Here is a 288,358-nt window from a genome sequence, read left to right on the forward strand (position 1 = left end):
CCAGGCACCGGACCTAGGATCGAGTACATCGGTACTCGATCCTAGCCTGTGACCTCATTGTTTCAGCCGCTCCGATTGGCTGAAACAATGAGAATGGCTGTGATTGGCTGTTCAGAATTGAACAGCCAATCACAGCGATCGAGAGGGCGGGTGGGCGGCGACAATGCCCTGGATGCCGAGGCCATCTCCCCCCAGGTGAGATGGCGTCGGAATTTTAATGCGATCACCGCGACTTAAGTCGCGGTATTGCATTAAAGGGCAGGACGTACTATCCCGTCAAGGGTCAGATAGGCCCAGGGCACCTCGACGGGATAGTACGTCCAAGGTCACAGAGGGGTTAAGGATGTCATGGTGGGATTTCCTATGCCTGCTGGTCTGAATGAGTCTATGTCTTTGGCCATTCAGATCGGTCGACTCTTGCGCGAGCGTAAATCTGTGCACCATTTGGCGGTATTACCTGAGCCTAAATCTGAGCCTATGCAGTGCGATAGGACTTGGACCAGAGTTGCACGGCAAGAACATAGACGTCTGAATGGGCTGTGTTTCTACTGTGGTGATTCCACTCATGCTATCTCTGATTGTCCTAAGCGCACTAAGCGATTCGCTAGGTCTGCCACCATTGGTATGGTACAGTCAAAATTTCTTCTGTCCGTTACCTTGATCTGCTCATTGTCATCGTATTCTGTCATGGCATTTGTGGACTCAGGCGCTGCTCTGAATTTGATGGACTTGGAGTATGCTAGGCGTTGTGGGTTTTTCTTGGAGCCCTTGCAGTGTCCTATTCCATTGAGAGGAATTGATGCTACGCCTTTGGCCAAGAATAAGCCTCAGTACTGGACCCAGTTGACCATGTGCATGGCTCCTGCACATCAGGAGGTTATTCGCTTTCTGGTGTTGCATAATCTGCATGATGTGGTCGTGTTGGGGTTGCCATGGCTACAAGTCCATAATCCAGTATTAGATTGGAAATCCATGTCTGTGTCCAGCTGGGGTTGTCAGGGGGTACATGGTGATGTCCCATTTCTGACTATTTCCTCGTCCACCCCTTCTGAGGTTCCTGAGTTCTTGTCTGATTACCGGGATGTATTTGATGAGCCCAAGTCCGATGCCCTACCTCCGCATAGGGATTGTGATTGTGCTATCGATTTGATTCCTGGTAGTAAATTCCCAAAAGGTCGACTGTTTAATTTATCGGTGCCTGAGCACACCGCTATGCGGAGTTATGTGAAGGAGTCCTTGGAGAAGGGGCATATTCGCCCGTCATCGTCGCCATTAGGAGCAGGGTTCTTTTTTGTAGCCAAGAAGGATGGTTCACTGAGACCTTGTATAGATTACCGCCTTCTAAATAAGATCACGGTTAAATTTCAGTACCCCTTGCCATTATTATCTGATTTGTTTGCTCGCATTAAGGGGGCTAGTTGGTTCACCAAGATAGATCTTCGTGGTGCGTATAATCTTGTGCATATAAAGCGAGGCGGTGAGTGGAAAACTGCATTTAATACGCCCGAGGGCCATTTTGAGTATCTTGTAATGCCATTCGGACTTGCCAATGCTCCATCAGTGTTTCAGTCCTTTATGCATGACATCTTCCGAGAGTACCTGGATAAATTCCTGATTGTGTACTTAGATGACATTTTGATCTTCTCGGATGATTGGGAGTCTCATGTGAAGCAGGTCAGAACGGTGTTTCAGGTTCTGCGTGCTAATTCTTTGTTTGTGAAGGGATCAAAGTGTCTCTTTGGTGTCCAGAAGGTTTCATTTTTGGGGTTCATCTTTTCCCCTTCTACTATCGAGATGGACCCTGTTAAGGTCCAAGCCATCCATAATTGGACTCAGCCGACATCTCTGAAAAGTCTGCAAAAGTTCCTGGGCTTTGCTAATTTTTATCGTCGCTTCATCTGCAATTTTTCTAGTATTGCTAAACCATTGACCGATTTGACCAAGAAAGGTGCTGATGTGGTCAATTGGTCTTCTGCTGCTGTGGAAGCTTTTCAAGAGTTGAGGCGTCGTTTTTCTTCTGCCCCTGTGTTGTGTCAACCAGATGTTTCGCTTCCGTTCCAGGTCGAGGTTGATGCTTCTGAGATTGGAGCAGGGGCCGTTTTGTCGCAGAGAAGTTCTGATTGCTCGGTGATGAAACCATGCGCCTTCTTTTCCAGGAAGTTTTCGCCTGCTGAGTGAAATTATGATGTGGGCAACCGAGAGTTGCTGGCCATGAAGTGGGCATTCGAGGAGTGGCGTCATTGGCTTGAAGGAGCTAAGCATCGCGTGGTGGTCTTGACTGATCATAAGAACTTGACTTATCTCGAATCCGCCAAGCGGTTGAATCCTAGACAAGCTCGTTGGTCGTTGTTTTTTGCCCGTTTTGACTTTGTGATTTCGTATCTTCCGGGCTCTAAAAATGTGAAGGCGGATGCCCTGTCTAGGAGTTTTGTGCCCGACTCTCCGGGTGTATCTGAGCCGGTGGGTATCCTCAAAGAGGGAGTTATTGTGTCTGCTATCTCCCCTGATTTGCGGCGGGTGCTGCAAAAATTTCAGGCTGATAAACCTGATCGTTGCCCAGCGGAGAAACTGTTTGTCCCTGATAGGTGGACGAATAAAGTTATCTCTGAGGTTCATTGTTCGGTGTTGGCTGGTCATCCTGGAATCTTTGGTACCAGAGAGTTAGTGGCTAGATCCTTTTGGTGGCCATCTCTGTCGCGGGATGTGCGTGCTTTTGTGCAGTCCTGTGGGATTTGTGCTCGGGCTAAGCCCTGCTGTTCTCGTGCCAGTGGGTTGCTTTTGCCCTTGCCGGTCCCGAAGAGACCTTGGACACATATCTCTATGGATTTTATTTCAGATCTTCCCGTCTCTCAAAGGATGTCAGTCATTTGGGTGGTCTGTGATCGCTTCTCTAAGATGGTCCATTTGGTACCCTTGTCTAAATTGCCTTCCTCCTCTGATTTGGTGCCATTGTTTTTCCAGCATGTGGTTCGTTTACATGGCATTCCAGAGAATATCGTTTCTGACAGAGGTTCCCAGTTTGTTTCGAGGTTTTGGCGATCCTTTTGTGGTAGGATGGGCATTGACTTGTCTTTTTCCTCGGCTTTCCATCCTCAGACTAATGGCCAGACCGAACGAACCAATCAGACCTTGGAAACATATCTGAGATGCTTTGTTTCTGCTGATCAGGATGACTGGGTGTCCTTTTTGCTTTTGACTGAGTTCGCCCTTAATAATCGGGCCAGCTCGGCTACCTTGGTTTCACCGTTTTTCTGCAACTCTGGGTTCCATCCTCGTTTCTCTTCAGGGCAGGTTGAGTCTTCGGACTGTCCTGGTGTGGATACTGTGGTGGACAGGTTGCAGCAGATTTGGACTCATGTAGTGGACAATTTGACCTTGTCCCAGGAGAAGGCTCAACGTTTCGCTAATCGCAGACGCTGTGTGGGTCCCCGACTTCGGGTTGGGGACTTGGTTTGGTTATCTTCTCGTCATATTCCTATGAAGGTTTCCTCTCCTAAGTTTAAACCTCGTTTTATTGGTCCGTATAGGATTTCTGAGGTTCTTAATCCTGTGTCTTTTCGTCTGACCCTTCCAGATTCTTTTTCCATACATAACGTATTCCATAGGTCATTGTTGCGGAGATACGTGGCACCCGTGGTTCCATTTGTTGATCCTCCTGCCCCGGTTTTGGTGGAGGGGGAGTTGGAGTATATTGTGGAGAAGATTTTGGATTCTCGTGTTTCTAGACGGAAACTCCAGTATCTGGTTAAGTGGAAGGGTTATGCTCAGGAAGATAATTCCTGGGTCTTTGCCTCTGATGTCCATGCTCCCGATCTTGTTCGTGCCTTTCATATGGCTCATCCTGGTCGTCTTGGGAGCTCTGGTGAGGGTTCGGTGACCCCTCCTCAAGGGGGGGTACTGTTGTGAATTCTGTGGCAGAGCTCCCTCTTGTGGTCACAAGTGGTACTTCGGCTGATTCTCTCTGTGAGCTTCCGTTTGTGGAGGAAAGTGGTATTGCGGCTTCTGAGTTTCCTTCCTCAGGTGATATGGGGAAGTCGTTAGGTGCTACCCTATTTAACTCCACCTAGTGGTTTGATCCTGGCTTCCAGTCAATGTTCTAATGTTGGACCTGTTTCCTCCTGGAGTGTTCCTGTGGCCTGCTGATCTGCATAGCTAAGTTCCTCTTTGCTATTTGTTTGCTGTTTTTTCTATTCCAGCTTGTCAATTTGTTTTTTCTGCTAGCTGGAAGCTCTGGGACGCAGAGGGTGTACCTCCGTGCCGTTAGTTCGGTACGGAGGGTCTTTTTACCCCCTTTGCGTGGATTTTGTAGGGTTTTGTGTTGACCGCAAAGTTGCCTTTTCTATCCTCGCTCTGTTCAGGAAGTTGGGCCTCACTTTGCTAAATCTATTTCATCTCTACGTTTGTCTTTTCATCTTTACTCACAGTCATTATATGTGGGGGCTGCCTTTTCCTTTGGGGTATTTCTCTGAGGCAAGGTAGGCTTATTTTCCATCTTCAGGCTAGCTAGTTTCTCAGGCCGTGCCGAGTTGCATAGGTAGCGTTAGGCGCAATCCACGGCTGCCTCTAGTTGTGTTGGAGAGGATTAGGGATTGCGGTCAACAGAGTTCCCACGTCTCAGAGCTCGTTCTTATTTTTTGGGTTATTGCCAGGTCACTGTATGTGCACTGACTCCTTTGTCCATTGCGGTACTGAATTACATTTCATAATACATGGGCTTCCTCTGGTGGTTGTGAGTGGAGCTGCGGCTTCTGAGTTTCCTTCCACAGGTGACAAGGTTAATTCGTTAGCTGGCTGCTCTATTTAACTCCACTTAGATCATTGCTCCATGCCACCTGTCAATGTTCCAGTATTGGTCTTGTTCTCGCCTGGATCGTTCTTGTGACCTGTCTTCCCAGCAGAAGCTAAGTTCCTGCTTGTTTTTCTCTGGTTTGCTATTTTTCTGTCCAGCTTGCTATTTTGATTTTTGTCTTGCTTGCTGGAAGCTCTGGGATGCAGAGGGAGCGCCTCCGCACCGTGAGTCGGTGCGGAGGGTCTTTTTGCGCCCTCTGCGTGGTCTTTTTGTAGTTTTTTGTGCTGACCGCAAAGTTACCTTTCCTATCCTCTGTCTGTTCAGTAAGTCGGGCCTCACTTTGCTTAATCTATTTCATCTCTGTGTTTGTAATTTTCATCTTTACTCACAGTCATTATATGTGGGGGGCTGCCTTTTCCTTTGGGGAATTTCTCTGAGGCAAGGTAGGCTTTATTTTTCTATCTCTAGGGCTAGCTAGTTTCTTAGGCTGTGTCGAGTTGCATAGGGAGCGTTAGGAGCAATCCACGGCTATTTCTAGTGTGTGTGATAGGATTAGGGATTGCGGTCAGCAGAGTTCCCACGTCTCAGAGCTCGTCCTATGTTATTAGTAACTATCAGGTCATTCCGTGTGCTCTTAACCACCAGGTCCATTATTGTCCTTACCACCAGGTCATAACACAACACCCCCTGCCACGGGATGTTGCCTGAATCCAACCCAGTCAGCTTCTGACTAACTTCCTCCCCAGCCCCTAGTTTTACCAGTGTGAGGAGTGGCCCAATAAATAAAGCCTTTTTCTCCCCCTAGTGGCCGGAGTGTGAAGTGTAATGTGTTCTAGTGATACCTGGTCAGGAGAACTCTTTAGTGCCATCAGACGTACCGCTGCTCCCCTTAGTGGCAGAGCGCTATACTGCAACGACCAGGTCTCTGGGGCGCTTGTTCTGAACTGGTGATTTAGAACCACAATGGACCTGGTGGTTAAGAGCACTGAAAATGACCTGATAGTTACTAATAACATAGGACGAGCTCTGAGACGTGGGATCTCTGCTGACCGCAATCTCTAATCCTATCACACCACACTAGAGGTAGCCGTGGAGCGCTCCTGACCAGACCTAGGCGCCTCGGGCACAGCCTGAGAAACTAGCTAGCCTGAAGATAAAAAAATAAGCCTACCTTGCCTCAGAGAAATTCCCCAAAGGAAAAGGCAGCCCCCCACATATAATGACTGTGAGTAAAGATGAAAATACAAACACAGAGATGAAATAGATTTTAGCAAAGTGAGGCCCGACTTACTGATTAGACCGAGGATAGGAAAGATAGCTTTGCGGTCAGCACAAAAACCTACAAACAACCACGCAGAGGGCGCAAAAAGACCCTCCGCACCGACTAACGGTACGGAGGTGCTCCCTCTGCGTCCCAGATCTTCCAGCAAGCAAAACAAACCAATATAGCAAGCTGGACAGAAAAAATAGCAAACAAAAGTAACACAAGCAGAACTTAGCTTATGCAGGGCAGACAGGCCACAAAAACGATCCAGGAGAGAGCAAGACCAATACTGGAACATTGACTGGAGGCCAGGAACAAAGAACTAGGTGGAGTTAAATAGAACAGCACCTAACGACTTAACCTCGTCACCTGAGGAAGGAAACTCAGAAGCCGCAGCCCCACTCACATCCACCAAAGGAAGCTCATGGACAGAACCAGCCGAAGTACCACTCATGACCACAGGAGGGAGCCTAACCACAGAATTCACAACAGGCGCTGCACTTGGAAGAGAGGAGGGATCCCTTTTGGCAGGTAATCACAAACATGCAACATGTTCTTACTCTAGGCAAGAAGGGGGAGCTCTGAACTCAGTTTCAGGGGAGCTTCCCTAGATATAGATGTATATTCTGGTCTGTAGGAGGAGTTAGTTAGTTGGTGCCAGACGGCAGTCTGGAGCAGCCTGTCAGAGGAACAGAGCAGGGAGAAAGAGAGGGGCCGTGCAGCCACATGAGGTGCTGAAGTTCCTGGAAAAAGAGTAAGGAAAGCAGAATAAGTTGTAGAGAGCATGAAGGAGGAGAAGAAGCACAGGAGAGTAAGTAGCTGGAGGAGAGCTGCGATTGGGCTCCCTCCACACTGAAGCACAGATACTGGTAGCCGGAAGACCAAAGTTGTGCAGAACTTTTTGTCTCACAGCAGAAATCGGCAGACAGCTGGATTTCAAGTCGCCTGTCCACCATAAAGACCCGAAGACACAGTAGCACAGAGAGCCCAGGTCGTGATAGAGATCCTGTAAAAAGGCTCGAGCTACCTGTCATGCAGGTTAGTGTCCTACCTAAAGGGGGACAAAAAAAAGGTGAGGATCTTGTGAGAGGCCTAAGGCTGCAAGGGACTACAACACAGCGCTAGAAGGAAGGCTTCCAACCCCACCTGGTTAGGGGGATTCACAACTCACTCCCAAGCCAGCTGGACCACACCAGCACCCTTGATCTGGTACCCTGTACTGTGGCTGCCTGAATTCTACAGTAAAAAGGTAAAGAGACTGCAACCCTGTGTCCTCCATTTCTTGCTACAACATCTACCACCTTTGTCTATACATCGGGAGCCCTGGGGACCCAGCTTCACCTGTGGGAAGCCATACCATCCCTGCTGCCAAAACATAACCCCAGAGGAGCCCTTTAAGCAGCATCTGTCATCCTTGACCGAATACCACAGGTGGCGTCACGAACCTCCCTGTCTTGCGATGGATACCACGACATATGATACTCGGCACATACCTAGTTTGCGTCACAGTATATCTGATTGCAGGTCACCTACGCTCTGGGCTACACTCTTTAGCTGCCTTTGGCTACTGTTTGTGTTCTACTCACACTAGCATCTAAAAATTAACCCTAGTACACTGATGAAGGTCTATCACGACCGAAACGTTTGTAACTAGTGTCTACTGTATGTATTAAATTTTGATTTTTGCACCAAAAATCCCTGAGTGTGCCCTGTATTTGATACATAGTCTGAAATTGTGTGATTATTCCCAGCCAGAACTATCAACCATGAGGAAACATGGAGCTACAGCCACAATAAGACAGAATTTATCTAAAATGTTCTGTGCTTGAAACACTTAAAGGGGTTGTCCAGTTAAAACAAGGTATTACCCATGCGCAGGAGCGGTGATAACAAGCTGATCAGTGTGGGGCTGACCGCTGTGACCTGCACTGATCGGCAAATTGAGGACTTTTTACCCGAGTTACAAAATGAAGTGGCAGGTTGGACGCCCTTCCCTACAGGGGTTCCAGAACAAGCTGAGAGCTGTGGTCAGCAACCCCACAGGGGATAAATGGAGTGGAGGTCGAGCATGTACACTGACGCGCCATTCTAATGGGGATACATGTAATCCAATCTGCTGATCGGTGCAGGTACCAGAGGTCGGACTCCAAGCATCCTGTGGATGGGTGATGAAGGAAAGTCCTAAACTTAATCAAGTAGGTAAAAGAGTATAAAACCAAAATACTAATGCTAGATATTAAAAAAGGAATGCTCTGCGGGTGCACCGGCAAAAGCCTAAAGGCCGACTCGATGTCCATTTTTGCCAACAATGCCCCAGGCCCGTACTTTCGCACCCACTGAACAGCCGCATCAAGCGATGTGTAAAAAACGGAGCACAACTCCTCCGCAATCCCATCATTAACTGAGGATCCTTTGGGATACGACAGGTGCTGAATTAACCGGAACTTGTTCGGCTCCTTCTTGGGCACCACCCCAAGCAGGGAAACAATTACGCCAGCCATGGGCAACGAACTAAACGGCCCCGCCATTCTTCCCAATTCAACCTCTTTTGCCAATTTAGCCGAAACAACCTCCGAATGCAAGCTAGCCGGTCTCAAATTTTTTGTAGAAAAAGGAACAACGTGCGTCGGGTGAGGGATCTTAAACCCTTCAAGAAAACCATCCCTAATAACCTCCGCCTTTTTAACATCCGGGTATCTACTTAGATAGGGGGCCATCTTTTGAAGCCTCACCGGAGTCACCCCCTTGACCGTCACCCACTGATGGCTTACCCCGTGATTTCTTGAAACATTTAGCGGCCCCGTGAGAGGCCCCGTTACAGTTTGAGCACACGTGTTTAAATTTACAGGTGGTGCCATACTTGCACTAGCCCTCGTTAAACTGCCAGCATGTCCCCGTTTTTTCCTTTGCACCCTGAGACCCGTGTCCTCCGCCTTGTCCTGACTGCTGACTGCTACCCCCCTCCCCCTTGAAAGGACTGCCCATATCGCACCGGAGCCATCACCTTCAACCACAATCCGATGTCTTTTTGATCCCACCTTATCTCAGGCCTCACCGCTTTTCGCTGCCTGAACTGTTCATCGTATCGCAGCCAGGCCTGGCCCCCGTAGGTACGATGTGCTTCTCCAATAGCATCCAAATAACAAAACAGGCCTGAGCAATTCTCGGTGAATTTCTCCCCTATAACACTCGCTAGAATGGCAAAGGCCTGCTGCCAGTTAACGAACGTCTGAGGAATAAGACGCCAACGCCTCTTTTCTTCCTCCTCCTTTTTGCTGTCATCTTTCTTTCCTTTATCCAAATAAAATTTTTCTAAAGGAAGGAGAGAGAAAATCTCTACGTATTCGTCTTTCCAAATCCTTTCCTTCACCTCCTTCTTCAAATGGGCCCCCAGCGGGCCCTCAAAACACACATAGACCTCGCCTTTTGCCCTATCGTCTAACTTAACGGTATCACCTTTTCCCATTTCCGTTTGGACCGACACCGACACCCCAGCCGCAGAAGCAGGCGGCCCGCTACCCGAGCTCGCAATCTCGCTCGAACCCCCTGCTACACCCCCAGCAACAGACACCCAGGCCCCAGCGGGCGACGATCCCACACTATCAGCAACCGAATTACCCCCGCCCCATCCAATCTACGCAAAATCTGCGACATACCCGCTAACAGCTCTCTAACACCCGGAACCTCACTACTGCCCCCACCCCGCTCAACTACACCCGAAACACCCGGCACTGGAAAAAGACTGGACATATACTCACGGGGCTGCGCAGGTGCTGTGTCCCCACCAGCCGTGCTTCCTGAATCCTGCCAGTCCCTTTCGTCGCGATGTTCGTTCCCGGAGTCGTCGCTGCCGTTCATCTGCCCCAGGCCCGCGCCCCTGGCCTCCGCATCACCAGGGGGGACCGAGACTGGCGAAGGCGACCGGTCCCTCGACCTCCTGCTGGATCTGGATCTATCCGGCTCCATGAGTCCTCTGTTTCCTGCAGCTGGACTGTCTCCTCTGGACGCCGCTCCTGCGACGCGACCGCGACCCACTCCCTGCCGTGATGCCGCCGCTGTCCTTCCCGATAACCTGCTCTGCCGTCCGGTCCCAGAGCCAGGTGCACCGGGGGGATGGGATCCAGGTGCACCTGCCGCAATCCTCGCCGGCTCCTGCCTCGTGGATGCTGCCGCCGCTGCTGGGCTCCTCCCCCGCCCCGTCGCTTGCGTTGCCGCCACCGCAGGAGATGCTCCCCGGCGGGTAAAGGCTGCAGTTCTCGGTGCTGCGGCGCCCCCGCGCCCTCTGCTAGGCCGCACCGGAAGTGCGGACCTGACATCCTGTGCAGCGCCGGCGTCCTGCCGCGTCTGCACCGCTCGCCCAGCACCGCGCCGCCTCGCGCCGGCAGGGCCGCCAGGTGGATTCCTGCCGGAGGGGGGGGGCGGGCAAGGTGGATCCGCCGCGTCCCCCAGCCCCCGCAGGGTCCCGGGAGGGGCTCCGCGGCCTGCGCCTGCCGCGCGGTGTAATGTCGGGGGACAGCCTCTCGGGCGGCCTCGTCCGCCTGGTTCTGCTGCCCCGGCTCCCGCTGTCCTGGCTCCCACCGTCGCCAAGCAGCCCAGTGAGCTGCTCCTCCAGCCATCCGGCCAGTGGCGTAGGAAGGGGGGTGCGGGGGGGGGGCGGTCCGCCCCGGGCGGCACAATGCGGGGGGCGGCCGGCGCTGCAGGAGAAAAAAAAAAAAAAAAAAGATGCCCCTTTAAATCTTCGGGCGGCGCCGTCCGCCGCCACGACCAGGCTCCCCCCGCCCCTGGGCCCCCGCCCCCCGCTCTAATACTCACCTCTCCTGGTTCCTGCGGCGCCGGCAGCTACAGCGTCCTCTGACTCTGCGACGTCTCAGAGCAGAGGGCGCGATGACGTCACTACTGTGCGCGCCGCTCAGCCTCTCTGTCCTGAGCGTCGCAGAGCCGGAGAGACGCTGACTGCACCGGACCTGCGCTAGGAACGGGAGAGGTGAGGATTTTACTTTTTTTTTTTTTTCTTTATGTCTGACTCTGGGGGCAATACTGAAGACCATGGGGCAGAATGCTGGACACAATGGGGCAATACTGGAGACCATGGGGCAGAATGCTGGACACACTGGGGCAATACAGGAGACCATGGGGCAGATTGCTGGACACACTGGGGCAATACAGGAGACCATGGGGCAGATTGCTGGACACACTGGGGCAATACTGGAGACCATGGGGCAGATTGCTGGACACACTGGGGCAATACTGGAGACCATGGGGCAGATTGCTGGACACACTGGGGCAATACTGGAGACCATGGGGCAGATTGCTGGACACAACGGGGCAATACTGGAGACCATGGGGCAGATTGCTGGACACACTGGGGCAATACTGGAGACCATGGGGCAGATTGCTGGACACACTGGGGCAATACTGGAGACCATGGGGCAGATTGCTGGACACACTGGGGCAATACTGGAGACCATGGGGCAGAATGCTGGACACACCGGGGCAATACTGGAGACCATGGGGCAGATTGCTGGACACACTGGGGCAATACTGGAGACCATGGGGCAGAATGCTGGACACACCGGGGCAATACTGGAGACCATGGGGCAGATTGCTGGACACACTGGGGCAATACAGGAGACCATGGGGCAGATTGCTGGACACACTGGGGCAATACTGGAGACCATGGGGCAGATTGCTGGACACACTGGGGCAATACTGGAGACCATGGGGCAGATTGCTGGACACACTGGGGCAATACTGGAGACCATGGGGCAGATTGCTGGACACAACGGGGCAATACTGGAGACCATGGGGCAGATTGCTGGACACACTGGGGCAATACTGGAGACCATGGGGCAGATTGCTGGACACACTGGGGCAATACTGGAGACCATGGGGCAGATTGCTGGACACACTGGGGCAATACTGGAGACCATGGGGCAGAATGCTGGACACACCGGGGCAATACTGGAGACCATGGGGCAAATTGCTGGACACACTGGGGCAATACTGAAGACCATGGGGCAGAATGCTGGACACAATGGGGCAATACTGGAGACCATGGGGCAGAATGCTGGACACACTGGGGCAATACAGGAGACCATGGGGCAGATTGCTGGACACACTGGGGCAATACAGGAGACCATGGGGCAGATTGCTGGACACACTGGGGCAGATTGCTGGACACACTTGGGGTAATATGCTGGACACACTGGGGGTAATATGCTGGACACACTGGGGGTAATATGCTGGACACACTGGGGGTAATATGCTGGACACACTGGGGGTAATATGCTGGACACACTGGGGCAGACTGCTGGACACACTGGGGCAATGCTGGACACTGGGGCAGATTGCTGGATACACTGGGGCAATGCTGGACACTGGGGCAGATTGCTGGACACACTGGGAGTAATATGCTGGACACACTGGGGCAGATTGCTGGACAACATGGGGGTAATATGCTGGACACACTGGGGCAGATTGCTGGACACACTGGGGGCAGGACTTGGGGCATGATTGGAGACATGGGGCAGGATTGGATCATGGGGCAGGACGGATACGATGGAGGCTGGTGGGGCAGGATGGGGAGATCATATGGGGTAGAATGGATAGTCATGAGTGCAGGATACGAGAACATATGGCTGGAGCCAGGAATGAGATAAACGGGGCCAGGGTGGGGAATAGTGTTACCATAGGGGCTAATTAAGGGATATTATTACTGCAGTGATGTATTTATTTTATTTTTTGAGTATACTGTTTTAAATGGGGGGGGCGGTACTGTTATTGTGCAGAGTGACACTATATCGCCTTTTTGTCTTCATGTGGTGTAATGTAGAAGTTGTGAAAAATTAAGTAATGTGTTCTGCAAGCGGAGCTCGAGATAATTGTGTTATTTCCTGCAGAGACGAGTCCTGGCTGGCAGGAATGATGGCGGTCTGTGCTGGATGAAAGATGAAGGACTTCACCTAGAGACGTCACTGGTGAGTCAGTGTTACCTATACACTGACACTATACACTGTATACTATATACAGCGGTCCTGTGTACAATGTCACCAGTGATCACTGTATTACCTATACATTATATACAGAGTTCCTGTGTATAATACCACCAGTGATCTCTGTATTACCTCTACACAGACACTGCATACTAAGTACAGATCTCCTGTGAATACTGGCACTTATGGTGATAGTATTGTGTTTTTTTTTTTATTACTGATCAGTATTGTAGTATTCAGTCACTATGTGGTGGTAATATGTGGTCTGGAAATGGTGTTGTGGTATTTGTCCCTTGTATGTAGTATTATTCGGTCACTATGTGGTCTGGTCATGGTGTGGTGGTATTAAGTCACAGGTTTGGCATGTGGGGGTGACACCATTAGGCCCAGTTTAAGTTCTACAAAACAGGAAAACCATTTTTGGTAACCTTTGTGTGTATTGAGCCGGGGGGGGGGGGGGGGGGCGCCAAACTCGGGAACAGCCCCGGGCGGCAAAAGCTCTAGCTACGCCTCTGCATCCGGCCCTCCTGGATCTAGCCTCCCGGCGAAGCTGAGCGACCAGGCTGTCCACGGTAGACATGGTAAGTAGCTGTGGCAGCAGGTCCACTCACTTCGCCCGTCTAAAGGTAACTGATCCCCCTTTCCCCGCATTTTCCCAAGCCCCCACCTCCCTTTTGCATAAATCTACGCCCCCAATCCTACTCTACCAATCCCGGGACCCCTTTCTCCTATTTCAAAAACCTACTGCACTGCTCCCTATGGCAACGCAGTCATGTGGGGGCTTCCTTTCAGCTGCGCCCCATACAGCCCCCCCTCTTTATCATTGTAAAGTTGTTCAGTGTGAAGGTACCTTAAGAGGACTTACCCGTTGACACATCAATTAGAGGATTCATTGGATGGTTAAGGTCGCCCCCAAGGATAATCGGCGAGGCGCCTGCAAATTTCTCCAGGAGCTTTTTGCATGAAAGACCGAATTTCTGCTGGTCCTGGTTAGGAAAATAAACATTTGCCAAGATTAGCTCACGGGATCTCCAAGCCAACTTCAAGAAAATAAACCTCCCCTCCGTGTCAATCATCGAGTCAAGAACCTCTGGAAGAATGGACTTATGGAAACCTATGGATACACCCTTGGACTTAGAGTGAGCTTTTGTACTATGATACCATTTCGGGTAGTAAAAAACGTACAGTCAGGGGTCACACCAGTCTTAAAGTGAGTTTCCTGAAGTAGCAGGATTGAGACACGTTGCTTATGGCCGGAGTACAAGATCTGTTTTCTTTTCTCTGGTATATTTAACCCTTTAACATTAAAAGAGCAAAATTTTACTTCAGCCATAGTCAAGGTGTTGTTTGAGGAAAAGGTTGTGTGAGAGCGGAATTCGGACCGCCTGGAAGTTCATGTGTGATTCCAGGGTAGGGAACAGGTTAGAGGGTTTAGGATGACACAACAGGGAGGGGAAAAGAAAAAAGAAAGTAAGCAGATTGAAAGAAAAAAATAATAAGAATTCAGTGTGTGGTGAGTGTACACCTAAAGGAAGAAGTTGCGATGTGGTGGTGTATCTAGGATCCACCAGGTACATCTACTTAAGTGAGGAAAAGCCAAGGGTGGGGTCCAACTTTCACCCGCCACCCCCATGACCAGGTAAAACAATAACAAGTAATAAGCAATATTTAAGTCTACAAAATTAATCAACCTCCAACCCCTCCCATATTAATTTTTAAACTCTGACTTCACATTACAAACTATTAGGAGGAAGATTAGACCTTCTAAACTTAACAAATAGTAGATTAAAGCATCTACTTAGTTGAGAACTAACCGCACTACCAAGCGCGGGCAAACCGGACACACACTAGATCAGTGGTTTAAACAACCCGTCGGCGCACATGTGTATCGTACAGCAACTCTGGAAACTGGAGGGAGAACAAGAGAGTCCCTTCAAGTTTGACTGGGGGCCGAACCATTCTTCCTGTGATGTTTGTTGAGGGGAGCTTTCAGCCATCTCGGTGGGATGTCAGGGAGCTGTGGGGATCTCGGCCAATCGGGGATTTCAGTCAGTGGTAGTTCGAAAGTTCCCAGAAAAGTGGCTAAGTCACCCAGGTTTCGGAAGATTGCTGATTTCCCGCCTTTGAACGCTATCAGCTGGAACGGAAAACCCCACTTATAAAGGATGTTTTTTTCCTTAAGGAGGGACAAGATTGGTCGCAGGGCTCTTCTTAGCTGTAAAGTCCGCCTGGACAAATCCGAGAGGATCAAGATCTGAGTTCCGTCAAAGGTGATGGAACCTTTCTGTCTGGCAGCTAGCATAATAGTTTCTTTGACTTTATAGTAATGTACTCTGCAAATAACGTCTCTAGGTCTTGAATCTGATTGCGGCTTAGGTCCAAGGGATCTGTGGATCCGGTCAAATTCTATGGAGCCCGCATCTTTGTCATTTAGGATCTCTAGGAATAGTTTTTGTACTGTAATATCCAGCTCGGACGGGCTTACGGACTCTGGGAGACCCCGTATTCTAATGTTGTTACGTCTGTTACGGTTCTCTAAGTCTTCTAACCCGGTTGCTATATCCTCCAGTCTCATATTGTGGTTTGTTATGACTTCTCTGTGGGTTTGTAATTCCTGCAGGATAAGTTCCTGAGATTTCTCAACATCTTCTACTCTGGAGGTAAACTCTGATTTCAGGACCTGCAGTTCTTTCTTATAAGAGTTTTCAATTCTGCAGGCGAATGATTCTAGATCATTTTTAGTGGGGAGGGATCTGATAAATTTACTAAGGTCTTGAATAGTCAGGTCATCCGGAAGTTCAGAACTATCATCCCCTTCAAATGTTGCTCTGTCAGGGGAGCCATGGGAAGCCAGAGAATCCTGTGAAGAGGAACATTCCCCCGGAATCTTGGAGGAAGACTGGGATCTGGTGTTTCTTTGCTGACTTTTTGTAGTTATAAAGCGATCCATTTTGTCGGGCTGGGTTTTTGGGTCTAGGAGCTGTCCAGTGCGCTTTTTGGGTTTGCCCATAAATGTAGGTGGTTTTTATTATGATATATATGGTCACGGGGGAGGGGAGACGGGGCACGCGGAGCAGGAACGGCTACATTATGCAGCGTAGACCCCCAACGGCAGACTCCTCTCCTCTAGTAAGGCTTCCTCCCCATGAGTGGAGATGGCCTTAGGTCTTTCAGGTGCCAAGCGGCTCCTGCGCTGCAATATTATTGTAGAAAATAGGTGAGGTTTCTGGTAAGATGGCGGCGTTTGGCACCAAAGGGGGGACCAGGGAGACGGAGGGTATCCTAGGGATCTCTAAAGTCCCGCGACGCCGGGCTCATCCACCCCACCTCAAGTTGGTAAGATGTCACAGGTGGCTGAGAGGTGAGGAGTCTCAGGAGGAGGGGAGCGGAGCAGCATTACAGGTGACCGGGGCCGTAAGTCGTCTACCTCACCACGCTCCTGGATCAAGATGGCCACCTCGTCTTCTTCATGCAGCTTCCCCCCGCTCCTCCGTCTCTCCCTCACTCACCGGGCCCTCCTCACGATGTACCGTAGCCTCCGGTGCTTCCTCCGGCGCCCTCTCCTGGGCCAGTAGTCCCGCCGTCACTCCGTCCTCTATATCCGGCTGATGATCCTCCTCCGGTCCCCGGCCAGTGAGCAGCAATGGCATCCTGCCACTGGAGCGTTTCTGCGTCAGCCGGCGCCGGGTCCCACAAGGTGAGAGACCCTCTCTGTGGGAGATGCTTAGCCCTGGGAATATCGGGGTCCACGGGGGTCTGTATGGCAGTTGATTGGGCTGAAATCCCGAAATGCCTGAGGAGCTCTCCGAACACACGACCGCTCAGCTCCGAGACCAGGCCACGCCCCCGAGCCTAACACTCCTTATTCAGTGAGCTCCGTGAAAACCCAGAGAAATATTTGGAGTACACGACGATGTCCCAAGGCAGCTTTCTGGAATTGCTGGACCCGGTACAAGGAGCCATCAGCAGGCAGGACACCCAGCTCCGTAGAGCAATTCCTGCTGAGGAACGTCTGCTGGTGACACTAAGGTATGTAATATTTAAACATTAATGGCTGTCATAATTATTATTGTTCTGCAATATACTTAATATTTTTCCCTTTTTTTGTTTTGCTAAATACTGTCCTAAAATATTATTGTTATAAAAGCCCTGTTCTTTCTCTTTTTTTTCTTTCTTTCTCTGTTTTGCAAAACCCCAAGTGAGAAAAATTATTGTTCTGATTTATATTTTTATTTCTCTTTTCAGCAGATCCCTGGCTATCGGAGAGAGCTCCATTTCCAGTTCCGGATAGGAATTTCCACACTCTTTGGGATTATCGCAGACCCTGCCAAGCTTTGTGGGATGTTCTCCGTGCAGATTTTATCCCCCTACCTAACACGGAAATCTGGCAGCAAACTGCAGACCAATTTTTTGAAGTTTATAATTTCCCCAACTGTTTGGGAGCAGTGGATGGAAAACATATCAGGATCACCAAACCGGCTGGAACTGGATCCAAGTACTTTAATTATAAAAAATATGCATTCTGAGTGCACTATGCTGACACCTGGGCAGTTGAGCATTGTTGACCCCTGACCTTTTTTTCTGAATTAATATATTTTTAGAGGATTTTCAGTCCTCTGTATTTTTGCCACCTCATAGCTCTGTTACGCACACAAGAAGCAAAGCTGCTGTGTAAAGCAAATAAAGAAGAGGGGCAATAGATTGTGTGTCCTGGAGCTATGAGGTGGCAAAAACACAGCGTGTGTACAATGTGATATGTGTGTTAACGGCACACGGTGGGTGTTACCGGCGACGAAAGAGATAAAGATCAAGCAGTGATTGGGGAAAAACAACACAAATTTACAAACAAAAAAATGTATTGAGAAAAAAAATTAACTTTTACGAACTGATGAGGGTGAAATGTTATGGACCTGGGGGGTGTGGAGCTGGGAGAATTGGCTACGGGTGGACGATGAAGGGGCTCCAGGGGAAGAGGTAACTAAACTTGTGGGGTCTGGGAGGTCAAGGATGGAAGTAGACACATTAGGAGTTGAAGCATGGGACAGGAGAGACATATTGGATGGGAGAGAAAAACTGGACAACACAGACACATTGGGAGGTGAGGGTGGAGGTAGTACAACACTTCTGCTGCCTTTAGTCCTTTTTGCTTTTTGTCCATTTTTTTGTGACATCCTCCTTTTTTTCTGTCTCCTTGGGAGGGGGGGAGTAGTGGGGTCAGCAGGGCGTGTATGAACTGGACCCGGCCTGGTGGTGGTGGTGGACAGCCATGCAGGTTCTTCTGGTGGCCTAGTGGTGGTGGTTGTGGACAACCGTGCAGGATCTTCTGGTGGCCTACTGATGGTGGCGGTGGGCAGCCATGCCGGAGCAGGACTCAGCATGGTGGTGGCGGTGAAGTGGATTGCAGCAGCACCCGGCATGGTGGTGGTGATGTAGTGGTATGCGGCAGGACTGGGCAATGTGGTGGCCGTACAGTGGTATGCCGCAGAACTCGGTATTGATGTTAAGTGTGTGATTGGTGGCACAGGTGGAAATACCACCTGTGCCTGGTGGAAGTACCGAGTCTGCTGCATATCCTGAACGTAAGCAGCATTGCAGGCCTGCATCATTTTGAGCTGGAGTTCAGGCATAAGGTGTTCCGACATGCCCTGCTCTATCTTGTTAAAAAGAATGGTGTAATGGTGTGTTAATATGGGTCAGACTACTTTCCAGTCTACCTCCCAGCGTCTTTAAGCCGTTCTGGAAACTTAAGTGAATAAACTCGGGCATGAGTGACCTGTCCGAGGCTTTCTGCCGCTGGTGGGAAGAGCCCCCCAAAAAAGAGGCAGAGGACTGGGACAGGGGAACACCTGAAGGACCAGCTGACTGTTCTTCAGACTGTGACGCAGGCCCAATTGCTGATTTGCTTGTGGATGGCTGGGACTGGTCCGTGGCTGTTCGATGAGGGACCGCTCCAGAGTACGATCCAGGTTCGATGGTGCTGCTACAGGTTCTGTGAAAAGAAAAGTAAAACATGACTACCAAAAAATATCAATTGTAAAAGTGTCAACTCCTGTGGAATAGAAAAATTCAGATTAGTGAACATAACACAATTGAATACAACACAAAAATACTTACCGTTCTCTGAGCAAGGACAGGCCTCAGGAAAGCCAGCAGCCGGTGGTACTTGTATTTCCCTATCTTTGCTGCAGCACCACTGCGAACTTGGATCTCCTCTCTCAGGTCCTTGTTGAAGCCATCCTTCATCGAAAGACAATAGGTTTTGACTTTGTTCACTGTGAATAGGAAAAAAAAATTGTTAATCAATGCACTTTAGGCCGGGATCACACAACCGTGTGTGATGCGAGAACCTTGCATCACACACGGTTGTGTGATAGCGGCCTTCAGGTTCACTGCCGCATCAGATCACATTGCAATACTTACGAAAAGCCTTTCTGACTCTTGACGTGGTATTGCCCCAGTCATCCATCAGCGCTTGGGCCACCTCATTCCACAGCTGCCGAGTTACCACAGCGTCGAGTGCTGCTCCTCCCGGGTGTTCCACAACGGAACTCGCTCCTGCACCAATGTGATGAGGATGTTGTTATCTACGAATTCCTCCCCCCGTTGAGGGACCTAGAAATGAAAAAAGACATTAATGTTGGAAAGACAAAACACTTAAAACGAAAACAGTAAAAAAAAAAAAGACCAAAAAAACAGTCAAGAATTAAAAAAAGTCAAGAATAAATAAAAACAGTCAAGAATACTTGCATGCCGTTTTGCCATCGAAACTTGGGCCTGAACCTGCTGCTCCTGTTCTTCTGCACTGGAATGGTTCTGTAAAAAGAAAAATAAATATTTTGCCACATGTATAAAATAGTGACAGTGAATACTTACCAATCAGGAGCAAAGGTTCTCACTTCAGTCTCCTGTCCACTGCGTGAGCTCTGATCTTCAGTAGAGGAAATGATGAGGAATGCTGCAAGAGAGACGGTAATGATTACAGACTGCAGGGAAAAAAAGAGACAGGCAGACATATAGCTTGTAGTCCATGAAGAGGTAGAAAAGAAGTGCACTTACCCCTATATAGTAGTCACAATATTTATTCGGACATATTACAAAGCGTGCAGGGAGGGATGTGAAAAAAAGCGGACAACGGCCGTTTCGTGCCTCAGCACTTCAACGGGTCCAAAACCAACAAGACATATAGCTTGTATACTTACATTTTGATAGTCTTCCAAACTTGATGCTGCAATGCCTGTATTGCTTCCAGAGTCTTGAGAGTAATGGAGTTTCATTGCCCACACCTTCTTTTAGAAGGTTTGTTTGGGGAGTGGCTTAAAGCAAGTTCCTAGACATGTTTAGTCATAACAACGCATGCGTACGTAAACGCAGTCGTACCCATGTCCTTGCGTACACATGCGTTCCCATAGACTGTAATGCGTTTATTTGACGCATTCCTTCCCAAGCATCTGCAAGCTTATGGTGTCGGAAATTTGCCGCCACAAAAACTCTAACATGGTGCGTCAGCCCGCCCCGCCGCACACCGCCAAAATATGCATGTGCAGCGCCCCAGAGTCCTGGTCGTTGCAGTAATGTCGCTCTGCCACTAAGGGGAGCGATGTTATGTCTGATTGCACTAAAGGAGTTCATCTGACCAGGTATCACAGTCACACACTACACTTCATACTCCGGCCACCAGGGGGAGCAAAAGGCACTATGTACTAGGCCACTCCTCACACTGGTAAAACTGGGGGTTGGATTGGAAGTTAGGGGACAACGCAGCCTGGGAGAGCTCCAGGGAGGACCTGTCAGAACTGGGAACCTGGCAGGCACCTAGCAGAAAGGACAGATTGTTACGGGACCGCGCCTGCACTACCTTGCGGCGGTATCTCAAGGAAGGACACGAAGAGAAGGATATTGTGGAGAAGTGAGAAGTGGGATCATAGTACGAAGGAGATAGAACCAGAAGGAGTCGTGCCCCGAGATTGGCAACATCCTTCTGAGGCGCGTAGCCGGTGGCCGGAGCACCGAGGAAGTAACAGACTCCACGCATTACTTCAAACAGCGGCAGGACAGTTGATTACAGGTTGGCTGTCTGACTTAAATCACCTAAATGGACATAGGAGGCAATCGTGGGAGAGGGGCGTCGCTAGGGTCCCAGAATAACTCCAGGCCAACCTGTCATAAAGGTGCGTCCTAGCCATATAATCTGGGGGACGGAGAGAGGAAAGGAACAGATATGACAGTTGTGAGGACTATCCCATGGTGCTCAGCAGGGAAGGACTACAACACACAGGCGCTAGAAGGTAGGCACTGATTCCCACCTGCAAAGGGAACTCTGTTATGAAAGGTAATTCAGTACCACAATGGACATAGAGGTCAGCGCACATACAGTGACCTGGTAATAACCCAAAAAACAAGAACGAGCTCTGAGACGTGGGAACTCTGTTGACCGCAATCCCTAATCCTCTCCAACCACACTAAAGGCAGCCGTGGATTGCGCCTAACGCTCCCTATGCAACTCGGCACGGCCTGAGAAACTAGCTAGCCTGAAGATAGAAAATAAGCCTACCTTGCCTCAGAGAAATACCCCAAAGGAAAAGGCAGCCCCCACATATAATGACTGTGAGTTAAGATGAAAAGACAAACGTAGAGATGAAATAGATTTAGCAAAGTGAGGCCCAACTTTCTGAACAGAGCGAGGATAGGAAAGGTAACTTTGCGGTCAACACAAAATCCTACAAAAACCACGCAAAGGGGGCAAAAAGACCCTCCGTACCGAACTAACGGCACGGAGGTACACCCTCTGCGTCCCAGAGCTTCCAGCAAGCAGAAAAAAACAAATTGACAAGCTGGACAGAAAAAAACAGCAAACAAATAGCAAAGAGGAACTTAGCTATGCAGAGCAGCAGGCCACAGGAACGATCCAGGAGGAAACAGGTCCAATACTAGAACATTGACTGGAGGCCAGGATCAAAGCACTAGGTGGAGTTAAATAGAGCAGCACCTAACGACTTCACCACATCACCTGAGGAAGGAAACTCAGAAGCCGCAGTACCACTTTCCTCCACCAACGGAAGCTCACAGAGAGAACCAGCCGAAGTACCACTTGTGACCACAGGAGGGAGCTCTGCCACAGAATTCACAACAGAACTCTGGATGTGCCTTCGGACCGGCCGGTCTCAGCCAGCCCCGTTGGCAGTGCTCTGGACTGCGGACCCCGAAGCCTTCAGTAAAGGTAAAGAGACTACAACCCTGCGTCCTCGTTATTCCTCGCACCTTGCACCACGCACCATCACCTTTCATTGGACGCCCCTTAGCAGGGTCACGGACCGGGTCTAGCCACCATGGCAACCCCGGATCGAGTACCCCGTGGCCCTGTGTCTGGGGGCGCTCCACATGCGTAAGCAAACGCGGGCTAACGCATGCAAACGCATGCCCCTGCGTCTACAATGTAAAAGATAGGAAATCAATATGCATGCGGATGTATGCATCCAAAACGCTGCGGGCACAACCGCAAATGTGAAACCAGCCTTATTCTGATATACACTGAACAGTACCACTCCTCCTGTCCTATATATTGGGTGTAATTCTCAGTACCTGTATTGTTCTCTACACAGTATATACACTGCACAGTACCACTAACCTTGTGAAGGCTTACAGAAAACATTTGACCTCTATCATTGCCAACAAATCTTTTTTTCTTCTTTATTTTTTTATATAGCTCTAAAATATTCAGCAGCACTTTACAATATATCTATATAAACCATATACCATGTATTATTAATTACACAACTGCAACTATATTCTAGCGATACCCCACATAGAAGCCCTAAATAGTGGCTAATTTAATCCCACAGGATGAACCGTATTTAGAGTCCAGATCCATCTGGACTCTATCCAGGCAAGGCGTTGAAAAATGTTCCCACCCCGAATCCCTACCTCTAGCATGTCTATACCCCTCACCCTCAGGAGGCTGGCATCACTACCATGAAACTTCTTAAAATGGCGGGGCAATGTTTTTAACAAGTATATGTCTTCCACGTCGGCAATATAGATATATTGTTAATAATGTTTTTATTCCAAACATAGTATCTTTATGTGTCGATGGAATTTGCCTTCTACAATCAGATATGGCAAGCTACGTATACATATATAGTTATAATCAGTGATATACTAAGATGGCGTTTTGTTTTTGTTTGTTTTGGTATTCTAACATATACAATATAGGTTTTTACTGTTTTCTTTAATAATACATCATGTCTGGTTCTGTGTGTGTTCTCCTTTCCCGCCGGCGCATGCGCGCTTTCCTGCCTAGGTTGGAGGCCCGTGGTCACGTAGGGCCCCCATGATCTCTGTCCTCCTGCCATCCGGCCAGGGATGCCCGCCGGCATCAGGGTGGTCATGACAACGTGCTACAGCTTCCGGTACAGGTATCAGACATACTTCCGGGGTCATGCCTTTTTAAACCCACTTGCGTCACTTTGCACAATGCCCCCTGACGAAGGTTGCTTTTCCGAAATGCGCGTTGGGGCGAGGGTGAGTCCCAGGTGATTTGGTCTGCTTGAAGGTGGGTAAGGCTACGTTCCTCTAATGTGCGTCGCCGCTGCGTCGCCGGCCCCTATGTTTAACACGGGGGACGCGTGCGTTTCTTTTGTTGCGTTTTCCGACACGTGCGTCGTTTCCGACGCTAGCGTCGGACGCAAGAAAATGCAACAAGTTACATTTTTCGTGCGTCCGATTTTCGTCAAAAAACGACGCACGCGTCGCAAAACGCAGCGTTTTGCATGCGTTTGCGCGGGTTTTTTTGTGCGTCGTGCGTTGCGTCGCCGACGCAGCGGCGCGCAACGCTAATGTGAACGTAGCCTAACATAGTGGTCTATATGACACTGCATATGGATCCAATCATGTGGTTATTGGCGCCATAATAGCGATGAATAGTTTCTGCTGGACATGAAAATCTTTTGGCAGTTTTAATAGTGTTTATGCCACCCACTGATTGCAGCAATTGCTATAGATACTATATATGTTATTACCCCCCGTTAAACAGTTGGAATATCTGAATAATTATTATTGGTGAATAACAGTTGATCCCTGGGTACAAAAACCACTGGTTGCTGTTTTGCCAATATCCTTGTATATACAATTTGGTATGGTCTTCTCCATTCACCGTTTGTCTATATGATTTTAAATAAGTAAAGTTGCAATTTTGATACTCAATTAGACCTAGTATCATCATTTTTTGTGGTAGTATTCTCTCCAATTTTTCAAATATGTCAGAGAGATACCGTATATTTCAAGTTTCTCTGGAACTTCATCTTTGCTGTGACACAAATAGACTACTGTATATCTTGAATAATCTTCGATAAATGTGATAAAATACAGTTGTGTGAAAAGCGTTTGCCCCCTGACTTCTTATTCTTTTGCATGTTTTGTCACACTTAAATGTTTCAGATTATCAAAGAAATTTAAATATTAAATAAAGGTTACACAACTAAACAAAAATGTAGTTTTTAAATGAAGGTCTTTATTATTAAGAAAAAAAGAAATCCAAACCTACAGTGCCCTGTGTAAAAAAGTGATTGCCCTCCAAACCTAATAACTCGTTGGGCCACCCTTAGCAGCAATAACTGCAATCAAGCGTTTGAGACCTGGCAATGAGTGTTTCACACAGATCGACTGTAAGACCATCAGCAAGTTGTTTTTGAACAGTCTAATTGCTTCTGGATCTCTATGTGCAAGATGCCTGTGCCATACATGGATGCAATTCTTGAGCTGTTCATGTTTAGCAGTGTACATACTTTCTTTCCATTTTAGCTGATACAACTCATCTTTGATTTTTCCATCTGCTAGTGTGTGACCTTCTTTTGACATGATATAGCTGTCAACTTTAAATGTAACGTCATTGTCTTGTCTTGTGCGTTTCTTCACAGATAGCACACTGCTTTCAAGACTAGGGACATAGCACACGTCCTTTACTCGGATCTTTCTGCTTTGAGACTTGACAATTAATGTAACCATCTCCTATTCTCTCTGAATTCATATACTAACCATTAGCCAAGATCACTTTCTCTGACTTACATTGGTCACGGTTAGAGGAGAAACTTCTGGCATTAGTCATATGACAAGTTGCCTTCTGAGTCTATACACGATGCATGCTTTGATGTACTTGCGTTAACAGTAAAATCAAGTTCAATAGTTTAAGTGTAATAGTCTTCAGTAATAGCACTTTTAACCCTTTGATGTTTATTTTGCTTTTTCAGCTGACTCATTCTAGTTTTCCAGACTCGGCAGTCAACGGCGCCCTGATTTCTTGCAGACAAAACACTCTTGTGTTTCCTGATTTCTTGCAGACAAAACACTCTTGTGTTTCCTTCAAATGACTAATTTTTGGGTAAATTTGCGTCTTTAAAGTGGATTCTGCTTTGGATACCATACTGATGCTTACACTTTCTGTCTTTCGCTTATACTCATCGAGAAGCTTTCCTCTGACATACTCCAATGTAAGCTCATAATCTACTACTGTTCCCTACTGTCCACATGTATTGTACAATAAATTTACACAGGATCTTATCACTGTAGACTCTTTACACTATATGGGGCAAATCACTATAAGTCTTGAACTATATTAATTTTAAGCAAGACACCCTACTACTGTGCTATGTGTCTGTAATTTCTTGCTGTTTTATATATTGGCACAACTATATTTACATCTTTTATATACCAGTGTTGGTATACGCTTATCCCTTCTGGGCACTCAGCAGTTTTATACCGTAGATGTCTTTTCTACATGATATTTTAAAGATGTTAAATAAAAATTGATTTTAGATCATACTTCCTAGATTTCTTCACGGCTATTGGTATGTAGCTTATATACTCAAGTATAAGCCAAGTTTTTCAGCACTTTTTTGTGCTTAAAACGGCCCCTCGGCTTATATTCGAGAGAGGGTCCGAACATGGAGGGGGAGCAGCAGCGGCTGAGCAGCAGGTCACAGGAGGCAGAAGCCAGCTGCTGCGGCTAAAACCTGTGCCCGCTGCTAAAGAGAAATAAATATTCACTGTGCTGGCAGTGAATATTAACTTCTCTGTAATAGAGAGCACAGTGTCAGCCACAGCCACTTGCTTTCAACAGCTGCCGGTCGATCACGTGTCCCCGCTACTTAAGAGAAATGAATATTCACCTCTCTCCAGTACCATGAGTGGTGAGAAGTGAATATTCATTTCTCTTAAGTTGTGGGCACACGTGATCACCCGGTGGTTGACACTGTTCACACTATTTAATAGCAATGAATATTCACTGCCCTCCATGCACATAGTTCAGGCGTGGGGCGCGGTGAGTATTCAGACAGCTGTGCTCTGTTTGGAAGAGTCCCTGCCATGTGCTGCTTACAAGCATTAAGCAGCTGCTGGCACCAGAACAAGATGCTGCGAGGGAGGGCAGGAAGGTAAGTATAATTTTTAAAAAAATGTTTTTTGATGGGGGCCATGCATATCAGGATTGGGATGGGAGCCAATCATACAAGGATAGGCATGAAGAGCCATGCAGACCAGGATGGGGATGATGACCAATCATACAAGGATAAGGATGAGGAGCCATGCAGACCAGGATGGGGATGGGGACCAATCATACAAGAATAAAGATGAAGAGTCATGCATACTAGGATAGGGATGAGGAGCCATGCATACCAGGATAGGGATGAGAAGTTCATGCATACTCTGGTCGGCTTATACTCGAGTATATATGCTAAGTCCAAACCCTTTGTTTGAGTATTTATTGTGGATATAAAAGTATACAGTATATCATACATTAACATTTTTTTTTAACTTGTTTTATTGAACTTTTAGATTTTTATCAACAAAAGAAGAACACCCTGGCTACCTAGGGTTGAAGTGTTCAGAGAGTTGCAGAAAACGTTTGCACATTAATTAGATGCACATAGACAATATAAAACTATTGGCGCATTAGGTAGGTTACATGGGTGGGTATCCAGAAGCTCCATTTCTAGCTATCATGTTGTATTGCAGAAATGTGTCTTGATTTTATTTGGGATTTTAGAGGGCAGAATAGCAATGAAAGTTTCCCATGTATTAAAAAATGTCATTCTAAGTTGTTTAAGGATAGATGCTTCCATCCAATCCATACGAAATTGGAAGGTTAATTTTTCTAGAAATAGTTTATGTGGTGCAGCCTGGGGGGAAATCCAAGTTTGGAGGATCGTTTTTTTGCAGCTGTTGATACTAAATATAGGACTTTTTTTTTAGAACCTTGGTTATATCTGTATATATTAGGATCTACCCAGCCAAACAAGCCTCAGAATATATATATCGAAGGGCAGAAAGGTAGTCAGATGTTTTAAGACAAAGTCTCTGATCCTCAGCCAGTACTGCCATATTTCCTTACATGACCACAAGCAGTGCGCAATATTTGTTTGGGGGCACATTTGAAGCATGTATCAGCTGGGAAGATACATGCCCCTGGATGGGGAAATATAGGATATGTGGAAAATCCTTAAGGTCATTTCCACATATCTGGCCAATGGAAGTGTTTTTACAGAATAGGTTAATAAGTCAGAGATTTCAATGTCAGGTATTGAGAGCTTTCAACAAAGACGGCCTGTCGTGGTTGAGTTGTAATCAAATGATATATAGGAAAATATCTGAGCAAAGCAGATATACAGCCTCTTGTGATACCTGAGGAGCTCATGGTCCTGTGGAATAACTGGTCCCATTCGGAAACTGAGGGGGTATGGAAGTATCTACCCACATAACTAAGCAAAAAATGGGATATGTATTTCTTGGTGTCTTTCAATGAGAGTCTGAACTGACTGTGACTACATCGCTCTTGAGGTTCGGTGGACAAAATTACCAATTGAGTGAAGGCCTTGTTTGTACCGACTGCCAAAGACGGTATGAGGAAGACTCCATTGAAAGTCAGTTTCCCACAAAGGTTTCCTATAAAGATAAAAGAAGGTCTAATTTTTTAAGTGCCCTAGTTTTGTTCGTGGCCCACCATTGTCTAAGCAGTAGGGGATTTTGACTCACTGATGATGAAAGGTCTCCATAAAGAGAGTGTAAAAGGTTGGGTAGGGATAGTCGGGGAAAGGACGTGTGGTCTAAGTGAGGATCAGTGTAGTATGAAGCATTGTGAATCCAGTCACTAGTTATTGGAAGCAAAGCGACTAAATTTAACGTGCGTATATTTGTAAAGTTTACGTCGCCTAAATTGATGTAGGATTTTGAAAGAGATTTTTAATTTTTTGTTGCCTCATAGAAAGGATTGGTAAAGAAAACTAATTCTTCGCTCATTTCTCAGGCGGAGATAGACCAGGAGCACCTGTATAATATAAAGTAGTCTGGGAATTTCTATTATTTTTTAAGAGATTTGCTTTACCTATAAAAGAGAAGGGAAGCTTCTGCCATGTTGACAGATTTTACTCCAGTTTTGTTATGTATGTTAGGATATTGAAAGAGTAAATACCTGCAGGCATCCTACTGATCTCCACATTCAGAGAAGCACAAAGAAGAACGTTTCCATTGAATTAGTACCTCACAGTTGTCTATGTTGAGCATGTAGCCAGATAAAGAGCCTATTTGTTTTAGAGTCTCTAGGATAGCAGGAGGTGTTTCTTTTCGGGGAGGAGACCATCAAGAGTATATTATGGGCGAAAGCCATTGCTTTAACCAACTGTTTACCTATTGTGACACCAGAGTGTAGAGAAAATGTTTTCAATGTTGTGAAGTAGAAGGTCTTTACCTCTTTATTCAAGTAAGTGTGAGACCATCTTCACGGCACGGGGGAAACAAAATGAAGGAGGTGAGCGGGGGAGAGGACAACAGCCGTTTCGCGCCTGCACCGGCGCTTCTACGGGTCCCGTGCCGTGAAGATGGTCTCACACTTACTTGAATAAAGAGGTAAAGCCCGCTTTACAGGATCGGTGAGTGTTGCCGCGTCTTTCTTCATTTTTTGATCTACATTCTTACTATATACACTAACTCAAGAGGTAAATATTTTTATACATGGAGTACACAGTGGATTTTATTACTATATATTGGAGGAATCAGTGGGCAATATTACTGTATGTGGGGATATCAGGGGCATTATCACTATATGTGGAGACTACGATATTACTTTTGGTGAGGCACTCGGTGAAGGAAAAGTTCAGGAGGATTTAATACTTTTTGTGGGGCACTGAAGAGGCATTATTACTCTTTAGAGGCATTATTATTTGCTAAGAGGACACTTGGGGGCATTATTACATTATAGAGGTACTTAGGGTATTACAACAATTGAAGAGGTACAAATGAGGCAATAGAACTTGCTAAGGGGCAAAAAGAGAGCCACCATTACTTTCTAGGGTGCCCTTGAAGAGCATTTATAATTTAGGGGGCAATTCTACCATCTAGAGGGCACATAGGGGGAACTAATGGCAGCCCTGTTCCTGTACCGCACAGCAGGAGCAGTAAAAAAAGCACAGATAGGGTTTTAACAGATTTTGAATTAGGGTGACAGTAGAATGAGGAGGTTGGGAATAGGTGGTGATTGTGGTGTAAATTTGAGAAGTATAGAATGTTTCTCGTTTTTTTCATCGTGTTATTGATGATAGCATGGTTTTTGTCTTTTCGGTTTGTTATGTTTTAGATAAAGCTGCTTTGTTTTTGATCCTTCCCGGTCTTTGCCATTGACAAAACTTTATTGATACAGGCATGTGCAAATTACATGCGTTATTTACGTGCGTTTTCCCACATCTAATGTGGAAATCCGCACATAAAACTCAAGAGAAATCGTCATGTCATGGATGAGATATCTATAAATCCCATCCACTGCTGGGACCGTGAGATGCTGTGGTTACACAAATATGCAATGTCAAAAAAATCACCTAAAACTCATTGTGGGAACTTAACCTTACACTATTCTGTCCGGCAAAAAAAACAGACCCTAGTATAAAGGTGGCCAAACGGAGTGCCAACCTGCATATTTCAAACTAACATGACCGTGAAACAATAATGCGCATGTCAATGGGCTTACTTTTTCTCAGATAGAAGAAGATGTAATCATATAATGCGCATGACTGTGGACTTAGCCTCCAAATTAAACAAAAAGTGCGTATATTGACATAGTGTTCATGTCGAGGGTCTCCAAATTCAGACGAACAAGGTGTATTAAACTATATAACCTTAGAAGAATTATATTTCAGTTGTGTTATTTATATATGGATTATACATTTAAATATATGTAAATACTTGTATGCCCCAAAATTAAAAAAAATATTCTAGGAGTGATACCTTTATTGGCTAACCGGAAAAGAAAAATATTTGCAGCTTTTAGAGCACAGAGGTGGCTCCTTCAGGCAGTTTTACAATGGCTCCTTATTAGTAAACCTGCCTGAAGACGGAACCTCGGTGCTCTGAATGCTGCAAACATAATTTTTTGGGTTAGCCAATAAAGATATCACTCCTAGGAAATTTTTTTGTTTACATTTTTGGGCATAAAAGTATTTACATTGATTTTTCTGGCTAACAAGGAACCAGAATGTCATTTTTTATTGTACATCATATTTAAATATAAAGATTTCATGTATTAACGATAATCATAATAATATAGCATAATATTTCTTTACAGTAAATACATAGAAAATTAGGTTAAATAGATTGGTTAGGTTAATAACATTGGTCCACATGATTATTATCGCTATTTAGTATTATTTCAATATATATAGTATGCAGGTATACAGTAAATTATCATGCCTCTGACAGTATTTTGTATCATCATTTTGTCCAAGTGAATGCATTGTATGTAAGGGTAGGTGTAAAAGAAGTGCCCCTTTTTTAAAGGGATATCTGACTGTTTTGTAGATGATAAGAAGATAAGTTAAAGATCTTAAGACTATGCTTAGTGCCTTCTCCTTGGTAGGTGTTAGGTTGGACATTTGTTCCCCAAGAACAAACTAACTAATGTTGTGCTGTACCATTTAGAAAAAGTGATGGAGTCATAGTGACTACAGGTAGTTGTTTAAAGAAGAGTGGTAAAAAGAGATGGATTTCGACCTCCCACTGTTAATGTTGTTGTAGCTTTGCCCAAAAGTGTTGGTATTGTTATATTTGTGGACCTTGTTTGCATCTCTTTTAAGAAAGGGGAGGATGCATATGAAGAGATGTCCTCCCACCTGCTGAGTCCCTCTTCTGTCTGCAAATTGTTTGTTTCTGTGACCATTCCTATGAAAGAAAAAGGAGTTTTCCTTTGTTTTAGCTTTCTTTTGGGTACACTTTTGCCTTTTGTACCTGTAAATTTTTGTTAACGAACCCTCTTACTCAGAGACATCTGTTTCTAAGATGTTAAATTTGGTGTAAATTCTGCACTCTTGTTCTCTGCTTGTGGACCTGCCTCATGACCGAAAATTCTTCAGATCCCTGATATATTGATGATGTTTACGCTCTTTAATTTACCTTTTAAACCTCTCGATATTTCTCTGTATCTTAGATTCCAATTTGCTAAATTCGGGCTGTGCTGCAAGTTGTTGGGATCTCACTGATCTCTTTTTCTAGTTGTTCGTTAATTTTATTGAGTTGTTGCTTTTTATGCTCTAAAAGAAAGATCAACACAACCGTAAAGGATGTTCTGCTAATAGCTGTTCCCAACCTTGTATGAAGTTTACATCTTCTCTATGAGCATTTGGGAACCACTCAATTCTCAGACCTCTGTATACTATTTTTTTATGAAGATGTTTCCAAACTATCTCCTACCAAGCCCTTGTTTGTCGTTTGAACGGTTTTAATAGACTATAGATGTCATCTTGCGCAAATGGAATACCAGTGGTCGAAAAAACCCTGTGCAGCTTCCAAATTTTGTTATTGTGATACAAATCCAAAAATACTCTAAAAACAAAAAATAAAGAGCGAATAAACTAACAAGCCTGTGTTACGCAATCTATGTATGGATGAATCACTTCACATGAACGTACTGCCCAAAAGGCAAAAAAAAAATCCTATCTAAAAAATTGGTAATAAAACTTAACTTTAATAAACTCTATCAATATTCAGAAGCTAATCATAACTATTAAAAGCACAGGTGCAGTTGCTGATCTTAGAATACACTGGTAATTTGGTGGAACCTTGATTTTCCACTGATAAACGTCCTATATTTGCCAGTGTAGGCATCTTAGGCCTCTTTCACACTTGCGTCGTCTGGCCTCCGTCACAATGCGTTGTTTTGGGAAAAAAACGCATCCTGCAAATGTGCCCACAGGATGCGTTTTTTTCCCCATAGACTTGTATTGCCAATGGATCGCGACGTATGGCCAACGTCGCATCTGTTGTGCACTGGATGCGTCGTGTTTTGGTGGACCGTCGTATCGAAAAAACGTTCAAGGGAACGTTTTTTCGTACGTTGGATCCTGCGTTTCCAACCGCGCATGCGCGGCCGGAACTCCGCCCCCTCCTCCTCGGGACTTTACAATGGGCAGCGGATGCGTTGAACAACTGCATCCGCACCCATGTTGCGACCCATTTTCACAACATCCGTCGCGCCGACGCATTGTGATGCCCCATACCATGTGAAAAGAAGCCTGACGGCCCTGTACCAACGGAAGTGTGAAAGAAGCCTTAATGGAAGCCTATGGGCGCAGGATCCGTCGCTGATTGTCAAAAGCAGGAATCGAGCGACTGTTTCCGTCTTTTAAAACTGAGCATGCATGGAAGAATTTCCAGTCAGGAAATTCTCTCTCGCTCTCTCTCTCTTTTTACTATTAATGCTGCTTATGCAGCATCAATAGTAACAAGATATAATGTTAAAAATAATAATAAAAAAAAAACCTTCTGGCGTCCCGCACAGCGTTACAGATGCTCGCGATGATCCCGGCAGCTGGCGTTCCCAGTAATGCATTGCGAAATGACCCGATGACGTCGCGGTCTCGCGAGACCGAGGTGCCGGGGTGCCGAATCAACCCCCCTGAGGGCTTTATCCCTCTTTTTGATAAAGCCTACACGAAACGCGCGTCAGGGTGATTGATTCGGCACCCCGGCACCTGACTCTATTCCCCATGGGTAAGATACTTTATTACTAGGTATACCGCTATTTTTCCTTTTCCCTATATGGATGATGGTCACTGTGACAGCCTTTGGGGTACGCGTAATATTACGGGCATCCAATTCTTTGACTTATATTGGTGCTATGTGATTACTATCTGGATTGGGTGCCATATATTCTATATTACTTATAGTGGACTATACTAGTACCATGGGTTTGGTCTATACAAATTTACTGGTTTTGCCGGGGATTTACTTGTTTCTAAACTAGGGCCTTTTCCTTTGTTCTACTTTTGTGTTATTTTGTGATTTATTGTGTTCAGTCTCTATAATAAATTTAATTTCCTTTGTGTATGGAACTCCATTTTTTCGGTGTTTATAGGTGCACACGTTGCGGATTTGCCTGCGGATCCGCAGCGGTTTGGCCACTGCGGTTTCGCAGTTTTCCATCAGGTTTACAGTATCATGTAAACCTATGGAAAACCAAATCCGCAGTGCCCATGGTACGGAAAATACCGTGCGGAAACGCTGCGTTGTATTTTCCACAGCATGTCATTTCTTTGTGCGGATTCCACAGCGGTTTACACCTGCTCCTCAATAGGAATCCGCAGGTGTAAAACCGCAGGTGAAATCTGCACAAAAAACGCACAAATTCCGCGGTAAATCCTGCGGATTTTTCAAAAACCGTGCAGAAAAATCCACACACGAATCCGCAACGTGGGCACATAGCCTAATAATGACACATAAAAAGTGACATGCGCTTTTTCTTCCATCAGACATTTTTCAAAACCTGAAGAGAAAAAAAATTGATCAAAAACCTCCTCACATGAATAGCATGACTAGACTATGTTCATGCTGAATTGAGGAGTTTTTTTTTTCCAGTGGATTTTTGCTTCTTCAAACTCTTTCCAAAAAACTATTTCAAAACTCTTGGAAAACTCCTCCAATTAATGGGAAATTCAGGTCATTGTTGAGGAGTTTTTGAAAAATGCTTGGAGGAAAACTGAAAGTGCCTATCACTTTTTTGAAGGGGATCTTGATGGAAACTTCTCTAAGACCGGGATAACACATGCGAGAAACACGTCCGTGTCTCACATGTGAAATCCAAGCTTTGGCGCCGGCACTGTGGAGCGGAGCGTGCAGCCGCATAGCAACACATGGAGCTGCACGCTCCGACCTGGAGTGCCGGCGCCACAGCTTGGATTTCACATGCGAGACACGGATGTGTTTCTCGCATGTGTGATCCCGGCCTTAGCTAGATACTGATCAATTAGAAGGCTGTAAAGAACACATCAAGAAAAAACTCTCCAAAAATCTTCAAAAAAAAAATTATTTAAATATATATACATATATACATATTTCAGAAAAGGAAAAACTCTTCTCAAAATAAAAAAGAAAACTCTGTGTGAATATTACTTCCATATATATGCACACAACATCCGCCTGGAACCTGCCTAAAAAAAAGTGTAACAAAATCCTACGCAAAAAATCAACCTAATGCACAGCGATTGTAAAAGTGACATGGCTGTGCATATGATCATTCTTTTGATACTACATTTATCCGATTCAATTTTTTGAAACCGTGAAGCAATTAAAAGAAGTAGAAAGTTCAATTTCTGGAGTGGCTTCTGCTTGGATTTTGCTACTGGAAAAATGACGGTAAAATCACTAGCGAAGCTTCAAGGTAAAGAATGTCGTCTTTTTCCAGACACGTCTTCACCTTGGAAAAACTCGACAGGTGCGACGGCATCTTAAACATGGTGCGTACACATACCCTCAGGCAGATCTCATAAATTTTGCCGACTGTATGAGAAACCAATTGACGGCTTTCTTCACATGCCATGAATTTTTATTCATTTTTTCATGATTTTAGCTTAAAGTCAACAGAAAAATATAGAACGCATAACAGTGATTCATTTTACTGACTACGGCCGAGGAAGAAATCGAACATGTGCAGGTCCCCATAGACAAACATTAGTGTGAGTGAGATCCGATGTACTTGCTGTTTTTTTTTTTTTTTGCAGCGTTTTTCAGGATTCCAAAGTTCGGCTTTTCTTCTACCTTGCAAGCGTAAACTAGCCAAGGCATTAGGCCACCTACACAAGACGTATGTGAATGAATGAAACATTTTTGCAATAAAGGGCAAATGATGAAATTATTTAGCGGAAATACAAAAAGATTGCTTCAAAAATGTTTTTTTTTTTTTTATTTCTGAAAAATTAGTGATGTATTCTGAGCAAAAAAAACCCTGCATTCATGTATGAAGAGCAGCAGTGAATATGAGAGCATTAAAAAATACACAATTGCAAAGGTACAAACAGCGGGGGGAGATGAATTGCTTGGGCAACACATAGCACTAATTTAATTTAATTATCAGTAATTTATTTAAAATGTACTTGGGGTACCGTCACACAGTGGCACTTTGATCGCTAGGACGGCACGATCCGTGACGTTCCAGCGATATCCTTACGATCTCGCTGTGTCTGACACGCTACTGCGATCAGGGACCCCGCTGAGAATCGTACGTCGTAGCAGATCGTTTGAAACTTTATTTCGTCGCTGGATCTCCCGCTGACATCGCTGAATTGGCGTGTGTGACGCTGATTCAGCGATGTCTTCACTGGTAACCAGGGTAAACATCGGGTTACTAAGCGCAGGGCCGCGCTTAGTAACCCGATATTTACCCTGGTTACCAGTGTAAATGTAAAAAAAAAAAACACTACATACTCACATTCCGATGTCTGGTCATGTCCCTCGCCTTCAGCTTCCCGCACTGACTGGTGAGCGCCGGCCGGCCGGCCGTAAAGTACAGCGGTGACGTCACCGCTGTGCTTTCCGGCTGTCCGGCGCTCACTGTCAGTGCAGAGAAGCACAGCGCCAAGGAACGCGACAGGAATGTAAGTATGTAGTGTTTTTTTTTTTACATTTACGCTGGTAACCAGGGTAAATATCGGGTTACTAAGCGCGGCCCTGCGCTTAGTAACCCGATGTTTACCCTGGTTACCAGGGGACTTCGGGATCGTTGGTCGCTGGAGAGCTGTCTGTGTGACAGCTCTCCAGCGACCAAACAGCGATGCTGCAGCGATCGACATCGTTGTCGTATCGCTGCAGCGTCATTTTAGTGTGACGGTACCCTTGGAGTCAGGAGATACAAAAGGATGACCCTCAGAGAATGGCCTCCTAAGTGCAGTAACCTAGTAGCTATCAGTAGAGATGAGCGGACCCCATGGAAGTTTGGGTTCTGGTACCTGACCAGAGCTTGAACCAGTGTTCGAACAAAGGAGAGCCGAACTTTGGGTCTGGGTATGGAAAAACTCCCTCTCTCTCCGTTAGGAACTCCGAACATTGGAACTTCAGGAAGACGTCCGTGTTCGGTGTTTTGCGCCAGACACTAACTGTCTGGTATGAACCCCGAACTCGCTCATCTCTTGTTATCAGGTCTTCTGCGGGAGACATCAGTCAAAATAGAAAAGCCAATATCAGGAATGAGGATTCAGGCAGGAAAAAAATAAAAAAGTAGGAACAGCGGACGACTTTCCATTGTGAATTTTTCTTAGGAAATCTTACAACAGGCGCAACAGTACACACTGGGCATTACCAAATGTCTACTTTCCAGACTGCCGTCTATGCACAGCGCTGGCAGAGTAAATTCTCAGCTAAAAATTTCTAAATTCCCTCATACTGTAAGATGTTTCTATGTCCGGATCTGTAATAACTAGCGATTAGGAGGCGTACAGACCGCCCCCTTGTGGAGGTAATGGTTACTAAGAGATGTTTGTTGAGAAGCGCACCCACTGAAATAAAAGTGGGCACTGCAGGAAGGGGCCATTATTCTGTGAGTCCTGTCAGTTCTAATTGTGTCATCGTGCTTTCTAACTAAGGTAGCTTGCACTCATTGTCCTAAAGTAGGTCCGAGGGGTACATTTATTGTGAATCCTCCTTATTGCAATTAAAAAGGTTTGCCCATGCTATAAAATTGGTGGCCTAAAACTGGCCATACCCATTGAATAGCAGTCGGGTGAATGATCAGCTCTGTCTCCTGATTTGGTCAGTATTTTATCTCAGTATTCGTAAGCCAAAATCAGGAGAGGAACAATCAGAGGAAAAGTATAATAGAAACACGTCACCACTTCTGTATTTATCACCCACTCCTTTGACCATGTGGCCATATAGGAATGCTCAGCTCTTTTGGGGGGAGAATTGAGAGGTCCCATACAGGTTTGTTGGTTGGATAACCCTCCAAAATTGAGGTGTTTGGGGAACGTTTATCTAATGTGTATGAGGTCTTTATGATTAAGTAGATAAGTGAGAATTCCACTTTTGGCCCCTCCACTGTATAAAAGGGCCATGGTGCCGGAGTGAGATTGTGGAGAACAGACCATCAATTTTCTAGATCTGGAAAATTCAGTAGGAGGGTTGGGTTACCTCCTGTTATATTGGTGTAAATGGATTCTGTTACTGGATTGTAGCTTTAGAACTCCCATTATTTAATATTATAGTGGTCTGGAAACCAGTGGGAACATTAGATCTATTGTAATGGAAACTAGTTTCTACATAAAGAACAAATTTACCATACAATCTTTTTCTCTCTTGTCCAAGAATGTATTGAAAGCCCTACAGTTGGGCAGCGCCCCATAAAATGGGACTAGGTGTCCTCTACACAATTCAAATGCAAATTACTATAATAAACAAAGCCTAAGGCTACGTTCTCACGATGGGTTTTTGGTCAGTTTTCGATGGGTTTTTGGTCAGTTTTCGATCTTGCTGATTTTCTTCTTCTATTAGGTCAATCAGTTTTTTTATTACATTTTTCTGAAACAGGCACCACAGGTCAGTTTATGCTGAGTGATAAGAAAGCACAGAGGGCAAGAGGTTTCTGTAAATCCCATCCACTTTGCTGAAAATGTAAGACGCTGCATTTTTGATGCAGATACGCAGCTTAAGACCCCCGTCACACGTCCTGATTTTACCAGTTGAAAAACCAGTACAGGTGTTATCAGGGTTGCATGTGTGTGTGAAATACTTGTGGTACACGTGCGTTATCTGTGTGGCATCTGTGTGATACGTACCAGAGTAGCATGTAGAATAGAGATTACAGATGTTTAGGTGTTAAGGAAAATGAAATGAAAGAAACTACGTGGGATGCCCCCCAGTTTTGGTAACCAGCAAAGGTAAAGCGGACAGCCATGAGCTGATATTTTTAGGCTGAAAAGGTCCGTTATTGGACCCCTTCACAGCCTAAAAAATACCTATCTTCAGGCACCCCAGAAATGGAGTATCATATGAGATGCGCCAATTCTGGCAATTCGCCTCGGTTCTTCCCGATTGCCCTGGTGCATTGGCAATTGGGATAATGGGGCTTGGGTTTGATGTCAGCTGTGAATTATCAAAAATCATAGCTGGCATCAAGCCCTGGTGTTAGCAATGGAGAGGTGTCTATCACACTCCCATTGCTAACCCAATAGCCAAAAATAAAAACAAAAAACACTAGCTCTGGCACTTTCCTTGTTTTACCAATTCATAAAACAAAACAATAGCCAATCTGACGTAGACCACAAATGGAAACCTAAAAAAAACGTAAAAAGAGAGAAATAAAAACAAGACACTGTCCCTCATTCACCAATTGATTCTAAAAAAAAAAAAAAGTTCCCACTCAGGTCCGACATTGTCCAGCACTTCCCACGACATTTCCTGCATCCAGCCTCGGAATAAAACTTAAAATAAATAAAATAAATATAATTGACATCGCCACATGGTAAAGTCTGAACTAAATAAATATTGTGTTGTTTGTCTCACGCTGAAAAATTCACTGTCACAACAAAATGCCAGAATTATTTTGGGATAACCTCCCCTATCCTCTCTTTTAAAAAAAATTAATGCAAAGCCATCAAAAAAGCCATATGTACCTCAAAATGATACCAATAAAAACGACAGCACATGCAGAAGAAAAGTGTCTTTCCATAATGGAAAAATGACAGAAACAAAGTTATGGATTTTGGAATATAGCAGCACAAAGCAAATGTTCATTTTATCTTTTTTTTTAATTAAAGGGATTTTCCAGGTTTGTCCTGAAAGTCTGCAGTTACTCTATGTGACTGCAGACTTTTGAATCCCCTCAGGGATCCTCTCAGAAAGTTGCTATGTTATGTTTTTTTACTGCACAGGCAATGCAATAAACAGGAAACCTGAGCAACTATGGCGGAACAGCGAGATGCCTGGTGAAGAAAAAGTGCATGTGATTTTGTTGCAGCGGATTTTGAAGGAAACCTCTCTAAACGAAGCACTGACCAATCAAAAGGCTGCAAAAAAAATTGCTTTAGGGAAAACTCTTCAACAACTATAAGGCCACGTGTACACGTCGACTATTTAATGAGTTTTTTTACCTCAGTATTTGTAAGTCAAAATCAGGAGTGCGAAAGAATAATAGAAACACGTCACCACTTCTGTATTTATCACCCACTCCTGGTTTTGGCTTACACATACTGAGGTAAAATGCTGACCAAATACTGAATATGTGAACATGGCTTTAGGGTACAGTCACATGACATTCCTTTCAGATGGTCAAAACCGTCTGTTTTACAAGCAAAAACCGCAGCTGGAATCACTCATTTTCTCTATTCTTTTATAAACCGGAACTGTCTCATTTTTTAGCGATTTTTTTTTAGTCTTTTCCTCGCCTCACCTTTTATAACGTATTTGATTACACAGGGTTTTTTTAATTGATTTTTCTGCGTATTTGGGGCATCAATTGGAGCTTACATTGTGTATGATACCTAGTGGGTCACCGACATAAATTGTAAAACCCCATAAAAACTATGAATTTGAAAAGATTTCCCACAAAATATCCCTCATAACCAAAACACAAGTCGCTGGTAGATAATATGGGGTAAAGCAGGATGATAGATCATCTGGAAATGCATCCTAAGTAGGGATGAGCGGACCTGTGGACGTTTGGGTTCAACTGAATTTTAGTCCAAAGTTCGGTTTGAGTACCAGACTGTACCCGAACTTGAACCTGCAGCTGAACCTCATAGAAATCAATGAGGACACGAATTTTGGAGTTGGAAAATCTCTCTCTCCTCCTCGTACTGTAAAATGGATTTCAAGGTAAAGTCCATGTTCGGAGTTCAGCGCCGGACACTAAGTGTCTGGTACAAACCCCGAACTTTACAGTTCTCGTACGGTCATCTCTTAGGCTGCCGTCACACTATCAGTATTTGGTCAGGATTTTACCTCAGTATTTGTAGCCAAAACCAGGAGTGGAACAATTAGAGGAAAAGTATAATAGGAACATATGCTCCACTTCTGTATTTATCACCCACTCCTGGTTTTGGCTTACAAATACTGAGGTAAAATACTGACCAAATACTGCTAGTGTGACGGCAGCCTTATCCCAAGGCCATGTTCACACATTCGGAATTTGGTCAGTTTTTTACCTCAGTATTTGTTGTCAAAACCAGGAGTGGGTGATAAATACAGAAGTGGAGCATATGTTTCTATTATACTTTTCCTCTGATTGTTCCTCTCCTGATTTTGGCTTACAAATACTGAGGTAAAATACTGACCGAATACTGAAGGTGTGAACGTGGCCTTATAATCGCTATAGGCGATGCTGCCTGGCCGCGAAGGTCGGCTCCTGTTACCTATAGAGAGTATTAGGATGCATTTCCAGTCGGTTTATCGTCCTCCTTTACCCCATATTACCTACCAGGGACTCGTATTTTTGTTATGAGGGATATTTCATGGCAAATTTAATGAAATTCATAGTTTTAAGGGGACTTTGCGTCTTTTAGTTGATTTCAACAATGACGCAGCCGTCAGTGGTTTCTGAGAACGCTGACAAAACTCTCACAGAGACTCCCAGCGTCTTTTGAGCTTTTTCACTGTAAAGTACGGAGCGTCTTCGGTGCGGAAAATGCCAGAAAAATGGAAATGTCGCCTCTTTTAATGAATCGTTTGGCGTCTTTAAGGGGTTAAAAGACCGAACAAAGAAAGACGACGTTTTTACATAGAGTTGGATATGTTTACTCGAATGAGAGATTTTTCAAGGGGATTTCGGAGCAAAATAACTTAGAGGTGTGAGCGTAACCCTAAAAAAAATCCTTCAGAAAAGTAAAATCTCCAAAAACTTCTTTATAAAGGAGAATTATTTTAGTTTCTGTTCAAATAGCTTTTGGATTTTGAAAAAATAAAAACATTGCTTAAAAAACTACATAGAAAAATATGAAGGCGCGAAAAAAAGTGAGTGCAGGGAATCAGACGATGGTTCTCACTAGGGACAGATTTGTATTATTTTGTAATTTATTTGATTGAATCAATAAAGCTGTAAAAACAAAAAAACTGGAAAAAAAAATTAAACGTCACCTCCGATATTATTCTATTGCTATTGGCTCTTTCTGTAGCTCCGCCCATGCAGCTGACCAATGAACTGCCGAGATGGTTTTAACAAAAGCCTGGCTTCTTCCTTGTTTCATTGGACGTTGCGCCCCGCCTTATGCGTTTTATGACCTATAGGAAGAAAGGAACGATGTGACGTCAGCAGGATGCGACCAATCACAACAAGTAGGAGGAGCTTTGCGCTGGCCTACTCTCTTCTGGGCTCGGCGGCGGGGTCAGGCTGTAGCACACGTGGAGGAGAAGCCGGAGAAGAGCAGAGGTGAGCGGGAACGGGCGTTATTGTGGTGCGGGGGTCGGACACAGGGGAGAGGGTGAGCTCTGGTCAGCGCCGGCCGCGCTCACAGGATGTTCGGGGGATATGGCGGGCAATGGCGGTAGGAGGGATAATCGATGAATGGGTCTGTGGGGACGTCTAGGCCCGGATGTTGTGTGTACGTGCGGCTCCAACCAACACCACCGGGATGGGGGAGGACGCGGCCCCCGCGCGTCCTTATAAATAAAGTTTATTGTAATGATCACACTTTCCCAGAACTTAAGAGATTTTTTTTCTTGTTCCTTTCAACAAACTTTATTTATAATTGTTAAACCAATAGCTACCCATAGTGTGTAGCTGTCAGCTATTTTCCCTGTTATCAGCCACTTCTGCCTGTGTGAGAGAAATATCCCTGGTGACTGTGAGTGAGCGTCACCCTGAGGGCAGTGACTTAGGAGCTGAGAGATCAGGTGATGTTTGACAACTGTAGGCACTTGGAACAAAATGGCCGACTTCTAAAAGTCTCTGGTAGGTGTGATAACAGCTGGGAAAGAAGGCGGCTTCCCTTGGGGTCGGTGCTGGCAGGTGGCGGTTGTACATGGCATGGCGGCTTCCCTTGGGGTCGGTGCTGGCAGGTGGCGGTCGTACATGGCATGGCGGCTTCACGTGGGGCTGGTGCTGGCAGGTGGCGGCTGTACATGGCATGGCGGCTTCACGTGGGGCCGGTGCTGGCAGGTGGCGGCTGTACATGGCATGGCAGCTTCACGTGGGGCCGGTGCTGGCAGGTGGCGGCTATACATGGCATGGCAGCTTCACGTGGGGCCGGTGCTGGCAGGTGGCATTTGTACTGCGCTCTGTCTGAGGAGGGAGACGTGCAGCCCCAGCCATTCTCTATGGGACTGTCGTCGGTCCGGTAGCGCTGGGCGTCACCATCTCCCACAGGCCCGTAGAGCATGAGTGGCGCTGCGGTGCTCGGTCACCCTCTATATGCAGATGCAGCCTGCGGTCACTTCTCCTCTCGCCAATTGATGTCTTACTGACTCGGTAAACACGGCGGCCGCCGCCATTGGGTCATGAGGTTATTACGGCAGCTACCTTTGACCTTTAGTGTTTTGGAAGCCTTGATTTCTCGTGCCGGTTTTGATGGGTTTTGCTCTACTTGGTCACATTGGGAAGGGGGACACTTATAACACACGCCTGCCCCCGAATCTGTTCTGCCGCTCCAGCAGTCTCCTGATCGGAAAAGGTGACATTCACCTGTCAGCTCGGGCTGTACGGTCCGGCGACTGCTGGTTTCGGTCATCATTTGTTCCAGTGCAGGGGGGACTGTTGGTGGATTCGGGGGGGAGAGTATGGCTTCTTTATTTTATAATCCTCCCTTTTTGCTGCTATAAATGAGCAAAATCCCCTTTTAGGGTATGTGCACGCATTCAGGGTTTTTTTTGCGTTTTTTGCTATAAGAACGCTATAAAAAACTAATTAAAAGCGCATACATTATGCATCCTATCACTTAGAATGCATTCTGCATGTTTTGTGCACATGACGCGTTTTATTCCGCGAATAAATAATTTTGCGGTAAAAAAGCAGCATGTTAATTAATTTTGCGGATTTTCTGCGTTTTTCCCGCTATTCTATGCATTTGGAAAAAACGCGTCAAAAACGCATGCGGATTTCTGGCTGAAATGTCCGGTTTTTGTCAGGAAAATTTTTGCAAGAAATCCTGACGTGTGCACATAGCCTTATTGCCCTCCTGTTATGCTGCTTTTTTTTATATCGATCTACTGTATATCTACGAAAAAGTAGACAATCCAGCTTCACAAACTTTTTTTTTTTTTTATAATATAGTATGTATTTTTGAATTCCAAATTCATATCATGGCTACAGGATCCATGAAGAAGGCACAGGAAAGATCTACGTGTTTAACACCCTTAGTCATGATCGTGACTATATACCTGGGACGTGTAGATCTGTATACTATGTCTTCTCCGTGGATCCTGTATCCATTCTATGAATTTGGAATTTTAACTAATTTTTTTGTCACTTCTTTTCTATTGTTCACTAATAAAAAAAAAAAAAAGTTTTACTCCTGGATTTTCTACTTTTTCCTGCTTCTAATTGTGTCCAGGCGCGGACACCTTCCGTGCTTCGCACTACATTTGGATCCTATGTTGGCGAGCTGGATCTTTTCTTGTTGTTTCTTTATTTTTCATGCTGATGACATTCTCCATTGGTGTTATATGCAATTCTCACCAAGGACTCGGTCATTTTTTTCTTTTTCTCTGTAATAACTGCTCATTATCATATCACTTGTCTTACAGACCGATAACACCATGACAGAACAAGATGTTGAAAACGAGCTCTTGGACTATGAAGAAGACGATGAGCCCCAGGCACAAACTGAGACCCCCGCACCAACCAGCAGGAAGGAGGTCAAAGGCTCCTATGTGTCCATCCACAGCTCCGGCTTCAGAGACTTCTTGCTAAAGCCAGAGCTGCTGCGAGCTATTGTGGACTGTGGCTTTGAGCACCCCTCTGAAGGTTAGTCGGTTCATTCCAAGGCTTTAGAGGAGTAAAATACCAAGAAAAGGATGATTTTTTTTTTTTACTAAGATTTGGGTCCATCTTATGGTCGGAATGTAGCTTGTGGGGGTTGAGTGGAGCAGGAGTGGAGAGATGCTGCAGGGGTTGGGAGCAGATGTGTCCTAAGGGTGCGAAGTAAGAGCCATTGGGGAATATGTTGGCGGTGCGAGACAGGAGTGGAGTCCCCGCTGTACATATTGATCTCCTGGCGGTGGGCTTTAGGAAAATGACGCCAAAAGCCGTACATGCATAGATTGAGATCTTGGCTTGTCTTTGAGCCGATATCTCAATGTGCGCATGCTGCAGCACGACGCCATCTTCTGTAGCCCACTACTACTTCTGCCTCATACTGTTGGGACATTCCCTTCTCTCAGCCCAGAGCCTGCAGCATTGCCCCGCTCCTGCCACCACCGGCTTCCTGCAGTGGCGATCCTGCCTCCTGTGATCCCCACTGCTACCGCCGTGCCCCCCCCATAGCGCTACAGTTGCCTTTCAAAATTGGGGGTGGGGGAGTGCATCATATAGTTAGAAAAATGTTATTTCTGTGCCATAGACTGTCCCCATAAGCTCCTCCTGTTGTGACGAGTGGGGTCCAATTTCAAACCTGACAATGAAGTACCGTTTTGGTACCGTGTCTCTTTTTCTTACTAAGCGGTGTATGGGACTCGCCTCAATTGCCAAACCTTGAGGCACAACGCGCATGTTTGATTGCATCTTCATTCATTCTCTGACTGCTTGGCTTTCTCTTCCATTCCCATTGAGAATGAATGGAGTGACAGTCCCGTATGCTCATTGCTGCTCAGTTCAGAAGGTGGACAGAAGCCCTCGTCTGCTGATTTGTTGGTACTTAATGGTGAAATGGAGGCAGCGCTGAACTACATCTTCTGAGGATTGTCGGGTATCCTAGAGGTCATGAATAGGGATGAGCGAATAGCTTCGGATAAGTCCTTATCCGAATAGCTATGGCACTTACCAAATAGCTGCATCGGCAACTCTGATACCTGGAGTGCTCCTGATAGTCAGCTGTTTGGTGCCGCGGCTGTGATAGCCTACTTATTGGGCCGCGACACATGCAGCTGAGGTGAACAGCTGATTATGGGGAGCGCTCCAGGTATCTGATGCAGCTATTTGGATAAGGACTTATCCAAAGCTATTCGTTCATCCCAGGTCATGAACCCATTGACTGTAAAGTAATTTAACCGGGGCGGCACGGTGGCTCAGTGGTTAGCACTGCAGCCTTGCAGCGCTGGAGTCCTGGGTTCGAATCCCACCAAGGACAACATCTGCAAAGAGTTTGTATGTTCTCTCCGTGTTTGCGTGGGTTTCCTCCGGGCACTCCGGTTTCCTCCCACATTCCAAAGACATACTGATAGGGAATTTAGATTGTGAGCCCCATCGGGGACAGCGATGATAATGTGTGAAAAAATGTAAAGCGCTGCGGAATATGTTAGCGCTATATAAAAATAAAGATTATTATTATTATAACCTAGTGAGAATAAAGCATCACAGATGAGTGACCCTTACTTTGTATTGACTTCCGTGTTTTCCTATTGCAGTACAACATGAATGTATTCCTCAGGCCATCCTTGGCATGGATATCTTGTGCCAAGCCAAATCTGGTATGGGCAAGACCGCAGTCTTCGTCTTGGCCACTCTTCAGCAGATCGAGGCGATTGAAGGACAAGTATCGGTTCTGGTGATGTGCCACATACGGGAGCTCGCCTTCCAGATCAGCAAGGAGTATGAGCGCTTCTCCAAGTACATGCCTTCAGTGAAGGTAAGAGAGGCATGACCTCCTCCTCTTTTGTGTGTGTGTTTTTGCACTCTTTCCTCTTCATTAGTATCATGTATTTAATTGCTGTTCTGGTTCTAGGTTGCAGTTTTCTTTGGCGGTCTTAACATCAAGAAAGATGAAGATACAATACGAAAAAATTGCCCTCACATAGTGGTTGGCACTCCGGGTCGTATCTTGGCCTTGGTTAGACAGAAGACCCTCAGTTTGAAGAACGTCAAGCACTTTGTTCTGGATGAATGTGACAAGATGCTGGAGCAGCTAGGTAAGTGGTGGTGGGCAAAGGGTCACTGAAAATCACATATTTTAGAGCTGACATTATATATAGATAGAGATAGATTTCAGAAAAACAGCAGCTGAGGGACAGGGGTTGTTTCAAGCACCACTCCAATGTTTTGCCTTTTTGTTGTTGTTCCCAACTCAATTGGGGGATCAGGTGTTTGGTTACATACTTACCGAACAGCGTCTTCGCCTGTTTTCGGCCCCGCTCAGGTCATTCCGACACCACGTAACTACTTTTGTAACCCGCCGGATCACACATTGTTCCGTGAGTCACTACTTTTTGTCAATACAAGCCTGTGGGACCCAAAATGAGACTTCAGAGCTCCTGTTTGAATTCCCATAGAGGTGCATTGAGAAGATTTTTAAAAAGTGATACACCAACCCATGAGTGATATAGCTGGTAACAACTGAAGTCATGTGCCGGAGCAGGGCTGAAAATGGGTGAAGATGGGTGGTTCAAAAACTGCCTGGGGAGTGAGGTTTTCTGCAAAACCCCATTATCTACTAGTTGAGTATTCCGAGTCAGAGGTGGGATCACTGGTGTCGGACCCCCAATAGCTGATGTCTCTCCATTTGTATCAACTGCCACGTCTGCATTATATTAGTGTCGCAAACTATGTATTGCTCCCTTTAGTGGTGTTGTAGGCAAGATGAACACTTGCTCTCTGTCCATTACAGATAATGGCTGGGGGTCTTGCACTCAGGACACATTACTCTCAGCCACACACGGCTTTACAAAGTGGCAGGACATGGACACAAAGTAGAAAAAATTTGCGCATAGTGTCACTTTGTGGCGTGCTGTAAATATCTTTGTATTTTGCGCTTTTATTAGATATGCGCGGGGACGTGCAGGAGATTTTCCGTCTCACCCCTCACGAGAAGCAGTGCATGATGTTCAGCGCCACACTCAGCAAGGAGATCCGTCCCGTCTGCAGGAAGTTCATGCAGGATGTAAGTATGCTGCTGCTATTGTCACTTTGTGGCCCATTTACTTTTCTTGTTTGGTAGGCCATATTTTGAGCTGGGAAATGTTTGATGTACAGGCAGAGGTTGTCTAGGACCTGACAAACATGGCTGCTGTCTGTATTGTCACAACTGTCCATGAGTTGTTTGGTATCACAGGTCAGCTGCACCGAGGTGCCATGTTTTTTGTGATGCAGTGTAAACCCTTTAACATGTACGCTGCATTACCTACGTCCTGAGTTATAGCCAAGAACTGCCCCAATGCCTTCCTGCTGTGTGATGCCATGTAGTGTTGGCATTTTCACCAGCCTCTGTCCTGTCTTCCAAACTGCGCGTGTCTCAAAGGTGGTGGGAGATGGAGACTGGGCAGTGTTGAGCGTGTTAGGACCCTGACTACTACCGATCTGCTACAGGGCCACACAGAGGTGTATGTCACACAGGTTTAGTTGCTCTTTCAATTTGGAAAACTGACATTTACCAAATGGTTTAGTTTCTTTTTGTTCTGTACATTACATTTTTCTTTTTCCTTCCTTACCTTCTTCCCCAGCCTATGGAGGTATTTGTTGATGATGAGACCAAACTGACGCTTCATGGCCTGCAACAATATTACGTCAAGTTGAAGGACAGCGAGAAGAACCGCAAGTTGTTCGACCTGTTGGATGTGTTGGAGTTTAATCAGGTTAGTATGAAAAATCTGCAGTCACATCTGTATTTGGGGGCTGTGCACCCTGCGGCAGAGCACTACGTTTCAGATCATACATTTAATATTTATGTAGAAGTCTTCATTGACTCAGCTAAAGCCAAATGTGTCCAGTACACAAAGCCACCTTCAGGATATGTGCACACAGTCTTTTTCAGGTGGATTCTGCCGGTAGAACCTCTTAAAACCCCACCAAAAAAAATAACATATTCACAGCAATGTCAGAACAACTTGCTGTACATATGTTCCATCTCATCACTTTTTTTTTTCAAATAATTTTTTACTTTAAAAGAAGTCGAGTGGCTAAGAGGGATTACCTGTCCATTCCTTCTGCTTTAAAACGATGGTGATACCCCAATGTCTAGAATGTCGTGTGCACCTATCCTTCTGAGTTGTTTCCAATACTGAATGGTGCGATCACCACTTGTGAGCCATTACCATGCTCGGAATAGTTGTCACTTCCCATCCCACATATCTCCAAATCAGTCCTTCGCTTCTGTTCAGACTGGTGACTGTAAGCACAATTGAAGGCGCCTCCTAAGGTATAGATGGGCCGAAAGCCGTGGCACATCCTATGGTGTGATGGGAGCAGTGACTGTACTGGTTTAATTTGTCTGTACATCTCTCCTGTAGGTGGTGATCTTTGTAAAGTCTGTACAGAGATGTGTAGCGCTGGCACAGCTCCTGATCGAACAGAACTTCCCAGCCATCGCAATTCACAGGGGAATGATGCAAGAAGAGAGGTGAGTATTCCTGTGTATAATATGTCTGCAAATTTATAGGCAGCATCCTTCTTAAATGGTGGAAACAGTCAGTAGAGCCTACGGTGCAGCTGAGATGCTACTTCAGGAACCCCTAACCTGAGTCACTGCAGCTGCTGTTGAAACTACACCTCCCTGTCATGCCATGCTGGGACTTGTAGTTCAACAACCGGAGTGCTGCTGGCTTATGCCTTTAGTGTAAGCGAATACTGCAAAAATGAAAATAATCCTGTATAGTGAAGACTAGAATGCCAATAAAATGCAGATTTCTGTTCTGAAGCTTGCACAATTGTGATCACAACTCTGGACTTTAAGGGGAACCTCTCAGGTTGAACCATGTCACTAACATTTTTGTCTCAAGTATTTTTCACAAAAATCATTTTTTTTAATATACTTTGATTGCCCCACAACATACCTTCTGTTTCAATCATGAATCTCCCAGCAGATCCTGTGCCCTGACGGTCAGCTGTCCGGGCCTGTGCCCTGACGGTCAGCTGTCCGGGCCTCAAATCCTATGTGCGCATGCTCTGGAGCCGCTGCGTCAGTAGCCACATGATAGTGTTTGAGGGCACACACTATGCCGTGTCACTGTATTCCCGCTCATCCCTCTGACTCAGTGGCTCCGGAGTATGTGCACGAAGGATTTGTTGCCAGCGTCATTGCGCAGGATCTGCTGGGAGATTGCAGTGATGTGAAGGAATGCTAATACGATGGGCGTGGAGAACTTAAAAACTTATTTGACTGACCGTGACTGAAGAGTTAGAGATCCCCACCCCTATGACTGAAACACAAGGTATGTGGGGCGATCCTCAAAGTATAATGTGATATTTGCGATAGATATGCATCACTAACAAGACATTGGGGGCAGGTTAATGGCAATAAAGGACGTGACCAGATCCCTTTTAATAATGTGCAGTGATAACAGTACACTTATACACTTATTGAAGGTCTTGGCTGTTGTGAAACTGCAATTCCCAACATTCCCTGACAGCCTGTGGATGTTGCGGAATGCTGTGACTTGTAGTCGCACAGCAGCTCAATCCCTGCTGTAGACGTTCCTTGTTTTGGTATAGATGGCTGACATAATATCTGTCCTGCAGGCTCTCCCGATACCAACAGTTTAAAGATTTCCAGAGAAGAATCTTGGTAGCTACTAATCTCTTCGGACGCGGTATGGACATCGAAAGGGTCAATATTGTGTTCAATTACGACATGCCGGAGGACTCTGACACCTACTTGCACAGGGTAAGCCCCCGGACTGTAACTTGTGTGAACCCGTACATCCTTATGTCTATTTTCATGTCTTATGGCCTAATCTCGTTCCTTTTCTCTTGTCCAGGTGGCTCGTGCGGGCCGATTTGGTACGAAGGGTCTGGCTGTTACTTTTGTGTCTGACGAACAAGATGCCAAAATTCTGAATGACGTTCAGGACAGATTTGAAGTCAATGTGGGCGAGTTGCCTGATGAGATAGACATATCTACTTACAGTGAGTATTAAGGATTTTGATAAAACGTTGTGACTGTGACACCCGTAGATTTTTCACAGTTCTTAAGCTAAGTTCACATTTGCGTTGTGCGGTGCTGCGTCGGCGACATAACACATGCACAACGCAGCGTTTTGTGACGCATGCGTTCATTTTAGCATGATTTTTGGTGCAGAAAAAACTGCATCATGTAGCGTCCTCTGTGCCCTGACAGTTGCGCCAAAATGACGCATGTGTCACAAAACGCAAGACAACGCATGTCCATGCGCCCCCAATGTTAAATATAGGGACGCATGCGTCGTTGCGGCTGCGCCCGACGCTGCACTGCACAACGCTAATGTGAACGTAGCCTTAGATGGAAGGGTCCCCAGCTCCAGGTTAGAGTGGCCCTTGTGACTTTTTTCCTATACATGTCCTGCTGCTGTCAGCTGTAGAAACCTTCCCTAATTGAGTGTTGGGGGAACAGTCCCTCATTTGTTCTACAATGGGGGATGTGGTGTATAGCCCATTAATGTCTTGGACAGTGCCTTTTAAAGGGACTTACAGCACAGAATGACTGTTCAAACAAAGCACAGGTGCTCGGTGCCTCATGGTGGGGCCAAAAGTATAAGTGCATCTTCCCACCTACTTGTATATATATATATATATATATATATATACACTATGGAGGGACAACAAGTCGATAGGAATGTGCACCAAAGTGTTGGTTGTGCCAAGGGTGCACCAAGCGTCTGTACTTGGGTTGATCAGTCATTCTGTGCTGACACCCCCTTTAAAGAGTTGTTTCCAGCATTTAGGTTATCACTGTTCTTTGGGTAGGTACCTAATGTTGGACATATCCATCTAATAGATGCTTTGCCTAAAGCCTGCATTTATATCTTCCTGTACATTAGAGGCTTGTAAATTCGCTGAGTAATTAAAGGGTATGTCCTTTGTGTCACGGCTGTTCTTGGGTGTAAGACACCTCAGCTCCCATCCCCTTCAATAGGAGCTGAGCCGCAGTACCTGAGAGTGACCACTGCACAGTGTATGGAGCTGTGCTGTTTTGGCTTTGTACAGCCACCTGTCATGGGGGGGTCGATCATCGGGCGCACTCTCATGGTCTTTTGCCACCTCTTGTTGGCACAGCCGTCACAAGGCAAATGTCTATAGAAGTAATACGCAATCCTGGGGCCGAGCAGAAGTTGTATCTGTTTATTAGCTTGGTATACAAAGTGCATGTCTATATAAATATGTACCACAGGCATTGGAAGCATGGGGGGTAGGATATGTACCCCCGATCTATGCGCCGCGCTCACATCTGCTTCTCTCCTCTCTCCACAGTTGAACAGTCGCGATAACCCGGCCTTCTCCGTTTCTTCAGTTTTTTCTTCTGGCTCCTCATTTGTTCTCTCGTCTGGCCGCACCGCCCGTGACAAAATTATTTTGATTTTACAACATTGTTGGTTTTTTATTCATGGCTTTTATGTAAAGAAGGGGGAAAAAAAATTAAAGGTTTTTTTATGGTTTGGATCTTATATTTGTGAATTGTGATCAGTGCGGCGATCTGTCGAGGTTTTCCATTATGGTGTTCTCTTGAATTAATATTCTGTATTGAAAGCAGCCAGGCGGTCGTCTTTTTGTTTGGCTAAGCCGAATGGTGGGGGAAATATCTTTAGGAAGACGCTTATGATAGGGCGTCCATTAGTAGCCGAGCACCAGTCATCATAAGCCAGACTCCTTGCCTGCTTTGGCCTGTAAGGAGACATAGAGCATTCAGTTAACAGTAAGGTGACCGTTCAAGGACGTGTCGGATTGATACAAAAAATGCCGTGAATTTCCTGCAGATCTCAACTTCTACATTTTCAAGGATGAAATCTGCAGAGACATTCCTAAATCGGTAGAAGTGCAAAGTGTCCGTGACCTTCGGTGGGTCTAATGGTCTCCACTTCCTTTTGACCATAGTGTATACTTATGAACCTGTCAGGAAATCTACACATTACACCAGCAGCAGCTTTTATGACCTCCTATTCTAAATCATTTGGCATTAACCCCTTCCCGACGTGCGCTGTACATAAACATATTCTCGAAACAGTGTATGTACGGCGCCGCGATCACACGGCCTCGCGCTGAGCAACATGGCGATCGGGTGCAAGTGTCAGCTCTATGTGAGAGCTGACAGTGCAGCAATGCCCACCATTCTGCCACTGTCACTAGTGACAAGGGGGGGGCTCCCTGTGTGCTCCCATCAGAACAATGCCGGGTCCTGCAGGGATGGTAGTGTGATGCACTACTATGTATAGTACAAGACTTTCGTTGCTTCGGGTCCCCTAAAGGGTCTAACAAGTACAGTAAATAGTGAGGAAAAAAATGTTTGAAAAAAAAAAATACAAAAGTTGAAATCGCACCCCTTTTTGCCCCCTTCGGGGTAAATAAACAAAAAAAAAAGAAATGGGAAAGTTCTGCCTGCTGGTAAAGTATTTGTGATCAGTCCATCTTTATTAGATTTAAAAAAAAAAAAAAAAAAAAAAAAACACATAAAAAATAAGGTGTAAAAAGACTGTCACCAAGTGATGCGTTTCGAACTCAATCCAGTGTTTTTCCAGAGTCTACATATCATTTTTTTTTTTTTTTTTATTTAACAAAACACATTCTGTGTTGACGTGCTAATCAAAGTCTGAGCTATCAAAATCTAAAATTAATCCGAAAATGCAATAAGAGGCGATCAATACGTGTCCCCAAAATGGTATCCATAAAAAAAAAAAATCCACACAGAGCACAAATAATTATAATTAAACCCTCATATAGCCCCATATCTCGAAAATTTATAAATATTACTGGTCTAGAAAAATGATGACAAAAGATTTTTTTTTTTTTTTTTGTTTTATACAAATTTTTTAATTTTATTTTCACCACTTAAAAAAAAAAAAAATAAACTTTGGCATCTGCGTACTCGTACTAACTGGAGAATCATATTACCAGGTCAGTTTTACCACATCGTGAACATGTTAAATAAAAAAAAAAAAGCAATTGTGGAAAAATATATATATATATATATATATATATATATATATATATATATATATATATATATATATATATATATATATATATATATATATATATATATATATATATATATATATATATTTATTATTAGAAACACTTGCAATTTGTTTCCTGCTTTCCAGTGCATCGTGTGCTAAAATGAATGATGACATTCAAAAGTACAACTCGTCTACCAAAAAAAAAAACCCTCATCCCGCTATGTGGATAGAAAAATAAAAAAATAAAAGTTATGGTTTTTGGGAAAAGGGGGAGGGAAAAAAACATGGAAACTAGCCTGGTTGTAAAGGGGTTAAACACCTCTAAAACAAGACTGGCAGGATGTTGGTGGCAGCCTCTTACCTTGCTGTGTGTCTGCGTATTGCTGGTGTTGCTGAATTCGGAGTAAACTGGAGCCTTGAAATGTGCGAGTGCGCATAGCCACATCTTATACTCTGCCCGGACCTGACGGATGAATGTAGCAGAGAACAAGTTGTGGGTCAATGAATAGGATTATGGTGAGAGCGCTGAACCCCCGAGTCCCCCTCTCCGTATTGTGCCCCCTTTCTTTCACCTTTTTGTGCATGAGGCAGTGCAGGCAGAAGATCTGTAATCCTTGCAGTGTATTGAGGATGGTGAAGGCGTATACGAAGAAGGGGGTAGCAGAGCTGAACATGAAGAAGCCGAACACCCAACAGCTTCCCAGGATACACAATTGGGCCAAAGATGTTACCGTCAGGGTCCTATAATATATAATAAACCCATAATAGTACAATCTAATATATAAAGCTGAATGTGTGTATGTCCGGGGTTGGCATCTGCACCGTTGCAGCTACAGCCACAAAATTTTGCACAGTCGCACGTCTGGACCCCGAGAGCGTCATAGGCTATGTTGTGAGGTGAAATTTTAACCCTGCACTTTCCAATTCACCAAACAATTTTGCCCCTATCTACATAATGGGGAAAAAGTGAAAGGAAAAGTGTTGGAGACGTCGCAGCTACAGCCACAAAATTTTGCACAGTCACACGTCTGGACCCCGAGAGCGTCATAGGCTATGTTGTGAGGTGATGACATACAGATATATACTATGTACAGAGGAGATGACACACAGGTACATACTATATACAGGAGGAGATGACATACAGGTATATACTATATACAAGAGGAGATGACACACAGGTATATACTATATACAGGAGCAGATGACCTACAGGTATATACTATATACAGGAGGAGATGACATACAGGTATAGGCTACATATAGGAGGAGATGACACACAGGTATATACTATATACAGGAGGAGATGACATTCAAGTATATACTGTATATAGGAGGAGATGACATATGGGTATATACTATATACAGGGGAGATGACACAGCAGGTATATACTATATACAGGGGAGATGACATACAGGTATATACTATATACAGGGGAGATGACATACAGGTATATACTATATACAGGAGATGACATACAGGTGTATACTATATATAAGGGAGATGACAAACATGTATATACTGAGGTGAAAATGAGAGGACTGAGGGAAAATAATGGAGTGATCGGAAAATGACAGATGTGAGGTCGAAATGACAAGTGTTAGGGGGAATGAGAGGAGTGAGGGAGAAAATGAGAGGTGTGATTGAGAAAATGAAAGATGTGATTGGGAAAATGAGAGGCGTGATGGGAAAATAAGAGAAGTGAGGTGCTATAACTAACCACAGATATTTACTATGCCCAGGCAACGCCGGGCTCTTCAGCTAGTATATAATAAACCCATAATAATACAATGAGCCATAACTTGGGGATGTACAACTGGAGAGTAGTGATGAGCAAGCATGCTGGGATTAGGTGTTATCTGCTTGGGTGGTAACCGAGTGACTTCAGCATGCTCGAATAATATGTTTGAGTCCCCCGCATCTGCGTGTCTCATGGCTGTTCGACAGGCACAACATATGCAGGGATTGCCTGTCTGTTAACCAATCCTTACATATGTTGCATCTGTCGAACAGCCGAGAGACATACAGACACGGGGACTCAAACATATTATTCGAGCATGCTGAAGTCACTCGGTCAGCACCCAAGCATTCTGAGAAAACCTTTTCCCTGCAGTTTCGCTCAACACTACTGGAGAGCCAAAGGTTGGAGACCACTGGTCAAGCCAAAATCATCATTGCCCTTACTGGATATATGTATGAAGGCATGACGTCTCCTGGGGTTAAATAAAGGATTGGACATGACTAATCTTTTAATCTCCCAAGACTTTTTTTTTTTTTTTTGTGTGTGTGTGTTATGTTATTCATTGAAATTTTTCAAAATGGCTCCCAATGGTTATGAATTTTGCACAAATACAAAACGCTCATTTATTTATTTTATTTTCGTGCAACTTTTTAGTGCATGTTCAGCTAAAAAATGAGACTTTTTATTTTAAGGTCATAATTGATGAATCACTTGAAAACATTGAGACCCGCCCACCAAACCATGGCCACAATAGTGAACGTAAAAACACAAATCCGGCAAACATATATAAAATACATCTTTAAAAAATTGCTCGCATTAAAAGGAAAATAAGCAGCAAATGAAAAACTGGGAAAAAAACACATTTCAATTTAGATTAAAAATGTCCTCACTTGGGAAAAAAAAAGGCTCCTACCTATAGGCTATGTGCACACGTTCCCGCTAAACACTAGCGTTTTTCAAGCGATCTGTAGCATCTCTTGGAAAACTGATTGACAGGTTGGTCACACTTCTCAAACATCGTGTGACCAACTTTTTTAGTATTGATCCTGCCTATGTAGCATCAATGGTAAAAAGATATAATGTTAAAAATAATAAAATTAAAAAATCGTGATATTCTCACCTTCCGACGGCCCCCGCAGCCTTCCCGCTCCTCGCGATGCTCCCGTTCCCAGTAATGCCTCGCGGCAATGACCCCAGATGACCGCTACGTCATCACAGGTCATTGTCGCAAAGCAATACTGGGAACGGGAGGAGCGGGAAGGCTGCGGGGGCCGTCGGAAGGTGAGAATATCACGATTTTTTTATTTTAATTATTTATTTTTTTACAGGTATATGGTTCCAAGGGCCTGGAGGAGAGTATCCCCTCCTCCACCCTGAGTACCATCTGCACATGTTCCACTTACTTTGCACATGATGGGCATAGCCCCATGGGGGAAGGAAGCGGATCAATGCATTCCTATGTGTGCGGAATCCCGAGATTCCGCACAAAGAATGAACATGCTGCGTTTTATTTTCCGGAATGCGATTCTGCCGCGGAAAAAAAAAAGCAGCAAGTGCACAAAAAAATGCAGAATGCATTAAAAATGATGGGATGCTTATGTAAGCTTTTTTTTTTTTTTATTGTTTTTTCGGTGGAAAACGGCCGAAAAAACGCTAAAAATCCTGAATGTGTGTCCATAGCCTTACAGCGTATATTTACGACTTAAATAATTTTGTAATAGATGTGACCATAGCAAATATGTTTTTTTTTTTTTTTTATATTTTTAATTTAGTTTTGAGGAAGAGGCATGATTCAAGCATTTCTGATTTTTTTATTTTGTTTTTTTTTCTGGTCCCCCCAGGGGGAACTTTGATTACCTGTACTACATACATGAATATTTACGGTAATTTCTGCTGTGTATAGTGACATTTATGATCCCCAGTGAAGCCCAGACACAGGTTGGCTTTAGTAGGCCCCTTGTTACCATGACAGGTCACTGGCACCCTATGATTCTACATGCCACCGGGATGGTGCCATGTTAGATTAGAGGCAGATGCTGGCTGTATAACACAGCTGGCCCCTATCATTTATGTAGCGCCATGCATTTTATGGCAGATGTCGGGATGGGATTGTGTCTGGCCCTCTACACAAGTGAATGGGTCTGGAAAGCCATACCACATAGCCTCGATTTTGAGAGTTGATGCAGCCTCAAGCTGCTTTGACGAGATGAAGGGCAAAATGGCCATCGCGTTGCTGAGGGGGCTGTGTCATAAAATGTGTTGAATGAAACCTTCCAATGGAGAAAAAAAGTGTTCTTGTGACAGTCATAGTAATGTGAGTATCACAGGTAAAATTCTGAGGGCTAAGAACATTAGTGACTTGCCACTTACCTGATTCTTTTTAGTTTTCCTTGCTCTGGGCTGAGGGAAGACATTTTATCTGCCAGTTTCCACACAGTGAGCACAAAAATCCCACAGTTCACCTGCATCAGAGAAGTATGTTAGTAGCCTCCCAAATTGTCATGACTGGACGACTGGGTCGGAGCATGTCCAGCGTGGCAGGTCCCAGTAGCAGTGGTTGGTAACAAGGATAGACAACCAGCATCATGGACATCTAAGACTCATCCATAGGGTGGAGCGCTAAGAGCCTATTTGGTGATATCCAACCGAAGATGGAGAAAAAAAAATGCTGAAAATGTTACAACTGGGCATCTCTGGGATTGTATAGTCACAGGCCGGTCAACGCCATATGAGCACCAGAACTAGGCCGTGGAGCAATATAAGAAGCAGCCTGGTCTGATGAATTTTCTTTTATATCATGTGTATACCCGGGTACATGTGCATCACTTTACAGGATGTATTCCACTCCCTGACAGAAGTTATGTTGCTTATCCATGCAAAAACTCTTACTGTTTCACTTATTCATTCTCGTCTGGACTATTGTAACTCTCTACTAATCGGCCTCCCTCTTGCAAAACTCTCCCCGCTCCAATCTGTCCTGAATGCTGCAGCCAGGATCATATTCCTCACCAACCGTTACACCGATGCCTCTACCCTGTGCCAGTCATTACACTGGCTACCCATCCACTCCAGAATCCAGTACAAAACTACTACCCTCATCCACAAAGCACTCCATGGCTCAGCACCACCCTACATCTCCTCCCTGGTATCAGTCTACCACCCTACCCGTGCCCTCCGCTCCGCTAATGACCTCAGGTTAGCATCCTCAATAATCAGAACCTCCCACTCCCGTCTCCAAGACTTTACACGTGCTGCGCCGATTCTTTGGAATGCACTACCTAGGTTAATACGATTAATCCCCAATCCCCACAGTTTTAAGCGTGCCCTAAAAACTCATTTGTTCAGACTGGCCTACCGCCTCAATGCATTAACCTAACGATCCCTGTGTGGCCTATTTATAATAATAAAAAAAAAAAAAGGTTCCTCGCATCATGTTCTCATACACTTTATGCAGTATTAGCCCTCTGTGTCTGTACTGTTACATACTTAGGCAGGTAACTGGTTCATGCAGCTTTACATGAACACCCGAGCCTTACACTATAGCTGGTCCGAATAACTAAAGCAATTGTTACCATCCACCTCTCGTGTCTCCCCTTTTCCCCATAGTTTGTAAGCTTGCGAGCAGGGCCCTCATTCCTCCTGGTATCTATTTTGAACTGTGATTTCTGTTATGCTGTAATGTCTATTGTCTGTACAAGTCCCCTCTATAATTTGTAAAGCACTGCGGAATATGTTGGCGCTATATAAATAAAAATTATTATTATTATTATTATGTACATAAAAGCTTATAATCTGAAGTTAAATTCATCCATTGGTTGTATAAATTATTCTTTTGAAAGCTGAAACCCTCCAAAATGTGGTTTAGGTTAAGAAAATAAATTGCCATCAATGCAGAAATATTCATCTGTTAATGGACACAGAATGGTCAGATTTTGGCAAAGACAAAAGTTTTTGTCGCCCACAGAAAGTAATGTGATATTCAAACAAATAACGTAAAATACAAATATATGTTGCATAACATTGGTGAATGAAGTTGTGGTGCTATTAGTCATATTTAATATTTTGTGTGACTTCTATGAGCTTTGAAGGACTGCATCCATGCGGTTCAACAATGATTCATACAATTTATTAATGAAGTCATCAGGAATAGCAAAGAATGCAGTCTTACATGCCTCCCAGAGTTCATCTAGATTCTTTGGTTTTGTCTTCCAAGCTTCCTCTTTCATCCTACCCCAAACCTGCTCAATGATGTTCATGTCTGGTGACTGGGCTGGCCAGTCCTTGTGCACCTTGATCTTTTTTGCCTGGAGGAACTTTGTTGTAGAGATGGATGTAGGAAATTGAGCACAATCCGCTGCAGAATTTGACCCCTTTTATGATTTGGGATATAAGAGGTAGCTAATACGTCTTGATATTTTAGGCTATTGATATTGCCTTCCTCCTTGCAAATGTTTCTCAGACCCCCATGCTGAATGTAACCCCAGACCATGATCTTTCCACCACCAAATGTAACTGTTTTCTGGGTGCATTTTGGATCCATACAGGCTCCAGTAGGTCTCCTGCAGTATTTGCGGCGGCTGTGGTGTAATTCTACTGAAGATTCATCAGAGAAATCCACTTCTGCCACTTTTCCAGCGTCCATCTGTTTAGCAGACTGTGGGACTTTGCAAATGCCACACAGTTTTGTATTTGCCTTTTGTTTAGTGCTGGCTTCTGGGCACTGATTCTACCATGGAGGCCATTTTGAGACAAAATCCGAGAAAATGTTCTAGTTCTAGTTGACACATATAAACTGTGCAGGAGGTGTGGGTTAAATCCGCGCTGCCTCCTGTTTAACCCACACCTCCTGCACAGTTTATATTGTCATACGGCCGTTGATCGGCTTGTGGATCTGCAGCAGCCAAAATCGCTACATGCTTTTCATTCAACAAAATCAGGTGAGCAATTCTAAGAAAGCTCTCTTGGTTATCTAGAGGATAAGACCCTATTTTGCGCTTTGTGTCTCCATTTTTTTTCCTAGTTGACACAGGGACTTGAGGTGATCAGGCCTGTTGGAGCTCTGCTGCAGTGGAAGAGGGGTTTGCTTTGGATTTTCTAACCAACAAACGTTCCTCCTGAGCAGTTGTCTTGCAGGGTCTGCCGGACCTGGGCTTGTCAAACACATCTCCAGTCTCTGCGAATTTTTTTTTTAATTCTTTGTACTTGACGCTGAGACACATTAAAGGTGCCAGCCACCTCTGCAGTGGATCTGGTCTTCAGCCTCTTGAGAATCCAGGCTTTGTTCGCAGGGTGGATTTTTGGCATGTTGTCAGAGCTCAAGTTGCAATTCAAGTGTCGGTCTGGGGTGCTGGGTTTCTTCTTTTTATACACACACACTAATTAACCGATCATTTACTGAGCACAGGTGAGGATGTAAACTAGGCCCCATCTCACTGCCTCTGTTGGCTCATCGTCTTCCCATACACTCCCTGACAGAAGTTATGTTGCTTATCCATGTTATGTAAATAAAAGCTTATAACCTGACGTTAAATTCATCCATTGGTTGTATAAATTATTCTTTTGAAAGCTGAAACTCTCTGAAATGTGGTTTAGGTTAAGAAAATTATTTGGTATCAATGCAGAAATATTGATCAGTTAATGGACACAGAATGGTCAGATTTTGGCAAGACAAAAGTTTTGTCGCCTGGTCATATAATGCACCCAATCCTGGTTTACATCCTCACCTTATTTCTTGACACTCTCCACAAGGAGAAACATTACCCTTTAGATCCCAGTCTTAAGCCTCTCACCTAGACAAATCAGATCTCATACTTTGCACTAATGAGAGGGCAACACCCCGAAGCACTGTCTGCAAATCGAGATTTTGATTTGGCTTTTATCGTAAGTCATATTGCAAGGCTCGTTAAAGAGTTGATATTGATTTTTAGGATCGATGGCACAAGAGATCCAGTCCTCTTCCTTTCTGAAGAGACAATTTGCATATACCTAAAGGTCTTTAAAACTCCTAGCGGCAATGCTGAATTTCAGGTGAATAGGAGATTAGGGGGAAGTCTGTGTTTAGACCACCACTCTTCAGGCATTATTCATGTATCCAATGGATAAGAGAAAAAAAAATTCAGCCTCATTTTGTGGAACTAAAACATTAAGGTCTTGATTTGTCAAGCGGTTTTTTTTCCAGTTCTCTGGCATAAAATTACTACATGAAATTTTGCACAACTTTGCCCAATGATTTGGCAATTTATGACATTTCTATTCTAGTCTGGACCTGCTCTGCCAATTTAGTGGATAGAGCTTGGGTGAGATGGGGCATTATCTGTGTTCCATAAATTCATCATAATTTACACAACAATAATTTCATAAATTACCGAATTGGCATATGGCAGCTGAAAGTGGCACTAATTTAATTAAGGGACAGATGGGCTCCTTCTTGTACTGTACACATGCGGGCTCTGCTTCTGTAAGCAGGCTCAATGGGATTCTTAGTGGGGAAACCGCTGTTAGATACTTCTGGCACAGCTTATCTCCCTTGAGAATAAAGAAGCGGGCATAATGGGTTCAGCAGGGATTGTCAACCTCTAGAAGAAGAAGTTTAGATGTGTGACTTGAAAATGTACTTACCAGGATAATCACACATACGGGTCCCATAAAAGCCCAGATAAAACCATTCTCAAGAGACAACCAGCAACTGTGAGACAAGATAGGGGAAAGAGTTTAGGAGATTGTTTTCATTTACATGCTCCAATTTTGTTTTGTTTTTTGTTTTTTTTTTTTACCAAAAACCAGAAAAGAAAATTTAATTAAAAGTGTTTGAAGAGTGACCATTAAAGGAAAAATCTAAAAATGTAACTTTCGGTTACAAGGAAGCCATTTGCCTCATTACTAAAGCTTTTCCCTGTATTTTAAATTGGGACTTCTTAGCTGCGGCTCCTCCATCATGGCTGCCATTTCAGAAAAGAGGAGGATCATTTTCAGTATAGATTCCCAGTAGCTTATGATAATTACAGCTTTGGACTTCAACAGACAACTGTGGAAAAGAAATTGTCTGTCTATAAAGACCTACATGAATCTGCAGAACGATGGGTGGGCGTCTTCATTCTGGGAATTCTTTTTTTCTAGAGGTCACTTTTGACGCTTCCGGATCCCCTACTGGTTTCTACTTTTTGCTGCATTGATGATGTCCTAACATGGACATATACGGTAGTTTTGAAAACTTTATGGATGACCCAATCACATTCCTATTACTTGATCCTGGTGGATCTTCCAACACAGTCTCTAGTGTCTTGTTACATGATGAAGGGGGCTAGTTGTTTGACTCAGTTCATTAGCGTTCACCTTTAGGGATGACAAAATTTGGAGTATAATTGGTCTGCACTCTTTATAAATGGAAACGGTGGTGCTGGTATAGTGGACACGAGTCCCAGATACTAGTAATATAAAATTATACCGCACTCACAAGTGGAATAACATGCAAAAAATTGAACAATTTATTGTGTACAACAATAACATAACATCACTATACGGAGTCCAACATCAAAAGCGTAAAAAATGACGTTTCGGACCCACCGGGTCCTTACTCATAAACCGCTGCGGAAAGAAAAAGAAAAACATGCCATATATACATAAGATAACATACATAACAAAAAATAAAATCCACATAACATATAAATAGTACACAATAGGTAGAGGAACCCCAAATTAATAACCCCGAAGTACAAAGAAATAACACCACTATCAAAACGTGTCTACCTCTGAGATCTAAAAGCACACATGTGAGGAGAGAGTACAATGAGATTTACCTTTGGTGGAGTGATGTGTAATATGTGAGTACACCCAAAAGGGTAAAGATCGTATGCTGTGGGAAATAACGTAAGGATTAGATAAGACTAGATCATAAGGATAAACCAAAAAGAAAGGAATAATGATATACCTAGCTGGATGGTAGAAGGCGTTAGTGTAGGGGATATGCCACATATGTCGCACCTAATGAATAAAGGATGCAGTGTGTGAAGGAACAATTGTCTAACACTGATAAAGAGCCCAAATATGTATGAAGTGCAGGGTATTTACCTTATGTGTCCGTCTGAAAAAGCTGCGCTCCCGCGCCCTGCTATGGCTGTGTGCACCGGTAGCAAAAAGTGGGCCCTTTATATCCCCCTCACTAGACGCTGTTGCCAGGGTAACCCCGCCCCCGGAAATGACATAGATGTTGATGAGTGCGCAAGCGTCCCTGTTGTTATGGACGCTATACCCGGAGCCGGCCGGCAAGTGGGGCGCGTGCGCAGTGAGCCCTGTGCGGAGATACTATGTCTTCGTCGGCAAATCGGGCGCATGCGCGGTAAGTTCCGGCATCGGACTCTAAGTGCTAAAGCCGCTATCTGTAACATACAGTTGGAGCTCGTGTGCGGGGGTATCCGGCGGTAACCCTAAACTGTACAGGTCATGATAAAAGAAGAAACCTCCCTATTACATATAACAAGGGCATAATAAAAAAATAATAATGAAATAAGCTGGTCCCCATGTAAGCGGAAAAAGTACTCACACCACTGGTCAAAACAACTAGGTCCTTTCTCCTGGACACAGGGCACTTTATACGGGTCATCAAGGATTTGGGAACTATACTCCCAGAAAGCTGGTTGGTTACGTTAGATGTTAGTAGCCTATACACTTCGATCTCACATGATAAGGGTATGGAAGCGACCAGATCCCTCTTATCTACATCAGACCTTTCGGATGGTTCCATCCAATTTTGTATGGACCTACTTCAGATTGTGCTACATGCTCCGGGTATAGCGTCCATAACAACAGGGACGCTTGCGCACTCATCAACATCTATGTCATTTCCGGGGGCGGGGTTACCCTGGCAACAGCGTCTAGTGAGGGGGATATAAAGGGCCCACTTTTTGCTACCGGTGCACACAGCCATAGCAGGGCGCGGGAGCGCAGCTTTTTCAGACGGACACATAAGGTAAATACCCTGCACTTCATACATATTTGGGCTCTTTATCAGTGTTAGACAATTGTTCCTTCACACACTGCATCCTTTATTCATTAGGTGCGACATATGTGGCATATCCCCTACACTAACGCCTTCTACCATCCAGCTAGGTATATCATTATTCCTTTCTTTTTGGTTTATCCTTATGATCTAGTCTTATCTAATCCTTACGTTATTTCCCACAGCATACGATCTTTACCCTTTTGGGTGTACTCACATATTACACATCACTCCACCAAAGGTAAATCTCATTGTACTCTCTCCTCACATGTGTGCTTTTAGATCTCAGAGGTAGACACGTTTTGATAGTGGTGTTATTTCTTTGTACTTCGGGGTTATTAATTTGGGGTTCCTCTACCTATTGTGTACTATTTATATGTTATGTGGATTTTATTTTTTGTTATGTATGTTATCTTATGTATATATGGCATGTTTTTCTTTTTCTTTCCGCAGCGGTTTATGAGTAAGGACCCGGTGGGTCCGAAACGTCATTTTTTACGCTTTTGATGTTGGACTCCGTATAGTGATGTTATGTTATTGTTGTACACAATAAATTGTTCAATTTTTTGCATGTTATTCCACTTGTGAGTGCGGTATAATTTTATATTACTACCACCTTTAGGGATGACGCAGAGATTTAGAAGTGAAAGGTTTGGACCGAGAAAATTGACAGGGAGTTCAATCAGAGCCTACTTTTAGTTTTCAGAAGGGGAAGTATATCATTTTGATAAACGGAAAATTCTCCAAAACAATTACAGATTACAAGTCCACAATAATACATATTTTAAAGCAAAATGTATTATTTATTAATTCTGAACTATTAATTATGAACAGGGCTGTCTGACCGTGGTCTGTATAGCTGCATCTGTGTGGCTCTTTAAGTATACAGCAGAAATATGCCAGAAATGTACCAGAAGTGACCAGAACATAAGAGTAACCACTGTTTATTAAATATACTCAGCTTTTTTCCCACACACTTACTCTTTCACTATTCTTACATATTACAGTTTTTGCTCCACTAATCCTCACTCTCCTTCGCTATCCCCACACCCCAGCACCCTCTAAACAAATAGTTATCTCTCCTTCCCTCTTACCCTCCCACCTGACCTATTCTGCCAACCTGCTCCTCAACCTCAGACCTATCCTACTGAAACATAAATAAGCCGGACACTCTCCTCCCACCTGCTCTCCCTCTCTCTGCTTCTCACTGCTGGCGACATACAGTGGGGCAAAAAAGTATTTAGTCAGTCAGCAATAGTGCAAGTTCCACCACTTAAAAAGATGAGAGGCGTCTGTAATTTACATCATAGGTAGACCTCAACTATGGGAGACAAACTGAGAAAAAAAAATCCAGAAAATCACATTGTCTGTTTTTTTAACATTTTATTTGCATATTATGGTGGAAAATAAGTATTTGGTCAGAAACAAAATTTCATCTCAATACTTTGTAATATATCCTTTGTTGGCAATGACAGAGGTCAAACGTTTTCTGTAAGTCTTCACAAGGTTGCCACACACTGTTGTTGGTATGTTGGCCCATTCCTCCATGCAGATCTCCTCTAGAGCAGTGATGTTTTTGGCTTTTCGCTTGGCAACTCGGACTTTCAACTCCCTCCAAAGGTTTTCTATAGGGTTGAGATCTGGAGACTGGTTAGGCCACTCCAAGACCTTGAAATGCTTCTTACGAAGCCACTCCTTCGTTGCCCTGGCGGTGTGCTTTGGATCATTGTCATGTTGAAAGACCCAGCCACGTTTCATCTTCAATGCCCTTGCTGATGGAAGGAGGTTTGCACTCAAAATCTCACGATACATGGCCCCATTCATTCTTTCATGTACCCGGATCAGTCGTCCTGGCCCCTTTGCAGAGAAACAGCCCCAAAGCATGATGTTTCCACCACCATGCTTTACAGTAGGTATGGTGTTTGATGGATGCAACTCAGTATTCTTTTTCCTCCAAACACGACAAGTTGTGTTTCTACCAAACAGTTCCAGTTTGGTTTCATCAGACCATAGGACATTCTCCCAAAACTCCTCTGGTTCATCCAAATGCTCTCTAGCAAACTTCAGACGGGCCCGGACATGTACTGGCTTAAGCAGTGGGACACGTCTGGCACTGCAGGATCTGAGTCCATGGTGGCGTAGTGTGTTACTTATGGTAGGCCTTGTTACATTGGTCCCAGCTCTCTGCAGTTCATTCACTAGGTCCCCCCGCGTGGTTCTGGGATTTTTGCTCACCGTTCTTGTGATCATTCTGACCCCACGGGGTGGGATTTTGCGTGGAGCCCCAGATCGAGGGAGATTATCAGTGGTCTTGTATGTCTTCCATTTTCTAATTATTGCTCCCACTGTTGATTTCTTCACTCCAAGCTGGTTGGCTATTGCAGATTCAGTCTTCCCAGCCTGGTGCAGGGCTACAATTTTGTTTCTGGTGTCCTTTGACAGCTCTTTGGTCTTCACCATAGTGGAGTTTGGAGTCAGACTGTTTGAGGGTGTGCACAGGTGTCTTTTTATACTGATAACAAGTTTAAACAGGTGCCATTACTACAGGTAATGAGTGGAGGAAAGAGGAGACTCTTAAAGAAGAAGTTACAGGTCTGTGAGAGCCAGAAATCTTGATTGTTTGTTTCTGACCAAATACTTATTTTCCACCATAATATGCAAAAAAAAAGATAAAAAAAACAGACAATGTGATTTTCTGGATTTTTTTTTCTCAGTTTGTCTCCCATAGTTGAGGTCTACCTATGATGTAAATTACAGACGCCTCTCATCTTTTTAAGTGGTGGAACTTGCACTATTGCTGACTGACTAAATACTTTTTTGCCCCACTGTATCTCCCAATCGTCGACCCCCACAGCTGATACTTCCCATTACTTCCCCCTCCTATCGCTCGTAACCGAATATGAACTACCACAATCTTTCCTATATAAAACCCATGCCATTGATTCTCATCTCCCTGCTCCCTCTCTCTCTGGAGCACTTTGGAACGTTTGCTCCATCTGCAATAACCTCCATGTGATTCATGACATCTTTACCTCCTGCAATCTTTCCTTTCTGGACCTCACAGAAACATGGCTAACACCCTCTAACATTGCCTCCCCTGCTTTGCTGTGTTACTGCGGCCTCAATTGCATCTACACTCCTAGCCTTGGCAACCAACATGGTGGAGAAGTGGGTCTTCTCCTTTCTATCAAATGCACCTTCAACCCAATCCACCCCTACACTCACTTATCTTTCCTTCTTTTGAAGTGAATTCTGTCCATATCTACTCTCCCTTCATCCTCCAAGTAGCCATCATATACCAACCTTCATGCCCGGCCACTGCCTTTATTGACCAATTCTCCACTTGGCTTTTTTACTTTCTCTCTGCTGACATTCCCACCATCATAATGGGTGACTTCAACATCCCCACTGACACCCGCCAGTCAGTAGCCTCCAAACTCCTGTTGTTTACTTCATCTTTTGGACTTACTCAGTGGTCCTCCTCAGCCACCCACACAGACGCAACAAACATTAGACCTGGTCTTCACTCGTCTCTGCTCCCTATCTAACCTCACAACCTCCCCTCTCCTGCTATCTTTTCTAATCCCTGTCCTCCTCACCTGTCACCCATATCCAGCACTAGCACACCCCCACAGAAACCTTGCACATCTAGACTCTTGCACACTCTGACTCTATTCTACCACTGACATCCATAACTTCATTACATGACACAGTCAGTGCCACTGCTTTCTACAATGCAACTCGCACATCAGCCATTGATGCGGTTGCCCCTCTGGTGCATGGCAGAGTGTGATGAATGAATACACCACCCTGGCACAATAACCTCACTAAAAAGCTTCGGCAAGTATCCAGGGTTGCGGAGCGGCTGGAAAGAACACATATTCGCAAGATGGCTTCACCGCATTCAAACAAGCAACTTTCATATTCAAGTCAGCCCTCACCTCTACTAAACAGGCCTTCTTACCAACCCATGTATCTTCCTTATCCTACAACCCCAAAGGGTACCGTCACACTGAAACGACGCTGCAGCGATGCGACAACGATGTCGATCGCTGCAGCGTAGTTGTGTGGTCGCTGGAGAGTTGTCACACAGACAGCTCTCCAGCGACCAACGATCCTGAAGTCCCCTGGTAACCAGGGTAAACATCGGGTTACTAAGCGCAGGGCCGCGCTTAGTAACCCGATGTTTACCCTGGTTACCAGCATAAACGTAAAAAAACAAACACTACATACTTACCTACCGCTGTCTGTCCCCAGCGCTCTGCTTCCTGCACTGGCTGTGAGCGCCGGTCAGCCGGAAAGCAAAGCGGTGACGTCACCGCTCTGCTTTCCTACTGGCCGCTCACAGTCAGTGCAGGAAGCAGAGCGCCGGAGGACAGACACCTGGAATATAAGTATGTAGTGTTTGTTTTTTTAAGTTTACGCTGGTAACCAGGGTAAACTTCGGGTTACTAAGCGCGGCCCTGCTCTTAGTAACCCGATGTTTACCCTGGTTACCAGTGAAGATATCGCTGAATCGGCGTCACACACGCCGATTCAGCGATGTCAGCGGGAGATCCAGCGACGAAAGAAAGTTTCAAACGATCTGCTACGACGTACGATTCTCAACGGGGTCCCTGATCGCAGTAGCGTGTCAGACACAGCGAGATCGTAACGATATCGCTGGAACGTCACAGATCGTGCCGTCCTAGCGATCAAAGTGCCACTGTGTGATGGTACCCAAACAGTTATTCAACACTTAACTCCCTCCACTGCCCCCTCCGACCTCTCTCATCTCTGCTGAGGACTTTGCCACGCACTTCAAAAATAAGATCGACCAAAACTAGGCAAGTCTTTATTTTTCAACCACCGCAACCCCTTAGTATAACAGACCAATGCCTCTCTCCCATAACCTCCCTTTCCAACATCACCGAAGGAGAGCTTACTCATCTCTCCAAATAACACCTCACCACTTGTGCACTTGACCCCATACCATCCCACCTCCACCCAACCTCACCACCACACTCTAACCATTCCCTTCAACCTATCACTAACTTCTGGTACCTTCCCTTCTGCTATCAAACATGCCACAATCACACCTCAAAAAGCCAACCCTAGACCCGACCTCTACGACCAGCTATCGCCCCATATCGTTGCTCCCATTCGCTTCCAAACTCCTTGAGCAGCACGTCCACGCTGAACTTTCCTCCCACTTCTCATCTAACTTGCATAAAACACATTTAGGGATTAGCAAGATAGGGAGAAGTGTAGGGCACTGCGTAATAAAGCAAATTACAAAAGTGGTTGGGGTGTAAAGATATATATATATATATATATATATATATATATATATATATATATATATATATATATATATAATACATTTTTGGTACCAGACCAGCCCTTTAAAGGGTTATTCTCTTTTTCATAGAAGGATAGTCAGATACTACTTGTAAAAACAAGCACTTTTGAAATGAACTGCTTATTGAAATTTGCAGGTTCTTGAGATAATAGCATTTTTCTTTTGTTTATAATTTGTTGCCTAGGAGACCGACCACAGCTGCTGTCTAGCTTGAAAGCACTGTGCTGACGCTAGGCATTATAAGGAGATAAAATTGTGCTCCAGTAATCCTGGTCACCTTAAAAACAGCTCAGAAGAAGAGTGATTGTAAGCACTGCACATGTTCTGCTGTTTAGCCGTGGTGGTCGGTATCCAAGGCAACCATCTGTAAACAAGAGAAAATTGTTACTGTTTCAGGAACAAGTGAAATTTTTAATAAGCGGTAAATTGCAAAACTACCTTTATTTCCAAGCATTTTCCGACAATACCCATTTATGAAGATGGGAATACCCTCACCCCCTTTAAATCTAATCTTCTCTATATCTTGATAGATTTACAGCACATCATTTCCACCATTCACCTTTACTCACTATTTTTTGGTGCCGTATCCTTGATGGTAAGTGGCTGCGCTGATTATGATGATCACGGCTGGCGTGCCGTACCCCACTGCCAGGAGGTATGTTTTCTTCAGGTGGGTGTTGAATACAGTTACTAACATGCGGTAAAGCTCCAAACCTTCCAGAGCCATCCAGCAGAAGGAGCAGAGGTATAAAGCATGAAGGAGTGCTGCAATTATCCTACAAAGCACCTATGAAGCAAAAACATGGGGTGTTACCAAGTATAAAAAGCCATGACATAAGCCATGACATAAGACAGGACAAGCCACAATTACCACCAGATCTCAATGGTTAGAGGAATATTCTTCATTACTTCAAGGAACAAAGGCGCAAGTAGAGTTAAAAGGTTGCATAGTTTGGCAGCTTTTCCTTTACAAACCGTAGTGTTTTGTACCAACAAACATTTGTATAAAATATATACACCCAACATGTCTCAAGATGAATGGAGTGAGATGACAAGTTTTGAAAAAAAAAACAACATGATTTTGTGATACTCTGTCAGGAGATGCTTATGCTATATATGTCTATATGTGGCCACCCAATGGTTGTAATGTGAGTTGCAGCCTGTTTAGAATTTTGCTTGCATTTTCTTGTAATATATGGAATTTATATCATGAAAAATTGGAGGTCTTAATTAAATTCATGGAAAATTATAGATGGACACGTCTGTATAACTATAGAAGTATTTTGTACATTACGACCCTGGAATCCTTTATGAAAGTTTTATACAGGAAAGAAATATATCTTGGTACCGTGTTAGCCAGTAGATAGAAAAATATTTAGAATTGAGAGTCCTCAGTGGTTGATACCTTTTAATGGCTAACTGAAAAGATGGACCTAATTATTTGTACTAAATGTCTAACTGGGGGTCTGTATGTGGGTGAGACAGGGCAGAAACTGAGAACTCTCATCGCCACACAATAAGAGAAAAAAGAATGGATCTACCTGTGGCAATACATTTCTGTCTCCCAAATCACAACATTATGGACATGAAATTACTTGTGCTAAAGGGGAACTTCAAATCCCAGAGAGACAGACGAGTCTGGGAATATAAACTGATGACGACCTTTGACACTCTAAATGCAGGAATGAATGTGTCACATGGATTTATGTCTTTTTACATCAACTAAGGAACTTGCCCCTCACACTATAAGGGGTCATCACAACAGAGACCCTAATCACAGGACAATAAAACAATCCTTATCTAAGAACTGGCCCAATATTTATGGACGTAACTGTTTATCACACATGGTAATTCTGCTTCATGTCACCTGTCTTATCCATGTTTGTTTGTTTTTTCTATACTATGTTGTGCATAAATATGTGATTCTTCAGAATTTGTTTTAGTCTTTGCCTGATGAAGAGACGTATGTAGTCTCGAAAGCTTGCAATTTGTTACCATCTTTTCAGTTAGCCATTAAAAGGTATCAACCACTGAGGACTCTCAATTCTAAATATTTTTTTATGAAAGTTTGTCATTCTCCATCCACCTAACATAACTGACAGCTCCTCAGTGTCCCTCCTCCCTGCTGTGATGTCACACTACTCAGTACAATCTGCAGCTGTCAGTCAGGCTTGGTGGGTGGGAGGAGACTGAATACACTTGGATTCCTAAGCTCTGACTCTTTGGGTTCACATAACTGTATTTTTCATCTTGGTGCTGTTCGTGAAAAGAAACATACATCAATCGGACCAATCTTATTCAATGGGGATGTTCAGATGCCATTTTTTTATATGGACTAAATGTCTGCATGAAAATAATAGCAGCATACATTATTCTCTTTCGCATTTAGGATGAGATTCACCCTTTCAAGGCCATGGGTGTGCTCAAAAAATTGGATCCTCTTCAAATTGACCGTATAGGATCCGATTTTTATGGATACTTTGCAATTCTTAACATACAAACCTGTACTTCATCTTGTAATTTTTATTATGTCAAAAACCGGATGAAAGTACAGATGGAAAAACAACCATTTTTTTCTGGATGAATACCAGATGATTTTTTTTATATGCTTGGGGGAACATAGTGGGATAAAATAAAGTTGTATGTTACTTGTTTGAAGTGTCTCCTGATAGAATCTGCTCCAACTTCGACAAAAATTGTTCAATGAAAAGGCTGCAGCTTTAACACTACAGGAGAAAAACTCTCCAACACTTTTTAAAAACTCTTCAAAACTGATTTAGGAAATGTAAAACTCCTGTAAAAACTACCCAGGGACCAAGAGTTCCCTGATGAGGTTTGCACTACAAAAGCAGGAGCTCAAAACAGTCTATGTGCAGATACCATAAAATTAACAAAAAATAAAATCAGACAGAGGCTGACTAACAGTATGACATTGTCTCTGTTTAATCTGGAACATAACGAAGGCACACTGCCGAAACGCGCGTAGGAGAATTGGTGGGGTAAGATATGTTTGGTACATTCATTACATCAATGTAGGATACTATGGTCTTCACATCTGTGCCCCAGCGTTCTAGCCAATGTGTATTGCAGGCACTTTAGCCGTAATTTTGAGGATTATGGGAATATAGTCAATACACTATATGATTATTTTTCTAGTCTCTGGATGCAAGTATTGTTTATGTTGGTACTTATTTGTGTATTTTCAATCTTTGACTACATTGTCTATTAGCATTATATCTTGCTCTTGCCTGCCATCTGGTGGTGCCACTTACTTTCTTTGGCTCTACATAGTGGATGCTTTCCTGAAACGGAAAGTACTTGCAAGCAGCATAATACAAAGAATAGCAGGTTTACCCAGAATCCTTTGCAGTAGGCGGAGCTATGCAAATCATCTCTTTCTTTGGCTCATCACTCTGCACTATATTGGCACTTTTTTTTAACATTGTTTGTCTTTTAAATTATTTCTAATAAAGTACTGTACTTTTATTGTTCATCTTTCGCCTCTCCTTATATGCTCTCTAAATCTGGAGCATGTGCAGTGAAGGAAGGTGTAGTGTTTTTGGATTCAGCTGAGCAATGTGGATGCACCGTTCAACAACTGAACTCACTAAGCAGCAAATCATTTTGCATTTATATAAAAAAAAAAGCAAAATGGCAGTAAAGTAAAATCCAGTAATACCTAATATTGTAAAACTGTAGGGCATATATATTCGACAAATGTCATAGAATTTTACCTGGTTCCAGACCGCTGTAATTCCAAAGAGAAATATGCAGTTGCCAAACAAGAGACTGATACACAGGTGCGTGTGAATGGTGTTACGTGTTCCCCGGATAGATCGACAAAAGCAAAAAGTGATGATGGCCAGCACAAGACATAGGATCGAGATGGAGAGCCCAATTTGTGTAATGAGAGTCAAAGCCCAGGTCTGGAATACAAAGTGTGAGGATTATTTTATGCAGAATTAGACTTGAAATAATGAAAGACTAAAATCAATTACAAAATAATTTTTCTCAATTTTTCCAACATTACCATAGAAAAAAATAGATTTTTGTGCCTATCCCGCACTTCTTCCTCTTGCAGATCCCCGGGCACTGTGCTTAGGGCACGTGCCTTCCCAAAGTGTGCACAGCCAATGGCTGGGAGACACTTATTTTTTAAGGCACCTCCGCCTGATGGGAAGTGCCTAAACAACGTTCTCACTCTGCCTTGTTGTATGCTCGCTAGTTTTCAAGTCCCCTGTTTCTGGTTGTACTTGTCAGCACCTGCCTGTTCCTACTCGTACCTGTCTTTTTGTATATCATCCTTACCTGCCTGCATCTGCCATAAGAGCCTGTATACCAGCCGCAACTGACTGCACCTGATGTGCTAGGCTGTATACCAGCTGTACTTGCCTGCACCTGCCGTGCCAGTCTATATGCCAGTCGTACCTGCCTGAACCTATAGTGCCTACAAATAAACACCGTGTGCACTGCTATATATGTGGTGCAGAGACTAGGTTCCCAAACCGTCAGCAATCAATATGAAAGTCTCGCACTCAACTTCAGTTTCTTGGATTAATGATTTTTATTGGTGCAAGGTAGCACTGGAAACGTTTCAGCTCACATGGAGCTTTCATCAGTCACGTGCTGAGCCATACACGTATACACGGACAAATCTTAAGTAGGTGTAGAGATGGTGCTTGATGCAGCCAAAAACCGTAGGAGAATGGGACAATTGTCCTGTGTTATAGAGTATAAGCTATAGAATATAGAATCTTGTATAAATAAATAAATAGTACTGGAGAGGGTGGGCCTGATGGCGACCAGCAAGAAAATAGGGGCTTATATTTGTAAAGTCTGCGGAGGGAGGTGGTAGCCTCCAATCTGACCATAGGCGGAACAGGGGCTTATACTTATAGTGTCCGCGGAGGGAGGAAGTGGCCTCCAATCTGGCATAAGCGGAACAGGGGCTGTAATGGCGAGCCGCCTGGAGCTAGGTCACCACCTCTGAGACGCGGAGTCCACCGCACAGAGCTTATACTCTATAACACAGGACAATTGTCCCATTCTCCTACGGTTTTTGGCTGCATCAAGCACCATCTCTACACCTACTTAAGATTTGTCCGTGTATACGTGTATGGCTCAGCACGTGACTGATGAAAGCTCCATGTGAGCTGAAACGTTTCCAGTGCTACCTTGCACCAATAAAAATCATTAATCCAAGAAACTGAAGTTGAGTGCGAGACTTTCATATTGATTGAACCTATAGTGCCAACCTGTATATCAGCTGCACCTGCCGTGCCAGCCTGTATACCAGCCACACTTGCTTATATACCAGCCATACCTGTCTTCACTTGACGTCTGCCTGTATTCCATCCTTACCTGCCAATACCTACTGTGCCTGTCTGTACCAGCCAAGTGTACCCATTCCTGGTCATTTCGACTATCTTCCCCTTTAAGGTTCTGCTGCTGTTTTAGATGCGGCTCTGGCTCCTCGGTCCACGGCACAGTGGTTCCACAACTTCCGTTACAACTTCCTTCCTGCTTTGGCTTATTGATAATTTGACATTTTGTAACTTTTACCAATTAAATTTACCTATAGATGTCCTCAGTGCACGCTGAACTAAAGGTGTAAAGGTGGAGAAGACGCTCAAACACCCTCTCTGAAAACACTTGATATATTACTTAAATGACCTCTTGTTTTTATGTGTTTTTATCCTCATACCTGCTGCAGTTTCCTGTGATTCAGGGGTGATATGGTTAACTGTAGGTACCAGGCAGTTGGGAAGAGTTACCAGTTAATTGGGTAAATCAGACCCTGTTTTAGGCAGTTTGGAGAGAAGCAAGTACACTCTCAGTCAGTTTAGCCATATCGGGGGTGTGCAGAAGAGCAAACCTGCAATAAGGTAGCAAGTCCAGATCACAAGAAACAGTGGCGTTAGTTCCTCACACAGGCAAGTTGAGGCATCTTAGAAACATTACAAAATGAAGAACAGAAAATGTTTTCTAGTTCCAGAGGACTTAGTGAAGAAATACAGGACCAACCAGGCTCGGTCATTTCCATTTAATAAGTCACAGTGCTGCATATTGACCTGGGTGACCTATAGTGTGTGGGAAGTCACAGCCGCATACATTGACTCGTGTGGCTCTAAGATGGAGGTCTTCAGTAAAGCTTGTTGTTCAACTGTAACATTTTCCACAAGAATTGTGCCTCCGCCAGTAGCCACCAAGTTCGTGTTTCTGTTATGTGTTACAGATGAAAAAATTAAGAAGTATCCTTGCTGCCAATTGTATATATGTTCAGAATTTGGATCAAGTAAACAACATTTTCTTTTCTTAGATATGTCTGTCTCTTTCATCGTGGAAACCAAGGGTCTCAACAAATAGAAACATGAGGCTGTATGTGGTCGGAGAGTGAAAGTACATCACATGTCGGAATGTGCACGCCTCCAAGAATTCCTGTATTAGATGATTTGGGACCACGAGGTATGCCTCGCCACTTTTGGTCCCTTACTCTGGTACACATGAGCTGGATGATATTTGTAGATGTGACATTGCCAGTCACGCTCAACTCCAGATGTGGAAGTGATTGGAGTTAGATTACTCCTTTAATTACTCCTTTATTCGCTCCTCACCCAATCGCCTCCAAGACTTCCTCTCGAACTCTGTGCCCCAGCCTGTCCGGTTATCCACCATATTTGGATCCTTCAGACGGAACCTGAAAACCCATCTCTTCAAAAAAGCTTATAGCCTGCAATGCCCGCGCGGCCAACTCAACATCATCAGAGCTACTGCAACCCCCGACCTACTGTCTCCTTCCCCACCATCCTGTAGAATGTAAGCCCGCAAGGGCAGGGTCCTCTCCCCTCTGTACCAGTCATTGTTAGTTTTGTTTACTGTAAGTGATATTTGTATTTTGATGTAACCCTGTCTCATCTACAGCACCATGGAATTAATGGTGTTATATAAATTAATAATAATAATAATAATAATAATAACAATAATTACATTTTATTATAGAATCATATACTGAAGCTGCTGGAGATCTTTTTTAAAAAAGTGAAATGTCAGTGGTTGGAAAAAAAAATCTGTTACAAACTGTGTAGTAGGGCCACTCAGCACTTGCCAATTCTAGCCAGAATGTCTTGGAGACTCCTGGTTGAAGGAGCGAGCTCCGAGACTTCTGGTAAAATAGGTAAATCTCTTGGGTGCCACTGAAACTTCACAAAAAGAAGGTTTCTTGTGCATGATGCTGGGATGATTGCACACCACAACGAGTAGTCTCCCAGAATCCCAACCATGAAAGTTGGCAATTAAAGGGGTTGTCCAATACTCAACCAACACCTTCTCAATCCCTATCTTTCCCCCAGTGAAATAATAACACTAATACCCACCCCTTTTGCCGGCGACATTCCAGCAGTGTTGGCATTTGCTCTCCCGGGATCGTGTGACGTTGCCATATGATCCCTTCAGCAAATCAATGGCCGCTTCACTTTCCCCGCCTTCGAATGAATCACATATATCTAGAGGAAGTGAGAGAGCCGCAGCTCTCAAGATATATGTGATTTGTTCGAAGGCAGGGAGAGTGAAGTGGCCAGTGATTGGCTGCAGGGATCACGTGACATAACAATGTCGCACGATACCGGGAGAGCAAATGCCAACACCAATGGAATGGCGCCGACACCGGAGCTGAGTAAAGTTGTTATTATTTTACAAGCAGGAAACAGATTGAGAAGAGGTTGTCAGAGTAGTGGACAATCCCATTACATCTCATTGGGAATTTACAACTGATGTTTTTTTTTTTACAATTATATGATCTACTAATACGTGCAATATTATAAAGAAGACTATATTACACCTTACATAATAAAAAGGGCCAACATATCATCAAAAGAATCTCACCTCATAGTCGTGCAAAAGCATCAAGACGGCAAAACTGGTCAAGTGTGTGCAGTTACACGTCACTCCACTATTATCCCTTTTCAGCATCACACATCCTCTGCTGCTCCAACTATTGTTTGATTCTGACCAGGACACACAAGTAAATTTTCTGGAATCCCCCTGCAAATTAAAAGATTCTTTAAGAGGAATGGTTATAGCATAGACCTTCTCTCCTAGTAATTATATTGCCAGCTTTCAAATATAGAGGTGTGTTGGAGCGGCTACAGTCATAGCAAACAGTATTACGATTGGTAGCTGTAAGCATGCCCCTGCACTTTGACAGGTGATTGTGCACAGATGCTGTCAATCAAAATGCCGGGGAGTGCAGGCTCACAATATGGACTAGTGTCGAAGTGTGCTCCATATTGTAGAGCTCAAAATCTAAGATGGCACCAGCCCCCATGCTGGCATTGATTTCCTCCTCTACTAAATACTGGCTGTGTTCTGGATTAGCAGAGGGGGCAAAGCAAGCACAGGTAGCTGATGTGCTATCTGGGAATCTGAGCAGATGCAGCCAGCTCTTAGCACAGATTGGGCGGCACCAGCACAAGGATTGGATGAAATCTTGATGAGTGAGTGAGTGAATGCAATCAGCCAGCATGAACATTAAATACAACCAGCCTGCATTAAAAGAGAATGCAGTGAGCCAGCTGAAAAAATGAACGCAATCAGCCAACACAACTAACACAGTGAGCACAGTCAGCCAGCACAAAAAGTGAACACTATAAATGCAGTCAGCCAACACAGTGAACAACATGAACCCAGTCAGCCAGCAAAAATAGCGAACACAGTCAGCCAGCACAAACAGTGAACACCATGAATGCAGTGAGCCAGCACAAAAAGTGAAAGCAGTCAGCCAGCACAAACAGTGAACACCATAAACGCAGTCAGCCAGCACAAACAGTGAACACCATAAACGCAGTCAGCCAGCACAAACAGTGAACATGAATGCAGTCAGCCAGCAAAAACAGTGAATGCAATCAGCCAGCAAAATCAGTGAACACAGCCACACAAAAAGTGAATGCAGTCAGCCACACAAACAGTGAACACCATGAACGCAGTCAGCCAGCAAAAACAGTGAATGCAGTCAGCCAACACAAACAGTGAACTCAGTCAGCCAGCACAAACAGTGAACACCATGAAAGCAGTCAGCCAGCACAAAAAGTGACTGCAGTCAGCCAGCACAAACAGTGAACACACCATAAACGCAGTCAGCCAGCACAAACAGTGAACACCATGAATGCAGTCAGCCAGCACAAACCATGAATGCAGTCAGCCAGCAAAAACAGTGAACGCAGTCAGCCAGCAAAAACAGTGAACGCAGTTAGCCACACAAAAAGTGAATGCAGTCAGCCAGCACAAACAGTGAACGCTGTCAGCCAGCACATTTGTATGGCTCCATCTTCGAATCAGAGGAGAAGCAGCCAGTACTTGGCATAGGAAGCAGTCCATCTTGGACTCTGAGGTCTAGCACACTTCTCTGAGTCATACTACCCAGGGACAGATCTCTTATAGTCCATGACCAGTCCATACATTGTAGTCTGTGCTTGTACCAGGTTACACGTACGTCTGTATGAGCCTTTACAATTACAATTGGCTTGGCACTTTGAAGGCAACTATAATGCTGATGTGGCCCTTGGTGAAAATGAGTATGACACCACTGCTGGAGCCGCTCTGTTCACGTGTCTATGACTGAAAGCTTTAATAAGACTGGACAGCATTGGGATGCTTATAACGTGTAGATTACCCACATATATGCAGGTTAATAGCATTTGGGGACATGACAGGCTCCTTTTTAAACCGTATTTTGAGTTGCATTTTTGACAATTGTTTTTTTAATATCTTTATTAGTGATGAGCGAGCGTGCTCTCCACTGCTCGATTCTTGATTGAGCATCGGAGTGCTTGGGCACGCTAGTTAATCGATCAAGTATCACGAGTCTCCACCGCACATGTTTAGTGCCTGTTAGACAACTAATAAACGTGCAAGGATTGCCTGACATACTGTACATGGTAATGCCCTTGTCCTATTAGCTACTGGCATTACTGCGATTGGCCAGCCATATAACGTCATGGGGTCTTATATAAGAGTCGATGACGTGATGCTCAGCACGCTGTCTTCAGGAAGCAATTCAGGGAGAGTTATAGGTGGGAGAGTGTATTTTATAGCAGGCGTATAGGCAGTGATTAATATTGCTATTGCAGTACTTGTATACTGCTGGTGCTCCATTAAAAGAAAAGTCTGTTTCAGGGCTGAATATTTTCAATGTTGCTATTGCAATATACTGTTGATGCGCCGTTAATAGAAGGGGGCCAAAATCTTTATAGGGTCATCATGCTACCTTCACTCTATAAAGATTTTGAGTGAGGGCTGCATGATGACCCTGTCAAAATTTAGAGTCCTCATGTGGCCCTCACTCAGAATCTTTATAGGGTCATCATGTGGCCCTCATTCCAAATATCATCAGGCGGCCCTCAGTCAAAATTTTTATAGGGTCTTCATGCGACTCTCATTTAAAATTTTTACAGGGTCTTCAGGTGGCCCTCCCTCAAAATCTCTAGTGTCATCGGGCGGCTATCACTTAAAATCTTTCTAGTGTCATCAAGTGTCCGTCACTCTAAATATTTACAGGGTCATCAGGCAGTCTTCATTCAAAATTTATAGAAGGTCATCAGGTGGTTTTCACTCAAAATTTTTATTGGGTCATTAGGTGGGCATCATTTAAAATTTATAGCATATCGTCAGACGGTCTTCACTCAAAATTTATAGAGTGTTGTCACGTGGACTTCTCTCAAAACTTATACAGGGTGATCAGGCAGTCTTCACTCAAAGTTTATAGAGGGTCATCAGATGGTTTTCTGTCTTCATTCATAATTTTTAGAGGGTCATCAGGTAGTCTTCACTCAAAATGTAAAGAAGTTCATCATGCAGCCCTCACTCAAAATATTTACAGGGTCGTCAGGCGGTCCTCTGTCAAAATTTATAGAGGGTCATCTGACGGTCTTCACTCCAAATTTTTATTGGATTATTAGATGGTTATCATTTAAAATGTATAGAGTATATTAGTCAAAATTTAAAGGGGATCATCAGGCGGCCTTCACTCATAATTTTTAGAGGGTCATCAGGCGGTCTTCACTCAAAGTTTATAGAGAGTCACCAGATGGTTTTCAGTATTCATTCACAATTTTTAGAGGGTCATCAAGTAGTCTTCACTCAAAATTTATAGAGGTTCATCATGCAGCCCTCACTCAAAATTTTTAGAGGTTCGTAAGGCAGCTCTCACTCAAAATTTATAGACGTGCAACAGGCGGTCTTGACTGAAAAATTTTTAGAGGGTCATTAGGTGGTTTTAACTCAAAATGTTTAGAGGGTCTTCATGTAACCCTTGCTCCTATTTTTTCCAGGGTGTGTATGACGTTCTCCTTCATAATTTTTACAGGATGTGTATGAGACCTACCTCTACAATTAAATAACATATATATTTGTATACCTCCTGGTGTAAATGTTTTTCATCCCTTGCACGTAGTGCATACAATTTAGCAGTCTAGGAGTGCCACTCTAAAAATGGTAAAAAAAATGTTTTCTGAGGCCCTCCTCTATGTGTTTTCCAGGGTGTACGGCCTTCACACTAAATTTTGACAGGGTCATCATGCAGCCCTCACTCAAAATCTTTATAGGGTCATCAGGCGGCCCTGATTTTAAATATTTACAGGGTCATCAGGCTGCTGTCAGTCAAAATCTTTATAGGGTCTTCATGCAGCCCTCATTTAAAATTTTTATAGGGTCATCATGCGCCTTTACTCAAAATCTTTATAGGGTCTGCAGGCGGCTCTCCCTTAAAATCTTTATAGGGTCATCATGTGGCCCTCAGTCAAAGTCTTTATAGTGTCATCAGGTGGCCTTCACTCAAAATCTTTCTAGTGTCATCAAAGTGGCCCTCACTCTAAATATTTACAGGGTCGTCAGGCGGTCCTCTGTCAAAATTTATAGAGGGTCATCTGACGGTCTTCACTCCAAATTTTTATTGGGGTATTAGATGGTCATCATTTAAAATGTATAGAGTATCTAACTCAAAATTTATAGGGGATCATCAGGCGGCCTTCACTCATAACTTTTAGAGGGTCATCAGGCGGTCTTAACTTAAAATTTATAGAAGTTCATCATGCAGCCCTCACTCAAAATTTTTAGAGGTTCGTCAGGCAGCCCCCACTCAAAATTTATAGAGGCGCAACAGGCGGTCTTGACTGAAAAATTTTTAGAGGGTCATTAGGTGGTTTTAACTCAAAATGTTTAGAGGGTCTTCATGTAACCCTTCCTCCTATTTTTTCCAGGGTGCATTCTCCTTCATAATTTTTACAGGATGTGTATGGGGCCTACCTCTACAATTAATTTGCACACATATATATATATATATATATATATATATATATATAGCCAATATAAAAGGAACAGCCAGACAGCACCACTGCCAGGAAGAACAAAGTGGGAACCGCTCACCTGTGTGAAGCCAGGAAATCTGATCTTGGGTGCGTAGCTCCGCTGGAGAAAAGTCCATATGAAATAGTGAATATATAAGAAAATAGAGCGCACTCGCCGATCATCCAGTGCAGGAATCTTTATTCAAACATCGTGCTGTACATCTTCACGACCCGGGGTGCTGTACAGAGAGTGCGGCAAAGCGGGACGGCGGCCGTTTCACGCCTGGCTGGCGCTTCAACGGGTCAGTGCTGACCCGTTGAAGCGCCAGCCAGGCGTGAAACGGCCGTCGTCCCGCTTTGCCGCACTCTCTGATCGGCGAGTGCGCTCTATTTTCTTATATATTCACTATTATATATATATATATATATATATATATCTAAATATATATATAACTTCCACGGGTAAATGTGTTTCGACCCTTGCACTTAGTGCATAGAATTTACCCGTCTAGGAGTTCCACACCATAAAAATGGGATAAAAAATTACTGAGGCCCTCCTCTACGTGTCTTCCAATGTTTATTGCAGTCCTTAATGTTTGGAAGCCCATTACACTTAGTTCATAGGCTTTATGAGTCTAGGAGTCCCACTTTCTAACAATTTTAACAGAATGTATATGAGGCCCTTCTTTATGTCTAAGGCCACGTTCACACATTCAGTATTTGGTGAGTATTTTTCATCGGTATTTTTAAGCAAAAACCAAGAGTGGGTGATAAATGCAGAAGTGGTGACATGTTTCTAATAAACTTTTCCATTGTTTGTTCCACTCTGGATTTTGGCTTACAAATACTAATGTAAAATACTGACCAAGTACTGAAGTACTAAACAGGACACATCGGAGTCCCTCTTCCTTCTAATTTATGGCAGTTCTTGCATTGTCTGCATAGGCTTTGTGAGTTTCAAAGTCCCTCCTTCATAAACTAAACATGATGTGTCTGACCATCTCACACACCACATACCTAGATAAAGTAGTAAAATGTTAAAATTACATTACATTGTCAGTAGTTTATATAATAAAAGATCAATTTACATTTTACTCAAAAATATCCCTATAAAGAGAAAAATCAGACAAACTGAACATTTTGCAGTGGACTCTTAATTTTTGCCAGAGCTGTATCTCTCTCTTTCTCTCTCTCTCTATCTCTCTCCCTCTCTATCTCATATATATATATATATATATATATATATATATATATATATATATATATATATATATATATATATATATATATACCGGTATATATATTGTGAGGTGCCAAGGGGAGAAGTACTAGAAAACAGATATGTTTCTCCCCGTTTCATTTCATATGTATCACGGTATTGATTGTGAAGCTGTTTATTTCTCTGTAATCCGGTCCTGGTTTCTTTAGTGATCAGCCTGAAAGCTCTGGTGCTTCCCTTCCACATATGATCCAGCTTTTGCTTCAGCTGATATAATCAAGGAACTGCTGGGATCTCAGTCTCTCGTCTGCTGGTCTGGGAGCTGACACATGACCGCATATGCCGAGTACGGTCTTTTCCTACGTATGTAACCTAACCACCAAGACTGCCCACCGACCAAACCTTTTCCTTAAATAAAAACATAACCAATTATTCTTTTGGATATTTTGGCCACAGCGGCCAACTTTTATTAACAAAATTAACATAAACATAAATACAACAGTATAAATTCGAGGGGAGGGTTCTTGGAGCTAAAAAGATCTGGCAAAAAACCCCACAAGAGAAGATCGACCACCATATTACCCTCAGCCGTGAAAACCAGCTCGAGGGCACCGTACATCCCGTTCCGGGAAGAGAAAAAACCACCGACAGCTCCCAGGGTAAAACCCCGTCTAGAGCCCATACCAAAATGCCAGATCCAACCCCACCACATTTTGAATTGCCTGCAATTATGCTCCAATTCCTTCCCCCAACCAATCAGCGTCAACTCCAAGAACCCCCGCCCCCCCACTGCCACTGTGACAATAAACGAATAAAATGCAAATAATGACCAAACACCCGCATACAAAGTGTAATCCCAAACCCCAAAATGCCTTCTTTTTTTTTTTTTTTTTATCTTTTAACAGATATATAACTTCCTTCGCCAAATCAATATATAAACTCTGCCCAACAATCCCCCCCCCCCTCATTAAAAAACCCCCAAGCACAAGCCAACAAGGGAGGGTGGGTGGGTCTTCCTTCCTCTGGATTAAGGTAGGGAATGGCGGTTTTCCCGCACTTTCCCTACTACCTCCCCCTTCTAAACCCCTCCCCCCCCTTTCCATTCTCCTATCCCCAGCCGTAGCATTATTTAAAAAGACCGCCCGGCTCAAAGCAGTCATGGGGGGCCTCCTCCCAGCTGCGCTTTGTTCCAGCCCCCATCTTGACCGCATATGCCGAGTACGGTCTTTTCCTACGTATGTAACCTAACCACCAAGACTGCCCACCGACCAAACCTTTTCCTTAAATAAAAACATAACCAATTATTCTTTTGGATATTTTGGCCACAGCGGCCAACTTTTATTAACAAAATTAACATAAACATAAATACAACAGTATAAATTCGAGGGGAGGGTTCTTGGAGCTAAAAAGATCTGGCAAAAAACCCCACAAGAGAAGATCGACCACCATATTACCCTCAGCCGTGAAAACCAGCTCGAGGGCACCGTACATCCCGTTCCGGGAAGAGAAAAAACCACCGACAGCTCCCAGGGTAAAACCCCGTCCAGAGCCCATACCAAAATGCCAGATCCAACCCCACCACATTTTGAATTGCCTGCAATTATGCTCCAATTCCTTCCCCCAACCAATCAACGTCAACTCCAAGAACCCCCGCCCCCCCACCACACACGAACAGCCCTGACCACCTCAGGCTCGTGAGTGCCCCAACGCCACCAACGCCCGTTCAACTCCCTCTTGCAATGCTAAAGTCCACAAATCAATCCCAATCGCATTTAAGTGGACTCCGTCCTCCAACCAATAGTTACCAAGCCCTGACTCCAATTCAAAATGTCTCACACTAATCCCCCCGTTCCTGGAAACAAAACCCGCTATTGCCCTATTCAGCTTGACCCTAGCCCTATTAATACCCTTCAAAGATCTAGCCCCCCTCCACCGTTGCCTAGGCACAATATCTGACCATACCATCAACACCCCAGGAAATGATACCTGCAACCTCAACAAATCGAACCGTATGTCCCTAATCAACTCCCTGACAGGCCGCACACCCAAGTCGTTCCCCCCCAAATGCACAATTAAAATGTCAGGTTGTCTATCTAAACGAACCGCCTTAGAAAATTCAGAAAGGGCCCTACTCCATACCATCCCCCTATATCCCAACCACCGAATGACAACTTGACGCCTACTAAACCCCAGTTGCCTACCGTCCGGCCTGACCTCGGCCCGCAGCGCCCCCCAATGAACGAACGAATGTCCGAAGATCCAGGCTAAGTAAGGGGACACACCTGCAACAAGATGCATGAAGAAAAAACACTTGGGTCAAATACAAAATCATAATTACCCACTAAATTAATGACGGACGTAACTTAAGTAACGATTGGAAGTCCACCTGCCAATTCTACAAATGTCTTCCGCGCCCAAACCCAAAATATCTGCTTCTGATGCCGCCCCGATACGAAATGAATGCGACCCAAACAAATCCGGAGAAAGGCCCAACTCCCGCAAGCCCCTTCTTAACACCGCAATGAACTGAAAGCGTGACAAAAAGGACCCATCTACGTGACACAACAAAGGGCCAGATCTGCCTGACCATAACTGCCAGTATGCTTCCAGACAACCTCTAGGGCACATCAGAGACCCGTTAACCCTCCCCAGCACCACACGTTTTCCTCTCCCCATTTGGTCAGTCTTTGAACGCCGAATCCAAAAAACGATACCCCCCGTCCAAACTTCCACATCCTCCGCCAACAAACCCCCTGCCCGAACTCTGGAACTCGACACCAGCTCCCCAACACGCAATGCCCCAAAAAATGCTAATGAAAAAGCGAGACGAAATAACGCCAACTCAAAACTCGAACCACAAATAATCTCCAAAACTCCTCCTAACCGTTCCAAAAGGCTAAACGAAATGGGGCGGCGACGGTCAATCGACTGATTGCCTCTCCTAAAACCCCTAAGTGCTTGTCTGACCAAAAAATGCTTAGTCGCGTCCACCAACCCCTGCAACTTAAAAGCAAAAGCCAATCCAGCAACAAATTTGTTTACCTTCGAAATCGACCAACCTTCCTCGGCCGCCTTCCCGATCAAGAATAACACCGCCAACATCCTATCTTCGTCAGACACCAACTGGCCCCACACCAACACCCAACTTTGCCATACCCTCCAAGAGGCTTCGTATGATGCCCAGGTTTGACTCGTCACAGACTCCCGAATCAACCGGCCCGCTCGTCCATAATCACGCTCCAAAGATGCGAAGGGCATTCCTCTCCCGAGATCTCCGCGTCCGGCGCCAATTCCCGAAAACGGTCCCACTGGAAACGAGACAATGCATCGGCTATTGAGTTCTGCACACCCGGCACATGCACAGCCGAAATACAAGCGTTCAGCTCCAAGCACCGGAAAACCAACTCCCTTACCAACTTAACCACCGGGGGGGATGAGGCCGATAAACTGTTCATCACCGACACGACGCTCATGTTGTCGCAATGAAAACAAATCCTCCTGTTAGCAAACATTTCACCCCAAATTGAAACCGCCACCATGATGAGAAACAATTCCAGCAAAACCAGATTTTTTGTAAGGCCCAACTCCCTCCACTGGCCCGGCCACCGTCCGGCACACCAACGACCACCGCAATAGGCCCCGTAACCAGCCGAACCGGCTGCATCCGTATAAATCTCGCAATCAAAGTTTGTTAAGACCTCCTGCTGAATCAACGACCGCCCGTTGTAATTGCACAAGAAACGTTGCCACACTAGCAAGTCGTCTTTGTGTTCCTTGCTCAGGCGAACAAAATGATGCGGCTCTTTCACACCTGCTGTTGCGACCGACAACCTGCGACAAAATATCCTGCCCAAGGGTATGATCCGACATGCAAAATTCAATCTACCCAAGAGAGACTGCAACTCTTTCAAAGTCAGCTTCCTCCTCCTTCTAGCTCTATCAACCTCCTGCTGCAGCATGGCCAACTTATCCTCCGGCAACCGACACTCCATTCTCTCGGAGTCAATTAAAATTCCCAAAAAACTCAACACTGTGGTGGGACCTTCCGTCTTATCCGCCGCTAATGGGACTCCAAAAAGTTCTGCTACCCAAAACATAGCCGTTAACGTATTACGACACACTGCGGAATCAGGCGGCCCAATAAACAAAAAATCATCCAAATAATGGATAACCGACTGAACTCCCGCCACGTCCCTAACCACCCACTCCAGAAAAGTACTAAATGTCTCAAACAATGAACAAGAAATGGCGCAACCCATTGGCAAACATCTGTCCAAATAGTAACCACCATTCCAAAAGCAACCTAACAACGGAACACTGTCCGGATGCACCGGAAGCAACCGGAAGGCCGATTCAATATCCGTCTTTGCCAACAGCGCCCCCGGGCCATGCCTTCTCACCCACTGTACCGCTGCATCGAATGATGTATACTCGACAGAGCACAGTTCCTGGGCGATGCCATCATTTACCGACCGACCCTTTGGATACGACAAATGTTGAATCAACCGAAATTTATTCGGCTCTTTCTTAGGCACCACCCCCAAAGGGGAAACCACCATACCCTCAGTCGGCGGGTTCAAAAACGGCCCAGACATCCTTCCCAACTCCACTTCTTTCTTGAGTTTAACATCAACCACTTCGGCATGCAACATTGCCGACCGCAAATTCTTAATCGAAAAAGGAACCTCGTGACTCGGAGGAGGAATCCTAAAACCATCCGCAAAACCATTAAAAATAATACCTGCCTTCACCTGATCAGGGTACCTATTTAGAAAGGGGGCCATCTCGTGAAGCCTCACCGGGCTCTCCCCCTTGACCGGCACCCACAACTGGCTTTCCTTTCCCCTTCCTGAAACACTTTGAAGCCCCGTGTGAACTTCCATTACAGTGGGAACACACGTGCTTAAATTTACAGGTGTTACCGTATTTACACTGCCCGTCATTAAACTGCCAGCAGGTTCCAGACTTCTCCTTTGCTCCCTGTGCACCCTGACTACTGCTTCCGTGTCCCGCCTGCTGGCTGCCACCACCCCCGGACCCATGAAAGGACTGCCCATGTCTAGCTGGGGCCATAACCTTCAGCCAAAGGCCTATATCCTTCTGGTCCCACCTAATTTCCGGCCTCACCGCCTTCCTCTGCCTAAACTGCTCATCATACCGCAGCCACGTCTGACCGCCGTATGTACGATGCGCCTCCCCAATCGAGTCCAGATAACAAAACAAACCCGAGCAATTCTCGGGCGCTTTCTCCCCCACTACGCTCGCCAATATTGCGAATGCCTGTAACCAATTCGCAAATGTCTGCGGAATTAACCGCCACCTCCGCTTTTCTTCCTCCTCCTTTTTGCTATCGTCTTTTTTCCCTTTATCCAAGTTAAACTTCTCCAACGGAAGCAGGGAAAAAATTTCCACATACTCGTCTCTCCAAATCTTCTCCTTCACCTCCTTTTTTAAATGCGCTCCCAACGACCCTTCAAAGCACACATAAACTTCCCCTTTCGCTCTGTCATCTAATTTAACCGTATCGCCTTTCTCCTTCTCTGTCTGAACCGAAACCGATACACCTGCCGATGCCACCTCCAATACCCGACTAGGGCTTACCAACCCACTTCCCGACGGGGGTACCACCCCTCGCCCGGCCAACCACGCCTCCACCGGCGATGCGGCAACCCCAGTTGCTGACCCCCCCTCCAATCTACGCAAAATTTGTGACATACCCTGCAATAAGTCCTGCATACCTGGCACCTCTGCCACAATCGGCCCACTCCTCTGCCGTTCCTCACACACCGCCACCCGACCTCCCCTAACTTCCTGCAACCCGGCCCCTGCGGGCGACAAACCAGACATAGACTCATACTCACAACGCTGCGCGGGTGCTGTGTCCCCGCCAGCCGGACCTCCGGATCCCTGTCGCTCCGACCTCCCTTGACGATCACCGCTGGACTCCGACACCTCCTCACTGCGTCGATGCCCTGGGCCCGCGCCCCTGGCCTCCTCGTCACCAGGGGGGACCCGAGCGTGCTGGAACTGCTGCGCCGCTAGCCCTCTCTGCCCCAGGCCCGCGCCCCTGGCCTCCTCGTCACCAGGGGGGACCCGAGCGTGCTGTAGTTGCTGTACCGATCCACTCCTCCGTCCGCCGTCAGTATCCCCCGCCACCCCACCGTCCGATGGGTAACGGGTAAACGCTGCTCTATGTTCCGGAGATCTCCTGGGCGACCGCGACCGATCCCCGCGTTCCAACCCGGGCGAGCCCGCCCGGTCGTGTAACATTCTTCGCTCCCGAGCAGGCAGCTCGACACTGCTGCCTGCATCTCTCCCTCCGCTGCGCCGTTCGGTACAAGCGGGACATATAAGATCCCCCGACCGCTGACCGTCCGCCGCCTGTGTACTCCTCGTGGTCATCCCAGCAGGCACCCTGGGAGGTGATGGGCTGTGGGTGCCTGCCGCCGGTAAAGGGTCCGGATTACTGGCTGCTGCTGCTGCTCTTCCTGGCCGTGCTGCTCTTCCTAGCCGCGCTGCTCCTCCTGGCTGTGCCACTCTGCCTGGCTGTGCTGTTCCTCCTGGCAGCTCTGCTCTTCCTCTTCCTGCCGCTGCGCGCCCCCTGGGCGCTGTGGATCTGCAGGGGGCAGGGGGAGTGGCGGCCGCTCTCCCTCTGGACACCGGCACAGCAGGAGAAGCCGGTGGAGCGGCGGCCGCGCGTCCCCTGGGAGCAGGAGACCTGACAGGAGCTGGGGAAGCTGCGGCTGCGCTCTGCCTGGATCGCGCAGGCCGCACTTCCGGTCCGGCGCTCCCGGCAGCAGCGGCGGTGTCCTGGGCCCGACTCCCGGCGCCTGCAGACCGGGCACTTGGATTCCTGCCGGCGCGGGAGCGAACGGAGGGGGCAGCGCCGCCGGACTCACCGCCCGCAGGGTCCCTGGAGGGGCTCCGGAGCCTGCGCCTGCCACGCGCCGGGACTTCGGGGGATAGTCTCTCTGGGGGCCTGGTCCTCCTGCCCCGTGAGCTCTGCCCGGATCCTCCTGCAGCACCGATGATGGAGGCCAGCTGGGCCTCAAGCCAGCCCCCTCTCCTGGACCTGGCCATCTCTCTCAGCTGGGACATCATTGAATCCGCCGACGCCATCCTGCACGTCTTCCTTCCTCTGGATTAAGGTAGGGAATGGCGGTTTTCCCGCACTTTCCCTACTACCTCCCCCTTCTAAACCCCTCCCCCCCCTTTCCATTCTCCTATCCCCAGCCGTAGCATTATTTAAAAAGACCGCCCGGCTCAAAGCAGTCATGGGGGGCCTCCTCCCAGCTGCGCTTTGTTCCAGCCCCCATCTGTAAGGTTGCACAAACTTCTTTCTGGTTGTATAGGTTTATTTTGCAGTTAGTATCTTGTTGTTAGTTAGTGGCCAGACGGCCTTAGACATTTTATTTCATGTTTGGCACGTGTAACATTGTACGGCAAATGTGTACAATAAATACACCTGACACATACCTGTGTGGAACTCGCTAGCCTGCTATTGTTCGTTGTGACTCCATAGCCACCTGCTTGGGCCAAAGCAGAGATCCCTGATGAGCTATATTCCCACAAATGGTTTTGAGAATGCGGGCATAGTGGCTGTTGGACTGTGACTGCAGATAAAGTGCTCTGTGTATGTCCTGGCTGAAAGCTCATGTGCTTTTGAAGAGCCAAGAGTCCAGTAATATGGAGGAACTAGTGAAACAGTTATTGCAGGCAAATGTGCAACAACAGCAGACCAATACTTACTTCCAGCAAGCCCTGAACCAGCAAAACCAGATTCAGCAAGAGCAGTTGAATGCAATAAAGCAGGCTTTGATTCGGCAGCCCCAAGATGAGAGGGATCATGCACAAAGTGTTGCTGGTGCACGGAAAGCCGTACAAAAAACCCTGCTTAAAATGACTGCTGACGATGATGTAGAAGCGTATCTCACCGTATTTGAACGTATTGCAGAACGTGAGCATTTACCGGTGGACACGTGGGCTGAAGTGGTTGCGCCATTTCTGAGTGGAGATCCACAAAAGGCCTATTACGATTTAAGTGGAGTGGATGCTATGGACTATACCAAATTAAAAAGCGAAATCCTGGCAAGGCTGGGAGTAAACACATATGTACGAGCACAGAGGGTACATTTATGGACTTTTGTGGAAGATCAGCCAGCCCGCTCACAAATGCATGATCTTATCCATCTAGTAAAAAAATGGCTGCAACCAGAGATTTTGACATCTGCAGAGATGGTGGAACGTGTTGTTCTAGACAAGTACCTGCGGTCCTTGCCCCCTAAGTTACAGAGGTGGGTTGGACAAGGTGACCCATATACAGCCGACCAGTTGGTGAATATGGTCGAACGCTACAATGCTTCCGAAAGCCTACTCCAAGGGACGTTATCACCTCGCTGGGCTCCCAAGAAATCGCCAGAAAATACTGCAAGACCTACTTCATCTTCAAAAGAAGAGAACGTTGCAATAAAGGGTAGCAGACCCACAAAGAACTATGGAGGCGGTACAGTCTCACAGCAATTCAGCAGACCCTATCAGGCGTCTCCGGCGAGGAAGCAAGGACCTATACAATGTTGGCGATGTCGCGGGCTTGGCCATGTAGCAGCTAACTGCCCAATGACTACAGAGCCAATGGACTGTAACGCTATGAGACGCCTTTCGTTATATGTACAGTCAGTCTGTGTTGCAGAGGTCCTCACAGGAAATGAACGACACGTGTGTTGCCTCGAGGTCGACGGCCATAGTGTGAATGCCGTCTTGGATTCCGGCAGTCAAGTAACTCTGGTACATGCCAGTTTGGTGGACCCTAGAGCCCTAACGAACTCAACCCTGGGCATTAGTTGCATCCATGGCGATATAAAAAACTACCCCACTGCCTTGGTCACCCTTGCCACGCCAGTAGGAACCAAAAGACATCAAGCGGCAGTCCTAAAGTCTATGGGACATGATGTAATATTGGGGAGAGACTTTCCCTTATTTTGGGACTTGTGGAACCTTAAAAATGGCATGAGCACTCTAGTTGAGGAGGGTGCCGTGGGGCTAACCCCTGAGCTATTGCAGCAAGAGGGGGGGGAGTCCATCTCAGAGGTAACTCCAGAATCTGTAGACTCACCTCTGGCTGTATATGCAGGCGACGCAAGTGAACTAGAGGAGGCTATAGAAATGCCAGGTCTTGAGGTGGCCCGTGGTAAGTTCGGGACCGCTCAACACCAGGACCCTACTCTGGCAAGGGCATGGGAAAATGTAAAGGTCTCTGAGGGAAGACCATTGTACCCATGGGCTCAAAATGAGTTCCCACACCTAGCTGTGCAACAGGGTATGCTGTATCATATAGCCAAAGTGCGGGGGGTGGCGGTAGAGCAACTAGTGGTGCCCAAGTCCTTTCGCCAGGTAGTTTTGGAACTGGCACATAGACATCCCTTGGGGGGACACCTGGCCGGAGAAAAAACAAAACACCGTATTCTGCAGCGTTTCTTTTGGCCGGGTCTAGGGGGGGACGTGACCCGGTATTGTCAGTCCTGTCCTACGTGTCAATTGACCACACCTATGTCACATTTTAGAAGCCCCCTTGTGCCCTTACCAATAATAGAGGTGCCCTTCGAGAGGATAGCAATGGATATAGTGGGTCCATTATTTAAATCTGCCAGGGGACATCAGTACATTTTGGTAGTACTAGATTATGCCACTCGTTACCCTGAAGCAGTGCCTCTGCGGAATGCCAATGCGAAAGCAATTTCAAAGGAGCTTGTTAATATGTTTTCTCGCACCGGCATTCCGAAAGAAATACTAACAGATCAGGGAACCCCCTTTATGTCTCGAATACTTAAGGACTTGTGTAAGCTACTAAAAATCTCCCACTTGCGTACTTCAATATATCACCCACAGACTGACGGGTTGGTGGAGCGATTTAATAAAACCCTGAAGGGAATGTTGAAAAGGGTGGTAGATAAGGACGGGAGGGATTGGGATGCTCTCCTACCATATCTCCTGTTCGCTATACGGGAAGTACCCCAATCCTCCACAGGCTTCTCGCCTTTTGAGTTAGTTTACGGGCGATGTCCTAGAGGCCTGTTAGATATTGCTAAAGAGACTTGGGAACAAGAGGTGACTCCTTATCGCAGTGTAATTGAACACGTAATGCTTATGCAAGATAGAATTGAGGCGGTCATGCCAATAGTTAAAGAATGTTTAGAACGTGCGCAACAGGCCCAAAGCACGGTATATAACCGAGCGGCTAAAACACGAGTCTTTCAACCCGGAGACAGGGTGTTAGTATTAGTACCCACTGTAGAAAATAAATTTCTTGCGAAGTGGCAGGGCCCATACGAGGTGTTGAAGAGAATAGGTGAAGTGAATTATAAGATATATCAACCAGACAAGAGGAAAACCGAACAAATCTACCACATAAACTTGCTTAAGGCCTGGCGGGATAGGGAGAGTTTAATGACAAAAGCCACCCTTAATGATGGACCTCGTAGGGCACCCCCATCTGTGGTAAATGACCCCCAGGTAGCATTGCCAGAGGTGGGTATTGCAGAGACACTATCCGAAAATCAGAAACGAGAGACTAAGGAATTTATACAGAAAAACGCAGAGGTTTTTTCAGAGCTTCCTGGTCGTACTCACTTAATTAAACACGACATTGTTACTGATCCACAGGTCCGTGTACGACTAAAACCATATCGAATTCCGGAGGCTCGGAGACAAACCATTGCCCAGGAAGTCGAGAAAATGTTAGAACTTGGAGTCATTGAAGAGTCCCGGAGTGATTGGGCTAGCCCAATCGTGCTAGTGCCCAAACCCGATGGGACTATTAGGTTTTGTAATGATTTTCGGAAATTAAATGAGGTATCAAAATTCGATGCCTACCCGATGCCGAGAGTTGATGAACTTATAGAGAGACTGGGTTCGGCCAGGTACATATCTACTATCGACTTAACAAAAGGTTATTGGCAGATTCCCCTCACGGATTCAGCCAAAGAGAAAACGGCCTTTGTAACGCCCCAGGGACTGTTCCAGTACCGTGATATGCCATTTGGGTTGCATGGTGCTGCAGCCACCTTCCAACGTCTAATAGATATTGTCCTTAAACCCCACGTCCGGTATGCGTCCGCATACTTGGACGATATCATTGTCTTTAGTGATGACTGGGACACACATTTGTCAAAAGTACAAGCCGTCTTAGACTCGATAAAAACTGCTGGGTTAACTGCCAATCCTAAGAAATGTACCTTGGGATTGGAAGAGGCTCGCTATCTGGGATATAGCATAGGGCGAGGAGTCGTAAAGCCACAGACCAATAAAGTGGACGCTATTCAGAATTGGCCACGACCGGTCAACAAAAAACAGGTCGGAGCCTTTTTAGGGATCGTTGGCTATTATAGGCGCTTCATTAAAAATTTTGCCACCATCGCGGCCCCTCTCACAGAGCTTACCAAGGGCTCAAAATCTATCACAATAAAGTGGAACGCAGAAGCAGAGAAGGCCTTTCAGTATTTGAAAACGGTCCTCTGTGACCAACCAGTGTTGGTTGCCCCTGACTTTAAACGGGAGTTTATTGTCCAAACGGACGCCTCTGGTGTCGGCCTCGGTGCAGTGTTGTCACAGGAAGTGAATGGCGAGGAACACCCAGTAAGCTATCTGAGTAGGAAGCTTACCAGGGCAGAAAAGAATTATAGCGTGGTTGAGCGCGAAGCCCTGGCTGTGAAATGGGCCCTATTCACCTTGCGCTATTATTTACTAGGTCGCCAATTTAGGCTAGTAACGGACCATTCACCCCTAACATGGATGTCCCGCGCAAAAGAGGGCAATGCGAGGGTGACACGCTGGTTCTTGGCATTACAACCTTTTAACTTTTCCGTTGAGCACAGGGCAGGCGCAGCGCACGGGAATGCAGGTGCGTTATCCAGAACACACTGCTTAGTGACTCATCGTGTCCGACCCTACAGGCTCGAACAAAGGAAGGGGGTATGTGAATGCCAAGGGGAGAAGTACTAGAAAACAGATATGTTTCTCCCCGTTTCATTTCATATGTATCACGGTATTGATTGTGAAGCTGTTTATTTCTCTGTAATCCGGTCCTGGTTTCTTTAGTGATCAGCCTGAAAGCTCTGGTGCTTCCCTTCCACACATACGATCCAGCTTTTGCTTCAGCTGATATAATCAAGGAACTGCTGGGATCTCAGTCTCTCATCTGCTGGTCTGGGAGCTGACACAGTAAGGTTGCACAAACTTCTTTCTTGTTTAGGTTTATTTTGCAGTTAGTATCTTGTTGTTAGTTAGTGGCCAGACGGCCTTAGACATTTTATTTCATGTTTGGCACGTGTAACATTGTACGGCAAATGTGTACAATAAATACACCTGACACATACCTGTGTGGAACTCGCTAGCCTGCTATTGTTCGTTGTGACTCCATAGCCACCTGCTTGGGCCAAAGCAGAGATCCCTGATGAGCTATATTCCCACAATATATATATATATATATATATATATATATACAGTGGGGCAAAAAAGTATTTAGTCAGTCAGCAATAGTGCAAGTTCCACCACTTAAAAAGATGAGAGGCGTCTGTAATTTACATCATAGGTAGACCTCAACTATGAGAGACAAACTGAGAAAAAAAAATCCAGAAAATCACATTGTCTGTTTTTTTAACATTTTATTTGCATATTATGGTGGAAAATAAGTATTTGGTCAGAAACAAAATTTCATCTCAATACTTTGTAATATATCCTTTGTTGGCAATGACAGAGGTCAAACGTTTTCTGTAAGTCTTCACAAGGTTGCCACACACTGTTGTTGGTATGTTGGCCCATTCCTCCATGCAGATCTCCTCTAGAGCAGTGATGTTTTTGGCTTTTCGCTTGGCAACACGGACTTTCAACTCCCTCCAAAGGTTTTCTATAGGGTTGAGATCTGGAGACTGGCTAGGCCACTCCAGGACCTTGAAATGCTTCTTACGAAGCCACTCCTTTGTTGCCCTGGCGGTGTGCTTTGGATCATTGTCATGTTGAAAGACCCAGCCACGTTTCATCTTCAATGCCCTTGCTGATGGAAGGAGGTTTGCACTCCATATCTCACGATACATGGCCCTATTCATTCTTTCATGTACCCGGATCAGTCGTCCTGGCCCCTTTGCAGAGAAACAGCCCCAAAGCATGATGTTTCCACCACCATGCTTTACAGTAGGTATGGTGTTTGATGGATGCAACTCAGTATTCTTTTTCCTCCAAACACGACAAGTTGTGTTTCCACCAAACAGTTCCAGTTTGGTTTCATCAGACCATAGGACATTCTCTCAAAACTCCTCTGGATCATCCAAATGCTCTCTAGCAAACTTCAGACGGGCCCGGACATGTACTGGCTTAAGCAGTGGGACACGTCTGGCACTGCAGGATCTGAGTCCATGGTGGCGAAGTGTGTTACTTATGGTAGGCCTTGTTACATTGGTCCCAGCTCTCTGCAGTTCATTCACTAGGTCCCCCCGCGTGGTTCTGGGATTTTTGCTCACCGTTCTTGTGATCATTCTGACCCCACGGGGTGGGATTTTGCGTGGAGCCCCAGATCGAGGGAGATTATCAGTGGTCTTGTATGTCTTCCATTTTCTAATTATTGCTCCCACTGTTGATTTCTTCACTCCAAGCTGGTTGGCTATTGCAGATTCAGTCTTCCCAGCCTGGTGCAGGGCTACAATTTTGTTTCTGGTGTCCTTTGACAGCTCTTTGGTCTTCACCATAGTGGAGTTTGGAGTCAGACTGTTTGAGGGTGTGCACAGGTGTCTTTTTATACTGATAACAAGTTTAAACAGGTGCCATTACTACAGGTAATGAGTGGAGGAAAGAGGAGACTCTTAAAGAAGAAGTTACAGGTCTGTGAGAGCCAAAAATCTAGGTTGTTTGTTTCTGACCAAATACTTATTTTCCACCATAATATGCAAATAAAATGTTAAAAAAACAGACAATGTGATTTTCTGGATTTTTTTTTCTCAGTTTGTCTCCCATAGTTGAGGTCTACCTATGATGTAAATTACAGACGCCTCTCATCTTTTTAAGTGGTGGAACTTGCACTATTGCTGACTGACTAAATACTTTTTTGCCCCACTGTATATGCATTTTCTTGGAAAACTAGGTGTAAATTACAAAATGAAATGCTCTATGTTAAAGCTCATGTTAAAATCGCATTGCAATCGGATCGCAATCACATGCAATTCGGATGTAAATCGGATGCTAGGTGTTAAAATTGGATTGTAATCGCATGAAAGTCGCATGACACTCGTCAGACTTTTTTTTTACCGAAGTCGGACCATTTTTTTTTTGAAGGTGATGGGTATGAGGCCTAACCTATAGAATCATGTTCACAGGTCATTTTTACAAACCAAACAATGAATACACTGTAAATAACCCCCCCTCCAAAAAAAAAACTGTGAAATCCCGTTTTTTCACAATTTCAACACACTTGAAATTTTTTTCACCATTTTGTTTTGTACAACAAACAGTAAAATTAATGGTGCCCTTCTAAACTACAACTCGTGTGGCAAAAAAAACAACCCCTCATATACAAAAACCTGATTTACACAATAGCTAATTTTCTGATGATGGCTTCCCTTTAAGTACATTATGCTACAATGATATGTTTTTGAAGCCAACATGGTGACCAGGTCTAATGAACCAATGCTTCGCACACACTTGCTGTTGTAGTGCTAGTATTCAGTACGTGTACGTACTCCTTACCTTTTCTGTAATATTCACTCTTAGTGACAATGGTTGTTGAAGACTGGAAGTGTTACCAATGCCAAGGAAGACGCTGACCACCGGAGAGACAAGTTTAAAGCTTTTATTTGTTGATTTTTCCTCCAGGAGATCGGCTTCTTCCAGAAGGTGAGTGATATTATTATACTCTATGCATCCTAATAATGCTAAACCTGTGGGAAGCAAATAGGAAAAAATACAATATATATAAATGCTACATTTACTGTAATAATAGAAAGATAACAAATACAAAAATGTACATGTTCCACTATGTATAAATCTTGGAAAAACTTTGCCAGACAGTGAAATACGTGATAAATGTTATTAAACATCGCTTATAGAGAGGGGAAATCATCTCATGCACTAAAGCAGGCGTAAGTCATGAGATGAAAAGTCTGAAAATAATCTACCGTATATACTTGAGTATAAGCCGACCCGAGTATAAGCCGACCCCCCCTACTTTTGCCACAAAAAACTGGAAAAACTTATTGACTCGAGTATAAGCCTGGGGTGGAAAATGCAGCAGCTACTGGTGAATTTCAAAAATAAAAATAGATGCTCCAACCATTCATTATTGCCCCATAAGATGCTCCATATAAAGCTGTGCCATATAGTGCTCTGCACCGTTCATTTGTGCCCCATAGATGCTCCTTATAAAGCTGTGCTACCGGTATATACAGTGGGGCAAAAAAGTATTTAGTCAGTCAGCAATAGTGCAAGTTCCACCACTTAAAAAGATGAGAGGCGTCTGTAATTAACATCATAGGTAGACCTCAACTATGGGAGACAAACTGAGAAAAAAAAATCCAGAAAATCACATTGTCTGTTTTTTTAACAATTTATTTGCATATTATGGTGGAAAATAAGTATTTGGTCAGAAACAAAATTTCATCTCAATACTTTGTAATATATCCTTTGTTGGCAATGACAGAGGTCAAACGTTTTCTGTAAGTCTTCATAAGGTTGCCACACACTGTTGTTGGTATGTTGGCCCATTCCTCCATGCAGATCTCCTCTAGTGCAGTGATGTTTTTGGCTTTTCGCTTGGCAACACGGACTTTCAACTCCCTCCAAAGGTTTTCTATAGGGTTGAGATCTGGAGACTGGCTAGGCCACTCCAGGACCTTGAAATGCTTCTTACGAAGTCACTCCTTCGTTGCCCTGGCGGTGTGCTTTGGATCATTGTCATGTTGAAAGACCCAGCCACGTTTCATCTTCAATGCCTTTGCTGATGGAAGGAGGTTTGCACTCAAAATCTCACGATACATGGCCCCATTCATTCTTTCATGTACCCGGATCAGTCGTCCTGGCCCCTTTGCAGAGAAACAGCCCCAAAGAATGATGTTTCCACCACCATGCTTTACAGTAGGTATGGTGTTTGATGGATGCAACTCAGTATTCTTTTTCCTCCAAACACGACAAGTTGTGTTTCTACCAAACAGTTCCAGTTTGGTTTCATCAGACCATAGGACATTCTCCCAAAACTCCTCTGGATCATCCAAATGCTCTCTAGCAAACTTCAGACGGGCCCGGACATGTACTGGCTTAAGCAGTGGGACACGGCTGGCACTGCAGGATCTGAGTCCATGGTGGCATAGTGTGTTACTTATGGTAGGCCTTGTTACATTGGTCCCAGCTCTCTGCAGTTCATTCACTAGGTCCCCCCGCGTGGTTCTGGGATTTTTGCTCACCGTTCTTGTGATCATTCTGACCCCACGGGGTGGGATTTTGCGTGGAGCCCCAGATCGAGGGAGATTATCAGTGGTCTTGTATATCTTCCATTTTCTAATTATTGCTCCCACTGTTGATTAATTCACTCCAAGCTGGTTGGCTATTGCAGATTCAGTCTTCCCAGCCTGGTGCAGGGCTACAATTTTGTTTCTGGTGTCCTTTGACAGCTCTTTGGTCTTCACCATAGTGGAGTTTGAAGTCAGACTGTTTGAGGGTGTGCACAGGTGTCTTTTTATACTGATAACAAGTTTAAACAGGTGCCATTACTACAGGTAATGAGTGGAGGAAAGAGGAGACTCTTAAAGAAGAAGTTACAGGTCTGTGAGAGCCAGAAATCTTGATTGTTTGTTTCTGACCAAATACTTATTTTCCACCATAATATGCAAATAAATTGTTAAAAAAACAGACAATGTGATTTTCTGGATTTTTTTTTCTCAGTTTGTCTTCCATAGTTGAGGTCTACCTATGATGTAAATTACAGACGCCTCTCATCTTTTTAAGTGGTGGAACTTGCACTATTGCTGACTGACTAAATACTTTTTTGCCCCACTGTATAATGCTGCAATAAAAAAAAGAAAGCCATACTCACCTTTCTTGCTTGCAGCTCCTCAGCGTCTCGTCCCGGCGTCTCTCCGCACTGACTGATCAGACAGAGGGCGGCGCGCACACTATATACGTCATCGCGCCCTCTGACCTGCACAGTCAGAGCAGAGAGACGCCGGGAAGATGGAGCGACGCCCGGAGTGTGGAACGGGGACAGGTGACTATGCGATACTTACCTGCTCCCGGCGTCCCGCTCCTTCTCCCGGACAGCTGGTCTCCGGGTGCCGCAGCCTCTTCCTCTATCAGCGGTCACCGTTACCGCTGATTAGAGAAATTAATATGCGGCTCCACCCCTATGGGAGTGGAGTCCATATTCATTTCTCTAATGAGCGGTCCCACGTGACCGCTGAACAGGGGAAGAACTGCAGCACCCGAAGACCGTGGGATGGCAGGGGGAGCGCCAGGATCGCCGGGACTAGGTGAGTATGCCTCAGCGCCCTCTCCCCCTCACCCGCTGACCCCACCGCTACCGTGACTCAAGTAATCCGAGAGGGGCACTTTCAGCCCAAAAATTTGGGCTGAAAATCTTGGCTTATACTCGAGTATATACGGTAATGAGTTTTCCCCAAAAAAGATTAAGTGATCCCCTATTAACAGGATTGAGGATATCTTGCTGATCGCTGGGGGTCCCTTTGATAGTTTTCAGATTGGGACTCAAGAACCTCAAAAACGGGTCGTTCTGAACGAAACAGAGGTGTATATACGCAAGTAAGGTCCATTTATTGTGTATGGGCCTGCTGAGCGCTGCACTTGGTTATTTCCATCAGTCCCAGACACAATGAATGTAGCTGAGACTTCCGTTCCATTTGGGACTGGGCAAGTTCTTGGGGTTCCAGAGCCCTGATCTCTGGTGGTCACAGCGGTGGTACCCCAAGCTATGGCTCAGCTACAGGATAGGGGTTACCCTGCTTTATTCTGAATAACCAAAGTAGGCACCCTACAGACTTATCAGTACTAAGCAATGATATAGATCGAAAAATAACTTTATTCTTAGGTTAGACGGGGGAGTCTGTCGGAGTAATGTGCACCAAACTTATTAATGGGTGTACTGTCTCCTAATGAATTTGGAGCATCTCTGGGCAGCCTGTAGGTCAATGTCAGGAAATGTACTCCAATCATGTACTGGATGAAATATCTGCAATAATTTATTTCACCCCTGTGGCATACATTATCGTAAATCTGTTGGGCTGCTCATGCCCCCTTCTGCCAGGCTCTGCCCCCCTTCAAAAACGGTGCAAAAATGGCAAGTCTCAAAATTTTGGCTTAGCTGTGTATTGCACCACATTTTGCGACCTTTTTAACACCCCCCAAAAAGTGGTGGAAAATGTTTTTTGACTTGACGCCTAAGACTTGACCATAGGAGAAAGAACATCTAGAAGAAATTGGCAGATGTAACGGGGTACTTTTTGATGCGGTTTAAACCACGTTAAAGTAGATGCTAGTAGCTAAACATCACATACAAGAAAACATACTGACCGAAACGCAAGGACCGTGCACCCTGAGGCTCGTTTCGTTGCACCTTTATCAAGGATACTGCTCCAATGACATATTATATTATGGATGTATTCTCCAGTAGAGGCATTCAGTATAGGACGGAATACAGTGCCTCATTGAGGCACCATGCAGAGGGACACTAGTTGCCTATGAATTTGTAATGCTTACCCCTACAGGCTCCACCTTACAGGTTGCATGCGTGAAGGCAGTTTTGCCATGTCTACGAGCCCTGAAAACTGCGCAGAAGAACAGCTGTTTACCTGTATTCCCGGCGGCTGTTCTAGAATCCAGTTGTACGTTGCTTTTCGTGGCTTGAAGTGAGAGTATGCCATTATCCGAAGTTCCAGTTGAAACTTGAATATCTAGTGGGATATGTATAGTAAAAGTTAGGTTTGTTGATGATTTTAACCATTAAATGACATGTAACAAAATAAGCTAGGATGAGAAAATTCCAAAATGTGTATCACTGGACCCTGTAAAACGACACCTTATAGGACTCAATGGTCTCAATTGACAGAAGCAGACGAGAAAAGGGTCGGGACGTGGTCAACTGTATGCAGATTGCATGTGTGGCGATTATGTGATAATCACAGGAAGTGTGGAAATGGCAGAATCCTAACACTGAGTACATTACACACTGTTAGGACTCAGCATATTAGAATCTTTGTGAAATTTTATCCATTTTCCTGACAACCTATAAAACACATACTGTAGTATCATCAGGAACACATAATTTTCCATATCATTATCAGGGGTCTATATGTGCTAGACAAAGAATATTGGAGCCCAGATAAAACTCCTGAAGATGTGCTCAACGTTAAGTCTACTTTTGTTGGATAAAATCTTTTCGATCTTGTACAACAAGGGGAGCCTAACGCATGATTATTATTTCATAGCCCGTTGATATGTGATTTGTATATCCTGTATGTATTTTATTTTGTATCAATCTTCTGATGACAACTTTAGATATGTTGTATTTTCTTATCTTTTCATACTTTATCTGTTTTTGCACATTTTGTCATATAAGTGAAGTTTTAATATTTCACTTTTGGGTGTGAACTTTTTTATTGTGACCACAGACTTCTGATTCTTCCAGAGTGTTGCGGGCTTGCTGTCAGGATTCTGTGGTATTGCCATGTGAATTGCATACTTGCAGTCACGTGCAGACTAGACGTGCTCATCATCTCTCAATAGAATTGTACTGAGAGAGGCCAAGCACATCTAGTTGGAATGTGGCAGGAAGTATGCAAATTGCATACTTGCAGTCACATGACTGCCGAGTACTCCTCTCAGTACTAGAGAATACTGACAGCAAACGCACCATACACTGTAAGATTCTGAATTCGCATGGATTGATGGAAGACTTTCATCCCAAGCCTGGATAAACCCTTTAATAACAGTCCATGACAATACTCACTGATCATTTTGTTTTGATCGATATGTGACATAGGCCGCTGTTCCAAAAGAGCCAAGTTCTGTATGGTTACTTCCACCCTATTCAACAAGTGTCCGACATTCTGTAATCTGTCTGTCTTACTGCCATAGCTGAATCCATTGATCAGATCATCCAAACCTTTCAAAAACTTCAAGAAGCACAGTGAGTAAATCATCACAGAAATCATTACTTCTCATGCTCGAAAAGATGTTACGTTGATTCAGTGTAAATTTTAGCTAAAACACAGATTACTTTTGGTGTTTAAAGAGGATGTGGCAAAATAAAATTTTTTTTTAAACTAAACACCTCCTCCATTTGCTGCAACTCCACTGACTCTGACTCTGGAACTGTTTTTCTTTTTATTCTGTGCCCCTCCGTTCTATAATTATGCCCCCTGGTAACAATTATGCCTATTTTCCCTTCATTCAGGTGGGCGTATACCACAAAACATCTCTGTGGGTGCGGCTGTGTTTTGATTGGCTAGCAGCGGAAGAGGAGATAAAGCAGCAGAGGAGATAAAGCAAACGCCCACAGAGAGGTTTTGCAGTATCCGCCTAATTGGTTAAAGGGAAAATTTGCATCATTATTATCAGGGGGCATAATTTGGGAATGGAGCGGTTGAGTAGAAAAAGAAAAACTTTTCCAGGATTAGTGGCGCAGCACCAATTGGAGGATAAATAAAAAAATAAAAACCATGTAAAAAATCAATTCAGTTAAAATGATCTGTTGATATTTCATTGACACTTATGAGAACATTGTATAAAATCTAAAAAGCGTCAGATAAAGGAAAAACATGAAAAGCACTATAAACAAGATTTTTTTTTCACACTTTTGATCCATTTTTTGTCCCTGATGTTTTGCCTGATGTCTTACCTCCTCCATTGACAGTCTTTGCTGACTAGGGACATCCTGACACAGTGGTGTAAAGTTATCAGTGAAATTCTTCAGTTTGCATTGGAACTGGACAGAGACATAGAGAAATTAATCCTAATTTTCATGATTCATTGCCAATTATTACACATTTTACACGAATTCTAGTATCTGCTCATACCCTCCTATTATTCTTTAGTGGACAAGCCATTAGACTGGATTTAGACACTTTTTATTGGATTTTTTTTTACAGCACTTCATCAAAGATTTTACTCCAGAACTCTGTAGCTTCGAAAAGTTGCAAAATTTGAGGCTGCGATCACATTTTGTGACTTTTATGTGGTCTCAGGTCATTTCTGATCAGCTCTGACAAATAGGGCAGAGCTCGGGTGGGGCGGAGACAGGCCAACTCCTACACGTCAATTTCATGACCAGCGGTGACGTTCCTTATGCTACAAATTTAACTCTAGTCCTCAACTGGACTCTGGTAAGGCGCACACATAGGCGCATACCGATTTACAGATATGCCACATTCATTTTGAGGTAAGCACCTCTTAGGCCGGTTTCACATTAGCGTTTTGAGGAGCTGCGGACGGCTGCGGACTTCCTCAGTGAAGCCCCGCCCTCGGCCGCACCTCCGCTGCTAGCTCCGCCTACTTCTACATGCGGTCTGCATGCGGCCTGTGTACCTATCTCTTACTTTAGGTACGCAGGTTGTGTGGCTGTATGCGGATGCTTCCTCATGCGTCATTTTGACGATGCGGCGACGCAGCTTGTAGCAATTTTTTTTTCTCCTCATCATCAAAACGATGCGTGCGGAAGCATCCGCTTACAGCGGCACGACCTGCGTACCTAATGTTAAAGATAGGTACGCAGGCCGTATGCAGAAGTAGGCGGAGCTAGCGGTGGAGGTGCGGCCGAGGGCGGGGCTTCACGGAGAAAGTCCGCAGCTCTCCGCAGCTCCTCAAAACGCTAGTGTGAAACTAGCCTTAATGAATCAAGAGTGTCTGACACTCCCCTCATTAAGACCAGCGTTAAAAACAACAATCTAGATCATTCGAGACAATAATGTTTTTTTTTCTTGAGCTCGGTGTGTGTTTTTCTTTTAAAATGCAACATGCCCTAGGTATCTTATATGGGGGTTTTCTCTAGAAATACTTCAATAGGTTTTCAAATAAACCTTAAAAATGCACATGTTAAAATACTGATAAATTTACTCCTTTCGCTGGAGCCAAATTTAGTGTAAAAGTGTTTTTAATTTTAGGTATTTGTTTTTAGTCCATATTTTTGAAAATGTAAAAACTTTTTTTTTTCAATAAATTAATTAGCGGAGTTAAACTGAGGGAGCTTTCTTTGCCACCCTATTGACTCATCCTTCAACGCAATAAGGTTCCAACAGGTTGTAAGTGGTATTCTTAGTCCTTACATTTATAACATTCTCAATAGATATGTTTAGTAGATGCAAATGTCACCAATGAGACCTTCATCTATCTTGAGAGTGGGGCCCCGTCTTGTGCTGTTGTCAGTGGTGAGGAGGTCGGAATTCCGATATGCAGGTGCTTCTCACAAAATTAGAATATCATCAAAATGGTAATTTATTTCAGTTCTTCAATACAAAAAGTGAAACTCATATGTTATATAGAGCCATTACAATCTGAGTGATCTATTCCAAGTGTTTATTTCTGTTAATGTTGATGATTATGGCTTACAGCCAATGAAAACCCAAAAGTCATTATCTCAGTAAAGTAGAATACTTTATAACACCAGCTTGAAAAATGATTTTAAAATCCGAAATGTTGGCCTCCTGAAATGTATGTTCAGTAAATGCCCTCAATACTTGGTCCTTTTGCATCAATTACTGCATCAATGCGGCGTGGCATGGAGGCGATCAGCCTGTGGCACTGCTGAGGGGTTATGGAAGCCCAGGTTGCTTTCATAGCAGCCTTCATCTCGTCTGCATTGTTGGATCTGGTGTCTCTCATCTTCCTCTTGACAATACCTCATAGATTTTCTATGGGGTTAAGGTCAGGCGAGTTTGCTGCCAATCAAGCACAGTGATACTGTTGTTTGGAAACCAGGTATTGGTACTTTTGGCAGTGAGGACAGGTGAGAAGTCCTGCTTGAAAGTGAAATTTCCATCTCTGAAAAGCTTGTCGGCAGAGGGAAGAATGAAGTGCTCTACAATTTCCTGGTAGACGGCTGCGCTGACTTTGGTCTTGATAAAACACAGTGGACCTACACCAGCAGATGACATGGCTCCCCAAACCATCACTGATTGTGGAAACTTCACACCAGACCTCCAGCAGTTTGGATTGTGGCCTCTCCACTCTTCCTCTAGACTCCGGGACCTTGATTTCTAAATGAAATGCAAAATTTACTTTCATCTGAAAACAACACCTTGGACCACTGACAACAGTCCAGTTCTTTTTCTCCTTGGCCCAGGTAAGATGCATCTAGTGTTGTCTATTGGCCATGAGTGGCCTGACACAAGGAATGTGGGAATGTGACACTTGTAATCCATGTCCTGGATACATCTGTGTGTCGTGGATCTTGAGGCAATGAATCCAGCAGCAGTCCACTCCTTGTGAATCTCCCCCAAATTTTTTAATGTCCTTTTCTTAACAATCTTTTCAAGGCTGCGGTTATCCCGGTTGCTTGTGCACCTTTTCCTACCTCACTTTTTCCTTCAGCTGAACTTTCCATTAATATGCTTGGATACAGCACTCTGTGTGGCTTACCCTCCTTGTGGAGTGTGTCAATGACTGCCTTCTGGACATCTGTCAGGTCAGAAGTCTTCCCCATGATTGTGAAGCCTACTGAAAGGGACCGTTTTAAATGCTTAGGAAGCCTTTACAGGTGTTTTTGTTAATTATTCTAACTTATTGAGATAATGACTTTTGGGTTTTCATTGTCTGTAAATGATGTTCATCAACATTAACAGAAATAAATACTTGAAATAGATCAGTCTATGGGTAATGACTCTATATAATATACGAGTTTCACTTTTTGTATTGAAGAACTGAAACAAATGAACTTTTTGATGCTATTCTAATTTTCTGAGAAGAACCTGTATGTATTATATGTATCATGACTCCTGATCTGTGGTATGTATGTATTATATTTATCCTGAGTTGTGCCATGGATATATACAGCTCTGGCAAAAATTAAGAGACCACCACATCAAAACCCTGTCATGGGCAGCCCAATCTCCAGACCTGAACCTACTGAAAACCTCTGGAATGTAATCAAGAGGATGATGGATAGTCACAAGCCATCAAACAAAGAAGAACTGCTTACATTTTGGGTCCGGGAGCTGTGTGAAAGACTGGTGGAAAACATGCCAAGACACATGAAAGCTGTGATTAAAAATCATGGTTATTCCACAAAATATTGATTTCTGAACTCTTCCTGAGTTAAAGCATTAGTATTGTTGTTTCTAAATAATTATGAACTTGTTTTCTTTGCATTATTTGAGGACTGAAAGCACTGGTTGTTTGTAATTTGACCATTTCTCCTTTTCAGAAAATGAATACAAAATTTATTGCTTGGAAATTCTGAGCCATGTTGTCAGAAGTTTATAGAATAAATGAATAAATTACTGTTCAAAAATATACCTATAAAGAGAAAAATCAGACAAAATGAAAATTTTGCAGTGGTCTCTTAATTTTTGCCAGAGCTGTATTTGTGTTATATTATCTGATTTCACCTTTATAGAATCCAGAAGAAATTGCATAAAAGTCCTTTAAGAAACGCTGGTTATAGGATCTGTATACTCTTTGCTATAAGCATGCCCTTAATTTTGTTCTTTAGGTGACACAGAAATATTTGATTCATGTACAATTATCTAGTTAATATATGGATGTTTCCTAGTCTGGTAAACTCTCACACATCTCTAGTACAGATATATAGATATGTCTTACCGATTCATCTACACAGTTCTCTTTGCTTGTATTGTATATGCACTTCACTGTGAAGAAAAGAATATGTCAAAGTAATGAATGGAAATATGGGAATATAATATATATGTAGAGACACAGACTCTGATTCCAGCAATGTGTCACTTACTGGGTTGCTATGAGAAGTTTTGATAAAAGCACTGTTTTATCAGCAGGAGATTATCACTAGAGGACTAATAAAGTGGTCTCCATATTCATGAGCTCTGTATAACGCCGCCTCCAACACTAATTGGCAGATTTCTGCCTATGCACAGTGTACACAAAAAGCAGCCAATCAGTGGTGTGGTCGGAGTTATACAGAGCTCAGAATTCAGAGAAGTAGTAGATCTTCAGCAGAGAAAACAGTGATTTTATAAAAACTGTAGCAAGTAGCCCAGTAAATGGCACAATACTGAACTCAAGGGCTTTGACCCCACATCATGCTGCTCTCAGATGAGGTAGTAAAATCCTGGTGACAGATTCCCTTTAACGATCACCCTTAAACCGCTGCAAGGGGCAATAATGGAAAAACAGTGGGGTTGTAACCATGGACAGCTATTAGAGCGCCAAGGAGCAGAATGAGCTATAAACCATATTGGAAAGTCCTACACTTCCCACTGGTGCACTGTCTGGTGGCAGCATTTACGTTAGACTAAAACTGGCTATGGGATGGATGATTAATGCTTGAACATGGAGACCTCCATTGATCACTGGTATGGAATTACAAGCTTTGGAGTATAAATGGAGTGCCAGTCAAGTAGGTACGCTGCTGTTTTATTCAAAGCCTAAAGGTACCGTTACACTTAACGATTTACCAACGATCACGACCAGCGATACGACCTGGCCGTGATCGTTGGTAAGTCGTTGTGTGGTCGCTGGGGAGCTGTTAGACAGCTCTCCAGCGACCAACGATGCCGAAGTCCCCAGGTAACCAGGGTAAACATCGGGTTACTAAGCGCAGGGCCGCGCTTAGTAACCCGATGTTTACCCTGGTTACCATTGTAAAAGTAAAAAAAAAAACACTACATACTTACATTCCTGTCGCGTCCCCGGCGTCAGCTTCCCTGCACTGTGTAAGCGCTGGCCGGAAAGCAGAGCGGTGATGTCACCGCTGTGCTCTGCTTTACGGCCGGCTGGCGCTGACACTGGGGGACGCAGGGAAGCTGACTCTGAAGGAGACGACAGGAATGTAAGTATGTAGTGTTTTTTTTTTTACTTTTACAATGGTAACCAGGGTAAACATCGGGTTACTAAGCGCGGCCCTGCGCTTAGTAACCCAATGTTTACCCTGGTTACCAGTGAAGATATCGCTGAATCGGCGTCACACACGCCGATCCAGCGATGACGGCGGGGTGATCAAGCGACGAAATAAAGTCCTGATCATTCCCCAGCGACCAACGATCTCCCAGCAGAGGCCTGATCATTGGTCGCTGTCACGCATAACGATTTCATTAACGATATCGTTGCTACGTCACAAAAAGCAACGATATCGTTATGTATGACGGTACCTTAAGAGAATGATGGAGACAACCAAGTAGAGTGTGCACACAATACAGAATATAGGTGGCAGAGAAGCTCCATCTGTCACTGACCACTGGGTTCTGATGGTTTCGTATGTTCTACATTCATCATCTGAGCACGGACTGTGATGTTTGGATCGGCCACAGCTCTCCTGACCCAAACTCAACAGTCTTATAGGCTGTGACTTACCCTCCTTGTGGAATGTGTCAATGACTGCCTTCTGGACATCTGTCAAGTCAGCAGTCTTCCCCATGATTGTGGAGCCTACTGAAACAGACTAAGAGGCCTTTGCAGGAAGACTTTGCAGATGTTTTTGGTTAATTATTCTGATTTACTGAGATAATGACTTTTGAGGCTGTTGAGTTATGGTCAGGAGAATCGCGACCGGCCCAGACATCCGCAGCTCTCATTTCTTCTTGATTACTGATACGTCTGAAGTCGAGGACAATGACGCCAGCACTGATTGGGCGCAGGGCTCCCGTGACATAACAACCTCACGTGAGCTCAGGAATGCGAGTGCCGATACCGCTGGAACGGCATAGGTGGTGAGTATAAGCTTTTTTATGTTAATGGGGCCAAACATGGGGAATGAGAAGAGGTTGTCCAAGTACTGGACAACCCCTTAAAGGTACTGATGTTCCATCAAGATAGATCTGTTAACTAAAAGCAATTAGGGCAGCACGGTGGCGCAGTGGATAGCACAGCAGCGCTGGAGTCCTGGGATCAAACCCCACCAAGGACAACATCTGCAAAGAGTTTGTATGTTATCTCCTTGTTTGCATGGGTTTCCTCCGGGTTCTCCGGTTTCCTCCCACATTCCAAAGACATACTGATTGGGAATTTAGATTGTGAGCCCCAATGGGGACGGCGATGATAATGTGTGCAACCTGTAAAGCGCTACGGAATATGTTAGCGCTATATAAAGATTATTTATTTATTATTAGTTGTAATACAAATGGCAGACAGAGAGAGAAGAAGACAAATAGGATGTGCTCACCTACACAAATGTTGGAAACATTTGTGAATCCATTATCACACGTACAGTTATATGAGCCGTGTGTGTTGTGGCAGATAAAGTTAGACCCACAGATTCCTGGGGAATTCCTGCATTCATTTATATCTGTGGATGATGATAACATACTCTTGGTAAAAAAGCAAAAAAAAACTTGTGGAACCAAACAAATGATGGTGGAAATAATGGATATGTTGCAGGCAGTATATGAGGAGAAAGCATGGCAAGGGCTTGTCTTCTTTTGTACACAATATATGAGAAATGGAAAGGGGTGCTGTAGACTGTAGACTGTAGATGGACTGTAGATGCAAACCAGGGATTGTAGTTATATGTGGCAGCTCCCAGCAGTAAGCTGGGAGCATTAGTACTCTCTTGTGCTGTTCAATTGGCCAAGGCTGAAGCTGGTACTCAAGCTGGACAACACATTCACCCATACTGTCAGACTGCAGAGTACCCGTCCACAGGTTCCAGCCTTGATCAGTCAAACTTTTTTTAGACATTTTTTTGGGAAAATACCAAAAATGCTTCTGTTTTATCATTAATTTATTTTTAAAGGGCAAATTTGTATTTATTTATTTTTTAATATATTTTTTGTTTTATTTTCCAATTTTTATCCTTTTTTTTTAATTCAGTGGTATCCATTTAATCCTTTTTAAATTTTTAATGCAGTGGTATTTATGGTGCTTTTTAAGTTTTGCTCTGTGGTCCAAATATTACTCATGCCACTATTTCATTCTTTGGTTGTTATGAGCCAGGATTAGGCCCAACACCATGAACACTATGGAAATGGTGGAAATGGCAACTTAGAAAGTTTTCAGGGCTATGTGAATGTTGATATCCTTTTACAGCCATTGACATAGGTCAAATGTAAGGAGCGTGGACTGGACTGTCGTGTTCCTATCCCTGTAGATTCCAGTCGCGTTTGTGTGAATAATGTCCTGCAACTTTGTATATATATTGTGTCATGTGAAGTATGTTGTAATGTGGTGTAATATGGCTATGCCTAGTGTTCAGTGTAGGATAAGACTTAGTTCAGAGCTTAGAACATAACATAGGTGCGATAAAATAGGTGACTATAGTTAGACAGCTACATTAGGTTACAGATAAATAATGTTCGGGACTAGCCCATAGTGGGAGGCGCTTAGTGTTAGGGCAAGTGATTGCTTTCTGTTAATAATTAGTTGGAGTTTAGAGTGTAAAGTGAGCAGTGCTGCCAAGAGGTGATCCATCGGAAGAGGAAACTGAGGTGTGGGATAGCAAGATCCTAAGTTATTGACAACACAGAGTGGCCTTTCGGAACAGGGTCCTTAATATGACAATGTGTTACTAGAAACCCTGAGCTTGCAAAACACCAAAGGTAATGGTACTAAGCAGGACTGAGTTTGTGTGGTTAGTGGGGGTCCTGAATGGTAGATTTAGGGCACCAGTAGTGGAATAAATAGGACACGGAGCCGCTGAGCAAGTGGAGACACTTGCTGATCAGGACTGTGGCAACAAGTTGGGCTGTGACGAAGTAATGTGCAACAGTGTGCATCACCGGCCCCGGAGTAGACTACAGAGGAAGTATACTGTGTGTATGAAAATGCTTCTTACTGTATAGGAAACGTCCGTAAGACTTGTACCTGCTATCCCTGGTACATAACCATTACCAAGTTACTGTTCAGTAAAGACTGTGTTTTAGAACGAGAGTCTCCTTTATTGAACTGTGATAGCAATGGTCCTGGCCAGCAAACACCACCGGCTACAGGTGGCCTGAACAGGGAGTAAGGCCCACCCAGCACCAACACACACCCAGCTAGGACCCTCTCTTTCATGGAGCGCGCCGGGGTGTAGAAGTAAAAGGCCAGTGCCTCGCACAAGGCTGCTGCCCCACACAACCACAAAAAAAAAATCTGTCATTGGGTTTACTTCAGTAGAGCCATTACATGTACAAATCACAAAGAGCTTGAAAATTTAGATGGGACAATCCCATGACCTGAGCTAAAAAAGGGGAGTGTCTTTACAAACCTCGCCCAAAAGTACATGGCCTGTGGCTGTTTATGGGGCCTAAATTTTGGACTGCAAAACCTTGGTAAGTATGGTGTCCGGTCACAAATGTGAGTGTAGTGATGGATACAACAAGTAGGCCATACTCACTGACATAGCTTTTCTTTTCTTTTACCTGTACACTTGTTGAGTTTTTTTTCTTCGGAAGGACAGAATTCGGTTACATTTTCTCGCTGAAAGCCTTTTTTACATTCACAGTAATAACCACTTTGGATGTTTTTACACTCAGCGTAGGCATCACACTGGTGTATGCCATCTCTGCACTCATTTACTTCTGTAATGCAAAAAAACCCCATAAAGTAATGAAGACAAACCAGTGTGAGGGTTATTAGCCGGACCCAGTATACAGTATACAGTGGGGCAAAAAAGTATTTAGTCAGTCAGCAATAGTGCAAGTTCCACCACTTAAAAAGATGAGAGGCGTCTGTAATTTACATCATAGGTAGACCTCAACTATGGGAGACAAGCTGAGAAAAAAAAATCCAGAAAATCACATTGTCTGTTTTTTAACATTTTATTTGCATATTATGGTGGAAAATAAGTATTTGGTCAGAAACAAACAATCAAGATTTCTGGCTCTCACAGACCTGTAACTTCTTCTTCAAGAGTCTCCTCTTTCCTCCACTCATTACCTGTAGTGATGGCACCTGTTTAAACTTGTTATCAGTATAAAAAGACACCTGTGCACACCCTCAAACAGTCTGACTCCAAACTCCACTATGGTGAAGACCAAAGAGCTGTCAAAGGACACCAGAAACAAAATTGTAGCCCTGCACCAGGCTGGGAAGACTGAATCTGCAATAGCCAACCAGCTTGGAGTGAAGAAATCAACAGTGGGAGCAATAATTAGAAAATAGAAGACATACAAGACCACTGATAATCTCCCTCGATCTGGGGCTCCACGCAAAATCCCACCCCGTGGGGTCAGAATGATCACAAGAACGGTGAGCAAAAATCCCAGAACCACGCGGGGGGACCTAGTGAATGAACTGCAGAGAGCTGGGACCAATGTAACAAGGCCTACCATAAGTAACACACTACGCCACAATGGACTCAGATCATGCAGTGCCAGACGTGTCCCACTGCTTTAGCCAGTACATGTCCGGGCCCGTCTGAAGTTTGCTAGAGAGCATTTGGATGATCCAGAGGAGTTTTGGGAGAATGTCCTATGGTCTGATGAAACCAAACTGGAACTGTTTGGTAGAAACACAACTTGTCGTGTTTGGAGGAAAAAGAATACTGAGTTGCATCCATCAAACACCATACCTACTGTAAAGCATGGTGGTGGAAACATCATGCTTTGGGGCTGTTTCTCTGCAAAGGGGCCAGGACGACTGATCAGGGTACATGAAAGAATGAATGGGGCCATGTATCGTGAGATTTTGAGTGCAAACCTCCTTCCATCAGCAAGGGCATTGAAGATGAAACGTGGCTGGGTCTTTCAACATGACAATGATCCAAAGCACACCGCCAGGGCAACGAAGGAGTGGCTTCGTAAGAAGCATTTCAAGGTCCTGGAGTGGCCTAGCCAGTCTCCAGATCTCAACCCTATAGAAAACCTTTGGAGGGAGTTGAAAGTCCGTGTTGCCAAGCGAAAAGCCAAAAACATCACTGCTCTAGAGGAGATCTGCATGGAGGAATGGGCCAACATACCAACAACAGTGTGTGGCAACCTTGTGAAGACTTACAGAAAACGTTTGACCTCTGTCATTGCCAACAAAGGATATATTACAAAGTATTGAGATGAAATTTTGTTTCTGACCAAATACTTATTTTCCACCATAATATGCAAATAAAATGTTAAAAAAACAGACAATGTGATTTTCTGGATTTTTTTTTCTCAGTTTGTCTCCCATAGTTGAGGTCTACCTATGATGTAAATTACAGACGCCTCTCATCTTTTTAAGTGGTGGAACTTGCACTATTGCTGACTGACTAAATACTTTTTTGCCCCACTGTATATAAAATATATACTGTATCCATTATATTAAAATATATATATTATCTGTACTATCACAAGACGTGAAGCAGAAGACTGTAAAGGTGAGTGCGCAATATTAGACTTAAGATCTACATGAAATCTGCCCTGGTTGTATATCAAGGTGTGGGTGGCATAGCAGGATAACCGGTAGCAGCAATAAGGGGTGGGAAATGGCCAACAGGAGTAGAAGTACAGGCTAATTGTGACACAGGGACATAGTATGGGATTCAGTCCATACATCACTCAATATGACGACTTTCCTTTTACTACTATGCAGTCAAAACACTGGCCATTATTAGGAATAGGGGAAAAAGCCCAACAGTAGGAATCCCCCATAATCAGAATATTCATTTCTCTTAAGTATCGGCACACATGACCGCCGGCCCCAGCAGGAAGCCGCTGGCTGACAGTGCGAGCTACTGAAGAGGAATGGATACTCACCGTTCTCTGCCATGAATGGTCCCGGTGAGTATTCTGGCAGTAGTGCTCTGCTTGCGAGCAGCACGTGATGTCCCTGCCGTGCACTGCTTACAAGCATTAAGCAGCTGCTGGCACCTGAGCAGGACGCTGCGACTGCGAGGGAGCGCCGTGTAGGTGAGTGTAATGTTTTTTTTTTAACCTTTCCTGATGGGGCCATGGATACCAGGAAAGGGATGGTGCCAATTATAAAAGAAAAAGCATGGGACCAATAATACCAGGAACAGAATGGGGCCATTTATACCAGGATGCCAGAAAAATGAATATGCGTTGCCCTGCAGTGCATATTCATTACTCTTTAGCAGCGGGCACAGGAGTTAGCCGGACTTGCTGGCTCCAGCCTCCTGTGACCCAATGCTCCGCTGAAACGGTGCCCCCACCTCCCCACCACAGCCAGACCCCATATATCCGGACTATAAGATGCACCTGCATTTTCCTCCACATTTTGGGAGGAAAAAAGTGCGTCTTATAATCCGAAAAATACGGTATGCCTGTATACTTATTTTTTGTGGTGGCCCACTGTATAGAAAAGAGAGCACACATCACTTACCTACACAGTCCCCATCATTTTCTTTCTTATACCCTGGTATACATGGAAATGACTTGTCATAGAGCTGGCCTTCTGGGCAGGTATGGTTATTACAGTTGGTTGTATCTAAACGATAATAAAAGACGTCAGTTCAGTTTTTATGGAAAATATCTGCATTTTAACTCTTTGTGGCTATGTTAAAGGGGATGTCCAGTCTTCTGATAAAACTTCTGAAGCCTTACAGTGTGCGGTGTGAGGATTCTTTGGAATTGCTGGAGAACGCGGGCAGCAGGAGCGTACATAGAAATCATGGTGCCCCATAGCAGAAGTTCTAATTGGCTACTCACCCCCCTCCCCCCCAAAAAAAAATATTCGGTGGTGTCACAGAAGAGCATATCTCACAATTTTGCAGCCTTTACAAAGTAATTTTCCTCCTACTGGAACCCTAGATTATCCTTTCATTGCACTCAGTATGAAAACAAAAGTGCCCCGCAAACACTGTAAAATACCCCCACAATGAATTCCTGCACAGTACCCTCCACATGCACAGTATGATGACCCTACTGCACCTCACTGCTCAACTCCCCCAGGACAGTATGGTGATCCCAACACATTAAAATCCCCAAACTGTGACTCACACACAGTTCCCCATGCAATAAAATGGGCTTACATAAAGTATGATGGCCCCACACCTCACCACACTGTATAATGGCCCCCACACAGCCCTCCACATAGTATAATGGACCCCTCACAAACCTTCTCACTGTATATTTGCACACAATATAAAGGCTCACACATAGCCTTCTAAATATTATAATAGCTCCCACATAGTCCTCCATATAGTATAATGCACCCCATAGTCCTTCATATAGTATAATGCACTCCCCATAGTCCATATAGTATACTGCACTCCCCATAGTCCTATATATAGTATACTGCACTCTTCAAAGTCCTTCATATAGTATACTGCACTTACCATAGTCCTCCATATACAGTATTATAATAGCTCCACCATAGTCCTCCATATGGTATAATGCACCCCATTGTCCTCCATATAGTATAATGCACTCCCCATAGTCCTTTATCTATATATATATAATTGTCTAAAGGGCACTTCCATCTGTTTGTCTGTCTGTCTGTCACGGAAGTCCCGCGTCGCTGATTCCCTTCCAGTCAGCGCTTACACAGGGTTAATGGCAGCATTAACGGATTGCGCTATGCCGCGGTGTAACGCACTCCGTTAACGCTGCTATTAACCCTGTGTGACCAACTTTTTACTATTGATGCTGCCTATGCAGCATCAATAGTGAAAAAAATCTAATGTTAAAAATAATAAAAAAACAAAAAACCTGCAATTCTCACCTTCCGTCGTCTACCGATGCATGCACGGCTGCCGCTAGCTTCGGTTCCCAGAAATGCATGAAATTACCCAGAAGACTTAGCGGTCTCGCGAGACGCCGGAGGGTGAGTATATGACTATTTATTATTTTAATTATTTTTTTTAACAGGGATATGGTGCCCACACTGTTATATACTACGTGGGCTGTGTTATATACTGCGTGGCTGCTATATACTATGTGGGCAGTGTTATATACTGCGTGGGCTGTGTTATACACTGTGTGGGCTGTGCTATATATTATGTGGGCTGTGTTATATACTGTGTAGCTGCTATATACTACGTGGGCAGTGTTATATACTATGTGGGCAGTGTTATATACTGTGTATGCTGTGTTATATACTACGTGGGCTGTGTTATATACTGCATGGGCTGTGTTATATACTGCGTGGCCTGTGTTATACTGCATGGCCTGTGTTATCTACTGCGTGGGCTGTGTTATATACTGCATGGCTGTGTTATATACTGAGTGGGCTGTGCTATATATTATGTGGGCTGTGTTATATACTGTGTGGCTGCTATATACTACATGGGCAGTGTTATATACTGCGTGGGCTGTGCTATATTTTACGTGGGCAGTGTTATATTCTACGTGGGCAGTGTTATATACTGCGATCGCTGTGTTATATATTGCATTGGCTGTGCTATATACTGCGTGGCCACTGTTACATATTGCATGGCCTGTGTCATATACTGCGTGGGCTGTGCTATATACTGCGAGGGCTGTGTTATATACTGCGTGGCTGTGTTATATATTGGTGGCCTGTGTTATATACTGTGTGGGCTGTGCTATATATTAAGTGGGCTGTGTTATATTGTGCGTTTGCTGTGTTATATACTGTGTGGGCTGTGTTATATACTGTGTGTGCTGTGTTATATACTGCGTGGGCTGTGTTATATATTACCTGGGCTGTGTTATATACTGCATGGCTGCTATATACTATGTGGGCAGTGTTATATACTACGAGGGCAGTGTTATATACTACGTGGGCAGTGTTATATACTGCGTGGGCTGTGTTATATACTGTGAGGGCTGTGCTATATACTGCATGACCTGTGTTATATACTGCGTGGACTGTGTTATATACTGCATGGGCTGTGTTATATACTGCATGGGCTGTGTTATATACTGCGTGGCTGTGTTATATACTGCGTGGGCTGTGCTATATATTACGTGGGCTGTCTTATATACTGCATGGCTGCTATATACTACGTGGGCAGTGTTATATACTGAGACTTGTTTGGGATAAAGAACACAAGGAATGGACATTAGACCAGTGGAAATCTGTGCTTTGGTTTGATGAGTCCAAATTTGAGATCTTTGGTTCCAACCACCGTGTCTTTGTGTGATGCAGAAAAGGTGAACGGATGGACTCTATATGCCTGGTTCCCACCGTGAAGCACGGAGGAGGTGTGATGGTGTGGGGGTGCTTTGCTGGTGACACTGTTGGGGATTTATTCAAATTTGAAGACATACTGAACCAGCATGGCTACCACAGCATCTTGCAGCGGCATGCTATTCCATCTGGATTGCGTTTAGTTGGACCATCATTTATTTTTCAACAGGACAATGACCCCAAACACACCTCCAGACTATGTAAGGGCTATTTGACCAAGAAGGAGAGTGATAGGGTGCTACGCCAGATGACCTGGCCTCCACAGTCACCAGACCTGAACCCAATCGAGATGGTTTGGGGTGAGCTGGACCGCAGAATGAAGGCAAAAGGGGCAACAAGTGCTAAGCATCTCTGGGAGCTCCTTCAAGATTGTTGGAAGACCATTCCCGGTGACTACCTCTTGACGCTCATCAAGAGAATGCCAAGAGTGTGCAAAGCAGTCATCAAAGCAAAAGGTGGCTACTTTGAAGAACCTAGAATATAAGACATAATTTCAGTTGTTTCACACTTTTTTTGTTAAGTATATAATTCCACATGTGTTAATTTATAGTTTTGATGCCTTCAGTGTGAATGTACAATTTTCATAGTCATGAAAATACAGAAAAATCTTTAAATGAGAAGATGTGTCCAAACTTTTGGTCTGTACTGTACATACATACATATTCTAGAATACCTGAAGCATTAGAATCGGGCCACCATCTAGTATAGTATAATGCACTCCTCAAAGTCCTCTATATAGTATAATGCACTTCCCATAGTCCTCCATATAGTATACTGTACTCCCTATAGTCCTTCATATTGTAAACTGGACTCACCATAGTCTTCCATATAGTATAATGCACCCCATAGTCCTTCATATAGTATACTGCACTTCCCATAGTCCTCCATATATTATAATAGCTCCAACATAGTCCTCCATATGGTATAATGCATCCCATAGTCATCCATGTAATATAATGCACTCCCCATAGTCCTCTATATAGTATATTACACTCCTCAAAGTCCTTTATATAGTATACTGAACTTCCCATAGTCCTCCATATAGTATATTGTACTCCCCATAGTCCTTTATATTGTATACTGCACTCACCATAGTCCTCCATATAGTATAATGAACCCCTTAGTCTTCCATATGGTATAATGCACGCCCCATAGTCCTCCATATAGTATAATGCACTCCCCATAGTCCCCATAGTCCTCCATAAATCTCCGTCCCAGTCTCAGGTCTTTTTCAGACTCAAACAGATTTTCTTCAAAAATGTTCCTGTATTTGGCTCCATCCACCTTCCCATCAATTTTAACCATCTTCCCTGTCCATGCTGAAGAAAAGCAGGCTCAAACCATGATGCCTACACCACCATGTTTGACAGTGGGGGTGATGTGTTCAGGGTGAAGAGCTGTGTTGCCTTTCCTCCAAACATATCGTTTGGCATTGATGCCAAAAAATTCAATTTTGGTTTCATCTGACCAGAGCACCTTCTTCCACATGTTTGGTGTGTCTCCCAGGTGGCTTGTTGCAAACTTTAAACAACACTTTTCATGGATATATTTGAGAAATGGCTTTCTTCTTGCCACTCTTCCATAAAGGCCAGATTTGTGCAGTGTACGACTGATTGTTGTCCTATGGACAGACTGTCTCACCTCAGCTGTAGATCTCTGCAGTTCATCCAGAGTGATCATGGGCCTCTTGGCTGCATCTCTGATCAGTCTTCTCCTTGTTTGAGATGAAAGTTTAGAGGGACGCCGGTCTTGGTAGATTTGCAGTGGTATGATAATCCTTCCATTTCAATATGATTGCTTGCACAGTGCTCTTTGGGATGTTTAAAGTTTTGGAAATCATTTGTATCCAAATCTGGCTTTAAACTTCTCCCCAACAGTATCATGGACCTGCCTGTTGTGTTCCTTGGTCTTCATGATGCTCTCTGTGCTTCAAACAGAAGCCTGAGACTATCACAGAGCAGGTGCATTTATACGGAGACTGGATAACACACAGGTGGATTATATTTATCATCATTAGGCATTTAGGAGAACATTGGATCATTCAGAGATCCACAATGAACTTCTGGAGTGAGTTTGCTGCTCTGAAAGTAAAGGGGACGAATAATTTTGCATGCCCCACTTTTCAGTTTTGGAATTTCCACAAAAAATTAAAATAACCAATAAATTTCTTGGAACTTCACAATTGTGTTCCACTTGTTGTTGATTTTTCACCAAAAATTTACATTAAGTATCCTTATGTTTGAAGCATGATATGTGGGAAAAGGTTGAAAAGTTCCAGGGGGCCGAATACTTTCGCAAGGCACTGTACAGTTCAAGGGAAGTCCCTGGTGGCTTCTAACCATTCTACATCCCTAGACTGACAGGCAGTATAGAGAGAGACCTAGTAGTCTAGCAGGGGTGAGGAGAAGCTGCCGCTGACCTATTTCAAACTAGTCATCTCAGATAAACAAACAGACTAGCATTGCTTGTTAGAAAGAAGCAGACAGTACAAGGTCATAAAGGCCGTGCCTTGATAAATAGGTCATGTCTGCAAAAGTGACCACATTGTAACTTTGATTGATCTCTTATTAATTAGTGGGCTCGGACTGGTATACGAAAAAAATAAAACAATCTATACTTGATGGATACTTTGTGATCCCAACTTGACACAGCCAATTACTTGCATATAGCAGTGTCCTACTGAAGCTGGTGATTGGCTGAGTGGGTATTTCCTTTATGATAAAGTATGACCATTCAGGATCAAAAAATGGCCAAAACAGGAGCTGTGAGGATACGGGAGGGTGAGTATCAGTTCTTTCCTTAATTTGTTCCAGTCTGAGCCCCTTTATAAAATACTAGATGGTGGCCCGATTCTAACGCATCGGGTATTCTAGAATATGTATGTATGAATGTATATAGCAGCCACATAGTATATAGCACAGGCCACGTAGTATATAGCAGCCACGCAGTATATAACACAGCCACGTAGTATATAACACAGCCCACGTAATGTATAGCACAGGCCATGCAGTATAAACACAGGCCATGCAATATATAACACAGGCCATGCAGTATATAACACAGCCCATGCAGTATATAACACAGCCCAATCAGTATATAACACAGCCCACGCAGTATATAACACAGCACATGCAGTATATAACAGCCCACGCAGTATATAACACAGCCCACGCAATATATAACACAGCCCACGTAATACATAGCACAGCCCACGCAGTATATAACACAGGCCATGCAATATATAACACAGCCACGCAGTATATAACACAGCCCACGCAGTATATAACACAGGGCATGCAGTATATAACACAGCCACGCAGTATATAACACAGCCCACGCAGTATATAACACAGGGCACACAGTATATAACACAGGCCACGCAGTATATAACACAGGCCACGCAGTATATAACACAGCCCACACAGTATATAACACAGGCCATGCAGTTTATAACACAGGTCACGCCGTATATAACAGTGGCCACACAGTATATAACAGAGCCCACGCAGTATATAACACAGCCCACGCAGTATATAACACAGCCCACGCAGTATATAACACTGCCCACGTAGTATATAACACTGCCCACGTAGTATATAGCAGCCACGCAGTACATAACATAGCCCACGTAATATATAGCACAGCCCACACAGTATATAACACATCCCACGTGTATATAACACTGCCCACGTAGTATATAGCAGCCACGCAGTATATAACACAGCCCCCGTAATATATAGCACAGCCTACGCAGTATATAACACAGGGCATGCAGTATATAACACAGCCCATGCAGTATATAACAGGCCATGCAGTATATAACACAGGCCATGCAGTATATAACACAGGCCACGCAGTATATAACACAGCCCACGCAGTATATAACACAGCCCACACAGTATATAACACTGCCCACATAGTATATAACACTGCCGACATAGTACACTGTGTGCAGAATTATTAGGCAAGTTGTATTTTGATCACATGATACTTTTTATACATGTTGTCCTACTCCAAGCTGTTCAGGCTTGAGAGCCAACTACCAATTAAGTAAATCAGGTAATGACATCAAAACCCTATATAAGGTGTGCTTAATTATTAGGCAACTTCATTTCCTTTGGCAAAATGGGTCAGAAGAGAGATTTGACGGGCTCTGAAAAGTCCAAAATTGTGCGATGTCTTGCAGAGGGATGCAGCAGTACTGAAACTGACAAACTTTTTGAAGCGTGATCATCACCGAACAATCAAGTGTTTCATGGCAAATAGCCAACAGGGTCGCAAGAAGCGTGTTGGGCAAAAAAGGCGCAAAATAACTGCCCATGAATTGAGGAAAATCAAGCGTGAAGCTGCCAAGATGCCATTTGCCACCAGTTTTGCCATATTTCAGAGCTGCAACGTTACTGGTGTAACAAAAAGCACAAGGTGTGTGATACTCAGGGTCATGGCCAAGGTAAGGAAGGCTGAAAAACGACCACCTTTGAACAAGAAACATAAGATAAAATGTCAAGACTGGGCCAAGAAATATCTTAAGACTGACTTTTCAAAGGTTTTATGGACTGATGAAATGAGAGTGACTCTTGATGGGCCAGATGGATGGGCCAGAGGCTGGATCAGTAAAGGGCAGAGAGCTCCACTCCGACTCAGTGCCAGCAAGGTGGAGGTGGGGTACTGGTATGGGCTGGTATCATCAAAGATGAACTTGTGGGACTTTTTCGGGTTGAGGATGGAGTGAAGCTCAACTCCCAGACCTACTGCCAGTTTCTGGAAGACAACTTCTTCAAGCAGTGGTACAGGAAGAAGTCGGTATCGTTCAAGAAAAACATGATTTTCATGCAGGACAATGCTCCATCACAGCCTCCAACTACTCCACAGCGTGGCTGGCCAGTAAAGGTCTCAAAGAAGAAAAAACAATAATGACATGGCCCCCTTGTTCACCGGATCTGAACCCCATAGAGAACCTGTGGTCCCTCATAAAATGTGAGATCTACAGGGAGGGAGAACAGTCCACCTCTCAGAACAGTGTCTGGGAGGCTGTGGTGGCTGCTGCACGCAATGTTGATCGTAAACAGATCAAGCAACTGACAGAATCTATGGATGGAGGCTGTTAAGTGTCATCATAAAGAAAGGTGGCTATATTGGTCACTAATTTTTTGGGGTTGTTTTTGCATGTCAGAAATGTTTATTTCTAAATTTTGTGCAGTTATATTGGTTTACCTGGTGAAAATAAACAAGTGAGATTGGAATATATTTGGTTTTTGTTAAGTTGCCTAATAATTCTGCACAGTAATAGTTACCTGCACAAACAGATATCCTCCTAAGATAGCCAAATCTAAAACACCCCACTCCATCTTCCAAAAATATTAAGCTTTGATATTTATGAGTCGAGACCGCGAAGTCATCTGGGTAATTTCACAATGCATCTCTGGGAACGGAAGCTGGCGGATGACGGAAGGTGAGAATAGCAGGTTTTTTGCTTTTTTTAATTATTTTTAACATTAGATTTTTTTTTTACTATTGATGCTGCATATGCAGCATCAATAGTAAAAAGTTGGTCACACAGGGTTAATAGCAGCGTTAATGGAGTGCGTTACACCGCGGCATAACGTGCTCCGTTAACGCTGCCATTAAACCAGTGTGAGCGCTGACTGGAGGGGAGTATGGAGCGGGCGCCGGGCACTGACTGGACGAAAGTAGGGAGGGACTAATTCTCGGCAGGGCTGTGCCTGGAGGCCGCGACCAATCAGCGACGCAGGATTTCCTTGACAGACAGACAGACAAACAGACGGAAGTGCCCCTTAGACAATTATATATAGAGATTTTTAGTTGACCACAACACTGCGGAGGCCAGCGATATGCTGCAGCGATAACTGGGAATGATGGGTACGTCATCACTACAGCAAGGCAAACTGAGATCATTAGTAGCATAGGGACGTCAGTGCATTTTACAGGACAGTAGTAGGATAGTAATATGTGTGGGACAGACATTCATACATACTTGGAGGTAACTTGAGACACGTTAAATTATGACTGCTTCGTAGGGTGCTGCTGACACCTACAAGAGAAGGGAATATGGGTAATACACAAATATTATAAATATACATCATCACAAAAAAATTGCACGACATTGGAATGTAGTATTTTGTTTTTGATGCAACGATAGGATAACAGGGAGGATTTTACTGCTGCCACTTGGAATATCTTTCTGCAATGACTATGAACTAATATAAAGATCGGGCTTTTAATGATGTTGTCCGGACTCCATAAAGTTATGCTTGTCATCCATGGAGACAGAGAGAGGTAGAAGAGTGTCTGCAGCATGAATCGTTAGCTGTGGAGTGCCTATGTGTGTGATAGGATACAACTTTCCGATCTCTTGGGGTTTGACTGCCAGAGCCCCCACCGATCCCAAGAACAGGGCTTTGAAGACCCCGACTGAATGAATAGGAGGTCAGCCATGCACACTACTGCTCCATTCATTCTTACTAGTGATGAGCGAGTATACTCGTTGCTCAGGTTTTTCCGAGCACGCTTGGTTGACCTCCGAGTATTTATGACTGCTCGGAGATTTAGTTTTCCTTGCCGCAGCTGAATGATTTACAGCTACTAGCCTGCTTGATTGGCAACCCCCACATGTACTCAAGCTGGCTAGTAGCTGTAAATCCTTCAGCTGCCGGATGAAAACTAAATCTCCGAGCAGTCAGAAATACTCGGAGGTCACACAAGCGTGCTCGGGAAAACGAGTACACTCGCTCATCACTAATTCTTACTGGAAGAGGCAGAGATTAGTGAGTGCAGCGCTGGCTGATGTTTTCCCTCTCATCTGAATGAATGGAGCAGTGCGTATGAGACATCCTCTCCCTTCAGCCAGGGCTCTTCAGAGCCTCAGTTCTCGGGATTAGTGGGGGCAATGGCAGTTGGACCCTCAGCGAATGGAACATTATCTGCTATCCATTGGATAGGGATAACTTTCAAACTTGAAATTACCCCTTTAAAGGGGATTGTCTACTACTCAGACAATCCATTCTCAATCACCATGTTTCTCCCAGTAAAACAATAACACCTATAGTGACCTCCAGTACCGGTGCCATTCCAGTGGTGTCGGTGCCTGCTCTCCCAGGGCTCGCATGACATTGTTATGTCATACAATCCCTGCAGCCAATCTGCGGCCCCTTCATTCTTCTCTCTTTTTGACACAATTGACATCCAGAGAAAATTAGAGCTGCAGCTGCTTTTTCACTTTCCATGATGTCAGATGTGTCCGAAGGAGGAGAGTGTAGTGGCTGCTGAATGACGGCAGGGATTGTGTGACACAGAAATGTCAAGCTAACCCTGGGAAAGACAGTACCAAAACCACTGGAATGGTGCCGGCACTGGAGGTGAGGCAAAAATAGTGGCTGAGAAGGGGTTGTCCGAGTAGTGGACAACCCCAATAAGGGAACCACTTGAGAACGCCATGTTATAAATCTAAGTAGACAGAATAATAATAATAATATAATAATAATTTTTATTTATATAGCGCCAACATATTCCGCAGCGCTTTACAAATTATAAGAATCATGAGAAGGGGAGAGATTCATCCATTTCTCTATGGTTTGTGTAATCTGATAGTTAAAATTATAATGGCATTTCAAAAGAGAGAACAGAAAAATTACTGGTGACATTACTAAGCATAATGTCATTATGTAGCGTTGAGTTGGCTGTACATGGTATGGCGGTTTTAATTGGGCATACTGTGGGTGTATTAATGAAACAATTAATAAGGAATGTATATTGAGTACTGTACAGGATAATTGTGTACCGTACATTGTCCACTGTGATAGCTGTTTACAGTGTAAAATAATATCAGTTTTCAGATTAAAAAACTGGGTTCTCTCTGTACACCCCAATTATATCACTGTCAGCTGAATAGGTAACCTCTTGTCAAAAATGTAAGCCCCAGTCTTGGACAAGAGAGCAGATCAGTTCTGTAGCAGATATTTTTGGCTACCCCATCTGAAAGAAGCATGATGTACGGGCAGAGACCATGATTCCAGTGAGGTGTCTATGGGCTGCTTGCTGTCATTTTGATAACATTTCAGTTTTATCAATTGCAAATATACCAGTTCTCTGAATGCTGAGCTCTCTATAACCCCGCCAACACCACTGATTGGTAGCTTTCTGTGTACACTGTGCACATGCAGAAATCTTCCAATCAGTAGTGGGGGCAGGGTTATACAGAGCCAATGAATATGGAACACTACATGGCAGCAGGTTTACTAGTCTCTAGTGATAATCTCCTGCTGATAAAACTGTGATTTTATCAAAACTAGAATGAGCAGCTCAAAAAGTGGCACGTCGCTTGAATCAGCGTCTCTGTCTCTACATTATGCTGCTCTCAAATTAGATTGCAAAAACCTGGTGACAGATTCCCTTTAAATCCTTGCCCTATGACTTTAGAGCTCATATGTTTGTACTTTTTTTCATAAACCAAGCTCTATTTGGCCATTCGCCCACATTGTAAAGAAGAGCGTTTCCTGTCCCGGTTCTCCGCTCTCCGCAGGGAGACTTTACATACTATGTGCTCTTTATAGAAAACAGGAAAGGCTGCAGATGATTTCTGATACACATTTCTGATTGTGATTCTGGGCAACATCTGGCTGCATCCAATTCTTCAAGAATTCAACAAAGCTAGGAAAGGATTAGTCACCATCATATCCCACCCATGACGAGCTGGAGGGTCCCACAATGATAGCTATCTGTCATGGGACACTTTGCTTTTTTCTTTTAATCACACCATCTAATTAGTCACTTAGGGCGGATGAGAAGTCACGGTATGTAGGCCGAAGTCTCCCTAAGATGAAAGGTGCAATCTAAAATCGGACTCTTCTGAAAAAGCATGGATGTCAAACAATGGGATCTGTTTGCCATAATCATCACTTATCCTTCTGGATAGTCAATAATTTGGTGATCGCCGGACCCTCTAATAATCCTCAGAACAGGGCGCTAGAGCGCTCAACTTGCAGGAAGTGATGGTCCCACATGTGCATCAGACGACAGGATATCAGCACGGCTATCTCCAATGAATGTAACGGTAGCACGCTCACCCTATCTGACTCCCGTGACTCTAGCACAGGCACACAGAAAGTAATGACGTCCTATACTTCAGTTACCTGACCGCTGCCACCTGTGATTGGCTGCAGCAGTTACATGACTGGAATGGGACACCATAGATATGTCTCTCTTGACATCATGTGTAGCCAATCACAGGCTTCAGATTTCATATGACCAATTACAGGACGTGATTGAGTCCCGTCATACTGGAGACTACCCATGCGGAATACAATGGAGGCACGGAGGTTAAAGACAGTGTACATTCTTTGTTTTTATGTTTTAGCTATCACTTGCTTCTAATTTGTTTTTAAAGTTGGACGTCCCCTTTAACAGGGTAGAGGGATGTACAGTCACGTCCAAAAGTGTTGGCACCCTTGAAATTGTTCAAGAAAATTTGAGTTTTTCTGTTTTGTTATACACATGTTTATTTCCTTTTTGTGTATTTGAACACCAAAAAACAGGCAAATTGAACATAATAATTTCACAGTGAACCCTCAAAATGGGCCAAACAAAATTGTTGGCACCTTTACAAAAATGTGAGCAAACACCTTTGTTTCAAGCATATGATGCTCATTCAAACTCACCTGTGGCAAGCAAAAGGGTGTAGGCAACATGAAAATTTTGTCCAGCCAATTTTCAAATGATAAGTTGATATCTTTGAATCCATAATTTTTCTTTATATTTAAACGAGCTGTTAGGATATATGAGCCTGACATAAATCTCCCTGACAGTCTGCTCTCCTAATCTACTGATATTGCTCTTTTTAGGTAGCATTAGTGAAGGTCAATCTTAATATTTTTTTCTATCTCCAAATCTCCAAGTGGCATTAAATATACTATCATCTTTGTTTCTTTCTTTCTTTTTTTTTACATAAAGTGTCCTTATCTGGTTTCTGGACAAATGGAAATTACATGAAATAATCTAAAAAGGAGAAAAAAGAAAAATACAATTCTTACCTGTATTTCCAACATTTGTGTTTGATGTACTCAAGGAGGCCGAAACTAATAAAAGTGAGAAAGTTATAAATACATTATTATCTGTGTGTAACAGACCGTATATCTTTTTTTTTATCAACACATGAACTATTTTATTGTAATTTGTCAGAAATAAAGTCTTATATGCCCCGAACCGAGTTATTTACTCAAACTCATAGCGATAGTGTTATAAGGGGGCATCAACCATTCTTTAGCTATGCTGTCTTCGGAGGCATGGCTTCCACAGATGAACCATGTGGATTTAAGGTAGATCTTTCAACAATTTTAGGTGGGAGAATATTCAGCTTCCACGGAGGTAAGTGACAGTAAAGAGCTGTCATCAGGCTAGGTGGGAGGAGGTTCCACTGCAACAGGAGGAAGGAGGGACGATGAGAAGCTACAAATCAATCTAGGTGGATGGCGATTCAGCTGCAGCAGGGAGGAGGGACACTGATGAACTGTCAGGCAGGATAGGAGAATTTAAACTATGAAAAAGGATTTTACAGCCATTATGACAAGAATTAAACCAGAAAGTTACATCTATAATATAACGCTGGGAGCGTCACTCTGTCTGAAGCCTTTATAGACTGCGCAGGCGCAAGCGCCGGCGCAGTCTGGCCCCCACAGAGTGACGCTCCCAGAAGATCGCGGTATGCGTAAGCACTGAACGCATACCGCGATCTCCACAGGAGAGTCAGGGACTGTGGACGCGCCAGGAGGGAGGGTAAGTATATTCACCTGTCCTCCGTTCCAGCGCTGCGTGCTGCGTGCGGCTCCGTCTCCGGCTCCTCTGCTGTGACAGAGTCCAGTCACAGGCAGAGGAGCCGGAGTGTGTGTTCAAGAAAATGGCGCCGGAAAGCGCGGACTGCGCAGGCGCCGATTCCTGCTGCCGGAATCGGCACCTGCGCAGTCCGCGCTTTCCGGCGCCATTTTCTTGAACACACACTCCGGCTCCACTGCAGGTGTGTCTTCAAGAAAATGGCGCCGGAGAGCGCGGACTGCGCAGGCGCCGATTCCTGCTGCCGGAATCGGCGCCTGCGCAGTCCGCGCTTTCCGGCGCCATTTTCTTGAAGACACACCTGCAGTGGAGCCGGACGATAGGTGAGTATGGTATTTTTTCTTTTTATATGGCAGCAGCATACGGGGGCATATAATACAATAGTGGCGCAGGATGGGAGCAGCACATGACAGAACGGGTGCAGGATGGCAGCAGCACATGACAGGACGGGCGAAGGATGGCAGCAGCGCATGACAGAATGGGCGCAGGATGGCAGCAGCACATGACAGAACGGGCGCAGGATGGCAGCAGCACATGACAGAACGGGCGCAGGATGGCAGCAGCACATGACAGAACGGGTGCAGGATGGCAGCAGCCCATGACAGAACGGGCGCAGGATGGCAGCAGCGCATGACATAACGGGCGCAGGATGGCAGCAGGATGGGAGCAGCACATGACAGAACGGACGCAGGATGGCAGCAGCGCATGACAGAACGGGGGCGCAGGATGGGAGCAGCACATGACAGAATGGGCGCAGGATGGCAGCAGCACATGACAGAACGGGCGCAGGATGGCAGCAGTGCATGACAGAACGGGCGCAGGATGGCAGCAGCACATGACAGAACGGGCGCAGGATGGCAGCAGCACATGACAGAACGGGCGCAGGATGGCAGCAGCACATGACAGAACGGGCGCAGGATGGCAGCAGCACATGACAGAACGGGCGCAGGATGGCAGCAGCGCATGACATAATGGGCGCAGGATGGCAGCAGGATGGGAGCAGCACATGACAGAACGGGCGCAGGATGGCAGCAGCGCATGACAGAACGGGGGCGCAGGATGGGAGCAGCACATGACAGAACGGGCGCAGGATGGGAGCAGCACATGACAGAACGGGCGCAGGATGGCAGCAGCACATGACAGGATGGGCGAAGGATGGCAGCAGCGCATGACAGAATGGGCGCAGGATGGCAGCAGCACATGACAGAACGGGCGCAGGATGGCAGCAGCACATGACAGAACGGGCGCAGGATGGCAGCAGCACATGACAGAACGGGTGCAGGATGGCAGCAGCACATGACAGAACGGGCGCAGGATGGCAGCAGCGCATGACATAACGGGCGCAGGATGGGAGCAGCACATGACAGAACGGACGCAGGATGGCAGCAGCGCATGACAGAACGGGGGCGCAGGATGGGAGCAGCACATGACAGAATGGGCGCAGGATGGCAGCAGCACATGACAGAACAGGCGCAGGATGGCAGCAGGGCATGACAGAACGGGCGCAGGATGGCAGCAGCACATGACAGAACGGGCGCAGGATGGCAGCAGCACATGACAGAACGGGCGCAGGATGGCAGCAGCACATGACAGAACGGGCGCAGGATGGCAGCAGCACATGACAGAACGGGCGCAGGATGGCAGCAGCGCATGACATAATGGGCGCAGGATGGCAGCAGGATGGGAGCAGCACATGACAGAACGGGCGCAGGATGGCAGCAGCGCATGACAGAACGGGGGCGCAGGATGGGAGCAGCACATGACAGAACGGGCGCAGGATGGGAGCAGCACATGACAGAACGGGTGCAGGATGGCAGCAGCGCATGACAGAACGGGGGCGCAGGATGGGAGCAGCACATGACAGAACGGGCGCAGGATGGGAGCAGCACATGACAGAACGGGCGCAGGATGGCAGCAGCGCATGACAGAAAGGGTGCAGGATGGCAGCAGCGCATGACAGAACGGGCGCAGGATGGCAGCAGCACATGACAGAACGGGTGCAGGATGGCAGCAGCACCTGACAGAACGGGCGCAGGATGGCAGCAGCACATGATGGAGACCATATACCAATATAAATGCTCGCCACCCGGGCGTAGAACGGGTTCAATAGCTAGTACATGATATAAAAAGACACATAATCAATGTTTTTCTCAATATCTGACACGAAATCAGAATAAACATTTCCAGTTTTAGGTCAGTGAGGATTTCCATAATTAGTAATATTTGCCACATGCCAGAATAATGAAAGAGAGAATGTTTAAGGCATTTGTATAACTTACTGCAAAGTCAAAAGTTTACATACATCTCATTAGTATTTGGTACCATTGCCCTTAAACTGACTGACTTGGGTCAAACGTTTGGGATCTCCTTCCACAAGCCTTTCACAATAGTTGGTCGGAATTTGAGCCCATTCCTCCTGACAAAACTGGTGTAACTGATCCAGGTTTGTAGGTCGCCTTGCTCGCACTGAACTTTTCAGCTTTGCCCACACATTTTCAATAGGATGGAGATCAGGGCTTTGTGATGGCCGCTTGAAAACATTGACTTTTTTTCCTGAAGCCACTTTGTTACCATTTTGGCAGTATGCTTCGGGTCATTGTCCCTTTGGAAGACCCAATTCCGCCCAAGATTAAACTTTCTGGCTGATGTCTTGAGATGTTGCTTGAGTATTGCTACATAATCTTGTTTTCTCATGATGTCATCTATTTTGTGAAGTGCACCAGTTCCTCCTGCAGCAAAACAACCCCACAATATGATTCTGCCACCCCCATGTTTCACTGTTGGGATGGTGTTCTTAGGCTTCTAAGCTGCTTCCTTTTTCCTCCAAACTTAACGATGGTCATTATGCCCAAATAGTTAAATTTTAGTTTCATCAGCCCACAGGACGTCTACGAAAATTAAGGTATTTGTTCCTGTGTGCATTTGAAAACATTAATTTGGCTTTTTTATGTTTCTTTTGAGTAATGGCTTCTTCCTGGCAGAGTGGCCTTTCAGTCTATGTTGATACAGTACTCGTTTCACAATTGACGCAATCTTACCAGCTTCCACCATCATCTTCACAAGGTATTTTGCTTTTGTCCTTGAGATGATATGCACATGTCGGACCAAATCACGTTCATCTCTGGGACACAGAACCAGTCTCCTTCCTGAACGGTATGATCTCAGACTGTAAAGGGAGTAAGTGGACAATATTCTGCGCTGTCGACAAAATCGAGACGTATATCCCAGTATGGTAAGTAAGGTGGTGCAACCAAACCACCACCTTACTTAGCATACTGGGATAAACATCTTGATTTTGTCGGCAGCACTGGATATTGTCCACTAACTCCATTTACAGTCTAATGGCTGACGGTCACTTGCTGACCCATGGATCAGCTGGAGCTGATTTTCTACATTATATGAGTCTTTATCAGATTGAACAGGTGAGTTTAATCTGAGTGCAAAACTCACTGTATTTCTCGGATAAGACTCTATTTGCGCTGATTTCTCTTGCAGTTTCTTGGCTGAGCGGTATGATAGCTGGACATTCCCATCTTATTTGTAATTGCGTATAATTGTTTGTACAGATGAACGAGGCACCTTCATGTATATTGAACATGTACCCACGGAAGAGCCAGACTTGTGCAAGTCTAAAATTCTTTTCTTTATATCTTGGCCGATTTCTTGACACTTTCCCATGATGCTACACAAAGAAGCAGTGTGTTTCAGGTGTGCATCAAAATACATCCATAGGTGTTTCTCTAATTAACTCAGATGTTGCCAAAAAATCCATCAGAAGCTTCCAAACACATAACATCATCATATGGGCAGTCCAGAATGGTTTAAAGGCATAGTAATCTTAGTGTATGTAAACTTTTGACTTTGCAGTAAGGAATAAGAATGCCTTAAAACATTATCTCTCCCTCATTATTCTGGCATTTGGCAAATATTAATAATTATGGTAATCCTAATTGACCTAAAATGGGAAAGGTTTATTCTGCTTTCATGTCAGATATTGAGAAAAACACGATATGTGTCTTATTATATAAAGCGTGTGTAGACTTCTCGTTTCAAATGTATGTGTACGAGCCTCATCAGGTCAAGTTATTTGATAATGTAGTTTGTCTCTTCAAATCTAGTGACAGATATGTTTGAATGAAATAAAGAAGACATTTTTTTTTATTGAAAATCAGTTTGCTGATCCAATTTTTTTTCCTAACTTATCCGATGGTCAAACGGAATCTGGATCCTGACTGCAGTATCAGAGGCTACCTACCATATAATACACGATGAGGCACCTTCTACTCTCTGCAGGCCAGAGGGAGTAACACATGACAGCAAAATAAGACTTTATACACATTCTGAATATTCTACCTAGCTAAAAAAACAAAAAACAAAAGAAAAACAAAAAACTTTTATCATAGAATTTTGCATATTTAGAATTTCAGTAACCTCATTTCCTAGTGCCAGCCTGTAGAATGATGAATAGATAGTTTTAGGTAGGAACAAATTAAATAATAACATTTGTATTCAAAAAATAAATCTGGAGCTTTATTCTCACCTGTACTTGATATTGTATTGCTTGTAGTACTTTGAAGGCCTGTTGATAAGAAAAAAATATACAATTATTTGAGGATTTCCAATTAACCAAGATTTTGTTTATCTATATTCTTTGTAGCCAGGTGAATATAACCGCATCACAAGAGAATACGTTTCTGCTTAACACTTCTACATGGTTAAAAAAAGAAATAGAGTTTCTGAAGAAGAACAGTTCTGTTTTGACATGAGCAAGGTCTTAAACACTTACAGGACATATTTTCATCAGATTGTAGTGGAACAATGTAGTCTGTCAACAGGTCATTCATGATCATAACATTATGACTTAGTTTAGCGATATACAGTGCCTTGCGAAAGTATTCGGTTATTTTAAATTTTTGTGGAAGGGGGACGAATAATATTGCACGCCCCACTTTTCAGTTTTTGAATTTCCACAAAAATTTAAAATAACCAATAAATTTCATTCAGCTTCACAATTGTGTTCCACTTGTTGTTGATTCTTCACCAAAAATTTACATTTGGTATCTTTATGTTTGAGACATGATATGTGGGAAAAGGTTGAAAAGTTCCAGGGAGCCGAATACTTTCGCAAGGCACTGTAAGTAGAGGTCCTAGAGTTCAGACTACCATCAATCATAAAGGGATGGCATATTCTAGAGATATAGGTCCTAGTGGTTGAACCAGCACCAAGCATCAATATTGGTAAAGGTCTAAGAGGTTGCACCACTACAAATTATAAAGCAATAGCATATCCTAGAGATAAAGGTCCGAGAAGTTGTACCATCACCATTCTTTAAGGCATAGGATATCCTAGAAATATCATTAATGGTCTGAGAAGTTGTGCCACCATCAATAATGGATATTGGCAAAGGTCCAAGAGATTATACCCCCACCAATCATAAAGCTATGACATGTTCTAGAAATATCATTAAGGTACGAGAAGCTGTGCCGTGTCATCACCAACCATAAAGGAATGGCACATTATAGAGATTTCATTAAAAGTCTGAGAAGTTGCACCACCAGCAATCATGGATATTGGTAAAGGTCCCAGAGGTTGAAACATAGCCAATCATAATGTGATGGTATTTTCTAGAGATATCATTAGAGATCTGAGAGGTTGCACCACCATGAATGATGGATATTTGTAAGGGTCTAAGAGGTTGTACCACCACCAAACATACAGCAAAGGCAAATCCTAGAGATATGATTAAAGGTCCAAGAGGTTATACCATCACCAATCATAAAGTAATGGCATATTATAGAGATCTTAATAGAGGTCTGAGATATTGTACCACCACCAGACATGGATATTGGTAAAGGTCCCAGAGATTGAAACATTGCCAATTATAAAGTGATGACATATTCTAGCGATATCATTAGAGGTTGTACTACGACAAATCATGGATATTAGTAAAGATAGTAGAGGTTGGACCATCTCCAGTCATAATATCAATGGCATATCTACGTGACATTGGTGGAGATCCTAGAGAGCAGACCACAACCAATCATAAAAGAAAGACATATGTTATAAGATTGGTATAACCCTTTGGAATGACTTGACTACTTTGGAATGGTGAGAGGTACAAAGTCATTCATTTCTAGACCAGTGGAATAGCTGGTAGTCACTATTACAGTACTTTGAGGGTTCCGTTTTGCCTTTATGTATGACATTTTGTGAATGTAGTAAAAATGTGATTCTAAATAAGAGAACAGTGAGGATCCACATACACAGAATATGTAATGAAAAAAGTAAAAGAAAATCTCAGGTTTTAGCAGACTGCAGGAAGTAACTGTATGTAAACAGAAGCATTCTGGAGCCCACAGTACTCTTTGAATGGAGGAATACTACAAAATGTAAACTAAATGTATTTCAGTAATAATTCAATAAATTAAAGGAAAATAATGAAATGGAGTTCCCCTGCGTTTTCTTAACCAGTTGAGGGAAAGCTAACATCTGGTGGCTAATTTTTATAGTCTGGGAAGGGGCTAATAAACATGGAGTTTCCCAGGCTATTAATATCAGCTCACAGCTGTCTACTTTGCCTCAACGGGTTATTAACAAGGGTGACACCCTAAAAAAATGATGTGGGATCCCCGTATAATTAATAACCAGCAAAAGCTAGACATATTGCTGTGGGCTGATATTAGTAGGCTAGGAAGAGGCCATGCATATTGGCCCCCTCCCAGGCTAAGGACATCAGCTCTCAGCTGCCCCAGAATTGGCGCATCCATAAGATTTTCTCACGATGGTAGCATTGACGTCAGTAAGGTGACTGGGGTTCATCTGCTTTGAACTTGGCTGACCTTTGTCACGTCAGCGCTAGACACTGCAAGGGCATTTTCATGCTCCTGTCTCAGTATGTTCCAGCTAGCTTGCTGAGCTGTTGCGTCATGCCACCGCTCAACAAATCACCCGGATGTAGCAGAGCTGGAGTTCTTTGTGGAACAAATAGATTGGCATTTAATAGGTGAGGAGTATGGTAGTTTATTATTCTCAGAGCAAATGCATAAGAAGTAGATATGTTTAATAATTTATTTAGTTTTAAAGGGAATCATGGCCAGGACATGCTCTGTGTATGGCATATTTGTATTTAAATAATATACCATTGAAATGCTACAAAGGCATGACATTTTTGTATGTCTTTTTAAAGTGCAAAAATAAAAAAAGCGTGAGTAAAAGAGCATAATAATATCTTACAACTGCAGTGTGTGTGGTGCTCTTGCATTATTTTTCTATTGTGTCAAAAATAATCAGGATTTCAGTTCTGATGTGGTTTCTTAGACATTTATTTTACACACTTTTTTGTGCAGTCTTTTGACTTCAAAGTCAAGTTTAGTGTGGATCCCTAAAGCCTGGTCAGAAAAAATAATCACCGTATGAATGCCAGTGTTTATTTTTCTAATTTAAATCAGGTAGAAGCTTATTCAGAGAGTATTTGAAGCTGTTTTTGATGTGGATTTTAGTAGCAGGATGCACTAAAAAATCACGTAGAGTGAATTCACAAGTAGCAGATTTGTTGCATAAATTTTTGCCTTTGTCCCATAAAAGGGAATTGCAAAAATTCATGTGATTGTCACACAAAAAATCTAAGCCAGATACCAATTATATCCATTTCTCTGATGCCAGTGAATTCTGTAAAGATGATTACATCCAGAAATTTTGAACTTCTTTGTAATTCTTAAGACTTTCTAACAAGAATTGGCTCCATCTACAGTCATGGTCATAGTCGTTCCTTGGGACCTCATGGCTGTCAAGCCACTGTAAACAGCCTTGTCATCTTACTTTAATTTTAACTTCTTAAAGATCGGTCTCTTGAGAAGACCCTTCCTGAGCTGTCTCTTCCCATCCTGCCCTGCTCACAAAGCCCTTTTGTTGTGTTTAGAGTATGGGCCTTCATACAGATTAAAATAAACATGGGAAACTATATTTAACGTAAACACTATATAAAAGGAACATCAAAAAGATATTCATTACCATGTACAAAGCCAGAATTCTGATTTACTGTAAGAGAGAATGAGGGGTTAACACACTGTATTTTTGCCACACTTTATCCACACATTTTGCAAGGGTACCGGCAAAGTAAATGAGATATCTGAAATCTCATGCATATGCTGCCTATCTTTTTTCCTTGTGGATTGGAACCATCAAAGTCTTTTTATTTTTTAAATCTGCACCTTGGCCATTTTTTCAGTGCTTCTGCATCAGGTTTCACACATTACGAAAGGGGAAAAAATAACAATATGTAAGAAAAAACAAAACGCATACAAAAAAGTGTAAAAAAATGCACATTTTCAACACCGTTTTTTCTTGATAACACTCTAATTTTTGATGCAGATAAATCTGCAGTATATGTAACGTGGTGCAGGGCGGTAGGCGTAGGTGAGGAACTCGTCTTTGGCGCCCTGGCATGTTTCATGAAAGTGAGATGCTGGCTGGGTTTGTGGACTTGTGCTGTGAGGGCGCTACGCCAGTGCAGGCTGCATGGAACCTATGTTGGTGGTTTGCCAGGACCAGATGCTTCACAGTTCAGTGAGGGAAACCAACATTCAGAAATAAACTTTTTACTGAACAGGAACTTGGTAGGGAATATATACATGAGATAGCTGGTACACAGTCTTCCGAACGTTTCCTATATAACGTAAATCATTATCCACAGTATCCTTCCTTCTTTTACTCTTTCTACTGGTGTTCTGTTTCCACTGTTTCTCACTACTTCACCACAACCCAGCTTTAACTTTACAGTCTTGCTTAGCAAGAGTCTTTTACTCACCCCGCAGTTCCACGCCTTCTTTCCCCTTAGGGTGGCAGAATGGCTGGATTTAGCTTCAAGCTTTCTGACGCTTAGGGAACTCCTGCCCATACAATCTATTCTTCTCTTGTACTCAGTCCTATTTAGGCCCATTACCTTGCGAGCTGTAAACTCTAGGCCTTTCTGCTAGGCGTCCTTTTCCAGGACCCGACTCCAGATGGTCAGTCTATTTCTCTGCTACTTCTGCTCCAGTTCTTACTATTCCTTTACATTGGTCTCCACTCATTTAGCGACACCCCAGAATGCGGCACTGCTCACCTTGGACCTTTAGGTCCACTTGCTAAGCACTCCAGGCCCTATCTGCCTCTCTAACAGGAAATTGTCACTTTCTGTGCAACTCAGCCCCCAAAGTACTGCAGAAACAGTGTGAATAGGGTCTAAGGTTGCTGTTAAAAAAAAGAAATACAATTGTTTACCTGTGTTCTTTAAGATTATGGATGTTGGAATTTGAGAACCTAGAAGGTGACAATTAAGCTAATTAAATTTTCTAGTGTATGTTATCCTGCATGGCTAATAGTTTTTTTTTTTCATCACTTCTAGATTACACATGCCTCTGTACACTTTTGTAACAACTTTTTAAACGCTTGAATACATCTAAATATCGAACGTAGCACTATGCAGATCTATCTCCATGGTTACAGACTACAAACAAACCTGTGTAGTCAGACATTGCAGTTATGTGTTCTTTACCCACCTTCTATTCTCTGCAGGCCAAAGGGAGTGACACATGACAGCAAGATCAGACTATATACACATTTTGAATATTTTACCTAGCTAAAAAACAAATAAAAGAAAAACAAAAAACTTTTATCATAGAATTTTTTGCATTTTTAGACTTTCAGTAACCTCATTTCCTAGTGCCAGCCTTTAGAATGATGAATATATAATTTCAGGTAGAAACAAATGAAATAATAAATTTGTATAAAAAAAGTAAATCTGGAGTTCTGGAGTTTTATTCTCACCTGTACTTGATATTGTATTGCTTGTAGTACTTTGAAGGCCTGTTGATAAGAAAAATTATACAATTATTTGAGGATTTCCAATGTGGAGAACCAAGATTTTGTTTATCTATATTCTTTGTAGCCAGGTGAATATAACCTTATCACGAGAGAATACGTTTCTGCTTAACACTTTTACATGGATTTTGGTAGAAAAAAAAGGGTTTCTGAAGAAGAACAGTTCTCTTTTGACATGAGCAATGTCTTAAGCACTTACGGGATATGTTTTCATCAGATTGTAGTGGAACAATGCAGTATATCGACAGATCCTTCATGATCATAACATTATGACATAGTTTAGTGATATAAGTAGAGGTCCTAGAGTTCAGATTACCACCGATCATAAAGGAATGGCATATTCTAGAGATATCAATAAAGGTCCTAGAGATTGAACCACCAATAATCATCGATATTGGTAAAGGTCTAAAAGGTTGCACCACTACACATTATAAAGCAATGGCATATCCTAGAGATATCATTAAAGGTCCAAAAAGTTGTACCATCACCAGTCATAAAGGCATGGCATATCCTAGTGTAGTGCACCGTGCAGTGAAGAGGCAGTGACCCACAAAGTTCAAACATAAAAGTCTCTTAAATATGTTATCTTCACACAGAAAAGGTTCCAATCCACACAAATGCATATAACTTCAGTGTTCAATTCACACCAGTTCATAACAGCTTCCTTTAGATTGCAGTCACTACACACGCTAGTCCTCCTCTGACTAGTTCAGTGGGTGTCCTGCACCGCTGTATCACAGTCTCTACTCACAGCCATACACAGATCTTGACATCCTCTTGTCTGCAGCTGTGACACACGCCAGTCCCTCCTCCGGGCACAGGACAGTCTACTTCCGGTTCACCTCTGGGCACAAGACCTGTCCACATCTGTGACCGGTCATCATGGACACCAGCACCACTGTGTATACTGTGTGTTGTCAAGCCTCACTCTGGCCTTGACACACCTGAGACTCCTCAGACCCAACTCTCTATACTACAGGGCTTTTAACAATTGTAATCACAGCTACACCTGCAACTACAACGCCCCCTCCTGGCCTCACTATGCCTCTATGTGCATCCTGGGGAGAACAAACAGCGCACCCTAGCTGTAACAGGGGTCACTGCCTCACATATCTCCCTCCCCTGTTCAAACCAGTGGGGTTGAACACTTGTCACCCCACATGGGCGCGAGACAGGGCATCTGCATGCCCCTATGACATCCCTGCCTGACACTACACTAAGAAATCAAAGTAGGGATCGGATCCATCGATCGGCACATGCATCCCTCCTCTTTGTGTTTCTCCTCCATACTTCCTTATGGGACCACCCACCACCCCGGTGTCTGTTGCTGATGACATGCTCACTTTCATGTTTTACCATTGGTTTGGGCCAGTTTTGCCTGGTTTCGACCTTGTTTATTTTGGGTTCACTAACCCCACAGATCATCCTGTCATCTAAATACCTGCCTTTGGGCCCCTGGCACCGGTTCATCTGTACCCTTACCCGTGGCCTGGTGACTATGTCACTCTGAAATGCCGCAGACCGCGCCGGCAACTCCGAGAATTAGTCTGTATTATGTCGCACCTGAACCTGAGCCTCCCGACACTGCTGTCTAGTGAGCGCTCTATCTAATTTACCCTGACCCCTGGCCACATCCTTGGCTGGTGCAAGAGGGTTCCTCATGCGCACGTCACCAGTCGCCTCCATGACCATACACTCCCAGCTCTTCTCAGCGCCCTTTCTATTTGCACTTTTTTTTATACCCGGGTCTCCATGTGGGACCCTGGATCTGAGCTGTCCCTAACTTACCAGGGAACACCTCCAGCTCGGGGTTCAATGGGGTCCCCATGACCTCTACTGCCACAGCCTCTAGAGGGAGCCTATCGGAGTTACACTCTAACCCTAAATTGGCGACCCCTGTGGCAGACATCTTAGCATCTTTGGGTTCTGTGCCCAAAACAACATTTTCAGTTTCTCCTGCCATTATTGCTATGGGGAGCCAATCGGGATTACACTATGTCCCTAGGTTGGTGACCCCTATGGCAGGTATCTCCCACAGGGACCAAAACAGGGGCAAATCTCTCCCCAACACAGTCCCATATGGAAGGGTCTTTACCACTCCCACCACCTGTTCAAAGTCCCCACATGGTCTGGATTAATTATCTTCCGTGGTCGGGTACTCACGGATTTCCCCGTGGATAGCCATCACCTCCAATTTTGGTCCTTTGGGGTTGCCACTGGCAACAAGAGACCTATGGACCAAAATCACATTACTCTCCATGTCTAGGAGAGCCTCTGTTTGGTACCTGTTCATGAGTACCTGGCACAATCGTTGTTTGCTGCCGGCTGTGCACGTAGTGGTGATACAGACTGGCTGGGCACACATAGACTCATGGCAAGTGTTCCCGCAGTCTATGGGCTTAGATGTCGCCAAACAGTTACTAGCCCCATGCCTGGGCTCTGGTGCAATGTCCTGAGTGGGTTTATACTGCTCAATAAATTCTAACAGCAGTTACAGGGTGTCTAGTTCTCTCAGCTTGACCCAATGCTGCATGGCGGCCGGCACAGCCCGCACCATCTGATCAACCACAATTCTCTCCATCATCTCGTAGGGGGAAAAACTCAGGCTGGAGCCACTCCTCCACCAACTGCAATAAGTCATTTGCTTGAGACCTGGTGGGCTGAGACACTACATAGGACCACTGGTACACCCAATGATCACCCCTCACCTTAGGGGTCTCTTCAAGACTCTGCTGACTGCCCCTCATCTTAGGGGTCTCCTCTTTACCATTCTGAAGCTCTGCTAGCTTCCACTGCAGCACCTTTTGCTGCCGCTGCTGCTGCAACTGCAGCTCATGTTGCTGCAGAACCTCTTGCTGTGACCGCTGAAACTGCAGCACCTCTTGCTGAAGCCTTTGCTGATTGAGCACAACCTGTTCCAAAAGCTCCTACATTTCTCCAGCAGACTTGCACAACGATCTGCAGCACTCTCTGGGGTATGCTTTAATTCACATGGCCCGCATTCTTTCCACCATATGTAGTGCACTGGTAGCAGTGAAGAGGCAGTGACCCACAAAGTTCAAACATAAAAGTCTCTTTAATATGTTATCTTCACACAGAAAAGGTTCCAATCCACACAAATGCATATAACTTCAGTGCATATAGCTTCAGTGTTCAATTCACACCAGTTCATAACAGCTCCCTTTAGATTGCAGTCACTACACACGCTATTCCTCCTCTGACTAGCTCCGTGGGTGTCCTGCACCGCTGTATCACAGTCTCTACTCACAGCCATACACAGACCTTGACATCCTCCTGTTTGCACACACCAGTCCTTCCTTCGTGCACAGGACAGTCTACCTCCGGTTCACCTCTGGGCACAAGACCTGTCCACATCCATGACCAGTCATCACGGACAGCAACACCACTGTATATGCTGTGGGTTGTCAGGCCTCACTCTGGCCTTGACACACCTGAGACTCCTCAGACCCAACTCTCTACAGGGCTTTTAACAATTGTAATCACAGTTCCACCTGTGACTACAATGCCCCCTCCTGGCCTCACTATGCCTCTGTGCGCATCCTGGGGAGAACAAACACTAGAGATATCATTAATGGTCTGAGCGGTTGTACCACCACCAATCATGGATATAGATAAAGGTCTAAGAGGTTGTGCCACTACAAATTATAAAGCAATGGCAAATCCTAGAGATATCATTAAAGGTCCGAGAAGTTGTACCATTACCAATCATAAATGCATGGCATATTCTAGAGATATCATTAATGGTCTCAAAGGTTGTACCATCACCAATCATGGATATTGGTAAAGGTCCAGTAGGTTATACCACAACCAATCATAAAGCAATGCAATCGCTTATCCTATAGATATCATTAACACTAGAAGTCCCAGAGAGGGGTCATTTAACATTTCTACCTTTGGAACCTTTGGAGCTCGAAATTTCTGGGACTTCTAGTGTTAAAGGTCCAAGAAATTGTACTATCACTAATCATAAAAGCATGGCATATCCTAAATATGTTATTAAAGGTCTGAAAGGCTGTACCATCACTTTTCATTTATATTGGTAATGGTCCAAGAGGTTGGACCATCATCAATTATAAAGCGATGGCATGTCCTACAGATGTTATTAAAGGTTTGACAGGTTGTACCACCTCCAATCTCAGGAATTGTCAAAGGTCCAAGAGGTTTACCCCCACCGATCATAAGCTTTGTCATATCCTAGAAATATCATTAAAGGTCCAAGAAGCTGTGCCATATCACCACCAACCATAAAGGGATGGCACATTATATCATTAGAGGTCCGAGAGGTTGTAATGTACCACCATGAATCATGGATATTGGTAAAGGTCCAATAGGTTGTACCACCACCAATCATAAAGCAAAGGTAAATCCTAGAAAAATGATTAAAGGTCCAAGAGATTATACAATCACCAATCATAAAGTAATGGCATATTATAGAGATACTATTAAAGGTCAGAAAAGTTGGACAACCACCATTCATGGATATTGGTAAAGGTTCCAGAGATTGAAACATTGCCAATTATAATGTGGTCAAAATTGTTGGTACCCCTCGTTTAATGACAGAAAAACCCACAATGATCACAGAAATAACTTGAATCTGACAAAAGTAATAATAAATAAAAATGAAAATCAACAAATGAAAGTCAGACATTGCTTTTCAATATTCTTGAATATTGATCCCGGAACTGCACGTATTATTCTTGAATATTGATCCCGGAACTGCACGTATTATTCTTGAATATTGATCCTGGAACCGCACGTATTATTCTTGAATATTGATCCCGGAACTGCACGTATTATTCTTGAATATTGATCCCGGAACTGCACGTATTATTCTTGAATATTGATCCCGGAACTGCACGTATTATTCTTGAATATTGATCCCGGAACTGCACGTATAATGCCTAGGCTATGGTTGTCCTGTGGGGTTCTGACCTGGGCGGAGATCCGTGTGCGCATCATCGTCGCTGCATCGCCTGGTTCAGCCGGTTACAGGACGCATTAACTACTGTGTGTTAGCGTTGCGGTTACTTTGGCAACGCTCCGGCCCGGCCCCGTACCCTTCGGGAGATGGGCGTGTGACGCTCTCTGCTCTTGATTGGTTCCCGTTGGGGGGCGGATCAGAGCGGTGATGCGCCTGCGCTCTCTGATCGAGGTGGTTGGAGGCTGGAGGCGTCTGAGCTATGATGCAGAGATGCATTGATTTTGTTACAGGTTCCCTCATTGGACATGAAGATACTTCCGGACATGGGACTCTTCTGATTGCGTCGTCAGTTTCCATGACGCATATGAGAACTTGGGATCGATTTGGCAATGTGTTGTTTACAGCTCCATGTGGTGCGTGACTATTGGAGGACATTTCCACGATGACTACACCCCGTTTCTGACAGCTGGAATCTTTACGAGTTGTGCTGTATTTATATATACTAGTGGGGAATATCTGCATTTTGTATACATGTTTAATACATGGGTTGAGAGATTTTTAAGGGGTATATGTTTGATGTTTGTTTTTTTCTATTTTTATATATTGCTAATCATGTGGTGGTGGGCGGCTTACTAGTGATTGGTGCCCTGTGTGGCACGTATACTATTTATAGCCGGCCCCATGCACTGCAAGGCATGCTTGATAAAGACCCACAGGGTCGAAACGTTGCTGTCTGCTGTTTTATGGCTTGAATAAAGTTGCTGATTTGGATTACACCCGGATGGAGCGCTGTCATTTTCTTACATTGAGCCTTCGTTGGTCCTAGTTGGTTCCCTGGACCTGGACGGGCGCTCCAGCTTGTGAAGTGCGGTTAGCCATCTTGTTTGATTTGGACTGCTGGAACCTGGTTGACCTGCACCACACCGCAATGGCGGAAGGATCTATGACTCCAGAGGTGGGTGAATCGGAGAACGCCATTACCTTTTCATATACCGACGATGATGCGGCTCGTATCCTGGCCGGTGCTAGCATGGATATTGGATTCCTTAGCAAACCCACTACTGAAATGCTGAGGAGGAAATTGGAAAACGAGAGGAGGAGACTGATTTCCTTTGAACTACATGTCATAACTTTGACCGAGTATTTTAAGGCACGGAGGATTCCACGGGGGCTGCGGCCACATCTTAGACCTACTTTGTTACCAGAAAATATCCAATTTTGCATGAAATTTGAATCAATTACCAACAAATATGCTTTTGATGTCATGTTGTTGAATATTGAATTTTTGAAGGCGGAAATGACTACCGTGAAGAAGAATATCACGGAATTGGAAGATCAGATGAAGGCTCAGCTGACAACTCAGGATAGGGGTCCTCTTAAGACCAAGATGGAGGAGAACCTGATGAAGTTCAGGAATGAGATAGAGATTACAAAAAGGACCAAGTGGTTCCGAGATGCGGACGATTATAAGGTGGGCCGTGCCTTCTCTTGGCAGATGGGGCCTGGTCAGTATTCTAACAATGGCAATAAGAGAACCAATGGAACCAGGAGGCGTAGAAGACCACAAGTAAGAAAACAGTCAAATTTTGGTTTCACTACTGCTGACTCGGAGTCGACGGATGACTCCAATGCTGGAGGATCGAGGCAGACACAACAGCGCCAACATTTTTTAGGTCAAGAGAAGGTGGACAAAACCACCCCCGGAGATGTGGTCGGAGAGGGGGCCGTAAACATAAGAAGCGGAGGGACATCCCGGGAGCAAAGACCTGGACGGAATGCTACAATGAGGACAAGGAACAGGAAGGACAACTGAATGACAGTAAGGAGTTGGTTGTGAATATCTCGTCTATTGCTTTATCTGATATGGAGATTAAGGTACTGTCCAAGGGGTTATCATTTTGCCCCTCAGATAACTCTGACTGGTTTTCACTGGAGGTAGATCTACAAGCTTTTTTCAGAAGATTAAGACTATCTACCTTTTTTTCTGAAAAAATGGAGAGCCCTGAAATCCCCAATACCAATACAGTTAATATTGAGAATGGCTTTACTCTGAAAGGGGTGGGCCTATATTGTAAAAGCAACTTTCAACCACCCAATACAAATCATTTTGTGGAATCTTATGTAGAACTGGTATGTAGGGATATTGAGAAATTGAAGAAAGACTTTAAATCTACCTTGGTTCATAACTTGACAGTGGTCGAAAGGAACACACAAGGCCTTGGCTGATAACACCTTAATAACGATTAAACCAGCTGATAAAGGTGGGGCGGTGGTGGTCATGGACAGTACCAAATATAGGGCAGAAATATTGAGACAATTGGACGATGGGGCTGTCTATGAGAAACTTTCTTGTAATCCCACATCCCGTTATCAGAGGGAACTACAGCTTGTGGTCAGTGACTCCCTTACCATGGGACTCATTGACCACAAGCTGGCTGATTTCTTGATGATTGAGACTCCGGTGGTCCCGGTACTATATGTATTACCAAAAATACATAAAGATCTTTATAATCCCCCGGGGTGACCTATCGTGTCGGGGAGGGGCTCTCTCTTTAATAATGTTGCAATTTTTTTAGACCGGGTATTGAGGTCATATGCTACATCAGCAAAGTCCTATATCCGAGATACAGGGGACTTTCTGAACAAGATTGAAAATATGACTATTTCTGAGTCCACCATCTTGGCTTCATTTGATGTGGTATCTTTATATACCTCCATTGAACATGACAAAGGTCTTGAAGCGGTCTCATGTGTGTTATCGGGCTCTGACGTGGCCCCGGAGTGTGCACGGCTCATCCTCACATTGCTTGAATTCATCCTCAGGTGGAATTTTTTTCTGTTTGCGGATGAGTTTTTCTTGCAATTAAGAGGTACCGCCATGGGGTCCAATGTGGCCCCTACTTATGCCAACATCTACATGGCGGTTCTGGAGGATGGGTTCGTGTACCAATCCAGCCTCTGGCGCCACGTCAGAGCCTGGTGGCGATACATTGATGATATCTTTGTGGTATGGGAGGGGACTCTTTCTGAGTTGGAGGCCTTCCATGTGTCTCTAAATCAAATATATCCTGAACTACAATTTGACTGAGTACAGTCAAAAATGGCAATTTTCCTTGTTTGGGTTGCTCTTGCTGTAGCAACATGCTGAAGGGGGAGTTTTTTTATCACCCGCATACTGGAAGAAAGATTTTTCTCAAGGAGAGATATACGTGTGCTTCAAGTTATGGTGAATACATGATTGTGTGCCCGTGTGGACTCACTTATGTTGGCGAAACAACCATGGAGGTAAGGGCACGCATTAATAAACATAAGAGTACAGTAAGAACGGGGCTCACGGAATTGCCAGTACCTAAACATTTTGTTGATAACAAACACTCAGTAAATCAACTCAGGTTTAGGGTGATTGACAGTGTACCAGTACTGAGGAGAGGAGGTAACAGATTACAAATTCTCAAGACTAAGGAACTCCGTTGGATTTATGCGCTAGGGTCATTACAACCTAAGGGCCTTAATATTGACTTTAATTTACATGTTTGTGCTCGGTAGGATTGTGGACCCTTTGTCGTCGGTGTTTGTTTTTAATGTCTTCGCTACCTAGGTTTATCATGTTATGTATTATGTGTGATATACCCCCTTATTTGTTTTTTCTTCTTTTCTTCTTCTTTTTTTATGTTTAGGTACAATTTGCCACAGTCGACGGTCATCAGGATGTGATACTGCGGACTATGATATGAGACCAGATTGGGTTCTTTTCCCTGTGCCCCTCGACTGTTACATATTGGTGATAGTATGCTAGTCGACTGTTGTTATGCTTTTTAGGTAGATTTTGTGGCCTCTCTAGTGTGGGTCTTCTATTGGAGTTGGGGGTTGTTACTATGGTGGTAGGGGATGGGAATAACTGATGGTATTCAGATATTGATTGTATCTCTCCCCTACAGGGTATGCCCCCGCCTGGAATTTATAGATCTGTATTTAGAGAGGCCATTAAGATTTCCATATTCTTGAATATTGATCCCGGAACTGCACGTATAATGCCTAGGCTATGGTTGTCCTGGTAACGTGGTTGCTTATCCTGTGCGGTGCGCGAGGTGAGTGTGTCACGGACTCATCCTTTGATTGGTTCCCCGATCATTATGTGGGGTTCTGATCTGGGCGGAGATCCGTGTGCGCATCATCTTCAATTATAAAGCGATGGCATGTCCTACAGATGCTATTAAAGGTCTGACAGGTTGTACCACCTCCAATCTCAGGAATTGTCAAAGGTCCAAGAGGTTTACCCCCACCGATCATAAGCTTTGTCATATCCTAGAAATATCATTAAAGGTCCAAGAAGCTGTGCCATATCACCACCAACCATAAAGGGATGGCACATTATATCATTAGAGGTCCGAGAGGTTGTAATGTACCACCATGAATCATGGATATTGGTAAAGGTCCAATAGGTTGTACCACCACCAATCATAAAGCAAAGGTAAATCCTAGAAAAATGATTAAAGGTCCAAGAGATTATACAATCACCAATCATAAAGTAATGGCATATTATAGAGATACTATTAAAGGTAAGAAAAGTTGGACAACCACCATTCATGGATATTGGTAAAGGTTCCAGAGATTGAAACATTGCCAATTATAACGTGGTCAAAATTGTTGGTACCCCTCGTTTAATGACAGAAAAACCCACAATGGTCACAGAAATAACTTAAATCTGACAAAAGTAATAATAAATAAAAATGAAAATCAACAAATGAAAGTCAGACATTGCTTTTCAATATTCTTGAATATTGATCCCGGAATGGCACATATTATTCTTGAATATTGATCCCGGAACTGCACGTATTATTCTTGAATATTGATCCCGAAACTGCACTTATTATTCTTGAATATTGATCCCGGAACTGCACGTATTATTCTTGAATATTGATCCCGGAACTGCACGTATTATTCTTGAATATTGATCCCGGAACTGCACGTATTATTCTTGAATATTGATCCCGGAACTGCACGTATAATGCCTAGGCTATGGTTGTCCTGGTAACGTGGTTGCTTATCCTGTGCGGTGCACGAGGTGAGTGTGTCGCGGACTCATCCTTTGATTGGTTCCCCGATCATTATGTGGGGTTCTGACCTGGGCAGAGATCCGTGTGCGCATCATCGTCGCTGCATCGCCTGGTTCAGCCGGTTACAGGACGCATTAACTACGGTGTGTTAGCGTTGCGGTTACTTTGGCAACGCTCCGGCCCGGCCCCGTACCCTTCGGGAGATGGGCGTGTGACGCTCTCTGCTCTTGATTGGTTCCCGTTGGGGGGCAGATCAGAGCGGTGATGCGCCTGCGCTCTCTGATCGAGGTGGTTGGAGGCTGGAGGCGTCTGAGCTATGATGCAGAGATGCATTGATTTTGTTACAGGTTCCCTCATTGGACGTGAAGATACTTCCGGACATGGGACTCTTCTGATTGCGTCGTCAGTTTCCATGACGCATATGAGAACTTGGGATCGATTGGCAATGTGTTGTTTACAGCTCCATGTGGTACGTGACTATTGGAGGACATTTCCACGATGACTACGCCCCCTGTTTCTGACAGCTGGAATCTTTACGAGTTGTGCTGTATTTATATATACTAGTGGGGAATATCTGCATTTTGTATACATGTTTAATACATGGGTTGGGAGATTTTTAAGGGGGATATGTTTGATGTTTGTTTTTTTCTATTTTTATATATTGCTAATCATGTGGTGGTGGGCGGCTTACTAGTGATTGGTGCCCTGTGTGGCACGTATACTATTTATAGCCGGCCCCATGCACTGCAAGGCATGCTTGATAAAGACCCACAGGGTCGAAACGTTGCTGTCTGCTGTTTTATGGCTTGAATAAAGTTGCTGATTTGGATTACACCCGGATGGAGCGCTGTCATTTTCTTACATTGCTTTTCAACCATGCTTCCACAGAATAAAAAAAAAAAATATTAATAAATAAAAATGAAAATCAACAAATAAAAGTCAGACATTGCTTTCCAACCACGCTTCCACAGAATTAAAAACAAAATAAAACTCATGAAATAGGCCTGGACATAAATGATGGTACCCCTGAAAATAATATGACAAAAGGGGACATGTTAAATCACGGTGTGTCCGCTAATTAGCATCACAGGTGTCTACAATCTTGGAATCAGTGAGTGGGTCTGTATATAGGGCTACAGATACTCACTGTGCTGTTTGGTCATATGGCGTGTATCACACTCAACATGGACCAGAGGAAGCGAAGGAAAGAGTTGTCTCAGGAAATTAGAAAGAAAATTATAGACAAACATGTTAAAGGTAAAAGTTATAAGACCATCTCCAAGCAGCTTGATGTTCCTGTGACTACAGTTGCACATATTATTCAGAAATTTAAGATCCATGGAACTGTAGCCAATCTCCCTGGACGTGGCCGCCGGAGGAAAATTGACGACAAATCAAAGAGACGGATAATACGAATGGTAGCAAAAGAGCCCATAAAAACTTCTAAACAGATTGAAGGTGAACTTCAAGCTCAAGGACCATCAGCGTCAGATCACACCATCTGTCATTGTATGAGCCAAAGTGGACTTCATGGGAGATGACCAAGGAGGATACCATTGTTGAAAAAAATCTTAAAAAGCCAGACTGGAATTTGACAAACTACATGTTGACAAGCCACAAAGCTTCTGGGAGAATGTCTTATGGACAGGTGAAACAAAAATGGAACTTTTTGGCAAGGCACATCAGCACTATGTTCACAGACAGAAAAATGAGGCATATCAAGAAAAGAACACTGTCCCTACTGTGAATCATGGAGGAGGCTCTGTTATGTTCTGGGCCTGCTTTGCTGCATCTGGCACAGGGTGTCTAGAATATGTGCAGGGTACAATGAAATCTCAAGACTATCAAGGGATTCTAGAGATAAATGTGCTGCCCAGTGTCAGAAAGCTTGGTCGTGCAGTTGCAGGTCATGGGTCTTGCAACAGGATAATGACCCAAAACACACAGCTAAAAACACTCAAGAATGGATAAGGGGAAAACATTGGACTATTCTGAAGTGGCCTTCTATGAGCCCTGTCCTAAATCCTATTGAGCATCTTTGGAAAGAGCTGAAACATGCCATCTGGAAAAGGCAATCTTCAAATACAAAACAACTGGAGCAGTTTGTTCTTGAGGAGTGGGCCAAAATACCTGTCGAGAGGTGTAGAAGTCTCAGAAGTCTGAGAGAATGTACTACCACCACTCATGAAGATCGGTAAAGGTATAAAGGTATTATTGAAGGTCTGAAAGGTTGTACCATCACCATTCATTTACATTGATAAAGGCACTAGAGGTTGGACCATCTCCAATCATAATATCAATGGCATATTTATGCGACTTTGGTGGAGATCCTAGAGAGCAGACCACCATCAATCATGAAACAAAGACATCTTATAAGATTGGTATAACCCTTTAGAAAGACTTGACTACTTAGGAATGGATAAGAGGTACAAAGTCATTCATTACTAATCCAGTGGATTAGCTGGTGGCCACTATTTTAGTACTTTGAGGATTCAGTTTTGGCTTTATGTATGGCATTTTGTGGATGTAGTAAAAATGTGATTCTAAATAAGAGAATAGTGAGGATCCACATACACAGAATATATAATGGAAAGAGTAAAATAAAATCTAAGGTATTAACAGACTGCAGGAAGTGATTGTAAACAGAAGTATTCTGGAGCCCACAGTACTCTTTGAATATGACAAAATTTATTTTTCATGTATTTACCTAATAACTTAAAGGAAAAAATGGAGTTGGGTCTTCCTACTTTTTCTTAACCAGTTGAAGGAAAGCCGACACCTGGTTGCTGATGTTTATAGTCTGGGAAGGGGGTAATAGTAATAAACATGGAGCTTTCCAGGCTATTAATATCTGCTCACAGCTGCCTACTTAGCCTTTGCTGGTTATTAACAAGACGTGATCCCCCAAAAAATGACGTGGGGTCCCACTATAATTAATAACCAGCAAAGTCTAGACAGACAGCTGTGGGCTGATATTAATAGGTTAGGAAGGGGTCATGGATATTGCCTCCCTCCCAGACTAAGAACTTCAGCTCTCATCCACCTCACAAATGGTGCATCCATAACATTTTCTCATGATGGTAGCGGTGACATCAGTAGGTTGACTAGGGTTTATCTGTTATGAATTCCAGTGACCTTTCTCAAATCAGCACTAGACACTGCAGGAGAGTTCTCACATTACAGTCTCAGTATGTTCCAGCTGTCTTGTGGAGTGGTCGCATAATGCCACCACTCAACAAACCATATAGATGTAGCAGAACTGGAGTTCTTCTTGATTTTACATTAATAAATGAGCAAAAGAGAGTGGAGAGTGTTTATTTCAAATACAAGAGTTTGTGTCTTTATTTCAATGAAAGTACCTTACCCTTTGTGTGTCTTTATTTTACATTTTTCTATGGGGTTAGTAATGGGGGTGTCTTATAGACGCCTCTCCATTACTAACCCATGGGCTTGACGTCAGCAGACAATACAAAGACGACATCAACCCCAATATTATTACCCCACTTTCCACTGCACCAGGGCAAATGGGAAGAGCTGAAGCTATGCTGATGGTCTTAGTCTGGATGGAGGCCAATGTCCATGGCCCCTTCCTAGCCTATTAATATCAGCCCGCAGCTGTTTGTTTAGTCTTTGATGGTTATTAATTATAGGGGGACCCCCATATAATTTTTTTGGGGAGGCGGCAACAATTTAATAACCAGTTAAGGCTAAGTATACAGCTGTGAGCTGATATTAATAGCCTGGGAAGCTCCATGTTTATTAACCCATTCCAAGACTATAAGCATCAGCCCTCAGCTGGTTAAGAAAAAGTAGGGGGACCCCAAGCCATTTTTTATTTAATGTATTGAATTATTAGCTAAAGACATGTACAGTAAACTACACACACCGTGCACTGGTTATCTATCTATCTATCTATCTATCTATCTATCTATCTATCTATCTATCTATCTATCTATCTAAGATTGTTTTATTAGTTAGTAAACTAGCTTTAAATGACAGAGAAAAATCCTGTATGTAAAAGCTGTTGTTAAAAATGCATTGCATATGTATGTCATACAGATGTCATATGGATGATAGGTGAGAAAAATCGCATGACACTCGGAACGATTTTATAAAGGCAGATGAGTGTAAGCCTTTACGCGGTGGCTCAGTGGTTAGCACTAGGGTTGAGCGAAACGGGTCGAACATTTTCAAAAGTCGCCGACTTTTGGCGAAGTCGAGTTTCATGAAACCCGATCCGACCCCTGTGCGTTGTCGGCCATGCGGTACGCGACTTTCGCGCCAAAGTCGCGTTTCAATGACGCGAAAAGCGCCATTTCTCAGCCAATGAAGGTAAACGCAGAGTGTGGGCAGCGTGATGACATAGGTCCTGGTCCCCACCATCTTAGAGAAGGGCATTGCAGTGATTGGCTTGCTGTCCGCGGCGTCACAGGGGCTATAAAGGGGAGTTCCCGCCGACCGCCATCTTACTGCTGCTGATCTGAGCTTAGGGAGAGGTTGCTGCCGCTTCGTCAGAAGCAGGGATAGCGTTAGGCAGGGTCCATTAACCACAAAACCGCTTGTGCTGTAGCGATTTCCACTGCCCAACACCACCATCGGTGTGCAGGGACAGTGGAAGCTACATTTTTTTTTTCCCCCCCTCAGCGCTGTAGCTCATTGGGCTGCCCTAGAAGGCTCCCTGATAGCTGCATTGCTGTGTGTACGCCGCTGTGCAAACCAACTGCTTTTTTCAAAGCACAAATCCTCTTGTTCCTTCCTTTCTGCACAGCTATCTTGTTTGTTTGTCCACACTTTTTATTTAATTTGTGCATCAGTCCACTCCTTATTGCTGCCTGCCATACCTGGCTGAGATTACTGCAGAGAGATAGTAATTGAAGGACAGTTCCTTTTTTTTTTTTTTTTTTTTTTGTGGGAGATTAAGATTGGCATTTCTGCTAGAGTGCCATCCCTGTCTGTGTTTTTTTTGCTTGATTTGGGTTCTAAAATCTACCTGAAAAAATAACTACATCAATCAGTGGGAGAAAAATATTGGCCTCAGGGCTTGTGTGCCACTCCTGACTCCTGTGTGTGCCATCTCTCACTCAGTGGGCCATAGAAAGCCTATTATTTTTTTGCTTGATTTGGGTTCTAAATTCTACCTGAAAAAATCAATAAATCAATCAGTGGGAGATTAATATTGGCCTTTGGGCTTGTGTGCCAGTCCTAAGCGTGCCATCTCTCTCTCTCACATAGTGGGCCATAGAAAGCCTATTTATTATTTTTTTTATTGGGTTTATAAATTTTCCCTGGAAAAAAAAAAGTGGGAGATTAATATTGGCCTCTGGGCTTGTGTGCCAGTCCTGAGCGTGCCATCTCTCACAAATAGTGTGCCATAGAAAGCCTATTTATTTTTTTGGTTGATTTGGGTTCTAAATTCTACCTGAAAAAATCACTAAATCAATCAGTGGGAGATAAATATTGGCCTCTGGGCTTGTGTGCCACTCCTGACTCCTGTGTGCGTCATCTCTCACTCAGTGGGCCCTAGAAAGCCTATTTTTTGTTTTATTTGTTTTCTAAATTCTCCCTGAAAAAATCATTTTATTTTATTTGGTTTCTAAATTATTCCTGAAAAAATCATTTTTTTTGTATTTTTTTTTTCTAAAGTCTCCCTGAAAAAAAAAAAAAATCAAATCAGTGGGAGATTAATATTGCCCTTTCTGCTTGTGTGCCAGTCTTGACTCCTGGGTGTGCCATCTCTCTCTCTCTCTCTCCAATTGTGGGCCATAGAAAGCCTATTTATTTTTTTGCTTGATTTGGGTTCCAAAATCTACCTGAAAAAATCACTAAATCAGTGGGAGATAAATATTGGCCTCTGGGCTTGTGTGCCACTCCTGACTCCTGTGTGCATCATCTCTCACTCAGTGGGCCCTAGAAAGCCTATTTTTTGTTTTATTTGTTTTCTAAATTCTCCCTGAAAAAATCATTTTATTTTATTTGGTTTCTAAATTATTCCTGAAAAAATCATTTTTTTTGTATTTTTTTTTCTCTAAAGTCTCCCTGAAAAAAAAAATAAAAATCAAATCTGTGGGAGATTCATATTGCCCTTTCTGCTTGTGTGCCAGTCTTGACTCCTGGGTGTGCCATCTCTCTCTCTCTCTCCAATTGTGGGCCATAGAAAGCCTATTAATTTTTTTGCTTGATTTGGGTTCCAAAATCTACCTGAAAAAATCACTAAATCAATCAGTGGGAGATAAATATTGGCCTCTGGGCTTGTGTGCCACTCCTGACTCCTGTGTGCATCCTCTCTCACTCAGTGGGCCCTACAAAGCCTAATTTTTTTTTATTTGCTTTCTAAATTCTCCCTGAAACAATCATTTTATTTTATTTTGTTTCTAAATTCTTCCTGAAAAATTCAATTTTTTTGTATTTTTTTGTTTCTAAAGTCTCCCTGAAAAAAAAACAAAAAAACAAATCAGTGGGAGATTAATATTGCCCTTTCTGCTTGTGTGCCAGTCTTGACTCCTGGGTGTGCCATCTCTCTCTCTCTCTCCAATTGTGGGCCGTAGAAAGCCTATTTATTTTTTTGCTTGATTTGGGTTCCAAAATCTACCTGAAAAAATCACTAACTCAGTGGGAGATAAATATTGGCCTCTGGGCTTGTGTGCCACTCCTGACTCCTGTGTGCGTCATCTCTCACTCAGTGGGCCCTAGAAAGCCTATTTTTTGTTTTATTTGTTTTCTAAATTCTCCCTGAAAAAATCATTTTATTTTATTTGGTTTCTAAATTCTTCCTGAAAAATTCATTTTTTTGTTTTTTTTTTTTCTAAAGTCTCCCTGAAAAAAAAATAAAATCAAATCAGTGGGAGATTAATATTGCCCTTTCTGCTTGTGTGCCAGTCTTGACTCCTGGGTGTGCCATCTCTCTCTCTCTCTCTCCATTTGTGGGCCATAGAAAGCCTATTTATTTTTTTGCTTGATTTGGGTTCCAAAATCTACCTGAAAAAATCACTAAATCAGTGGGAGATAAATATTGGCCTCTGGGCTTGTGTGCCACTCCTGACTCCTGTGTGCGTCATCTCTCACTCAGTGGGCCCTAGAAAGCCTATTTTTTGTTTTATTTGTTTTCTAAATTCTCCCTGAAAAAATCATTTTATTTTATTTGGTTTCTAAATTATTCCTGAAAAAATCATTTTTTTTGTATTTTTTTTTTCTAAAGTCTCCCTGAAAAAAAAAAAAAAATCAAATCAGTGGGAGATTAATATTGCCCATTCTGCTTGTGTGCCAGTCTTGACTCCTGGGTGTGCCATCTCTCTCTCTCTCTCTCTCTCCAATTGCGGGCCATAGAAAGCCTATTAATTTTTTTGGTTGATTTGGGTTCTAAATTCTACCTGAAAAAATCAATAAATCAATCAGTGGGAGATAAATATTGGCCTCTGGGCTTGTGTGCCACTCCTGACTCCTGTGTGCGTCCTCTCTCACTCAGTGGGCCCTACAAAGCCTTTTTTTTTTTTTTCTAAATTCTCCCTGAAACAATCATTTCATTTTATTTGGTTTATAAATTCTTCCTTAAAAAATCATTTTTTTTTATTATTTTTTTTTTTTCTAAAGTCTCCCTTTTAAAAAAAAAACACAAATCAGTGGGAGATTAATATTTACATTTGCGCTTCAGTGACAGTCCTGCGTGTGTGGCATCTCTCTCATTTGTTGCCAACAACAACAGAGTGTGTAACATTGTGGCTGATTTTCATTGTGGTCTCACCCACCTGTAAAGGGGTAGCTAAATCATACTGAAGTTATAGCTCACTGTGTAAGTTGTGTGACAGCAACAAATACCGTTAGTTTGGTAACGTTTTTAAAACAATGAGGAAGTCTGGTGGAAGAGGTCGTGGCCGGGGGCGTTCATTGTCAGCTGGTAATGAGGGTAGTGGTAGTGGTGGAGCATCAGGTGGTCGTGGGAAAAAAAATATTGCACCTAAGTCTGGAGCTGTGGAGCCAGGTTCGTCGTCTGGCTACACAAGGCCTCGAACGCTCCCTTTTCTGGGAGTAGGAAAACCGCTTTTAAAGCCGGAGCAGCAAGAGCAAGTTTTGGCTTATCTTGCTGACTCAGCCTCTAGCTCTTTTGCCTCCTCTCGTGAAACTGGTAAAAGTAAAAGCAGCGCGTCGTTAGTGGATGTTCACGGTCAGGGACAAGTCGCTTCCTTGTCCTCTTCAGCAAAAACAACAACAGAGAAGAATGCAGCAGGCGACACAACGGGTTACTCCATGGAGCTCTTTACACATACCGTCCCTGGCTTAGAAAGTGAAGCAGTTAACAGTCCATGCCCATTACAAGTTGAATCTGACATGGAGTGCACTGATGCACAGCCACAGCCAGACTACTATGCTGGTCCTTTGACTCAGACCACAACATTGCCCTCGCAGGGTGCTGATCAAGAATCAGACCCTGATGAGACTATGTTGCCCCATCACGAACGCTATACCACCGACCGACACGGTGACACAGACGAAGTTGCACACGAGCTACAAGAAGAGGTAATAGATGACCCAGTTCTTGACCCCGATTGGCAGCCATTGGGGGAACAGGGTGCAGGCGGCAGCAGTTCTGAAGCGGAGGAGGAGGGGCCGCAGCAGGCATCAACATCGCAACAGGTTCCATCTGCCGGGCCCGTATCTTGCCCAAAACGCGTGGCAAAGTCAAAACCTGTTGGAGGATAGCGTGGCCATCCGGTTAAAGCTCAGTCTGCAATGCCTGAAAAGGTATCCGATGCTAGAAAGAGTGCAGTCTGGCATTTTTTTAAACAACATCCAATTGATCAGCGCAAAGTCATCTGTCAAAAATGTTCAACTACCTTAAGCAGAGGGCAGAATCTGAAAAGTCTCAATACAAGTTGCATGCATAGACATTTAACCACCATGCATTTGCAAGCTTGGACTAACTACCAAACGTCCCTTAAGGTTGTAGCACCCTCGGCCAATGAAGGTAGTCATCAACGCAACATCCCTTCCGGCAGTGTAGGGCCACCATTTTCTGCACCACCTGCAGTATCTGTGCAGGTTTCTTTGCCAGGCCAAAGCAGTCAGGGTCAGGGAATCACCAGTTTCGTAGTAGGAAACACTGCATCTAGGGCACCGGCGGCAACAATACCATCTCCCACCGTCTCTCAGTCTGCCATGTCCACCGGCACCCCCGCTAGTTCCACGATCTCCAGCTCTCCAGTCCAGCTCACCCTACATGAGACTATGGTTAGAAAAAGGAAGTACTTAGCCTCGCATCCGCGTACACAGGGTTTGAACGCCCACATAGCTAGACTAATCTCGTTAGAGATGATGCCCTACCGGTTAGTTGAAAGCGAAGCTTTCAAAGCCCTGATGGACTACGCTGTACCACGCTACGAGCTACCCAGTCGACACTTTTTTTCCAGAAAAGCCATCCCAGCCCTCCACCAGCATGTTAAAGAGCGCATTGTCCATGCACTCAGGCAATCTGTGAGCACAAAAGTGCACCTGACAACAGATGCATGGACCAGTAGGCATGGCCAGGGACGTTACGTGTCCATCACGGCACACTGGGTAAATGTGGTGGATGCAGGGTCCACAGGGGACAGCAAGTTTGGGACAGTTCTGCCTAGCCCACGGTCTAGGAAACAGTTGGCTGTAGCCGTTCGCACCCCCTCCTCCTCCTCCTCGTCCTCCTGCAGAAGCGAGACCTCGTCCACAGACCGCAGTCGCACAACCACTCCATCCGCAGCTGCCACTGTTGCACACCAGGTCTCCCATTATGGGGCAGCTACTGGCAAACGTCAGCAGGCTGTATTGGCTATGAAGTGTTTGGGCGACAACAGACACACCGCTGAAGTTCTGTCCGAGTTCTTGCAGAAAGAAACGCAGTCGTGGCTGGGCACTGTAGATCTTGAGGCAGGCAAGGTAGTGAGTGATAACGGAAGGAATTTCATGGCTGCCATCTCCCTTTCCCAACTGAAACACATTCCTTGCCTGGCTCACACCTTAAACCTGGTGGTGCAGTGCTTCCTGAAAAGTTATCCGGGGTTATCCGACCTGCTCCTCAAAGTGCGTGGACTTTGCTCACATATCCGCCGTTCGCCCGTACACTCCAGCCGTATGCAGACCTATCAGCGTTCTTTGAACCTTCCCCAGCATCGCCTAATCATAGACGTTGCAACAAGGTGGAACTCAACACTGCACATGCTTCAGAGACTGTGTGAACAGAGGCGGGCTGTTATGTTTTTGTGGGAGGATACACATACACGGGCAGGCAGTAGGATGGCAGACATGGAGTTGTCAGGTGTGCAGTGGTCGAAGATTCAAGACATGTGTCAAGTCCTTCAGTGTTTTGAGGAATGCATACGGCTGGTTAGTGCAGACAACGCCATAATAAGCATGAGCATCCCCCTAATGCGTCTGCTGATGCAAAGTTTGACGCACATAAAGGATCAGGCGTCTGCAGCTGAGGAAGAGGAAAGCCTTGATGACAGTCAGCCATTGTCTGGCCAGGGCAGTGTACAGGACGAGGTAGCGGGCGAAGAGGAGGAGGAGGACGAGGAGGATGATGGGGATGATTATATTTTTAATGAGGAAGCTTTTCCGGGGCCAGTGGAAATTGTTGGCGCGGCAAGGCCGGGTTCTGGTTTTTGGAGGGACACAAGTGACGTGGATTTGCCTGAAACTGCCCCTCAACCAAGCACAACCACAGATTTGAGAACTGGAACTTTGGCCCACATGGCGGATTATGGCTTACGTATCCTCAAAAGGGACACACGCATAACAAAAATGATGAACGATGACGATTACTGGTTGGCCTGCCTCCTTGATCCTCGCTATAAAGGCAAATTGCAAAATATCATGCCACATGAGAACTTGGAACTAATATTAGCAACCAAACAATCAACTCTTGTTGACCGTTTGCTTCTGGCATTCCCTGCACACAGCGCCAGTGAACGTTCTCACACGAGCTGCAGGGGCCAGCAGACCAGAGGTGTTAGAGGGGCAGAAATCAGAAGTGGCGTTGGCCAGAGGGGTTTTCTGACCAGGTTGTGGAGTGATTTTGCTATGACCGCAGACAGGACAGGTACTGTAGCATCAATTCAAAGTGACAGGAGACAACATTTGTCCAGTATGGTTACTAACTATTTTTCATCCCTTATCGACGTTCTCCCTCAACCGTCATTCCCATTTGATTACTGGGCATCAAAATTAGACACCTGGCCAGAATTGGCAGAATATGCATTGCAGGAGCTTGCTTGCCCGGCAGCTAGTGTCCTATCAGAAAGAGTATTCAGTGCTGCAGGTTCAATACTAACAGAAAAAAGGACTCGTCTGGCTACCCAAAATGTAGATGATCTAACCTTCATTAAAATGAACCACAACTGGATTTCGAAATCTTTTGCCCCACCTTGCCCGGCTGACACCTAGCTTTCCTATGTAAAGGTCTTGCCTGTGGACTATTCTGAACGACTTTTCCAATCTCGTAATTTGCAGCACCTGATTGTCCAGCATCCGACATGTTAACACCTCCCTAAATGGCCAAAGTCCCCACACGGGGCCGTGGTATCGCCACTTGGCGCCAGCACCCGTGAGAGTACTGTTTGTCTGAAGAGGTGGGTGTGCCCGCTTTTGGTCGACGGCACTGCCACTAGGTCCCTCATAGTACAATAAAGTGTCTGGCGGTGGTGGTGCGCACCCAACGTCAGACACACCGTTGTAATATGAGGGGCCCTGGGCCTGTACCGCCGGCCACAAGACAGCCCCCCCCCAGCTCAAACAGTGCTCTACCACTTGCAAAATTTTCTCTCACAGCTCCACCAATGTTTAGTCTATGCGCTGACATCCTTCAATGCCTGGCACTGTCAATACCATTGTATTGACATTTTTGTTATGTTAGGCCTTCGAAGCCTGTCTGCGGTCCCTCCTTCCACTAGGCCTCCACTGACCTGTCTACTGCTGTCCGTGTTCCCCTGGAACAAATTGTAAATTGCCTACATCCCAATTTTTGTTATGTTAGGCCTTCGAAGCCTGTCTGCGGCCCGTTCTTTCCACTACTACTACACTGACCAGGCCACTGCTGCCCGTGTTCCCCTGGAACCAATTTTAAATTGCCTACAGCCAGCCTAATTTATTATGTTAGGCCTTCAAAGCCTGTCTGCGGCCCGTTCTTTCCACTACTACTACACTGACCAGGCCACTGCTGCCCGTGTTCCCCTGGAACCAATTTTAAATTGCCTACAGCCAGCCCAATTTATTATGTTAGGCCTTCGAAGCCTGTCTGCAGTCCCTCCTTCCACTAGGCCTCCACTGACCTGTCTACTGCTGCCCGTGTTCCCCTGGAACCAATTGTAAATTGCCTACAGCCAGCCCAATTTATTATGCTAGGGCTTCGAAGCCTGTCTGCGGTCCCTCCTTCCACTAGGCCACCACTGACCTGTCTACTGCTGCCCGTGTTCCCCTGGAACCAATTGTAAATTGCCTACAGCCAGCCCAATTTATTATGTTAGGGCTTCGAAGCCTGTCTGCGGTCCCTCCTTCCACTAGGCCTCCACTGACCTGTCTACTGCTGTCCGTGTTCCCCTGGAACAAATTGTAAATTGCCTACATCCCAATTTTTGTTATGTTAGGCCTTCGAAGCCTGTCTGCGGCCCGTTCTTTCCACTACTACTACACTGACCAGGCCACTGCTGCCCGTGTTCCCCTGGAACCAATTTTAAATTGCCTACAGCCAGCCCAATTTATTATGTTAGGCCTTCAAAGCCTGTCTGCGGCCCGTTCTTTCCACTACTACTACACTGACCAGGCCACTGCTGCCCGTGTTCCCCTGGAACCAATTTTAAATTGCCTACAGCCAGCCCAATTTATTATGTTAGGCCTTCGAAGCCTGTCTGCGGTCCCTCCTTCCACTAGGCCTCCACTGACCTGTCTACTGCTGCCCGTGTTCCCCTGGAACCAATTGTAAATTGCCCACAGCCAGCCCAATTTATTATGTTAGGGCTTCGAAGCCTGTCTGCGGTCCCTCCTTCCACTAGGCCTCCACTGACCTGCCTACTGCTGTCCGTGTTCACCTGGAACCAATTGTAAATTGCCTACATCCCAATTTTTGTTATGTTAGGCCTTTGAAGCCTGTCTGCGGCCCATTCTTTCCACTACTACTACACTGACCAGGCCACTGCTGCCCGTGTTCCCCTGGAACCAATTTTAAATTGCCTACAGCCAGCCCAATTTATTATGTTAGGCCTTCGAAGACTGTCTGCGGTCCCTCCTTCCACTAGGCCTCCACTGACCTGTCTACTGCTGCCCGTGTTCCCCTGGAACCAATTGTAAATTGCCTACAGCCAGCCCAATTTATTATGTTAGGGCTTCGAAGCCTGTCTGCGGTCCCTCCTTCCACTAGGCCTCCACTGACCTGTCTACTGCTGTCCGTGTTCCCCTGGAACCAATTGTAAATTGCCTACATCCCAATTTTTGTTATGTTAGGCCTTTGAAGCCTGTCTGCGGCCCATTCTTTCCACTACTACTACACTGACCAGGCCACTGCTGCCCGTGTTCCCCTGGAACCAATTTTAAATTGCCTACAGCCAGCCCAATTTATTATGTTAGGCCTTCGAAGCCTGTCTGCGGTCCCTCCTTCCACTAGGCCTCCACTGACCTGTCTACTGCTGCCCGTGTTCCCCTGGAACCAATTGTAAATTGCCTACAGCCAGCCCAATTTATTATGTTAGGGCTTCGAAGCCTGTCTGCGGTCCCTCCTTCCACTAGGCCACCACTGACCTGTCTACTGCTGCCCGTGTTCCCCTGGAACCAATTGTAAATTGCCTACAGCCAGCCCAATTTATTATGTTAGGGCTTCGAAGCCTGTCTGCGGTCCCTCCTTCCACTAGGCCTCCACTGACCTGTCTACTGCTGTCCGTGTTCCCCTGGAACCAATTGTAAATTGCCTACATCCCAATTTTTGTTATGTTAGGCCTTTGAAGCCTGTCTGCGGCCCATTCTTTCCACTACTACTACACTGACCAGGCCACTGCTGCCCGTGTTCCCCTGGAACCAATTTTTAATTGCCTACAGCCAGCCCAATTTATTATGTTAGGCCTTCGAAGCCTGTCTGCGGTCCCTTCTTCCACTAGGCCTCCACTGACCTGTCTACTGCTGCCCGTGTACCCCTTGAACCAACATCAGAAAATAAAAAAATAAGTATTTTGCTTATAAAAAAGAAAATACTGGAGAGATATCAATTGCAGACATTTTAAAATTAAAAACAAACACATACAGCAAAAATCTGGTACAGTACTAAAAATGGCCACCAGCTACAATAACTTTCTCCTGCAAGTAGTTAACTGAAAGTTTTTTTAAATTGAAAACACAGATATGGCATCCACCGAGTGTTGTCCTGTCGCGTCTTCTTTATATTATTGCCAAGAAGATGCAAAACAATGAAAATAATAAAATCATTATTTACCAAAAAAAATAGAGTAAGTCAAAAGCACATTGCAAATAAACATTCATTACAAATAAAGAAGCAGGGCGCGTCCGAGGGTGAGTATATACCTAATAAGAATATAATCACAATCGGGCGCGCAATGCTTCTTTCCGACAGCCTTCCTTCCTAAGAATCAGCCCTTCCATGGTGTAGAGAGAGGGTGTGTTACACTGCAAGGTGTTCCCCAGGTTGCCTTTCCTGAGCTTCGATCTTCATGCTCTCGTTTAGTAGTTGTCGGAAACTACGCTGCATTAGGCCTACAAATTGGGTATGGGGTGTAGAGAGAGGGTGTGTTACACTCCAAGGTGTTCTCCAGGTTGCCTTTCCTGAGCTTCGATCTTCATGCTCTCGTTTAGTAGTTGTCGGAAACTACGCTGCATTAGGCCTACAAATTGGGTATGGGGTGTAGAGAGAGGGTGTGTTACACTCCAAGGTGTTCCCCAGGTTGCCTTTCCTGAGCTTCGATCTTCCGGCTCTCGTTTAGTAGTTGTTGGAAACTACGCTGCATTAGGCCTACAAATTGGGTATGGGGTGTAGAGAGAGGGTGTGTTACACTCCAAGGTGTTCTCCAGGTTGCCTTTCCTGAGCTTCGATCTTCCGGCTCTCATTTAGTAGTTGTTGGAAACTACGCTGCATTAGGCCTACAAATTGGGTATGGGGGAAACATTGGCGCATCTGCGGTCCCTCCTTCCACTAGGCCTCCACTGACCTGTCTACTGCTGCCCGTGTTCCCCTGGAACCAATTTTAAATTGCCTACAGCCAACCCAATTTATTATGTTAGGGCTTCGAAGCCTGTCTGCGGTCCCTTCTTCCACTAGGCCTCCACTGACCTGTCTACTGCTGTCCGTGTTCCCCTGGAACCAATTGTAAATTGCCTACATCCCAATTTTTGTTATGTTAGGCCTTCGAAGCCTGTCTGCGGCCCATTCTTTCCACTACTACTACACTGACCAGGCCACTGCTGCCAGTGTTCCCCTGGAACCAATTTTTTAATTGCCTACAGCCAGCCCAATTTATTATGTTAGGCCTTCGAAGCCTGTCTGCGGTCCCTCCTTCCACTAGGCCTCCACTGACCTGTCTACTGCTGCCCGTGTACCCCTTGAACCAACATCAGAAAATAAAAAAATAAGTAATTTGCTTATAAAAAAGAAAATACTGGAGAGATATCAATTGCAGACATTTTAAAATTAAAAACAAACACATACAACAAAAATCTGGTACAGTACTACAAATGGCCACCAGCTACAATAACTTTCTCCTGCAAGTAGTTAACTGAAAGTTTTTTTAAATTTAAAACACAGATATGGCATCCACCGAGTGTTGTCCTGTCGCGTCTTCTTTATATTATTGCCAAGAAGATGCAAAACAATGAAAATAATAAAATCATTATTTACCAAAAAAATAGAGTAAGTCAAAAGCACATTGCAAATAAACATTCATTACAAATAAAGAAGCAGGGCGCGTCCGAGGGTGAGTATATACCTAATAAGAATATAATCACCCTCGGACGCGCCCTGCTTCTTTCCGACAGCCTTCCTTCCTAAGAATCAGCCCTTCCGTGGTGTAGAGAGAGGGTGTGTTACACTCCAAGGTGTTCCCAGGTTGCCTTTCCTGAGCTTCGATCTTCATGCTCTCGTTTAGTAGTTGTCGGAAACTACGCTGCATGAGGCCTACAAATTGGGTATGGGGTGTAGAGAGATGGTGTGTTCCACTCCAAGGTGTTCTCCAGGTTGCCTTTCCTGAGCTTCGATCTTCCGGCTCTCGTTTAGTAGTTGTTGGAAACTACGCTGCATTAGGCCTACAAATTGGGTATGGGGTGTAGAGAGATGGTGTGTTCCACTCCAAGGTATTCTCCAGGTTGCCTTTCCTGAGCTTCGATCTTCCGGCTCTCGTTTAGTAGTTGCTGGAAACTACACTGCATTAGGCCTACAAATTGGGTATGGGGTGGAGAGAGATGGTGTGTTACACTCCAAGGTGTTCCCCAGGTTGCCTTTCCTGAGCTTCGATCTTCCGGCTCTCGTTTAGTAGTTGTAGAAAACTACACTGCATTAGGCCTACAAATTGGGTATGGGGTGGAGAGAGATGGTGTGTTACACTCCAAGGTGTTCCCCAGGTTTCCTCGCCATTGCTTCAATCTTCCGACTCTCGTTTAGTAGTTGTAGAAAACTACACTGCATTAGGCCTACAAATTGGGTATGGGGTGGAGAGAGATGGTGTGTTACACTCCAAGGTGTTCCCCAGGTTTCCTTGCCATTGCTTCGGTCTTCAGACTCTCGTTTAGTAGTTGTAGAAAACTACACTGCATTAGGCCTACAAAATGGGTATGGGGTGGAGAGAGATGGTGTGTTACACTCCAAGGTGTTCCCCAGGTTGCCTTTCCTGAGCTTCTATCTTCAGGCTCTCGTTAAATTGTGGTTAAATGGAACAACTGCATTTGGCGTACTAGTTGGTTTGGGGCCTACTAACAGTGTCTGCCACTCCTTGCTGTTCTCCTGGTTTCCTGTCCTGAAATTCCGTTTTCAGGCGCTCGTTAAGTAGTTGTTAATGTTAGACTGCATTTGGCCTACTAGTTGGGTTGGGGCCTACTATCGGTGTCTGCCACTCCTTGCTGTTCTCCTCCACTGAACAAAGCTGTGCCGCCTGTTTACTACGGTTGCCAATTTTGAACTGCATTTCGACTACTTACTGATTTGGGCCTACTCTCTGTGTCAGCCTCTCATTCCAGTTATCCTCCACTGCAATGCCCCCTGGTTAGTCCTGTGTTACCAATTTTGAACTGCATTTAGCCAACTTTATTCTTTGGGCCTATATCTGTGTTTCCTCCTCATCCTGCCCATTGCCCAGCCAGTGATAGATGAGTCTGCTGGTACATTGACCCATAACGCAATATTCCCCGTGCACGCTACACAGCAAGATTGTGACCCTGCTGAAAGTCAGGTTCCTCTTCCCGCATACCATACCACCTTACACGGGGACAAAGAGGAAGGTGCAGATGAAAGTGCAGGTTCCTTCATCAGGTGGGGGGAGGAATACTCGTTGGCGACGTCACTGGCACAGGGCCTCTCATAGTACGCAAAAGTGTTGCTGCCGGTGGGAGGCGCCCCCGCCGTGCAAACACACCGCTGTACTTTGAGGGGCCCTGTGCCAGTGCCAATGCCAACGAGTGGGCCCCCCCTGCTTGCTCAGGTTCACAGCACTTGCAAAGTTGAAATACTTACCTCTCCCTGTTCCACTGCCGTGACGTGGTCCAGATTTCCTGGGCCCACTAATTACTTGAACCAGCCCTACCCACCACAACTTTAGCCAAATGACCCCCAATTTCAAATGCCTTCCAATTATTATAAGGTTAATTACGCTTGACAAGCTTCATTAAGAAGAATGGATGGTTTTGACATTAAAATGGGCACTCTAGGTGTTTTCCTGGTCCCCACTCACTGCCGACTATGCTGCCCCATTGACTTGCATTGGGTTTCGTGTTTCGGTCGATCCCGACTTTACGTCATAATCGGCCGATTTCACTCGACCCGACTTTTGAGATAGTCGGGTTTCGCGAAACCCGGCTCGACTCTAAAAAGGTCAAGGTCGCTCAACTCTAGTTAGCACTGTTGCTTTGCAGTATTGGGTTCCTGGGTTTAAATCAACCAAGGACAACATCTGCAAGGAGTATGCATGTTCTCCCTGTGTTTGTGTGAGTTTCCTCCGGGTTCTCCGGTTTCCTTTCACACTCCAAAGACATACTGCTAGGGAATCTAGATTGTAAGCCCCAATGGGAACAGTGATGATGATGTCGGTAAAGTGCTGTGGAATATGATGATGCTATATAAGGAAAGCATAATAAATAAGAAGATAAACAAACATAGGGGAACATATAACTCCTTTATATTATTGTTCATATGCCTGACACTGGGAGGTTTGTCCATACAATGCTTACAACCAAAAAAGAAAAGAGTCCAGCAAAAGTCCAGATGTGGCAGATCATTTTGTGTTACATTTGGATCTCACAAAAAATGTGCCCAAAATTTCACCTTGTACATAACAAATGGTTATTTCACCACCGCAAATCCATAGTAAGTCTGCAGCAGTAAATCCGTACCATATGGTGTTGATGATGCAGATTTTGTAGTGTGAAAAAAAGAGAACCCTCATCTTACCAATCGTCAGCTGCTCCCTTGCTTGTTTTCCTGGTTCCCAACTGGTTTCTGATTTTCCAGCTCCAGTAATGATGTGTCAACACATGGGACAACTGTGCCTGTCACTGGAAACAGTGGTCACGTGACAACACATCTCATTATGGTTGGAGGCACAACACATCCGTCGGAAAATGGAAGTTGGAGTCTAGTAAATTTACCTGGACACCCACTGTATCCATCAATGGTCACTACTCCATGCTAATTCTCTTGGATCTCTCTGCAGCATTCGATACTGTGGATCATCAGCTCCTCCTCACTATGCTCCGCTCCATCGGCCTCAAGGACACCGTTCTCTCCTGGTTCTCCTCCTATCTCTCTGACCGATCCTTCACTGTATGTTTTGCTGGTTCCTCCTCCTCTCACCTTCCCCTTACTCTTGGGGTTCCTCAAGGATCAGTCCTAGGCCCCCTCCTCTTCTTGTTGTATACTGCCCCTATTGGACAAACAATCAGTAGATTTCGTTTCCAGTACCATCTCTATGCTGACGACACCCAATTATACACCTCTTCTCCTGTTGTCACGCCGACCTTTTTAGAAAACACCAGTGATTGTCTTACCGCTGTCTCTAACATCATGTCCTCCCTCTATCTGAAACTAAACCTGTCAAAAACTGAACTCCTCGTGTTCTCTCCCTCTACTAACCTACCTTTGCCTGACATTGCCATCTCCGTGTGCGGTTCCACCATTACTCCAAAGCAACATGCCCGCTGCCTTGGGGTCATCCTTGATTCTGACCTTTCAATCACCCCCCACATCCGATCACTGGCTCGCTCTTCTTACTTGCATCTCAAAAAACATTTCTAGAATTCGCCCTTTTCTTACTTTCACTTATTCATTCTCGTCTGGACTATTGTAACTCTCTACTAATCGGCCTCCCTCTTACCAAACTTTCCCCACTCCAATCTGTCCTGAATGCTGCTGCCAGGATCATATTCCTCACCAACCGTTACACCGATGCCTCTACCTTGTGCCAGTCATTACACTGGCTACCCATCCACTCCAGAATCCAGTACAAAACTACTACCCTCATCCACAAAGCACTCCATGGCTCTGCACCACCCTACATCTCCTCTCTGGTCTCAGTCTACCACCCTTCCCGTGCCCTCCGCTCCGCTAATGACCTCAGGTTAGCATCCTCAATAATCAGAACCTCCCACTCCCATCTCCAAGACTTTACACGTGCTGCGCCGATTCTTTGGAATGCACTACCTAGGTTAATATGATTAATCCCCACAGTTTTAAGCGTACCCTAAAAACTCACTTGTTCAGTCTGGCCTACCGCCTCAATGCATTAACCTAACGATCCCCGTGTGGCCTATTTATATAAAAAAAAAAAACAGGTTCCTCACATCATGTTCTAATTCACTTTATGCAGTTCATAGCCCTCTGTGTCTGTACTGCTACATACTTGGGCAGTTAACTGGTTCATGCAGCTTTACATGAACACCCGAGCCTTACACTATGGCCGGTCCGAATAACTAAAGCAATTGTTACCATCCACCTCTCGTGTCTCCCCTTTTCCTCATAGTTTGTAAGCTTGCGAGCAGGGCCCTCATTCCTCCTGGTATCTGTTTTGAACTGTATTTCTGTTATGCTGTAATGTCTATTGTCTGTACAAGTCCCCTCTATAATTTGTAAAGCGCTGCGGAATATGTTGGCGCTATATAAATAAAAATGATTATTATTATTATTATTATTATTAATTGGGGTAATGCAAACACTGCAGTTTCAATTTAGAAAAATATTTCAATTATTGCTGATATGCTTAAAATATCCAATGATCTATCAGATCGAGGGCAGTTGTACACTTTATAGGTTGCTTTAGATTTGTTCACACATTTCTGTATTTAGAAAAAATGAATCATCCTAATCTCAAGCACCCACGGGTGTCACGTCTGGGGCAGACGACAAAGGGGAAGTCCAAAGTCTCTTCACCATTAACTATGGGCACAGTTAGATCTGCCAGGAATAGAGAGGAAGTTGTGCACTGTCACAAAGAACGTGGACCATGATTAATACAAAGATGGACGTAAGAAGAGGGTCTTAATAGGATGAGAGCAGAGGCATAACTTGAAACTCGTGGGCTCTAAAGCAAAATCTTCAACAGGGCATCCAACTATCCTGGCTCTTCAACCTCTTAAGGAATTGGACAAATTTTCGTTTTTGACTTTCATTTTTTTTCCTCCTCTTCTTCCAAGAGCCATAACTATGACAAAGTCATACGAGGCAGTATTTTTTACAAGACGAGTTGTACTTTTGAATTACATAAATCGGCAATTGTTTTTTTTGGCTTGTGTTTTTATGGTGTTCATTGTTCAGTAAAAATGACATGACAATATGATTTTCCAGGTCAACACAATTATGGCAATGGAATACTTGCATTTTTTTATCATTTCAATACTGGAAAAACATTTTTTTGCCTTTGTCGTCATTTTCTGAGACCCATAACATCTTTATTCTTCAGTTAACAATGCTGATTTAGGGCTTGTTTTTGACATCACACAGCTCCATCTGTACTTAAGAAGATAAATTTTCTATACAAATATATTTTTATCGCAGTCCAGATTTCATGTCAACTTCCCATATCTACAGTACTTTGAAAAAGTACTCATAACTCATAAACAAGTACCCGTAAACTTTTGGGGTATGTTCACACGTTCCTGATTTCCATCCTTTTTTTTTCAGGACTGTTCTTTAACCCTGCTGTTCTGTTGGTCAAAAATGACCGACTTTGAACTTCAATATTCTTTAAAATATTCAAGATGCGGCTCTGAAACCCGTGGCCGACCGACCCATCCTCATTTAAGTCAATCAACCACAAGTTTCAGAACCGCATCTTGAACACCCCAAAAAATACCAAAGTTCAAAATAGGTCTCCCCAGACCGAACAGAACAGCAGGGTTAAAAAACTGCAGCTCTTGGCAGAAAACGCAGGTCCTTTTTCTGGTCCTTTTTTTGTCTTTTTTTGATGCGTTTTTTGATGCGTTTTTTGATCCTTTTTTTGATCCTTTTTTTTATGCAGTTTTCTATGCAGAGTCTGTGTGTTTTCTAGGAAGTTTTCTAGGGTTAAAATGGCTAAAAATACCCTAACCCTACCCTTAACCGTACCACTAACCCTAACCCTACCCCTAACCCTAACCCTACCCCTAACCCTACCCCTAACCCTAACCCTACCCCTAACCCTACCCCTAACACTAACCCTACCCCTAACCCTAACCCTACCCCTAACTCTAACCCTACCCCTAATTCTATTCTAACCTTAGTGGAAAAAAAAAAAATCTTAATTTTTTTTTATTGTCCCTACCTATGGGGGTGACAAAGGGGGGTGGGGGTGTCATTTACTATTTTTTTAAATTTTGATCACTGAGATATAACCTATCTCAGTGATCAAAATGCACTTTGGAACGAATCTGCCGGCCGGCAGATTCGGCGGGCGCACTGCGCATGCGCCCGCCATTTTGCAAGATGGCGGCGCCCAGGGAGAAGACGGCCGGACGGACACCGGGACGCCGGGTAAGTATAAGGGGGGAGATTAGGGCACGGGGGGGGGCATCGGAGCACTGGGTGGGGGCATCGGAGCACGGGGCGGTGGGATTGGAGCACGGTGGGGGCGGGATCGGAGCACGGGGGGGCATCCACACTCCGCCCACGCACTTCCGCCCGCTTCCCCGCACTTCCTGCTGCAGCGGTTCTGCACCACAAACCGCAGTAAAACCCGCAGATATTTTTTTCATCTGCGGGTTTTACTGCGGGTTTGACCTCACAATGGAGGTCAATGGGTGCAGAACCGCTGCGGCTCCGAAAAAAGAAGTGACATGGTACTTCTTTTTTCCCGCAGCTATTCAGCGCGGCTTTTTTTTTATTTTCCGCATTGTGGGCACAGCAGTTCCTGTTTTCCATAGGGTACAATGTAATGTACCCTGCATGGAAAACAGCTGCGGACTCGCAGCGGGAAAATCGCGGCAATTCCGCATGAAAAAAAGGATCGTGTGAACATGGCCTTACACAGTTTTTCATGTTACACCCACAAATATAAATGTATTATATTGGAATTTTATGTGATATACCAACACAAGCTAGCAAGTATTTGTGAAGTATAAAGGAAATGATACATGGTTTTCTAATTATTTCAATAAACATAAATCTGAAAATTATGACGTGCATTTGTATTCAGCCCCCTGTAGTCTGATACCCATCAATAAATTCCTAAATCACCAATTGTCTCACATAATTAATAAATTGAGTCCACCTGTGTATAATTTATTCTCAGTATAACTGCAGCTGTTATGTGAAGGCCTTATAGGTATGTTTGAGAACACTTGGGATAAAACAGCATAATAAAATCCAGGGGATACACACCAGACAGGTAAGGGATAAAGTTGTAGAGAAAAGTAAAGCAGGGTAGGGTTATAATAATATAACCCAAGCTCTGAACATCTCACGGAGCACTTTGCAAATTGGGAGGAGCATAGGACAACTGGAAACCTATCAAGACATGATCGTCCACCTAAACTGACATCCCAAGCAAAGAGAGCACTAATTAGAGAAGCAGCCAAAAGATCCATGGTCACTCTGGAGGAGCTGCAGAGATCCACAGCTCAGATGGGAGAAGATTCAACAGGACAACTATCAGTCATACACTCTACAAATCTGGCCATTATGAAAGAGTGGCAAGAAGAAAGACATTTTTAAAGCAAATCATAAGAAGTCCCATTTGCAGTTTACAAGCAGCCATGCCGGGAACACAGCTAGAATGTGGAAGAAGGTGCACTGGTCAGCAGTATAAGAACTGAAAGTTGCGTTGTGATTGGTTGCTATGGTGAAAGTAGGCACGATTTTCTTTTAGACAGAATTCATAAGAGTGTGGTGGTGCGCTTACCACAATTCCTTTCAGTATTTAGTGGTTGTGGTGAAATAAGCTTCTGTTACTAACGTGATTGAAATGGCTACAAGGGGGTGTCGTAATTCACCCCACAACTTTTGCAATACTTGTATTTGTTTTGTAGTGAAGAAACAACAAAAGAACATTATGGACTTCGTTAGAAGAGTGCATATGCGTAGTTTGGTGTAAAACTACGACATGTAGTGTTCTGTTTCTGTAGAAGAACTACCACAGTGGTCTACAGCGAAGAAAGAGCTTTCGTTTTGGTGTGCCTGTGGTCTGGAGGGAACTGCAAAATCATAGTGATGACTGTTACTTTTGTACGTGCAACATGGAGGGATTCCACCGTAAAAATAAGAAGTTAATAATACAGCTCTGGCAAAAATTAAGAGACCACTGCAAAATTTTCAGTTTGTCTGATTTTTCTCTTTCTAGGTATATTTTTGAGTAAACTGTAAATTGTTCTTTTAACTAATCCGCAGCATTGCACGCTTGGCGGTTCCAAGCGCTGTGGATTAGACCGGGGTGGAAAGAGATGATTTGCATAGCTCCGCCTACTGCAAAGGATTCTGGGTAAACCTGCTATTCTTTGTATTATGCTGCTTGCAAGTACTTTCCGTTTCAGGAAAGCATCCACTATGTATTTCCTTTAAGTAGAGGGCTTTTCGGTCTCTTTCGTCCCGCTACATTTAGCCCAACTTGGGTCTCTCCCCAAGGTGGCTAGCATATATGTATCGCTTGCTCACCGAGCCCCACTCCATACAGCCAACCAATTCCAGCCCTGTGCTGATGAGGGCCTAAAGCCCGAAACACGTGTCCACAGGTAGGAATTGGTTGGCTGTGTAAATTTAGAAACTAATCCGCAGCATTGCACGCTTGGCGGTTCCAAGCGCTGTGGATTAGACCGGGGTGGAAAGAGATGATTTGCATAGCTCCGCCTACTGCAAAGGATTCTGGGTAAACCTGCTATTCTTTGTATTATGCTGCTTGCAAGTACTTTCCGTTTCAGGAAAGCATCCACTATGTATTTCCTTTAAGTAGAGGGCTTTTCGGTCTCTTTCGTCCCGCTACATTTAGCCCAACTTGGGTCTCTCCCCAAGGTGGCTAGCATATATGTATCTTTTATTCTATAAACTACTGACAACATGTCTCTGAAGTTCCAAGTAATAAATTTTGTATTTATTTTCTGAAAATGAGAAATGGTCAAAATAACAAAAAAATGCATTGCTTGCAGACCTCAAATAATGCAAAAAAAAAAAACAAGTTCATAATCATTTAGAAACAACAATACTAATGGTTTAACTCAGGAAGAGTTTAGAAATCAATATTTTGTGGAATAACCATGATTTTTAATTACAGCTTTCATGTGTCTTGGCATGCTTTCCACCAGTCTTTCACACTGCTTTTGGGTGACCTTATGCCACTCCTGGTACAAAAATGTAAGCAGTTCTTCTTTGTTTGATGGCTTGTGACTATCCATCTTCCTTTTGATTACATTCCAGAGGTTTTCAATGGGGTTCAGGTCTGGAGATTGGGCCGGCCATGACAGGGATGTGATGTGGTGGTCCTTCATCCACACATTGATTGACCTAGCTGTGTGGCATGGCGCATTGTCCTGCTGGAAAAACCACTGCTCAGAGTTGGGGAACATTGCCTGAGCAGAAGGAATCAACTGTTTTTACAGGATAACCTTGTATGCAAGATTCATACGTCCTTCGCAAAAATTAACCTACCCAATTCCAGCCTTGCTGAAGCATCCCCAGATCAACACCTGGCCATCTAATGGTTAGACGGAGACTTGGAGAGGTGTACAAGCCACAGTGTCTTGTACCCACTGTGAAATATGGTGGAGGATCGGTGATGATCTGGGGATGCTTCAGCAAGGCTCAAATTGGGCAAGATGTTCTTTGCGAAGGACGTATGAAAGTACGGTTATGTGTACAAGCCCTTAGAGGAGTCTTTCGGCACAAAATGACTGTTTAAACCAAGCACAGTGGCTTGGTTTGCTATTGGTTGAGCAACATCCCATCTACTTGTTTTTCATCTATCTCCATCTCCTCTTTCTTGATTGATAGTTCAGGCTTCACAGGAGACAAGGTTAACACAGACAGATGGAACTTAACTTCTTGACCAAGTCAAGGGGGCACTAAGTGCTTGAGTTTGGTTTTAAGGCCGGAATCACACTAAAAGTATGAAAAATTGGTCCGAGTCTCCTTGCTGAGAGTCGCACAAGTGTTCTCCGTATGGTCATCTGTGTGTAATGCGTTTGTAATGCGATGATGTGATTTTCTCGCACCTATATATCCGTATGTTTTTGTGTTTTTTTGCATTTTTTCATGATAAAAACGCTATAAAACCGCAAAAAAACCAGCATACAATATGCATCCCATCATTTTGAATGAATTCTGCATGTTTTGTGCACATGATGCGTTTTTTTCCGCGAAAAAAAAAAAACGCATTGCAGTAAAAAAAGAAGCATGTTCATTAATTTTGCAGTTTTTTTTTTTTTCGGATTTCCCACTATAAAATGCGTTGGAAAATGTCCGGAAAAAAACCGCGGCAAAAACCGCATGCAGATTTCTTGCAGAAAATTTCAGGTTTTTCTCAGGAATTTTCTGCAAGAAATCCTGACCGTGTACACATAGCCTAACAGTCATTTTGTGCTGATAGATTCCCAATAGGTTTTTGAAGGTCTCTTGGACATAAAAGAGTTAATATAACGGCATTTACATAATTTCCGGGTATTAGTGTTGCATCAGCATATTCTAGGCTGTAGGTGTTTCAGCTTGCGGCAGCGTGTTCCTGTGTCTGCTGAGCATTGGGAAATTTACCTCTTGTTGTGTACTTTATATTTCTCTTTATTTAGTGCAGCTTGGATTCATGGTGGACTGTGTAGATAATACAAGTAGTGACAAGCCACAATCCAGGAAACCTCATTCCATTCTCCATTTTCATGGACAGGACTTATTTCTAATTTGTGCAAAAAATCACAAAGCATGAGAATTCAGTCTGAACCTGCACCTGCCGACACACTGACAATATATTTATCTAAGGGTTTTGGATGATATTTAATTATATTATATCATTTTCTATAACTTCTATAGAAAGGTTTAGAGAAGAAAAATAGTATTAACACTAACAACCGCGCCAACTGAAAATAATCTGATGCGACAGGTGACCTGTGCACATATAATTGGGCATCATAAAAGAAAAATATGATGTCACCGAGCTTCAGGGAATAGTAAACTAGCATTGCTCCATATATGCGTAGCAGGATAGGATAAGGCCGGGGTCACAATTGCGAGTGCAATGCGAGAAACTCGCACGAGTCTCTCGCCTCAATACCCAGCACTGCCGACGGCACTTGGGACCATAGCGTGCGGCTGCTTGTATTTCCATACAGCCGTACGCTCCGGTCCCGAGTGCCGGTGGCAGTGCCGGGTATTGAGGCGAGAGACTCGTGCGAGTTTCTCGCATTGCACTCGCAAGTGTGACCCCGGCCTAAGGCTGAGTACAATTCTGAGTAATTTCATAATTGGTTTCCACATAGAGCACAACGTTATAGCTCATATTTTTATTAAGTGCTTGGATACTGCACTCATAAATGGCAGTTCCATTACATCAGGTTTATAAAAAAAAATTAAGCCCTAATTCGTCAAGACTAGTGATTTTCTCCCTGGTCTCGATAATGAGACATGTGGGAGTCAAATGCTCCTGATTCATTAAGAGGTACATGCCTCCTAATGAATCAGCAGCATCTGACGGTTGGCGTGCGCCTCACTGCGCCATGTCAGAAAACTTACTCCAGTTCTTGATTGGAGTAAAATTTGAAGTCTAAAGAACACCATAGCTTGTCATGAATCAGACAAGCATCAAGCTCCAGCCTCAAATCCACCCATTTTGGTGGAGCTGGAAGAAAATTGTGTAAAAACATTTGATAAATGCTATACTCTATAATTGTCAAAGGGTATTACCACCATACCCATTCTCACCATCTGATATAGTGCCATCTTTGGGAATCCCAGAAAAGAACCGATTCTGTACAATGTGAAGTTATCATATAATCATGAATGAATGTCTTCACCTGGTAGATTGTTTTGCTATGTTTCCAGAAGTCTGTGAGCACAAAATGATTGTTCAAAAAAAGAACATGTGCTTGGTACAACTTTGGAATGGCTCAACAGTTCCGTGCACCTTCACATCTACTTGTCCTCCATCTATCTCCACCTTGCTCTGCCTCTTACAAAGTCAGAGCTGTCAATTAAAAAGAAGGGGGATGGGGAGAGATGGAGAACAAGTAGGTGGGAAAGTGCACTGAATGGTCTGGTTGTGACAAGTGTGCACTGAATGGATTGACTGTGACAAGTGTGCAATGAATGGTTTGGCCGGGGTCACACTTGCGAGTTCATTGTGAGAAACTTGCGCGAGTGTCTCGCATCAATACCCGGTACTGCCACCTGCACTGCCACCGGCACTCGGGATCGGAGCGCGCGGCTGCAAAGAAATACATGCAGCTGCACACTCCGGTCCCGAGTGCCAACGGCTGTGCCAGGTATTGATGCGAGAAACTCGCATGAGTTTTTTCGCATTGAACTCGCAGGTGTGACCCCGGCCTTTGGCAGTGAAAATTGGGCAATGATCAGTTTGACTGAGACAAATGTGCAATGAATGGTTTGGCTTTGAAAAGTGTGCACTGAATGGTTTGGCTGTGAAAAGTGTGCACTGAATGGTTTGGCTCTGAAAAGTATGCACTGAATGGATTGGCTGCGACAAGTGTGCACTGGCAGTTTGACTGTGATAAGTGTGCAATTAACAGTTTGTCTGCGACAAGTGTGCAAAGAACGGATTGACTGTGACAAGTGTGCACTGAATGTATTGGCTGCAACAAGTGTGCACTAAACAGATTGGCTGCAACAAGTGTGCACTGAACGTATTGACTGTAACAAGTGTGCACTGAACAGTTTGGTTGCGACAAGTGTGCACTGAATGGATTGGCTGCGAGTGCGACAAGTATGCAATGAACAGTTTGGCTGTGACAAGTGTGCACTGAACGTATTTGCTGCAACAAGTGTGCACGGAACAGTTTGGCTGCGGCAAGTGTGCACTGAACAGTTTGACTGTGATAAGTGTGCAATTAACAGTTTGTCTGCGACAAGTGTGCAAAGAACGGATTGACTGTGACAAGTGTGCACTGAACAGTTTGACTGTGATAAGTGTGCAATTAACAGTTTGTCTGCGACAAGTGTGCAAAGAACGGATTGACTGTGACAAGTGTGCACTGAACAGTTTGACTGTGATAAATGTGCAATTAACAGTTTGTCTGCGACAAGTGTGGGAAGAACGGATTGACTGTGACAAGTGTGCACTGAACAGTTTGACTGTGATAAATGTGCAATTAACAGTTTGTCTGCGACAAGTATGCAAAGAACGGATTGACTGTGACAAGTGTGCACTGAACAGTTTGACTGTGATAAATGTGCAATTAACAGTTTGTCTGCGACAAGTGTGGGAAGAACGGATTGACTGTGACAAGTGTGCACTGAACATATTGGCTACAACAAGTGTGCACTGAATTTATTGGGTGCAACAAGTGTGCACTGAACAGATTGGCTGCAACAATTGTTCACTGAATGTATTGGCTGTAACAAGTGTGCACTGAACAGTTTGGTTGCGACAGGTGTGCACTGAATGGGTTGGCTGCGACAAGTGTGCACTGAACAGTTTGGCTGCGACAAGTCTGCACCAAACATATCAGCTGCAACAAATGTGCACTGAACAGTTTGGCTGTGGCAAGTGTGCACTGAACAGATTGGCTGTGCCAAGTGTGCACTAAACGGTTTAGCTGCAACAAGTGTGCAATGAACAGTTTGGCTGTGACAACTGTGCACTGAACAGATTGGCTGTGACAAGTGTGCATTGAACAGTTTGGTTGCAACAAGTGTGCATTGAACAGTTTGGTTGCGACAAGTGTGCACTGAACAGTTTGGCTGCGACAAGTGTGCACTGAACAGTTTGGCTGCGACAAGTGTGCACTGAACAGTTAGGTTGCGACAAGTGTGCAGTGAACAGTTTGGCTGTGACAAGTGTGCACAGAACAGATTGGCTGTGACAAGTGTGCATTGAACAGTTTGGTTGCGACAAGTGTGCACTGAACAGTTTGGTTGCGACAAGTGTGCACTGAACAGTTTGGTTGCGACTAGTGTGCACTGAACAGTTTGGTTGCGATAAGTGTGCACTGAACAGTTTGGTTGCGACAAGTGTGCACTGAACAGTTTGGTTGCGACAAGTGTGCACTGAACAGTTTGGTTGCGACAAGTGTGCACTGAACAGTTTGGCTGCGACAAGTGTGCACTGAACAGTTTGGTTGTGACAAGTGTGCACTGAACAGTTTGGCTGCGACAATTGTGCACTGAACAGTTTGTTGCGACAAGTGTGCACTGAACAGTTTGGCTGCGACAAGTGTGCACAGAACAGTTTGGCTGCGACAAGTGTGCACTGAACAGTTTGGTTGTGACAAGTGTGCACTGAACAGTTTGGCTGCGACAATTGTGCACTGAACAGTTTGGCTGCGACAAGTGTGCACTGAACAGTTTGGTTGTGACAAGTGTGCACTGAACAGTTTGGCTGCGACAATTGTGCACTGAACAGTTTGTCTGCGACAAGTGTGCACTGAACACTTGTGCCTGTTTCAAACATTCATTTCGTGTTGCCAATCTCACTTTTATTTTTCTCAAAGAGATATATAATATTGTGTAATATATAATATTATATTCCTTTGACAGACTCAAACTGGCATTAAGAATAAAACAATGACTTTATCTAAACTGATGGACATCACCAATACTGACATTCTGAATTTTAACCTTGGATCATTGATTACGTTTTTGCCCAGGACTAATCCAACCATAAAATAACTTTCTGACCTTTGCCTGGGTGGAATTTGTAGATCAATGTTTCTTCCTTCTCAACATGTTTAAGAGACCAGTCCTTGAAATGTTCTGTGATCCTCCAGGGGTTCCCTTGACTTTTACAGATAACAGGAAGGGATAGGTTATTTTTGAGAGTTGTTTTATGCTGTATTTCTTATCTACTTTGGCCATCATATTATCTCTGTGCTTTTGAACAGTTTTTCACTTTTAATTTCCTGCTGTAATGATGGACAAACACTTTGTAAAGTATTAAGATTTGTAGCCACAGTAAAAGGGAATTTGCTTACAGTTTTTTGGGTGGTGAAACTGACACCTCACTTTGCTGGCAGTCCATCTTACTTTGACCAATACAGATTTTATCTTTTTTCTCAGAGAGGATTGTGAATTCTTCAGGGGACAGAGGAAAATAAGTGGCTGATAAGTGGAGAATGAATTGGACTTCTCTGATATATATTACAACTTTTTTTTTATAGAGGTTTAAGGGGAAACATTTCTACTTGTGGAGAGCGTGAAGCTGGCGTAAGGAGACTTATAGGCTATGTAATGCTCCTCTGGAATTTCAATATGCAAATAGCCTATTCGGAAGGAAGAGGTCTTGATCTTTGGTGCCACCTATTGTAAAAGTCAACATTGACCCTTTAATAGCCTGGCCAAACCAGAAATTCTATATCCATTTTGGGTGCTGCTCCTCCTCAGTGTGAAGCAGGAGACCTGATTTGACTAGGTTAGAAGCCTCTGACTAAGTGTCAAAGGGGGAATGTTTCTCCTTGCAGAGAATGCATGTGGCTTCAGAGATCAAGTCCCTTTCCTTCTGAAGAGGCTATGTGCATGGCCTATAAGTCTCCTTAAGCTGGCTTGGCACTTTCCGCAAGGAGAAACGTACTGCCTGAGACCTACATTCAGAGGCCTCTCACCTAGCCAAATCAGATCTCCTGCTTTGCACGGTGGAGGGGCAACATTCTGAAACACGTGTATGCAAATGGAGTTTCTGATTTGTCTTCTTATACTGAGTCATTTGACAAGGCTCATTAAAAGGCCTATATTGAGTTTTAGGATTGCTACATATAATGGGTGTGTTAGGACTGGCGGAACGCACCAAGAAAGATTATATAGATGCGTTCGCAGTCCGGGGTCCACTGTGCAGGCGAAACCCGCTGCTAGTAAATGACAGACTATATGGCGGTACTAAAAGTATAAACACGCGGGTTAAACCTCACCCAACGTGAAGAAAGCGATCCTGTTAAGTCACAGGACCGCGGTACCGCACATAGAGCGCGAGCAAGTAGTCAGCGAACTTAACCCCAAAAGGGATTGAAGTCCTATTAGACCCTTGCTGGCACAACACCGCAACTGGGTGTGAAAAGAACCTTAACAGTAATATTAGAGCACAAGAGTGCGTGCGATGCCGCACTGACGGACGCCACTAACCACCCAGGCTTGGGTATGGAAAGTGTAATAATTGTACACTAGCGCATGGCCGTGCGGTCATGCGCAGTTTATATAGTTGCAGGACAGGAAGTGGCCACAGAAACTTTGCCCTTCCAAGACCTGCCAAGAGGACCAATGGAATGCGCTGCAGATCCTGAGCACATGACCCTCGATCTCCAACGGGAGATCTTGCCCTGGGCATGCTCAGTGTGCGCAAATAAGGACTTAGTCCCAGAGAAGTCCGCTCGCTGCTGACCAGCACTGACTTTAATGGCAGGAGCTGAAGAAGCAGCAGTAACTCTCTGTACAGAGCGAGACTGAGCAAGACGCTGGGACCGACGTCCCTGCTGAGCAGACTCCACTGCGGCTGGATAGGAATGGGAGACCGCAGCGGAGACGGCCCGAGATTCCCCCTGTGCAGAAGTGGGAACTCGAGACCTAACATTACCCCCCCTCCTAGGGCCCCCTCCCCTTGGGCCTCGCTACGCTCGAAGGCAGCAATGAGCTGTGGGGCCCGAATGTTTTCAGCAGGTTCCCATGACCTGTCCTCTGGGCCATAACCCTTCCAATCCACCAAATAGAACTTTTTGCCGCGTACCACCTTGCACCCCAAAATAGCGTTCACCTCATAATCGTCCGTAGACGAACCCGATGTCCCGGCAGATGACTCGGAAAACCGGGACATGTATACGGGTTTCAAGAGGGACACGTGAAAGGTGTCGGTGATACCCAAGCGTGGAGGAAGAGCCAGACGGTAGACCACGGGATTAACCTGTTCGAGAACCTTGAAGGGACCCAAGTGGCGAGGAGCAAACTTAGTGGACTCAACTCGCAGCCTGATGTTACGGGCGGAGAGCCACACCAAGTCGCCAGGGGCAAAGGTTGGAGCGGGGCACCGATGAACATCGGCGGAGGACCTCATTCTCTCCTTGGAGGCCTGAATGGCATCCTGAGTGTGGTCCCAAATGTCCCGTGCCTCTACAGCCCAGTCTGCCACCCTGGAGTCAGCAAAAGACACAGGCATGGGCACAGGAACACGCGGATGCTGGCCGTAATTTAAGAGGAATGGAGTCTGACCGGTGGAGTCGGCTACGGCATTGTTAAGTGCAAACTCTGCCCACGGTAGCAAGGATGCCCAGTCATCCTGCCTGGCAGAAACAAAATGTCGCAGATATGTGACCAAGGTCTGGTTGGCCCTTTGAACCAACCCATTCGTCTCTGGATGATATGCCGAAGAGAGATTTAACTCAATACTGAGTAGACGACAAAGCTCTCTCCAGAATCGAGACGCAAACTGGAGACCCCGGTCACTAACAATTTTGTCTGGCATACCGTGTAGGTGAAAGACATGCTTGATAAACAAGACAGCCAACGCCCGTGCAGATGGTAGCCGTGGAAGAGGCACCAAATGTACCATTTTGGAAAAATGGTCGGTGATCACCCAGATAATGGTGCAGTTACGAGACTTGGGCAAGCCCACCACAAAGTCCATCCCGACCATCTCCCAGGGCCTGTCCGCCACGGGTAGAGGATAAAGCAAACCAGCTGGCCGTTGCCGAGGAGTCTTGTTCCTGGCGCAAGAGACACACGCCCGAACATACTCCGCGACATCACGGGCCATATGCGGCCACCAGTATGTCCTCGGCAGTAACTCAGATGTCCTTTTAGTACCAAAATGTCCACCCACCCTGGACGAGTGCGCCCAAGAAAGGACCTCCGGTCGCAAACTGGATGGAACAAAAGTCTTGCCTGGGGGCACAGACTCCAGCGAAACCGGAGCCACAGTTCTCAAGCTCTCGGTGGGGACAATAAGCCGAGGCTCCTCTTCCTCCTCCACAGATGACACAACGGAGCGAGAGAGAGCGTCGGCCCGAATGTTCTTCTCCCCAGAAAGGAAATGGAGGGTGAAATGAAACCGGGAGAAGAACAAGGACCATCTGGCCTGGCGAGAATTCAACCGCTGAGCTGTCTGCAGATACACCAAATTTTTATGGTCTGTGAAGACTTGGAAGGGAAAACGTGCTCCCTCCAAGAGATGTCTCCACTCCGAGAAAGCCAACTTCATGGCTAGCAACTCCCTGTCCCCGATGGAATAATTCCTCTCTGCTGGTGCGAAGGTCTTGGAGAAAAAGAAGCAAGGATGCTTCCGACCTTGAGCATCCTTTTGGAAGAGGACTGCTCCAGCACCAACAGAAGAGGCATCCACCTCTATGATAAATGGCTTATCAACATCGGGGCGATGTAGAATGGGAGCGCTAGCGAAGTGTGACTTTATAGAGATAAAGGCCTTGGAGACCTCCTCAGACCACAATTTGGGATTCACCCCCTTCTTGGTGAGGGCAACCAAGGGAGCTACCAAAGTTGAGAAGTGCGGGATGAACTGACGATAATAATTGATGAATCCCATAAAGCGCTGCACCGCTTTAAGAGAATGGGGTTCTTGCCAGTCCATCACAGCCTGTAGTTTGGCAGGGTCCATAGCCAATCCCTGGGCTGAGATGATGTAGCCTAGGAAAGGTAAGGACTCCTGCTCAAACATACACTTCTCCAACTTGGCATAGGGGGAGTTTGCCCGTAGGAGGTCGAAAACTTTGCTAACATCTCTCCGGTGGGAGTCAATATCTGGAGAGTACATGAGAATATCATCCAGATAGACTACGACCGAGGTGGTGAGCATATCCCGGAAGATGTCATTCACAAAGTCTTGGAAAACGGCTGGGGCATTACAGAGCCCGAAGGGCATCACCAGATATTCATAGTGCCCATCCCTGGTGTTAAACGCCGTCTTCCATTCGTCCCCCTCACGGATGCGAATCAGGTTGTAAGCACCCCGCAGATCTAATTTAGTAAATACCCTTGCTCCCCGAAGCCTATCGAATAGCTCGGATATCAAAGGCAAAGGGTATTTATTCTTAACGATGATGGCGTTAAGACCCCTGTAGTCTATGCATGGACGCAATTCCCCATTCTTCTTCTGCACGAAGAAGAATCCTGCCCCAGCAGGTGACACTGACTTCCTGATGAACCCTCTGGCCAGATTTTCCTGAATGTACTGTGACATTGCCTCCGTCTCCGGGAGAGATAGCGGATAGACTCTACCCCGGGGAGGCTCAGCACCAGGCAAGAGGTCAATAGGACAATCATAGGGGCGATGGGGCGGAAGGGTCTCCGCCGCCTTTTTGGAGAACACGTCTGCATAAGACCAATACTGCTTGGGGAGAGAGGATAGATCTGCGGGTACCTCTGTTGTAGCAACCTGAACGCACTCCCTCTGACACCTACCCCCACAAGATTCACCCCATCCCAGAATTCTGCCTGAGGCCCACTCGATATGAGGAGAGTGGTACCGTAGCCAAGGTATTCCCAACAGGACCTCATCAATTCCTTCTGGAATGACGAGCAGAGAAATAATCTCCTGATGAGATGGCGACATGGACAGAGTAAAAGGGATGGTCTGGTGTGTTATCTGTGAGGGCAGTGTCGACCCATTCACCACTCGTACCGTTACAGGTTGAGCTAGCATAACCAGGGGTATTGCGTGACGTTGGGCGAAGGCAGAAGACATAAAATTGCCCTCCGCCCCAGAATCCATGCAGAGCTCTACCGAGTGGGAGAATGAGCCTATAGTAATGTCCCCTTAAAGGACAATTTAGAGGCAAACGTCGCCGTGTCTAGTGTACCTCCACCTACGACCACTAGACGCTGACGTTTCCTCGACCGCTGAGGACATCTGGTGGCTAGATGTCCTGACTGCTGGCAAACATGACAGACCCTGAGTGCACAAGCGGTCCGGGACTTAGATCCCGCTTGTGACACTTCTCTGGCCTCATGTGACTCAGGAACCAGGACCGGAGATTCCAGAGGTTTGGCGAAAGTAGGAGCCAGCCGAAACCTCTGCCTACACTGGGCTCGCTCTAACCTCCGCTCGTTAAAACGGAGATCAATTCGAGTAGAGACTGTTATTAACTCCTCCAGTGTGGCAGGAATCTCCCTAGTGGCCAGAGCGTCCTTTACGTGATCAGCCAAGCCCCTCCAAAATATGGGGATAAGAGCTTTATCCGACCATTCCAGCTCAGATGCTAAAGTGCGGAATTGGACGGCAAAATGACTGACCAAGGACTCACCCTGAGTTAATGCCAGCAGTTGAAGCGCAGTATCATGGGTGACTTGAGGTCCTAAAAAGACCTGTTTCAGAGTGCTTAAAAACAGCGGAGCACTCTGCACCACATGATCGCCACGCTCCCACAGGGGCGTAGCCCATTCCAACGCCCTGTCCGACAATAGAGATACAATAAATCCCACCTTAGCCCGCTCTGTGGGGAAGCGTGCAGCCAGGAGCTCAAGATGAATAGAGCACTGACTCACAAATCCCCTACAAAATTTGCTATCACCAGAAAATTTTTCTGGCAGCGGGAGGCGAGAAAATGTCGGAACAGGGGTGGCAATGGACAAAGTTGCTGCAGCCACGCTGGCAGCCTGTACAGCAACTGCGGTAACATCCACAGCTGAGGTTGCGCTCTCGAGAGCCGCCAACCTACCCTCCAGCTGCTGGATATACCGGAGGGATTGCTGTTTGTCTGTCATCACTAGCCATACCCTGGCGCTAGTGTAATGTTAGGACTTGGCGGACCGCACCAAGAAAGATGATATAGATGTGTTCGCAGTCCGGGGTCCACCGTGCAGGCGAAACCCGCTGCTAGTAAATGACAGACTATATGGCGGTACTAAAAGTATAAACACGCGGGTTAAACCTCACCCAACGTGAAGAAAGCGATCCTGTTAAGTCACAGGACCACGGTACCGCACATAGAGCGCGAGCAAGTAGTCAGCGAACTTAACCCCAAAAGGGATTGAAGTCCGATTAGACCCTTGCTGGCACAACACCGCAACTGGGTGTGAAAAGAACCTTAACAGTAATATTAGAGCACAAGAGTGCGTGCGATGCCGCACTGACGGACGCCACTAACCACCCAGGCTTGGGTATGGAAAGCGCAAGGCAAGCGCACGGCGCCGTACTGGCAGGCACAGCTAAAGGACGCTGTGATGTGTGTAACATACAGATGGATAGTCGGGCGCTAGAGAGCTACCATCATCCGCGAGCAATCAACAACTCTAGGGAGGGATATTTAGGAGCTTTCATCCATCGACATACATCCATCTACACACACACATAATAATTGTACACTAGCGCATGGCCGTGCGGTCATGCGCAGTTTATATAGTTGCAGGACAGGAAGTGGCCACAGAAACTTTGCCCTTCCAAGACCTGCCAAGAGGACCAATGGAATGCGCTGCAGATCCTGAGCACATGACCCTCGATCTCCAACGGGAGATCTTGCCCTGGGCATGCTCAGTGTGCGCAAATAAGGACTTAGTCCCAGAGAAGTCCGCTCGCTGCTGACCAGCACTGACTTTAATGGCAGGAGCTGAAGAAGCAGCAGTAACTCTCTGTACAGAGCGAAAACGAGCAAGACGCTGGGACCGACGTCCCTGCTGAGCAGACTCCACTGCGGCTGGATAGGAATGGGAGACCGCAGCGGAGACGGCCCGAGATTCCCCCTGTGCAGAAGTGGGAACTCGAGACCTAACAGGGTGGCGCCAGAGATCACGGCCACTTCTTTCTGAAGAGACTACTTGCAAAGTTTTTTTATATTCATCTGTAGTACTAATTTATACAAAGTTTGTTACAAAGGTAGTAATCATTTAAAAATCTGGTGTCCCAGGATTACTTCCCTCTAGAAGACTGTACGTGGCGAATCAAAGGTGATTGATATATGGATGAATATAATATTTTATTAACACATTTATGCCAGTAAAGTGGCATAAATACGCTGCTCAAAAATAAAGTAAAGTAAATCAAACTTCTGTGAAATCAAACTGTCCACTTAGGAAGCAACACTGATTGACAATCAATTTCACATGCTGTTGTGCAAATGGAATAGACAACAGATGGAAATTATCGGCAATTATCAAGACACACTCAATAAAGGAGTGGTTCTGCAGGTGGGGACCACAGACCACATCTCAGTACCAATACTTTCTGGCTGATGTTTTGGTCACTTTTGAATGTTGGTTGTGCTTTCACACTCGTGGTAGCATAAGACGGACTCTACAACCCACACAAGTGGCTCAGGTAGTGCAGCTCATCCAGGATGGCACATTAATGCGAGCTGTGGCCAGAAGGTTTGCTGTGTCTGTCAGTGTAATGTCCAGAGGCTGGAGGCGCTACCAGGAGAAAGGCCTGTACACCAGGAGATGTTGAGCTGGCCGTAGGAGAGCAGCAACCCAGCAGCAGGACCGCTACCTCAGCCTTTGTGCAAGGAGGAACAGGAGGAGCACTGCCAGAGCCCTGCAAAATGACCTCCAGCAGGCCTCAAATGTGCATGTGTCTGCACAAATGGTTAGAAACCGACTCCATGGGGATGGTCTGAGTGCCCGACGTCCACAGATGGGGGTTGTGCTCACAGCCCAACACCGTGCAGGACGCTTGGCATTTGCCACAGAACACCAGAATTGGCAAATTAACCACTGGTGCCCTGTGCTCTTCACAGGTGAAAGCAGGTTCACACTGAGCACATGTGACAGACGTGACAGAGTCTGGAGATGCCGTGGAGAGCGATCTGCTGCTTGCAACATCCTTCAGCATGACCGGTTTGGCAGTGGGTCAGTAATGTTGTGGGGTGGCATTTCTTTGGAGGGCACAGCCCTCCATGTTCTCACCAGAGGTAGCCTGACTGCCATTAGGTACTGAGATGAGATCCTCAGACCCCTTGTGAGACCATATGCTGGTGCATTTGGCCCTGGGTTCCTCCTAATGCAGGACAATGCACGACCTCATGTGGCTGGAGTTTGTCAGCAGTTCCTGCAAGATGAAGGCATTGAAGCTATGGACTGGCCCGCCCGTTCCCCAGACCTGAATCCGATTGAACACATCTGGGACATCATGCCTCACACCATCCACCAACGTCACGTTGCACCACAGACTGTCCAGGAGTTGGCGGATGCTTTAGTCCAGGTCTGGGAGGAGATCCCTCAGGAGACCATCCGCCGCCTCATCAGGAGCATGCCCAGGCATTGTAGGGAGATCATACAGGCACGTGGAGGCCACACACACTACTGAGCATCATTTCCTTTTCTTGAGACATTTCCCCTGAAGTTGGATCAGCTTGTAACTTCATTTTCCACTTTGATTTTGAGCATCATTCCAACTCCAGACTTCTGTGGGATATTAGTTGTGATTTACGTTGATAATTGTTAGGTTTTATTGTTCTCAACACATTCCAGTATGTAATGAATAAAGCTTTACAACTGGAATATTTCATTCAGTGATATCTAGGATGTGGGATTTTAGCGTTCCCTTTATTTTTTTGAGCAGCTAAATCTATTCCATTATTCCTTTCAGTAGTCACAAAGAGGATTTCACTTGGGAGTGTAAGGGAATATCCACAAAGGACATAGGTACTATGGATTTTCCGCAGCAAAACCCTAAATAAATGCATTGGAAAGGGTTAATTTCATATAGAATATCCAAAGTCAAATTACTTTTTAATTTACACTGGGAATTTCGTCTACAGGGTTTGACTATGATGTAGTAAACTGCCTTCCACATTGCGGCCACTAAATACTCAGTAGAAAGGACGCGTGTGAACAGGTTCTGATCTACTCATCACTTCATCTAAAAGATCAAATTTTGTTTTCTTCAGAAGCTGTCATGATGTGTGTAATTACTGTACAGTATATAACTTAGCTACTTCTTTACGTCATGTACTAATTGGGCAATGAACCAATTTTCTACAGCCACATCATTTCTTTATGGGTTTCTGAAAAACTACAGGCGTCACATGCATTTTTTTGCACGCTTCTTCTTTCCATCTATATGGAATAAGAACATGATGTTCTTTTCCACAGAGTGTTAGGGAGAAATGTAAAATGAAGACTTTATGAATAGGTAATTGTGGGTATTTATACAATACACTAATTTATATTTTAAATGCAATTCTTTCCAATTATGACAAATGTGCAATTGGGGGGTGCACTACTTATGGCCTCCCTATATTATATGTATCTATGTTTCCCTGATTGATGAAGGCTCACCTGTACTCTTGTTATGGTCATCCCTTAGGATAGGCCATAAATATCTGATCGGTGGGGGTGTGACATCCGGCAACCCTGTCAATCAGCTGTTATCATCATCAGACAGAAGTTCTCAGTTGTTGGAAATCAGTAACTTCATCATTTCTATAGTGGCCGCGGCCGGGCACTGCAGATCCACCCCCTATTTAGACAAATAGAAAGTGGATCTGTGGTATCCAGCCAAGGCCACTAAAGTTCTCACTGAGCTGCCGTGTTTCAGCAGCATCTGAGAAATTCTGGACACCACTGGTAACAGCTGATCAGCAGGGTTGTCGGGTGTTGCACCCTCACCAATCACGTATTGATGGCCAAACCTAAGAATGGTCCATCAGAAAAAATGAGTTGACAACCTTTTTAATCACAAAAAAACCATTTCCACTGAATTTCATCCCTGTCGCAAAATTACCAGCTTACATGATTTCAGTGAACTTCTCCTTAGCTCAGGAGAAAATGTTGATAAGGACAAGGCAGCTGTTATCACTCTGTCATGCTGATTGAATTATAAGATCAAACTGGCTGCTTCAAAAGGGAACTTGTGCTTGAAATAATTATCTTCTGTTGACTTTGGTCATCTCCAATGAAACATTTCATCATTGCTTTGCATCAAAAGGGCTTTACAGTCAAGGACATTGCTGCTTGTAAGATTTCCCCTAAAGGTACCGTTACACTAAACGACTTACCAACGATCACGACCAGCGAGATGACCTGGCCGTGATCATTGGTAAGTCGTTGTGTGGTCGCTAGCGACCAACGATCTGGGGAAAGACTTCGGCATCGTTGAAACTGTCTTCAACGATGCCGAAGTCCCCGGGTAACCAGGGTAAATATCGGGTTACTAAGCGCAGGGCCGTGCTTAGTAACCCGATATTTACCCTGGTTACCACTGAACACATCGCTGGATCGGCGTCACACACGCCGATTCAGCGATGACACCGGATGATCAGCGACCAAAAAAAGGTCCTGATCATTCCCAGCGACCAACGATCTCCCAGCAGGGGCCTGATCGTTGGTCGCTGTCACGCATAACGATTTCGTTAATGATATCGTTGCTACATCACAAAAAGCGTGACATTGCAACGATATCGTTAATGAAATCGTTATGTGTGAAGGTACCTTAAGTCACTGATGATAAAACCATTTATTGTATCATCAAGAACTTCAAGGAGAGATATATGATTGCTGTGAAGAAGGATTTCAGGGCACCCAAAAAAGTCCAACAAGTGTTAAGGTCGTTTCCTAAAGAGGATTCAGCTACGTGATTGGTTCAACATCAGGGCTGAGTTTATTCTATTTGCACAATTAGGCAAAGACTTTCTGAGGATGCCTTGGTGTCAAGAAAGGAAGCAAAGAAAAACATCAAGGACCGATTTATATTCTGCAGGAAGTACAGAGATTGAATTACAGAGGACTGGAGTAAAATTATTTACCACTTTTACACTGTTTAGGACATCTGGAAGAATGATTGTTAAGAAAAGAATAGGTGAGAGCTACCATGAGTCCTGTGACATGTCAATAGTAAAGCATCCTGGCTCCATCCATGTGTAGGGTTCCTTTCCATCCATGGAGGGGGCTTACTCACAATTTTGGCTAAGAACACTACCATGAATAAAGAATGGTATATAGCCATCCTCCAAGAGAAACGATCCAGGAGTAATTTCAGTAAGTAATTACAATGCTGTTTCCAGCATGACGGAGACCATCTCAAATAGCAAAAGTTATAACAAAGTGGTTCCGTTAACAAAACACTTAAATCTTGGGTCCTTGGTCAACAAACTTCCCAGACCTCAATCCCATTGAGAACTTGTGGTCAATCCACAAAAAGCAGATGGATTAACAATAACACAGAAATTATGATAAACTCTGAGCATTGGTTAGGCAACAATGGGTTGTCAGTCAAGATTTGGCCAAGAAATTGATATTTAGCTGCCAGGATGAAAGCAGAAGTCTTGAAAAATAAAGGTCAGCGGGGTAAAACTTTGCATAAACTTTACACTTTGTCACAAAAAAGTTAATAAACTTTTGATATGTTTATAATTGTCTTTGCATAAACTTTACACTTTGTCACAAAAAAGTTAATAAACTTTTGATATGTTTATAATTGTACTTCAGCAAAAGTAGAAACTTTTGACGACAAATCCAAAAACACTGAAACAGCAAACTTGATGAAAACCAAAATTTGTATCAGTCTCAAAACTTTTGAAACCGACTGAATAACAGAAGAATGATCTTTATTTGAAAAGATTACTGTGATTTTAATTTGGATATACATCCTCTGGTGGTTTAAACTGGATGTGATCACCCATCTATATGTCCAAACTTTACAAGAGTATAAGTGTGCCCTCTTCTATCATGGAAATATCGTCTCCTGAGCTTAGAGTGACATCTATAGCTAAAGGAAAAGGACATTGGCAACAGCTATATCCAGTATAATGTCTTTATATAAGTTTTCCTGATTGTAGAAACCCAAAGGGAGAGCACCATGTTTTTACGTTCTTTTGGTACGTATCCTTTGAGCTACTTTTTTCCTAGCTTTCTCCTCCGCCATTGATATATCTATTAGCCGTGGGAAAGGCTGCCACAAACCACAACTCCACGTCTAAATGACTTGGTTAGATGTTTTATGTGGTCCACCAAACATTGATCCCATTGCCAAGTGATACTAGATTTATCCTTTACATGGAACAACACTTTCAAAAGGAGATCTGATTTGAAACACAGTACTTTACCCTGATGGTACTAGCTATTAGAAGAGTAATGGACTTTGGCCAAAATGGTAAGTAACGACATTATTGTAGGGTGTAACATTTTAAGATTCTAAATTGGTGTCAAAGGGTTTTCTAGTTATATTTTAATAAGGTTTAATTAAGCAATCCAGAAATATTCAAGCTGCATAATTTATTTAGTTCCGTCTCACTTCTCAGCACAATTTGAACCATTTCATTATGGGCAGCTGTGTCATGTCATCTCCAGTCTGACCTCCCACCCAGTCCATGTGTAGGAGGTCTGTCTCTAACTTAATGTTTACTTCAGCAGATCATGACCTATTAAATACTTCCAGGCAGCTCTCATACACCTCCTCTCTTCATTATACTCTTGGATTGAGTTCTGGCAAAAATATAATATTTACTCAAAGGAACCAGGATAGCTAAGTTACAGAAGGCGAGTCCATACAATATTTGCTGTTCTGCATTATCTGTCGGTGCTGTGGAATATGCTAAACTCTATCTCCCTCTAGGAATTTCCGTCTCTCATAGGACTACACTAATCTCTGAACCTAGAACTGCTTAAATTCATAGAAGTGCCCTAGACTCTCTACAAACTTAAAGGGACTCTGTCACCTGAATTTGGCGGGACTGGTTTTGGGTCATATGGGCGGAGTTTTCGGGTGTTTGATTCACCCTTTCCTTACCTTCTGGCTGCATGCTGGCTGCAATATTGGATTGAAGTTCATTCTCTGTCCTCCGTAGTACACGCCTGCGCAAGGCAAGATTGCTTTGCGCAGGCGTTTACTATGGAGGACAGAGAATGAACTTCAATCCAATATTGCAGCCAGCATGCAGCCAGCAGGTAAGGAAAGGGTGAATCAAACACCCGAAAACTCCGCCCATATGACCCAAAACCAGTCCCGCCAAATTCAGGTGACAGGTTCCCTTTAACTGCTACATCTAGTGTTACTTGAAGCTTGTGTGACCCAATACAAAATCTTCAATGGGGTCCTCAATTAACACAGGTCTTTAGTAGTAATATCATATGGGGCAAAGTGATCTTTGGGGCTCCCAAAGTCTCCAAGGACAGGGCGCGATTGTGATCCCGGCTGCACCTATAGTTACACTGAACTGAACGATAATATACTCTGTACACACAGAAGTGTACCTGTCATATGCCTACACCAAACTCTCTGCACACATAACGTGTTACTGCTCGTAGACATACTCTGGACTCTCAGCACACAGAAAAGCAGTTTCTCTTGGGAATACATTAGTTTCTGAACACAGAACTGTTTCCTCTCAGTTTTAAACTGAATCTGCACACTGAAAAGTTGCTTCTCATAGGAGTGCACTGGAGGCTGCACACAAAACTGCTCCCTCTCATAGTTGTTGCTACTCATTTGTCAAAGCTTCATCGCAGGGCCGTGTCCCTTTTACAATGGCCAGTTCCACACCTGGTTAATCTGGTAACCCAACTAACATCTCCAAGCCTTTTTAGTCTGGTTCAGATAGATGCCAGCGGCCTGAGTATTTAGAAAGCATAGTTCCCAGCTACTCCTTGTTTTGCAGTTTTTCTCATTATCCACTTTACTCAGCACAGTATCTAATTATCTACACAGCAAACTCCTGTCTGTTCTCTAGCATGACTGCGTATAGCCCATTTGGGATTTTCTTCCCAACGTCCGACCCCCGAACCAGCCACTTGTAACTAAACAAAAACCACCCCCCCCCCAACTTAACGCTAGTTATGCAATAAAAACATAACACCTTAAATTCTTTGGAAAATTTTGGCCACAGCGGCCAGTTTATTAACAAACAACAATCAATTATTATAATTATAACAAAAATTATCTGAAAACTTGAGGGGGAAGGTTCTTGGAGCTTAAAGATCTGGCATCATGTATATAGGCAAAAATGCCCCAAACTTCTTTAACCAACACTTTTTTACGCTCAGCCGTGACCACCAGCTCGAGGGCACCATGTAACCCTTTTCAGGGCAGACCAAAAACCCCGAAGCTCCCGAGGACAATCCCCGTCCAGAGCCCGTAACCACAAGCCAGATCCACCCCCATCCAAATGACCTTCTTCCAATAAAACTTTACCAACTCCAAGAACCCCCGCCCCCCACCCCACTTGCCACTGTGACAATGAAAAATTATCCTGAAAATATAAAATAAACGACATCACCCATCCCCTAGGAATGATTAAATTACCACCACACAACTACGAACATCCCAGAAAAAAGAGGGAGGGTGGGCTTTTTCCGCTGTCTTCTTCCTCGTGAATGGCCTTTTCCCGCACTCCCCCCCCCTTTTTTGCCCGTCCCCGGCCCCCAAACTCCTCCCCTCATTCCCCTACATCCAATCCCCTCACAGTGTTTATTCAAAAAACAATATGGAAGAACCCTCCCATGGCAACGCAGTCATGGGGGGCCTACATCTAGCTGCGCCCATTCTGGCCCCCACCTATCTGCAACTACTTCCTACCTTAGTTCTGTGACCCCTGATGCTATTGCACTCTCGACTCTGCTGAAACAAGGTATCTGATGACGAACTGCTCTCTGCTATTACTGATGGTGCTCACACCTTTGTCTCTGCAAGCAAGGTACCTGATAATTATTCATCTCTTCTATTCCTATGTTACGCATGCTTGCAGCTCTTCTGTTCCTGTGAGTAACCATATCTCATCCAAAAGCTAACAAATAGGTCAATAAATTTACTATTCTTGTGTGTAACTGCATTTCTACAAGAAAACTACCAGATTGACTATGCATCTACTGTTTCCATGTGTATCCGGACACCTGGCTCTGCTTGAACTGGGGCTTCCTGCTACGCTTGTCTGTCTGTTGTCCTGAAATTTGTGCTGTCCTGGTCCTAGCTGATCCATGTGCTTTCGGGTCTTCAATACGTACTGCTTACCCTGTCCTTCAATTTAGAGAATTCACCTCATCAGGTGAGATACATTAGACTCACTGCTCACATATCAGTGAAAGACTGTGAGTCAGGAGTTTGATAAGAAATGGGCATACATTCTATTTCCCTGATTCATCTCTTAGATAGGAGAGAAGCACGTTCAATGCCATCTCTTCCTCTCTAAAGGTACCGTTACACTTAACGATTTACCAACGATCACAACCAGCGAAACGACCTGGCCATGATCGTTGGTAAGTCGTTGTGTGGTCGCTGGAGAGCTGTCACACAGACAGCTCTCCAGCGACCATTGATGCCGAAGTCCCCGGGTAACCAGGGTAAACATCGGGTTACTAAGTGCAGGGCCGCGCTTAGTAACCCGATGTTTACCCTGGTTACCATTGTAAAAGTTAAAAAAAAACACTACATACTTACATTCCTGTCGCGTCTCCCAGCGTCATCTTCCCTGCACTGTGTAAGCGCTGGCTGGAAAGCAGAGCGGTGACGTCACCGCTGTGCTTTGCTTTACGGCCGGCACCGACACTGGGGGACGCAGGGAAGCTGACGCTGAAGGACGCGGCAGACACCGGAATGTGAGTATGTAGTGTTTTTTTTTTTACTTTTACAATGGTAACCAGGGTAAACATTGGGTTACTAAGCGAGGCCCTGCGCTTAGTAACCCGATGTTTACCCTGGTTACCAGTGAAGACATCCAGCGACGAAATAAAGTTCTGATCATTCCCCAGCAACCAACGATCTCCCAGCAGGGGCCTGATCGTTGGTCGCTGTCACGCATAACGATTTCGTTAACGATATCGTTGCTACGTCACAAAAAGAAACGATATCTTTAACGAAATCGTTATGTGTGACGGTACCTTTACACTGAATATGCAAATTGCCTCTTCAGAGAAAAAGAGAACTTGAACTCTATAGCGCCACCTAAGGAGAAACCTTACCCCTTAGATCTATTACATTGAGTCAGCAAGGGATGCTGTGACATGACTGCTCTGAAGCCTGTAGAATGGTAAATGCAGCACTAGTCTATAACACAGACAGTGACTAAAATCAGTACTAGATGAATAGTACAATTCGTAGTTACCAAGCGAGTTACTTTTTACATAGAAATTGCCTATACTGTATATAGATTGTAATTTCTAAGAAACTGAGAGTATATGTCTCAATTGTAGGAGATCCAAAATGTAGTTTTGTCAGTCAGTTTTAGTGGTGTTTTGAGCCCTAACCCTAGATATGTGCCCTTAATGAGTTTATACTATTGGATGGGGTAATCATGCTAAACAGCAACTTCCTTGAGGAAACTCTCAACTGAAAGAACCAAATCAGCTATTTGAAAATTGTGTAATTTGCCAGTGATGAAATATTCCCAAATTTTGACTCAGCAGTATTATACAGTGTGAACCAAGGTACTGTGTCTGCTCTTTGTCAAAAAAAGCAATTAGATGAGAACTGTGAAAAGTGCATTGCATGTGTTCTCATAAATCCACTAAGAATTTGTATAGAGCAGCTCAGCACAGAAAAAAACAAATGGCACCTTGTTCCCCATTCCTTCCTCATTGTACATGGCGCACTTGACCGTAAGATGCCCTCCGCTGAACGTTAGCAAATAGCGACCGTAACTTTATTGTAATAGAAGAAGTAAAATGTCAAAACTCTAATAAGCTAACACCCTTTGGATCAGAAACCTACCAGCTTGTCAAGCACTGGAAGCCTCCATTATAATAATAATTTAATACAAATGTTATTTCTGTAGTGCCAAAATATTCCACAGCACTTTACAATAAAGGAGGACATGTACAGACACATAGGTCACCAGTTACAGGAGGAGTGAGGGTCCTGCTCACAAGCTACAATCTATAAGGAACCAGGGGGACACATAGGTAGAACGATCTTGTCATGTACGGTCCAGCCATCATTATAATAAAGAATGGTTATGATGTAAAGCTGTATGATCCGTCATCAGCCAGGATCTAAGTGCAGTTACCGTGTGCTATTGGGGGAAGGGAGGATGTGGAGACAGATGAGTAGAAGGGAGCAGATACTGAGGAAAAATTAAAAGGGGGAACAGGGCAGAGTTAGATCAGTGACGTGAGGTGATAGACCAGATGTGTCTTTAAAGCATGTTGAGAAACGTGGGGGCTTGGTATTAATCGCATTGTCCGGGTTAATATATTCCAGGAAATTGGTGAAGCACGAGAGAAGTCTTGGCGACGGAATTGGGAAATTCAGATTATGGAGGATGTTAGTCTTAGATCAGTTGTGGAGCAGAGAGCACAGGTATGGAGACAGACAGAGAGAAGATGTAGGGTGGTGCAGATATCAGTAGAAGAGGTGTATAATTGGGTGTTGTCAGCATAAAGATGGTACCGGAAACCAAATTTGATGATGGTTTAATGCTCTCATGAACATGCAATTTGTATTGATATTCAAAGCAGATCAAGGTCATTGTAATCTACCCTCACCTACTGTATCCTCACCCATCCCTTGTAGATTGTGAGCCCTCGCGGGCAGGGTCCTCTCTCCTCCTGTACCAGTTGTGACTTGAATTGTTCAAGATTATTGTACCTGTTTTTATTATGTATACCCCTCCTCACATGTGAAGCTCCATGGAATAAATGGCGCTATAATAATAAATAATAATAATAATCCAGTCTGTGATAAAGAGCCTTGCTCTAAACTCTTCCTGAAAGAACAGGAAGTATGAAACTCAAAAAGCCCCAGTGGCAAATGTGAAAATTGCAAGATTAGCAAGATTTTAACATTTTTTTTTTGTAAGATGATAAAAAGATACCATAAAGAATACATATGACACAAAAAACATGATTTAAACCATACATTATTTTCTGATGCATTGTCACAATAGAGAAAGTAAAGCATTGCACAATGCCTATTCAAGTTAGGCCGGGTTCACATTAGCGTTTGGGGGCTTTGCGGAGGGCTGCGCATGTCCTCCGCTAAGCCCCCGCCTACTTCCGCATACTTCTGCATACGCTCTGTATTCTGCGTCGGCGAGCGCGTCAAAACAACGCATCCGCATACATCCGCATGTCCTCCGTACCCAATGTTAAAGATATGTATCCAGGACGCATGCAGAAATATGTGGAAGTAGGCGGTGTGGGGCTTAGCGGAGGACGCACGCAGCCCTCCGCAAAGCCCCCGAACGCTAATGTGAACTTAGCCTTAAAAAGTTGTCTATATGCTGCAGGGCAGGACCCGTCCTCCAGACCAGAGTTGCATTTTGCCGCCAAAAGACAACTATTCTGAAGTAGGAAGTTTTCAATAGTGTAGTGGAAATGGGTTTCCTAAACCCAATAGCTCCCTTAACCCCTTTCTGCCATCAGACGTACTATTGCGTCCATGGGGGGTGGGCCCTACTTCCCAAGGACGCAATAGTACGTCATATGCGATCGGCAGCGCTCACGGGGGGAGCGGCGCCGATCGCGGCCGGGTGTCAGCTGCCTATCGCAGCTGACATCCGGCACTATGTGCCAGGAGCGGTCACGGACCGCCCCCGGCACATTAACCCCCGGCACACCGCGATCAAATATGATCGCGATGTGCCGGCGGTGCAGGGAAGCACCGCGCAGGGAGGGGGCTCCCTGCGGGCTTCCCTGAGCCCCCCGCAGCAACGCGATGTAATCGCGTTGCTGCAAGGGTCTTACCGCCCTCCCTCCCTGCTCCAGGTCCCGGATCCAAGATGGCCGCGGATCCAGGTCCTGCAGGGAGGGAGGTGGCTTCACAGAGCCTGCTCAGAGCAGGCACTGTGAAGCCTGCGCTGCTGCATGTCAGATCAGTGATCTGACAGAGTGCTGTGCAAACTGTCAGATCACTGATCTGTGATGTCCCCCCCTGGGACAAAGTAAAAAAGTAAAAAAAAAAATTTCCAAATGTGTAAAAAAAAAAATATATATATATTCCTAAATAATGAAAAAAAAAAAAAAATATTCCCATAAATACATTTCTTCATCTAAATAAAAAAAAAACAAAACAATAAAAGTACACATATTTAGTATCGCCGCGTCCGTATCGACTCGCCCTATAAAACTGGCACACTAGTTAACCCCTTCAGTAAACACCGTAAGAAAAAAAAAAAAAAAACGAGGCAAAAAACGACGCTTTATTATCATACCGCCGAACAAAAAGTGGAATAACACGCGATCAAAAAGACAGATATAAATAACCATGGTACCGCTGAAAGCGTCATCTTGTCCCGCAAAAAACGAGCCGCCATTCAGCAACATCAGCAAAAAAATAAAAAAGTTATAGTCTTGAGAATAAAGCGATGCCAAAATAATTATTTTTTCTATAAAATAGTTTTTATCGTATAAAAGCGCCAAAACATATAAAAATGATATAAATGAGATGTCGCTGTAATCGTACTGACCCGAAGAATAAAACTGCTTTATCAATTTTACCAAACGCGGAACGGTATAAACGCCTCCCCCAAAAGAAATTCATGAATAGCTGGTTTTTGGTCATTCTGTGTCACAAAAATCGGAATAAAAAGCGATCAAAAAATGTCACGTGCCCGAAAATGTTACCAATAAAAACGTCAACTCGTCCTGCAAAAAACAAGACCTCACATGACTGTGTGGACCAAAATATGGAAAAATTATAGCTCTCAAAATGTGGTAACGCAAAAAATATTTTTTGCAATAAAAAGCGTCTTTCAGTGTGTGACGGCTGCCAATCATAAAAATCCGCTAAAAAACCCGCTATAAAAGTAAATCAAACCCCCCTTCATCACCCCCTTAGTTAGGGAAAAATAAAAAAATGTATTTATTTCCATTTTCCCATTAGGGCTAGGGTTAGGGCTAGGGTTAGGGCTAGGGTTAGGGCTAGGGCTAGGGTTAGGGCTAGGGTTAGGGCTAGGGTTAGGGCTAGGGTTAGGGTTAGGGCTAGGGTTAGGGTTGGGGCTAGGGTTAGGGCTAGGGTTAGGGCTAGGGTTAGGGCTAGGGTTAGGGCTAGGGCTACAGTTTGGGTTGGGGCTAAAGTTACAGTTAGGGTTTAGATTACATTTACAGTTGGGAATAGGGTTGGGATTAGGGTTAGGGGTGTGTCAGGGTTAGAGGTGTGGTTAGGGTTACCGTTGGAATTAGGGTTAGGGGAGTGTTTGGATTAGGGTTTCAGTTATAATTGGGGGGTTTCCACTGTTTAGGCACATCAGGGGCTCTCCAAAAGCGACATGGCGTCCGATCTCAATTCCAGCCAATTCTGCGTTGAAAAAGTAAAACAGTGCTTCTTTCCTTCCGAGCTCACCCGCGTGCCCAAACAGGGGTTTACCCCAACATATGGGGTATCAGCGTACTCAGGACAAATAGGACAACAACTGTTGGGGTCCAATTTCTCCTGTTACCCTCGGGAAAATACAAAACTGGGGGCTAAAAAATAATTTTTGTGGGAAAAAATTTTTGTTTTATTTTTACGGCTCTCCATTATAAACCTCTGTGAAGCCCTTGGTGGGTCAAAGCGCTCACCACACATCTAGATAAGTTCCTTAGGGGGTCTACTTTCCAAAATGGTGTCACTTGTGAATGGTTTCTACTATTTAGGTACATTAGGGGCTCTGCAAACGCAACATGGCGTCTCATCTCAATTCCTGTCAATTTTGCATTGAAAAGTCAAACGGCGCTCCTTCCTTTCCGAGCTCTCCCATCCGCCCAAACAGTGGTTTACCCCAACATATGGGGTATCAGCGTACTCAGGACAAATTGTACAACAACTTTTGGGGTCCAATTTCTTCTCTTACCCTTGGAAAAATAAAAAATTGGGGGCGAAAAGATAATTTTTGTGAAAAAATATGATTTTTTTATTTTTACGGTTCTGCATTATAAACTTCTGTGAAGCACTGAGTGGGTCAAAGTGCTCACCACACCTCTAGATAAGTTCCTTAGGGGGTCTACTTTCCAAAATGGTGTCACTTGTGGGGGGTTTCAATGTTTAGGCACATCAGTGGCTTTCCAAACGCAACATGGCATCCCATCTCAATTCCTGTCAATTTTGCATTGAAAAGTCAAACGGCGCTCCTTCCCTTCCGAGCTCTCCCATCCGCCCAAACAGTGGTTTACCCCCACATATGGGGTATCAGCTTACTCAGGACAAATTTTACAACAACTTTTGGGGTCCAATTTCTTCTCTTACCCTTGGAAAAATAACAAATTGGGGGCGAAAAGATAATTTTTGTGAAAAAATATGATTTTTTATTTTTACGGTTCTACATTATAAACTTCTGTGAAGCACTTGGTGGGTGAAAGAGCTCACCACACCTCTAGATATGTTCCTTAGGGGGTCTACTTTCCAAAATGGTGTCACTTGTGGGGGGTTTCAATGTTTAGGCACATCAGGGGCTCTCCAAACGAAACATGGCGTCCCATCTCAATTCCAGTCAATTTTGCATTGAAAAGTCAAATGGCGCTCCTTCGCTTCCGAGCTGTGCCATGCGCCCAAACAGTGGTTTACCCCCACATGTGGGGTATTGGCGTACTCAGGACAAATTGTACAACAATGATTGCGGTCCATTTTCTCCTGTTACCCTTGGTAAAATAAAACAAATTGGAGCTGAATTAAATTTTTTGTGAAAAAAAGTTAAATGTTCATTTTTATTTAAACATTCAAAAAATTCCTGTGAAGCACCAGAAGGGTTAATAAACTTATTGAATGTGGTTTTAAGCACCTTGAGGGGTGTAGTTTTTAGAATGGTGTCACACTTGGGTATTTTCTATCATATAGACCCCTCAAAATGACTTCAAATGAGATGTGGTCCCTAAAAAAAAATGGTGTTGTAGAAATGAGAAATTGCTGGTCAACTTTTCACCCTTATAACTCCCTAACAAAAAAAAATTTTGGTTCCAAAATTGTGCTGATGTAAAGTAGACATGTGGGAAATGTTACTTATTAAGTATTTTGTGGGACATATCTCTGTGATTTAATTGCATAAAAATTCAAAGTTGAAAAATTGCAAAATTTTCATAATTTTCGCCAAATTTCCGTTTTTTTCACAAATAAACGCAGGTACTATCAAAGAATTTTTACCATTGTCATGAAGTACAATATGTCACGAGAAAACAATGTCAGATTCACTGGGATCCGTTGAAGCGTTCCAGAGTTATAACCTCATAAAGGGACAGTGCTCAGAATTGTAAAAATTGGCCCGGTCATTAACGTGCAAACCACCCTTGGGGGTAAAGGGGTTAAAGCGAACCTGTCACCATTATTTTGACAATGCCTTTAGTTTACAGTACTTAGCAAAATCCTGCTGACAGGGACTTGAACATAGTATGCCAGCACTTCCAGATGCTCGGATAACACCCGCTCATGCTCGGATAAGACGTTATCTGAGCACGTTAGCTCATCACTAACTCAACACCCAACATGAGGCCTTTTTTTGACCCATGGGTGTATGTTCTCTGCAAATCGTAAGCTATGATACTATCTCTTTCTAAAGCTTAAGGGACCGCTCCGGTGTTTTTCAATTTCACCACTGGAGTGGTGCAACTAATGTAAGTTCCCTGAGTGCAGACTTATACTTACCAGCCGCTATCTTCAGCTCTTCCCGGGACCACTCCGGTCCCACCCCACCATCTTGTGACCACAACTTCTTACTGACTGGAAGTCAGAGGTAACGGTCACAAGCTCTCAATGTAAGACTATAGTACCGTGCGGTGTAGCACAGCCTGGGATGACAGGACGTCAGAAAACATAACAGTGGGGTCCTTTTAATGCTGTAAGAGGGTGGCCGATCAATTTTCAACCCTGTTGCGACGTTAATATCTGTCAGGCATTTCCAGTGATGCTGCTGGTGCTGCTGGGGTCCGCCACAGATCTCTGGGGGGGTCTTAGTAGTTGAACGCAACAAAAGGGATTTTCCAAAGCAGGCGAGTCCTTTAATGTGAGACGATTCTGTAATTTCCTGCCATCCTACGGCTATATTTGCTGAGCGCCAGATTAACTGGAATTTTTGGACCATCAGGCGGGGGAAATAATAATATCCCTCTGCACTGGTTATATATAGCTGGGTATCACCGCATGAGCCCCACTAAGCACACGGGACACATTACACCACCCAACCACACTCCATTTTACTTGGAAAGGATAAGACATAACTGTGGCAACAACGTTTTTAACTAAACAGTAACGTTATAATACCGCGCTGAAGGACGTCCTTACATTGTGGTGAACGGACAGTAAAAGGGAAAAATGAGTCAAGTAACTTTACAGAGGCAATGTCTGTGATAATTCAGAGTAAGGGCTAAGATGGGCACACAGAAAGCACAAAACCCATTATTGTCAGCGTGTGAGTGCACATGGCCAATTGTCCACATGGACAATCATCAAAAATTGTAGAATCCTCTATTCTGGTCCATATTACTGCAGCCATGACACCCGTCCTCACTGTTGATGACCACATGGACCTGCACATTGAACCATTCATGCAATTTACAGATGTAATTGGCCCTTTTTTTAATACTTCCGCTTGAACTGGCCTTATGGGTATTTGCGTGTGTCCATACTATAAATGAAAAGGTCCGACCCGACTGTGGAACTAAGGACCTGAACTGACGGCTTCTCAAGATTCTAAAATAAGATTCTATTTCAGTTTGTTCCTTTAAAAGTAATTTTTCAGCAGAGTTTTACTAACCCATCAGAGTTGAATGATGTAAGAACAGAGACCCCAATTCCAGCGATGTGTCACTTACTGGGCTGCTTGCTGCAGTTTTTACAAAATGGTTGTTTTAGCTGCTGCAGATGTACCAGTGCTCTGAATGCTGAGTTCTATATAAACCCATCTGAAGCAATGACTGATTGGCATCTTTCTGTGTACACTGTGCATAGGCAGAAAGTTGCCAATCAGTGCTGGGGGGTGGTTAATCCAGAGTTCATGAATTCAGATGACCACAAGGCAGCAGGTTTACTGGTCCTCTAGTCGCCTGTTGATAAAACAGTGATTCCAGAGGCACAACGCTGGAATCGTGCTCTCTGTTTCTATATTATGCTGCTCATAGGTGGCAAAAAGCTGCTGACATTCCCTTTAAAATGCTCATGCGCATTTGATAGTTGTTTGATGAGCGAGTTATTGGCCCCTGTAAACATTGATTGATCGGTCACACCAAAATTGGTGCATTTGGCCAACTTTCATGTAATGTATATGGGGGCTTTAAGACCCTCGATGGGCCTGAGACTTGAAAAATGTCTCCTGATAGGTTCATCTGAAACTGGCCTATGGATAATGCTGTAGATTTGCAGTCCTGTAAAAGCACAGATAAAGCATGTGATAAGATCAATTGGGGCTAATGATAAACTCAGCGTCCTATATCTGACAAGCATATATTTATAGAGCGACCATTATATTCTACACACTGTAGTATCATGTAATGGCGTGTGCTATAACTGGAGAAAGAAAGGCATGGAGCGCACATGCGAAACTCAGACATTAGTCTCTTGTGGTTAAGCAAAATGTACAAAACTCGAGGTTCTCAGTAAACATTATGATTAGACTAATGATCAGCCCGCTGCCACGTCATGGTAAACTTCTTAGTAGGTCCCTCACTTAAAGGGGTGGTCCGAAACTAACATTGATTTTAATCCTAAATGTCTATCTATTTAATGTAATAGTCTAACTGATTTTCTAATACACTTTGATTAAAAAGTTTCCACCGTTTCCTATCTATTCTCTCTAACTGCTTTATTTTTTTTTACTTCTTTTATGATGACATTTTGTCTGAGAATCCACAGTGCATGCAGTGATACTCAAATGGGACATCATCACAGGTCACAGGCTACAGTCACTGTTGCAGTCCATATCCTCACCTTGAAATGAAGCATTTCAGGGGCTGGACTAGTCCCTACTCTTCTAATCATGCGTTGGTTGTCAATCCTAACTTATGCTTAGTATAATCTCCAAGCGAGATATTCCTTTTCAATGTGCAGTGACAGTGCGCTCCCTCACTGGCTCTAAGGGCACACTTACACAATCAACATTTGGTTAGTATTTTACATCATTATTTGCAAGCCAAAATAAGGAGTGGAACAATGAGAGGAAAAGTATAATAGAAACACGTCACCACTTCTGCATTTTTCATCCACTCCTGGTTTTGGCTTACAAATACTGATGTATAGTACTGACCAAATACTGAACATGTGAATGTGGCCTAATGAGAAGTGACAAGCAGTAAAATAGCGCAGCATCAGTGCGGATTGAAAAAGAGAGAAAGCAGGAGAGCAGGGGCCAACCCAACCTCCAGCACAGACGTCACTGTGATGTCAGGGGAGTGCTGCTCTCCCTGCTTTGCTTGCCACATTCTTATCTTTTTAGTGCGCACTGACAGTGCGCTCTCTTTCTGATTCATCACCGGTGAGGGAGCGCACTGTCACTGTGCATTGAAAACAACTGTTATACAGGGAGCTAATACTGAGCATACATAAGAATCCAGAACTGATAAAAAGAGGATTTTAACAAAAACACAACACGCATCTAGTAAGTGACACATCACTGGAATCAGGTTTTCCGTCCGTAGATTATGCTGCTCTGAGACTGGTTAGCAAAAAAATTGGGGACAGGTTCCCTTTTCAGTTATCATCATCATTACCATACTGCATAATAAAAATTGCTACCTTAATATATATTTAAGTGAACCACAAGAGACTGAAATAACTCATATCTCCAAGCATCCCTCCAAATTTCCTCCTATTAGTAAAACTGATATAAGTCGGCATTGTTTACATCTGATGTGTTCATTTACGTTTTTCTGTTCCATCATAACAGCAGAAAGTCAAAAAAAGATGTGTCCACCCTTATACCAGACAGGATAGTATTGCATGTTGTGTTTTTTTTGTCTGGATCTGTGACAGAAACACCAACGCAGATGTGTGCAGACAAAGCCATTACCAATGCTACGAACAGCACTCTACCTCATTGGTCTCTGACCTGCGGCTCTCCAACAATATCTACACCATGACCCAAGGGCTGAGCATGATCCTTAAACCTAAGACCTTGCAATTAAAACAAAAATATTTTTATATATTTTTTTAAATTATAATTAGGATTACAAAAATTAGCATTCTTTTTTAGTAGGTAAAGAATTTTTCTTTGCTCCTCAAATTAATTTTGACCTATCGAATCCGACCATAAAGTCACCAAGGATATACTCTGATTTGGTCAAATTGCCATTGACGTTTTGCATCACATAATTCCCACACTGCATATCATAACTTTTTAAACTAACCTTCCATTCATAACGATTAACGAGTCACAAAAAGAGCAAATTTTGAAGCTTGCTTGTGATTAAAATACAAAAGAAGAATCACATAATAAAAAGAACCGACATGGCGCTCTAAAAACACCCTAACACACACTGTGCAAAACCACGTGAGTAATGGTAAATGGTAACGATAAGGTGTAATGGTAAAATCAATCATATTGAGTCTTCGACACAGATGACATCAAGGTGACCTAATTCCCCTCAGCCTTGACATCAACATGACCAAATTCTACTCTGCCTTGACATCAAGGTGACCAAATTCTACTCTGCCTTGACATCAAGGTGACCAAATTCTACTCTGCCTTGACATCAAGGTGACCAAATTCTACTCTGCCTTGACATCAAGGTGACCAAATTCTACTCTGCCTTGACATCAAGGTGACCAAATTCTACTCTGCCTTGACATCAACGTGACCGAATTCTAATCTGCCTTGACATCAAGGTGACCAAATTCTACTCTGTCTTGACATCAAGGTGACCAAATTCTACTCCGCCTTGACATCAAGGTGACCAAATTCTACTCCGCCTTGACATCAAGGTGACCAAATTCTACTCCGCCTTGACATCACAGTGACCAAATTCTACGCCGCCTTGACATCAAGGTGACCAAATTCCCCTCTGCCTTGAGATCTTGGCTGTCGAATACCATAAAGACCAAAAGTATTTTGCAAAGATAACATTACCATTGATAAGAAGTGTGATCAAGAATATTCCAGAGTTCCAGAAGCGCAGCATATCAGCAGTTCTATGTCATCCAGTGTGTCCAGGAGAAGAGACTCTCTCTAGTAAACTCTGTAGTATCTCGGTCTTATACACAGCACTATATGTCCTCTGTACTTGCTTCTTATCTGGCTTCACATGACTGAAATCTTCCTATCTGCATTCAGTTCTTCTAAGTACCGTAGGGCAGGTTTTCGGGTGCACCGCCACTATATGCTCTTACTTTCTCGTCTCTCTATAGAAATCTTCATTCACTCTGTGTCAGTCTGTTGTATCCTTCCTGCTCAATGCCCTCGCTCATTCTGTGTACATTTAGGGGAAGTGACTGAACTAGGGGGGTGTAAGAGTGAGGTCATCATCAGGATACAGAAATGAGGAGTGATGGGAGGTGTGGAGGCGAAGAGGAAAAAGAGGAGGAGAAACCTAAAAAGAGAAAAAGTACAACAAAATAAGAAAGTAATAAAATTACATGGGTGTGATATATGATAAGTATCAGCCTGGCAGCATAACAAGTAACTACTGAGCTGGAAAGCTAGAGTCATCAGTGGTGTTGGGTGCTTATAATGACACGTAAGAGTTTATGCTTTTTCAAAGCAATTCATGATAACATGAGCTAACATAGAAACTGAACGTAAAAGTCAGCGTTTATAAAAGTCCTTAATATGTGATATAAAGTAGTGTTGTGGGGACAGGTATTTCCTGGACTCATCAGTCTCCCCCTGACTAAAGCTTGACATATTTATTAAAGACTAGATGGTGGCCCGATTCTAACGCATCGGGTATTCTAGAATATGCATGTCCACGTAGTATATTGTCCAGCCACGTAGTATATTGCCCAGCCACGTAGTATATTGCCCAGCTATGTAGTATATTGCCCATCGATGTAGTATATTGTCCAGCGACGTAGTATATTGCCCAGTCACGTAGTATATTGCCGAGCCATGTAGTATATTGCACAGCGACGTAGTATATTGCCCAGTCACGTAGTATATTGCACAGCCACGTAGTATATTGCCCAGTAACGTAGTATATTGCCCAGTCACATAGTATATTGCCCAGTCACGTAGTATATTGCCAAGCCACGTAGTATATTGCACAGCGACGTAGTATATTGCCCAGTCACGTAGTATATTGCCGAGCCACGTAGTATATTGCACAGCCACGTAGTATATTGCCCAGTCACGTAGTATATTGCCGAGCCATGTAGTATATTGCACAGCGACGTAGTATATTGCCCAGCCACATAGTATACAGCACAGAGCCACGTAGTATATTGCCCAGTCACATAGTATATTGCCCAGCCACGTAGTATACAGCACAGAGCCACGTAGTATATTGCACAGCGACGTGGTATACAGCACAGAGCCACGTAGTATATTGCACAGCGAGGTAGTATATTGTCCAGCCACGTAGTATATTGTCCAGCCACGTAGTATATTGCACAGCGACGTTGTATATTGCCCAGCCTTGTAGTTTACAGCACAGAGCCACGTAGGATATTGCCCAGTGACGTACTATATTACCGAGCCACGTATGTCATAGGTTTAAAAAATAAACATACTCACCTAACGATCCGAGGGCCCCTTGTAGTTGAACATACCATTCTGGTCGCTGCTCCTCAGCGTCCCGTCTCTCCGCTTCCTGGGATCCACTGTGCAGATGGGCGCGCGGCTGGCGCCATACTGCGTTCCCAGGATGCTTTGCGAAATTACCCATATGACTTAGTGGTCTCGCGAGACCACTAGGTATTATGGGTAATTTCGCAAAGCATCGCTGGGAAAGGAAGATGGCGGCAGGCGCGAGCGGCTCAGCGGACAACGGAGGGTGAGTATAGCAGGTTTTTTGTTTTTGTACTGTTTTTAACATTACTTTCTTATACTATTGATGCTGCATAGGCAGCATCAATAGTAAAAGGTTGGGGACACACAGGGTTAATAGCGGCGGTAACGGAATGCGTTACCGCCGGCATTAACCCTGTGTTAGCGGTGACCGGAGGGGAGTATGGAGCGGGCGCCGGGGACACTGACTGCGGGGAGTAAGCAGCGGAGCGCCGGGGACACTGACTGCGGGGAACGGAGCGCCGGGGACACTGACTGCAGGGAGCGGAGCGCCAGGGACACTGACTGCAGGGAGCGGAGCGCCGGGGATGCTGACTGCGGGGAGCGGGCGCCGGCCACTGACTGCGGGGAGTATAGAGCGACCATTTTCTTCCGGACTGTGCCCGTCGCTGATTGGTCGTGGCTGTTTTGCGGCGACCAATCAGCGACTTGGATTTCCATGATAGACAGAGGCCACGACCAATGAATATCCGTGACAGAAGGACAGACAGACAGGTGGAAGTACCCCTTAGACAATTATGTATATAGATGTTTTTGTGGTTCAATAATATGTGCATATAATAGGTAATATCTATATATATAATTATCTAAGGGGCACTTCGTCTGTCTGTCACGGAAATCCCAAGTCGCTGATTGGTCGTGGCCAGCGGCCGTGACCAATCAGCGACGGGCACAGTCCAGCCGCGAAATGGCTGCTCCCTACTCCCCTGCACACAGTGTCCCCTCCATACTCCCCCACCCCCAGTCAGCGCCCGCCGCCCACATAGTGTTTTAGCAGTCCGTTACACAGACTGCGTTACACCGCGGCATAACATGGTGTAACGCAGTCTGTTAACGCTGCTATTAACACTGTGTGACGAACCTTTTACGATTGATGCTGCCTATGCAACATCAATAGTAAAAAGATATAATGTTAAAAATAATTAAAAAAATAATAAAAAATGGTGCTATTCTCACCCTCCGGTGTCCACCGATGCGCGCGAGCGGCGAGGCTGCCACCAGCTTCCGTTCCCAGAGTTGCATTGCAAAATTACCCAGATGACTTAGCGGTCTCGCTAAGTCCGTCTCAAAAGTGACCAAAACATCAGCCAGAAAGCATTGGTAATCTGATGTGGTCTGTGGTCCCCACCTGCAGAACCACTCCTTTATTGAGTGTGTCTTGATAATTGCCAATAATTTCCATCTGTTGTCTATTCCATTTGCACAGCAGCATGTGAAATTGATTGACAAACAGTGTTGGTTCCTAAGAGGACAGTTTGATTTCACAGAAGTTTGATTTATTTGGAGTTATGTTCTGTTGTTTAAGTGTTCCCTTTATTGTTTGGAGCATTGTATATATTTTGGTCTTCGCTTGGTTTTGGACTCCAAGAACCTCCTCCCCTCCTTTTATATTATTGTTATGTTTGTTGTAATAATGGCCGATTTGATCAATTTAATCCAAATTGGTATTTTGTTTATTTGGTAGAATCTGAGAATATTGGGTTTGGTAAATTAGGGGAACTTCTAAGAAAGGGAAGCCTCTACAATGCTGCCGTCAAGAGAAAACGTAGCCCCGGCAGAGCCATTGGCACAGTGACCCATGACTCAGCTACAGTATGTAGGGCAGAGAAGTGGGTAAATGTAGAGGTTTTGGGGAGGTTAAGTGGAGGCGAAAAGTTTAAGGGGAGGAATGAAAGGGTGGGTGTAGGTTACAAGGGGGAATAAAAGTGGGGCTTTAAAAAGTAGGAGGGGGAGGTGGCTACCTAATCTGCACATAGTCACCATTAAGAAAGTCACCGACACCACATGGCCTGCAAGGGCGTAGCGCCCCGTAGACAAAGTCCACACACCCAACCCATCTTCATGTAGCATGCCAAAGTGTGAAGCATGAGTACCTCACCCACAGCTGCCACCAAACGCCATGTTAGAATCTTGTTTGCATCTAAGAACTGTCTGATTTTCCTGTTTGATATGATAAGTTTTTTCCTATGCAAAAACTCTGATGGTAAGGTTATGTGCACACAGCATCTTTAAGAAATTAATGCACCCGCCAAAGTTTTTCTATGCAAAGCAGCTTCACAAACAAGTTAATTATGTTTTGCTGTTGTTTTTGCAGTGCAGGTGTCTATTTTCTACTATTCAGATAACTAACGAGTGAAAAATTAGTTTATGTGCACACGTTGCAGATTTGAAAAACACAAAAATTGAGCTTAACTTGAGTTGGTACACATGCAGAGGTTAAACGCATGTTCACATTGGCCACAAAACATTAAAACCTACAAGAGAAAAAAGTAAGCAAAAACCCTGATGTAACTAAGTAAAAAAGCAAAAGTGCATTTAAATAACACAGAGTTTTTAGTAATACTGTTTTTTGATCAAAAAATAGCACAAAAGCCATCCCACCACGTCATGGTAACTCTGATAGGGACAGTCCTACACTGTCTAATAATAAAATCTTACCATGTGTCAATGTTGACCTCAGTGTGAATAAGGGCTGACACATTGCAGATTTGCCTGTGGAATTTTCTGCATGTCTTGGTAGAAAACGCAAGTAAAAATCCGTACATGTTTGGTTCATTTTTGCCACGGATTTTCATGCGTTTTTTTAATGCGGATTTGTATGCATTTTTGTAAGCTAAATAAAGATCTATTATTTAACAAAAAAAGAATTGTGATGTAATTTATTGTCCAACCTCTTCATTTACATACTCCATTGAAGAATAATGTTTACACACACAGCTAGATAGATAGATAATAGATAGATAGGTCTATAGATAGATAAATAGATAGATATCGCCTCCAGCTCAAAAATATTTCCAGAATCCATCCTTTCCTCAACTCTCACTCTACCAAAATGCTTGTGCATGCCCTAATCATCTCCCGCCTCTACTACTGCAACATCCTCCTCTGTGGCCTACCTTCTAACACTCTCGCACCGCTCCAGTCTGTCCTTAACTCTGCTGCCTGACTAATTAATCTCTCTCCTCGCTACTCCTCCGCTTCTCCTCTTTGCAAATCCCTTCACTGGCTCCCAATTTCCCATGCTTATTCGCTCCTCACTACTGACCTCCGAGTATTTTTTAGTTCTCAGAGATTTAGTTTTCCTCACCTCAGCTGAATGATTTACATCTCTTAGCCAGCTTGATTACATGTGGGGATTCCCTAGCAACCAGGCAACCCCCACGTGTACTTATGCTGGTTAACAGATGTAAATCATTCAGCTGCGGCGATGAAAACTAAATCTCCGAGCACTAAAAAATACCCGGAGGTCACCCGAGCATGCTCGGGAAATCTCGAGTAATGAATATATTCGCTCATCACTACTCCTCACCCAATCACCTCCAAGACATCTTCCGAATATCCCCCATCCTCTGGAATTCTGTGCCCCAATACGTCCTGTTATCCACCACATTTGGATCCTTCAAAAGAAACCTGAAAACCCACCTCTTCAAAGAAGCTTACAACCTGTAATGACCACACGGCCACCTCAACACCATTGGCTGCAACTCTCAACCTACTGTCTCCTTCCCAATAATCCTGTAGAATGTAAGCCCGCAAGGGCAGGGTCCTCTTCCCTCTGTACTAGTCTGTCATTGTTAGTTTGTTTACTGTAAGTGATATTTGTATTTTAATGTAACCCCTTCTCATGGAATTAATGGTGCTATATAAATAAATAATAATAATAGGTAATACCAAGCCCGATGTTTAGTAATAAACATAATAAAATGGTGCATAAAGAGTTAAATAAAGACACACACACACACACACAAAATCTGCGTTAGGCTGGTGTCATACTTGCGAGAAACACGCATGAGTCTCGCACCTCAGTACCTGTCACTGCCGCCGGCACTCGGACCAGAGTGTTCAGCTGCATAGAAATACATGCAACCGCACACTCGAGTCTTGAGTGCCGGAGGCAGTATTGAGGTGGGAGACTCATGTGAGGAAAAAAAATGATGTGGGCTCCCGCACAATTTTCTGTGCCAGAGAGGGAAAGCCAATGGTAGAGTATAGCGTGGCACAACTGTGTCGGTGCTCAAGTGAGGTTTCCCACACCAGAAAATCTAATAAATAAATAACTTGGCACTCAACTAGGTGAATAGTGGTAATAAAGAAAATCTAAATTTATTACTTTGAGTGGCAGTCCAGCAATATGTTAGACGTTTCGGTCAGATAATAAGACCTTCTTCAGTAGACTGCACAAGTATATAACACAATGTGACAATTACAAAACAGAAAATAACAAGTTTCGGATCATTCAACCAGCGGTGGACACCGCGTTGATGTTCCCGTTTAGTCCACGTGCCTCCGGTGAGTCTTTAAACTTTACTCTAGTCTCCTGCTTCAGATGTTTGGGCCCGTTTCTTACCATTTGTATGCTCTAGGAGCTGTCTGTTATTTGCCACTCGTATTGGACTTTCCTGGATAGTTTACACAATAGGTGAGCCATGTTGCCTCTCTTGCTCTAGTTACGCTCCACTGCAAAGTCTTATACATATTTTTTTCACCATATATTTTTTTTCACCAGATAATTCAGCTCCCACTTGATAGTAGGTGTCTCAATTGAGACCTCCTCACTTCTGGTGAGCATCATTTCTTTCTTTATTTAGTCTCTTTTGCTATGGACTCTACTACAGTATCTCCTTTACCCTTAGTTATCTGGACGCTAATTGGTCCCACATATGTGACATTTCTTCCGGAGCCATAGTTACTCCAAGTAGGTCTTATTTCTTCCTCTCCTTCCTTCCCCCCCCCCCCCCATCTATATATTTCAGCTTTTCTATTTATTATTTATTTTCTTACTTCTACAGCTCCTTCTCTGCAGTCATCCAATTCCTGTGGGTTAAAATAGATATTTCTTTGCTCGGTTAGTATTACTCTTCACATAATTTATGCACTGATGCGACACGTGTCCTCATACAATGCTTTGTTGTCCTAGGCCATCTACCATTACTATTAAGGTTACGGGGTTCTTCATAGGACCGCCCAGTCACATACATACTAAGTGCCGATTATACTCATAACTACAGCAGTCGGGTATGTAAAATTATGACTTCCCTACCCCTCTCTCCTTCCCTCCCATCACACACTTTTGGTTTTGAGATTTACTTTGTTATTTGGTTCATGTATTTTCGATATTGTTATTTTCTGTTTTGTAATTGTCACATTGTGTTATATACTTGTGCAGTCTACTGAAGAAGGTCTTATTATCTGACCGAAACGTCTAACATATTGCTGGACTGCCACTCAAAGTAATAAATTTTGATTTTCTTTATTACCACTATTCACCTAGTTGAGTGCCAAGTTATTTATTTATTAGATTTTCTGGTGTGGGAAACCTCACTTGAGCACCGACACAGTTGTGCCACGCTATACTCTACGATTGACTTTCCTCTACGTGAGCACGCTGTCTACTATGTCATCTTTGACATTCTCTTATAATCCAGAAGAAACTAATACCATACTTTCTAAGTTAAATCTCCCCAGTGATTTCCTCAAAGCACCTCCGAGAGAAACGAGAGGGAGGGATTTGGAGCGTGAACAACGACACCAGATCAACTTAGAACTACATTGTGCCACCCTTACCGAATACCTACGCGTTAAGAGAATCCCGAGAGGTTTGCGGGTCCCCCTCCGCCCTACCTTGTTCAGTGACTGTCAGGAATTTTGTCAAAAATATGAGCAGATACTTAATAAGTGCTCATTTGATCTAATGACTCTTACAGTGGAACACTTACAGAAAGCCATAACCTCCAGCAAAGACACTATAAAGAACATCGAGACACAACTATCATCTTCTGGTACTGTCGAGGAAATTGAGGCCCTGAAGATCCGCATTAAAACAGTCACTGACCAACATAGACGGGATACTGAATTTAGGAAAAGATCTAAATTTCAGAGAGACTCTGAGGATTATCTTAACAACCGAGTCTATCGCTGGCAGGAAAAAACTGCATTCCAAACTAACACTACTAGACCCGATTTTCATTCCTCCATTGACTTCTCTACCTCAGGTTCAGAAACAGACAGACGTGAATACCCCAGCGGATCCAGCGGTTTTTTAGGCCAGCGGAGAACACGACAACCACAAAGAAGAAGAGGACAAGGAGGAGCCAACGAAAGAAGAGACGCGGACTTCTACAGGGTGACCCGGTCCCAGGTAAAACACCGTTGGTAATTAACATCTCATCCAAGACTCTCAGCATCGCGGAGCATAGTGTCCTCCAGAAGGGCCTCTCCTTCTGCCCCTCATATAAATTCGACACATTCACCATGGACATGGACTTACATCGTTTTTTCCACCGTCTGAGACTTCTGGTACATTTTGACTCCTCTGAGGGGCCTCCTGTCACAACTTTTGATACCCCTAGATCCTTGATCTCGTCACAGAGCCTGGGTCTACGTAACAAGAGCTCCTATAGACCTCCCAAATCCTCCCATGCGGTTGAGGCCTTCATAGGCATTATTGAACAGTCTTTCTCTAAGCTTCGTCAGGATATTGAGACACATAAACTACATACTTCTACTAATCTCAGTACTTCTGACTTTCAAGCCCTACAGACACTAAGAACCGATAATGAGATTATTATCAAGCCAGCCGATAAAGGCGGGGCTATAGTGATCATGAATAGGTCAGATTACACTCAAGAGATCCACCGACAGTTAAGGGACGACACCGTCTACCGCCTGTTACCTGCTGACCCCACTATCATGGTAAGAAACCTTATCAAGGAGACCCTTGATCCTTATGTGGAAAAGGGTGTCATTGATGGCAAAACACTTGAGTATCTCATCAAGGACTTCCCCATTACTCCGGTGTTTTATATACTGCCTAAAATACATAAAAACCTCGAACATCCACCTGGCCGCCCTATAGTGGCCTCCACTGAATCTATACTCTCCCCACTGGCCATCTTCTTGGAAAAGATTCTTACACCACTCATACGTACTTCCCCATCATTCCTTTTGGATACAGGTGACTTTCTACGCCAACTACGTAACATTGACTCTCCTCCATCTGACCTCCTGCTGGTTTCTCTAGATGTGAAAGATCTATATACGTCTATCCCCCATACTCAAGGGATTCTCAGCGTTAAAACATTTGCTAACTAACTCATCACTACACCCCGACGTAGTTAATCTCTGTATAGACCTACTTACTATAGTCCTCACTAAAAATTTCTTTATGTTCGAAGACCAATTCTATTTACAAACGAAAGGCACCGCTATGGGGTCTAATGTAGCTCCGCCATATGCTAACAGCTACATGGCCCTCTTCGAGGAAGAGATTGTCTATCCAGACCCTTTGTTTCAAGCCTATTGCCCCTTCTGGAAACGATACATAGATGACGTCTTTTGTCTATGGACTGGTACACCTCAGACCTTGGATTTGTTTTTCCACACTCTCAATACATCTTGGCCAGGACTAACCTTCACTATGACAAGCAGTACGGAAAGAGTCAGCTTCTTAGATACACTTGTCTACAAGGATGAGCTAGGTACACTTAGGACAGATCTGTACACTAAACCAACCGACAGAAACAGCCTGCTGCACTATAGCAGTTCTCACCCTACAGCTACAAAGAGATCGATTCCCCGGTCACAATTCAAACGGGTACAGAGGATAGTCACCGATCCTAATCTTCTAGAGACCAGAACAGACGAGATGTACCTCAAATTTAGGGAAAGGGGCTATCCCCCTGATCTCCTTACAGAGGCAACTAATCCCCACACTACAGTACGTCCCCTTAATAACAAAAGAGTACCTTTTGTACATGTATATCATCCATATGTGCACATCTTACATCAAAGCATCAGACGTCACTGGAACTTGCTCCGTACAGCCCATCCTCGGATCCCAGAATTTCAAGATCACTTTTTGCCATGTTATAAACACTCTACTAATATCCGTGATTCATTAGTCAAAGCTGACTTAGGCACCAATAAGGATAGTACACAACGCTTTCTTACTCAACCCAAACATGGCACCTTCCCATGCCTACATTGCAACCAATGTAATAGTGTTATAAAGGGCGACGTTTTTCACCATCCTCACTCTGGTAAAAGGTACAACATCAAAGGGTACTTCACCTGTGACTCATCATTTGTTATCTATGCGGTTAAATGTCCATGTGGCCTCTTATATATTGGCGAGACCACTCAACCTATTAGATCTCGGATTTCCAAACACAAATCCACGATTCGTTGCCAGAACTTATTGTTACCACTTCCATCCCATTTTATATCCAAGGGCCATAACATATCTCAATTAAGGTTTCAAATATTGGAACATATCCCAGTACAGAGACGAGGCGGAAACAGAATCCACCTCCTCAAGAAGAAGGAGGCGTATTGGATTCATGAATTACAAACCTTATCTCCTAAGGGCCTCAATAGAGAATATGACCCCCTGGCCTTCATTTAAATTAGGTCTATATTCAAGGTGTCACTTCTCTATTATAAAGTAGTTCTTATATGTTAGCCATTTATAAGATTATCTGTGAAATACACTGTATACTAATATGTTGGTTTCTCTTTACAGAGCCGCCTTTATTGACGTTCAACATGCAAATCACTGCCTGCTCCCTCCCCCTCGGATTTCCCCTTCCTTGTTCCCTACCCGGCTGCTATTGTGTTATTTTGATTTCAGTGAGTTACTTGCTTCTCTTAGGCACACTGATCTACATTTCCGCCTTCAGCTACATCTCCGGCCATGATTACACATTGTATATGTTCATTAGTTATCTCCCCTTCTCACTACATTATGTCCCATCTCACCCTTCTGCTTTATTTTCTTTTTCTATTACATGCTTCTATTGATATGCTATTTTCAGCGGTGTCACTCGGAACTACATGTCCCACAGTGCCTTGCGCCCACTTCCGGTCGGATTTTCGGTGTTTTGAGGAGATGCCCGCCCACTACTTTGACTATAGTGCCTCCATTTTCTACTACATGCTTCTTTTGATATGCTACTTTTAGCGGTGTTACTCGGAACTACATGTTCCATAGTGCTTTGCGCCCACTTCCGGTCGATTCTTCGGTGTTTTGAGGAGGTGCCTGCCCACTACTTTTACTATAGTGCCTCGTATTGTGATGCTGTAGTTTTAGCGGCCACCCCGGAGGTATATGTTCCTCAGTTTGGCCCCCTATATGTCACCCTAGCGGCGACACGTCTCCCCCTCTTCACCGCCTCCAGTGACTACAAGTCCCATAGTTCCTCACGCTGGTTACGGCCGGCGGAACTTCCGGTGTCTAGTCCCGCCTCTTTGCTATGTAGCTCGGCGTATTCAGTTTCGGATCATTCAACCAGCGGTGGACACCGCGTTGATGTTCCCGTTTAGTCCACGTGTGTTATGTTTGCTAATGACAGGTGTTATGAAGGCAATCCAGAAACACAGTGTGCTTAGCGATCAGAGCGCACACAGTGATCTGACAAATACCCAAAAATACAAGAACGAGCTCTGAGACGTGGAAACTCTGTAGACTGCACACCTGATCCTATCCTAAACACAACTAAAAGCGGCTGTGGATTGCGCCTAACAACTACCTAGGCAACTCGGCACAGCCTAAGAAACTAGCTAGCCTGAAGATAGAAAAATAGGCCTGACTTGCCCCAGAGAAATTCCCCAAAGGAAAAGGCAGCCCCCCACATATAATGACTGTGAGTAAGATGAAAAGACAAAACGTAGGGATGAAATAGATTCAGCAAAGTGGGGCCCGATATTCTAGGACAGAGCGAGGACAGTAAAGCGAACTTTGCAGTCTACAAAAAACCCTAAAGCAAAACCACGCAAAGGGGGCAAAAAAAAACCCCACCGTGCCGAACTAACGGCACGGCGGTACACCCTTTGCGTCTCAGAGCTTCCAGCAAAACAAAAGACAAGCTGGACAGAAAAAAAGCAACAAAAAAGCAAAAAGCACTTAGCTATACAGAGCAGCAGGTCACAGGAACAATCAGGAGAAGCTCAGATCCAACACTGAAACATTGACAAGGAGCAAGGATAGCAGCATCAGGCGGAGTTAAGTAATGAAGCAGTTAACGAGCTCACCAGAACACCTGAGGGAGGAAGCTCAGAAGCTGCAGTACCACTTGTGACCACAGGAGTGAATTCAGCCACAGAATTCACAACAGTACCCCCCCCTTGAGGAGGGGTCACCGAACCCTCACCAGAGCCCCCACGCCGACCAGGATGAGCCGCATGAAAGGCACGAACAAGATCGGAAGCATGAACATCAGAGGCAAAAACCCAGGAATTATCTTCCTGAGCATAACCCTTCCATTTAACCAGATACTGGAGTTTCCGTCTAGAAACACGAGAATCCAAAATCTTCTCCACAATATACTCCAATTCCCCCTCCACCAAAACCGGGGCAGGAGGCTCAACAGAAGATGGAACCATAGGTGCCACGTATCTCCGCAACAACGACCTATGGAATACATTATGTATGGAAAAGGAGTCTGGGAGGGTCAAACGAAAAGACACAGGATTGAGAACCTCAGAAATCCTATACGGACCAATAAAACGAGGTTTAAATTTAGGAGAGGAAACCTTCATAGGAATATGACGAGAAGATAACCAAACCAGATCCCCAACACGAAGTCGGGGACCCACACGGCGTCTGCGATTAGCGAAAAGTTGAGCTTTCTCCTGGGACAAGATCAAATTGTCCACTACCTGAGTCCAGATCTGCTGCAACCTATCCACCACAGAATCCACACCAGGACAGTCCGAAGACTCAACCTGTCCTGAAGAGAAACGAGGATGGAACCCAGAATTGCAAAAAAATGGAGAAACCAAGGTAGCCGAGCTGGCCCGATTATTAAGGGCGAACTCAGCCAACGGCAAAAAGGACACCCAATCATCCTGGTCTGCAGAAACAAAACATCTCAGATATGTTTCCAAGGTCTGATTGGTTCGTTCGGTCTGGCCATTAGTCTGAGGATGGAAAGCCGAGGAAAAGGATAGGTCAATGCCCATCCTACCACAAAAGGCTCGCCAAAACCTTGAAACAAACTGGGAACCTCTGTCAGAAACAATATTCTCAGGAATGCCATGCAACCGAACCACATGCTGAAAGAACAAAGGTACCAAATCAGAGGAGGAAGGCAATTTAGCCAAGGGCACCAGATGGACCATTTTAGAAAAGCGATCACAGACCACCCAAATGACTGACATCTTTTGAAACGGGAAGGTCAGAAATGAAATCCATCGAAATATGTGTCCAAGGCCTCTTTGGGACCGGCAAGGGCAAAAGCAACCCACTGGCACGAGAACAGCAGGGCTTAGCCCTAGCACAAATCCCACAGGACTGCACAAAAGTACGTACATCCCGTGACAGAGATGGCCACCAGAAGGATCTAGCCACTAACTCTCTGGTACCAAAGATTCCAGGATGACCAGCCAACACCGAACAATGAAGTTCAGAGATAAGTTTATTAGTCCACCTATCAGGGACGAACAGTTTCTCTGCTGGACAACGATCAGGTTTATTCGCCTGAAATTTTTGCAGCACCCGCCGCAAATCAGGGGAGATGGCAGACACAATGACTCCTTCCTTGAGGATACCCGCTGGCTCAGATAAACCCGGAGAGTCGGGCACAAAACTCCTAGACAGAGCATCCGCCTTCACATTTTTAGAGCCCGGAAGATACGAAATCACAAAGTCGAAGCGGGCAAAAAATAACGACCAACGGGCCTGTCTAGGATTCAAGCGCTTGGCAGACTCGAGATAAGTCAAGTTCTTATGATCAGTCAATACCACCACGCGATGCTTAGCTCCTTCAAGCCAATGACGCCACTCCTCGAATACCCACTTCATGGCCAGCAACTCTCGATTGCCCACCTCATAATTACGCTCAGCGGGCGAAAACTTCCTGGAAAAGAAAGCACATGGTTTCATCACTGAGCAATCAGAACCTCTCTGTGACAAAACCGCCCCTGCTCCAATCTCAGAAGCATCAACCTCGACCTGGAACGGAAGAGAAACATCTGGCTGACACAACACAGGGGCAGAACAAAAACGACGCTTCAACTCCTGAAAAGCTTCCACAGCAGCAGAAGACCAATTAACCAAATCAGCACCCTTCTTGGTCAAATCGGTCAATGGTTTGGCAATGCTAGAAAAATTACAGATGAAGCGACGATAAAAATTAGCAAAGCCCAGGAACTTTTGCAGACTTTTCAGAGATGTCGGCTGAATCCAATCCTGGATGGCTTGGACCTTAACTGGATCCATCTCGATAGTAGAAGGGGTAAAGATGAACCCCAAAAATGAAACTTTCTGCACACCGAAGAGACACTTTGATCCCTTCACAAACAAAGAGTTAGCACGCAGGACCTGAAAAACCATTCTGACCTGCTTCACATGAGACTCCCAATCATCTGAGAAGATCAAAATGTCATCCAAGTAAACAATCAGGAATTTATCCAGATACTCACGGAAGATGTCATGCATAAAAGACTGAAACACAGATGGAGCATTGGCAAGTCCGAACGGCATCACTAGATACTCAAAATGACCCTCGGGCGTATTGAATGCAGTTTTCCATTCATCTCCTTGCCTGATTCTCACCAGATTATACGCACCACGAAGATCTATCTTAGTGAACCAACTAACCCCCTTAATCCGAGCAAACAAGTCAGATAACAATGGCAAGGGATACTGAAATTTAACAGTGATCTTATTAAGAAGGCGGTAATCAATACACGGTCTCAGCGAACCATCCTTCTTGGCTACAAAGAAGAACCCTGCTCCCAGTGGTGATGACGATGGGCGAATATGTCCCTTCTCCAGGGATTCCTTCACATAATTGCGCATAGCGGCGTGTTCGGGCACGGATAAATTAAATAATCGACCTTTAGGGAATTTACTACCAGGAATCAAATTGATAGCACAATCACAATCCCTATGCGGAGGTAGAGCATCGGACTTGGGCTCTTCAAATACATCCTGATAATCAGACAAGAACTCTGGGACCTCAGAAGGGGTGGATGACGAAATCGACAAAAATGGAACATCACCATGTACCCCCTGACAACCCCAGCTGGATACCGACATGGAATTCCAATCCAATACTGGATTATGGGTTTGTAGCCATGGCAACCCCAACACGACCACATCATGCAGATTATGCAACACCAGAAAGCGAATAACTTCCTGATGTGCAGGAGCCATGCACATGGTCAGCTGGGCCCAGTATTGAGGTTTATTCTTGGCCAAAGGTGTAGCATCAATTCCTCTCAATGGAATAGGACACCGCAAAGGCTCCAAGAAAAACCCACAACGTTTAGCATAATCCAAATCCATCAGATTCAGGGCAGCGCCCGAATCCACAAACGCCATGACAGAAAACGACGACAAAGAGCATATCAAGGTAATGGACAGAAGGAATTTGGACTGTACAGTACCAATGACGGCAGACCTAGCGGACCGCTTAGTGCGCTTAGGACAATCAGAAATAGCATGAGTGGAATCACCACAGTAGAAACACAGACCATTCAGACGTCTGTATTCCTGCCGTTCAACTCTAGTCATAGTCCTATCGCACTGCATAGGCTCAGGTTTAACCTCAGGCAGTACCGCCAAATGGTGCACAGATTTACGCTCGCGCAAGCGTCGACCGATCTGAATGGCCAAAGACAAAGACTCATTCAAACCAGCAGGCATAGGAAATCCCACCATGACATCCTTAAGAGCCTCAGAGAGACCCTTTCTGAACAAAGCTGCCAGCGCAGATTCATTCCACTGAGTGAGTACTGACCATTTCCTAAATTTCTGACAATATACTTCTATATCATCCTGACCCTGGCACAAAGCCAGCAAATTTTTCTCAGCCTGATCCACTGAATTAGGCTCATCGTACAGCAATCCGAGCGCCAGGAAAAACGCATCGACACTACTCAATGCAGGGTCTCCTGGCGCAAGAGAAAATGCCCAGTCTTGAGGGTCGCCGCGCAAAAAAGAAATAATAATCAAAACCTGTTGAATAGGATTACCAGAAGAATGAGGTTTCAAGGCCAGAAATAGCTTACAATTATTTTTGAAACTTAGAAACTTAGTTCTATCTCCAAAAAACAAATCAGGAATAGGAATTCTTGGTTCTAACATAGATTTCTGATCAATAGTATCTTGAATTTTTTGTACATTTATAACGAGATTATCCATTGAAGAGCACAGACCCTGAATATCCATGTCCACACCTGTGTCCAGAATCACCCAAATGTCTAGGGGAAAAAAAAAAAAAGTGAACACAGAGCAGAAAAAAAAAAATGATGTCAGAACTTTTTCTTTCCCTCTATTGAGAATCATTAGTTTGGGCTCCTTGTACTGTTATGTTTGCTAATGACAGGTGTTATGAAGGCAATCCAGAAACACAGTGTGCTTAGCGATCAGAGCGCACACAGTGATCTGACAAATACCCAAAAATACAAGAACGAGCTCTGAGACGTGGAAACTCTGTAGACTGCACACCTGATCCTATCCTAAACACAACTAAAAGCGGCTGTGGATTGCGCCTAACAACTACCTAGGCAACTCGGCACAGCCTAAGAAACTAGCTAGCCTGAAGATAGAAAAATAGGCCTGACTTGCCCCAGAGAAATTCCCCAAAGGAAAAGGCAGCCCCCCACATATAATGACTGTGAGTAAGATGAAAAGACAAAACGTAGGGATGAAATAGATTCAGCAAAGTGGGGCCCGATATTCTAGGACAGAGCGAGGACAGTAAAGCGAACTTTGCAGTCTACAAAAAACCCTAAAGCAAAACCACGCAAAGGGGGCAAAAAAAAACCCACCGTGCCGAACTAACGGCACGGCGGTACACCCTTTGCGTCTCAGAGCTTCCAGCAAAACAAAAGACAAGCTGGACAGAAAAAAAGCAACAAAAAAGCAAAAAGCACTTAGCTATACAGAGCAGCAGGTCACAGGAACAATCAGGAGAAGCTCAGATCCAACACTGAAACATTGACAAGGAGCAAGGATAGCAGCATCAGGCGGAGTTAAGTAATGAAGCAGTTAACGAGCTCACCAGAACACCTGAGGGAGGAAGCTCAGAAGCTGCAGTACCACTTGTGACCACAGGAGTGAATTCAGCCACAGAATTCACAACACACGTGCCTCCGGTGAGTCTTTAAACTTTACTCTAGTCTTCTGCTTCAGATGTTTGGGCCCGTTTCTTACCATTTGTATGCTCTAGGAGCTGTCTGTTATTTGCCACTCGTATTGGACTTTCCTGGATAGTTTACACAATAGGTGAGCCATGTTGCCTCTCTTGCTCTAGTTACGCTCCACTGCAGAGTCTTATACATATTTTTTTCACCATATATTTTTTTTCACCAGATAATTCAGCTCCCACTTGATAGTAGGTGTCTCAATTGAGACCTCCTCACTTCTGGTGAGCATCATTTCTTTCTTTATTTAGTCTCTTTTGCTATGGACTCTACTACAGTATCTCCTTTACCCTTAGTTATCTGGACGCTAATTGGTCCCACATATGTGACATTTCTTCCGGAGCCATAGTTACTCCAAGTAGGTCTTATTTCTTCCTCTCCTTCCTCCCCCCCCCCCCCCCCCCGTCTATATATTTCAGCTTTTCTATTTATTATTTATTTTCTTACTTCTACAGCTCCTTCTCTGCAGTCATCCAATTCCTGTGGGTTATAATAGATATTTCTTTGCTCGGTTAGTATTACTCTTCACATAATTTAGGCACTGATGCGACACGTGTCCTCATACAATGCTTTGTTGTCCTAGGCCATCTACCATTACTATTAAGGTTACGGGGTTCTTCATAGGACCGCCCAGTCACATACATACTAAGTGCCGATTATACTCATAACTACAGCAGTCGGGTATGTAAAATTATGACTTCCCTACCCCTCTCTCCTTCCCTCCCATCACACACTTTTGGTTTTGAGATTTACTTTGTTATTTGGTTCATGTATTTTCGATATTGTTATTTTCTGTTTTGTAATTGTCACATTGTGTTATATACTTGTGCAGTCTACTGAAGAAGGTCTTATTATCTGACCGAAACGTCTAACATATTGCTGGACTGCCACTCAAAGTAATAAATTTTGATTTTCTTTATTACCACTATTCACCTAGTTGAGTGCCAAGTTATTTATTTATTAGAGAGGGAAAGCCAGTGACTGGGGGCAGGTATTTATAGCCTGGGAAGGGGGTAATACCCATGGAGCTTCCCAGGCTATGAATCTCAGCCCACAGTTGTATATTTAGCCTTTACTGGCTATTAAAACAAGAGGACCCTCCAAAAAAATGATGTGGGGTCCCCTATAATTAATAGCCAGAAAGGCTATGCAGACAGCTGCAGGCTGATATTCATAGCCTAGAGAAGGGCCATGGATATTGCCCCCCCAGCTACAAATACCAGCTCCTAGCCACCCCAGAAATGGTTGTACCAATTCTGGCACTTAGCCTCTCTCTTCCCACTGCTCTGTAGCGGTGGCATGTGGTGTATTAAGGGGTTATTGTCACCTTTGATTGTAAGGTGACATTAAGCCCGATTAGTAATGGAGAGGCGTCAATAAGACGCCTATGCATTACTAATCCTATAGTAGTGAAGGAGTTAAATAAAGACACAGCCAGAAAAATGTATTTTAATATTCTTAATTTCACCATACTTACAACCACGCCTAATTCCCTGAAGCCATAGATCACCTGCAATAAATAAAAAATAATAAACCAACAGTATACTCCCTGGTCCGACGCAGTCCATTTAATAATGAGTGTCCCATGACGATCTCCCCTATAGAGCTGTCACATCATGAGATGTGACAGCTCTATAGGCCTCCAGTGACACACTGACAGGAGACAATGGCTCCTGCAGTGTTATCACTGAGGCTTCAATGGCCTCTCACTTTAAGGCACTGCTGCGTGAGAATTTTCCCACGCAGTGGTGCCGCAAGTGACAGTGTGAACTATACTGTACTCAAACCGGCGGAGGGATACAGTGTGGAAGGATACCTTCCATCATTGTATCCCGGAGCACCTGGAGATCATCGTAGGACACTTGTTATTAACTGGATTACATCAGATCAGGGAGTATACTATTGGTTTATTATTTCTATATTTGCTTCAGGTGATCGAGGGCTTCGGGGATTAGCTGTACAGTGAGTATGTACTGTATGTTGTATGTACTGTATGTCTATATGTGTTTTTTTCTTTTACACTTGAACACAGTAGCCGGATGATGGGACTAGTACTGTCCCATCACCCGGCTAGCTGTCACTGTAGGAGGCATAGCTGGATGGGACTAGAAGTCCCATCAGACAATGCCTGCCTACACACAGACCCGTACGCGTACACACATACAGCTCCGCACACACACACATACAGCCTTGCACAGCTTCGCACACCCACGCACACACACACAGATACTCACAAACACTCGCACACAGCCCCGCACATCTTCTCCGCACACACACAGTCTGCGCACACACAGACACGCACATAGTCGCTGCCCACACTCCGCCCACACACTTTTCCTCCCTTCTGATCTGCAGCGTTTTTCGCAGGCACATCCACAGCAAATCCGCAGATCTTTTTTAAACCTGCGGTTTTGCTGCAGATTGGCCTGACACAATGGAAGTCAATGGGTGCAGAAATGCTGCAGATCCGCAAAAAGAATTGACATGCTGTGGAAAAAAAAGGCTGCGATTCCGCACGTTTTTTTCTGCAGCATGTGCACACCAAATGTCAATTTCACATTGACTAACATTGCTTGTGCACTACACTGCGGATTTGATGCAATTCCGTGCATCCTAAAACACTGCGGAAATGCATTAAAATCCACTATGTGTGCACATAGCCTAAGAATGCTACTTCTTTTAACTGCGTCACAGTTTAAAAACCCTAAAGCGGTTAAAAGAAATAACAAAAGATTGAACATGTGCACAACAATATAGTTTTTATATTTCATGCATCATGTTTGTTTTTTTCCCAGCAGTTCTGCTGTTTTTTTCAGGTGGATTCCACATCACATGCAATCCATCTGAAAAAGTCTTGCGTGCACCTACCCTAGAACTGACACACTAACAAAATACTGATGAAAGTCAGACTGTTTGTTGCCTTCAAGAGAAAACACTTAGTAGTAACCAGGGGTGGATTAAGGGTAGCCAGGGCCCTGGGCTGTTCGAACACTGTGGGCCCCCCGGTCATGTGATGGGGTCATGTGACGGGGTCATGCGATGGGGTCATGCAACAGGGTCATCATATACCTGAACCAGATTATTCCCGAAAAATAGTTGCTGTGTGAAACTATAACCTGTCAAACATCTATTGATCTAGTCAATTTACCCTTCAGTTAGGAAGAAAAAAAAAACACAATACTATCACCATAAGTGCCAGTATTCACAGGAGATCTGTACTTAGTATGCAGTGTCTGTGTAGAGGTAATACAGTGATCACCGGTGACATTGTACACAGGACCTCTGTATATAGTATACAGTGTATAGTGCCAGTGTATAGGTAACACTGACTCACCAGTGACGTCTCTATGTGAAGTCCTTCATCTTTCATCCAGCACAGACCGCCATCACTTCATCCAGCTAGGACTTGTCTCTGCAGGAAATAACACAGTTATCTCGAGCTCCGCTTGCAGAACACATTACTTAATTTTTCCCAAATTCTACATTACGCCATATGAAGAAAAAGAGGCGACATAGTGTCACTCTACACAGTAACAGGACCGCCCCCCCCATTTAAAACAGTGTCCTCAAAAAATAAAATAAATACATCACTGCAGTAATAATATCCCTTAATTAGCCCCTATGGTAATAATAATATCTCCCATCCTGGCCCTGTGTATCTCATTCCTGGCTTCAGCCATATATTCTCCCATCCTGCCCTCATGAGTATCCATCCTGCCCCATATGATCTCCCCATCCTGCCCCATCAGCCTCCATCGTATCCATCCTGCCCCATGATCCTGCATGATCTGTCTCCAATCCTGCCCCATGTCTTTCATTCTGCCCCGTGTCTCCAATCATGCCACATATCTACATTCTGCCCACGTCTCCAATCCTGCCCCATCTGTCTCCAGTCCTGCCCCCAGTGTGTCCAGCATCATTGCCCCCAGTGTCCAGCATCTCTGCCCCCAGTGTCCAGCATCTCTGCCCCGTGTCCAGCATCTCTGCCCCCAGTGTCCAGCATCTCTGCCCCTGTGTCCAGCATCTCTGCCCCCAATGTGTCCAGCATCCTGCCCCCAGTGTGTCCAGCATATTGCCCCCAGTGTGTCCAGCATTCAGCCCCCCAGTGTCTCCAGCATTCAGCCCCCAGTGTGTCCAGCATTCTGCCCCAGTGTGTCCAGCATCCTGCCCCCAGTGTGCCCAGCATATTGCCACCAGTATGTCCAGCATATTGCCCCCAGTGTGTCCAGCATATTGCCCCCAGTGTGTCCAGCAATCTGTCCCAGTGTGTCCAGCATATTGCCCGCAGTGTGTCCAGCAATCTGCCCCAGTGTGTCCAGCATTCTGCCCCAGTTTGTTCAGCATATTGCCCCCAGTTTGTCCAGCATATTGCCCCCATTGTGTCCAGCATTCTGCCCCCAGTGTGCCCAGCATCCTGCCCCCAGTGTGTCCAGCATCCTGCCCCCAGTGTGTCCAGCATATTGCCCCCAGTGTGTCCAGCATTCAGCCCCCAGTGTGTCCAGCATTCAGCCCCCAGTGTGTCCAGCATATTGCCCCCAGTGAGTCCAGCATTCAGCCCCCAGTGTCTCCAGCATATTGCCCCCAGTGTGTCCAGCATTCAGCCCCCAGTGTGTCCAGCATCCTGCCCCCAGTGTGTCCAGCATATTGCCCCCAGTGTGTCCAGCATTCAGCCCCCAGTGTGTCCAGCATTCAGCCCCCAGTGTGTCCAGCATATTGCCCCCAGTGAGTCCAGCATTCAGCCCCCAGTGTCTCCAGCATATTGCCCCCACTGTGTCCAGCATTTTGTCGCCAGTGTGTCTAGCATTCTTCCCCAGTTTGTCCAGCATATTGCCCCCAGTGTGTCCAGGATATTGCCCCAGTGTGTCCAGCATATTGCCCCCAGTGTGTCCAGCATCGTGCCCCCAGTGTGTCCAGCATATTGCCCCCAGAGTGTCCAGCATATTGCCCCCAGTGTCTCCAACATATTGCCCCCAGTGTCTCCAGCATACTGGCATGGGCCCCCCGGATTGCCGTTCGCAATAAAAAAAAAAGCGGCGAAGCTCCCTCCAGCAGCGCACACTCGGCGGTGACTGACAATGACATCAGACACAGGTGACGTGCGCGCTGCGGCTGATGTCAGCAGCCAGCTTCCAATTGGCTGGCAGTTGTTAACTATTGACGTGCGGGAGCGCGCCCGCATATCAATAGCGTTTAACTGCCGTAGCGCCGGTACGGGCCCGGTGAGCAGATGAGACAGGGCCCGATGCTGGCCCCCTCTGCCCATCGGGCCCATACGCCAGTCATGCGGGGATGGTGGCGGGCAATCTCAGCGGTAGCCCAGGGCCCCCCCACACCACTGGGCCCTGGGCTACCGCCCAGATTGACCCTATTATAATCCGCGATTGACCCTATTATAATCCGCCCCTGGTAGTAACACCTCTGATCACATTCTGATAAGGGGAACCAGAAAAGTTTGAGAAACAAGCCATCTCAGATACAGTTGTGCTCAAACGTTTACATACCCTGGCAGAATTTTTGCTTTCATGGCCTTTTTTCAGAGAATATGAATGATAACACCAAAACTTTTTCTCCACTCATGATTAGTGGTTGGCAGGTGCCGCTGTATCATAGTAGGTTCATCTGCCAGCGCCTGTGATCACAGTTAAAAATAAATAAATAAATAAAATTACATACACATTCAAGTAAAAATAAAAAAATATATTCTCACCTAACACCAAATCCCTGATGCCCACGTGTGCTACAAATAATGTAAAATAAAAAACCGACATATACTCACCAGTCCGCCATAGTCCAGGTAATCCCAAATGTCCCACGGCAATCTCATGTGTAGAACAGTCACATCGGGAGCACATCAGGAGATGTGACCGCTCTATCCGGCCGCCAGTGATACACTGACAGGAGGTAATCGCTCCCACAGTGTATCACTGAGCTGCCGTGAGAGTTCATCAGAGTTCATCAGCTCTGGTGCTCTCACTTACAGCACCGCTACGTGAGAACTTTCCCAATGCAGCAGTGGTGCCATAAGGGAGATCACTGGAGCTGATCAGCTGATGAACTATGGTGAACTCTCTCACGGCAGCTTAATGATACACTGCGGGAGCGATTACCTGTGTATCACCGGCTGTCTTTGAGAGCACTCACATTACTGATGAGACTGCTCTCAAAGTCATCAGGATCGTCATGTGACATTATGGATTATCTTCTCTGCGGACAGGTGAGGAATAATTTGGTTTATTATTTTATTTTTGTTGCAGACGACGTTGGCTTCGGTGGATTAGGCGTTCGGTGAGTATGGTTTAATTAAAATTCATTAAAGGAGTCTGTCATTATTTAAAATAAAGGACTTTATTATGGGTGTCTGTTTTTATACAATATCACTATGGGGTTACTAATGGATAAGTGCCTCTCTATTACTAACCTGTGAGCTTGATGTCACCTGACAATACAAAGGTGACATCAACCCCACAAATATGAATCCCACTTGCCACATCTACAGGGCAAGTGGGAAAAGTGAGGCTAAGCACCAGATTTGGCGCATCTTGTAGATGCGACTTTTCTGGGGTGGCTGAGAGATGATGTTTTTAGCCTGGGGGGCAAGTATCCATGGCCCCTTCCTAGGCTATTAATATCAGCCCGTAGTGGTCTGCCTAGTCTTTGCTGGTTAGATTTTATAGGGGACCCTATGTCAATTTTTTTCTGGGGTCCCCCTGTAAACTAGCCAGTAAAGTCTAAGTTAACTGCTACGAGCTAATATTATTAGCCTGGGAACCTTTGTGGCTATTGGCTCCTTCCCAGAATATTAACAACAGCCCTCAGCCGTTTGACTTTCCCTCTGCTGGTTATTAAAATTACTTTTTTTCCATTTTTTTTCTTTAAAATGAACAGTTGCTGTCTGGCTACAGCCTATGTACATTTGTTCTGTTAACGCTCCTACATAGGATGGTTACAATGTGTGTGTAGGTTTGTGTGTGTTTACTTATCGGCTTAGTAATGAGGGTGTCAATGACAGCTCCTGACACCAAGTCCTAATCACATTAGGGTATGTGCACATGTCGGGATTTCTTGCAGAAACTTTCCTGACAAAAACCGGACATTTCTGCTAGAAATCCGCATGCGTTTTTTTGCATTTTTTCATGCGTTTTTTACGCGTTTTTGGTGCATTTTTTGTGCGTTTTTTAAAAATGCATAGAATAGCGGGAAAAACGCAGAAAATCCGCAAAATTAATAAACATGCTGCTTTTTTTTACCGCAATGCGTTTTTTTTTTGCGGAAAAAACGCATCATGTGTACAAAACATGCAAAATGCATTCTAAATGATAAGATGCATAATGTATGCATTTTTATGAGTTTTTATAGCGTTTTTATCGCAAAAAAACAGGAAAAAACCTGAACGTGTGCACATACCCTTACCCTGATGCTACTGCCTCAGCATGAAAAAGGTGGTGTTGAACCAAGAAATTACATCACAAAACTTTTTTAAAAAAAATATTTTTATTTAGCATAAAAAACCATGCAAAATTGCACGTTTTTTTCCGCAGCGTTTTTCCTGCCAAGAGATGCAGAAACCTTGCAGAAATTTCTGCAAGCAAATACTCAGCGTGTGCACATAGCCTAACTCTGACTGATTGCTCAACTCAGAACATTTTTTTTCTATAAAACCTGGTTTGACCCCTCCCAAACTGTGGGTTAATCCCAACTCTGTTAACTATCTAATCCCTAGTGTAGTGCAAGCTATATTTCTGTACTTTGTGTGGTCCCCCTAATGGACAGACATCCCACATTCCCAGGGACAGCCCTAGGCATAGCCTATAGGAGAAATAAACACACACCAGCCAAAGGAATATAATAAAACCCTTTTATCACACCCATATAAACATCTACTATATAATTGTCTAAGGGTCACTTCCGTTTGTCCTTCTGTCTTTCTGTCTGTCACGGATATTCATTGGTCGCAGCCTCTGTCTGTCATGGGAATCCAAGTTGCTGAATGGTCTCGCCAGCTGCCTGTCATGGCTGCCGCGACCAATCAGGGTCAAGGGGTTGTCAAGGGGTACATAGTGACGTTCCTCTGATGTCAATTTCCTCTTCCCCCTCTTCTGATGTTCCTGAATTTTTGTCAGATTTCCAGGATGTATTCGATGAGCCCAAGTCCAGTTCCCTTCCTCCACATAGGGACTGTGATTGTGCTATTGACTTGATTCCTGGCTGTAAGTTCCCTAAGGGCCGACTTTTCAATCTGTCTGTGCCAGAGCATGCCGCCATGCGGAGCTATGTTAAGGAATCTTTGGAGAAGGGGCATATTCAGCCGTCTTCATCACCATTGGGAGCGGGATTTTTTTTTTGTTGCCAAGAAGGATGGCTCCTTAAGACCCTGTATAGATTATCGTCTTCTTAATAAGATCACGGTCAAGTTTCAATACCCTCTGCCTTTGCTCTCTGATTTATTTGCTAGGATTAAGGGGGCTAGTTGGTTTACTAAGATTGACCTTCGAGAGGCATATAATCTTGTTCGTATTAAAAAGGGTGACGAACGGAAAACTGCATTCAATACGATACGATACTGTCTTGTTTTGCTCATTTGTCCAGTTTATCAGTATGGATCTATTTAGCTAAACTGGAAGCTCTGGGCAGCAGAGTTTGCCCTCCACACCTTTAGTTAGGTGTGGAGATTTTTGCATTTCTCTGCAGTGGACTTTTTCTAGTTGTTTTCTACTGACCGCACAGAGCTCTTTCCTGTACTTTCCTTTTTAGCTAGAAGTGGCCTCCTGTGCTCAATCTTATTTCATACTACGTATGTCATTTCCTTCTCCTCTCACAGTCATTACATGTGGGGGGCTGTCTTTCCTTTGGGGATTTTCTCTGAGGCAAGATAGTTTTCCTGCTTCTATCTTTAGGGGTAGCTAGCTTTTAGGCTGTGACGAGTTGCCTAGGGAGCGTTAGGAGCAATCCACGGCTGCTTCTAGTTGTGTGTTGAGCTTAGGGTCTGCGGTCAGTATAGATACCACCTGCTCAGAGCTAGTCTCATGTCGCTCCATAATCACCAGACCATAACACTCCCCGCAGTCAGTGCCCGGTGCCCGCTCCATACTCCCCTCCAGTCACCGCTCACACAGGGTTAATGCCAGCAGTTACGGACTCACTCCGTAACTCCCTCCGTTATGCAGCATCAATAGTAAAAAGATCTAATGTTAAAAATAATAAAAAAAAAAAAAACCTGCTATTCTCACCTTCCGTAGTCCGACGATGCGCTCGCGCCTGCCACCAGCTTCCGCTCCCAGAGATGCATTGCGAAATTACCCAGAAGACTTAGCTAAGTGATCTGGGTAATTTCGTAATGTATCCTGGGAACGCAAGATGGCGGCACCCGCGCGTGTATTGCCAGGTGTTCGCTGGATCTACGCTGGATCCCGCTGGTGGGTGAGTATATAACTATTTTTTATTTTAATTATTTTTTTTAACAGGGATATGGTGCCCACACTGATAAGTACTACGCGGGCTGTGTTAGATACCGCGTAGCTGCTATATACTACATAGGCAGTGTTATATACTATGTGGGCTGTGTTCTATACTGCGTGGGCTGCGTTATATACTACATGGCTGCTATATACTACATGGGCAGTGTTATATACTACGTGACTGTGTTCTATACTGCGTGCTATATACTATGTGGTCACTGTTAGATACTATGTGGGCTGTGCTATATATTACGTGGGCTGTGTTATATATTACGTGGCCAGTGTTACATACTATGTGGGCTGTGTTATATACTGCGTGGCTGCTATATACTGCGTGGCTGCTATATACTACGTGGGCTGTGTTATTTACTGCATGGCCTGTATTAATGCATCGGGTATTCTACAATATGTATGTATGTATATAGCAGCCACATGGTATATAGCACAGGCCACATAGTACTCCTATATACTACGTGGCCTGTGCTATATACTATGTGGCTGCTATATACATACGTACATATTCTAGAATACCCGATGCGTTAGAATCGGGCCACCATCTAGTTAATACATAAGACTACAAACATCATCATAACAACCCCCCTGTTGCCACAACGTCTTCATCATCCCATCCTCCCCGCTACAAGTCCTTGGCCGGCTATGCACATTAGACAGTCAGCAGATACGCTCAGGCAGAGCACGGATCGTTCAGCCATCAGGCCTGATAATGATCCTGTGTTGTGATAATCTGATTCTGACAGAAAATCTGTTTCCTTGGTAAGATTTTTTCTCCTCAGTAGATTATCATCATCATCATGGCATATAAAGATAACCATGTGTGAATTTTCAATTTTGTCTCTTTCGATCAGGGCAAAAAAAAGTGAAATGCCATTTGCTCATCCAAAAATATCAGAATTTTCATCAGTTTTCTGGTAAATCTTTGTTTTTTTGAAATAGAAGTCAAAGCAACTGTGGCCGAGCGTTGGTCATAATTATAGATTGTGTGTCTCATAGCTTCTCGCCGTCCAAACAAAAACTTTTTTGTATTCGAGGTGGATTTAGTCAACTGTGAAGCTATAGGAAAAAATATACATGAATGATATACCATAAGAAAAAAAAGTCATGGGGTCTTCTGCTCCACAGAGGCACAAATAATCCATATAAGCAGACAAATGAATCTCCTTTTTGTCCAGACCCAAGACAGGCAATCTGTTGTCAGGTTTTTGCCACCAAGTCTGAGTTCAGTGTACTGTAGAAACACAGATGCTGATTCCAGTGATGTGTCACTTACTGGGCTGCTTGCTGTAGTTTTGGTAAAATCATCGTTTTATCAGCAGGAGACTAATAACCCATGCTGCCATGTAGTCCTCCATATTCATGAGCTCTGTATAACCCCGCCTGCACTACTGATTGGCAGTTTTCTGCCTTTGAACAGTGTACACAGAAAGCTGCCAATCAGTGGTGTGGGCGGGGTTATACAGAGAGAACTGTCAGATCTGCAGCAATTAAAACAGTGATTCTATCAAAACTACAAAAAACAGCCTAGTAAGTGACACATTGCTGGAATCAGGGTCTATGCCTCTATATCATGCAGTTCTCACATGTGGTAGCAAAAACCTGGTGGCAGAATCTCTTTAAGAGAATTAATTTGCTATATTTTTTAAGTATGTTAAAGTATGTTATAGTAATACATACATATTGCTCATCTATTTTTTTTTTTTTTGCTGATGCAATTTTTTTATTCTGTTTTCTGCACACAATTTGACGACGACGACCATCACTCCTCCTGGTGTGCTTTACGGACTTCCCATGAACTGTAGTGAACGTTGGACAGGAGGTGACTTACTTACATCAATCGGAGAGATTTCTAGGTACAGCAGTACTTTCTGTGATCTGTGCAGAGGTTATTTTACAGAGAGGGGGAGGAGGTGATCTGTGACTAGAATCTTTTGTGAATGGTCAATGAGATGACTCCTGAGAAGTGATCTCTATAGAACTGGAATACACAATTTATTCCAAGGTTTAGTGGCAAAAAGTGAAAATTTCAAGATTTTTGTAGATAGTGACAATGAAAAATAAAATCACAATAAAACGAAAATATATGCTTAACATAAAAACAGGAATTAAACAGTAGGCTGTTTCCTGATGAGACAAACTCTTAACCGGCTTAACCTACTGAAACACAGTAACCCAGCTCTTCAAAAGACCATTCTGCAAAATATCAAGACCTTGCAACCTCTTATATCTGCGCTTATTTTGATGCCTTGACTAACTCTGAGGCCATTAATATAATAAATGTACACTGGAGTAACTGGTTAGAGATGGACAAACCCGAACACTAAACTTCTGCGTCCGTACTGAACACTTACAGTTTGGGCACGGACACCGAACACGGTCTTCACCAGGTCCTATCCTGTCTCTGGTATTAAAACCTTATCTTGTGACAGCCCACTGGGTACCCTTTGTCTCAGCAGGATGGTTTTTACACATTTTGATCAGACTAGTGCCCCTTTTTTTTAACTAGGTATTACATCTACATAATGTCCCATGGACAGGTGGCTGAATAGTCGGGGCCCTTGTCCTTCTCTACCCTTATTCCAATTGAGGTTAGCTTACACAAGGTGAGGTTTCACCTCTCAGCAGGATTTTGCTCAGTAAACTACAGACACTGTCAGATTGGTGCCGTTATACTGATTAAAATGATACCTGGGTTGATGAAATTCGTCTTGTGGTTGTTGTTTAATCTGTATTTACAGATTTCAGTTAATGAGATTCTCATGCTCTGGGACGGCCTGTGCGGGGTCTTCATGTGGTGGTCTGTTTATATATTCATCTGTATGGGCTTATGATAGGTCACTGATGCTTCAGTGACCTGCCAACTATTTTAAATAATGCATAGAATATTATGGGGTTAGAAAAAAAAAAATTCAACTTCATCAAAATGGCGCCAGCGCTGTAGCACGATACATGCCTATATGCTTTATGCCTCTAGTATTGTGGGGTAAAAAAAAAATAAAAATCTTAATCAAAGTGGTGCTGGCGGCAGCAGCGCATGCACAGCAGCATCTATTGCGTTCCAATAGATGCTACCGAGCAGGAGTCACCGCCAGCACCATTTTGATGGAACCAAAGTTTTTTTTCTTCAGCAAAATGGCGTCGGCGGTGGTGCTTGCACAGTAGCATCTATCAGAATGTGATACATGCTACGGTGCATGCGCCACCTGCGCCAATTTGATGGAGATAATTTTTTTTTTTAACAAACAATAGTTTAGGCATAAAGCATATAGGCATAAAACATAAATTCATATGGACTTGTAAGATGTCACTGAGCAGGTGCCACCGCCGGTGCCATTTTGATGAAGTTGAATTATTTTTCTAACCCCACAATAGTATATGCAGTATGTAAAGTATGGGGCAGGTCACTAGGGGATCAGTGACCAGTCAGAAGCTATTACAGATGAATATGTAATCAGAGCACCACATAAAGCCCCGCCCACAGCCCCACCCGCAGGCCACCGTGGAGCACAAGAATCTCATTAACTGAAAACTGCAAATACAGATTACAAAACAATCACAAGATGGATTTCATCAACCCAGGTATCATTTTAATCAGTACAACGTCACCAACCTGACAGTTTCAGTAGTTTATTAAGCAAAATCCTGCTGACGGGTTCGCTTTAATGCTAGATACAGGATACCTTGTCGCGGTTGGATGGCTTTTATGCTTTTTGATCAAAACGTGTTAACTAGTGTTTCTTCAGGTAGGTATCTACATTAAAATACTTACATAAGCCTAAACCCACAAATTTAAAATGGAGACAGTATCTAGCTTCATAGGGAACCTGTGAAAAGAAAAAAAATGCTATTAACCAGCAGATATGGGGTTAATCTGTAGGTTAATAGTGTTATAATGCTGGATGGCACCTGCACGTTGCCTAACGTTGTGTGGAGAAAATTAACATTATTTTCTCCGGAAGTGTTCCCGCTTCAGTTACAGGGATCACGCTATGGGGCTGGTCCAGTCACTGAACTGAGAATACAGAGTAGCGGCTATATCTGCGACCCCAGCCCTGACTTCCTCTACATTGGGGTCGGCTGTCAGTCAGGGCTGGGGGTGCAATTATAGCCGCCGCTCTGTATTCTCAGAGCAGTGACTGAACCAGCGCCGGCGTTACCCCCGTGACTGAAACATGACCGCGTATGGCCAATACGGGCTCCTCTTACCTGCCACCTCCACCAAGCACTAATCCTTGTATGGAAATGCCACCCCCTTTCAAATAAAAACACTACACATTAAATTATTTTGGATAATTTTGGCCACAGCGGCCATTTTATTAACAAACAAGAACATAAACATTTTCCTTTAAAATATTAAATATTAATATGCAATTTTATGCAAAAAAAGGGGAGGGTTCTTGGAGCTCCGAAAGATCTAGCTTAAATATTTGGCAAAAAAACAAAAAAAGAACTTCAACCACCACTTTACCCTCAGCCGTGCACCACCAGCTCGAGGGCACCATAAATCCCGTTCTGGGAAGACTAACAACCAACCAGCTCCCAGGGTTAAACCCCGTCCAGAGCCATAACCAAATGCCAGATCAACCGAAACAATTTTAACTGTCTGGAATTTTACTTACAATTCCTTCCCCGCTGAATCAGTGTAACTCCAAGAACCCCACCCCCCGCCAACCACGAACAGCCCTAACCACCTCAGGCTCGCGAGTGCCCCAACACTGTGAATGCTCTCTCAATCCCCTCTTGTATTGCAAATGCCCACAAATCCAATCTCGTTTAAATAAACCCCGTCCTCTCTCCAGTGATTACCAACCCCCAATTCCAATTCAAAATGCCTTACGCTTATTCCTAGAAACAAAATTTGCCACTGCCCTATTCAACTTCACCCTAACCCTATTAACCCCTTTCTGCCATTAGACGTACTATTGCGTCCATGTGGGGTGGGCTTTACTTCCCAAGGACGCAATAGTACGTCATATGCGATTGGCAGCGCTCACGGGGGGAGCGCCGCCGATCGCGGCCGGGTGTCAGCTGTTTATCGCAGCTGACATCCGGCACTATGTGCCAGGAGCGGTTACGGACCGCCCCCGGCACATTAACCCCTGGCACACCGCGATCAAAGATGATCGCGATGTGCCGGCGGTACAGGGAAGCACCGCGCAGGGAGGGGGCTCCCTGCGGGCTTCCCTGAGCCCCCCGCAGCAACGCGATGTGATCGCGTTGCTGCGAGGGTCTCACCTCCCTCCCTGCTCCCTCCAGCCCCGGATCCAAGATGGCCACGGATCCGGGTCCTGCAGGGAGGGAGGTGGCTTCACAGAGCCTGCTCAGAGCAGGCACTGTGAAGCAGCCTGCACTCCTATCAGATCAGTGATCTGACAGAGTGCTGTGCAAACTGTCAGATCACTGATCTGTGATGTCCCCCCCTGGGACAAAGTAAAAAAGTAAAAAAAAAAAATTTCAAATGTGTAAAAAAAAATAAAAAAAAATATTCCAAAATAATGAAAAAAAAAAAAAAAATATTATTCCCATAAATACATTTCTTTATCTAAATAAAAAAAAAAAACAATAAAAGTACACATATTTAGTATCGCCGCGTCCGTAACGGCCCGACCTATAAAACTGGCCCACTAGTTAACCCCTTCAGTAAACACCGTAAGAAAAAAAAAAAAAAAAAACGAGGCAAAAAACAACGCTTTATTATCATACCGCCGAACAAAAAGTGGAATAACACGCGATCAAAAAGACAGATATAACTAACCATGGTACCGCTGAAAACGTCATCTTGTCCCGCAAAAAACGAGCCGCCATACAGCATCATCAGCAAAAAAATAAAAAAGTTATAGTCCTGAGAATAAAGCGATGCAAAAATAATTATTTTTTCTATAAAATAGTTTTTATCGTATAAAAGCGCCAAAACATAAAAAAATGATATAAATGAGGTGTCGCTGTAATCGTACTGACCCGAAGAATAAAACTGCTTCATCAATTTTACCAAACGCGGAACGGTATAAACGCCTCCCCCAAAAGAAATTCATGAATAGCTGGTTTTTGGTCATTCTGCCTCACAAAAATCGGAATAAAAAGCGATCAAAAAATGTCACGTGCCCGAAAATGTTACCAATAAAAACATCAACTCGTCCCGCAAAAACCAAGACCTCACATGACTCTGTGGACCAGAATATAGAAAAATTATAGCTCTCAAAATGTGGTAACGCAAAAAATATTTTTTGCAATAAAAAGCGTCTTTCAGTGTGTGACGGCTGCCAATCATAAAAATCCGCTAAAAAACCCGCTATAAAAGTAAATCAAACCCCCCTTCATCACCCCCTTAGTTAGGGAAAAATTAAAAAAATGTATTTATTTCCATTTTCCCATTAGGGCTAGGGTTAGGGCTAGGGCTAGGGTTAGGGTTAGGGTTAGGGCTAGGGTTAGGGCTAGGGTTAGGGCTAGGGTTAGGGCTAGGGTTAGGGCTAGGGCTAGGGCTAGGGCTACAGTTTGGGTTGGGGCTAAAGTTACAGTTAGGGTTTAGATTACATTTACGGTTGGGAATAGGGTTGGGATTAGGGTTAGGGGTGTGTCAGGGTTAGAGGTGTGGTTAGGGTTACTGTTGGGATTAGGGTTAGGGATGTGTTTGGATTAGGGTTTCAGTTATAATTGGGGGGTTTCCACTGTTTAGGCACATCAGGGGCTCTCCAAACGCGACATGGCGTCCGATCTCAATTCCAGCCAATTCTGCGTTGAAAAAGTAAAACAGTGCTTCTTCCCTTCCGAGCTCTCCCGTGTGCCCAAACAGGGGTTTACCCCAACATATGGGGTATCAGCGTACTCAGGACAAATAGGACAACAACTTTTGGGGTCCAATTTCTCCTGCTACCCTTGGGAAAATACAAAACTCGGGGCTAAAACATATTTTTTGTGGGAAAAAAAAAGATTTTTTATTTTCACGGCTCTGCGTTATAAACTGTAGTGAAACACTTGGGGGTTCAAAGCTATCACAACACATCTAGATGAGTTCCTTAGGGGGTCTAGTTTCCAAAATGGTGTCACTTGTGGGAGGTTTCTACTGTTTAGGTACATTAGGGGCTCTGCAAATGCAATGTGACACCTGCAGACCATTCCATCTAAGTCCTCATTCCAAATGGAGCTCCTTCCCTTCCGAGCCCTCCCATGCGCCCAAACAGTGGTTCCCCCCCACATATGGGGTATCAGCGCACTCAGGACAAATTGGACAACAAATTGTGGGGTCGAATTTCTCCTTTTACCCTCGGGAAAATACAAAACTGGGGGCTAAAAAATAATTTTTGTGGGAAAAAATTTTTGTTTTATTTTTACGGCTCTCCATTATAAACTTCTGTGAAGCCCTTGGTGGGTCAAAGCGCTCAGCACACATCTAGATAAGTTCCTAAGGGGGTCTACTTTCCAAAATGGTGTCACTTGTGGGGGGTTTCTACTGTTTAGGTACATTAGGGGCTCTGCAAACGCAATGTGACACCTGCAGACCATTCCATCTAAGTCTGCATTCAAATGGCACTCCTTCCCTTCTGAGCCCTCCCATGTGCCCAAACAGTGGTTCCCCCCACATATGGTGTATCATCGCACTCAGGACAAATTGGGCAACAAATTTTGGGGTCCAATTTCTCCTGTTACCCTCAGGAAAATACAAAACTGGGGGCTAAAAAAATAATTTTTGTGGGAAAAAAATTTTGTTTTATTTTTACGGCTCTCCATTATAAACTTCTGTGAAGCACTTGGTGGGTCAAAGTGCTCACCACACCTCTAGATACGTTCCTTAGGGGGTCTACTTTCCAAAATGGTGTCATTTGTGGGGGGTTTCAATGTTTAGGCACATCAGTGGCTCTTCAAACGCAACATGGCGTCCCATCTCAATTCCTGTCAATTTTGCTTTGAAAAGTCAAACGGCGCTCCTTCCCTTCCGAGCTCTCCCATCCACCCAAACAGTGGTTTACCCCCACATATGGGGTATCCGCGTACTCAGGACAAATTGTACAACAACTTTTGGGGTCCAATTTCTTCTCTTACCCTTGGGAAAATAAAAAATTTGGGGGCAAAAAGATAATTTTTGTGAAAAAATATGATTTTTTATTTTTACGGTTCTACATTATAAACTTCTGTGAAGCACTTGTTGGGTCAAAGTGCTCACCACACCTCTAGATAAGTTCCTTAGGGGGTCTACTTTCCAAAATGGTGTCACTTGTGGGGGGTTTCAATGTTTAGCCACATCAGGCGCTCTCCAAACGAAACATGGCGTCCCATCTCAATTCCAGTCAATTTTGCATTGAAAAGTCAAATGGCACTCCTTCGCTTCCGAGCTCTGCCATGCGCCCAAACAGTGGTTTACCCCCACATGTGGGGTATTGGCATACTCAGGACAAATTGTACAACAATGTTTGGGGTCCATTTTCTCCTGTTACCCTTGGTAAAATAAAACAAATTGGAGCTGAATTACATTTTTTGTGAAAAAAAGTTAAATGTTCATTTTTATTTAAACATTCAAAAAATTCCTGTGAAGCACCAGAAGGGTTAATAAACTTCTTGAATATGATTTTGAGCACCTTGAGGGGTGTAGTTTTTAGAATGGTGTCACACTTGGGTATTTTCTATCATATAGACCCCTCAAAATGACTTCAAATGAGATGTGGTGCCTATAATAAAATGGTGTTGTAGAAATGAGAAATTGCTGGTCAACTTTTAACCCTAATAACTCCCTAACAAAAAAAAATGTTGGTTCCAAAATTGTGCTGATGTAAAGTAGACATGTGGGAAATGTTACTTATTAAGTATTTTGTGTGACATATCTCTGTGATTTAATTGCATAAAAATTCAAAGTTGGAAAATTGCGAAATTTTCATAATTTTCGCCAAATTTCCGTTTTTTTCACAAATAAACGCAGGTACTATCAAATAATTTTTACCATTGTCATGAAGTACAATATGTCACGAGAAAACAATGTCAGAATCACCAGGATCCATTGAAGCGTTCCAGAGTTATAACCTCATAAAGGGACAGTGGTCAGAATTGTAAAAATTGGCCCGGTCATTAACGTGCAAACCACCCTTGGGGGTAAAGGGGTTAATCCCCTTCAAAGATCTGGCTGACCTCCATTTTTTCCGGGGAACAATATCCGTCCATACAGTCAACAACCCTGGAAATTATGTCCACAACCGAAGGAAGTCAAAACGAATGTCCCTGATCAACTCCCTCACCAGTTTGGTGCCCAAATCATTCCCCCCAAGAGCATCACCAAAATGTCAGGTGGTCTATCCAAACGGAGGCTCGAAAAAATATGACAGAGCCCTGTCCCAAACCATCCCTTGAAAACCTAACCACCGAACAAGAACATGAACCCTACTAAAGCCTAACTGCCTACCGCCTCACGTCCGCCCGAAGCGCCTCCCAATACACAAACGAGTGTCCAGAAATCCAGGCCAAGTATGGATTCCGACCTGAAATACAAACAATAGGAACCCTTAAAAAAACACCCCTCTATAGTGCCCCCAATGCAATTAATGACGCACATAAATTAAATGGCGGCCCGAGTTCCACAGGCCAATTCACTTGATTGCGTCCGCTCCCAGGCCAAGTCTATCAGCCTCTGAAACAGCCCCGATCCTGAAAGAATGCGACCCGTACCTATCTAGTGGAAGGCCTAACTCTGCCAACCCATTGTTGAGAATTGCAACAAACTGAAAACGAGATAAAAATGCCCCACCCTTATGGCACAACAATGGGCCTAGACGACACAACCACAAACCCCAATACGCTTCCAAGCACCTTTCTGGGCACATCAAGGACCCAACAACTCTACCCAGAACCACACGCTTATCTGCACCCGCCAGATCTGTTTTTGAATGCCAAATCCAAAAAGCAATGCCCCCCGCCTAAAATTCCACATCCTGAGCCAAAAGGCCACCCGCCCTCTCCTTGCTGTGGGACACTATTTCGCCTATTCGCAGTGCCCCCAAAAACGCCAAAGAAAAAGCTAACTTAATGCTACTTCAAAATTAGAGCAACAAATCCTCTCCAAGACTGCCCCTAAGAGTTCAAGCACACTAAACGATATAGGCCTACGCCTGTCTAAAATCCGGTTATCTCTTCGGAAACCCTTTAATGCCTGCTTCACCAAAAAATGCTTTGTCACATTGGATAGCCCCGTCAGGGGAGCGAGGTACTCGGTACCGGGTCCTTTGGTTCACAGGGGGATGTCACGGTGGCTGACCCGGTCCGTGGCTCTGGGAAGTCTGAGTAAATAGGAAAGGTCTTTAAAGGGATAGATTTTATGTTTGCGACGCCACCTGTGGTATTTGGTCAGGGTGACCGACGCTGCTTTAAGGGGTCCGCTGGGGTGATGTTACGGCAGCTAGATGGTATACCTTCCCACAGGTGAAGTATATCCCCTGGGCTTCCCGATGTGTAGATAGTAGGATGGTGAGAGGCACAGTGAAGAACGAGGACACAAGGTTGCAGTCTCTTTACCTTTACTGAAAAATTCAGCATCCACAGTCCAGGGCACCAGATCACAGGGCAGGCAGAGTCCGGCCAGTTTGGAGGCAAGTCCAGAGTCCCCTTGTCTAGGTGGAAATCAGTAGCCTTCCTCTAGCGCTGCAGTGTTGTAGTCCCTTACTGCTAAGCTTCTTATAAGGTCCTCACAACTGTTGTAGTTGTTATGTCTCTCTCTCTGTCCCCCGGATAGAATAGGACAAACCCGTATGACTGGTGGCTTGTGGTGGTTTATAGGGACTCTATCATGCCCCAGCCTATAAGGGGTGCCACCGTGCCTCCTGGGTGTAGGGCAGACAGGTAACGTGAAATTAGCTGTCCTGCCGGTCTCTGGAGCAAGGCATAAAGATCATTACTCCCTCTGTGTTCCGGCTACTGGGCTTCTGCGCCTCAGAAGGAGGCAGCCTGTGTAGGGCTGGTCCCCTTCAGATATCCACTCCTTTGCTACGACTTCTTTGCACGCTCGCTGCAATACAGTTCTGCCTTCAATGTCTCTTCCTAAGAGCTGCAGCTCTGAGGGCATGCACAGCTCTGTGTCCTTCTCCTTTGGTCTCTGACAGGATCCCACCCTTGCCAGGGACCAACTACCTGAGCGGAGCTCAGCCAGCAACTGACTCACTTTCCCTACAGGCAACCAGTTTTACCAATGTGGGGAATGACCTAATAAATAGGAGCAAGAGCTCCCCTGGCAGCCTGGAGTGTGAAATGTGTTGCATTTTTGTGATACCTGGATGCAGTTGTCCTTGTTTGCCTTCAAACGTAACACCACTCTTCCCTAGAGGAGAATGACATTACTGCAACGACCAGGACCCTGGGACGCTGCAATATCAACCGAGCCCTCCAACTTAAAACCAAAAGCAAGACCAGCCATAAGTTTATTAACCTTAGAAATAGACCATCCGATATCCGCCCCCTTGCCAACCAAATACAACACCGCTAACGTCTTATCCTCCTCAGACCCTAACACTCCCCACTGCAACACCCAACTTTGCCCTATTTTTGCCCCAATGCTTCAAATGACGCCAAGGTCTGGCTTGTAAATGACGCTTGAATCAACCGTCCTGCTCTTCCGTAAGAATCTGCCACAAGTGCGAAGGGCATACCGCTCCTGAGGCCACCGCTCCTTGTGCCAGCTCCCAGAAACACTCCCACTGTAAACGAGATAAGGCATCCGCTATAAAATTTTGCACACCTGGTACATGGACCACAGAAATCCAGGCGTTTAATTCGAGACACGGAAAAATGAGTTCTCTCACCAACTTAATCACCGGGGGAGAAGAAGTGGACAAGGTGTTGATCACTGACACTAGACTCATTGTCGCAATGAAAATGAACTCTGCGATTTGCAAACATTTCACCCCAAATCAAGACTGCCACAACTATGGGAAACAATTCCAACAAAACGAGGTTTCTTGTGAGACCCTTCTGATGCCACCAATCAGGCCACCTCCCAACGCTCCACTGCCCTCCACAATAGGCCCCATAACCGACGCTGCCCGCTGCATCCGTGTAAATCTCGCAATCAATGTTAGTCACCATCTGTTGTTGTATCAGAGATCATCCATTGTACTGTACCAAAAAACGCTGCCACACCGTCAAATCTTCCTTGTGCTCCATATTTAACCAAACAAAATGTTGCTCCAACCGCACCCCCGCAGTCGCAACAGACAACCTGCGGCAAAAATGCGGCCCACGGTCATGATTTTACATGCAAAATTCAACCTACCGAGCAATGACTGCAACTCTTTCAAGGTCACTTTTTAAGCCTCCCAATGCGATACGCTTCCTGCTGTAGCAACAACAATTTATCCTCCATTTTCTCCAAATCAGTTAGTATTCCCAGCCAAAACTCTCCACCACCCATTCCACCATGGCCAATGTATTTCTACATAAACTAGAAACTGGCGGACAGATAAACAATAAATCTTCCAAATAATGAATTACGGACGGGAACATCCCTAACCACCCATTCTAAGAAGGTACTGAACGTTTCAAACAATGAACATGAAATTGCACAACCCATCGGCAAACACCTATCCAAATAATAGCCGCCATTCCAAAAACATCCCAGCAAGGGAATACTATCCGGGTGCAGCGGGAGTAATCTGAAGGCAGACTCAATATCGTTTTCTGCCAGAAAAGCTCCCGTGCCATAACTGCGAACCCATTGCACCGCCATGTCAAATGATGTATATACTACTCAACACAATTCCTGAGAAATGCCATCATTAAGATATTAAATGCTGTATTATCCTGAATTTATTTGGTTTCTTCTTAGGAACCACACCCAATGGGGAGACAATCATCCTTTTAACTGGTACCTACCCAATTCAACTTCTTTTTCCAATTTTTTGCTGACTACCTCCACATGCAAATCAGCCGACCTCAAGTTCTTAACCGAAAAAGGGACCGTATGGTTAGGGGGAGGGATTCTGGAACCTTCAGCAAAACCATTCCAAATGGCCCCAGCCCTCTCCTGATCCGGGTAGCTACTTAGAAAGGGGGCCATCTTTTGAAGCCTCACCGGTGTCTCCCCCTTGACCAACACCCACCGCTGGCTTACCCCTTGCTTTTTTAAAACATTTGGAAGCCCCATGCGAACTTCCATTACAGTGGGAGCATACGCGTTTAAACTTGCAGGTATTGCAAAATTTGCACTGGCCCTCATTGAATTGCCAGCACGTTCCAGATTTATCCTTTGCTCCCTTTGTTCCCTGACTACTGCTTCCATGGCCTGCCTGCTGATTAACTGGAGCCATCATGTTCAACCACAGCCCAATATCTTTCTGGTCCCACCTAATATCAGGCCTGACCGCCTTCCTCTGCCTAAATTGCTCATCATAGCACAGCCAGGCCTGCCCACCATAGGTACGATGCGCCTCACCATTTGCATAAAAAAAAACAAAATAAACCTGAACAGTTCTCAGGAGACTTCTCACCTATGACGCTCGCCAGGATTGCAAACGCTTGCAACCAATTAACAAACGTCTGTGGAATAAGCCGCCATCTCCTTTTTTCCTCTTCCTCCTTCTTGCTGTCTACCCTCTTTCCCTTGTCCAAATTAAACTTCTCTAAGGGAAGAAGGGAAAAAATCTCCACATATTCGTCTTGCCAAATCTTTTCTTTTACTTCCTTCTTTAAATGCGCTCCCAAGGGCCACTCAAAGCATACATACACCTCACCCTTAGCACTATCATCCTTTGTCCTTTTCCATTTGGACCGACACGGATATGCTAGACAACGGTGAGTGCTCTCACCCCACAGACCTTGCCGGCTCGCTCGCCAACTGTAACCCGAACCCCGACCCAGGGAGCCATGCTCCTACTGGTGACCCCACGGCCCCGCTCGCTGCCCCACATTCTAATCTACTCAGAATTTGCGACACACTAACCAAGAGTCCAAGACATCTCACAAACCCGGCACTACCGTCCCACCAGAACCCCCCAAGCCCTTTGCTACCCCTACCACCGTTAACGCCTGATTCCCTCCAACCTCACATGACGTAGCCCCTGAGGGCAACAGACCAGACATAGAGTCATACTCACCGAGCAGCGCGGGTGCTGTGTCCCCACCAGCCAGACGTCCCAAATCCTGACATGTTCTGTCTCCATTCTGGTCACTGTCGCACTCAGAACCTTCTGCATCACTTCGCTGCTCCAGGCCTGTGACCATGGTCTCCTCATCACCAGGTGGGACCGGAGAGTCTGCAACGCATCGCCCCACCGACTTCAGCCTCGATCTAGATCGTGCCCGCTCTCCGGACCTACTAGCACTGACGCCCGGCCCGGGGATCTACCAGGCAGCGCGACATCATTGCCCACCGTCCTTCTTTGTCATCCATGGATGTCTGGGCCCGGCTGCAGATCAGTCCCCTGCTGCTGCCTGCTACTGGGATCCTCTGCCGTGCGCATTGTCTAGCTTGCCTCCCAATAGGGGCCCCACTAGGGGGACCAGCCGTGTGCTCATCATCAGGGGCTGTGTCCATCACCCCCGGCCTCCGCCTGCCTACTGGTACAGTAATAATATCGCCCCGGGAGTCCACATCTGTCTCGGCCGCACCGCTGGCCCTCGATACTGCCTGCTCCACCATAGTAGGCCTCACTTCAGAGGCGTGTTGCCGTCCTGCACCCGCAGGCCGGCTGGGAGGATTCCTGCCGGAGGGGGCACAGCGGGGGAATGCTGCAGCCGGCCTCCACAGTGTCCCAGGTGGGGCGCTGGAGCCTGCGCTGGCTGCACATTGGCAACTCCGGTGACAGTCTCTCAGGGGGCCTGGTCCTCCTGCTGCTGCCGGAACTGTCCTGGGTCCCAGTGTCCCCCAGCAGAGATGAAAGCTGCTCCTCCAGCCATCCTCCTCTCCTGGACGATGCGACGTCCGGCAGGCGCTCCACCAAGGATTCCACTGACTCCATCTGGTAAGATTGCTGTGCTGAGGGGGGGTTCTCTTCATGCCAGCTTCCTGACTCAGACTAGCGGTTTTCTCGCACTTTCCCCCTGCTCCAAAGCCCCACCCCTAATGTCCCTCCCCAACCCCCCCTTCTTTCACCAATCATGTCCCTCATACCCACAGTTCAAAAAATGCCCTATGTCCAAGCGCAGTAATGGAGGGCTTCCATTGAGCTGCGCCTATTCCTGCCCCCACCTGGAACACTGCCTGGTGGAATAAAGTTAATTTTCTCCCCGCAGCGTTAGGCTATGTGCAGGCACCGGTCAGCTTTATAACGCTATTAGTCTGCAGATTAATCCCATAGCTGCAGGTTCCCTATAAGGAGGAGTACCCAAACAACATGGAGGCAACAACTTGAAGAAACCTATACTGACACTTTTAACATAATCGTAATTTTGTGACTCTTGTACAGCATTGAAAACACACTTTTCACCATCATTGAAAGATAACATCTAAATGGCCATTATGCAATACACACACCATCCTAATAACCTGTGTCCTAAAAGAGAAAAACATTTTGGTCAAATCACAAGACGAGCATTCAGATGACCAGTAATAAAAAACAATAATAATCATATAACATTATCTCGTTTAAAGGGGTTATCCGGTATTTTGTTTATGTTTTCCCATGGGGCTAAAAACTAACAGGCAGCTAACTATTTGATTGTTCTGCCCAGCACCGATCTCTGCTGACTCAGTCAGTGACTCTCCTGCTTTATTTCAACAGAGCAGCGCCTTCACTTCTACTCAGTTCTGCCAATGTCATGCTCATTGACAATCAGTTCTGGGTACTGAGGAGCCAGCTGTTAATCAGCATGACACCTTGTTGATGGATCGCCCCCAGACACAGGGCCATGAGTTCTCGGTACCGGGCCTCTCTGGTTCGGTTCTGAGGCTGTCACGGTGGCTAGACCCAGTCCGCGACCCTGCTAAGGGGCGTCCAATAAAGGTGGTGCAGTCTGTCAGGGGTTCGTGACGCCACCTGTGGTGTTCGGTCAGGGTGTCCGACGTTGCTGTGGGGTCCGCTGGGGTGATAGAATGGCAGCTGGATGGTATACTGTTATGACCTGGTGGTTAGGACAAGAATGGACCTGATGGTCAAGAGCACCCGGAAAGACCTGATAGCTACAAAAACACAGGACAAGCTCTGGGAAGTGGAAACTCTGCTGACCGCAATCCCTAATCCTATCACACACACTAGAAATAGCCGTGGATTGCTCCTAACGCTCCCTATGCAACTCGTCACAGCCTCAGAACTAGCTAGCCCTAAAGATAGGAAAATAAAGCCTACCTTGCCTCAGAGAAATTCCCCAAAGGAAAAGGCAGCCCCCACATATATTGACTGTGAGTAAGATGAAATCACAAACAAAGAGATGAAATAGATTTAGCAAAGAGAGGCCCGACTTACTGAACAGACAGAGGATAGGAAAGGTAACTTTGCGGTCAGCACAAAAACCTACAAAAAGCCACGCACAGAGTGCAGGGAAAAAAAACCTTCCGCACCGACTCACGGTGCGGAGGCGCCCCTCTGCGTCCCAGAGCTTCCAGCAAGCAAGGCAATATTCACAATAGCAAGCTGGACAGAAAAAATAGCAAACAAGAAAATAGCAAAGAGGAACTTAGCTTCTGCTGGAGTAAACAGGTAACCAGAACGATCCAGGAGCGAACTAGACAAATAGTACAACATTGACAGCTGGCATGGGGCAAAGATCTAAGTGGAGTTAAATAGAGCAGCCCACTAACGACTTAGCCTTGTCACCTGTGGAAGGAAACTCAGAAACACCCACAGCCACCAGAGGAAGTCCATGGACAGAACCAGCCGAAGTACCATTCATGACCACAGGAGGGAGCCCGCCAACAGAATTCACAACAGTACCCCCCCCTTGAGGAGGGGTCACCGAACCCTCACCAGAGCCCCCAGGCCGACCAGGATGAGCCAAATGAAAGGCACGAACCAGATCGGCAGCATGAACATGAGAGGCAAAAACCCAGGAATTATCTTCCTGACCATAACCCTTCCACTTGACCAGGTACTGGAGTTTCCGTCTCGAAATACGAGAATCCAAAATCTTCTCCACCACATACTCCAACTCCCCCTCAACCAACACCGGGGCAGGAGGATCAACGGATGGAACCACAGGCGCCACGTGTCTCTGCAATAACGAGCTATGGAACACATTATGGATGGCAAAAGAAGCTGGAAGGGCCAAACGAAATGACACAGGATTGATAACCTCAGAAATCTTATACGGACCAATGAAACGAGGCTTAAACTTAGGAGAGGAAACCTTCATAGGAACATAACGAGATGACAAACAAACCAAATCCCCAACACAAAGTCGGGGACCCACACAGCACCGGCGGTTAGCGAAATGTTGAGCCTTCTCCTGGGACAATGTCAAATTGTCCACCACATGAGTCCAAATCTGCTGCAACCTATCCACCACAGTATCTACACCAGGACAGTCCAAAGACTCAACCTGCCCTGAAGAGAAACGAGGATGGAAACCAGAATTGCAGAAAAACGGCGAAACCAAAGTAGCCGAGCTGGCCCGATTATTAAGGGCGAACTCAGCCAACGGCAAAAAAGGGCACCCAATCATCCTGATCAGCAGAAACAAAGCATCTCAGATATGTTTCCAAAGTCTGATTAGTTCGTTCGGTTTGGCTATTTGTCTGAGGATGGAAAGCCGAGGAAAAAGACAAATCAATGCCCATCCTAGCACAAAAGGATCGCCAAAACCTCGAAACAAACTGGGAACCTCTGTCCGAAACAATGTTCTCCGGGATACCATGTAAATGAACCACATGCTGGAAAAATAATGGCACCAAATCAGAGGAAGAAGGCAATTTAGACAAGGGTTCCAAATGGACCATCTTAGAAAAGCGATCACAAACCACCCAAATGACCGACATCTTTTGAGAGACGGGGAGATCCGAAATAAAATCCATAGAAATATGCATCTAGGGCCTCTTCGGGACCGGCAAGGGCAAAAGCAACCCACTGGCACGAGAACAGCAGGGCTTAGCCCGAGCACAAGTCCCACAGGACTGCACAAAAGAACGCACATCCCGTGACAAAGACGGCCACCAAAAGGATCTAGCCACCAAATCTCTGGTACCAAAGATTCCAGGATGCCCAGCCAACACTGAACAATGAATCTCAGAGATAACTCTACTAATCCATCTATCAGGGACAAACAGTTTCTCCGCTGGGCAACGGTCAGGTCTATCAGCCTGAAATTTTTGCAGCACCCGCCGCAAATCAGGGGAGATGGCAGACAAAATTACCCCCTCTTTGAGAATACCCGCCGGCTCAGGAAAACCCGGAGAGTCAGGCACAAAACTCCTTGACAGGGCATCAGCCTTCACATTCTTAGAGCCCGGAAGGTACGAAACCACAAAATCAAAACGGGAGAAAAATAACGACCATCGAGCCTGTCTCGGATTCAACCGTTTGGCAGAGTCAAGATAAGTCAAATTCTTGTGATCTGTCAAGACCACCACGCGATGCTTGGCTCCTTCAAGCCAATGACGCCACTCCTCGAATTGCCCACTTCATGGCCAACAACTCTCGATTACCAACATCATAATTGCGCTCAGCAGGCGAAAACTTTCTAGAAAAGAAAGCACATGGCTTCATCACCGAGCCATCAGAACTTCTTTGTGACAAAACAGCCCCTGCTCCAATCTCAGAAGCATCAACCTCAACCTGAAATGGGAGCGAAACATCTGGCTGGCAAAACACAGGGGCAGAAGAAAAACGACGCTTCAACTCCTGAAAAGCCTCTACAGCTGCAGAAGACCAATTGACCACATCAGCACCCTTCTTGGTCAAATCAGTCAACGGTTTAGCAACACTAGAAAAATTAGCGATGAAGCGCCGATAAAAATTAGCAAAGCCCAGGAACTTTTGCAGGCTCTTCACAGATGTCGGCTGAGTCCAATCGTAAATGGCCTGGACTTTAACAGAGTCCATCTCGATAGTAGAAGGGGAAAAAATGAACCCCAAAAATGAAATGTAAAAATAAAGTGATAATTGGTGAATGACATCTGTTCCTTGTATATCTTCTCATAACTGAATGTTTATGTTTTTTTTTTTTAAAGAAGGGCTCTTTATATTTGTATATTTTCACTTTCAAAATTAATTTACTTCTGGGAAAATAAACTATGGAATTTGCGCTGCTCCTGGGAATCGGGAGGAATGAACTTTGATATATTGGAGACTGGAGTATTTTCACATGGAATGTATAACGAAAGAATAAATTCCCTTTGATGGATGAAATGATGAAGTTAATTTTTGGGGCTGAGAAAACCATGAATAATGGGTCTGCTCTAGTGACTCATCAAAAGCTGTGTTGTGTAGTTAAATCTTGTAGTACATACGGTTCATGCTGTTATGATAGTGTTTTATCCTCCAACTTAGTTTTTAGACTTCTTGGTTTGTGTCACAATCAAGGATTAAATTAGAAAACCTACTAAATGCCTAGTATTTGCTCTATTCAGATAGGACACAGTTTTGCTTGCGGAGCACTCAGTTCTAAGTTGTGGACTAGAAATACCGGTAAGTGGATCTTTTGAAATTCAAATTTGCCAGCTTCACCAATTTTTTCAAAAAAAATTTGATTTGCAGAGAATAAATTTGTACGTGTCAAAAATTTGGAGTGCTTGTAATTGTTTGGAAATACATGTGGGGGAGAGGAGAGATAGAGTACCCTTCTGACCATAAGAGCTTACACTTTACAAAATATCGAGAGGACCTCGCCGACCATTAGAGCTTACACTTTACAGGAGCGAGGAACCCACCGACCATAAGAGCTTACACTCTACAGAAGAGAGAGACTTATAAAGTGTCATGCTTTCAGCATTTACTGTGACTTAGGGACGCTGTGAGCGACAGCTCAGCTGCTCTATGGGATCTGGAGTGTGCTGTACTGTGAGTATTGTGAGTGAGAGTCCAGTCATCCAGTCTGATTCTGGGGCATGCTGGGCTGTCAGCAGTTTGATTGACAGCCCTGCTGCTCAATCTGGTCTGGCCGGCAGGCATTTCCCCAGGTGTCTCACGTCCTTGGTGATTTGCTGGCTATTTAGCTGGCTAGCTGTGAGCAGTCCAGTGTCAGCTTGGTTTGGTGTGAGTGCTCAGTATTTTGTCTGTTTCTCTAATCTTGCTGCTAGACCTTGGGTTTATGGGTATATTCATGTGGATTATCCCTTCTCCTTGATGCTCTCTGACTTCAGGTACTTAACCCCACACTTGGCCTCTGACTATCCCTTTGCTTTACTTCCTTGTTTTGGGAACCGCTAATCTGTGATGTCCCAGATACTGACCACCACTGTACAAGGTAAGATAACCCACTACTAGATGACATAGCTGCAGGGCATTTTGGGAAAACCCACGTGGTAATGCAAAATGATGTCTCCCGGCTCTCTGATGCTTCATCAGTGTATGAAATGGTGCAGGGCAAGGGTTTTTTGTAAACCAAGAATTTGAATCTTAAAATATTTGAGAAACTACAAATTTCAAAAAAATTCAACTCAAACCCTCTGCACATCGATCCAGTCATCTCTAGTGTGGAAAAATAGTGTTACATTGCTTATGTGAGTATATGTGAATTATTCACCCAAAATCCCCCTAGATTCAGGTACAGACTCTACTGGTTATTTTTTCAGGTCATAGTTCTTCAGGATAATCCCATGGGGGATCTAAATATTCTGGACCAAAAGATATATCTTTCATACTGGCAAGCAGGCAATCACCGCATGTGTTGTAGCTATCGAACATCTGCAGCCTCGGGGACGCGAACATATTAATCGAGCATGCCAAGATACTCAAATAACACCCAATAGAAAACAGAAATCATAGAACAGAATACATACTCATATGAATAGAACCCTATATCAAGTGGCACTAAGGGTGAAATCTTAAAGGACACTCTCCATTATCTCATAGAATACCAACAAAAGGAAAAACGAGAGACTATTTGTCCAGAAATAGTAACAAATTTTATTTATATCTTTAAAACTACCAATATATAACTACAAAACATAATAAATGACAAAAGCTGGATAATGTGGAGCACTAGTGAAGCACCTGTCCCTTTTTTTTCACATAATATAGATGTCAGTACGGTGGATGGTAGCAATAGAAATAAAGTGCTAGTGCCTAACCTAATCTAATCATTAATTTGATGTCCCTCTGCAGCGTTTAATAATCACTACGTATAAAGATATATACTAGCTACTCAAATTGCAATCTCACACTTAATGGCATCTACGCTAGAAAGCCAGTATATCACTGCAGAGTATTCATCAAAGAATGGTATGCTGCCACAAAACTACAGTTCAAGATTCTTACCCATAGTCTCCACTCAGGGTCAGGTGCAGACAGCCCCGACGCGCGTTTCGCGTGGGCTTCCTCAAGGGACAGTATCTACCTATGCGTTGCTCCTGTTTATATATCAGGCATAGTGCCAGTCAATTATCCTGTCGGCGCATGCGTCGTACGGCTTGACGCGGCTTATGCGTCACCTCCGGCTTCACCGCAAGTACAGCTGGAAGGGAAACTCCCCCTATGACATCACAGCCCAGACTGCACTTGTATCGCAAGACCATCAGAGACACACGCTCCGCAGCATGTACTCGGCATGCGCACAGATAACGCCGCCACCATCTTTCATATGGGCAAGATTGGCCAGGAGTTCTATATATATATATATATATATATATATATTGCATTATGGCTGTGCTCATGTGTGTTAGCACCTCCGGGATGTAATTAGGATATAAAGAGCACTACAAACATTTAAAGTGACAGTGCTGCAATATTATAAAGTGACAGTGACTTTAATTGTTTTAGGGGAAAAGAGGGTGCATTGCACAAGATACATTTAAAAATTTAACTTTTAATGAATCATATTAAAAATAATATAAAAAATGCAAGCAGTTAGAACAATAGTAGCTTACTTACATAAAAATGAATGCATCCCATATAGAGCTTTCATATTGGGGCAAGTTTACTGTAAGTATTCAATTACCCTGGCCCTAAACCTATCCACAAGTTTTATAAGCCAACGCAATTAATCAGAAATGCATGGTTGCTAATGGCCTAATATAAGGTGCAAGTGCATAGCTCATGAGGCTGAAAGCATGATTAAGGTGCGGGAGGAGTTGAAAAAAGAATGCAAGGTTTTAAGGTCAAGCCACAGTAATTAAACATACTTACAAAGTGCCCAGTGCTTTCAAGTGTAATAATGAAGTAAGCCACCACTCTGACAACGCCGTTTCACCAGATGCTTTTTCAAAACCTTTTGACTTTGCTGTAAATTATAAGGTATCCCATCCCGACGCATTCTCCCCTCATATATGTGGAGCTCAGGGGATTTTAATTGTAGGCCTAAAACTGGCTTGCACATTATGTATTTCTCAGTTGCTAAAAGGAATATGGTCTCCACCAGTGGTATTACTAGAGTCCCTACATGTTGGTCAGATGTATGGGCCCTTGTAGCATTCAAAATCCTATAAGGACACACGTGTTGCCACCTCCCCCATTATATAGTAATGTGCCTCATCCTGGCCCTATCCTGGTACATATGTCTCCGATCCTTGAATATATGTCCCCCATCTTTGGCCCCTTCCTGGTATATTTGTCCCCCATCCTGGAACTCTTCTCGGTATATATGTCCCCCATCCTAGTATATATGTCCCCCATCCTGGTATATATGTTCCCCATCCTGGGCCCCTTCCTGGTATATATGTCCTCAATCCTAGTATATATGTCCCCCATCCTGGTATATATACGAGGGACGTTCGTTAAAGATTTCCCCTGACCCACTTCTATTTATCACAGGAGGCTGAAACTGCACATGTGTAATGATATAAGTCTCTATAGGTTACGTAGAAATTTGCAATTCAGAACTACTAACAGTCTTGATTTTACAGGTGCTGAAGTGGTGTGAGGTTTGATAATGGACCCAGGGGAATACAGAGCAGTCATCAAGTTCCTTTACTTGAAAGGCCGCACACCAAGGGAGTCGTTCAATGAGATGAAAGAAGTTAATGGTGCTGATTCCCCATCATATGAGGTAGTCAAGAACTGGCATCGTCAATTCAAATGTGGTCGGACTTCGGTGCACACAGCTCCAATTCTAGGGTGATCCCGCTCTGCTATTGATGAACACTAGTGATGAGAGAATATACTCATTGCTTGGGTTTTCCCGAGCACGCTCGGGTGGTCTCCAAGTATTTGTGACTGCTCGGAGATTTAGTTTTTGTTGACTCAACTGCATGATTTACGGCTGCTAGCCAGCCTGAGTACATGTGGGGGTTGCCTGGTTGCTAGGGAATCCCCACATGTACTCAGGCTGGCTAGCAGCCGTAAATCATGCAGTTGAGTCAACAAAAACGAAATCTCCGAGCAGTTACAAATACTCGGAGACCACCCGAGCAACGAGTATATTCGCTCGTCATCACTCATGAATACACCATCCAGCAAGTGGAGGTCGCCATTTTGGAAAATTGCCATGTAACCATTCACCACCTAGCCAAAAATGTCAAGATTAGTGTGTGGTCCAGGGAAAAAATGATCCAAGACCATCTTCACATGCATAAGGTATCCGCTCGCTGGGTTCCCCGGCTGCTTACTCCTTTCCAGAAGAAGAAACGAGTCGAATGCTCTCAGGCTGTAATGACGATGTGCCATGGAAACCAGGAGGACTTTTTCAACAGACTGATCACACAGGATGAAAGCTGGGCCCATCACCATGATCCTCAGACTAAAGTCCATTCGATGCAATGGGAGCATCATGACCAGGCCTGGACTGGCCATCGGGCACTTCTGCTACCCATCTGGCATCTGATCAAGCTCTTTTTGGCGTTAAGCTTAGAGGCATTCTATGTAAGTACACTGTCAAAAAACTTTAGCCCGTTTTCAGCTTTATCGCACAGCCCCCTTTTTTCTCCAATGAAGTTTATTTGGCATTATAAATTTTCTATTGCTTAGCACATGCATTACATAGGGAATATGTTTGAGACCCATACATATTGCAATAGTCTTGCCCTATTTTTTGAAGATCTCTTTGGAGTAAAAGATGAAGCCAATTGTTATATAAATATTTGCTTGAATTTTGCCACTGATGGTAATACCTGCTTGAATTTTTAATATTTACGTACTTTTGAAAATAAAATATTTGTTATTTTTACCCCCAAAACTTTTTTTGAATGGACCCTCTTTATCCTGAAAATATTTTTTGGGGGATGTGTATGTATCCTAATCTTTTGAGGTATTCTTTAAACAAGAAAATATATTGGACTGTGTAGTTAATTCTATGGGGGCTGGCTGCATTACATTGCTGTATTACATTCTATTGGGGGGGCTTTATTACATTCTATGGGGGCTGGCTGCATTACATTCTATGGGGGCTGGCGGCATTACATTCTATGTGACGGCTGTATTACATTCTATAGGGAAGGGCTGTATTACATTCTATGGGGGCTGTGCTGTATTACATCCTATGGGGGGCTTTATTACATTCTATGGGGGCTGGCTGTATTACATTCTGTGGGGGCAGTGCTGTATTACTTTCTATGGGGGCTGTCCTGTATTACATTCTATGGGGGGCTTTATTACATTCCATGGGGGGGGGGGCTGTATTACATTCTATGGGGGCTACATTATATTCCATGGGGGGTTGTATTATATTCTGTGGGGAGGTGGGTTGTATTACATTCTATGGGGTGCTGTATTATATTCTTTTGGGGGGGCTGTATTATATTCTATGAGGGGTGATTGCATCATATTCTATGAGGAGCTGCATTATACTATATGAGGAGGGCTGCATTATATTCTATAGAGGGGCTACATTATATTCTATGGGGGGCTGCATTATGCTCTATGAGGGGGCTACCATATATATGCAGGGGCTGCATTATACTATTTGAGGGGGCTGCATTATATTCTCTGGGGGGTTACATTATACTCAGGAGGCTACAATATATTCTGTGGGGTGGCTGCATTATACTCTAGAGTGGCATCATTATGCTATATGGGACCTGCATTATACTGTATCGAGGACTATGGGGAATACATTATACTATATGAAGAACTCTGGGGTGCATTATACTATGGGAAGTGAATTGTACTACTTGGATGGAAATGGCGGTGCATTATACTATCTAGAGCACTATGAGGAGTGTATTATACTATTTGGAGGACTGTGGCAGTACATTATACTATATGGAGGACCTAGGAGTGTATTATACTATATGGAGGACTGAGCAGTGTATTTTAATATATGAAGGACTATGAGGAGTGTATTATACTATATGGAGGACTGAGGAGTGTATTATACTATATGGAGGACTGAGGAGAGTATTATACTGTATAGAGGACCGAGGTGAAAATTATAATATATGGAGGACTATGGGGTGTATTATACTAAACAAGCAAAATGCTGCCTATTCATCAATTGGATTGTTTATGTGGGAACAGAAATCCTTGTTCTCAGCAGCACATCGCCAGTGTAAACTGTAGATGTGCTGCTGATAACATGATACTGTATGGGTATAAAGGCACAGATGATTGGCCTCGGGGAGACCAAAACATCCAACACTGCGGAGACACCATCACGTGTTTCTCAACGCAGTGATTCCAGAACACTGCCCCCATCCCTTATGGGAAATATGCAGATGCATGTAAAGAAGCTGCGGAGACACCATCACGTGTTTCTCGACGCAAGCAGTGAATAGCCAGGCCTTTCCCCGGGAATGAACAACCACAGGAAGGGCAGCATCCTATGAAGGAAAGCCACCTATGCCAAGCATGGTATCCATCCATAGGATGCTGCCCTTCCCGTGGTTGTTCATTCCCGGGGAAAGGCCTGGCTATTCACTGCTTGCGTCGAGAAACACGTGATGGTGTCTCCGCAGCTTCTTTACATGCATGATACTGTATGGGGACAGATTGATCTAATTGTGATTGTTCTGTTCCCTTCATTCTTTCTCAGTTGGTGTAAAGAGGCCGGGAAACAAGCGAACGACTTCAGTATTGTCGATCACACTCGTTTAGCGGCCTGAGATCAGTGCATGTAAATACAGCAGAAATACTTCGCAGGCAGACCAGGCAAGGATGATGACAGTTGTAGTTAGCACCCGGCGCCTGTGAATAGCGCTAACTCTACTGCTTTTCCCAGCTGCCAAAGCATTTAATTCAGGTATGTGTAATGATTTTTAGGGTTGATGTCAGCTGCGTAATGTCAGCTGCTATCAATCCCTGGTGTAAGTAATGGAGAGATGTCTATGAGATACCCCCACTACTAGCCTAGACCTGGCGAGACCCAGCGACTCGGAAGAGCATTGACAGTAGTAACAATACCGCTCTTCATAGTCGCCGAGCTCAGCGCAAGAACCGGAATATCTGAAGAGCGGTGACGTTACTGATGTCACCGCTCTTCAGAGTCACCGGGTCTCGTGCTGCGCAGCGGAACCAAAAGTGGCTGTAGGAAAAGTGTATGGAGCATCAGAATGAGGTTCCATATCCTTTGGTCGTCTCAATCCCTTCATTATCTACGAGATACAGTTATGTAGGTAAAGTAGCGGCTTTTCTTGGTAATGTAACTAAAAGCAATAAATAGGACTGAGCTGTAATGCTGGATACAGCTGTAATTATATGTTATATAGTCGTGTTACACTCCCCTCACTTTTTATAACCTACAAGTGTACAAAGATATTATACAGTCACCATGTGACAAGTGGGCCTGTGAAACTTCAAATGCCAGGGCTGAATTTTAGTCCCAGTCCGGCCCTGATGATGACTCACAACCTCCAAAGAAGACACGTGCCCAGCCCTCGGCAGGCAAGGTCATGCTCACAGTATTTTGGGATCAGTATGGAGTAGTATTGATGGATTTCCTAGCAAAGGGTACCATGATCACTGGGGCATACTATGCTTGACTGCTGCGGAAGTTACAGGAGGCCACCAAAACCAAGAGACGTGGCATCAGGGCTGCCATCAGGGCATTACAGCCGTGACTGGAGTATGGGGCCCGGTGAGCAGAGGGGGCCCGCATCGGGCCCCGTCTCATCTGCTCATCGGGCCCCCCCCTGCAGGCGCTGCGGCACACTATTGACGTGCGGGCCCCGCGCCCGCACGTCAATAGTTAACAGCCGCCAGCCAGTGTGAGGCTGGCAGCTGAATAGGGCCGCAGTGCACACTCGCCGGCGTCGTCGGCGTCTGACGTCATTGTCAGCCGCCGGGCCCGGCGAGTGCGTCTGTGTGGAGCCTGGAGGGATCTTCGCCCGGCGCAGGAGCATGGCCAGGTAAGAACTCGTGGTTTTTTTTTTTCTTTGAGAGCGGCGATCCAGTAGGGCCCGGGGGGCAGAGTGCTGGACACACAGGGGCAAAAATGCTGGACACAGTGGGGAAGAATGCTGGACACAGTGGGGCAGAATGCTGGACACAGTGGGGAAGAATGCTGGACACAGTGGGGCAGAATGCTGGACACAGTGGGGCAGAATGCTGGAGACACAGTGGGGCAGAATGCTGGACACACAGTGGGGCAGAATGCTGGACACACAGTGGGGCAGAATGCTGGACACACAGTGGGGCAGAATGCTGGACACACAGTGGGGCAGAATTGTTGTGAATTCTGTTGTCAAGCTCCCTCTTGTGGTCGTGAATGGTACTTCGGTGAGTTCTGTCCGTGGGCTCCCTCTGGTGGCTGTCAGTGGAGCTGCTGCTTCTGAGGTTCCTTACACAGGTGACGTGGTTTATCCTTTGGTTGGCTTCTCTATTTAACTCCACTTAGATCGTTACTCCATGCCAGCTGTCAATGTTTCAGCATTGGTTCAGTTCGCTCTTGGATCTTTCTGGTGACCTGTCTACTCCAGCAGAAGCTAAGTTCCTGATAGTATCTAATTCGTTCATTGTTTTCTTGTCCAGCTGGATATCATGATTTTGTCTTGCTAGCTGGAAGCTCTGGGATGCAGAGTGGCATCTCCGTACCGTTAGTCGGTGCGGAGGTCTTTTTGCACACTCTGCGTGGTCTTTTGTAGTTTTTTTGTGCTGATCGCAAAGCTACCTTTCCTATCCTCTGTCTATTTAGTAAGTCTGGCCTCCCTTTGCTGAAACCTGTTTCATTTCTGCGTTTGTGACTTTCATCTTTACTCACAGTCAATATATGTGGGGGGCTGCCTTTTCCTTTGGGAATTTCTTTGAGGCAAGGTAGGCTTTATTTTCTATCTTTAGGGCTAGCTAGCTCTTAGGCTGTGACGAGGCGCCTAGGGATGTTGTCTCCGCGGTGTTGGATGTTTTGGTCTCCCCGAGTCCAATCATCTGTGCCTTTATAGCCTTTTTACTAGGCACTGCATCTAATAGCCAGATTCCTACTCCACACTGATGAGGGGCAAAACCCCCGAAACAGCTGTCTGTGGATGGATACCATGCTTGGCATAGGTGGCTTTCCTTCATAGGATGCTGCCCTTCCCGTGGTTGTTCCTTCCCGGAGACAGGCCTGGCTATTCACTGTTTGCGTCGAGAAACACGTGATGGTGTCTCCGCAGCTTCTTTACATGCATCTGCATATTTCCCATAAGGGAAGGGGGAGGTGTTCTGGAATCACTGCGTTGAGAAACACGTGATGGTGTCTCCGCGGTGTTGGATGTTTTGGTCTCCCCGAGGCCAATCATCTGTGCCTTTATAGCCTTTTTACTAGGCACTGCTCCTAATAGCCAGATTCCTACTCCACACTGATGAGGGGCAAAAACCCCGAAACAGCTGTCTGTGGATGGATACCATGCTTGGCATAGGTGGCTTTCCTTCATAGGATGCTGCCCTTCCCGTGGTTGTTCCTTCCCGGGGAAAGGCCTGGCTATTCACTGCTTGCGTCGAGAAACACGTGATGGTGTCTCCGCAGCTTCTTTACATGACGCCAGGAATGAGACACACGGTGACCAGAATGGGGAATATTATTACCATAGGGGTGAATTTAGGGATATTATTACTGCAGTGATGTATTTATTTTATTTTTTGAGTATACTGTTTTAAATGAGGGGGCGGTCCTGTTACTGTATAGAGTGATACTATGTTGCCTCTTTTTCTTCATGTGGTGTAATGTAGAAGTTGTGAAAAATTAAGTAATGTATTCTACAAGCGGAGCTCGAGATAACTGTGTTATTTCCTGCAGAGACAAGCCCTGGCTGGATGAAATGATGGCGGTCTGTGCTGGATGAAAGATGAAGGACTTCATCTAGAGACGTCACTGGTGAGTCAGTGTGTTACCTATACACTGACACTATACACTGTATACTATATACAGAGCTCCTGTGTATAATTTCACTAGTGATCACTATTATCTGTACACAGACACTGCATACTAAGTACAGATCTCCTGTGTATAATGGCACTTATGGTGATAGTATGGTGCTTTTTTTTAATTACTGATCAGAATTGTAGTATTCAGTCACTATGTGGTGGTAATATGTGGTCTGGACATGGTGTTGCGGTATTTGTTCCTTGTATGTGATATTATTCAATCACTGTGGTGGTAATATGTCATCTGGTCATGGTGTAGCGGTATTTGTTCCTTGTATGTGATATTATTGGTCATTCATTGAAAAATAAATAAAAATATACCTAAATTGTATTGCATATTTTAACAAATTTTTAATAGGTTACAGTAGAGTAGGGCCTGGCCAAAAGTGTCTACCGTGTTATGGTGGCGGCTTAAAAAATCTTTTGGCCAAAACAAAAGCTGCCGGTTATATGTGTGATCTGGTGATAGGAACTGTTAATGTGTGATAGGTGAGAAGTGGAGTTTTTCCAAGAGAGAGCGGTGGGACTGTGGACAGTTCGAGGGGTGGAGCGTGGAGGCGGGGCTGGGGTGGAGCCTGGGCGGAGTCTCAAGGGGGCCCCGAAAATTTTGCCAGTATGGGGCCCTGAAATTTCTAGTGGCAGCCCTGCGTGGCATGCTTACCAAAGGTGTCCACCTGTTAGGACTGGCGGAACGCACCAAGTTTAAGATGGAATAGTATCAGGTGTGTTCGCAGTCCGGGGTCCACCGTGCAGGTGAAAACCTGCTGCTAATGATGACGGACGATATGGCAGTACAATGTGAATACACACACGGGTTTACTTCACCCTGTGTGAAGGAAGCGAACCCTGTTGCATCACAGGGCCGCGGTACCGTACCAAGAGCGCAAGAAACGAGTCTCAGAACTCAATCCCAAGACACAGGAATAGAGTTCATAAAAACCTCATGCGCTCGACACCGCTACTGGGGTGTCAGAGTGACAGATATAAATGTATTAAAGATGCACGTGAGTGCATGCGGTGCTGCACTGGCGGATGCCACTAACCACACAGGCTTGGGTCAGGAAAGCGATGAGAAAGCGCACGGCGCCGCACTGGCGGTCACAGCAACTAGACGATGTAATGTGTGTTTCGAGCTGATGGCTTAGTCAGGCGCTAGATAGCTACCATCATTCGCGAACAGTCAACAACACTAGGAATGGGAATGATTTAGGAGCTTTCATCCATCGACATACATCCATCTACACACACACATTATATCAAGTCAATACTAGCGCATGGCCGTGCGGTCATGCGCAGCTTATATAGTTGCAGCACGTTCAGGACCTTCCAATAAAGGACCAATGGGAAGCTGCTACCAAAGTTTTGCACTTTCACGACATTCCTGGAGGACCAATGGGATGTGCTGCAGTACCTGAGCATGTGACCTTCGATCTCCAACGGGAGATCTTGCCCTGGGCATGCTCAGAAAGAGAAAAGCAGGACTTAGTCCCAAAAGCATCTGCTCGTTGCTGCCCAACACTGACTTCAATGGCAGAAGCAGGAAAAGCAGCAGTAACTCTTTGTATAGAGTGGGACTGAGCAAGATGCTGGGACTGACGTCTCCGCTGAGCAGACTCCACTGCGGCAGGAGAAGAATGGGAGACCGCAGCGGAGACGGCCCGAGATTCCCCCTATGCAGAGGTGGGAACTCGACCCCTAACATTGCCCTCCCTCCTTGGGCCTCGCTACGCTCGAAGGTGGTAATGAGCTGCGAAGCCTGAATGTGCTCAACAGGCTCCCAGGACCTATCCTCAAGACCATAACCCTTCCAGTCCACCAAATAAAAATTTTTGCCACGTACCACCTTGCTCCCCAAAATAGCGTTCACCTCGAAATCGTCCATAGACAAACCCGATGTCCCGGCAGATGACTCAGAAAACCGGGACATGTATAGGGGCTTAAGGAGGGACACATGAAAGGTGTCGGTGATACCTAGGCGTGGAGGAAGGGCTAGACGGTAGACCACAGGATTAACCTGTTCGAGGACCTTGAAGGGACCCAAGTAGCGAGGTGCAAACTTAGTGGACTCAACACGCAGCCTGATGTTACGGGCGGAGAGCCACACCAAATCGCCAGGAGCAAAGGTCGGGGCAGGGCGCCGATGTGCATCGGCAGAGGACCTCATTCTCTCCTTGGAGGCCCGGATGGCATCCTGAGTGCGGTCCCAAATGTCTCGTGCCTCCACAGCCCAGTCTGCCACCCTGGAGTCAGCAGAGGACATGGGCATAGGCACAGGAACCCGCGGATGCTGGCCGTAATTAAGGAGGAAAGGAGTCTGACCGGTGGAGTCGGCTACAGCATTGTTAAGGGCAAACTCTGCCCACGGTAACAAGGATGCCCAGTCATCCTGCCTGGCTGAAACAAAATATCATAAATATGTGACCAGAGTCTGATTGGCCCTCTCTACCAACCCATTCATCTCGGGATGATATGCAGAAGAGAGATTTAACTCAATGCTGAGAAGACGACACAGCTCTCTCCAGAACCGAGACGCAAACTGGGGACCCCGGTCACTGACAATTTTGTCCGGCATGCCGTGTAGGCGGAAGATGTATTTAATGAACAACACTGCCAAGGCCCATGCAGAAGGTAACCGTGGAAGCAGCACCAAATGCACCATTTTTGAGAAATGATCGGTAATAACCCAAATGATGGTACAGGCACAAGACTTGGGCAAACCCACCACAAAGTCCATCCCGACCATCTCCTAGGGCCTATGTGCCACCGGCAAGGGATGGAGCAAGCCAGCTGGCCGTTGTCGAGGAGACTTATTTTTGGCGCAGGAGACACACGCCAGAACATAATCTCTGACATCTCGGAGCATATGCGGCCACCAGTACGTCCTCGCCAGCAGCTCAGATGTCCTCTTTGTCCCAAAGTGTCCACCCACCCTGGACGAATGAGCCCAAGAGAGAACCTCCGGTCACAAATTTATGGGCACGAAAGTCTTGCCCGGAGGCACAGACTCTAGCGACACCGGAGCTACGGTTCTCAGGCTCTCAGAGGGGACAATAAGCCGAGGCTCTCCTTCCTCTTCCTCAGATGATACAACAGAGCGAGAAAGGGCGTCAGCACGAATGTTCTCCCCAGCGAGAAAATGGAGGGAGAAATGGAACTGAGAGAAGAACAAGGACCATCTGGCCTGGCGAGAATTTAGCCGCTGGGCTGTTTGCATATATAGCAAATTTTTGTGGTCAGTGAAAACTTGAAAGGGAAAACAAGCCCCCTCTAAGAGATGTCTCCACTCCGAAAAGGCCAACTTCATTGCTATCAACTCCCTGTCCCCGATGGAATAATTCCTCTCCGCTGGTGTGAAGGTCTTGGAGAAGAAGAAGCAAGGATGCTTCCGACCTTGAGCATCCTTTTGGAAGAGGACTGCTCCTGCACCAACGGAAGAGGCATCCACCTCCATTATAAATGGCTTGTCCACATCGGGACGATGTAGAATGGGAGTGCTAGCAAAATGAGACTTAATAGAAGAAAAGGCCCTGGAGACCTCTTCAGACCACAACTTGGGATTTGCTCCCTTCTTGGTGAGGGCCACCAAGGGAGCTACCAAAGTTGAGAAGTGGGGAATGAACTGGCGGTAATAATTAATGAACCCCATAAAGCGCTGCACCGCCTTAAGAGAATGGGGCTCTTGCCAGTCCATCACAGCCTGTAGTTTGGCAGGATCCATAGCTAATCCCTGGGCGGAGATGATATAGCCCAGGAAAGGTAAAGACTCCTGCTCAAACATACACTTCTCCAATTTTGCATAAAGAGAGTTTGCCCGTGGGAGGTCGAAGACTCTGCCAACATCTCTCCGGTGGGAGTCAATATCTGGAGAAAAGATGAGAATATCATCCAGATAGACTACGACCGAGGTGGAAAGCATATCCCGGAAGATGTTGTTGACAAAGTCTTGGAAAACGGCTGGGGCATTACAGAGCCCGAAGGGCATCACCAGATACTCATAGTGCCCATCTCTGGTGTTAAACGCCGTTTTCCATTCGTCCCCCTCACGGATGCGAATCAGGTTGTAAGCACCCCGCAGATCTAGTTTAGTAAACACCCTTGCTCCCCAAAGCCTATCGAAGAGCTCAGATATCAAGGGCAAAGGATACTTATTCTTAACGGTGATGGCATTAAGACCCCTGTAGTCTATGCATGGACGTAGTTCCCCATTCTTCTTCTGCACGAAAAAGAACCCTGCCCCAGCAGGTGACACTGACTTCCTGATGAACCCTCTTGACAGATTCTCTTGAATGTACTGAGTCATTGCCTCCATCTCCGGGAGAGATAACGGATAGACTCGACCCCGGGGAGGCTCAGCACCAGGCAAGAGATCAATAGGACAGTCATAGGGGCGATGGGGTGGAAGGGTCTCCGCCGCCTTTTTGGAGAACACGTCTGCATAAGACCAATATTGCTTGGGGAGAGAGGATAGATCTGCGGGTACCTCTGTAGTAGCAACCTGAACGCACTCCCTCTGACACCTACCCCCACAAGATTCACCCCATCCCAGAATTCTGCCTGAGGCCCACTCGATATGAGGAGAGTGGTACCGTAGCCAAGGTATCCCCAACAGGACCTCGTCAATTCCCTCAGGAATGACGAGCAGAGATATAATCTCCTGATGGGATGGCGACATGGACAGAGTAAAAGGGATGGTCTGGTGTGTTATCTGTGAGGACAGTGTCGACCCATTCACCACTCGTACCGTTATTGGTTGAGCTAGCATAACCAGGGGTATTGCGTGACGCTGAGCAAATGCAGAAGACATAAAATTGCACTCCGCCCCAGAATCCACGCAGAGCTCTACCGAGTGGGAGGATGAGCCTATAATAATTGTCCCCTTAAAGGACAATTTGGAGGCAAACATCGCCATGTCTAGTGTACCTCCACCTACTACCACTAGACGCTGACGTTTCCTCGACCGCTGGGGACATCTGGTGGCAAGACGTCCTGACTGCTGGCAAGCATGACAGACCTTGAGTGCACAAGCGGTCCGGGACTTAGATCCCGCTCGTAACACTTCCATGGCCTCATGTGACTCAGGAACCTGCACCGGAGATTCTAATAGTTTGGCGAAGGTGGGAGCCAGCCGAAACCTCTGCCTACACTGGGCTCGCTCTAACCTCCGATCGATAAAACAAAGGTCAATTCGAGTAGAGACAGTTAATTCCTCCAGTGTGGCAGGAATCACCCTAGTGGCCATAGCGTCCTTAACGTGATCAGCTAGGCCCCTCCAAAATATAGGGATAAGAGCTTTATCCGACCACTCCAGCTCTGAAGCTAAAGTGTGAAAGCGGACGGAAAAATGGCTGACCAAGGACTCACCCTGAGTTAATGCCAGCAGTTGGAGCGCCGTGTCATGGGTGACTTGAGGTCCTAAGAAGACCTGCTTCAGAGTGCTCAGGATCAGCGGAGCACTCTGCACCACATGATCACCATGCTCCCACAGCGGCGTAGCCCACTCCAACGCCCTGTCCGACAAGAGAGACACAATAAATCCCACCTTAGCCCGCTCTGTGGGAAAACGTGCAGCCAGGAGCTCGAGGTGAATAGAGCACTGACTCACGAATCCCCTACAATATTTGCTATCTCCAGAAAAATTTTCTGGCAGCGGGAGGCGAGATAATGTCGGAACAGGGGTGGCAGTGGACAAGATAGCTGCAGCCACGCTAGCAGCCTGTACAGCAACTGCGGTAACATCCACAACTGAGGTTGAGCTCTCGAGAGCCGCCAACCTACCATCCAGCTGCTGGATATACCGCAAAGATTGCTGAATGTCTGCCATTTACTAGCCAGACCCTGGCGCTAGTATTCTGTTAGGACTGGCGGAACGCACCAAGTTTAAGATGGAATAGTATCAGGTGCGTTCGCAGTCCGGGGTCCACCGTGCAGGTGAAAACCTGCTGCTAATGATGACAGACATATGGCAGTACAATGTGAATACACACACGGGTTTACTTCACCCTGTGTGAAGGAAGCGAACCCTGATGCGTCACAGGGCCGCGGTACCGTACCAAGAGCGCAAGCAAGGAGTCTTAGAACTCAATCCCAAGACACAGGAATAGAGTTCATAAAAACCTCATGCGCTCGACACCGCTACTGGAGTGTCAGAGTGACAGAAATAAATGTATTAAAGATGCACGTGAGTGCGTGCGGTGCCGCACTGGTGGATGCCACTAACCACACAGGCTTGGGTCAGGAAAGCGCTGAGAAAGCGCACGGCGCCGCACTGACGGTCACAGCAACTAGACGCTGTAATGTGTGTTTCGTGCTGATGGCTTAGTCGGGCGCTAGATAGCTACCATCATTCGCGAACAGTCAACAACACTAGGAATGGGAATGATTTAGGATCTTTCATCCATCGACATACATCCATCTACACACACACATTATATCAAGTCAATACTAGCGCATCGCCGTGCGGTCATGCGCAGCTTATATAGTTGCAGCACGTTCAGGACCTTCCAATAAAGGACCAATGGGAAGCTGCTACCGAAGTTTTGCACTTTCATGACCTTCCTGGAGGACCAATGGGATGTGCTGCAGTACCTGAGCATGTGACCCTCGATCTCCAACGGGAGATCTTGCCCTGGGCATGCTCAGAAAGAGAAAAGCAGGACTTAGTCCCAAAAGCATCTGCTCGCCCCTGCCCAACACTGACTTCAATGGCAGAAGCAGGAAAAGCAGTAACTCTTTGTACAGAGTGGGACTGAGCAAGACGCTGGGACCGACGTCTCTGCTGAGCAGACTCCACTGCGGTAGGAGAAGAATGGGAGACCGCAGCGGAGCCGGCCCGAGATGCCCCCTGTGCAGAGGTGGGAACTTGACCCCTAACATCCACCTTCTGCAAAACAAAGCACCAGTTCACAACTCATATGCTGCACAAATGGAAGCATCCCCCTGTGGCTTTGATATTTTACCTCACCCCCCTTATTCACCCAACCTCGCACCATTGGACTTCTACCTCTTTCCAACAATGAAGTTATTTTTGAAGGGCAAGCATTTTCCAGATGATGAGACTCTGATTTTCGAAGTCACAATGTGGCTTTTGGAGCAACCGGTCGACTTCTACAAGTGAAGTATTGACAGTTGCTTAAAGAGATGGGAGAAGTGTGTGACCCTAGGTGGCACCTATGTAGAGAAAGACTAGCAACTGCACCATGTTTCATTGCTATCAGTCCTCAGGAAGTGGCTCAGGGGAAATCTTTAATGAATGCCCCTCGTATATTCCCCATCGTAGGCCCATCCTGGTAGTATGTCCCCCATCCATACTACTCCATGCTGATCACAAAATACTGTGAGCATGACCTTGCCTGCTGAGGTTGGGCACGTGCCTTCTTTGGAAGTGGTGAGTCATGATGCTCCTATTGCATCGACCGGACTTTAGTCTGAGGATCATGGTGATGGGCCCAGCTTTCATCCTGTGTGATCAGTCTGTTGAAAACGTCCTCCTGGTTTCCATGGCACATCGTCAATACAGCCTGAGAGCATTCGACATGTTCCTTCTTCTGGAAAGGTGTGAGCATCCATGGAACCCAGCTAGCGGATACATTATGCAAGTGAAGATGGTCTTGGATAATTTTTCCATGGACCACACACTAATCTTGACATTTTTGGCTAGGTGGCGAATGGTTACGCGGCAATTTTCCAAAATGGCGACCTCCTCTTGCTGGATGGTGTGTTCATTAGGGATGAGCAAATATACTCGTTGCTAAAATCTTGCAAAATCAGACAAGGGGATTTTCTGGATTTGTTTTCTCATTTTTGATTCTCAGGCCGGGGTCACACTAAGGAGAAATACGGATGTATGAGAGGCGAAAAAACAACGCATTGCACTCGGACCAATGTTTCTCTATGGGGCAGCTTCCATCAGCCATATATTTCTCAGCCGTATTTTACTTGCTGAGAAAATCGCAGCATGCTGCGTTTCCAAGCGTATTGCGCAAAAAATCCGCCAATGAAAGTCTATGGGGTCGAGAAAAATATGGATTACACACGGACCATGCGTGCGAATTGCGAGAAATACGCAGTGTTGTTCTATAGAAAAGCCGGTAATTTGTGTGGTGTACAGTAAAATCACACTGACAGGTTAGAATAGAATAGTTAAAATAAATGTCTACACATAGTATATATATATATATTTATATTTAATACAGAACCAGATAGCTTAAAAGCCGGTAATTCAATTGCCGGCTTTTGCTATCTCCTTATCAAACCCAAAAGGATACAGTAAACCATTTCATATCCATAATATTTTTACATTTCCCTCACTAATAATGTTATAAGTGTATGTGTGTATGTGTGTCAGCGATGACAGCGGGTGATCAGCTACCAAATAAAGGTCCTGATCATTCCCCAACGACCAACGATCTCTGTTGTGAGTTCTGTGGCAGAGCTCCCTCCTGTGGTCACAAGTGGTACTTCGGCGGATTCTCTCTATGAGCTTCCGTTGGTGGAGGAGAGTGGTACTGCGGCTTCTGAGTTTCCGTCCTCAGGTGATGTGGTGAAGTCGTTAGGTGCTGCTCTATTTAACTCTACCTAGTGCTTTGATCCTGGCCTCCAGTCAATGTTCTAGTATTGGACTTGCTTCCTCCTGGATCGTTCCTGTGGCCTGCTGCTCTGCATAGCTAAGTTCCGCTTTTGATATTTTTGTTTGCTGTTTTTTCCTGTCCAGCTTGTTTATTTGGTTTTTCTTGCTTGCTGGAAGCTCTGGGACGCAGAGGGTGTACCTCCGTGCCGTTAGTCGGTACGGAGGGTCTTTTTGCCCCCTTTGCGTGGTTGTTTGTAGGGTTTTGTGTTGACCGCAAAGTTACCTTTCCTATCCTCGCTCTGTTCAGAAAGTCGGGCCTCACTTTGCTAAATCTATTTCATCTCTACGTTTGTCTTTTCATCTTAACTCACAGTCATTATATGTGGGGGCTGCCTTTTCCTTTGGGGTATTTCTCTGAGGCAAGGTAGGCTTATTTTCTATCTTCAGGCTAGCTAGTTTCTCAGGCTGTGCCAAGTTGCATAGGGAGCGTTAGGCGCAATCCACGGCTGCCTCTAGTGTTGTTGGAGAGGATTAGGGATTGCGGTCAGCAGAGTTCCCACGTCTCAGAGCTCGTTCTATGTTTTTGGGTTATTGTCAGGTCACTGTATGTGCTCGGACTTCTATGTCCATTGTGGTACTGAATTACCTAATCACAACAGATCTCCCAGCAGGGGCCTGATCGTTGGTCGCTGTCACGCATAACGATTTAGTTAACGATATCGTTGCTACATCACAAAAAGCAACGATATCGTTAACGAAATCGTTATGTGTGAAGGTACCTTAAGAGTTACTGCTGCATTTCCTGCTTCTGCCATTGAGGTCAGTGCTGGGCAGCGGCGAGCAGACGCTTCTGGGGCTAAGTCCTGCTTTTCACGTTCTGAGCATGCCCAGAGTAAGATCTCTCAGTGGAGATCGAGGGTCACATGATTAGATACTGCAGCTAAGGTCCTTGTAGGTGTAGGACTAAATCCTGCTTTGCACTCTGAGCATGCCCAGGGCAAGATCTCTCAGCGGAGATCTGGGGTCACATGCTCAGGTACTGCAGCAACTCCATTGGTACTTCTTTGAAAGGTCCTAAACGTGCTACAACTATTTAAGGCCCGCATGGCCACACGGCCATGCGCTAGTATTGTCTATTGTTATGTGCTTTGCGCCAGTGTGGTCACATGTGAGTGTTCAGGGAAATAAGCCCCTAGAATGCTGGCACCTCCGGCGAGGAGTTTGGATGTATTCAGGGACCCGGTTGAAATAAGCCCCTAGAATGCTGGCTTCTCCGGCGAGGAGTTTTGTGTACATGCGTGACCTCCTGGACTCCTCGCCAGACCTCGGACCTCTCTGGACTCCTCGCCAGAGACGGACTACACCTCAACAAACCTGGGAAACACACATTCGCCAGAAGACTCGCTACACTCATCAGGAGGGCGTTAAACTAGAAGAAGAGGGGACGGGAAGAAAAACATTAGACTCGAACAAAGACGACCCAGGAAAACATACTCAGAAGGGAGGTAAGAACATTTCTAAAACAATCCACAGTGAGGAGATTGGAACAAAACAAAATCCTCTAAACTGCATGCTCGCAAACGCCAGAAGCCTGACAAACAAGATGGAAGAACTAGAAGCAGAAATATCTACAGGTAACTTTGACATAGTGGGAATAACCGAGACATGGTTAGATGAAAGCTATGACTGGGCAGTTAACTTACAGGGTTACAGTCTGTTTAGAAAGGATCGTAAAAATCGGAGAGGAGGAGGGGTTTGTCTCTATGTAAAGTCTTGTCTAAAGTCCACTTTAAGGGAGGATATTAGCGAAGGGAATGAGGATGTCGAGTCCATATGGGTTGAAATTCATGGAGGGAAAAATGGTAACAAAATTCTCATTGGGGTCTGTTACAAACCCCCAAATATAACAGAAAGCATGGAAAGTCTACTTCTAAAGCAGATAGATGAAGCTGCAACCCATAATGAGGTCCTGGTTATGGGGGACTTTAACTACCCGGATATTAACTGGGAAACAGAAACCTGTGAAACCCATAAAGGCAACAGGTTTCTGCTAATAACCAAGAAAAATTATCTTTCACAATTGGTGCAGAATCCAACCAGAGGAGCAGCACTTTTAGACCTAATACTATCTAATAGACCTGACAGAATAACAAATCTGCAGGTGGTTGGGCATTTAGGAAATAGCGACCACAATATTGTGCAGTTTCACCTGTCTTTCACTAGGGGGACTTGTCAGGGAGTCACAAAAACATTGAACTTTAGGAAGGCAAAGTTTGACCAGCTTAGAGATGCCCTTAATCTGGTAGACTGGGACAATATCCTCAACAATGAGAATACAGATAATAAATGGGAAATGTTTAAGAACATCCTAAATAGGCAGTGTAAGCGGTTTATACCTTGTGGGAATAAAAGGACTAGAAATAGGAAAAACCCAATGTGGCTAAACAAAGAAGTAAGACAGGCAATTAACAGTAAAAAGAAAGCATTTGCACTACTAAAGCAGGATGGCACCATTGAAGCTCTAAAAAACTATAGGGAGAAAAATACTTTATCTAAAAAACTAATTAAAGCTGCCAAAAAGGAAACAGAGAAGCACATTGCTAAGGAGAGTAAAACTAATCCCAAACTGTTCTTCAACTATATCAATAGTAAAAGAATAAAAACTGAAAATGTAGGCCCCTTAAAAAATAGTGAGGAAAGAATGGTTGTAGATGACGAGGAAAAAGCTAACATATTAAACACCTTCTTCTCCACGGTATTCACGGTGGAAAATGAAATGCTAGGTGAAATCCCAAGAAACAATGAAAACCCTATATTAAGGGTCACCAATCTAACCCAAGAAGAGGTGCGAAACCGGCTAAATAAGATTAAAATAGATAAATCTCCGGGTCCGGATGGCATACACCCACGAGTACTAAGAGAACTAAGTAATGTAATAGATAAACCATTATTTCTTATTTTTAGGGACTCTATAGCGACAGGGTCTGTTCCGCAGGACTGGCGCATAGCAAATGTGGTGCCAATATTCAAAAAGGGCTCTAAAAGTGAACCTGGAAATTATAGGCCAGTAAGTCTAACCTCTATTGTTGGTAAAATATTTGAAGGGTTTCTGAGGGATGTTATTCTGGATTATCTCAATGAGAATAACTGTTTAACTCCATATCAGCATGGGTTTATGAGAAATCGCTCCTGTCAAACCAATCTAATCAGTTTTTATGAAGAGGTAAGCTATAGACTGGACCACGGTGAGTCATTGGACGTGGTATATCTCGATTTTTCCAAAGCGTTTGATACCGTGCCGCACAAGAGGTTGGTACACAAAATGAGAATGCTTGGTCTGGGGGAAAATGTGTGTAAATGGGTTAGTAACTGGCTTAGTGATAGAAAGCAGAGGGTGGTTATAAATGGTATAGTCTCTAACTGGGTCGCTGTGACCAGTGGGGTACCGCAGGGGTCAGTATTGGGACCTGTTCTCTTCAACATATTCATTAATGATCTGGTAGAAGGTTTACACAGTAAAATATCGATATTTGCAGATGATACAAAACTATGTAAAGCAGTTAATACAAGAGAAGATAGTATTCTGCTACAGATGGATCTGGATAAGTTGGAAACTTGGGCTGAAAGGTGGCAGATGAGGTTTAACAATGATAAATGTAAGGTTATACACATGGGAAGAGGGAATCAATATCACCATTACACACTGAACGGGAAACCACTGGGTAAATCTGACAGGGAGAAGGACTTGGGGATCCTAGTTAATGATAAACTTACCTGGAGCAGCCAGTGCCAGGCAGCAGCTGCCAAGGCAAACAGGATCATGGGGTGCATTAAAAGAGGTCTGGATACACATGATGAGAGCATTATACTGCCTCTGTACAAATCCCTAGTTAGACCGCACATGGAGTACTGTGTCCAGTTTTGGGCACCGGTGCTCAGGAAGGATATAATGGAACTAGAGAGAGTACAAAGGAGGGCAACAAAATTAATAAAGGGGATGGGAGAACTACAATACCCAGATAGATTAGCGAAATTAGGATTATTTAGTCTAGAAAAAAGACGACTGAGGGGCGATCTAATAACCATGTATAAGTATATAAGGGGACAATACAAATATCTCGCTGAGGATCTGTTTATACCAAGGAAGGTGACGGGCACAAGGGGGCATTCTTTGCGTCTGGAGGAGAGAAGGTTTTTCCACCAACATAGAAGAGGATTCTTTACTGTTAGGGCAGTGAGAATCTGGAATTGCTTGCCTGAGGAGGTGGTGATGGCGAACTCAGTCGAGGGGTTCAAGAGAGGCCTGGATGTCTTCCTGGAGCAGAACAATATTGTATCATACAATTATTAGGTTCTGTAGAAGGACGTAGATCTGGGGATTTATTATGATGGAATATAGGCTGAACTGGATGGACAAATGTCTTTTTTCGGCCTTACTAACTATGTTACTATGTTACTATGTTACTATGACCACTGACTGCTCTCTGTTTGGGCAGTTAGCCTGTGCCTCTGTGGAGTCTAACAGGGCACAGTGCTTCTCTTTCACGGCTACTCGGTGAATTAACTGAGTTAGTCTATACCACCATAGTACCACCGTTTGCTAGCAGCAGGTACTCCTGCACGGTGGACCCCGGGCTGCGAACGCACCAATATCAATAAAAACATCTCTCTTTACTTGGTGCGTTCCGCTAGCTAGCCCTAACAGGTTTGGGGCTAAAGTTAGGGTTAGTGTTTGGATTACATTTACGGTTGGGATTAGGGTTGGGATTAGGGTTAAGGGTGTGGTTAGGGTTACCATTTGGATTAGGGTTAGGGGTGTGTTTGGATTAGGGTTTCAGTTATAATTGGGGGGTTTCCACTGTTTAGGCACATCAGGGGCTCTCCAAACGCGACATGGCGTCCGATCTCAATTCCAGCCAATTCTGCGTTGAAAAAGTAAAACAGTGCTCCTTCCCTTCCAAGCTCTCCCGTGCTCCCAAACAGGGGTTTACCCCAACATATGGGGTATCAGCGTACTCAGGACAAATTGTACAACAACTTTTTGGGTCCAATTTCTCCTGTTACCCTTGGGAAAATACAAAACTGGGGGCACAAAAATAATTTTTGTGGAAAAAAAAGGATTTTTTATTTTCACAGCCCTGCGTTATAAACTGTAGTGACTGCATCACCAATGAGATGGACATAGCGCTCCTGGACTTCCGCAAACACGGCCCAAACCAGACTTAGTCTTCTCCTTGGCACACCCTGTACCTTTATTTAAAGAGAGGTTTTGACAAAGACCACCCTTGGTCGAAACGTTAACCTAAATTTATTGTCCGTCAAATCCTTCATACACTATTGAGCACCTGATGATGACTGTACGCACAAATAAAAGAATATTTTTTGCATACTCCTTCAAGCTTTATGTGTGCGGCTGTTTTTCCTTAAACATTGTGACTGTTTGTTCAGCCTGCACCTTTCGCTCCAAGATACAGTGTGCACCACATTTTTTCAGACTATAAACTGTAGTGAAACACTTGGGGGTTCAAAGTTCTCACAACACATCTAGATAAGTTCCTTGGGGGGTCTAGTTTCCAACATGGGGTCACTTGTGGGGGGTTTCTACTGTTTAGGTACATTAGGGGCTCTGAAAATGCAATGTGACGCCTGCAGACCATTCCATCTAAATCTGCATTCCAAACGGCGCTCCTTCCCTTCCGCACTCTCCCATGCACCCAAACGGTGGTCCTCCCCCACATATGGGGTATCGGCATATTCAGGACAAATTGGACAACAACTTTTGGGGTCCACTTTCTCCTGTTACCCTTAGGAAAATAGAAAACTGGGGGCACAAAAATTATTTTTGTGGGAAAAAAAATAATTTTTATATTCACGGCTCTGCGTTATAAACTGTAGTGAAACACTTGGGGGTTCAAAGCTCTCACAACAATCTAGATGAGTTCCTTAGGGGGTCTACTTTCCAAAATGGTGAGGGGGTTTCAATGTTTAGGCACACCAGGGGCTCTCCAAACGCAACATGGTGTCCCATCTCAATTCCAGTCAATTTTGCATTGAAAAGTCAAATGGCGCTCCTTCCCTTCCGAGCTCTGCCATGCACCCAAACGGTGGTTTACCCCCACATATGTGGTATCAGCATATTCAGGACAAATTGTACAACAACTTTTGGGGTCCTTTTTATCTTGTTACCCTTGGTAACATAAAACAAATTGGAGCTGAAGTAAATTTTTTGTGAAAAGAAGTTAAATGTTCATTTTTATTTAAACATTCCAAAAATTCCTGTGAAACACCTGAAGGCTTAATAAACTTCTTGAATGTGGTTTTGAGCACCATGGGGGACAGTTTTTAGAATGGTGTCACACATGGCTATTTTCTATCATATAGACCCCTCAAAATGACTTCAAATGAGATGTGGTCCCTAAAAAAAATGGTGTTGTAAAAATGAGAAATTGCTGTTCAAAGTTTATCTCTTATAACTCCCTAACAAAAAAAAAATTTGGTTCCAAAATTGTGCTGATGTAAAGTAGGCATGTTGGAAATGTTACTTATTAAGTATTTTGTGTGACATATCTCTGTGATTTAAGGGCATAAAAATTCAAAGTTGGAAAATTGCAAAATTTTCAAAGTTTTCGCCAAATTTCCGTTTGTTTCACAAATAAATGCAGGCAATATCAAATAATTTTTACCACTATCATGAAGTACAATATGTCATGAGAAAACAATGTCAGAATCACCAGGATCCGTTGAAGCGTTCCAGAGTTATAACCTCATAAAGGGACAGTGGTCAGAATTGTAAAAATTGGCCCGGTCACTAAAGTGCAAACCACTCTTGGGGCTTAAGGGGTTAATATCTTTAATGTACTCTCAATCAAACTGACGACCCTCGATCTTCTGAAAAAAATTGAAAAATAAAAAACACCAACATCCTATACCTGTCCGCCGTACAGTCATGTCCCACGATGTAAATCCAATGTAAGCCACCAGGATGGCTTATGACTAGGTCTGGAGAGAATGGTTGTTTTTTGTAAAGGATTGGTGGTGATTAGTGTTGAGCATTCCGATACCGCAAGTATCGGGTATCGGCCGATACTTGCGGTATCGGAATTCCGATACCGAGATCCGATACTTTTGTTGTATTGGGTATCGTTATCGGATCCATAGGGATGTGTACAATAAAGAATTAAAATAAAAAATATTGATATATTCACCTCTCCGGCGGTCCCTGGACATCACGCTGGTAACCGGCAGGCTTCTTTGTTTAAAATGAGCGCGTTTAGGACCTGCGAATGACGTCGCGGCTTCTGATTGGTCGCGTGCCGCTCATGTGGCCGCCACGCGACCAATCAGAAGCCGCGACGTCATTCTCATTCACTAAACTCCTAATTCTAGGAATTTAGGACCTGCGAATGACGTCACGGCTTCTGATTGGTCGCGTGGCGGTCACATGAGCGGCACGCGACCAATCAGAAGCCGCGACGTCATTCGTAGGTCCTAAACGCGCTCATTTTAAACAAAGAAGCCTGCCGGTTTCCAGCGTGATGTCCAGGGGCCGCCGGAGAGGTGAATATATCAATATTTTTTATTTTAATTCTTTATTTTACACATCCCTATGGATCCCAGGGCCTGAAGGAGAGTTTCCTCTCCTTCAGACCCTGGGAACCATCAGGATACCTTCCGATACTTGGTGTCCCATTGACTTGTATTGGTATCGGATATCGGTATCGGCGATATCCGATATTTTTCGGGTATCGGCCGATACTATCCGATACCGATGCTTTCAAGTATCGGACGGTATCGCTCAACACTAGTGGTGATCTTTTGCCGCTGCTTCTGTACTTTATCAGGGATTGTTTCTCACAGCAGATGTCTAGTTCTGGGGTATTGAAAAAGTATAGGAATAAACATGTTCCTCATCATAGAGACAGACTGTTTGTGCTTCGGGGTGGGACTGTGGGCAGGTCTCTTCTTGATTTCTCTGGCTTAGAGTAGGATAGAGCAGGAAGATAAGACTCTGCCTACAGTCCCGCCCTGGAGCACGAGCATATCATTAACTGCAAACTTCCAGCACTAATTACACAAGAACTACAGGATGAATTTCTTCACCCCAGGTATGATTTTAATCAGTTTAATACTGCCAACCTGACAGTGTCTGTAGGTTACTTAGCAAAATCCTGCTGACAGGTTCAGTTTAAGGATCAGCAAATTAGTCAGGCTTCCAAGACAACTTGGGTTGCAGGGATGTGTCTTGTTTTGAGGATCGGGTGGTTTCATGCAGAGTACACGGCTCCATGGTGTGTCCGGTTCAATGCGTTTGGTCATATATTGCTGTTAGGCCCAAGATGGTGCATGGTTCATTTTTTATTCATGAGGACGGTAGGGCCCTCTCTACATTTCAATTTGTTGCAGTCTTTTGTACAATAATAGGTAGATTAGGGTTGAATTATTTGGAGTTTGTATCTCACTCTTTCAGAATCTGGACTGCTTCTGAAGCAGCAAGACTGGGTTTAAGTGAAACAGTGATCAAACAGATTGGCAGCTGAGAATCGAGTAGATATAAATCTTATGTTCGGTTACATATGTGAGAAGTTAATTAATATTAGAGCTGTTTGTCATGTTTCATGTTCTAATTGTTTCCTTTTCTTCTCATCTCCTGCAGATCCAGATCCAGATATGTGCTTAATTTGGATTGTGGGTCACTTATTCATGTACCGGGGCTGTAAATTTCACTTGTTTTGCATTCAGTCACTATTTCCAAAGGTCATTCTGGTACAATGAAAGAAGTCAGTCGGTCTCACTTGACGCAATGCTCGCTCGATGGATAAGATCAACAATACCAGGGGGCATGTGAACAGGACAGTGCCTAGTTTTGTTATCAGGAATGGAGGCCTGGTCGTGCGACACAGAGAACTGGAGATTGTGGATCTGGATTTCCTCAGAAAGGATGGGGTGCATTTTAATGAGTTGTGCTTGGGCCTCTGATCTTTCAACTTAAGAGAAGGTGTGGAGAAGTTGGTTAAGGTTTGGCGAGACTCTTTAGCTCGAGGGTTCTCGCCGGCTCGTCTTGGAGGTGAGGAGGAGATCAGCCATGGCCTTGGAAAACAGAATCAGGGTCCCATCAGCAATATATTGACTCCTCATTATTATATGTGGTTAGTTCCCGCTAGGACGGTTCCTAGGAAGCAGGAAATTGTTGTTCAGAAAGTACCGTGATGGTTTGTCGACCCCGAGTTGGAGTGGTGTGACTGGAGATTGTTGTGTTTGGTACTGTCTAGTGTTGGTGTGCCATCCAGGATCTCCTCAGGAAATTAATGGTGCTTTATTCTTGTACATATACTTGATGTGTTTAATAAAACCTGCTGTGGCCATCTACTGTAAATGCCATAGTTAATCAGCGTAATGTTGTTATTTATTGATGCGGTAGACCATTTTCAATACTCTAGTCGTGATTGTGAAAGGGGGCCTCTTCTAATGCTTGAGTATCAGATTGAAGATGGTGTGTTTGAAATATTCACTTACTGAATGCAGATAAGCTGATGTTCATGTCATGACTTGCAATGCTTTCTTAACTTCGTAAACACATCTTCTGCCTTTATATGAGAACTGTAAACTAGTATGTCTGAAGTATGCACTTTTATAGGGTCTGAATATAGCGCAAGCAAGAAGGTTCCTGTTTGACGCCTAGTTTCTCAGAGAAAGAGGAAATGTTCATTCTCTCGCAATGTTTTCACTGCCTTATGTGCCCCTTCATATCTTCTGAAGTTGTAATTTCACCAAACTGACTCTCACTAAAAGCTAAATTTAAAGGTTAACTGTACTTTCAGGTAAACGTTTCAGAATAAGCAGTCCTGTGTGTGTGCATGAGGAATAACACTATTTCTGGCTGTTATAGGACTGCATTTTTACCAGTATTCATAGTAACATAGTAACATAGTAACATAGTTAGTAAGGCCGAAAAAAGACATTTGTCCATCCAGTTCAGCCTATATTCCATCATAATAAATCCCCAGATCTACGTCCTTCTACAGAACCTAATAATTGTATGATACAATATTGTTCTGCTCTAGGAAGACATCCAGGCCTCTCTTGAACCCCTTGACTAAGTTCGCCATCACCACCTCCTCAGGCAAGCAATTCCAGATTCTCACTGCCCTAACAGTAAAGAATCCTCTTCTATGTTGGTGGAAAAAACCTTCTCTCCTCCAGACGCAAAGAATGCCCCCTTGTGCCCGTCACCTTCCTTGGTATAAACAGATCCTCAGCGAAATATTTGTATTGTCCCCTTATATACTTATACATGGTTATTAGATCGCCCCTCAGTCGTCTTTTTTCTAGACTAAATAATCCTAATTTCGCTAATCTATCAGGGTATTGTAGTTCTCCCATCCCCTTTATTAATTTTGTTGCCCTCCTTTGTACTCTCTCTAGTTCCATTATATCCTTCCTGAGCACCGGTGCCCAAAACTGGACACAGTACTCCATGTGCGGTCTAACTAGGGATTTGTACAGAGGCAGTATAATGCTCTCATCATGTGTATCCAGACCTCTTTTAATGCACCCCATGATCCTGTTTGCCTTGGCAGCTGCTGCCTGGCACTGGCTGCTCCAGGTAAGTTGATCATTAACTAGGATCCCCAAGTCCTTCTCCCTGTCAGATTTACCCAGTGGTTTCCCATTCAGTGTGTAATGGTGATATTGATTCCTTCTTCCCATGTGTATAACCTTACATTTATCATTGTTAAACCTCATCTGCCACCTTTCAGCCCAAGTTTCCAATTTATCCAGATCCATCTGTAGCAGAATACTATCTTCTCTTGTATTAACTGCTTTACATAGTTTTGTATCATCTGCAAATATTGATATTTTACTGTGTAAACCTTCTGCCAGATCATTAATGAATATGTTGAAGAGAACAGGTCCCAATACTGACCCCTGCGGTACCCCACTGGTCACAGCGACCCAGTTAGAGACTATACCATTTATAACCACCCTCTGCTTTCTATCACTAAGCCAGTTACTAACCCATTTACACACATTTTCCCCCAGACCAAGCATTCTCATTTTGTGTACCAACCTCTTGTGCGGCACGGTATCAAACGCTTTGGAAAAATCGAGATATACCACGTCCAATGACTCACCGTGGTCCAGCCTATAGCTTACCTCTTCATAAAAACTGATTAGATTGGTTTGACAGGAGCGATTTCTCATAAACCCATGCTGATATGGAGTTAAACAGTTATTCTCATTGAGATAATCCAGAATAACATCCCTCAGAAACCCTCTTTGTGGGCTCTATCTCTTAATTAGAAATTGACTCTAAGCTAGTCGGCGGAGACTAGCTGCCATGATCTCTTCCATACACAGCACACAGAAAGGGATTCCTGCTCTTTAATCCTTAGCATAAAGAGAGAAGCAGTAGCAGCTGAAGGAAATGATACAGCAGTACTGTTATAAGAGGCAATTCAGTATCACAATGGACATGGAGGTCAGAGCACATACAGTGATCTGACAATAACCCAAAATAATAGAACGAGCTCTGAGACGTGGGAACTCTGCAGACCGCAATCCCTAATCCTCTCTAAACAACACTAGAGGCAGCCGTGGATTGCGCCTAACGCTACCTATGCAACTCGACACAGCCTGAGAAACTAACTAGCCTGAAGATAGAAAAATAAGCCTACCTTGCCTCAGAGAAATACCCCAAAGGAAAAGGCAGCCCCCCACATATAATGACTGTGAGTTAAGATGAAAAGACAAACGTAGAGATGAAATAGATTCAGCAAAGTGAGGCCCGATATTCTTAACAGAGCGAGGATAGGAAAGATAACTTTGCGGTCTACACAAAACCCTAAGAAAAACCACGCAAAGGGGGCAAAAAGACCCTCCGTACCGAACTAACGGCACGGAGGTACACCCTTTGCGTCCCAGAGCTTCCAGCAAAACAAATAGACAAGCTGGACAGAAAAAATAGCAAACAAATAGCAAAGAAGAACTTAGCTATGCAGAGCAGCAGGCCACAGGAATGATCCAGGGAAAAACAAGTCCAACACTGGAACATTGACAGGAAACATGAATCAAAGCATTAGGTGGAGTTAAGTAGAGAAGCACCTAACGACCTCACCAGATCACCTGAGGGAGGAAACTCAGAAGCCGCAGTACCAGTTTCCTCCACAAACGGAAGCTCCCAGAGAGAACCAGCCAAAGTACCATTTGTGACCACAGGAGGGAGCCCTGCCACAGAATTCACAACAGTACCGCCCCCGTGAGGAGGGGTCACCGAACCCTCACCAGAGCCCCCAGGCCGACCAGGATGAGCCACATGAAAGGCACGAACAAGATCGGGAGCATGGACATCAGAGGCAAAAACCCAGGAATTATCTTCCTGAGCATAACCCTTCCATTTAACCAGATACTGGAGTTTCCGTCTTGAAACACGAGAATCCAAAATCTTCTCCACAATATACTCCAATTCCCCCTCCACCAAAACCGGGGCAGGAGGGTCAACAGATGGAACCGTAGGTGCCACGTATCTCCGCAACAATGACCTATGGAATACGTTATGTATGGAAAAAGAATCTGGGAGGGTCAGACGAAAAGACACAGGATTAAGAACCTCAGAAATCCTATACGGACCAATGAAACGAGGTTTAAACTTAGGAGAGGAAACCTTCATAGGAATATGACGAGAAGATAACCAAACCAGATCCCCAACACGAAGTCGGGGACCCACACGGCGTCTGCGATTAGCGAAACGTTGAGCCTTCTCCTGAGACAAGGTCAAATTGTCCACTACATGAGTCCAAATCTGCTGCAACCTGTCCACCACAGTATCCACACCAGGACAGTCCAAAGACTCAACCTGTCCTGAAGAGAAATGAGGATGGAACCCAGAATTGCAGAAAAATGGCGAAACCAAGGTAGCCGAGCTGGCCCGATTATTAAGGGCGAACTCAGCCAAAGGCAAAAAGGACACCCAGTCATCCTGATCGGCAGAAACAAAGCATCTCAGATAGGTTTCCAAGGTCTGATTGGTTCGTTCGGTCTGGCCATTAGTCTGAGGATGAAAAGCCGAGGAAAAAGACAAGTCAATGCCCATCCTACCACAAAAGGCTCGCCAAAACCTCGAAACAAACTGGGAACCTCTGTCAGAAACGATATTCTCTGGAATGCCATGCAAACGAACCACATGCTGGAAGAACAATGGCACCAAATCAGAGGAGGAAGGCAATTTGGACAAGGGTACCAGATGGACCATCTTAGAAAAGCGATCACAGACCACCCAAATGACTGACAACTTTTGAGAGACGGGAAGATCAGAAATAAAATCCATAGAGATATGTGTCCAAGGCCTCTTCGGGACCGGCAAGGGCAAAAGCAACCCACTGGCACGAGAACAGCAGGGCTTAGCCCGAGCACAAATCCCACAGGACTGCACAAAAGTATGCACATCCCGCGACAGAGATGGCCACCAAAAGGATCTAGCCACTAACTCTCTGGTACCAAAGATTCCAGGATGACCAGCCAACACCGAACAATGAACCTCAGAGATAACCTTATTAGTCCACCTATCAGGGACAAACAGTTTCTCCGCTGGACAACGATCAGGTTTATTAGCCTGAAATTTTTGCAGCACCCGCCACAAATCAGGGGAGATGGCAGACACAATTACTCCTTCCTTGGGGATACCCGCCGGCTCAGATAAACCTGGAGAGTCGGGCACAAAACTCCTAGACAGAGCATCCGCCTTCACATTTTTAGAACCCGGAAGGTACGAAATCACGAAGTCAAAACGGGCAAAAAACAGCGACCAACGAGCCTGTCTAGGATTCAAACGCTTAGCAGACTCGAGATAAGTCAAGTTCTTGTGATCAGTCAAGACCACCACGCGATGCTTAGCTCCTTCAAGCCAATGACGCCACTCCTCGAATGCCGACTTCATGGCCAGCAACTCTCGGTTGCCCACATCATAATTTCGCTCAGCAGGCGAAAACTTCCTGGAAAAAAAAGCGCATGGTTTCATCACAGAACAATCAGAACCTCTCTGCGACAAAACAGCCCCTGCTCCAATCTCAGAAGCATCAACCTCGACCTGGAACGGAAGAGAAACATCAGGTTGACACAACACAGGGGCAGAAGAAAAACGACGCTTCAACTCTTGAAAAGCTTCCACAGCAGCAGAAGACCAATTGACCAAATCAGCACCCTTCTTGGTCAAATCGGTCAATGGTTTGGCAATAGTAGAAAAATTGCAGATGAAGCGACGATAAAAATTAGCAAAGCCCAGGAACTTTTCCAGACTTTTCAGAGATGTCGGCTGTGTCCAATCATGGATGGCTTGGACCTTAACAGGATCCATCTCGATAGTAGAAGGGGAAAAGATGAACCCCAAAAATGAAACCTTCTGAACACCAAAGAGACACTTTGATCCCTTCACAAACAAAGAATTAGCACGCAGGACCTGAAAAACCGTTCTGACCTGCTTCACATGAGACTCCCAATCATCCGAAAAGATCAAAATGTCATCCAAGTACACAATCAGGAATTTATCCAGGTACTCTCGGAAGATGTCATGCATTAAGGACTGAAACACTGATGGAGCATTGGCAAGTCCGAATGGCATCACTAGATACTCAAAATGACCCTTGGGCGTATTAAATGCAGTTTTCCATTCATCGACTCGCCTGATTCGCACCAGATTATACGCACCACGAAGATCTATCTTGGTGAACCAACTAGCCCCCTTAATCCGAGCAAACAAATCAGATAACAATGGCAAGGGGTACTGAAATTTAACAGTGATCTTATTAAGAAGGCGATAATCTATACAAGGTCTCAGCGAACCATCCTTTTTGGCTACAAAAAAGAACCCTGCTCCTAATGGCGACGATGACTGGCGAATATGCCCCTTCTCCAGGGATTCCTTCACATAACTGCGTATAGCGGTGTGCTCTGGCACGGATAAATTAAACAGTCGACCCTTTGGGAATTTACTACCAGGAATCAAATTGATAGCACAATCACAATCCCTATGCGGAGGTAGGGCATCGGACTTGGGCTCATCAAATACATCCCGGTAATCAGACAAGAACTCTGGAACCTCAGAAGGGGTGGATGACGAAATTGACAAAAATGGAACATCACCATGTACCCCCTGACAACCCCAGCTGGACACCGACATGGATTTCCAATCCAATACTGGATTATGGGCTTGTAGCCATGGCAACCCCAACACGACCACATCATGCAGATTATGCAACACCAGAAAGCGAATAACCTCCTGATGTGCAGGAGCCATGCACATGGTCAGCTGGGTCAAGTATTGAGACTTATTCTTGGCTAAAGGCGTAGCATCAATTCCTCTCAATGGAATAGGACACTGCAAGGGCTCCAAGAAAAACCCACAACGCTTAGCATATTCCAAGTCCATCAAATTCAGGGCAGCGCCTGAATCCACAAACGCCATGACAGAATATGATGACAAAGAACAGATCAAGGTAACGGACAGAAGAAATTTTGACTGTACCGTACCAATGGTGGCAGACCTAGCGAACCGCTTAGTGCGCTTAGGACAATCAGAGATAGCATGAGTGGAATCACCACAGTAGAAACACAGCCCATTCAGACGTCTGTGTTCTTGCCGTTCAACTCTGGTCAAAGTCCTATCGCACTGCATAGGCTCAGGTTTAAGCTCAGGTAATACCGCCAAATGGTGCACAGATTTACGCTCACGCAAGCGTCGACCGATCTGAATAGCCAAAGACATAGACTCATTCAAACCAGCAGGCATAGGAAATCCCACCATGACATCTTTAAGGGCTTCAGAGAGACCCTTTCTAAACATAGCTGCAAGCGCAGATTCATTCCATTGAGTGAGCACGGACCATTTTCTAAATTTCTGGCAATATACCTCTATCTCATCCTGACCCTGACAAAGAGCCAGCAAATTCTTTTCTGCCTGATCCACTGAATTAGGCTCATCATACAGCAATCCGAGCGCCAGGAAAAACGCATTGATATTACTTAATGCAGGATCTCCCGGCGCAAGAGAAAATGCCCAGTCCTGAGGGTCGCCGCGCAAAAAAGAAATAATAATCAAAACCTGTTGAACTGGATCACCAGAGGAACGAGGTTTCAAGGCCAGAAATAGCTTACAATTATTTTTGAAACTCAGAAACTTAGTTCTATCTCTAAAAAACAAATCAGGAATAGGAATTCTTGGTTCTAACATAGATTTCTGATCAATAGTGTCTTGAATCTTTTGTACTCTTGCCGAGAGCTGATCCACAAATGAAGACAGACTTCTAATGTCCATCGCTACACCTGTGTACTGAACCACCCAAATGTCTAGGGGAAAAAAAAGACAAAACACAATGCCAAGAAAAAAAAATGGTCTCAGAACTTCTTTTTTCCCTCTATTGAGAATCATTAGTACTTCGGGCTTCCTGTACTGTTATGAAAGGCAATTCAGTATCACAATGGACATGGAGGTCAGAGCACATACAGTGATCTGACAATAACCCAAAATAATGGAACGAGCTCTGAGACGTGGGAACTCTGCAGACCGCAATCCCTAATCCTCTCTAAACAACACTAGAGGCAGCCGTGGATTGCGCCTAACGCTACCTATGCAACTCGACACAGCCTGAGAAACTAACTAGCCTGAAGATAGAAAAATAAGCCTACCTTGCCTCAGAGAAATACCCCAAAGGAAAAGGCAGCCCCCCTACATATAATGACTGTGAGTTAAGATGAAAAGACAAACGTAGAGATGAAATAGATTCAGCAAAGTGAGGCCCGATATTCTTAACAGAGCGAGGATAGGAAAGATAACTTTGCGGTCTACACAAAACCCTAAGAAAAACCACGCAAAGGGGGCAAAAAGACCCTCCGTACCGAACTAACGGCACGGAGGTACACCCTTTGCGTCCCAGAGCTTCCAGCAAAACAAATAGACAAGCTGGACAGAAAAAATAGCAAACAAATAGCAAAGAAGAACTTAGCTATGCTGAGCAGCAGGCCACAGGAATGATCCAGGGAAAAACAAGTCCAACACTGGAACATTGACAGGAAGCATGAATCAAAGCATTAGGTGGAGTTAAGTAGAGAAGCACCTAACGACCTCACCAGATCACCTGAGGGAGGAAACTCAGAAGCCGCAGTACCAGTTTCCTCCACAAACGGAAGCTCCCAGAGAGAACCAGCCGAAGTACCATTTGTGACCACAGGAGGGAGCCCTGCCACAGAATTCACAACACAGTACTGAGCTGTGTGCATGTGAATCCAGCCTTGGTGTTAAGTATAAGACTTGTTATAAAATAGTGCAAGATCTTTCTCTGTCTCTCTACCTATTTTTTCATTAGAAAAACACATTATTTTTCCACGGGATCATCCCAAATGAATCGCAAATACAGACAAATTAAAGCCAATTAAAACCAATGTGTCACAACAGAATAACAGATAGGACCTCATTCTTTGCATTACATTTTCATAAAGAAATATGTAAATAAAGAAGTCCCATCAGCTCGTCAGATAGGTTCCTATTTTCTGACTTCATACATTTCCCAGTTTTTTCAGTTCAGTGCTCCTGGCCATCTGGTTATGTGGAGAACTGCAGCCATACCATTAATTCGTATGGAGCCATGTTCTAG

At 44.7% G+C, this 288,358-nt stretch overlaps 2 protein-coding genes across 4 annotated transcripts; one reads left to right on the forward strand and one right to left on the reverse strand.

Annotated features, from left to right (window-relative positions):
* The first annotated feature begins 41,596 nt into the window (after window positions 1-41,596).
* On the forward strand, window positions 41,597-51,775 carry DDX39A (DExD-box helicase 39A). Its single transcript, XM_069766786.1, has 10 exons — window positions 41,597-41,702; window positions 44,015-44,234; window positions 45,833-46,053; window positions 46,150-46,333; window positions 47,183-47,301; window positions 47,861-47,992; window positions 48,647-48,756; window positions 49,875-50,019; window positions 50,114-50,261; window positions 51,582-51,775. The coding sequence occupies exons 2-10, from the start codon at window positions 44,027-44,029 to the stop codon at window positions 51,596-51,598; spliced, it is 1,284 nt and encodes a 427-aa protein (XP_069622887.1). The 5' UTR covers window positions 41,597-41,702; window positions 44,015-44,026; the 3' UTR covers window positions 51,599-51,775.
* LOC138677008 (adhesion G protein-coupled receptor E5-like) lies at window positions 51,438-206,734 on the reverse strand. 3 transcript variants are annotated; one of them, XM_069766783.1, is made up of 23 exons: window positions 206,392-206,734; window positions 138,742-138,780; window positions 138,196-138,234; window positions 136,945-136,971; window positions 133,474-133,512; window positions 128,138-128,182; window positions 124,087-124,143; window positions 115,320-115,424; window positions 112,427-112,585; window positions 110,251-110,373; window positions 107,718-107,764; window positions 103,801-103,887; window positions 102,910-103,075; window positions 101,753-101,854; window positions 97,647-97,837; window positions 77,241-77,399; window positions 73,094-73,285; window positions 69,929-70,146; window positions 61,642-61,708; window positions 57,394-57,485; window positions 53,857-54,025; window positions 53,646-53,747; window positions 51,438-51,992 (listed from the first exon to the last, which is right to left on the reverse strand). In XM_069766783.1, exons 1-23 carry the CDS (start codon window positions 206,441-206,443, stop codon window positions 51,963-51,965), a joined length of 2,307 nt encoding a protein of 768 aa, XP_069622884.1. In that variant the 5' UTR covers window positions 206,444-206,734; the 3' UTR covers window positions 51,438-51,962. The 3 variants fall into 3 exon arrangements, with proteins under 3 accessions (XP_069622884.1, XP_069622885.1, XP_069622886.1); XM_069766784.1 differs by lacking the exon at window positions 138,196-138,234; XM_069766785.1 differs by lacking the exons at window positions 136,945-136,971; window positions 138,196-138,234.
* Between the last annotated feature and the right edge of the window lie 81,624 nt (window positions 206,735-288,358).

This window comes from Ranitomeya imitator, chromosome 4, assembly GCF_032444005.1.
Source record: "Ranitomeya imitator isolate aRanImi1 chromosome 4, aRanImi1.pri, whole genome shotgun sequence".
Taxonomy (NCBI): domain Eukaryota; kingdom Metazoa; phylum Chordata; class Amphibia; order Anura; family Dendrobatidae; genus Ranitomeya; species Ranitomeya imitator.

Excerpts from the sequence above, each read along its gene's own strand:
- DDX39A (XM_069766786.1), top strand. The coding sequence starts at position 44,027 with ATGACAGAACAAGATGTTGAAAACGAGCTCTTGGACTATGAAGAAGAC. Across the intron at positions 46,054-46,149 it reads AGTACATGCCTTCAGTGAAG|GTTGCAGTTTTCTTTGGCGG; the intron begins GTAAGAGAGGCA and ends TTCTGGTTCTAG. Across the intron at positions 48,757-49,874 it reads GGAATGATGCAAGAAGAGAG|GCTCTCCCGATACCAACAGT; the intron begins GTGAGTATTCCT and ends TCTGTCCTGCAG.
- LOC138677008 (XM_069766783.1), bottom strand. The coding sequence starts at position 206,443 with ATGCTGCGCTTCTGGAACTCTGGAATATTCTTGATCACACTTCTTATC. Across the intron at positions 136,972-138,195 it reads CATAATCTTAAAGAACACAG|TAAATCAGAATTCTGGCTTT; the intron begins GTAAACAATTGT and ends TCTCTCTTACAG. Across the intron at positions 112,586-115,319 it reads AAATGATGGGGACTGTGTAG|AAGTAAATGAGTGCAGAGAT; the intron begins GTAAGTGATGTG and ends TTTGCATTACAG.